The sequence below is a fragment of the Mesoplodon densirostris genome, chromosome 3 (genome assembly GCF_025265405.1).
Source record: "Mesoplodon densirostris isolate mMesDen1 chromosome 3, mMesDen1 primary haplotype, whole genome shotgun sequence".
Classification (NCBI taxonomy): domain Eukaryota; kingdom Metazoa; phylum Chordata; class Mammalia; order Artiodactyla; family Ziphiidae; genus Mesoplodon; species Mesoplodon densirostris.
This window is the reverse complement of record NC_082663.1, coordinates 26,408,594-26,696,951: the sequence shown is the minus strand read 5'-3', so window position 1 is coordinate 26,696,951 and position 288,358 is coordinate 26,408,594. Positions and strand designations below refer to the sequence as shown.

Genomic DNA, 288,358 nt, shown 5'->3' with positions numbered 1-288,358 from the left:
AAACAAGAAGAGTTCCCTAATAAGGCAGGACCCTAGCTAATTCTCCCTTTGACGTAATTTAAAAGCAAAAACAAGATTAAAATGCCCAGACTATACGGAGTGCTGTGATGCAGGGCTGAAGCCCCAGCTGCAGGAGCACCACCAGCACACAGCCCTCGGCTGCCAGAGGGAACCACCCTCAGCAGCTGCTTCCAATGTGGGGCATCAAGGCCCCACTCTCTGATTACAAGTCAGGCCAACTCTTAAGGGCCGTCCTCGCCCAGAGCTCCCGGGAGTTGCCCGAATCCTTGGCTGAGTCTGCATTGCAACCCAGCTTCTCCCTCAGCCAGTCCCACTTCCCACCCTACCGCCACGGGGTCCGATCATGACAAATTCATGTACGAAAGCCCTAATCCCTATTGTGATGGTATTCAAGATGAGGCCTTCAGGAGGTAATTAGGTCATGAGGGTAGAGACCCCAGGATGGGATTAGTGCCCTTAAAAGAAGAGGCACGAGAGAGCTGGCTCTCTCTCTCTCTCTCTCTCTCTGTGCCCCCCACCCCCACCCCACCGTCTCTCTCTCTGTGCTACATGAAGACATAACCAGGAAGAGAATCCTCACTAGGAACCGAATGGGCCAGCACCTTGACCTTGAACTTCCCGGCCTCCAGAACTATGAGAAATAAGTTTCTGTTGCTGAAGCCACCCAACCTGTGGTATTCTGTTCTAGCAGCCCAAGCTGACTAAAACAGTCAAGAAGACGACTTAGACCACCAGGCTTCCAAATTCTGTCTGTGAAATGACAGGTGCTGTTCAGTGCTGGAGCTTCTGTCGGTCTGGTGAGAAATGAGGAAAACAAGATCAATGCAGTGAGTTTTTCTTAAAGGAGCTAAACATCTTCATTTTAAAAACAGAGCTTTATGCTCTTCTACTTTGGAAGAGGTTAAACTGTCTTGCCGTGAATTAAATTATGGTATTTCTTAATGACATTTAGTTAGTTTCTTTATCGACCAAAAAATGTTAGAAATACTTTAGCTCCAAAAATAATTCGTAACATTTTTATTAGCCTGTGAAATCTCAATGTCTAGAAGCCACTGAATTGGGCAATTATACAAGTGAAGGCGAGAGATGATAGCAGTCTGGACAAGGGTGGTGGCCATGGGAGGGGGAGGGGACAGAAGCAGGACACAAGACAGAGCTTTGAGACTGACTGGATGCATCTGAATCAGGGCAACTTAGAGAGTGATCATGGGACCTTTTAGAGGAATGTGGAAGTTGAAGAGGGAAGGATTCTGGGGATGGATGAAATATTTGGGAGCCATCATCATAAAACATTAATGGCTACAATTTGTTGAGGGCAAGGAACTGTGAGCTTTATTCCCATTATTTCATTTGATCAATGAAACAGTCCATCGAGGTTGGTGCTATATTTGACTCAATATGACAAACAAGGGCAGAGAGAGGTCAAGTAACACTGTCTTCTGTCAGAGCTGAGAGTCATGGAGGATTCAAAGTTGGGACTTTGGGAGCTTAAAGCCCAAAAAGGTACCAAATCACGGTTCTGTGTTGCACCATCATCTATGCAAGACTCGCCATCTATGTGAGACCCTCCATCTGTGTGAGACCCATCACCTATGTGAGAACCATCTTACTTGTGATGATGGTTTCCTGCATATATACATACATCAAAAGTAATCATTAAAACATTATACACTTTAAATATGTGCAGTTTACTGTATATCAGTTATACCTCAATAAAGCTCCTGTCCTCACAGAACCAGCCGCCACAGGTAAGAGAGCTGCTCTGGACACTTGAGATGCCCCGGTGGGGATCCCGGCCACCGCTAGTTAGAGACCAGGATGGCAGTTCCCTGCCACCCTTCTCCTTTCCCCACACTGGGGTGCCTCCTTTGGGTGACTTTCCCGAGGCCACTTTTCTTTCCCCACACTATCTCAAACCTTTTCACTAAAGCGTGGAGGAAAGGTCTCCTAAGAATTTTTACTGTTACCAACAATAGGAAATAGACAATGGCTAAAAATAACAACGGGCAAGGTGACAGCATTTCTAGAAGTCTACCAAGAGCTCATTGCCAGAATAGTTCCTGGGTTCAATGTACGTGAGGGGAAGACTCCCCCCACCCCCCAGCCCCATCTGCCTTAGGCCATCCATGCTCCATGATTGCAACTGCTCCTTTGGCTCTGAGAACCATGCCCTAAGCCCTACTCCCCAGAGACTATCTCCTCTGACCCTCTGAGAATTTCAGGTTGGAACACCTGAGCTTCTTACCTTCCATAAGGAAGGCTCCCTCCTTTTTTCCCCCTTTAAAACTCAAGTTAAAAAAAAAGACTCATATATACTACCAAATGTAAAATAGATAGCTAGTGGGAAGCAGCCGCATAGCACAGGGAGATCAGCTTGGTGCTTTGTGTCCACCTAGAGGGGTGGGATAGGGAGGGTGGGAGGGAGAAGCAGGAGGGAGGAGATATGGGGATGTATGTATACGTATAGCTGATTCACTCTGTTATAAAGCAGAAACTAACACACCAGTGTAAAGCAATTATACTCTAACAAAGATGTTTAAAAAAAAAAAAAGACTCAGAAGGGCAAAGTGGGCCCTTTGAGGACTGAGAGGGCCCTAGGGAGATCCTTGTACACATCAAAGGGAAACTCAGATCTGCTGTCACTCACAGACTAAAGCTAACTCCACCCCACATGAGCAGGACAGGAGGCCCCTGGGCTGGAGGAGGGGTTGGGGGCAGGGAGAGGAAAGAAGCAAGCAGCCACAGTTTGCATCAACTTGGGGAAATAAGAGGGAACTGGAGAGACTGGCCAATGACGAGCAATTGCAGGGACACCTTTGAGCCTTTGGGTCCAACCAAAGCTCTCCGCTCACTGGAGTGTGGACAGCTGCTACTCAAAGTGCAGTCCCCGACCATCAGTATCAGCGTTACCCAGGAGCTCAACAGAAATCTAGACTCTCAGGCTCCTCCCCAGACCTAGTAAATTAGAATCCGTGTTTTAGCAAGATCCTCCAGTGCTTGGTGTGTACGTTGCAGCCTGAGAAGCAGTGTTTAAGAGCATATTGGTCAGTGGTTCCCCAGATAGGGAGATTTTACCTCCTAGGGGTCATCGGGCAACGTCTGAAGACATTTTTGGTTGTCACTACTGAGAAATGCTACTGGCCTCCAGGGGCTACAGGCCAGGGGTGCTGCTAAACATCCTACAGTGCACAAGGCAGCCCTCCCAACAAAGGATTACCCAGCCCCAAACGTCAAGAGCGCCAGCCCTGAGAAATCTGATCTAGATGAAAACAGCCAAGAGAGAGGTGGATAAGAGGTCCTAGAACTTGTTACCCCAAGTGTGGACTGCAGACCAGCAGCATCAGCAGAGGAGGCTGTTAAGTGTGAGATCTCTGACCCGAGCCCACAGCCATGGAATCAGAGCCTCCATGGGTGGGGCCCAGGCATCTGTCTTTCAACAAAAAGCTCTCCACGTGAACTGCATGCATGCTTTTTGCTTCTAGATTTTTGCATGGAGAGTAGTAGTGTAGGCCACGGGCCCCTGCATTCTGGATGGCCGTCAGGAAAGGTAGGCTCAGCCAGGCTGGCCACTTGTCCGAGATTTCACACCAGTAACAACTGCGATCTGGATTTGAAGACGGGCCAGCTCTAGTGGAGGCAGGGGGGCTGGCACCAGCCTCTTTGCTATGCAACTTCAAGGACAATGGCTTAGAGGTTCTAGCCACTGCTGGGGCCAGACTCATGGGCCCGATGCTGACCACAAGAGCATCCTGGCACGACCGGGCACAGGAAAAGGCGAATTCAAAGCTCTCAGACAACAAAAGCCAGACAACACTTGACATGGCATTACTTCACGAAGCCCTAGGGATAAGAATAAGGAAGATGTTGGTGATAGGGAACTATATTTAATATGCTCTCAGCCCTTCAATGTCACCTCCTCTGAAAAGCCTTCCCTGATTTCCCCCAAAGGAGTCATCATCTCTTTTTTGGCTGTTTTCCATCCATTGTGCTCATCTTCCCATTGTCCTACTGTTCTGTGAATTCTACTAACTCCCTTGCCCATAGCAGGGTGAGTTCCTTGAGGATAGGAAGTATACTGTAGCAGATGTTGTGGTCATAGCCCCTGGCCCACCCTCCCTGGAGATCACCTACACAGTCCCAAACTTGCTCTAGACTTCTTCTATATCCCTGCCTGAGGGAAGTGGCAGGGAGTTTATGACCCCAGAAGCAACCTGTACCCAGTGAAGGAATAAGAGTGGAGGTTGGTGGGTGAAGAACCCAGCATCCACTTGGCCATTCTGCAGTGTGTTCTGCTCAGTCTCTTAGAGACCCACGGAGGGACTGAGCCTCTGTTGTCATGGCAGTAAGCACATTATACCCCCTTCGTCAGCTTTCCTCCCTTCCTCTCTCACCTCCACTCTCTTCACCATGATTTCTGCACCCAAATGGACTTCCTGAACCCAAATCCTTGTCTCAGGGTTGGCTTTTGGGGGAACCCAAACTAAGACAAGTATTTTGCTCACTGAATGCCCACTATTTAGCTGCCCCCCTAACACACTAAATGCTCACAAAAAATCAGTACTTATGGAAGTTAAATAAAAGTCCCCATATACCTGGAAAATCCAAAGACAACAACAACCAAAAAATGAGCAAAAACCCTACTGATGGCCTGGGTGATATAATCCAGAAGAATGTGTCTACGTTTCTTCTCCTTGAGTTTTGGTCAAAACTCTAAAAACAATAGTCTCCTGACTATAGTAACAGTTTAATTTCTCATCATCATGTACAAAAAGAGGAGAGCTCAGAGGCTAGGAGTTCTAGCTCTGGAATTCAGTAGAACTAGACTCAAATTCTTGGCCCCAATAGCTGCTAAGTGACCCCAGCCTCCTTCGTCACCTATAAAAGGGGAATTATAATCGTATCTGCTTGCGGGGTTGTGGGGTGGACTTAATGAGATAAAGGATTTATTGAAGGCTTTAGTATAGTCCTGGCCCAGCGTAAACCCGACAAACACATTCTCAATGGTACGTTCCTATCACTATGACTGCATTACCCATTTTAGGCAGGCTTCCGGTCACTCAGGTGACAGATGGTAGCGGAGTGCCAGGAACATAGCAGACACTCAGCAAACAGTTACCTTAGGAATGAGTGAAGTGATCATCTAAGAGTAGAATATTAAAAACCTGCAAAAACTCCTTTTGCAAAAGCTCCTTGAGGAGAAACAGGAATTTTTCCTGTTCAATAATCCTACCTCTGTTACTCACGAACCGTGTAAACTTAGGAAAGTCACTCAACCCGTCTGAAGTCCTCCAGGCACTACCTGTGAAACTCAGATTAGTATTAGGTCATTTCTAAGGCCCTTTCCAGGCCTTCACTTGGATCTCAAGTAACTCCCAGGGAAGGGCTGCAGAACCACTTCACAGCACGGGGTTGGACAGGACAGAACAGGGAGCCGCAGGCAGGCGGGTGAGCTCAGCCTGGGCACCTGGACGCCTGGGCACCTGGAAGCCTGGGCACCTGGACGCCTGGGCGGGATAATCCTTCATGGCAGGGCTGTCTAGCGCATCGTCGGATTAATTAGCAGCATCCCTGGCAGCTACTCACTAGATGCCCCCAGCACCACCAGTGACAGCAGAAGATGTCTCCAGACATTGTCCAGTGTCCACTGGGGCAAAACTGCCACTGCGGGAGAACCCCTGTGGTAGAGGTTCGCTTCCCTCCGTGAGCCACAGACCTGCAAGGCTCTGCAGTCCAGCCCCAGCCCCACAACGGGGAGGTGGGCCTCCAGCATGGCTCCCTTGCCTCAGTTAACCTGCGTTTATTATTTTAAAAAGCCCCCCTAACCGCCAAGAAACTCCTGGGATGCTGTGACTACTTTTCCCCCTCCTATCCTTCATTCTCTACTACACTCATTAAAAAGCAGGCCCTTTGGAAATAACCAAGCCCTCACTGCAGATTTTGAATTATTTTGTTTTCCCTAGTCTGTCATTAGCCATATTTGCCTGCAAATAAGATGGATGTTTTTAAAGCTCATGTACTTGCAAGCCTGGAACATAATCCCCTCCCGGGTTATTACCATCCGTTTATGACATTAGGAACAGCAGGAGACCGAAACTCCAAAACCCAAATGATCTTGACATGCAAATGCGTCATAAAAACCCAACCACGGCCGAAGATTTCAAAGGAGTTATTAGCAACGGAGCCACTGTTAACTAGACAGAACCGAGGAAGTTTCCAGGCAATGGTCAGAGTGGCTGTCCAATGGGCCAATGAGACCCAAAGTCCTCTGTTCTCCCAGGGAAAGCGCCTGCCTGGCGGTGGGCCGCCCCCGGGTCCTGAGGACAGAAAGGAGTGGTTTTATATTCCACCAGCTTCCAAATGGCTTTCTCCAAACAACAAGGTTGTCCGTGTTCAACTCCTTCTTTTTCACTAAAAAGCAAATTCCAGTGAAGACTGGAAACCAAACCTACATATCCGCCTGTATTAGATTATAGCAATCAAAAAAAAGGCAGTCCGTTAGAGAACTCTGCTCTCCCTACAGACGTCCCTTACCTTCCTGAGCAGGGGCGAAACTTTCCTCAAGTAGCATCACCCCCACTTCCTCTTGCCTCTGGTGACCTGTAGTGGCCCTGCCTTGCTGCGATCCCACTGCCACCGGCCCTGTTGGTGTTCCTCCCTCAGGGTCTGTGGATGCCCCTTCCCCCCGGTCAGTGTCTAGCTGACTCCTCATTTCTCAGGCCTCTGCTCAAATGTCCCCTTCTCCGAGCGGCCTTCCCTGCCCACGCAATCTAACCAAGCCCCCTCCATCACTCTGTAACCGCTTAACCTGCTCTATTTTTCTTCAAGAAGCATTGGGTTCCTGAAGTTATACTGCATATCCATTCGTTTACTGATTTTGTTTCTGGCCTCCCTGCTCCTAAAATGTGAGCGCTCTGTGGGGCAGGGTTTTTTTTTTTTTTTTTTTTTTTTTTTTTTTTTTTTTTGCGGTACGGGGGCCTCTCACTGCTGTGGCCTCTCCCGTTGCGGAGCACAGGCTCCGGACGCGCAGGCTCAGCGTCCATGGCTCACGGGCCCAGCCGCTCCGCGGCATGCGGGATCCTCCCGGACCGGGGCACGAACCTGTGTCCCCTGCATCGGCAGGCGGTCTCTCAACCACTGGCACCACCAGGGAAGCCCCAAGATCTTTTTTTGAGCACCTAGCTCACAGGTCTGTTTTTAGGTCACTCTAATGGTAACCTAAACAGTCAAAGCAGCCTCATAAATGCAGGATCAGGAGGTCCCTTGCATGTATGAACTTGTCAAGATAATCGCAAAGGGCACTTTTCCTTGAGATCATTAAAATAATTAGCATGAAAGCATTTTTTGAAGAAGGAGATAAGTCCAGCTACAGGAGAAACAGGCTCATTTCTTACATCCAAAACTTAAAACCCCATGTTCCTTTATAAGATCCTGGGCCTGTTGGAACAGGAAGATGCATTCCATCATCGCTTCAATCCTGGAAGGTTCTACACTCCCTCGGGCCACTGCTTGGAGACTAAGGCTGACTGCAAAACCATCTCCTTCTCTTCCTGGTCAAAGAGGATGCTTCCCCAGGGAGAGCCTCTGCCCTGATTTGGGTGTCCCACTCCTTCACCAGCATTTGGAAAATTTTCTCATTTATTCTCTAGAAGTAAGGCCTGAGAAACAACTCCTGAAACCCACTGTTAGCAGTGTAGGTTCCTGACTGGAGGTGGCCTGGAAGCCCCCTGCTGCCTGTCCACCTCCAAAGCGCTGGAGCTCTCACCTCCAGGTGACTGGCAGGTTGTAAAAGTCCCTGCCTCCCTCCCCCCCTCATCTTATGCCTTCCCTACCTCCCTCTTCTCCTCAATGCTCCTTGATTCCCTGAAGTTTACATCATGGAAAGCTGCCATTTGATTAGCAGGAGTCCCTTCCTAGGGGCTCTCAAATCTCCGAAAATAAAAATCTGCTGGCTTTGCCTTCGTATAAAGCCAGAACACATACACGCAAACTGGATTTGTGGTCCATCCAGGAAAGGCTTCTTGGGAGAAATGCCTTGCAAATCTGATGGAATATTGAGTTAGCCAGGGGAAGGGCAAGGTGAGGTGGGAGAAGAGCTCTAGGGAGAGGAAAGAGCGTGTGCAAGGGTGTGAGAGACACAGAGAGAGTGACACCCCGGAGAACGGAAACCAGGCTCAGGAGGAAGAGAGAAGGAAAGAATAAGTGATGGCTCGCCCGTCCCCACCACCACCACACCCCAGTTCAGGGTTAGGTGTTTCTCTTCCGTGCCTGAGCAGCATCCTGATCACCCCCGTGCCCCCATAAAGTACTTATCAGACAACAGCAGAGACAGCCAACCAAACACCAAAATCCCATAGGGAAGGTCTCCTTCCATAGTTCAGACTCATCCTGGACTGTACTTCCCAGCGCCCTCTGCATCGACACAGGGCTAAGCATTTCAGAAGAATGTACCTTCTGCCTTCCTTCACCTTCCACCAGTGGGAGCCAGAGTATACACTGCAGCCTTAGGACACAAGATGGGAAGAGCACGGGGGCCTGAATCACCATATGGAGGAGAGCTACCTGCCAACCAAGAACTCGTGCACGAGGATGTTATGTGAGAGAGAAATAATTCTGTCTTATGTTAACCACGAAAACTTGGGGGTTTAATTGCCACAGCAGCTAACGTTACCCTAATACACAGGCTAGGTAACATTTACTTATTTAATTGTAGGTAACCTCCTCTTGGTGGTAGGAGTCCCCATTATAGCACCAGCACCCGGCAAAAGGTGGATATTAAATAGACATTTGTTCGGTGAAAACAGTTCACTTGATTAGAAGGAGGGTCCTCCCAGAATCCCTCGAATCCCAGTAGACAGAAGACTTCTGACTTTGCCGTAAGGTCAGCACACACTCACATACATACTCACCCATACACACACACACACACACATACCTGCACACACATCCCTAAGTTTCCACACCAAAGCCACAGACAGTTCATGGCCCAACCTCCCCAGCTATCTTGTGATTCATCTGACAGCAAAGACAATCCCAGCAACAACCCTTTTGAGATTCTGTTCCCCAGCATTGGGTCTCATACATGGCCAAGTACCGCAAAAGAAAACTGGAATAGGAAAGAAAAAGTCATCGAGAAAAATCGTCCAGATTTCTCATGATCTCACCCATGAGTCAGATTTGCATTTGGGATAACAGCTAACCGAGTAGACCAGAACAGTCTGTCTGTAAGATGTCAGCCTGCCAATTTCAACAACGTAGAGAGGGCAGACTCCTTCAGCTGGCTTAAAAGGACAAATCTAGTGCACTTGTTTATTATTTTTTTTCTTAAAAAAAATTCCAAGGTGGAACAGCCTCCTGTTTAAAAATAACTCTCTTGGAAATTAAACCATCATTTTCTTTTAACTGCTGATTGCCAAGTACCTGTATCTTTCCATTTTGAGCAGTGGGGAAAATGTCCTACGGGAGACTCTTTGCTGTGTAACACTTAGAAAGCCACCTCACCTCTCTGGGCCTAGATTTGTACATTTCTAAAATATGAGATTAAAAGAGATGATCTCTAACATTTCAGGGAAGAAATAATTGTCAGTGGAAGGGAAACTGAATTTTTCCTGCCTTGTAAGTCTTTTAATATTCATGGGAATTATTCCTGACAGAAAAGGGTATTTTTGATGGGTAGCTTAATTTAGAGGAGTTTATTCATTCAGGACAGAACGTGAGGTCCAAGGCACTACAGACATGAGTGGGTCTTCAGTGGTGAGAGGCAGGAACGGGATGATTTGTTCTCAAGCAACAGGCAATATGTGGAGTATTGAGCTATGAGTGTGTGTCAGGACATTTTCTTCTTTAAGAGATAAAAGAGACTTTAAGAATCATTAAGTGCAATTGCTTCATCCCAAGTGTGAAGAACCTAGGATCTAAAGCTAGACAGTGGCAGTATCTGAACTAGGGCAACGTGTTGGCTGCTGGTCCATTACTCTTTTCATTCAACCTTCCCAATCCTGCTTTGCACCTTTAACAATGACAGCAGCTACATTTTGCTTCTCTGAAAAAAAGCATTGAGAGAGAAGCTGGTTATTCTATCCATCTTTAGGCTTGAGAATTAACGCTGAGATTTTATTTCCTCAATCCTTGCCTAACCCTCAAGGCTGCAGACTAAGAGCTGTGAGTACTCAAACAATAAGGTTGGGATCAGGTGAAAGATGGAGAAGTAATCATATACCTTAGCGTGTGTAAGAGGATAAGTGCTCCTTAGAGCTCTGGGAATGGCAGCTAATGAGGGCCACAAAAATACCCACTCACGGTTATCTGCAAGGTGAGTCTCTACAGCTTGGATTTCAGATCCTCAACTCAACCATTCCCTCGGACCTCTAGCTCCCGCCCAGGTACTGTCCTAGACTGACTGCCTTTCATTTCGATGCTTATCTGCTGTTTTCATCAGACCTCTGTTTCCCTCCATGACACTGTAGTAGAGGCAAAAGTGAAAATGTAAATATTTGCTTATATTCTTTCTATACCTCAAGCCAATCCCTCCCCTCCCCAAATATGTGGCATCTCCTCCGTTTCTTTCAAGTTCGTAAAAGAAAACCCAGGATTGCCCCCTTCAGCATTGGTCAACCAGCAGGCTACTATTTTAGCAGCAACACAGAACCTCTGAAGCTGGAGCCTGCATTTAATTAAAAGCCATTCTAAGTAAATGGAAGCATTGACGCTTTCTCATTTGTTCCTTCCCAAGCCTCTGGGAGATGGAAATGGTGGCCTAGGAAGAAAACTGCATTTGGTTATTAGGATTGATCGTTATAATGATAAAACATCTGGAGACATGGAGGGGAAGGATAATAGGCCAATAAATATGGGGACATATTTAAGAAAAACTTAAGCTCCAAATCTATTTCTTTAAGCTCTGAACCCCAAGATTGCTCCTTTCAATTATCCTCAAAGGTCTACCTGCATCAGTGAGCTGACTACACTGTGCTGAACTGAAGTCTGTTTCCAAGGCCAAATAGAAGGCAGCAGCTTCACCAAAGCAGTGGGCTTTAGGGACACTAGTCTGCTCTGGAGGCCTGGCCCTAATACTGATCACCCAGCTGGATCACCTTGGGAAAATTACCTGACCCTCGAGCTTCTGATTCCTCATCCATAAAATGGGGCTAATAATCTACCAGGAAGCATAAATGAGATGATGGGGACAAAGTAGATAGGAAGAACTTATTAGCTGCAGAATTAAACCTCAGAGTCGGCAGAAGCATTAGAAGTCCCCCAGCCCAATCCTGCAACAGTCCTCCAGCCTCTGCTTGGTGCCTGCAGTGAAGGGAAACTTACCACCTCTCAAGGCAGCCCATGCCACTTTGAGACTATAATGTTAAAAAACATTTCCCAACATGGAGCTATATCTCTGTCCCTTAATTTCAAATGCTCTGGCCTTTGTTCTGGCTTCTGGACCAGAAATGAGAATAAGTCTTAGCAGTCCTGCCCGGGAAAGCCATTGAAATTATTTATTTGGCCACCTGATGGATTATAGTTGCAAACTTCCCAAGTATACAGAACCACAGAGAGTTGAGGGTGAGTCCAGATTCATTGTTTGGGGGCTGGCTGAAGGGGTGCCATTGGCCAAGACAGAGGACGGAGGAGGAGGGGCCGGCTCATATGGGAGAGGTGATGAGATCAGCTTGGGATGTGTCGCTCTGGAGTAGCTGAGGGTCGCCGGGTGGAGGTGGTGAGCGGACAATGGACATGGGAGTCCTGAGCCCAGGAGGAGGGTAGAGGCTAAAAGGACAGAGTTGGGAGGGGTCTGTACATAGTGGTGGCTGAAGTGGAAAATGTGGCTGAAATTGCCTAGGGGGGAAATGAGAACATCCCTGTTTAAGAGGTGAAGTATAAAGCAGCCCAAAAAAGTAAAGAGGAATAAAAGTTGCTGCAAAAATCAATGAAAGTGCTCCATGGAGAGGAACTCAGAGAGAAGATTAAGACTAGGCATCCATTAAAGAGGCACGAAGAAATCCAGGAGGGGAGTGGTAGCAGAGAAGCTGGAGAACAGTGTTTCATAAAGGAGGAACTGGACTGCAGGCCAACTGAAGTATTGAAATGTTTCCATGGGATTTGGATGTAGAGGCCCATCGGTGGTCACCACAAGGGACTTTCAGTGGAGGGTTGGGAATGGAAATCAGATTGCACAGTCCATTGAGGGATTAATGAGAGATTAAAGAAGTAAGAACAGCCACTACAGACCAGTTTCAGGTAATTTGGTTGTTAAGGAAATAAAGGCAGAGGGGACAATTAAAGAGGGGTGACGTTTGCACATGGTGGAGAGGAAAGGCTTGTAGGCAGGGGGAGGTTAAAGACAAAGGGGAAAGAGTATGCTGATTAAGTGTGATCGATAACTGAGTCTGGGGGAAACGTTCAATAAAAGGAGGGAGATTCTCTCAGGTGCGAAGGTAAGAGCGCAGGCCGGATGCGGAAATGGACTGGAAGCGAAGGGGCAGGACTGAGGGGGTTTCCACTGACTCTCCCTGTGAAGAAGACATGAAGGTCCCCAGCTTGGAGGGAGGGAGAAGGTCACAAGGTAGGAGTTTGAGGGGTTTCCACTGACTCTCCCTGTGAAGAAAACATGAAGGTCCCCAGCTTGGAGGGAGGGAGAAGGTCACAAGGTAGGAGTTTGAGGTGGGCGGGGGGAGAGTCAGACAAGGCAGTGGGGGAAACGGCAGCGAAAGGTGATCGGGATCCCGTAGAGACTGGCCACCTGCCTGCCAGCCTATGAGGCTGATGAGTTCAGAGTCCATTATTCTGCAGGTGCACCGATCCAAATAGATGGTGGGTTTTTCCTCTTTCACAGAAGTGCTTAGCAGCCAGGACACAGAGGCAGAAAATGCAGGTGGTTGAACTTACTCGGTGCAGGGATTTTGGTGGGGATAGCGAAAGGGAAGGAGGGGGCTTCCCTGGTGGCGCAGTGTTTGAGAGTCCGCCTGCCGATGCAGGGGACGCGGGTTTGTGCCCCGGTCCGGGAGGATCCCACATGCCACGGAGCGGCTGGGCCCGTGAGCCATGGCCGCTGAGCCTGCGCGTCCGGAGCCTGTGCTGCACAGCGGGAGAGGCCACAGCAGTGAGAGGCCCACGTACAGCAAAAAAAAAAAAAAAAAAAAAAAAAGGAAGGAGATAGGGAGTTTAGAGTATTGGCCAAGGAGTGGGTGAAGTGATGGTCCACAGGGGCACGGCTGGACGGGGAAGGATTTGGAAGGCACTGTCATCTCTCCTTCAAATCTCTCCGACCACTTCCCCCATCTTGGACCCTTGCCTCTGGATATGTTACTTTACACCACATGTCGCCTGGAGCTGCACATTAATAGTCTAGATGTGTGGGACTAGTGCAGAGGATCAACACTGTTTCTGGGCCCCTCACATCTGGGATTTACATTTATTTAATAGTCACATCACAGTGTTGATGCACACCGATCATATAGTCAAATGAACTGCCTAAATCTTTTACACAAAGACCACTATTAAAGCAGGTTCCTGATTGTCTTGTAATAAATGCAGTTGGCTTTTCGGACATAAGTGAGGGACCTTCACTTGAGCCCTTGGCTGACCTTGCAGGACGTGGCCCATTCTATATGTCAGTTTAGATTCTGATTCTGGTGTGAAATGAGGTCACTGTGCTTCCCAGATCTGGGTCATGAACAAATGGGATGAATGTGTCATCCATGTCTTTATTCAAGTCATCGTTGAACAGGAGCAGGATAAATCCAATGGCAGGACTGTGTCTGACTCTCACTGCTAGAACCCTCTTTCTGGATTGACACCAATCCATCAACCCCTTTGTACGGGCATTTAGCCAGTCAGCTACACATCACCACATTCTGCAACTGTCCAGCCCACGTTTCTCCAGCTTGCCCACAAAAATATCACAAGAGACCATCCAAACACCTTGTTGAAAAGTACACATTTGTTATGTCAACAGCTTTCCCATGATGTACTGGTCTAGTAACCTTATCCCCACTGGATAAAAACACAATGCGCTTTTCTTTGCTGTGTCTTATACACCTAAGACCAGATGGAAATAGGTTTATGACATTTTACTGCTTTATAACACTTCCTGTCTCACCATGACCTCACTTTTCCCCAATCTTAGGGCTTCACAAGGCCACAAAGGTGTTGAGACCTTAGCTTCTAAACCTTCCTCTTACTCCAGTAGATCAGGTTACCTGATCTCCCAGCCTGTTGGAATGCAGAACGTTAGCCTGATAATGAGACTATAATAGAAAAGCCACTATTTCAAATAGAGAGAGAAGGGCTGTATAAGGTGCCCCCCTTTGCCGTGTCTCAGGACTTCCACCCAGCAGCCCTAAAGAGTAGTTTAAATTTATTTCCTTGAATCTGAGTTTGAAAATAAAGGCAAATGTGATTATACCTGAGCTTTCTTTTTTTTTTTTTTTTTTTTGCAGTACACGGGCCTCTCACCGTTGTGGCCTCTCCCGTTGCGGAGCACAGGCTCAGCGGCCATGGCTCACGGGCCCAGCTGCTCCGCGGCATGTGGGATCTTCCCGGACCGGGGCACGAACCCGCATCCCCTGCATCGACAGGCGGACTCTTAACCACTGCGCCACCAGGGAAGCCCTACCTGAGTTTTCTTGAGTACATCATTTTCAACCAGGTTACTGAAATCCTGAGATTTTAAATCTTATAAGCTACATATTTAGTTGCTTAAAAAAGAACATGGGATGAGAAAGATACAGATCAACAATAACCCAGAGTAAAAATGCCAGGGTGTTTAGGAAGGGTACAGTCCCTAATTATGCCAAGAGGGACACCCTTTCCCCTTGGCAATGCTCCTTAGAAGCTGCCAATACATTAAACAGGACCAGTTTAGCCAATTCATCAACATCTGTTTACAGCCTGCTGCTGGGGACACAAAGATGTGAGAGATATGGTCAAGAGCCTCCAAGACTTCACAGTCTAGCCTAGCAGGAGCTAAAAACAAAGAAAGACACTTTCACCAAAAGGTTCACCAACCAAGGCAGTATGTGCTGGATGCCAAGAGAATGTGCCAGGCAGTGTGTGCGCCAGACTTTCTGAGAGAGGCTGCCAGCTGGAGGCTGAGGAGGAACACTCTTCAAAGGGAATGAGACTTTGCCTGGGTCTTAAGGGATGGAAAGAGTTTAGGCAAGGGGTAGGGGGGCATTCTGGGCGGAGGGGGGTGGTGGTGAAATAAATGCATATAGCCCATGCAGATGAAGAAGTTAAGCTGCATCCAAATCCCGTCTCACTTTTCAAATACATTCGTGGGGCATTGGTTCCAGGACCCCTGAGGATACCATAATCAGAGGATGCTCAAGTCCCTTGTATAAAATGGCGTAGTATTTGCATATCACCTATGCACATCCTTCCTTGTTCTTTAAATCATCTCTAGATTACTTATAATACCTAATACAATGTAAATGGCTATAAATACAATGTAAATACTGGCAAATTCAAGTTTTGGTTTTTGGAACTTTCTGGAATTTTTTTCCCGAATATTTTCCATCAGCGGTGGGTTGAATCTGCAGATGCAGAACCCACGGATACACAGATAGGGAGGGCTGACAGGAGAAAGAGAAAAGCCTGCTGCTCAACAGGGAAATTAACAAAGAAAACACTTAACTTTGCAAGAGGGGGTCTGTGCCTCCAGGCAAAGTTCAGCCAAGGTCATGCAAGGATGAACATACACGACGCTCACTCTAAGATGCTCCAATGAAAACCCTAGTATGCTATTACACACAGCACAAATTTCGTTAAAATCATCCCCGGAAATTTAAGATTTGAGACTCATGGACTTTCTAAGAACGCAACAACGTATGCCACAGAGGTAAAGATACCAAGAAGAAAAAAAAACAAGTAGTGGTTTGCAACCCTGGCTCCACATTAGAATGACCTGGGGAACGTTCAGAAAATACCAGTGCTTGTGCTTGTCCTACCAATTACATCACAATCCCCAGGGCGTCAATATTTAAATTAAAATTACCAGTGATTCTAACCTCATTCTCTCGACAAATTGTTTCCTGAGTGCCTGCTGTATGCTGAGCCTTGTTCTAAGTGTTGAAGGTATGAGTGAATCAAATAGGCTCCCCCCCTTCAGAAAAATAGCCTCATAAATTTTACAATGCAGCAGGGTAGAGCAGGCAGAAAGGCAAATTAAGTCAGTAAAATATATATGCTTAAACACTGACCAGGTGCAAAGGAGAAAATAAAGCTGAAGAGGGGGATATGAAATCTCAGGCTGGAACAGGGTAGCATGGAAGACTTCACTGAAGGTGACATTTGAATCAAGACCTGAAGAAAGTAGAAACTCAGCTACATGAAAGAAGAACACGCCAGGCAGAGGGAACAGCAGGTGCGGTACCCCCGAGGCATCAGTGTGCCAGGGTGGCGTGTGGCTTGAGCAGAGAGGGAGAGTTACAGAGATGGAGTCAGGGAGGATGGGAAGGGGAGGGCCTGGAAGCTAAATAATGAGTTCAGCTTTTACTCTGAGTGAGATGGGGAGTCATGGGAAAGTTTGAACAGAGAAGTCACATGATCTGGTTTATATTCTGAATCTAGAATTACTCAGCCGCTCTGTTGAGAATATGCTATGGGGGGAAAGGGAAGAGGTAGAAATCGAGCAATGCCTGAAAAAGCCCACTTGCGAGATGAGGACACCAGGGATGAAGAGAGGTGATGAGCTATGGTCAGATTCTGGGTATCTTTGGAAGAACTAACTAGAGACAAAGCATCTGGAAGGGGAAGGGGTGGGAATCAGGAACTTAGTTTTAGACGTTAAGGCCTGAGACGGCCATCAGTGGAGGTGTCAGATAGATAATTCTATATGCAAGTGGTACAAGATGGAGATACACTGGTGTGAATTCTTGACTTACGGATGGCATTTAAATCCATGAGAATGACTGACATCACAGATAGTAATCACAGAAAGAAAAGGCAAGAAGTGCAAGTAATGAGTCCTGGGCCCTCCAGCAGTTGAGAGATCAGGGAGAAGAGAAGACAGCCAAGAAAACTATGAAGGAATGCTGGCTGGTGAGCAAGGAGGAATGTCTGTACAGTATGGCGTTCAGAGAGCAAAGGGAAGGAGGCATTTCAAGAATAAAGCAGGGATGAACTGTGTGCATCAAATGCTTTGAAGGAGCATGGAAAATGCGGAGAGTCAGTCCTTGGGTTTAGCAATGTAGACGTCATTAGCGACCTTGATAAGAGCAGTCTGTGATGTACAACAGGGTAGTGAATCACTTCTCTAGGAGGTCATGTTCTTGGACGCAGCTTAAAAAATATTGAATGTCTGTCTTCCTTAATAGAATCTAAGGGTCTAGTTCACAGTAGGTCTCTATCTGATTTACTGAAGAAGTACCCCGGGGCTGTACAAGTGCAATGTTCATGAAATCACCTAAAATGATCACTCTGTAAAGTGGAAATCTTTCCATTTGGAAAAATACTGTGATAGAAAGATCTCTCTTAAGACACATATCAGAAGATTCACCTTCCATACATCTTAACTCATAACTAGCACTGCCTCAGATTTACTAGCTCCCCTACTAGATGATAAGTTTCTGAAGGGCAAGACCATTTCAGACTTCAGGGATCTTCATGGATTAGCTGTAGGTACGACCTGAAGTATGTAGCACCGATTATTCTCCCCACTCAGCCATGCTGGTCTGACACTAGTTTCATTCATTTAAAAAAACCTGGGGCTTCCCTGGTGGCGCAGTGGTTGAGAGTCCGCCTGCCGATGCAGGGGACACGGGTTCGTGCCCCGGTCCGGGAAGATCCCACATGCCACGGAGCGGCTGGGCCCGTGAGCCATGGCCGCTGAGCCTGCGCGTCCGGAGCCTGTGCTCCGCAACGGGAGAAGCCACAACAGTGAGAGGCCCACGTACGGCAAAAAAAAAAAAAAAAAAAAAAAAAAAAACCTTCATGAAGGATCTACTATGGTCCAGGCACTGCCCTGGGAGCTTGAGTCACAGCATCAAAAAGGACATGGTTTCTGCCTAGAAGAACCTTCCAGTCTACTGTTTCTGACACACTGCTGACGTCAACTGAAGAAGTGGCTCTGGCTTCACTTTGGACTGCAGTGCAGTTCACTTTCCCAACAAAAGCCACAGGTGATAGAGCACAATGCGACATCGCCCAGATTCACCCAGGCCTAGATATATATGTTTATGAGTACATATGCCTAAGGGGGTTCTTAGCCAGTTCCAAGTCTCCAGCAAAAGCGGGGTTTAGGAAGCACATCATGTTCTTGAAGGAATGCTTTCTCTGTTGTTTCTCCCCCCATCCCAAAAGAGAGTTAAATAATTTGATGGGATTGGTAATTCAAGGCAATCTGAATTTTATTTATTTTTCTTCCTCATGCATTGAATGTGAAGTGTACGTACCTTTTCTGTATGTGATATGTACTAAATAAATATTAATTGGACTAAAAGGAAAAAAAAATGGTTTGCAGTGGCAAGGACAAAGTACAAACTCTCGCAAACAACTGAGCATCACTGATAATACTACCTCCTTCAAACGTCTGCTGAGCTTTCATAGTTTTCAGTGGTTTTACGGGAAGCTACTTACTTCCCATCTGCAGGACCACCCCTATTAGCGAAGTTTACATGCTGTGTCAAGATGAAGATGGGGAGTAGCCATTGAGAAAGAGTTAGAAAAAAATAAGTCCAACTATCCCAGCGTGCAGGTTCTAGCGTGGACTTTAACCAACGGAAATCCAGAAGGACTTCTTGATCCAGCAAATGAGAACTGTCGTGGGTGGCGGTACTCCACATCGGAACAGCACATACAATTCAACCTGGGCTCCATTTGACCACCCACCTGCCTGTTAGAAACAATGAGCAGCTCCTCTTTGGTTCATGATAAAAATAAAGGAGACTGCTAATGAGTGACATTTTACATGCACAACCCTCCGGGCAAAGTTCTGGTTACCATAGCAAACCCCAGTTCATGACAGCAGAGGCAAAGCACATGACGTATCAAATGGCCAGAGTTCTGCTTCCCTGCAGGAAAGCAGCTATATTTGCCAAATACACTAATCAGCCACTATAGCCCTTTCTACGAATAAAAGCCCAACCTACATTTGTGGGTCTCGGCCATTCTCACAATTACTATTTGCCCGAAAGAGTAGCTTTTTGTCTGATGTTTACTTATCGGGATGCTGATGTAATTCTCAACATGGAACCGATTTTTAAAAGGGGGTCCAAGAGCAGGGAAGGAGACAAATAGCTGCTTTCTCATTTTCCCCAGTCTGAAACTGGCAGAAGTTCCCTTGAGCCCCACATCTGGCAAGAGCCTATCCTTTGGCCTCTTCCATGACTGGCCCAAAGCTGGTGACAGAGAAATAGACCAGTGTTTTAGCAAGACCCAATGCAGAGGGTCTTGCTCTCAACCACCTCAAAATGGGGTCCATGTTGTTATTGTAGGGTTCTATCAACTGGGAGGAGACAGGGAGGCAGACAAAAACCAAACTACAGAAAAGTGATGATACAAAAGGAAAACCAGGAGGAGGAAGATCTCAGGGCTTCTTATGAATGCAAACAAATTTCACTTTGCACTCTCCCTGCAGAGATGATCAGGATGCAACCTGGTCGTCTCTGCCTTTCCTATAAGCATTCAAGGAAGAGGGTTTAGGCTTCCCTGGTGGCGCAGTGGTTAAGAGTCCACCTGTCGATGCAGGGGACACAGGTTCGTGCCCCGGTCCCGGAAGATCCCACGTGCCGCGGAGCGGCTGGGCCCGTGAGCCATGGCCGCTGAGCCTGCGCATCCGGAGCCTGTGCTCCGCAACGGGAGAGGCCACAACAGTGAGAGGCCCATGTACCGCAAAAAAATTTAAAAAAAGGAAGAGGGTTTAAACCATTAATTCTCTAGATGGATCAGAAAACGTCTTCAGCCTAAATGCCCAAGTGGTGAAAAAAAGAAATGAACTTCTTAACTTCTCAAGCTTAAGCCACAGGGCCAACTTTTCAGAGAAACAGTACATTGAGAATCTGAGTAAGTATATTTCTTCCCTGTGTTTTAACAATCTGTGTCCTGGGTTTCTGAGCAGAAAAATGAATTAGAAAACTCAGAGCTCTGTAGGGACTTTAGGGATCTTAGGCAGTCCCTCCTTCTCGGAGACTCTATATGGAATAATAGTTAAGAACGCGGGCTTAGGAGACAGATTTGGGTTCAGATTCTTGTTCCAACTCTTAACAGATGTACAACTTTAGGCAAGCAATTTAAACTTTTTGAGGCTACTTTTCATCATCTGAAAAATAAGGATAACTGGGATCAGTGCCTGGAATGTAACAAGTGCTTTACTTGTTCAACAGCTATTTATTGAGTGCCTACTGTATACAAGGCACTGTTGTCAGCACTGGAGATACAGTAAACAAGACAAGGTCCTTGCTTTGATGGAACTTGCATTCCAACAGGTGAGACAAACAATAAACAAATAAATCAAAACTTTATTTCAAACGGAAAAAGAGTAACATGATAGAGCACCTAGGGGTGGCCATTTAAAAGTATATGATTGTGGAGAAGAAGGTCTTTGAAGGTTTGAAGGAAAAAGCTTCCAGGAAGAAGTAAGACTGTCTTCTGGGATAGAGCTTGCTGTGCTCCATAAAGGACAGTGTTTCTGGACACAGAGAGTGGGAACAGAGGAAATCACCTTCGAGTCAGGTTGGGGCAAAGGGCCTGAATCATATTCAAATGCAATGAGAAAGCCCCAGGTTGAAGCTGCAGAGTGACATGCCTTGATTTGTGTGTTAAAAGGTCCCTCTGGCTGCTCTGAGGAGAAAGGATTAGGGGTCAAGAGTACTCTGGGGAGGCCCAGTTAGAGGACCACGGCAGCAGCGGTCCAGGGACAAGTGGCGGCAGCTTCAACTAGGGGGGCTGCCATGGAAGTGGGGAGAAGGCAGATACTGGAGGAAGGGCCAACAGGACTCACAGACTTAGTTGCTGGAGTGGGAGGAAAAGAGAAGAATGAAGCGTGGTTTCTAGGTTTGGGGAATGAGCCTGTAGGTGGATGCTGGTGTCAATTACTGAGGTGGGAGGAGAAGGAGAGAACTAGCCTGAGGGGTAAATACCAAAGCTTCCATTTTGATGGTGCTAGGTCTGAGGCACCCATTCTATTCCCATGCAAAGATGTCAGGTTGGCAGTGGGGCATACGAGTCTGGAAGTTGGTGAGAGCTAGAGACATAAATTTCGGAGGCAACATAACACAGATGGTAGATGAGATCTCCCTAGAAGGGAGAATAACTAGAGAAAAGGACCCAAGGTCAAGTCCTGGGGCAACATCATAAAACAATGAACATCAGTTGATGTTGGTATAATTTTCAGTACGCTGGGAAGGAGAGCGTTGGCCAGTTATTGTTATCAGCATCTTTCTACCCATCTATCTACCCACCCATCCTGTCATCCATTCATACCATAAACAATCAGAGCACATTTACTGAGAGGTAGTAGAGACGATAGATGGTCCTCGACTTATGATGGTTCGACTTACAATTTTTCAACTTTACGATGGTGAAAAAGTGATACACAGTCAGTAGAAACCATACTTCGAATTTTGACCTTTTCCCGGGTTAGCGACAGGTGGTTACAACACTCTTTGGAGATTCTGGGCAGCAGCAGTGAGCCTCAGCTCCCGGTCAGCCACACCATCACCAGGGTAAACAACCGATACACTTACAACCATTCTGTACCTATGCAACCATTCTGCTTTTTACTCTCAGTACAGTAGTCAATAAATTACATGAGATGTTCAACACTTTTTAATAAAATAGGCTTTGTGTTAGATGATTTTGCCCACTATAGGTTAATGCAAGTGTTCTGAGCACATTTAAGGTAGGCTAGGCTAAGCTGTGATGTTTGGTAGGTTAGGGGTATTCTTTGTTTTTGTTTGTTTGTTTGTATGGCCACACCGTGTGGCATGCAGGATCTTAGTTCCCCAACCAGGGCTCGAACCTGTGCCACCTGCATTGGGAGCTTGAAGTCTTAACCACTGGACCGCCAGGGAAGTCCCATACGTCAGGTGTATTCAGTGCATTTTTGACTTATGATATTTGCAATTTACAATGAGTATTACTGCAACGGGCTTATTATAGTACGTAACCACATTATAAGTCAAGGAAGATCTGTAGTTCAACAACACAAGCTCTGGAGCCAAACTGCTCTACTTAAATCCTGGTTCCACAGACTCCTGGAACCTTGGAGAATTTTCTTAACCACAGTGCACCATTTCTCCATCTGCAAAAGGGTATGTAGTGGGTTAAATGGTGACTTTGTAATAGATATGTTCACGTCCTGGTACCTGTGAATATGACCTTATTCACAGATATAATTCAATTAAGGATCTTGAGCTGAGATCATCCTGAATTATCCGGGTGGCCCTCAACCCAATGACAAGTGTCCTTGTAGGAGACACGCAAAACAGAGACATGCACACACAAGAGAAGACACGCGCGCACAGGGCAGAAGGCGATGTGAAGACGGAGATGGAGATTGGAGTGAAGCAGCCACAGGAATGTTGACAGCTCCCAGAAGCTGGAAGAGGCCAGGAAGTCTTCTCACTGAGAGGCCCTGCTGACACCTGATTTCAGACTTCTGACCTCCAGAACTATGAGAGAATAAACTGTTGTAGTTCTAAGCCACCAAGTTTGTGGTAATTTCTTCAGCAGCCTTAGGAGACAAACATGGGTATAATAATAGCATGGATCTCATGGGATGGTTATGAGAATTAAATGAGTTCATACGTGTAAAGTGTCTAGAACAGTGCCTGTCAAATAGGGAACATTCAAAGGACTTTAATTTTTCCCCATGTACTGAATACTGCGCCAGATCCTGAGGCGTATGGATCCCGAAGAGTATGGGGGAAAGGGCCGATCATCTCCAGAGACCCTCAAGAGATAGATGGTGCCCAGGACACAGAGCAGCTGAGGGGCCAGAGGGTGGGCAGGGTGCTCAGGGGCCGTGTGTGACTCCCAGGTGCCAGAAACTGCTGAACGCTGCTCCCCAGCAGTCACGATAAAGAAGTCAATAAGGCTCACATCTGCTCAGGTTTTTAAAGACGAGTAGTTGGTCCAGAGAGGGGTTAATGCAGTTCTTTCTGGTACCTTCCTCTCCCTGTGCCATCTGACTGCCTGCTCTCATGAGAACCCATGCTGATGAGGACACTTGGAGCACATTTTCTGGGGACAGCTGTCTCTTCTTTTAGCCTAATGATACTGGGAATAACTGTGACCAGGGTGGGGTAGGGGTGGAGAGTGGGCAGTGGAAAACTGGAGGAAAGCGATGCCAAATTTATATGCTGAGTGACCTAGGAATAATATTTGCATGGCGGCTTTAGCCTTGGAAGTTAATTTTCTTCACCAAGAGACCCATATAGCACACTCTAATTTTACCCAAATCTCTATAAGATGCATTGTGTCAAAAAGGGGGTGGTGGGGGGACTTCCCTGGTGGTGCAGTGGTTAAGAATCCGCCTGCCAATACAGGGGACATGGGTTCAATCCCTGGTCTGGGAAGATCCCACATGCCACAGAGCAACTAAGCCCGTGTGCCACAACTACTGAGCCTGTGCTCTAGGACCTGTGAGCCACAACTTCTGAGCCCACGTGCCACAACTACTGAAGCCCACGTGCCTAGAGCCCGTGCTCCACAACAAGAGAAGCCACCGCAATGAGAAGCCCGTACACCGCAACGAAGAGTAGCCCCCGCTCACTGCAACTAGAGAAAGCCCACACGCAGCAATGAAGACCCAACACAGCCAAACATAAATAAATAAATAAATTTTTTAAAAAAGGAGGTGGTGAGGAATGTAACTGAAGCACAGCTGAAATCAGACATTCTAATAAGTGCCCATTGGCCAACACATAAAAATGTAAAGAGTTTATTGACATCTTGCTTTATTAAAATTGGCTCCATTCTCATTTTCATAGGTATAAGAAAAGAAATGTTCAAACACTAGAAGAAGCTTTGTAATTATATTTGATCACCTGCACGCAAATATAAGCAGTGTCAAGAACCACTTAATAGTCTTCAGGGGTGAGGGCATTACTGGGTGTTCAAACTTGTTTACACCAACCTAAGATAGCATGGCTAACAGAGAAGGGGTCTTGTGGAATATTGGAATTCCAACCCCATCCCAAGATGTGTAAACAGGACAAGCAAGTTCACATCAGAAGGCATGTGCAGCGCTCTGGCCTCTGGTGAAAGGGACGAAAGAGCCAGTGTTTATTGCATCTTCCCCCCTAGGTATCCCAAGAGCTCGTTAGGAGAGACGGTAGCCAGACAGGGCCCCAGGGGAGCCAGTCTCCCAGGCACTGTCTCTCCTCCCACTACCTTCCTCTGGATGACCAGAGGTCTCCCCTGTGAGGCAGCCTAGTGCCCCCACCCTCTACTGAGAACACCCTGATCCAAAATTACCCTCCCTCCCAGCCGCCTCCCAGCACAGCTTGTATTCCTGCAGCGGGCAGGTCTCAGCCAGGGAGCTGGCTTTGGATTCCACAGCTCTTAGATAATGGTGGGAATCTGATTCTGCATTGCATCCATGCATCTTGATTTTTAGCAAAGCAGGATGCTCACCCCTCGGAAGCCAGGGTGACAGAGTGTATGTGTTTTAACGAGGATGATTCGGTTGAGGTAGGAGTTAGTGAAAGTGGAGTGCAGGCAAAAGCAAGTGCCTGTGGTGTTAGGTGTGGATAAAAAGGGAGACCATGAGTGGCTCCGTCCAAATCCATTTCCACTCCTGCCAAAACCCTCCAGGGACCCAGTCTGGAGCATCATTCTATTAAGGGCCACAAACACCATGAAAGCCCCTCCTCAGGAGGCTGCTCAACCACCACAGATCTATTCTGGAATGTGCTAAATTTACTTCAACCTGAAGGCAAGGGATTGGATTATGGTCCTTCAGAGATCTGCAAATCCTTCAGAGAGTGAGATTTTTTTTTTTAATCCTCATGTGGATAGCTAGGCATTTTCAGGCTGCTTAAGGCAACAAAACTTCCCCTATCTCTTTGCTATTATTTTATCTAAAGCTGTGACATCAGTGTGGGCAAAATTAGTCCTTTTTGCTGTAAAGCTGGTTCCCCAAACCCTGCTTCTCCAAAACCCCTTCACGTGTTAGAGTGTTTGATGAGCCACAGAAACACTTTAAAACCCAAAAACAAATAATCCAGGAATAACTTAGTCAGGTGGTCAATGCTATCTGGTTTCATTAGACTGCTTCATAAAGAGAGTTAATGCCTAAGTTTCTGATTTTCTGCAAGTTAATAGCCCAGTCACTGTTCACTCTATGTATTCGTGTAGGTAATGCATGCATCCCGAAGCCAGCGGCTCTCAGAATGGGGATTCTTTCCTGGCCCCACTGTGAATATGGGGTGGAGAAGATGTTATTAGCATTGGAGAGAGTCCCCGGCCAGGGGCAGGCCTCTTCCGGGAGCTGGAGAGACTTAAAAGACAGATGTGTCTTCTCCACACACTTAGTGCCTTAACAAGCCATCTCTCGGCTTGGCTGCCGTGTCAGACCACAAAGGGACCCTTCAACTATTGAGTTTTCAAACCATAAATGCTCCCAGTGTTTTCTTGAATGCATTTGTAAATAGAATGCTGAGCTCTTTAGATCACAGGCGATTCAAGTCTGAATCAGATGACCTACCTGCCTTCAAATCCTGTCTCTGCCCAGAACTGCAGAACCCCGGGGAAATATATCCTTTCCCAAGCCCAACTTTTTTTTCCATTTCCATTTCCATCAATAGAGATGGTTATTATAAGATCAAGGATTAAAAGGTTTTAAATGCCATGGGAGGATCCATCATTGTATATGGAACCTATGCATAACCCAAGGGACAACATAATCTAGACCTAGACCAGCCGGCTGGAAAAATAAATCAAGGATAACCTGAGAACATATTTTTATACTTCTCTTTCCTTAAAAAACTTTCTGCACATTTTCCCCAAATATCATTTAATTTGGCACACGTTTATTATTTCCTAAATCAAGTTAAGCACTCCTTTCCCTCCCCTCTTTACGAATGAGTGAGAATATTTATCTAACCTAAGTATAATGATAGATCCATTAATAAAACCAAGGGGGGCCACAGATTTTGAATTCCTCATTACCCACCTGCATCTTGCACAGCTGCCATTGAAAGATGACGGTTCCCAGATTGAGCACCTTAGACTGTGATTCTAGCTCTGGTTGTACTGAAATGAGGCGAGTTCTCTGCTTTGCTGGGCCTCCGCTTCTTGGAGTGCAGGAATTAGCCAGTCCGAATGTATCACGCCTTCCAAAAACCACTAAGGAGAGGGGAGACCATCCAGGATCTCCCTGCTTTGAGCCCTGGCAACTTGACTTTTGCATCAGAGAGGGCCGTGATACATCTTTCACCCAGAACTGGGAGAAAGCTTCAGTCGGGTCTACTAAAAAGTCCTGCCTCCTGCCTCTACATTCAACTGGGCTGTCACTGACTTTGGCGAGAGGTTTATTCATTTCTCAGCACACTCTCCTCGGGACCCACACATACCAGATGCTGTCATTGAGACACATGCATATCTCAGTAGCTCTTTTTATTCCTCCTAAGAATAATCCTGGGAAGTAGCTACTCTACCAATTTTGCCCATGAAGAAAGTGAGGCTCTAAAATTTCGAATCATCTGGCTAGCGAGACGTTCTCTGCAGTGTGAGGATTCCAGCCAAGTCTCCGACCCCAGCTCCACAATCCTTCCTTTCCCTCTTGGCTGCCTCAGCCGGTGCCACGAACCAGGTTCACCCACCCTGGCCAGCAGCAGCCTGTGCCCCCAGAGCTCCCAGCCTCACACAGTGCCCACCCGGCTGTCAGCAGCCAACCTTTCTCTTTCGCCAAGACTGATACCTTCCTCCGCTGCACTGCTGGCTCTCTGCAGCACCTCGCCCCACCTCTGCTTCCCTCCTACATTTCAGGGAAGGCAGATGCCAGCCTTTTTCTTTCCCTGCACCTGCTCCTGATGTCTCTGGCCCCTTCCCTCCCTTATCTGCTCCTTATCTTGACTCCATTCTCTCCCACTTCTCTTTTGTTTACTAAACATGTCTGGGAGGAGGAGTTGGGGGTCTCTCCTGAATAAACCTTCCCATAACGCTACCACCTCCTCAACTGCCCTCCCGTTATTTTTGACTGGCATGCTTCTGGATCCAGTGTCCACACTCCCCCCTTCCACTGTCTTGGCATTTGCTCTCTCCTCTGTCCCTTGCAACCTGGCTTCCTTGGGCATCCTTCACAGATGCTTTCTCAGTCTCTGTCGATGGCCTTTTCCCATCATCCTCCTGGGATGCTGGCCCTTCTCAGACATTCCTGCCTGCACCTGTCCGCCCACCCTCCTTAGGGGCCTGCCTGCCGAGCGTCCTACTTCGTAGTATGGACACACTTTTTTTTTTTTTTTTTTTTTTTTGCGGTACGCGGGCCTCTCACTGTTGTGGCCTCTCCCGTTGCGGAGCACAGGCTCCGGACGCGCAAGCTCAGCAGCCATGGCTCACGGGCCCAGCCGCTCCGCGGCATGTGGGATCTTCCCGGACTGGGGCACGAACCCGCGTCCGCTGCATCGGCAGGCAGACTCTCAACCACTGTGCCACCAGGGAAGCCCTGGACACGCTTCTGAGGGCAGAAGAAAGAGGTTAAAAACTGTTGAGTCTCCAAGTCTGGCCTGTTAATGAGATGCAGCCTCTCCTTTGGCTTGGTCCTGACCTTTTGTGGGTTTGTCTTCTTCGGGATGTTTCCCCTTGTGGATGATGCAAAAAGAGGGAGCTGGGGCCACCTTCCAGCTGGAACAGCCCCCTCCCACCATAGTCTGAGTCACTTAGGCCCACAAGATCTAGGTCAAGGGAGTATGCACAGCTCTGTGCTACCCTGTGCAGCCCACCAGCTCTGGAACTTCCAAGCCAGGGTTGGGACAACACCCTACAGTACAGTCAGCTGGCGCGATGGAGTGCGGGGTGTCTGGAGTGCAGGCTCTGTCCCTCTTCCTGTCTAACCTGAAGAAGTTGGTGGGTGACTGGTCGAGGCCTTTTCTGGGCATGAATAAGACAAGGTCCTAAAGAAACAGACCCAGGACTTCCCTGGTGGTCCGTGGTTAAGACTCTGCACTTCCAATGCAAGGGGCGCAGGTTCCATCTTAGTTGGGGAACTAAGATCCCACATGCCGTGCCGTGCAGCTCCCCCGAAAAAAAGAAAGAAACAGGCCCAGACAGCATGATGAGTGTGCAAAGGGGGCTCTGTAGATCGACAGTCCAAAGGTAGGACTGCTTTACGTCTCCTGGGAGAGGGAGAGGCAGAGAATTCACAGAGGAGGAGGTTTTGAGCTAGAGCTTGAAGAATAAAAACCAGTTCATCAGGAGGACCTCATCAGGAGGACCAGGGGAGAAAGGATATTCCAGGACCTGGCCCTTCCCACTCCTACTGCAGAAAGACAGCGTTGTAGAGGCTGAGAGGAGTACAGGTCAGGAGGACTACAGCCCACATGCGTGTTGGGGGATATGGCGGAAAAGAAGTCTGAAGAAGGGCATAGGATTTGGAATTCATCCCACAGGTCCTGGGAGCCACTGATGGGTTTTACAAGGAAAGGCAGTCAGTGGACCTTGGTGACTGATTAGTTGTGGGAGAAGTCAAGAAGGAGAAGTCCGAAAGCATTTCTCCAGGCCTCTGGTCTGCTGAATGTTAAAACCCCAAACTCCCCATTTCAGCCAACTGTGTTTTCTGTTCCTCACTTGCAGGTGACCTTTGTTTCTTCTTCACTCCAAGTCAAAGCAGTGCCTATACTTCAAGTCCATGTCTGATGAGCCTTTCCTTTCTTCCAAGCCCACTGCCACCCACCGGCTCAGACCTCCATGAGGTCCCCACCCTCTATCTTATTACAATAAGCTCACCAGGGTCCTCACCCCTCATCTCTCCCCAATCCCAGTTCTTCCTCCAAGAGATCAGACGAGTCATCCTAAAGCACACAGCTCCTCCACTAAGCCTGTCAGATCCCCTCAGCCAAAAGTGGTTTCTTTCTCCACCGTACTCCCAAATCGTTGCATCTGGATCACTCTTCAGGTACTTTATTCGTAAGAGCATCCCTTCATTTCTCCATTCAACAAATATAGGGTGCCTATACGTGCCACATGGGCACCAGTTTGCATCGGAGCTCTCAGTGTACGTATCTCGCGTCTCCTGATAGACTGAGACTCTGACAGCAAGGAGGGAGCCTCTGCCACCTATACCCACCCCCAGGAACCTCTAAGCCCCTGTGCATGGCAAACCACAAAAATGGCTGAAATGAAGAGAGAAACTATCATAAGTTTCCTTAAATAGTAAACTGCCGTAAGTGTATGCAAAATCAATCTCAACGATATTTAAAGCAGAATTCCGTGTTTTTCCAGGAGCATATTAACTGTGTTAAGGGAGGTACATTTAGATACTTTACATGGTTCTGATTCTTCCTTTCCCAGTACCTGCCATCCCTCGGCTCCCACGTCTCTCTCTGCACCCCTCCCCCCGCCACCAACACTATGTGGTTATTAGTAGAGCAGTGGGTTTTGGCCCATTCTAATGGAAGAAGGAATTGATGAAGCTCTAGAACCACCTGCAGCCAAGGGTATGTTCTGGGACATTCTCTTCTACCCCTACAAGCAGCCATCCCACACCATATCTGCCAACCTGTTGCTACTTGACCCCCACTCAGAAGTCACAGACTAGAAAAGCTGGCCCTAGAGCTGGTAAAAATACCAGGTCCCGAGAGCCCAAGTTCAGAGCAGACTGAGTGCGGAAGGACCAGCAGCACGGGAGGTCCAGCGGGGGCTCTGTGTAAGAGCAAAGCCAGGGTATCACTTTCTGCAGCCACCTCCATCATGACGTGTCGAGGGAAACGCATCCACCCGAAGCACCATACCTCTGTGAGAGTCAAGAGGCCGTGCCAGCTGCAAGAGGCCGCTCCTTGCCCCAGCGCCCCTCCACCTCCAGTCCCAGCGCACGTCTGCAGCTCTGGAATGCCCTCGTGCCTGCCATTCCAGTCTCTGCGACCAGCCTGTGTCAGACCTTGTCCTCTTAACACTCCAGTGTCCCTTATCAAGGTCTCCGCATGGATGAGGGCTGCTGAGGACAGGCTTCTGGCAAACTCCAACCAGGGACCCTAGACCCTCCCCCTCCCCAATTCAGCACTGCAGGAAGACAAGCAGCCCTAAGACCTAAAACGTCGACGCAAATCCAAGAGAGCGAGGGAGAGAAAAGAGGAGAAGGCCAGATTTGCGGAGGAACTGGACTTCAGAGGGAGAGAAGGGAGAGCAGCATTGCCTCATCCGTAGCTCCCCATCTCTCTGGCAGACGCCGGTAACCTCCCCAAAGATGCCCTTGCTCTTTGCGCGCCCTGCCCTCGCGCCGCGCGTCTCTTCTCCAGGGAGGAAGGAGGCAAGAGATGAGTAAGCGCGGGAGGATGGACCCCAAGGCAGTACCTGAGGCCAGAGCACCTGAGTACCTCCGTCCTGGAGGAGGGGACCTGGCGATGGTTCAGGGATGGGGATCCTGGGCGCGCGCCCCGGCAGGGGCTTCAGGCCCTGTCCTGAGTGTGCCCAGCAGTGCGCCTCGGGCTGTCCCGCTGTCCCCGGCCCGCTCTGTCGGGCCCTCTTCCCGAGGCCGCATTCTCCCTGCGCCCAGCCAGATGCACAGGGAGTTTGCGCCGCCCAACGTGGGACCGGGGTTCAGCTCCCCTACTCGCCGCCTAGCCGGGGCTGGGATTCCCGCACCTGGATTGGTCCCTAAACTTTCCTGGGCGCACGCGGTTTCGGGGGTGCCAAGCTTCCGCCCCCACCGGCCCCCACCGGCCCCCACCCATCCTAAGCCCCACGTCCCGGCCACAGCGGGACTGTCGTTCACCTGCACGCGGCTCGGCGGAGGCTCCGGCTGCTCCTCGCGAGTCCGGACCGAGGCGCCGCCCGGTGGGTCTCGGCGCAGCTACCGCCGCTGCTGCCACCGCCGGTGCCACCACCGCGCCTGCCCGGAGCTGCAGCGCCTAGGTTCGTCCGCAGCCACAGGAGGCGCAATCCCGGGCGTCCACGGCCCGGCGGGTCCCCGCAGCCGCCACCCACCGCTCCTCTCTGCCCGGGGCCGCACGCACCGGCGCCGGGAGTCCGCTTCTCGCCCGGCTCTCCCAGCTGCACGGCGCTGGGGATCCACTGAGCCTCCAGGATGGGCGGGGATTCCCTCCCTCTGGTAGATTCGAGGGGCGGGAACTCCCTTCCTGGAGTGACATGGACGGGGGGCGGGGATTCCCCTGCAGGAATGACAAGGTGGGCGGGGTTCCCCCGAGCAAGGCACACCGCGGACCGAGTCCCTCCGGGTGAACCGGGAGCCCTGGGGAGATGGCTAAGAAACCTGGGGATCCTGGGAGGAAAGGATCCGGGGAGATGGCAGCTCAGAATTTCCAGATGGTGGGGCTTGGGGCGCCATCTAGGTGGAAGAGAGTGCGCTAGGGGACGGGAAGTTGCCTTTGCACGGCACTCACATAGCACTGAGAAAAATGTCAGTCGCTATAAAATACAACAGTGGGGCTGAGAGGCCAAAGGAGAGGGGGTAAGGACTAAGCCACTCCAAGCCATCCTTGGCCTCTGGTCTTTGGGATACCAAAGTTAATTTAACACTGGTATGAGAATTTCGGGGAACCTCTTGGCACCCCAGAGCTGCTTAGTCCCCCAGTTAAACCCCTCAGAAGCAAAGGCCCGTGGCTCCCGGGTGGTGGTTTAGGTCACCGTGAGAACTAGCCAAGAGCCCCTGCTGAGCGTACTGTGACAGCTAATGCCAATTGCCCTTGGCCTTGTTCCAGGTCACTCGAGGAACAGAAGCCTCGGGCTTTTCGGATTCCTCATTCTCGTGGATTTTCAGGAAGGCCTTCAAATATTTTTGGTTCTTTTTTTGTCATCTTTGACATTCTGCCTACCACAGGGAGAGGATGATAAGAACATAATAGGGAGACTGCACAGCTCTGCAAATTAAGCTCTCTTACGAGGAAAAAGCTGGTCTTTTTCAAGTGCTAGCAGATAAGAGTAAAAACATATGAAAAATTACAAAACCTGGGATAATGAATAGTTGAATAATGCTTTTGACATTTTCTGCACAGCAGTAATTGGAAATCTTTGCTTTGGGGGGATGGAGATGGGGTGGGGCAGGGATCTGCTGCAGCTTTGCCCAGCAAGGCGATAAGCTCTGGTCTCTTGGAAGAGCAGACAGACATAAATCACCTGCACAGATTCTGCAGAGCTGTCCCGCAGCATCAGAGGCCAGGGTGGTCCTAAGGCATTTCGAGATGGTATTTTCAGCAGGGGTTGGGCTGGGGAACTACTTGAATTCAGCTGTTCTTCAGCATTTATAATTACCAGGTCACTGAGATCAATGTCTGCACAAGTCCAAGCTTCATGTATTACAAGCTATGCAATCTTAGGCACCCAGAGTTTCTCTTCCTAGCTGTAAATAGAAAAAATGCCTTCCAAGCAGGAGTGTTGTAAGGATCCGCAGTAGTATAACTACTCAGCACAGCACTTAGGAGGTACTTAACGAGATGGCAGCTATTAACTAGAATGGTATCATTGGAACACACAACACATCCTTCTACAATCAAACAGGACTGGTGGTTTCTGTTTGGTTCACAGTCCCAGGCCTGTATTCCACCACTCTCTTCCAATCACATGAGCCACAAAGAGGCAATGCGTGTCTCCTCTACCTCTCTACCCAGCACCTAGCTCCTTCAGCACCCATTGGAAGTTTGCTGAATAAATGAATATGTAAATGAACTTATCATTCAAACCATAAGCACTACTGTTTCTTACCCAACCCATTCCCAGTCCCTGCATCCCAGCCACGCACTCCTCACCTGTAAATTCTGTTCTTCCAGAATGACACTCCCACCCTCCTGTGTCTGCTGAAATCCCAAAGAGTTAAATGTCACCTCTTCAGGGAAGGCTTCTCTGATCACTGGTTTTCTCTCCTCCATTCATCATGGTAATGGGAGCACTTGCTGCAAGTGGCTAATATCGCCTTTGTCAGGTTGTGTTAAATTGTTGAAATCACAGTGTTCCCTGTCACACATTTCCAGCTTGTGAATTTCTGGAGGTAAGAGAACGTAGATCTTATTATTTGTGTTCCCAGAAGCTAGCACGGCATAGTGTCCAACTCAATAGCCGTTCAATAAATATTTGCTAAATTAAAATGAATTGTTAAATATATAGATAAATATGATATGTTATATGCATTATATGTAGGCATAAATATTATATATACATATGTAGTATTTTATCACCTGTCTCCTTCAGACATGTCTCCGCTGACTAGCTGAAAATATGTACTTCTCGTTTCAATGTCTTTTCATCCGATATTTTCCAGATAGTTTCTGGCAAGTTCTTGCTTGCTAATAATAGCTCACCTCTCAAGGGGTCAATCAAATGGATGGAAATTTTGTTTTGCCCTTGCAGTCTTGCCAACTTGGAAAGCTCACAACTGAGGGCATTCATTTTCCAGTGTTTGAAGATCAAAACGTAAATTCTTTCTGCCTCCTTGTTAAATATTTAGTCACAGGTTAGTAATTCTATCCAAGTTGCCATTTTAATTTATTGCTGATAATACATGATGTGGAGGAGGATACAGTGAATCTAAGGTTTAGAAAATCTAAGGATTTTCTATATAGAAAATCTAAGGTTTAAGGACAAACAAAGATTAAAATAATGAACTAAGGGGGAAAAATGTATGATGCTGGCCTACAGTCGTGTCAGTGATAGATAAAAGACTGCAGCGTTCTTTAGGTGAGTCCGCGTGGATTCATATGGACTATAGTGGCTTTGGTTTACCTCCGAGCTTCCCCCTCTGTGAAGAAGAATCTACCCTCAGGCAGCTGGAACAAAATTGGATGTTTCATCACCAACTCAAATGAAATCTTGAAGATTGCTTTCCATCTTTCCTCTTTAGTTGTTCTTCCAAGTGGGTTACCAGGGGAAAGGAGGAGGAGCCTTAGTCAACAACTGGCTCAATGCCCTGTTTCCTCCCAGCCTCTGTGGGTTCATTTTATCTCCAGAACAGATTCTAGCTTCCTGTTTACCTAGCAAGTTACCCTACTTTCTTTCTTCTGCAAATTCCTGGCCACTAAATCTTCCATTCAGGAGCTCACCTTGGAATGAGCCATCCCTTGGCCAAGGAAGGGCTTAAATATAAAGAACAATGACAGTAAAGCATCAGTTCAGCGGATCCTAATCTGGAATGTGTTTAAGGCTCCCCAGGAGATTTGAAAATTCAAATCTGGTCTCAGCCCCTGAGACCATGCATGCTGAGTCTGTAAAGGGGCTCTGGATACTGCAATTTAGCCAGCACGCCAGTGACTGTGACTTGGGTAGCTCCCAGAGGATACTTGTAGAAACACTGAAATAGAGTGACTTTAAAAATGGGAGGGAGTCCAAGTTAAATCACATTCTAGTATTTAGTCATAGTGGTGATAGATTTTATTTTAAACCTAGATTAAAATTTTGCAATATTTATTCGGTCTCAGACCAACTTTTTGGTTAGCCAGTACATGAAATGGACCTACATTTGATGCGTCCTGTTTTAATATACTTGTTTAGGAGAAAGGTTTAAGTACATTTCATCCCATGTATATTGAAAATGACCGTGGCATTGGAACTTATGCAAATGTGTTTTGTTGTTTTTAGTGTTGTAATAATAACACCGCACATGCAGAATTTATTATTTCCTCCTGGGGGAGAAAATACAGAATATACTATCTCTCCTTCTATTTATTTAGGTGGTTAAATAATCCATTATTTTATATCTTTGATTCAGCCTTCCATTTATACTAAGTAAGCATTGGTTGCCAGGGTAATCTTTTACACAGTTTTTGGCATGAAAAAATGAACTTACATACTAGCAAGCATAAAGCAGGTATCCATATTACTTTCACAGTTTATACAGATGATTCAATTATTCTGTCCAGTGCTGAATTACCCCCTCCCCTTGTACTTAGGGCACCAGTGAAACAAGGCTGCTGAAAGAAAGGGAGAAACTGAGAGAGGTTCAGCTTTGAGGAACGTAACCAGTATTTTGCAATCAGTATATCTAAAGAGAAGCTATTTTAGTTCCACATATACATAGGTTTTGTTTTATAGTGTCTTTATTTTGATTCACACAAGAGACAGGGTGCGGGGTTTTTCTTGGGGCTGAGGGTGTCTATCACATTGGCACAGATGTAAAAGATACGTTCCCCCCCCAGGAGTTGGGAGCTTGTGTCCCCCCTTCCCTGTTCCCACTTTGTTGCAATTCAGTCAAATCACCTTGTATCTAAATTTGTTGACCTTTTAGGGAGGATATTTCCTCACTCCTCACTTTGTGCACAATGCGATCTCATTCCGAACTCCTGTCTCCCCTGATGATTATTCCCCTTGTTCTGTTCTGCTCTACTTACTTATGAAAAGGCATCATTCTAAGTCAATCATATGCTATTTTTATTCCTTCCTCAGATACTTCTGCTTCCAGATATCTTCATTGAATAATCGCCAAAAAAAGCAATTATAAAAATAAACATATTGCTAGTCTACCTCTTCTGTTTTCTTTTCTTTTCTTTCTTTTTTTTTTTTTTGCTGTACGCGGGCCCCTCACCACCGTGGCCTCTCCCGCCGCGGAGCACAGGTTCCGGATGCGCAGGCCCAGCGGCCACGGCTCACGGGCCCAGCCGCTCCGCGGCACGCGGGATCCCCCCGGACCGGGGCACGAACCCGCGTCCCCTGCATCGGCAGGCGGACTCCCAACCACTGCGCCACCAGGGAAGCCCTCTTCTGTTTTCTTGTTTTATTTTTCTAATTTTACATCTTTACGCCTCATTGCCTCTTTTGTCAATCTCAGCACCTATCTTTACTGGTACAGCTAAAATGGACATGGAAATAAAAGGCAGGTAATGATATCCAGTCTGAAAAAGGAACAGAGAGACAGCGCTGTGTTCTGTGGCCAATCACAGTAACACAGTAAGGTGGAGTAACCTCTGGTAAGCTTCACCAAAATGGGGGTAATAACACTTGCCTCTAAAGGTCTCCTAAGGAACCTGAGTCCCCAGTGAGATCACAGAGGCAAAAGTACTTTTAAAAAATTTTAAAGTCTTTGCAGAAGAAAAAATCTATGCTTACCCCAACAATGGTACCTCAGAGACTGGATTCAGGACTCTCTTGAGCCTGGCAGAGATTGTGGAGAAGCAGAGACATCATAGAGTACCTGAAGTGGCACAATGCCCTGCTCAGCCAGCGGCTGCTGGCCTTCATGTCCTCTGACCTCAGCTTTCAGCCAAGTGGGACTTGACAACAATTCCAGAGGAGCAGGAGTAGTTTAGACTGACCGACTACCTGACAAGCTGTCTTAGCGAACTGCAGCTTTGCCAAGTAACATTCTACAATTTCTGGTGGAAACCTGAATTTGATTCTCACCTGTGTGGCTGTTTAATAAGTAGGACTCATGGATCATTTGAAAGACACTTTGTAGCACCTTGGTAACTCAAGGGGAATGTCTGTTTTGCACATTTTGAAATTATTTAACTGCCTGGTTTATCCTAGGATCAAAGGTAGATTAAACATCTCCTTGATAAAAAAAAAAAATTTTTAAAGTCTCTTCAAATAAGAGAAGGGGAGAGCAATAGCTGTTTGAATGATGTCTTCAGTTTGTTGTTGAATGTACATCAATAAGATGCTTTATGTTTCATCTCATTGTACAGCAAGAATCACCAAGGGTATTTGATAAAACTGTCAATAAATCATTATTAACAACTTATTTGCTTGATGTATGAATTAGTGGGCCAGACATAAGAAATGCATTTTGCATCTCTGCTGTGTCAAAGAGCCATGAACCAGTCAATGAGGTCCATAAAAAGTAGAACCTCTGAAGATAGGATACAGTGAACTTGAAAAAGCCAGATCCGGTGAAAACACAGTCATTGTCTATTGGAAAATACGTAAGAACATCTTAATTTTGCTTGGTTTTAGCAAACGTTGAGTGACTCCTTCTCTCTAACTGCCCATCTGAGTGGGTTCCTCGTAGGGCTGCTGCTTGAAAAGAGCCCCAGGGATCATACTCTTGGATTGGCCTCTATTTAAGTCATGGTGTCCTTCTCATTTCTGGGTAATAGAACATTGTTTAAACTAACATTTAAATGCCCATTTTCGGGACTTCCCTGGTGGCAGAGTGATTAAGAATCCGCCTGCCAAGGCAGGGGACAAGTGTTTGAGCCTTGGTCCAGGAAGATCCCACGTGCCGCGGACCTGTGCTCTAGCGCCTGCGAGACACAACTACCGAGCCCATGCACCACAACTACCGAAGCCCGCGCGCTCTAGGGCCCATGTGCCGCAACTACTGAGCCTGCATGCTGCAACTACTGAAGCCTGTGTGCCTAGAGCCCGTGCTCCGCAACAATAGAAGCCACCACAATGAGAAGCCTGTGCACTGCAATGAAGAGTAGCCCCTGCTCGCCACGACTAGAGAAAGCCTGTGCTCAGCAACAAAGACCCAATGTAGCCAAAAATAAATAAATTAATTAATTAACAAATAAAATTTTTTTAAATGTCCATTTTCTCAATTTGTTAAAATTTTTCATGAATCCAGGGAGAGGTGAATCATCTTTTCCACTTCACCGTGTACTTGCCAACAAAGCGAATAACCTAAATTGCTTTTAAATAATTTGCTTTTGTAACTTAGACAATCAGACCATCTGGAAATAAAGAGAGAAAAAAACAAAAGAGTGAAGGCCAAAACACAAGATGACAAGATCTCAGAACTCTAGACCCCAAAGGAAACTCCTTAGGCATCAACCTGCCCAGCTCGCTTCTGTGACTTGCCTAGAAGTACTTCTGTGGGGAGGCAGAGTGTGCTTTGGAAAGGCCGTGGAGAAAGATCCTGAAGGCTCAGAGGGGCTCTCTTTCTGCCCATCATTTCAACAGCGCTAATTCTATCTACCGCATAATATATAAGCCTGGTTTTCACGATCGAGACGCTGTGTCACAGGGCTATGGGCTCTGAGGATAGAAAGACTGACTTGAGGACTTCAGCGTCCACATTTCCTTGTCGTTGAAGGGTACACACGTATCTTTGTGTCATGCCAGAGGAGAGGAAATACTCTCTGACAAAGGGAGCAGACTTATAAATTAATTCCTTATGATAAATTCCAAATGCTCCTTAAAGGATGATGTTTTTCTTATTAAAGTCTTTTGAGGCATGTGCCATCAGTTGGAATGTCATGGGGCTTATCAATATTGTATCTCCAGCATGAATCCCCAAGAAAGGGCTTTTAGGGATCAAAAAAGTTCACAGAAAATACAGTAATGCAGAGCGTCACATAGCCGAGTTGCCCAAAGTTTGCTTCTTTGTGTCTGAATATTTTCTTTCTAAAAGGAATTCTCTGGCAGTCCAGTGGTTAGGGCTCTGCACTTCCACTGCGGGGGGCACAGGTTCAATCCCTGGTCAGGGAACTAAGATGATCCTGCAAGCCGCGCGGCATGGCCAAAGTAGATAAGTAAATAACTAAATAACAAGGACACACAATTTACTCCAAAACTAAACGTTTTTCCTAGAATTGCTAATGGCAAACCTTTATCTAAAATCGAAGTGAATGGTCCCGTAGGTAGCATTCATATTAGATTTTTCTGCTGGGCTAGAAACCAGGGTGAGGTTCAAAATTGTAGGAGGCACTCACACGCAAGGTTGTGCCTGACTCTGAGAGTGAAGGCCTCCTTAATTTTGCACCCTAGGTACCTCTCTTGCCTCATCCTAGCCCTGGCCCCGGTTCTCTGGCAGACCACAACAGAGAATGCAGAAGTCACCGGAAAAGTCTGGACACTGATTCAGCCAGAAGAAGTGTAGCAATCGTGATTAATAGAACAAGTGCTAAAGACCAGTTAGCCTTTGCCAATGACTACAGGGTGACCTTGGGCCAGCTGGGCCCAGAGGCCACGCCCCGCAATGCAGTGCTGTGTCCCCTGCCTTGCCCTCCACCTCCTGGATGACCACACCCATGCCGCCAGGCACAGCTGTCAGCCCCTCACGGAGTGTTAGTGGGGGCAGGCTTGGCGCTACCATAGCCACTCCCTATTTTCTACATCTCAGCTGAATTCTGGGCAGCCTGAGCGCTCCGCAGCCTGCAGGAGGCCTTGGAGACCGCAATCACAGGGCCTTCATCACTAAGTCTTCTCTGGTTCCCTGCCGTCTGCCACGCTCTCATCCCCAGGACATTGTGCCGCAGCCCCAGTGCAGTTTCCTCTTCGCCCTGCCCCCCACGCTGCTGGCTAGCACCTCCACTCCCTCATCAACAAGCATCCCCGTTTCCTCAGCACTGCCCCATGTCTCCCCAAGACATTCCTTCCGACTCCAGACTTTCGCCTTCGCTGAAGACGCAACTTCCCCTGCAGCTCTCTCTTGCAGAGTCTGTTCATTTGGTCACAACAAGCATTACCTATAACCCAGGGTCAGGAGCGGTGTGAGGAACCCCCATGCTTTTATTCTACAGCTTGTCATTTCCATCACTCTCGTATGCAAACTGTCTTTTGCCTTGGTTGCACCTACCCGGAAAGCCCCAACCCAGGATGAAACCGGCCCTTCTCTGAGCCTGACAGTTGACTCACTGACTGAAAGAAAAACATACCTGGGTAGATGGTGAATTCCTGGTTACCCATCTCAACTGTCTCTAAACGGTGTTTAGTTACTATTTAGTAAGTCCCATTCTCCCATCTGCACAATAAGTATTTCAAGCCTTCTGCACTATGTTCAAATTTCTGACTCCTCTTGTCTTATCTTTGTCCTACCCTCTTGTTATTTGAAGATGATCCTGATTTCTAATTCTCAGATAAAATAAAAGTTGAGACAGGGGCTTCCCTGGTGGCGCAGTGGTTGAGAGTCCGCCTGCCGATGCAGGGGACACGGGTTCGTGCCCCGGTCCGGGAAGATCCCACGTGCTGCGGAGCGGCTGGGCCCGTGAGCCATGGCCGCTGAGCCTGCACGTCCGGAGCCTGTGCTCCGCAACGGGAGAGGCCACAACAGTGAGAGGCCCGCGTACAGAAAAAAAAAAAAAAAAAAGATAGACTGTAAGCGTCATGCTAGAAAATCTTTGTCTATCTGGGTCAGGTCAGAAATGTAATCTTCAGTTACTGACACTGTGCCTGGCACAAGATAGGTACTCAGAAAATATCTGTTGAATAAATGAATGAATAACAATAGCATACTAAGGTTGTGCTGATGATACTGGGAGGTAATGTACACAGACCATTTAGTTAATTGCCTGGTACTGGCCAAAGTTAGATAATATTTATATTTTAGTATTATTATGTTCTTACTTTGAATCGCCTCTGCACTTGTTGATTTGGCAAAGAAAGAAGGTACCTAAAAAACATTTTGTTCTTGTCACATGTAGCATGAATCATCCTTCAGTTCAATCATTGTCTATAACAAGCATATCTGACTTTTCATAGTGCAAGTCCTCTAAAAAATCAACGTGTCTAATCCCAGAAGCCAAAAATTATACTAACCTGTGTTTTCCAGTCTGGATAGTTCCTGCCTGCCCTCCAGATCTGCTTCCCACTTATTCTACACCCTTCTGCATGCCTCAGGAGGCTGACCTCCTGTTGTGCTCCTTGCCTTCTGCCTTCTGGTTTGGTTTGACCAATGGGTACCACCAGCCAGAGACTGGAGGCAGGACAGCAAGGAGGAGACTTTAATCCTTCCAGCTCCTTCTTTAGACTGTGGTCTGACAGTGACTCCGCTGCTCTATCTAAGGTCTTAGCTCCTATCGGGGGATTTCTCTAATCCATCACTATAATCACCAGGCCCTCAACCTATAGATATGGCTTCCTCTTGCTTATTTTGGCCTAGGATAGTTATAGCTCCCTGCTGTTGATGGCCTTGGCATGTTTCATTATCCCTTTCGGATTCCCTTAACTTGTCCACACCTTTGTCAATTAAAATCCTAGTTATTCCTGTTTGAGTGTGCTCCCTGTTTTCTGATAGAACCCTGACTCATACAATTCCATTGCCTAAGTAAATATAATGAAAACACATCAAGAGGCCCTTAGGGCCTCTCTAGATCTCGGCTACCTCTGCAAGCTTGGTTGATATGAGCTTAGGTACCATTACCCTCATTTCTCAGGCAGACAAAGGAGTTTGGAAGCAATCAAAGTAAGGAATGTATCCACACTTCCAGAGCTTGTGGTGGTGGCAGAGTCAAAGCTGCCGATCAAGTCTGAACCTTACACATTGAACTCAGAGCTTTGTCTCGGCTACTTCCCTCCCAGAGGACCACCTGCCAGAATCTGGACAGCTAGGATCTCAGATAAATCATTCCTGGTAACAAAGCTCTCTGCAGTGAGTCTAATCCAGGTGAAGGCTGAAGCTGGTGGGTGTGTGCAGCTGGCTCTGTGCCCCAGTTTGGAGCAGGTCTGGGAAGCATTCCCAGATGGCTCCTGGATGCCATGACTTTTTCTGGCTGCATTCCTGGGGGAGGTGGGAAAACACTTATGGGTCTCCTAGCTGCACACCCAAGCAAAGAGCACACTGTCATATCTTTAGCAAATGATAGCACACAAAATATAGAAAGCCAAAGGACTAGAGAGAGACATATTTACCCAGCTGAACTAATTCACTCTTTCAAGATAAGGGACGGCCAGTGTAGAAGATTTTCTATCCTCTTTGTGAATAATTGTCCTTCTTAAAAACAACTGCCCCTGGCTTTGGGCAGATCACAGACAGCCCTTAAGACTACCCTCTCAATTTCCTCCTCTGGAAAATGGAGTCCTGCTAGTTTGTGACAAGGGGAGCAACTTCCCATTAAGGTGAGCAGAAATCTCCGTAGGCCTTAATTTTAAAACCTCAAATACAAAGCTACCATTGATTTTTCCCCCTTTTTTTGGGCAGGAGGCAATATGAGTCATAGTTGAGAGCATAGACTCTGGAGCCAGACTACCTGGGATAAAATCCCAGTTCTAGCCACTGACTAGCTATGTGATCTTGGGAAAGTAACTTAACCTCTCTATGCCTGTTTCCTTATCTGTAAAAGGAGGATAATGACAGTATCTACCTCATAGGGTTGACATGAGGATTAAATGACTTATTATAAGGAAAGACTTTGAATGATGCCTAGTATGTGGTAAAGACTACTTATATAAGGTGGTTGAGTAAAATGATTTCGGTAATTATCCATGTATCTTTACAGAGGCACACGTGGAATACTGATCATCTCACGATTTTTCATTATTTTTTTGCCTGTAGCCCAAATAACATTTAGGGTAAAATAACAGATCCAGAGAAGATTTGCTAGCACTGCCAGTCATTAGATCAAGGGAATTTGGCTTGTGTCCTAACTGCCAACAGGAAGAGAATATACCTGGGAGGCTAATAATTGGAAAAGCATATTTTGGTACGTAGACTCAGCCTGGCACGTTCATCAGTTATGCCCCAAGAATAAGGGGGAGCACCAGGTGGCCTTACCTGCAGGACTGATGGAGAATGAAGAGATGCCTTTTAAGCAGACCATCCATCACTGATAACTGAAGGCCGAGCATGAGTCCCTATCTATCATTCACCAAAGTCTTTTCATTTAGGCATCTGTTGCACAAGGCAGACACATCTCAGAGGCTGGATTAGTATGCATTCTTCTCTTTCCTCTCCTCTTCTTCAATTTCCTGTTGGAAATCAGTGACCAGCCCAGTTTTCCATAAGCAAGCTTTGGTTTTCTCTACTGGCTCTCAACTAAAACACCCATCCTCCAGGTTTGAGGAGAGCTCAGTGTCTCCAGAAGGCCCTCCTCCTCTTAGGGAAGTCCTGATTGAATGATGTTCTTAATGAAAAGATTTGAGCTCCCCTGAGAAGTCGAGAGTTCACAAGAGTGACTGTCCTTTCATAACTCAGTAATAATGGCCAATTTTTATTGAGTTCTTACTATATGCTGGGCACTATGCCAAACACTTTATATAACATTCTCATTTAATTCTCACAATCATTCTGGCATAGGCATAAGAGTTCACCATCTGAGTCTCTAGGGCAACGCTGTCCTATAAAAATGTAATATGAGCCACAGGTGTGGCCACATATATCATTTTGAGTTTTCTAGCAGTTACATTATATAAAATAAAAAGGAACAAGGGAAGCTAATTTCAATAATATGTTTTGTTTAAACCAATATATCTTAAAATTGACATTTCAACATGTAATCAATATAAAAGTTATTAAGGAGATATTTTACATTCTTTTTTTGTCCTAAGTCTTCAAAACCCAAATTCCAATTAATAAATGTAGAAGGAATGAGGGAAATAGGAAAATCACCATTTGTCAAACACCACGGTAATAACTGTTGCATGCAAGGTCTGTCTATAGAGGCTAAAATTAGAGAATGAAAGTTTGAAGAAAAATAGGGTATGTCCATACTCTGAAAATATCTCTCTCAAGATCTTGCTTAATTTCAAAGGGAGAAACAGTGACTTTACAGTGGAGAAACCGAGCAGCACCATCTTAACAAATGAGCAGAGTTAATATCATCAGTGAGAGGACACATCAACATCATGTAGCCCCGGTAGGATGCACGACAAGGATACATCACTCCTGAGATCTTACCAAAAATCTATAATCTCAATTGAATCTTGAGAAAACATCACAAACACCCCAAATGGAGAGACAGTATACAAAATAACTGGCCAGTTCTCTTCCAAAATGTCAAGGTCATGAAAGAAAAGGCAAGACTGAGGAAGCTTCACAGATTCAGGGGGCACCGAGTAGACATGACAACTAAATGCAATGTGGGATTCTGGACCAGGTCCTGACACAGAAAAAAGGATATTAGTGGGAGAACTTGTGTAGTTTCAATAAGGTCTATAGTTAGTTAAAAATCATGTGCCAGTGTTGATTTTCTAGCTTTGATCATTTACCCTAGTTATGTAAGTTGCTAACATTAGGAGGAATCTGGGTAAAGGGCATGTAGGAACTCTGCTTTTGCAATTTTTCTGTAAGCCTAAAATTTCAAAATAAAAAATGAAAGAGCACAGTGCAATGCAAGTAAAAATGCCAATTGCTTACAAAGTACCTTTGCAATTATTTCAAAAGATACAGGAGTCTATGAAGTTGATGAAAGAATTGAAGTATTGCTGAAAATGCATGAAAAACCAATGGTGAACTAGGTAAACCAGTTAACATTTGGAGAAGAAAAATCAACAAGCATGGTAACAGGATATGGGTTTCAAAAAACAATAATTTAAATGTCAAGGGATTATGAGAGATCCTTGGAAAAATGAATGAAACTTTCTAATATGTTTGCCAAAAAATTTTTGCTATTAAATTACACATTAAGTGAAAGCTGTTGTATCATGCCATGTATCATTTTAAAAATTATGCCGATAGCACAGGGAGATCAGCTCGGTTCTTTGTGACCGCCTGGAGGGGTGGGATAGGGAGGGTGGGAGGGAGACGCAAAAGGGAGGGGATATGGGAACATATGTATATGTATAACTGATTAAATTTGTAAAATAAAAAAAAAAGTTTCAAAAATTATGCCGAAATATCCACATGAGATTTATTTGTGTTCATTCTAAGAATGAACACATAGTTGCAATGATAATCTATCTTATTTTATTTTATTTTATTGGATAAGATAAAATTTTATTTTCATAATTTGTAGCTACATTTTTTATATTTTTTATATTAAAAAGAAGCCTTGTTTAAATTTTTGATCCATCTCAAATAGCTTGACTTTGGTCTATTTCAGTCTCAATGATCCTTGGATCATGTGCACTTCCCATCAGCTAGTGAGAGACCCAGGACTCGAATCCAAGTAATCGGTCCCTCTGGTTCATGTTCCATGGTCCACACTCCAGTCTCATGCAGTGAGCATGTGTGCTCTGCACTGTGCCCAGGTCCCAAAAATGAGGGCTCCTCTCTGCTTCCATTGCCTGATCAAACTTCCTCTAAGTCATTCAAAACCAATTTTGTGTCCTTTGTGAAGACAAGGCACCCTAGAATGTTTTCTACCACTCTCTATGAATTTGTTGAGGATGAGCAACTCTATAAATCAATGGGAGACAAGGAAGAAATGGACTTGAATGAACACATGAACTTCATCAGCCATGTCTGTGTGGCATCTGTGAAACAGCCACCCTTGATCTCTAAGACCCATCAAACCTGTGAAAGACGACATTCTTTTTTTTTTTTTTTTTTTTTTGTGGTACGCGGGCCTCTCACTGTTGTGGCCTCTCCCGTTGCGGAGCACAGGCTCTGGACACGCAGGCTCAGCGGCCATGGCTCACGGGCCCAGCCGCTCCGCGGCATGTGGCATCTTCCCGGACCGGGGCACGAACCCGTGTCCCCTGCATCGGCAGGCGGACTCTCAACCACTGCACTACCAGGGAAGCCCCGACATTCATTTTTAAATAAGCCCACTGAATCCTAACTCAGAAACCAAACCTATAGCCAATGAAAATAATTCAAAATGCTTAGTGTTCAAAATGATGAACTGTGATATTTAAAAATGAAAGACTGAGGAAAGGAGATATGTACCATCAGGAAGGAGCTTCCAACATTTGAAACTATCAGTAACAAATGATATGGACAGAAGACTAATAAATTTCAGTGAGAGGATGCCAGGGCAGAGTGGATGGAAGAGGCCAAGAGAGAAAACATTCTCAGATTGGCTCCCCCTATCCTGGAGCAAGCATTGCTTTAGAGGGAAACACACACACGCAGACACACACACACACACACACACACACAATTGAAACTTAAACGATATTGATAGGGTCATTATTAAAATGCAATATGGTGAGTTATCAGTCCATCCCTGGCCCTGATCACACCTCAGGTTAGGAGGTTTGTTTAAGAGAGACACTCTCAGTCATGGGGCATTAAACAGGGAATGCCTGTTTTCTCTAGGTACACCTGCTGGTACAGGGGTTCATTCAGATTCATCTTTATCCTGAAATAATCCTTAAAACAACTGAAAATTGGTCAGTCTTCCAGTAACCTATAGTGCTGGCAGTGGGAGAGATGGCATAATGGGGCCAAGCCAAAGTCAGAAAGCTGGGCAAAGGGGAGTGGCTTCCTTTATCAGTGTACTGCAAAGTCAAACACTTCTTTGTGGTCCAATCTCTTCTTTTTTCTGCAAGAAGAGTTGGATCACTTCCTGTTGGCGTCAGATGGGCTAAAATCCAGGTCAGGCCACTCTCTTCCCAACCACAGTGTTACTGCTACAATTACCAAGGACAAGAAGAAGGCGGGGATGGGATGGGGGGAGGGGTGACAATGGACCCTTTCTTGGTCTAGCCCCACCATCTTTATAGCTCTTGTTAATTCTTTACAGACCTTTTGGAGATTTCCTTTTTTTCTGAGTCTCCTGCTTATGATTCCTCAAATTGCACAGTGCAGTGGACACTCCCATGCGCTGCTTGCTACGACCCCCCTTCAGGGACAGCACTCAGCTGTCATCCCTCGTCAACTGATTCCCGACCCCTCGTGGCATTTCTTTTCTACACTGACTTCCCAGATTCACTGGCCCTGGGTCCCTGGTCACTATGGTCTCCAGTTTCCAGGGAAAAGCTCCCCATCGCTCTATGCATGATTAGCCACCTATTTCTGCCAGAAGGAAGAAAGATCTGGCTTGCTGTCACCACACATACCCATCCCTCCTCTACCCACCCAGGGGACTGTCAGAACCAGGTTGGGGCTGGGAAGGAGTAATGCCAGTGTGAGCCTCTCTCTCTCTAGTGGTTCAACCCATCCCAGCACTCCCAGCTTACTAGAAGGCAGGCTATCCTGACTTTAGTCATTTCTGGGCCAAAGGTTATACATGATCTTAGGCAGCTTCCATTGTATATCTTTGGCCAGGATGCTTTACTACCCATCTGGGCAGCAGTGACAGGTGAGCACAGCAAGCCAAGAGCCATGAGTCCTCCTTTCTTGCAGTTTCCGGCACCTTGAGAGGCATCAGAGTAGAACTGAGGGGCAGTTGTGCTGCCTTCATGAGGATCGACTCTAACAGGAATAGAAGAGAGCATGCAGGGCCAGAGAGAGGGGTGTGTTCTGAGACCCCTCAGGTGCGAAAGCTCTGGGAGTCAGATGGAGCATGGTGCGGGGAGAGCTGAGCTCAAAACCAGGAGAGGCTGGATTGCCGCTGAGCAGAGAGGGGAGGGGAAGGCAGCCGCTGAGCAGAGAGGGGAGGGGAGGGCAGCCGCTGAGCAGAGAGGGGAGGGGAGGGCAGCCGCTGAGCAGAGAGGTAGGGAAGAAAGTGCCTTAGGTGAATGGCCCAGGGGAGCTGGGGCTAGAAGGTGGGAGAAAGAGAAGACGTGGGCCAGGCCAGGTGGTTCAGTAAACCAAAGCCACAAACCCTGGGCACAAAACAGAGTTTCTTCTTTGTCGGAGCCTCTGAGGAATTCTGCTAGGTGTGGGCAACTCCCCAGAGGTACCCTAAAAACAAAGAGCTCCACAGACCTTCCAAACTCAGAACAAGGTGCTGTTATGAACCGCCTCAGCCAGGGTGCCAGCCATCACGGCACCCGACCGTAGGAGGTTTCAGTCGTCCCAAACACAAGGCCCTTGCCCTGACACTCGATTCTCACTGCTGGAAACAGAGGAACGTCTCACACTCCTCAGCGGGGCTGCGAGGGCAGTGTATTCTTCAAGAGACATAGATACACAAGGATGAGCCCGGCACCTGTAGCCGCCCCAGGCCTCTGAAGAACACAGCACACTAGGCCATGGGAACCTTCTTCACAACCACTCCCACCAAGACCAAGGTGTGCAAGCCCCTCCACTGCTGTTTGTTCTTGGTTCCCTCAAGAAATAACCTTTGGATTTCCTTGCCCCCGAATTTTGGGTGAGCTTCCCAGAGAAAGAGAAAAATGTTGGATGCCACATAGGCTCGTGACCTTCTAGTGCAATTACTAATGTAGGAGAGAACAGCTGCTGTGGCTAACGTTGTCGTGGCAGTAGGATGAGGGGCACGCGCTGAAGCCACATCTCACTCTGGCACATCACGATGTCTCGGTATTCTGTTTGTTCTTAGGACTGTGTGCTTTACAAAGTTCAAGGGACACTGCTTTTCATGAGCTACTCCCACGGTGGATCATATGTGCACCAAGGGCCTTGGCTGAGGCTTATGCATTTTCTATTAATTAAAAATCAAGGCTCCCTAAAGTAAAACTGCTGACCCAGAAATTACGACGAGCGCAGTGAGAAATTATTTTAAAAAGCACAATTTCTCTCTCTACTCGTCCGTTTCCTCACAGTCCTTCCAAGAGCTTTCCATGCAAGAGTTCTGTTGGGGATTAAAAAACATTTAAAAAAAAAGGAGAGCAAAGAGTAACCTAGGTGGAAATGCCCAAATCAATTATTGTATGCCAGTAGTAATTGCTAAGAATTGTTGCAGTCTGAAGATACAAGTAGTGATGCCTCAATAGCTAAAATAATTTTTAAAAAGAGGTATCTATGACGCATAAATGTGGGAAGGGGGTGCCTTCATGAAGCTAGAGAAAGACTGTCAGTGCACTCCCAGCAACTTGGAATCTGGACTGTGTTTCAGCTTTTTTTCCAAGGTAATTTCCTGCTTACACGGAGGGAAGCTGGTTAATGGCGCAAGCATATTTTATCAAGTCGGTTTGGCAGTTACTGGTCTAGGACTAGGCAGCATGCAGAGCAGTGAATTAGAAGTTTGGTATGATGGAGGGTGGGGCATTCTCCCGGCTGCCACCGCTCTTCCTCTGAAGGAGACATTCCCTGCTGAGCTAGGCTGACCCAAGTGGGTGCTGCAGATGCTCCCCCAGCCCCTGGGGCGGGCTCTCCCATAAGACAGAGGGTGAGGTCTAACTCCCAGGCCCTGTCTCTCTCTCTCCCTCTCTCTCTCTCTCTCTCTCTCTCTCTCTCTCTCTCTCTCTCACACACACACACACACACACATATACACACACACACAAACAAGGGCAGTCGCTGTAAATCAAGCAACTTCCTGAGGAGGCCTTGCTCTCTCCTCTCATACTTGCAATGAGATTCTTGCGACTGACTAAACAAAGCCAAATTTCTGAATGAATGACAACTTACTCAATGGATGGCCTTCATTTTCCACGTGGCTGGCAGTACTTGGGCAGTGATTAGACAAGTCAAAATTACTCTCATCTGGTTAAATAGGAAAACAATTCTCCACCCTGTCCCTGTATGCAAGAAATAAGAACTCCTGAGTTGGCCAAAAGTAGGCCAGTCAATAGAGTGTTGCCAGCTGAATACAGTAATTGTCGCCTGCACCAGTGGATGAGCCGCGTAGCTGGGCCAGCTCTCTCTTTTATGCCCTGGTGACATTTCAGGGTCTTCAGTGAAATATCTGTTGTGTGCTTCGTATGTGCCAGGCTCTGAACTAGGAATGAGGTGCATACCGAGAAGACCCAAAGTCCTGATTCTGCAACAGAATAGGGAATCGCCCTATAAGCGCAAGTGGGACTCGTCCTTACCAAAGGGTGGCCCCATTTGTTGCCGAAGTGGCCACAGACCAAGTATACAACCTGCCATGTCACCTGACAGACCTGAGGTTGGACTTCTCCGTCCACTAAGTCTTTGCTCACAACTGTAGAACAAGGTAGAACTACTGAGAGCTGAGGGACTGGGTGTGTCCTCAGCCCCACCCTGAATGTGTGTCATGAGCAAAATCTCTCAACCTCGCTGAGTCATGGGTTCTTCATCTATAAAAGGAGGGTAAAAAATATCCTGGGTCCCATACTGGGATAGTGTGTGGGGAAGTATTTTTAAAACTGTAAGCACTGTATAACTATACGATTACACAAATCCAGATTCGTCACTTGAATAGATCCTGTCATTTAATACATGTCTGGTCCCTGGACAAGCACTTTTTATTACATTTTCCAAAAAGAGAAATATCAAGGACAACAGGTGAGGGAGCCTTGTTACAAAGGTTTTGAATATCCTTCTACTTGTCCCTCTCTTAACCTAAATGGGGACCACACTTGCTGTCCCAGATAGCAAGGTGAGTGCAGGTCTTCATGTGCATTTTTGCCTGACTAGCAGAGATCTGACCTTACGGAGTGAATTAGTACAGCTTCTTACATTATTTTTTTTTTAAATCAGCCACAAATATGTCTGCCCCGGCACAAAGACATAAAATTACATGCTTTCAGCTCTTCCAGTGTTTTATTTACTGCTTGTATTTAGGTGCAACTTAACATTGTCACATAATGTGACATGGGGGAGGGGCACAGCTCAAAAGAAAGGTATCTGCATTATTTAATTAAACAAACTGACCACGGTCTACTGTGAGATCTAACACACAGTACAACTATAAATACCATGAATGATTTCTTAACAGGCCATAACTTATACAACCAAATGAATATGTTTCCTTCTAGAAATATCTCAGGAAAAAATTTTAACGTTGTTTTTAATATGTTCTGAGGAGGACTCATCCAAGAAGACTATTTTTAAGTTTGTCAGCTTGAAAGTACAAATTTGAGCATGCCTATTAAAATCCATCGCCTTATTTTATACTTCCACTTCATGCACATCTTTATCTTTTAGTAATATAGCAGGATTAATATCCAAAATATTCAACAATTGGTATAGTTAGTGCACCAACCTATCAGAACAGACCCGGTGTGAAGGCAGTGCCAGGGCATGCTGGCTGACTATTTGGCAGTGAAATAGATCAAAGGATTCACATGCCTTGAGTAGTCTGGGATATTAACACCATAGTACTACAGATGGAGAACAAATTCTGCCTTTGAAAACTCTTTTTTTTTTTTTTTTTTGCGATATGCGGGCCTCTCACTGTTGTGGCCTCTCCCGTTGTGGAGCACAGGCTCTGGACGCGCAGGCTCAGCGGCCATGGCTCACGGGCCCAGCCGCTCCGCAGCATGTGGGATCCTCCCGGACCGGGGCACGAACCCGTGTCCCCTGCATCGGCAGGCGGACTCTAAACCACTGCGCCACCAGGGAAGCCCGAGAACTCTTAATCTTAGACTACATGGTAAACTCAGATGAACTGGGGCTGGGACAAGATCACAAATAGTTCAGCAAGAGTTCTTGCCTTCCACCCAGAGAAAAAGCAATCTGAAGGCTTAGGATCTTTTCAGATATTAAAGATTAATTTAAGCTTATTATCCTGCCCATAATGATATTTTGCAACTATGGCTTATGGCCTCACTTTTCATAATGTCAATACAAGATGACTGCCCACTCATGACCATGTCCACCTAACATACATAAAGTCACTAAGCAATGTAGCTAAAACTCAAGGTTTTGCTTCTATTTCTTTAATTACATTTGTGTAAACTTCTTCTAATGGATCTATTGCATTTTGTGCTGTTCTAGATCACCGCTCCTCACAATTAACCAGTCAGCTCCACACTTGCTATTTTGAAAGGCCAGTCTGTTGAACTACTCCTGACACTGAGCTGAGGCTCTCCTCTGCCATGTGCCACTCCACATGGACTGATGTCCCCAGCCTAAATAACAGACCCACCTACTTGGTGTTTCATACCCAGACATTTCTGGGTGTTAAGATTTGATTTCCCCTCGGACTTCCCTGGTGGTCCAGTGATTAAGACTCTGCGTTTCCACTGCAGGGGGCATGGGTTCGATCCCTGGTTGGGGAACTAAGATATCCTGCATGCCGCGTGGCTTGGAAAAAAAAAAAGGAATTGATTTCCCATCCACTACTTAGTTCTTTATTGGCCTCATTTCAGGTTCTTCCCTCCCCCGGCTTCAGTCTGGGAGTAGGAAGTTTAGAGGCTATTCCAACACAGGATGATGACCAAGATGAAAACAATAATATTACAGCCTCGGATGTAACAACACACCAATATGTTCTTTATCCTTGTTGTTCTTTATCTTTGTTGTAAAGTCAACATCAAATAAGAGAGGATTTATTATCCACAATCCCCAATCTCCTACTATATGTATTTACATCATTCCCCCAATTTTGTATTTCTGTTATTGCATTTATTACATCACGTTGTAATTATTTGTTCAGACATAGAATTTCCCTTCCAGAATATGGTTCCTCAAGGGTAAGGTCTGTGTTTTACTGGTCTTTTTTCCCTATCACCTAACTCAGAGCCTGGCATGTCATTCATATGGATTATAAATATAGGTGTGTGTGTGTGCAAGCGACTCAAGTCACCGTGGCACTTATTGCGTGCAAGTCATTCATTGATGGTGAACCAACAGGCCTGGCTGCCACTTTCATAAAGGAGGTGGCTCATGCTATGAGGTAAGATTATATAAACAGGGTTTGCAATCCTGAAAGAAGACCAGAAGCAAAACTCCCAGAATTAAGTCCCTTAGTCATGACCCCTTAACAGTATCAGAGACATGTAACCACTGCAAAGATAAGGACTCAAGTATTTACAGCATTCCAGAAGCAGCTTCAGCCTTTATTATTATTATCCTAAGAGCCATATGGAGACTATAAAATACCCAATCAGATTTATGCTACAGACAAAAAATAAGTTAACTTGTTGGACCATTTTAAAATCCAATCCATATGTCCCTGAGGAATTCATTAACTGTTCATGATTAGAGACTTCTAGGCACCAAGCCACTCCATCTTCTGAATGGTCAGCTTTACTCCCATCCTGTGCCCAGCAATTATTTATCCCTCAGCTTGGTCGTATCTTAATCAGGATTTCCATAAAGCTAGACTATAATAAACAATTCTTAACATTATCTAACAATGCTTTCTCTAAATTATATTATGATTTTTGTACCTAAACTTCTGCTTTTTTATTTAGGATGTCTGATTCTCAAGAGTTCAGATTTTTGTACAAATTTAAAAGTTTGTACTTAACCCCAAGGCCTAAAGCCCTTAACTTTAGGGTTCTTTCTGTCTTGTCCGTCTCTGGATTTTTATCCCACTGCATGTCATTTGAAAGAAGTAAGAAGCATGCACTGACTGGGGTTGAACGGCTGTGTAGGATGCTGTTCTGGTGTCACACTGGTGGGCAGAGTGCCGTATCTGCACCTAGTCACAGTCAGATCAAAACCCATCACCAGGCATCTACACTTTTCAGATAAGAGAAAACTTCTCTGCTGTTAGCCATTGCTGCCTTTCTCTTCTTTTTAAGTCATTAAGCTATAGTACATATTCCAAATAACATGTTTCAACCTAATGATAGCTATTGCATTAAGTAAGGGGAGCTCCAGAAAATTAAGAGGGAAAAGTAGACTGAAAACTAAAGGTAATATTTATACCTGAGAATATAACTCTTGGAAGCTGCCCAAGACAAGTTTTTAACCTTACTCAATTCCATGAATAATTTAAAAACACAAAGCAGAGTGCTTGGCACATAGAAGGCACTGAATAAATATTTGTCCAATGATCGCATGAATACTTTTGCACTTAAAAATATCTCCATGTCTACAATTAATTTGCATTAGAGTAAGCATCACTCTTTTTACGGGCATAGACCTACGTGGCCAATTTAGAAATGTTTTATTCTGCACTAACATTTACTACTCGCTAGAAATATCAGAATTCCACATGAGTGGTTTAAAAAGTCTACAAAGTTCTCCTGATTTTCATATATACTTTCTATACCTAGGCTGTCCAATAGAAGTTCCTTCAATGTTGGAAATGTTCTATATATGCACCATCCGATACAGAAGCCACAAACTACATGTGGCTACTTAGCACTTGAAATGTGGCTAGTGCAACTAAGGATGACCTGAATTCTAAATTTTTTTAACTTTAATTAATTTTAATTTAAGTAGCTGCACATGGCTAGTGGCTTAGAATGCACAACTCTCTAAAAGGATCAGAAGAACAAAATTTGAAACATGGGCAAACACATTTTAAAAAACATTCCTGTAAGTCTTCACCATTTTTGCTCTTCCATGGGGATAGTTTGTTCATTTCTCTCTGACTCCCTTTATGGTGATCAGTTTTGAATTCTGTAGTTTTAAGGGTGGTAAATGCTCTTCCATCAACCATTCTTTGCTCTTGTGGTTCTTAAACTTGGCTGTGCATCAGCGTCACCCCAAGAGATGCGATTCAGCAAGTCTGGGGAGGGGACTGGGCATCTGTGTTTTTTAAGCTCCAAAGATGATTCTGATCTGCAGCCAGGCTTGGGAACGACTACTTTACACCAGAGATCCCAAACCAGTACCCCTTGGGCCAAATACACCCTCGAAACATATGTTCATCCCACACAGTGTTTTAAAATGTTTTGAATTAGTTGCCAACTACTACAAATCATAATTTTTTTTTATCCAAAAAAGTGGAGTTGACTAAAGACTGCCCCCTTTTGATAGAGAGCATAGCTTCTTTGTTTCAGCATTATTTGCCCACCTCATAAAAGCCTAGGTCCCAAGAGCATTTGAGTTTGAGACCCCGTCCTTATATCTATGTAACACTTGCCCAAACAGACAGCAAATCTTTTATATCAATGCACCATTTCCAAGATGGACTATCAATTATTTTATCCATGGGGATGCCTGTAATCATCTTGGCAGGCTCAAGAATATTACCCTACCATCATATAAAAACCCTGAATAAATATCGGGCTGGCCAAAATTTTCTTTTGGGTTTTTCTGTAATATCTTATGAAAAACCCAAACAAATTTTTTGGCCAACTCATGATGATGAAATTCTCACTTTCAAAGAATGGGTCCCAATCCAGGATCATTAGACCAATCCTGTTCATGGACAAATCATTAAAAGCAGGGAAAGACTGTCTTACTTTTTATTTTTTACATCCCAAACTCTCTCACCTAAGACACCATAAGACCAGCCAATAAGACTGTCAGGGAGGGTATCTTTGTTATAAATTCCTATTTCTTCGAAAAAAAATTTTTTATAGCTCTCTCATCTTTCACCCAATTTCCCTTTCAGTAGATTTGTATTCAGCCATGATTCTTAATGTTAAAAGCAGTTGATCACACGTGTGTATCTTTTTTCTGTCTTGAGAATCCTCTATAATCATAGCTAATGAATGAAAATATGTAAACCCAAACGATGAGATAAAAGGTAGACAAGCCATTAGTTAATGAAAACTAGATAGAGGAATGCTAATTAACTTAGAAAGGCAAAGGAAAGCACAGCTTTGAGCACAGGCTCAGTAGTTGTGGCGTACCGGCTTAGTTGCTCCATGGCATGTGGGATCTTCCCGGACCAGGGATAGAACCTGTGTCCCCTGCACTGGCAGGCAAATTCTTATCCACTGCACCACCAGGGAAGCCCATGCTAAGTTATTAATTCTGGCTTCACCAACCTGCTAGTCATATGATTTGGGGCAAATTATTTGCTCTCTCAGAGTCTCAGTTTCCTCCTCTCTAAAATGAGATTAATAATACCTTAATTATTATTGAGTTATGAGCACGTACAATGTGCTTAATAAATATATTTCATTTTTTGCTTTGAAATTATTAACAAAAATGGAAATTAGTGAAACGCTCATCAAGACTGGTCAAACAGGGAATTCCCTGGTGGTCCAGTGGTTAGGACTCCACGCTTCCACTGCAGGGGGCCCAGGTTTTTTTTTTTTTTTTGCGGTACGTGGGCCTCTCACTGTTGTGGCCTCTCCCGTTGCAGAGCACAGGCTCCAGATGCACAGGCTCAGCGGCCATGGCTCATGGGCCCAGCTGCTCTGCGGCATGTGGGATCCTCCCGGACTGGGACACGAACCCGTGTCCCCTGCATTGGCAGGCAGACTCTCAACCATTGCGCCACCAGGGAAGTCCAGGGGGGCCCAGGTTTGATACCTGGTTGGGGAACTAAGATCCCACATGTCGTGCAGCCCAACCAAAAACAAAAACAAAAAAACTGGGAGTAGGTTGGTGACGATTTTGCTTAGTGACATTGTACTAAGAAATCTATTGCAAAGAAAAGAATATTTTCATTTTGATAGGTTTTAGTCTCTCTGTTATCCAGTTAAGTCTTGCCTTTAAAAACCAAACTGCTTCTATCTCTTCCTCAAAAATGTTCTCCTCTCTTCTTTCTGCCTCATAAGCCTTACCTGTTAGAAAAGAAAATCGATGAAGTATGTCAGCCATGGTCCCAGCAGGAAGCTGACTTCACCTCAGTTAGTTCCAAAGAAGGGACTTTAATAAGGGAACTCTTTCAGGAAACAAGCACAGGGTATTGAGGCACCCAGAGGCTAGCAATAGCAGGCAGTCATTACCACATCAAGGACTAGAGGGACCAGAGGGAGGAATAGAATTACTGGACCCCAGTGAGAGCTGAGATGTGGAGGACAAACCACCCAGCAGAATCTCTAGCTGTGGAGGAATGCAGCAACTATCTGAGACTCAGCAAAACTGGAAGGAAGAAAAGAAGAAATAACCCTATACACCTTTCTTCTCCCATCTTCAGTTCCCCTTGACTACTGGAAGCCAGTTGTCAAGGGACCCTGAGTGATGCTGCCCACAGTGGTCAACCTCCAGGGACCTAGAGCAAGGTGGAGTGCACCTCCAGGGAGCAAAAGGAAGCAAAAGGAGAATGATCAGCACATGAAGATTTTAAGAAATATTTGTTGCATTACTTTGGGGGAAATCAAGATGTGTGAAAAGTCTAAACATTCTCAATGATATAAACTGGCTAAAACAGAAAACTGCAGGCAATCTTGCGAAAAAAATTTTTTTTCTTCACTTTATCTTTGATGCCTGTTGTATGTAGGAATAGATGAAGATAGAAATCAAGGCCGTTCCAATTAGAAAGCAAGATTGTTTCATATTGCATGTTCTATGCCTTAAGGTGACTCCTAGTTTATCACCTCAATGATGAAACCAACTGCCACTCAGGGGAAAGAGGCAGGGCAAAATAGTCAGCTCTGAACTAGTGGAACTTACCAGGCTACTGTATCAAGGACTGTTTCCAGTGTATGCGTGAGTGCAATTTCAGGAAATGTCTCAGCCTTGTGATGGATGTCTCTAAGGATTTGTTAAAAAATTCAGATGCCGCAGATTTGTTTATTTTATGCTGAGAAATCCATTGTGCCTTCAGTTATAAGTTCTAGATGACAGTTTAATATGATCCTGAGAATGAGAGTATGTATTCTTTGCATTTTACTTAAAGCCTAATGGTATGCCAGGCTGCTTTCCCTTTTGTTAACACTAAAGACTAATCACAGTATGTGATTCAAAATTATGTCCCACTTGGCAAAGCTCTGGCTGACATTTTGGTGCTTTGTATCAGTATAAATATTTATCAAGTCATGTGTCCTATTTCAGGTTGATGACTTTTTCTACTAGGAATCAGAGGATAGGATTCAGGGGCCTGTGAAGCCCTTAAAATTGATTGCAAAATGTTTGGCACACATACATTTTTCTAGGAAGAAGATCTATGGTTTCACAAATACTCCAAAGCTATGCTTTCCTTTGCCTTTCGAAGTTAATTAGCATTCCTCTATCTAGTTTTCACTAACTAATGGCTTGTCTACCTTTTATCTCATTGTTTGGGTTTACATATTTTCATTCATTAGCTATGATTATAGAGGATTCTCAAGAGAGAAAATAGATTTCTTAGTACAATGTCACTAAGCAAAATGGTCACCAACCTACTCCCAGTTGTTTTGTTGATTTTTTTTTTTTTTTGGCTGGGCTGCGCGACATGTGGGATCTTAGTTCCCCAACCAGGTATCAAACCTGGGCCCCCTGCAGTGGAAGCGTGGAGTCCTAACCACTGGACCACCAGGGAATTCCCTGTTTGACCAGTCTTGATGAGCGTTTCACTAATTTCCATTTTTGTTAATAATTTCAAAGCAAAAAATGAAATGTATTTATTAAGCACATTGTACGTGCTCATAACTCAATAATAATTAAGTTATTATTAATCTCATTTTAGAGAGGAGGAAACTGAGACTCTGAGAGAGCAAATAATTTGCCCCAAATCATATGACTAGCAGGTTGGTGAAGCCAGAATTAAACTTAGCATGGGCCTTCCTGGTGGCGCAGTGGATAAGAATTTGCCTGCCAGTGCAGGGGACACAGGTTCTATCCCTGGTCCAGGAAGACCCCACATGCCATGGAGCAACAAAGCCCGTGCGCCACAACTACTGAGCCTGCACTCTAGAGCCTGCGAGCCACAACTACTGAAGCCCACGTGCCTAGAGCCTGTGTTCTGCAACAAGAGAAGCCACCGCAATGAGAAGCCCGCACACCACAATGAAGAGTAGCCCCCGCTCACCGCAACTAGAGAAAGCCCACGTGCAACAACGAAGACCCAATGTAGCCAAAATAAATAAATTAAAAAAATTTTTTTAATAAAAAAATAACTTAGCATATATGATTTCATCAAGAAAATTGCATTCTTACGTTATTATAAAGCATTTCTCTTTGATTTTACCATAGTCTTAAGATGCTTTTGACTCTCTGCAGAAAAGATCTTATTATGCCCACATATTTTTCATTAAAAAGATTTGATCCCACTTGTTTACAATTTTTTATCTGTCTTGAGATGTCTCTATAGTTACAGTTAATGAATGAAAAATATGTAGACCCAAATAATGAAATAAAAGGTAAAAGGGCCATCAGTTGATGAAAACAAGATAGATGAGATTTGGAAAGGCAGAGAAAGTCATAGCTTTAAGGGCTCCCAAAGGAAAATTGGGACCAGAAGGAAGATTTGACTCATAGAACCCTAGAGAATTCTGGGATCCAAAACTGGACATACATTGGTGGACAAAAATGAGATGTAGGGCTGAAAACAGAACTGATGAAAAAACAGATGTCTGGTGATTCTTGTTATGCTTATATTTTCAAATGAGGCACTGAAATGATAATTGGGAAATCTGGGTCTGTTATCAGGGTTTGTCATTTTGCCTTCTTTGTGTAGGGTGATCAAGAAGGAAAATGATTATTATTCCTCTTAACCCCACCCCAACTCATTCTGAGAATGCCTGCAGCAAGATATCTACCATGTAGTCAAGAAATTAGAGGCTTCTCCCAGGAGAAATTGAACGGTCCTAGAGAAAAGATCTCCACATGTTGGCTTTTGTGGGTTCGCTGAGATGATGCCTACTGCTCCCACCTGATCACTCCACAGCAAAGTCGACAAACTTGTTTACAAGTATAGGTGGCTTTTCTGTACCCCATGCTTAAATATATACATTTTTGAGGGGACACAATTCAGTCCATAACAATCAGATCCACAAGCTCATTAGTCTTTCAACTATTTATTGTATAAACCACCCCAAAAACTTACTGTCTTAATGAAACAACAATTCAATATTTCTCATGATTCTACGGGTTGGCCAGGTGGTTGTTCTGCTTCATGTGGTGTTGGTAACAGTTTTGCCAACTTTTTCACTAGCACAAGACATGGTTTACCATCCTTCCAGACTTCAATAGTAGTTTCTTCACTAATTTTCCAGCTTCTACTAATAGTCTCCTTGCTACCCTTCCAGCCTCTATCTACTACCCAGTCTCAAGGCCATGACACATGTATTCAGCTTTTATTATAGCAGGACCTCATTTTTAGATACCAGTTTCTCTTTCAACTAGTCTTTGTTGTGGAATAAAACACCCCAAAACTTAACAGCTTAAATCAACACCGTTTTATGCAGTTCTCTGGGTTGGCTGAGCAGTTCTCTGCTGCTTTCACTTGGGCTCATACACACAGCTGCATTCAGCTGGCAGGTCAGCTGGCAGGGTGCTGAACTTAGCTGGGACAGCTGGGTCTCTCTTTCCATATGCCCTTTTGTCCTGGGCTTCATTATGGTATGGTGGTCTCAAGGCAGCATTCCAAGAGAATGAAGGGAGACACCATATCACTTTGTGTGTCCCAGGCTCTGAAACTGGCAAGATGTCACTTCCTCCACATGCTATTGGATAAATCAGAGAGCAAAGCCAGCCCAGATTCAAGGGGTGGCGGAACAGACTCCACCTCTTAATAGAAGGAGCTGCAAATAATTTGTGGCTGTATTTAATTTTCCACGGAAAGTTATGCTATGGTCCTAAATAGAAAGACTCAATATCATAAAGATGTCAGTTCTTTCAAATAAATCTGTACAGCCAATGTCATACCAATCAAAATCCCAAGAGGATATTTCAAGAAACTTGATAAGATGTTCCGAAAATTCATATGGAAGCGCCAAGGGCTCAGAATCACTAACACAATTCTGAGGAAGGACAGGTCCTCACAGATATCGAGATTTATTATAAAGCTATGGTAACAGCTGTGTACTGGTACAGCAATTTGAGGAGAAATTCATGTGAAGTCCACAAGATATACAGCATCAATGGATGTACACAACCCAATTAGCTTTATGGAGCAATTTACTTTTATGATTTAATAGTGAAAATATACAAATATAAGATTATGGAAAGCAAAATGTTTCCCACTTTATTGAGATATAATTGACATATAACATTATGTAACTTTAAGGCATTCAATCTATTGATTTGATACGCTTATGTATTGCAAAGTAATGACCCCCATAGCCTTAGCTAATACCTCCATCACATAATTACCATTTCTTTTTCGTGGTGAGAACATTTAAGATCTCCTCCCTTAGCAACTTTCAAGTATATAATACAGTATTATTAACTACAATCACCAAGCTGTACATTAGATCTCCAGAACGTACTCATCTTATAACTGGAAGTTTGTACTCTTTGACGGACACCTCCTCATTTCCCCCACCCCTAACCCCCTAGCCCCTGATAACCTCTGCTCTATTCACTGTTTCTATGAGTTTGGCTTTTTAAGATTCCACACATAAGTGATATCATACAGTATTTGTCTTTCTTTGTCTGACTCATGTCACTTAGCATAATGGCAGCAAAAAATTGTTAAGGTATGCATCTAGATTGAGCTTTACCAGAAAATACCTTAATAGGTACAGCGTTTTACTTTTGGTGAGTTAAGAATATAGAAGAATTTGTACTTGTGGAAAAACTTAAACTCAAGAAATGCTAATGATATGCTTTTGAAGCTAGAGGGAGGGGCTTCCCTGGTGGTCCAGTGGTAAAGAATCCGCCTTCCAATGCAGGGGACAGGGGTTCAAGCCCTGGTCAGGGCACTGAGATCTCACATGCTGTGGGGAAACGAATCCCGCACACCACAATTACTGAGCTCACGCACCTCAACTAGAGAAGAGAAAACCCTCATGCCGCAACTAGAGAGAAGCCCGTGCACCACAACAAAGATCCCGTGTGCCACAGATAAGACCCGATGCAGCCATAAAAATAAAATAAATAAAAGTAAAGAAAAAGAAGCTGGAGGTAGTTTCAAGAAAAGATACATGCACCTCAATGTTCATAGCAGCACTATTTACAATAGCCAAGACATGGAAGCAACCTAAATGTCCATTGACAGACGAGTGGATAAAGAAGATGTGGCACAAATATACAATGAAATACTACTCAGCCATAAAAAAGAATGAAATAATGCCATTTGCAGCAACATGGATGGACCTAGAAATTATCATACTAAGTAAAGTAAGCCAGACAAAGACAAATATCATATTGCTTATATGTGGAATCTAAAAAAAATGATACAAATGAAGTTATTTACAAAACAGAAATAGACCCACAGACATAGAAAACAAACTTATGGTTACCAAAGGGGAAAGGGGAGGGGGGATAAATTAGGAGGTTGGTATTAACATATACACACTTTTATATATAAAATACGAAATGAACAAGGACCTACTGTATAGCACAGGGAATTATACTCAATATTTTATAATAACCTATAAGGGAAAAGAATCTGAAAAAGAATATATATATATATATATATGTATAACTGAATCACTATGCTGTACACCTGAACCTCATAGAACATTGTAAATCAAACTATGCTTCAATAAAAAACAAAAATCGGCAAAAAAAGAAAAAAAAAAGGAAAGAAAGAAACTGGAGGTAGTTTGAAAGTAAACATAACAAAAATCCAAAGCCTATTACAGCGAGAATGGCAACTCTCTTGAACTCAAGAAGGAATGAAATGCCAATAGGCAGTAAAACTTTTTTCCTAAACCTAAAAAAGGTTTAGCAAGGTCTCTCATACCAGCAGCTTCCTGCAGGTACACATCCACAACAGGAAAAGCCAACCACCATTTCATAAAACAAAAGCCAATTATAGTGTGGGAAGTACAAACTGCAGAAAACCAGGAGTCCCTGGAAGAAAAACGACTGGTTCCCGTGAGAGAAAGGAGGACGCTCGGTTCTGTGCAGGGTCACTTGGTGAAGGCGGCCACCACCGCCCACAGCACCTCGTTGGTGCTGGCCGTCAGACACTCCACCTCAGGGTCTAAGTCCAGGAGCTGCCGCACCCGCTTGGTGGCTAGATCGTACTGCTCGTCCAGGAGGGGCGCGAACGCGTTCTCCAGGACGTCCGAGGCGTGGGCCAGGTAGATGAGGGCCAGCAGGCGCTTGTCCATGCGGTGAGGGTCGTTCACCCATTTGTCGAGAACGGCTTCCTGCACCTTCTTGATGAGGCGCTGCTTTATGTTGTTATTGGTGAGGGGATGTGTCGTCATGTCAAAAAGAAGGAAGTTCTGTTTCTCCGTTGTCAACACGCCCTTTTCTACCAGGTTTTAAGCTAATCATTCCTGCACGTTTCTTAATTGATAATGCAGTTTTAATGAATTCCATGTCTCACCTAAACAAAAGCATTTAAAAGCTAGAGAAAATTTTCAGCTATTATTTTCTTTGTACTCTTAATAGGAATAGCAAAATGTGTTCATTGTAGCTGGTTTGCTTCTGGAGAAGTGGAATACAACAAGTGTGCTAGGGCGGTCTGTGTTCCCAGAACGTAAACTTCTTGTGGGACAGGAATCATATTTTATTAATCTCTGTAGCCCGGCACCAAGTATATTTCCTGGAACATAGTATTGCTCAATAAGTATTTGGAAAAGAGAATGAATAAAGTATTCAAATACACGAATTAGAACAGATTGCTAATGGTTTTGGTGTGAGGTAGATATGAGTCAAATTGTAAAATGATAATTCCTGGTACATTTCTATCAGCATAAAGTTGTCAATAAATAGCCAAAGTATAAATTAGAGGTTCATTTATTTTTATTTTTTAAATAAATTTTTAAAAGGAATAATTTTAGATTTATAGAAAAGTTGCAAAGATAGTAAAGCGTTTCCACATGCCCCACTGCTGTTTCCCCATTAATGCAGCACTTTTGTCACAATTAATGAACATCGATACATTAATATTAACTAAAGTCCATACACTATTCAGATTTCCTTGGTTTTTGCTTGATGTTCTTTTTTTGTTCCAGGATGCCACCCAGGTTATTATATCACCTTTATTTGTCATATTTTCTTAGGCTCCTCCTGGTGGTGACAGTTCTCCAATCTTCCCTTGCTTTTTTTTTTTTTTTTTTTGCGGTATGTGGGCCTCTCACTGTTGTGGCCTCTCCCGTTGCGGAGCACAGGCTCCGGATGCGCAGGCCCAGCGGCCATGGCTCACGGGCCCAGCCGCTCCGCGGCATATGGGATCCTCCCAGACCGGGGCACGAACCCGTATCCCCTGCATCGGCAGGCGGACTCTTAACCACTGCGCCACCAGGGAGGCCCCTTCCCTTGCTTTTGATGACCTTGACAGTTTTGAGAAGTAGTGGTCGTGTACTTTGTAGATTGTCCCTTTATTGGGATTTATCTGACGTTTGTCTCACGATGAGACTGAGGATACAGGTTTGGGGGAGTGAGACCACAAAGGGTGCATACTGTCAGCATGATTTATCACTGTTGATGTTGACCTTGATCACCAGGCTGTGGGAGGGTTCGTCAGGTATCTCCAATATAAAGCTATTCCTCCCTCACCCCTTTCTGTTCTGTACTCTTGGACGGAAGTCACTATGTGCAGCTCACATTTAAAGAGTGGTGGGTTATTCAGTACTTCCTTGAGAGTGAGGTATTTACATAAATTATTTGGAACTGGAAGTTGTATTTTTCATTAAAGAATTAAATTGAGATTCTCAATAAAGATGGCTGGTTGAATAAATATTCTCTTCCTGATGAAAATGCTATGAAAGCACAAACCCATAATAATAACAGGAAAGAACACAATAGCAGTAAAATTTCGGATACTGCAAAGTAGATGAAAAAGTGGTAGGTGGATTAGTGGATCCAAGAAAGCTAATCCAAAACTGGCAGTGGGCAGAGCAGGGAGGTATCCTACTTTACATGGCAGAAGCCCAGAGGCTCAGAAATTGGCACCAGATAGCTGTGGAAATGGTGGTGGGGGGGAGAAGATAATGGTAGGGCTAAGAATAGAAAGACTGTTTGAAAGTCTATTTAAAAAGCATCTCCAGATCTCCTTCTCTACTCTGTGCAGTAGAAGATAATAAAACAGAGGGTCTCTGGACTCAGGGACACCAGGCACAGCTGAAGGAGGCAGGGATCTCCCACTGAAAACAGGGGGATTAAGTAAAAGTTATGTCCTAGAATTTGGGACATTTCAGCCTTTTTCCTCCTCTCGACTCACGGAATACTGGAAGCTAGGATTATACCCTCCAGCCAAGACATTAGAAGAGTCTTTTCTGGAAAATACCACCAGCCCAAGAGAAAAGGATGAAAAACACTGATATGAAGATTTCCCCAAAGAATTACAAAGAAGCCCCCACTTCACCACCACCCACCATGCACACATACAGATTCCAAGTAACTTATTTGGCCTCTTTTTCCAAATATGAGCAGACTGCTAGAGAATGTCATACATTTGGGAAAAATTCTCTAATGTGAAACACAGAGTGCAAAATACAATATTAAAATAACAAAAAGATGTTTCTAATTCCTCCAAAGTGGAAACTACACAAATGTCTAGTCAACTGGTGAATGTCAAAACAAAATGTGGTACATCAGCACAAGGGAATACTCTGCAACAATAAAGAAGAATGAACTCCTGATGCATGCTGCAACAAGGATGGCCTTCAAAAACAGCACGTGAAGTGAAAAAGCAGACACAGAAGAACATATACTGTATGATTCTATTTATATGAAATGCCTAGAAAATGCAAATGAGTAGAGACAGAAAGCAGATTATTGGCTGATTGGGACTAGGGTTAGGAATGAAGATGAATTGCAAACGGGCACCAGAGACCTTTCTGGGGTGATGGAAATGTTCTAAAACTGGACTGCAGTGATGGTTGACTGACTCAATAAATATACTAAACATCAGTGAATTAGACACTCACAATGGGTGAATTTTATGGCATACAAATTACACCTCCAATAAACCTGTTTTTAAAAAAAAGGAACTCAGAGGACACTGAAACTATGGAGGAAGAAGAAAAATGTGGGAAAAAAAGGCATTACTGTTCTCAGAGAAATAAGAGAGAATATTGTATCCATAAAACAGGGACAAAATGGTAGTTTTAAAAAGAAGAATATTCAGAGAACAACAACAACAAAAATACTAGGAAAATAAAAATTGGATGGCAGAACTGGAAAACCCAGTAGAAAAGTAGAGGATATAGTTAGGGAATCCAAAACTTAGGGCAAAATGGCAAATAATTGGACAATAAGAGAGAAAACTTAAGAAATTAGTTGGTCAATCCAGGGGGCCCAACAACTAAATAATAGGAGCTCCAGAAAGGGTGAACAGAAGAGAATGATGAAGAAAAGTATAGGACTTCCCTGGTGGTATAGTGGTTAAGAATCCACCTGCCAATGCAGGGGACACGGGTTCGAGCCCTGGTCCGTGGAGCAACTAAGCCCCGTGCCCCACAACTACTGAGCCTGCGCTCTAGAGCCCTAGAGCCACAATTACTGAAGTCCGTGCACCCTAGAACCCGTACACCGCAACTACTGAGTCCACGCGCCACAACTACTGAAACCTGCGTGCCTAGAGCCTGTGTTCTGCAACAAGAGAAGCCACCGCAATGAGAAGCCCGCATACTGCAAAGAGGAGTAGCCCCTGCTCGCCGCAACTAGAGAAAGCAGCAGCAACGGAGAACCAACGCAGCCAAAAAAAAAAAAATAGTAAGCCATCAATTTAAAAAGAAAGTGAAGGAAAGTGTTAATAAAATAACATAAGAGAATTTTCCAGGGCTGAAGAACATGAGGCTTTTTTCAAAAAAAGGCCCATTGGGTATCCAGCCCAATGAATAAAAGACAAATAAATAAATAAAAATAAAAAATTTAAAAAACCCATTAAGCAAAAAACAAACAAACAAACAAAAAAAAAACCCAAAAGACTCATTATCATAAAATTTCAAAGACTAGTGCACTAGTGATAAACAGAAGGCTCTAAAAGTTCGGGTGGAGGGTGGAGGTTAGGGGGAGACAGGTAATGAGCAGAAGAGTGTAAGAATGGCATCAAACTTCTTTTTTTTTTTTTTTTTTTTTTTTTTTTGCTGTACGCGGGCCTCTCACTGCTGCGGCCTCTCCCGTTGCGGAGCACAGGCTCCGGACACACAGGCTCCGCGGCCATGGCTCGCGGGCCCAGCCGCTCCGCGGCATGTGGGATCTTCCGGGATCGGGGCACGAACCCGTGTCCCCTGCATCGGCAGGCGGACTCTCAACCACTGCGCCACCAGGGAAGCCCAGCATCAAACTTCTTGAATGGGAGATAGAAGATAATGAAGCTGCACCTTCACGTTTCCAAAGGAAATTTTTACTCTCCATCAAGTGAGAGGGTAGAAAAGAGACAGTTTAGACCTCTAGACATGTCCTTCCCAAGCACCTTTCTTAGGAAGCTATTTGGGAATGTGCACACACACATACCACGCTCACACGAAAGGGCTCCCTTTAGAAGGAGGATATTGGGGTATTGGAATACATGGGGTTGAGGAAACAGAGGATCTAATAGAGGCAAAAAGGATCCCCAGGGTGATGGCCAGTGGAAGTTCCAATACAACAGAGGAGCAAAGGCCCACAGTGGAAGCATCTAGACTGTAACCAGAAGGTGGAGGCACTAGGACTGTCTTGGACTGAAGCAGGCTGGGGGTCCGGGATGTAGTTCTTCAGTTATTTAACATGTTTTGTATAAAATGTAATGAGAGACATTTTACAGAGCTGTTGAGGATATGGGAATATTTAGTCAGATATTCAAAGGAAATTAAGAAAATGTCTTCAAATAAGGCAATTATTAACTCCAAAAAACACAAGTTATGTAAGAAAGGATATATAATCATGCTACTTGATGCAAAAACATACTATGTACTACACATACATTGTCAAAATTAAGAAAACACTGAACATAGATTTAACAGATATTTAAGATATAATTTTATTGAGAAGATGGTGGAAAGGAAAGAGGGGTATACCTGAGCTAAAATCCTTGTTATCTATAATTGGAAATCAACAGGTAAGTCTATTCCGATGAGTCAAGAGATACCAGTATATATTATGCATATTATTTAGAAATAAGCAAGTAAAATCAGAGAAAATATCTAAAAAGTTGAAATTGATTACTTGGCAGATGATGGGAGTAGAAAGGTAAAGAAAAGAGACTGCTGTTTTATAAAAGTTACTTTTAGCAATATTTGATCTTTTATACTATTCAAACAGCACTTTGATAAAAATAAAAGTTGATTAAAAACAACACATCATTTTACTGAATGCAAAAATATATATAAAGTTATAGAGTAACAAGAAACAGGAAACTTCAAATTATCGTATTAATACCTAATTTAATATACATAAAATTTTATTTAATCATATGAATTATACCAAAAAGACACAGTTTGGAAAAGCCATTTTGCAATTTATGATTTGCTTTATAAAACTGGAGTTTTAAAATTATGATAATTAATTCATGAAAAGTTGAGGATTTATTTGATTCTTGCTTTCTGAAGTTTATTAATAGTCAAAGCCTGAGTCTGTTTTTGAAGTATAAAGAGCTTTATCAAATTAAAGAGTGGCAAATCATTCCTCTTTGAAGAAAAACATTACAATTTGCATTCAAATTCCTTATCTTTTAAAAGAGGAAAGACAGCATTTATTCTAGGCCTCGTTATATTTACTATCCTGAGTCTGTAAATGGAAATTATACCCAAATGATGAATGTAATCCTGATTACTTCTTTCTTCTGGGTTAAACATAAGTTCACACACCCATACTTAAATATTAAGAAATCAGCAACAGTTATTTTACCCATCTGCAGTCTGAGCCCAATGATGGGACAGCCTTCCCACCTCCCTTCCTTCCAGAAGCATTTAATTTGTTCCTAGTATTGGCTGGGTGTTGAGGATACAAAAAAGAATAAAATATGATCTTCTTCTACAGAGAAATTACAAGCTAGTGCCACTTTATACAACTAACCGTAAAACAACATGGAAAGGGTGAGAGGAACAAAGTTCTGCAAGAATAGAGAGGGATCAGGGTGTCTGGAGACAGAGTATACTGGAAGACGCTCTCCATAGAGTACACTTTCTCTCTTTGACTTGGAGAGTTGGACAAGCCAAGGGAGAGGCCTAATGCCCTGGGACAGAGGGATCAGCAAGCACAAAGCATCCAAGGCCATGCAGGTACAGTGAGACGCAGACTACCTGGAAACCCCGCCTCCCAAGGTGGTCCACCTGTGGTCCCTGATTACCCTGACTACACACTCCTCCAAAGTCACCCACACACACCGGGAGGAGGAGAGACACGCTGGGGTGTTTCATTAGAACCGGACATTCCTGGGTGGAGGGCAGGTGGGGGAGGGAGGGTGCTCGAGGGAACAAGCCACGCCTGTTTCATTTCTAGCACAAAGAAGAATGCATTGTAAGTTCATTCAAACAAATGACTGCTCTATGAATAGTGCTAAATTTAAAATTCTTGGACAAAAGGATTTTCCTCAGGTTCCAGATGACTCAGGTTAATGTGAGAAAAGACTTGACAAACAATTTATACATGCAAATTGGATGTGAGATGTTCTTCCATGTAACAATTATTTATTGGGCATCTGCTATGGGCTGCCGTCAGTGTTCAAGGCACCAAGAACAAAAAAGTCCTCACATTTGTGACACATATTCTAGTGACTTCTATTCATTTATAGTTCATCTTTCTGAATTTAAAAAAAAAATCATTGCCAGAAATCAACTTAAAAATTCATGAAAAACAACAAGCATTAACTGTATAGCACAGGGAACTATATTCAATATCTTGTAAAAACCTATAGTGGAAAAGAATCGAAAAAAGAATATAGATATATATATGACTGAATCATTTTGCTGTTCACCTGAAACTAATACAATATTGTAAATCGACTATATGTCAATTAAAAAAAAACATGAAGGTCAATTTAAGGGACTTACCAACAATACTGAAGAAAACTCAGATACAAATGTGACAAAATGATTTAAAAACCTGTATTAGAAGAAAATTGTATCATTGCCCTTTATACCACAAAACTGAAAGGACTTCTATGATAAATATGGTAGTCTAGTGCCACCTTGTGTTCAAATTACTCAATTACAATGTGATTTAATAGGAAAGATTCTGTACTGTATTTGTTTCCTATTTTTCCTATTGCAGCTGTAACAAATTGCCACAAATTTAATGCCTTTAAAATAACACAAATTCATTATTTTATAATCCTGTAGGTCATAAGGGTGTAATGGATCACAATGGGCTAACATCAAGGTATCAGCAGGACTGTGTTCCTTCAAGATCCTAGAGAAGAATCTGTTTTCTTACATTTTCCACCTCCTAGAGTCTGTCTGAATTCCTTAGCTGGTGGCTCCCTACTATGCTTGGAGCCGGCAATGGCTAGTTGAGTCTTCTCATAGTGAATCACTCTGACACTGCTTCTCCTCTTTCACTTATAAGAACCCTTGTTATTACACAGGCCTCACCTGAATAACCTAGGACAATCGCCCCATCGCAAAATCAGTTAATTAGCAAACAATTCCACCTGCTACCTTGTTTCTCCCTTACCATGTAACAGAACATATTCACAGGTTTTGGGGGTTACAATACGCACATCTTTGGGAAGGGGGCATTATTCCGCCTACCACAGAGTCTGTAGGGTTTTTTTTCTGGGGGCAAATATGCTACTTCTTATGCTTCAATAAAATGGTAAAGATATTAAATTAAACTGGGGGTCCTTGGACTTTATTTGGAACTTAGAATTGATGAAAAACAACAAAAAAATCTTTTGCCAATATCTATGACACAAACCAACCATTTAGAAACTACCCCCACCCCGTGAATATTTACTTTACTAATTAGCTTTATAATCTTAGCTAGAAAGACCCAAATTAAATATAAAAATATTCTTAAATTCTCCCATAAGGTTAACAACTGATTTCTTAGCAGAAATTCTACAAGCCAGAAGGGAGTGGCATGATATATTTAAAGTGATGAAGGAGAAAAACCTACAACCAATATTACCCTACCCAGCAAGGATCTCATTCAGATTCGATGGAGAAATCCAAAGCTTTTCAGACAAGCAAAAGCTAAGAGAATTCAGCACCACCAAACCAGCTCTACAACAAATGCTAAAGGAACTTCTCTGAGTGGGAAACACAAGAGAAGAAAAGGACCTACAAAAACAAACCCAAAACAATTAAGAGAATGGTAATAGGAACATAAATATTGATAATTACCTTAAATGTGAAGGGATTAAATGCTCCAACCAAAAGACGCAGGCTTGCTGAATGGATACAAAAACAAGACCCATATATATGCTGTCTACAAGAGACCCACTTCAGACCTAGGGAAACATAAAGACTGAAAGTGAGGGGATGGAAAAAGAAATTCCATGCAAATAGAAATTAAAAGAAAGCTGGAGTAGCAATACTCATATCAGATAAATAGATTTTAAAATAAAGAATGTTACATAATGATCAAGGGATCAATCCAAGGAAAAGATTTAACAATTATAAATATATATGCACCCAACATAGGAGCACCTCAATACATAAGGCATATGTTAACAGCTATAAAAGAAGAAATCGACAGTAACACAATAATAGTGGGAGACTTTCAACCTCACTTACACCAATAGACAGATCATCCAGACAGAAAATTAATACAGAAACACAAGCTTTAAATGACACAATAGACCAGATAGATTTAATTGATATTTATAGGACATTCCATCCGAAAACAGCAGATTACACTTTCTTCTCAAGTGCACACGGAACATTCTCCAGGATACATCACATTTTGGGTCACAAATCAAGCCTTGGTAAACTTAAGAAAATTGAAATCATATCAAGCATCTTTTCTGACCACAACGCCATGAGATTAGAAATAAATAACAGGTAAAAAAAATGTAAAAACACAAACACATGGAGGCTAAACAATACATTACTAAATAACCAAGAGATCACTGAAGAAATCAAAAAGAAAATCAAAAAATACCTAGAGACAAATGACAATGAAAACACGAAGATCCAAAACCTATGGGATGCAGCAAAAGCAGTTCTAAGAGGGAAGTTTATAGCTATACAAGCCTACCTCAAGAAACAAGAAAAATCTCAACTAAACAATCTAACCTTTCACCTAAAGGAACTAGAGAAAGAAGAACAAACAAAACCCAAAGTGAGCAGAAGAAAAGAAGTCATAAAGATCAGAGCAGAAATAAATGAAATAGAACAAAACAATTGCAAAGATCAATAATACTAAAAGCAGGTCTTTGAGAAGATAAACAAAACTGATAAACCTTTAGGCAGATTCATCAAGAAAAAGAGGGAGAGGACTCAAATCAACAAAATTAGAAACGAAAAAGGACATGTTACAACAGACACTGCAGAAATACAAATCATCATAAGAGACTACTACAAGCAACTCTATGCCAATAAAATGGACAACCTGGAAGAAATGGAAAAATCATTAGAAAGGGATAACCTTCCAAGACGGAAACAGGAAGAAATAGAAAATATGAAAGACCAATCACAAGTAATGAAACTGTGATTAAAAATCTTCCAATAAACAAAAGTCCAGGAACAGATGGCTTCACAGGTGAATTCTATCAAACATTTAGAGAAGCGCTAACACCCATCCTTCTCAAACTCTTCCAAAAGATTGCAGAGGAAGGAACAATCCCAAACTCATTCTATGATGCCACCATCTCCCTGATACCAAAACCAAAGATACTACAAAAAAAGAAAATTATAGACCAATATCACTCATGAATATAGATGCAAAAATACTCAACAAAATACTAGCAAACAGAATCCAACAACACATTAAAAGGATCATACACCATGATCAAGTGGGATTTATCCCAGGGATGCAAGGATTCTCCAATATACACAAATCAATCAATGTGATATAACATAACAAATTGAAGAATAAAAACCATATGATCATCTCAATAGATGCAGAAAAAACTTTCAACAAAATTCAACACCCATTTATGATAAAAACCCTACAGAAAGTAGGCATAGAGGGAACCTTCCTCAACATAATAAAGGCCATATATGACAAACCCACAGCAAACATCATTCTCAATGGTGAAAAACTGAAAGCATTTCCTCTGAGATCAGGAACAAGACAAGCAAGTCCACTCTCACCACTATTAGTTAACAGAGTTTTGGAAGTCCTAGCCATGGCAATCAGAGAAGAAAAAGAAATAAAAGGAATCCAAATAGGAAAAGAAGAAGTAAAACTGTCACTGCTTGCAGATGACATGATACTATACATAGAAAACCCTAAAGATGCCACCAGAGAACTACTAGAGCTAATCAATGAATTTGGTAAAGCTGCAGGATACAAAATTAATGCACAGAAATCTCTTGCATTCCTATACACTAACAATGAAAGATCAGAAAGAGAAATTAAGGAAATAATCCCATTCACCATTGCAACAAAAAGAATAAAATACCTAGGAATAAACCTACCTAAGGAGGTAAAATACCTGTACTCAGGAAACTATAAGACACTGATGAAAGAAATCAAAGATGACACAAACAGATGGAGAGATATACTATGTTCTTGGATTGGAAGAATCAATATTGTGAAAATGACTACACTACACAAAGCAATCTACAGATTCAGTGCAATCCCTATCAAATTACCAATGGTATTTTTTACAGAACTAGAACAAAAAATCTTAAAATTTATATGGAGACACAAAAGACCCCAAATAGCCAAAGCAATCTTGCAGGAAAAAAACGGAGTTGGAGGAATCAGATTCCCTGACTTCAGACTATAGTACAAAGCTACAGTAATCAAGACAATATGGTAATATGGTACTGGCACAAAAACAGAAATATAGATCAATGGAACAGGATAGAAAGCCCAGAGACAAAGAAGGCAAGGATATACACTGGAGAAAAGACAGTCAACTAATCTATGACAAAGGAGGCAAGGATATACAATGGAGAAAAGACAGTCTCTTCAATAAGTGGTGCTGGGAGAACTGGACAGCTACATGTAAAAGAATTAAATGAGAACACTCTCTCACACCATACACAAAAATAAACTCAAAATGGATTATAGAACTAAATGTAAGACCAGACTCTATAAAACTCTTAAAGGAAAACATAGGAAGAATACTCTTTGACATAAATCACAGCAAGATCTTTTTTGACCCACCTCCCAGAGTAATGGAAATAAAAACAAAAATAAACAAATGGGACCTAATGAAACTTAAAAGCTTTTGCACAGAAAAGGAAACTATAAACAAGACTAAAAGACAACCCTCAGAATGGGAGAAAATATTTGCAAACGAATCAATGGACAAAGGATTAATCTCCAAAATAAATAAACAGCTCAGGCAGCTCAATATCAAAAAAACAGGTGGGGGCTTCCCTGGTGGCACAGTGGTTGAGAGTCTGCCTGCCAGTGCAGGGGACGCGGGTTCGTGCCCCGGTCCGGGAGGATCCCACATACTGCGGAGCAGCTGGGCCCGTAAGCCATGGCTGCTGAGCCTGCGCGTCTGGAGCCTGCGCTCCGCAGCGGGAGGGGCATGGCAGTGAGTGGCCCGCATACTGCAAAAACAAACAAACAAACAGGCTTCCCTGGTGGTGCGGTGGTTGAGAGTCTTCCTGCCGATGCAGGGGACATGGGTTCGTGCCCCGGTCCGGAAAGATCCCACATGCCGCGGAGCGGCTGGGCCCCTGAGCCATGGCCGCTGAGCCTGCGTGTCTGGAGCCTGTACTCCACAACAGGAGAGGCCACAACAGTGAGAGGCCTGTGTACAGCAAAAAAAACCCCAAAAAACAAGCAAACAACCCAATCAAAAAATGGGCAGAAGACCTAAATAAACATTTCTCCAAAGAAGACATACAGATGGCTAAGAAGCACATGAAAAGCTGCTCAACATCACTAATCATTAGAGAAATGCAAATCAAAACTACAATGAGGTATCACCTCACACCAGTTAGAACGAGCATCATCAGAAAATCTACAAACAACAAATGCTGGAGAGGGTGTGGAGAAAAGGGAACACTCTTGCACTGTTGGTGGGAATGTAAATTGATACAGCCACTATGGAGAACAGTATGGAGGTTCCTTAAAAAACTAAAAACAGAATTACCATATGACCCAGCAATCTCATTACTGGGCATATACCCTGAGAAAACCATAATTCAAAGATACATGAACCCCAATGTTCATTGCAGCACTTTTTACAATAGCCAGGTCATGGAAGCAACCTAAATGTCCATTGACAGATGAATGGATAAAGAAGATGTGGTACATATATACAATGGAATATTACTCAGCCATAAAAAGGAATGAAATTGGGTCATTTGTAGAGATGTGGATGGACATACAGAGTGAAGTAAGTCAGAAAGAGAACAATAAATATCATATATTAACGCATATATGTGGAATCTAGAAAAATGGTACAGATGAACCTATTTCCAAGGACGAAATAGAGACACAGACGTAGAGAACGAACATATGGACAGCAAGGGGGTAAAGGGGGATGAGGGCTGGGATGAATTGTGAGACTGAGATTGACATATATACACTAATATGTATAAAATAGATAACTAATAAGAACCTGCTGTGTAAAAAATAAAATAAAATTCCAAAAAGAAAAGAATGAACTATGAACATTTTTCTCACACCATATACAAAAATAAACTCAAAATGGAAAAAAAAAACTGTTAAATTAACCTTAAATTATTTCAAATTGACAAAGGCAGGTGTAAGTCCAAATATTGCTTGATAATACACAAAGTATAAAAGTAGAGGGTCTTTGTTTACAGGGCAATAGGTTTTGTTTGAAAACTGGTCAGAATTAAGCTCATAAAAACTCAAAAATAGAAACCTGTGGGGACTTACCTGGCAGTCCAGTGGTTAAGACTCCACACTTCTGCTGCAGGGGGCACTGGTTCGATCCCTGGTCAGAGAATTAAGATCCCGCATAGCTGCAGGGTGCGGCCAAAAAACAAAAACAAAAACAAACTCTGAAGGGATTAAAGGAGGAGAGAAAAGAGAAAGAGAACAGGTAGATTGTGGTTCTTTACATGTACCTACCTCTCCATTACTGTAGCAGGTGAGCACCCCACTTTTTATAGGTCATTTTCCAGCAAGGGCAAGAGAGACTGCTCTGCACCCACCAGGTTTCAACGGGCCGCTCCTGGAGTGGCTTTCAGAGTCACTGGATGATACAGAGTCAGAGGATGATGTAGGTAGGGTATGCTAATCAAACATCGAAGGAAAATCAACAAGATACAATGCTTGGGTTTTCAGCGGGGTTGTGCCAGCCTTCTCTGGAATGTCATGTATAGTGTTCTGAGGGAAGGGTACATCAATATTATCCAGGTGGGCTGAGGAAAAAAAAACATAATAATTGCAGACTTATTTTTCTGTAATAAAATTTTTAGCCAACTATTAGTCGGACTGAGTAGTAGTAATGCAAGTCTTTCCAGGGCCAGGGTATTGCTTTTTGTCCAGCTTGAGGAACACTTCATCAAAATATTAAAGTGCCTCAAACAGAATCTCCTTACAAAGTATTTTCATGGATAGCAGTCATTAAATTGCAGTTCAAGTCTTGGCAGTAACGTGTTATAGTTTTCACTGTAGAGGTCTTACATGTTTTTTGTTAAATTTGTTCCTAAGTATTTTGTGGATTTTAATGCTTGTTTAAATGCTAATGATTTTATTTCTTCCTTTGTAATGTGTATGACTTTTATATCTTTTTCTTACCTTTTTACATTGGCTAAGGTCTCCAGTATAATACTGAAAAAGTGGGGAGAGTGAACATCTTAGCTTTGTTTATAATCTTGAGGGAAGAATATTCAATATTTCACCTTTAGGTATGATATTATCTTTAGGTTCTTCCTAGATGCTTTTAAATTTAACAAAAAGTTCCCTTTCATTTCCTAGTTTGCAAAGAGGTTTTTGTTTTAAAATCATGATGACTATTGAATTTTGAGGCATTTTTGCATTTATTGGTATGGTTATATGGTTTTTCTCCTTTATTCTGTTACAGTGGCAAATAACACCAACTAATTTTCAAATGTTAAGGCAACCTTCTATTCCTAGAATACACCTACTTAATCATGATGTAGTATTGCTGCTTTTGACTTGCTAATATTTTGTGAAAGATTTTTGCAACTTAAGAGATGTTGGTCTCCAATTTTCTTGTAGTGTTTCTGTCAAGTTTTTGGCAGTATTATCTTGGCTTCATAAAATGAGTTGGGAACACTTTCTATCTTCTAAAGGAGTTTGTGTAAGATTAGTATAATTTCTTCCTTAAATGTTTGATAGAATTCCCGAAGAAAACCATCTGGACGTGCAGTTTTCTTTGCAGGAAGGCTTTCCATCAATTCAACTTTAAAAATAGAGTTATGAAAATTTTCTATTTCTTGTTGTATCAGTTTGGTAAGTTGTTTTTCAAAAAACTCTTTCTTTTAATCTATTTGTCAAGTTTATAGGCATAAAGTTATTCACTACATTCCTTTTTTTTTTTTTTGCGGTACATGGGCCTCTCACTGTTGTGGCCTCTCCCGTTGCGGAGCACAGGCTCTGGACGCGCAGGCTCAGTGGCCATGGCTCATGGGCCCAGCCACTCCGTGGCATGTGGGATCTTCCCAGACCAGGGCACAAGCCCGTGTCCCCTGCATCGGCAGGCAGACTCTCAACCACTGCACCACAAGGGAAGCCCACTACATTCCTTTATTTGCCTTTTAATGTATGTAGGGTCTGTGGTGATATTTCCTCCTTCATTTTTAATGTTGGTAATGTGTACTTTCCCTCCTTTTTTTCTTGATCAGTCTGCAGCATTCCCAAAAGTATGTCATGTCAGTGTTCTTTTTTCCCCAGGACAAGCAAAAAGGATGACCTTCTTTCAATATGAAGAGGTAGTACCCTCTTCTCTTTTCTTCTATTTCCCATCATACAACACACACACACACATGCACACACACACACACATGCACACGAGCATAAACACTTACAGATAAGGCAGACTATATCTAGGAGATCCCTCATTTTCCTAATGATAAGTTCCTCAAAATGTTCTTTGGACAACTAGAATATATAAACTTCGGGGGATATAGACAAAATTTTTAAATGTCTACTTATAATTGTTAATTACTATGATTATACATCTGTATTTCACATCATATATTTTACTGAGTTTTTTGGAATGTAATTTAATTTTTTTAATTGAGTATATTTGACATACAATATTATATGTTTCATGTATAGTATTGAGCTTTTGTGTTAAAATATATATATCATATAAAACTGAACATTTAAGTGTGTCATTTATTATATGTGAATTATACCTCAATAAAACTGTTAAAGAAAAAAATATGTGTATCATAAAATTTACCATTTTAAGTGTACAATTCAGTGGCATTAAGTGCTTTCACAATGTTGTGCAACCAATACCACTATCCATTTCCAGAACTTTATCATCCCAAACAGAAAATCTGTGCCCATTAAACAACTCCCCATTGCCCCTTCCTTCCAGGCCCTGGTAACCTCTATTCTACTTACTGTCTCTATGAATTTGCCTGTTCTAGGTACCTCATAGAAGTAGAATCATACAATACTTGTCCTTTTGTCTTTGGCTTATTTCACTTAGCAGAATGTTTTCAAGGTTCATCCATGTTGTAGCATGTATCAGAATTCCAGTCCTTTTTATGGTTGAATAATATCCCATTGTATATATATATACCACAACTTGTTTATCCATTCACCTGTAGATGAACTTTTGGGTTGTTTCCACCTTTTGACTATTGTGAATAATGCTGTTATGAATATTGGTGTAAAGTGCTGGTTTGAGTCCCTGCTTTCAGTTTTTTTGTGGTATACACATTGGAATGGAATTGCTGGGTCATACGGTAATTCAATGTTTAACTTTCTGAGGAACTGCTAAACTATTTTCCACAGCGGCTAAACCATTTTACTTTCCTACAGCAATACATGAAGATTCCAATTTCTCCAAAGCATTGCCAACACTTGTTATTTTCCTTGTTGTTTGTTTTAGAATCATATCCATCTTAATGGGCATAGAGTGGTATCTCATTGTGGTTTGGATTTGCATTTCCCTAATGACTAATGATGTTAAACATCTTTTCGTGTGCTTATTGTCTAGATGTATATCTTCTTTGGAGAAATGCCTATTCAAGATCTTTTCCCATTTTTGAATTGAGGTTTTTTTAACCCATTGTCTCATAGGAATTATTTATATATTCTGGATTAACATCCTTTATCAGATAGATGATTTGCAAATATTTTCTCCTACTCTATAAACTGTCTTTTTCCTTTCTTGATAATGTCCTTTAATGCACAAATGTCTTTGATGAAGTCCAATTTTTCTATTTTTTCTTTATTGCCTATGCTTTTGGTGTCATATCCAAGAAATTATTGCTAAATCCAATGTCATAAAGACTTTCCCCTATGTTTTCATTTTAAAGTTCTATACTTTTAGCTCTTAAGCTTAACTCTTTGATCTGTTTTGAGTTAATTTTTGTATATAGTATAAGGTAAAGATCCAACTTCATTCTTTTGCATGTGCATATCCAGTTTTCTCACTACCTTTTGTTAAAAAGACTGTCTTTCCCCATTTAATGGTCTTGGCACTCCTATTGAAAATCAATTGACCAGATATGCTTGGGTTTATTTGGGGGCTCTCTATTCTATTCATTCAGTCTATATGTCTATCCTCATGCCACTATCACACTGTTTTGATTACTACAGGTTAAGTAATAAGTTTTGAAATCAGGAAGTGATAGTCTTACAAATTTGTTATTTTTCAAGACTGTTTTGGCTATTTCAGGCTTATATTGACTTTTAAATACTGATTTCCCTCCTCATATTTCATGATTCCATTTTAATCAAATATGTCACATGCAACTACAATATAGTCTATTTTGGTAAAATTCTTTAAAGTGCATTAATTAAGCTCATATGAGATTGGAAAGTAGGGAAATGATGTCAGTATGCCATGGAAACTATATTGGTTCATCTGCACAATTTCCCAGCATGTATTATTTTGTGACATCAATCAAGTAGAGAAGGGAGATGCAATCACATTGGCAGGGTTGAATACAGCAAATACAAAGAAATAGAGTATTGAGAACAACGCCCTTTCTCTCTCTGTTCTCTTCTTCTTTTGAAATAATTTTCCACTTAGAGGAAAGTTGCAGAAATAGTACAAAGAGCTTACATATGCCTTTCTCCCAGCTTCCGTAATTTTCACAATTCCATAACCATTATACCATTACCAAAACCAGAAAAATAGCATTGGTGAATACTATTAACCAAACACAGATCTTATTTAAATTTCACTCATTTTCCCCTTAATGTCCTTTTTCTGCTTCAGGATCCAATCCATGATTCACATTGCATTTAGTTATTGGCTCCTTGGTTTCCTGCAATCTGTGATGGTTTCTCAGTCTTTCTTTGCCTTTCATGACCATGATAGTTTGTAGAATGTCTTTCAACTTGGGTTCGTCTGATGTTTTCTCATGATTAGCTTGAGGTGTTGCATTTTTAGCAAGCATACCCCAGAAGTGATATGGTGTCCATCTCAGTGCATAATGATTTCAATGTGATTTGTTGCTGGTGATTTATTAACCTTGATCACTTGGCTAAGGAGGTGTCTGCAGATATTCTCCACAGTAAAGTTACCAGTTTTCCCTATGTAATTGACAAATATCTTAGAGAAATACTCCGAGACTATGAAATATCTTATTTCTTCTCGAACACTCACAACTGATTTTAGCATCCATCAAACTGACCAGACCTGCAACACTTATTATGGTGGTGTCTGCCTGGTGGTAATTTTTTTTATTTCTCTCATTTCTTCTACATTTATTAGTTGGAATTTTTTTGTAAGAAGAGATATTGTTTCCCCAATACATGTATTTATTCAATTCCTTTAAAAAAATTTTTATTGGGCTTCCCTGGTGGCGCAGTGGTTGAGAGTACGCCTGCCGATGCAGGGGATACGGGTTCGTGCCCCGATCCGGGAAGATCCCACATGCCGCGGAGAGGCTGGGCCCGTGAGCCATGGCCACTGAGCCTGCGCGTCCCGAGCCTGTGCTCCGCAACGGGAGAGGCCACAACAGTGAGAGGCCCGCATACCGCAAAAAAAAAAAAAAAAATTTATTTATTAAATTTATTTATTTTGGGCTGTGTTGGGTCTTTGTTGCTGCGTGCGGGCTTTCTCTAGTTGTGCAGAGTGGGGGCTACTCTTGGTTGTGGTGCACAGGCTTCTCACTGCGGTGGCTTCTCGTTGTAGAGCGCAGGCTCTAGGCACGCGGGCTCAGTAATTGTGGCTTGCAGGCTCTAGAGCACAGGCTCAGTAGTTGTGGCACACGGGCTTGGTTGCTCCATGGCATGTGGGATCTTCCTGGACCAGGGCTTGAACCCGTGTCCCCTGTATTGGCAGGTGGATTCTCAACCACTGTGCCACCAGGGAAGCCCTTTTATCCTTTTTTATGTTGGTATGGATTCATGGAAATTTGTTTTGTTCTGAGCTCAAATTCAATACTATTATTTTTAATTTTGTTAAGCTCAAACTGCTCCAGCTTTGTCCATTGGGAACTTCTTCACATCGGTTCCTGTGTCTTTTTGACATGTTCCCATCTTTTTTCAAGTACCTCAACTACTTCCTTATTTTCTGGTACAACAGGTCATTCCATGCTCATCTTGTATTTTGCAAAGGAGGTCTTGTTCCTTTCATTGAGGAATGGTGTTTAGAATTCAAGATCTAGGTTCTAGGTGTGCTTATTGCAGTAAGAGTACCACTGCTTCTTGGTCATCTTAGCACATGGAGCTAGGAGATATATGTACATGTACTAACCCTCCCCCCCCACATCTAAATGTGTGTGTGTGTGTATTAGATATGTACTAAAAACAATAATTTCAATACTGATACCTCTGATTCCAATTCGACACCAGGGTTCCTTCTAGCCATGTCCCCCTTTCCTTATTTGTAACATATCTGAGAATTATTAATAGAATCATGGCCCTGATATACAGTGTATTCACTTATTTGTTCAGTACTACTATACACACAAAGTAGTTACTGAATGGCTCATCCACACCTCTATGAGAAACAAATCTACTAGCTAGAGTATAGTAATTATAAACAGTGCTTTTTTTTTTTTTTTTTTTGCGGTACATGGGCCTCTCCCGTTGTGGAACACAGGCTCCGGACACACAGGCTCAGCGGCCATGGCTCACGGGCCCAGCCGCTCCGCAGCACGTGGGATCTTCCCGGACCGGGGCACGAACCCGTGTCCCCTGCATCGGCAGGCGGACTCTCAACCACTGCGCCACCAGGGAAGCCCTAAACAGTGCTTTTTATCTTTAGGTTTTCAGTATTCAGTTAATATACTGTTTTCCATTGTTAGTTTGGTGAGTTTGTTTTCTTCCCCATCTCCTTCAGTATGGTTATGTTAGTCATTTGTAATATATTTAACTTGCTAACTTGTTACTATTCATATTCCATTTTGGGTTCTTCTCCCATCCTGGTTGATTTTAATAATGTATTTTTGGGTTATGTGAGACATTAGTAAGGTTTTTAGAGTCGAAGCTACACACATTGTACTCAGCAAAGTGTCACTCCCTCCTCACCCTGTCACCCGCTTCTAATTTTCCCATCCTTTCACCTCTTTGTTACTCATACCATAGAGGCAGCCCACCTCTTCGGTTTCTGGTTTATCTTTCCTGTACACAGCATCCCTGATTTAAGATTTTTCGACTTATGATTTCTTGGCTTTACAATGGTGGGAAGCTATACCCATTTGTACTTAGAATTTTTAATTTTGATCTTTTCCAGGCTAGTGACATGTGGTAGATACTCTCTTGTGATGCTGGGCGGGGGCAGTAAGCTGTAGCTCCATCAGCCACGTGACCATGAGCCTAAACAACCAATACACTTACAACCATTCTGTACTCAGACAACCACGCTGTCTTTCACTTTTAGTACAGTATTTAATACTCCATGAGATATTCAATACTTTATTATAAAATTGGCTTTTGTGTTAGATGATTTTGCCCAAAAGTAGGCTAATGTTAGTGTTCTGCGCACATTTAAGGTAGGCTAGGCTAAACTATGATATTCAGTAGGTTAGGTGTATTAAATGCATTTTCAACTTTAAGATAGGTTTATTGGGATGTAACTCCACTGTAAGTCAGGGAATATATCTTTTGCACAAATAAGATACATATGTATTTTCTTTTTTTCTTAATAGATCTTTATTGGAGTATAATTGCTTCACAATACTGTGTTAGTTTCTGTTGTATACCAAAGTGAATCAGCCATATGCATACATATGTCCCCATACCCCCTCCCTCATGAGCCTCCCTCCCATCCTCCCTATCCCACCCCTCTAGGTCATCTCCTTCTTGCTATGTGAAGAGTAACATGCCATAGATACTCTTTTGTACTTTGCTTCTTCTCCACCCCCCTCCATATCGCCCCCCTTCTTCCTTTTGGCTCAGTTTGGTTACATGTTTTGTCTTAGATGGGCATAGTACTTAGTTTTCACCATCTTTATGCATTTTGATTTTGTTGCTATATCCCAGATGCCCCAATCATTTTTTATACCTCCTTTCATCAAGCTACTTTTGGCTTTTTTTTTTTCTTAAAAGGTAAGATTCTAATCTTACTGTAGTAGTTCTTTATTAAGAGTTTAATTTATCTCTTGTTACTATGCCAGTATTTCTCACTGGATTATGCTTTAAAAAAATTCTCCAACCACAATGCTATGAAACTAGAAATTAACTATAAGAAAAAAAAAACTGCAAAAAACACAAACATGTGAAGGCTAAACAATCTGCTACTAAACAACCAATGGATCACTGAAGAAATCAAAGAGGAAATCAAAAAATACCTAGAGACAAATGAAAATGAAAACACAATGATCCAAAACCTATGGGACAAAGCAAAAGCAGTTCTAAGAGGGAAGTTTACAATGATACAAGCTTACCTCAGGAAACAAGAAAAATTGCAAATAAAAAATCTAAACTTATACCTAAAGCAACTAGAGAAAGAAGAACAAACAAAACCCAAAGGGAGTAGAAGGAAAGAAACCATAAAGATCAGAAGCTAAATAAATGAAATAGAGATTAAAAAACAATAGAAAGGATCAATGAAACTAAAAGCTGGTTCTTTGAAAAGATAAACAAAATTGATAAACCTTTAGCCAGATTCACCAAGAAAAAAAGGGAGGGGCTTCCCTGGTGGTCCAGTGGTAAAGAATCCGCTTTACAATGCAGGGGACACGGGTTCAATCCCTGGTCAGGGAACGAAGATCCCACATGCCACAGGGCAACTAAGCCCGTGTGCCACAACTGCTGAGCTCTCACGCCTCAACTAGAGAGCCTGCATGCCACAAACTACAGAGCCCACGTGCTCTGGAACCCGCGCCCCACAACTACAGAGCCTAGGTGCCCTGGAGCCCATGCGCCACAGCTAGAGAAGAGAAAACTCGCACGCCACAACTAGAGAGATCCCGCATGCCTCAACAAAGATCCTGCGTGCTGCAACTAAGACCTGATGCAGCCAAAAATAAATAAAATAAATAAATCTTTAAAAAAAAGGGAGATAACCCAAATCAATAAAATCAGAAATGAAAAGGGAGAAGTTACCACCAACAGCACAGAAATATAATACAAAGGATCATAAGAGACTACTACAAGCAACTATACACCAATAAAATAGGTAAGCTAGAAGAAATAGACAAATTCTTAGAAAGGAACAATCACCTAAAACTGAACCTGGAAGAAGTAGAAAATATGAGCTGACCAATTACCAGTATTGAAATTAAGTCAGTAATTTAAAAGCTCCCAACAAACAAAAGTCCAGGACCAGATGGCTTCACAAGTCAATTCTACCAAACGTTTAGAGAAGAGTTAACATCCATCCTACCAAAACTATTCCAAAAGATTGCAGAGGAAGGAACACTTCCAAACTCATTCTATGAGGCCACCATCACCCTGAAACAAAAACCAGGCAAATATATCACAAAAAAAGAAAATTACAGGCCAATATCACTGATGAACATAGATGCAAAAATCCTCAACAAAATACTAGCAAACCAACTCTAACAATACATTAAAAGGATCATAAACATTAAAAAAAAAAGGATTTATCCCAGGGATGCAAGGATTTTTCAATATCTACAAATCAATCAATGTGATACATCACATAACAAACTAAAGAATAAAAACCATATGATCATCTCAATAGATGCAGAAAAAAGCTACAGTGATTAAGAATCCACCTGCCAATGCAGGGGACATGGGTTCAATCCCTGGGCTGGGAAGATCCCACATGCCGCAGAGCAACTAAACCCATGTGCCACAACTACTGAGCCTGCACTCTAGAGCCCGTGAGCCATAACTATTGAGCCCACGTGCCACAACTACTGAAGCCCACAGGCCCTAGAGTCCGAGTGCCACAACTACTGAGCTCATGCTCCATGACTAATGAAGCCTGAGCACTCTAGGGTCCATGTGTCACAACTACTGAGCCTGCATGCTGCAGCTACTAAAGCCCACGTGCCTAGAGCCCGTGCTCTGCAAGAGAAGCCACCACAATGAGAAGCCCGTGCACTGTAACGAAGAGTAGCCCCTGCTCACCACAACTAGAGAAAGCCTGCACGCAGCAATGAAGACCCAATGCAGCCAAAAATAATAATAATAAATCAAATAAATAAAAACCCCTTAAAAAAATTCAACAACCATTTATGATAAAAACTCTCCAAAAAGTGCGCATAGAGGGAACCTACCTCAACATAATAAAGGCCACCCACAGTTAATATCACACTCAATGGTGAAAAACTGAAAGCATTCCCTCTAAGATCAGGAACAAGACAAGGATGCCCATTCTCGCCACTTTTATTCAGCATAGTTTTGGAAGTCCTAGCCATGGCAATCAGAAAAGAAAAGGAAATAAAAGGAATACAGATTGGAAAGGAAGAAGTAAAACTGTCACTGCTTGCAGATGACATGATACTATACATAGAGAATCCTAAAGATGCCACCAGAAAACTACTAGAGCTAATCAATGAATTTGGTAAAGTTGCAGGATACAAAATTAATACACAGAAATCTCTTGCATTCCTATACACTAATGATCAAAAATCTGAAAGAGAAATTAAGGAAACACTCCCATTTACCATTGCAACAAAAACAAAAAAATACCTAGGAATAAACCTACCTAGGGAGACAAAAGACCTGTATGCAGAAAACTATAAGACACTGATGAAAGAAATCAAAGATGACACAAACAGATGGAGAGATATACCATGTTCTTGGACTGGAAGAATCAATATTGTGAAAATGACTATACTACTCAAGACAATCTACAAACTCAATGCAATCTCTATCAAATTACTAGTGGCATTTTTTACAGAAGTAGAACAAAAAATCTTAAAATTTGTATGGAGACACAAAAGATCCTGAATAGCCAAAGCAGTCTTGAGGGAAAAAAACGGAGCTGGAGGAATCAGACTCCCTGACTTCAGACTATACTACAAAGCTACAGGTATCAAGACAATATGGTACTGGAACAAAAACCAGAAATATAGATCAATGGAACAGGATAGAAAGCCCAGAGATAAACCCATGCACCTATGGTCAACTAATCAGAAGACAAAGGAGGCAAGGATATAAAATGGAGAAAAGACAGTCTCTTCAATAAGTGGTGCTGGGAAAACTGGACAAGCTACATATAAAGGAATGAAATTAGACCACTCCTTAACACCATACACAAAAATAAACTCAAAATGGATCAGAGAACTAAATGTAAGACCGGACACTATAAAACTCTTAGAGGAAAACACAGGAAGAACACTCTTTGACATAAATCACAGCAAGATCTTTTTTGACCCACCTCCCAGAGTAATGGAAATAAAACCAAAAATAAACAAATGGGACCTAATGAAACTTAAAAGCTTTTGCAAAGCAAAGGAAACTACAAACAAGACAAAAAGACACCCCTCAGAATGGGAGAAAATATTTGCAAACGAATCAATGGACAAAGGATTAATCTCCAAAATATATAAACAGCTCATGCAGCTCAATATTAAAAAAACAAACAACCCAATCAAAAAATGCGCAGAAGACTAAATAGACATTTCTCCAAAGAAGACATACAGATGGCCAAGAAGCACATGAAAAGCTGCTCGACATCACTCATTATTAGAAAAGTGCAAATCAAAACTACAATGAGGTATCACCTCACACAAATTAGAATGAGCATCATCAGAAAATCTACAAACAACAAATGCTGGAGAGGGTGTGGAGAAAAGGGAACCCTTTTGCACTGTTGATGGGAATGTAAATTGATACAGCCACTATGGAGAACAGTAAGGAGGTTCCTTAAAAAACTAAAAATAGAACTACCATATGACCCAGCAATCCCACTACTGAGCATATACCCAGAGAAAACCATAATTCAAAAAGACACATGCACCCCAATATTCATTGCAGCACTATTTACAATAGCCAGGTCATGGAAGCAACCTAAATGCCCATGGACAGAAGAATGGATCAAGATGTAGTACATATATACAATGGAATATTACTCAGCCATAAAAAGGAATGAAATTGGATCATTTGTAGAGATGTGGATGGATATGGAGACTGTCATACAGAGTGAAGTCAGAAAGAGAAAAACAAATATCATACATTAACACATATATATGGAACCTAGAAAAAAGGTACAGATGAACTGGTTTGCAGGGCAGAAATAGAGACACAGATGTAGAGAACAAACGTATGGACACCAAGGGGGGAAAGTGGCGGCTGTGGGGGTGGGATGAATTGGGAGATTGGGATTGACATGTATACACTAATAAGTATGAAATGGATAGCTAATAAGAACCTGCTGTATAAAAAAAATAAATAAAATTAAATTTAAAAAAATTAATGTATAATCATGCACTTGAACCTGTACAAGTGTTTAGTGTTGTTTTGTGGTGCTTTATATTTTTCATAAGTGGGATGCTATTGAATTCAGTATTCTAAACCTTGCTTTTTATTCTTTTCATGTTAGTAGATATTGATTTACATCATTCTTTTAAATTACTACATAATATTTCATAGTAGGGTTTTACCATGGCTTATGTAGCCATTTATGAATATATCGATGGGTATTTAGGTTGTTGTCCTTTTTTCTTTTCTTTGCAACTATGAACTAGGGGTAAGAATATCTTTGTGCATGCCACTTAAAATACATGTATGATGCATACAGGATAGATATTGAGAAATGGAATCGCTGGGTCATTGAGAATGAATAATTACCATTTTCAAAGTTACTGCCATGTTGCCTTCCAGAGAGCCTTAAATAATTTTTTCTATCAGTTGAGTGGGAGAATACCATTTCCTCACATTCTTGATTGATAGTATCAACATTTTTTACTTTTTGCCAATTATATGGTGAAAAGTTACATCTTATTTTAATTTACATGTCTGCAATGACTAGGGAGAATAACATTGATTTTTATATTTACTGATCATTTGATTTCCCCCACTCCATAACTGTCTAAGCTACGCATATACTTGTAGCCTTACTTATGAATTCTTAAATTAGCTTGTTAAACTATATACTAAATGTTATTAGGATATTTGGGGGATTACATTGTCTTTATGGAACAATTTGGAGAGAACTGGCATCATAATATATTGAGACCATTAATAGTCTCCATTTATTTAGGTGTTTTTCTATGTCCTATAGTTTACTTTTTCCCCTGTAAAGATCTTATATATTTACTGTTATGTTTATTCTTAGGTGTTTTATACTTAGGTTTCTGTTGCAAATTCCCTTTCATTACATTTTCTAACTATCTATTGCTGGTGAACAGGAAAACCACCAGTTTGTGAATGATTACCTGCTATCCAGTCACTTTGCCGTACTCTGTTATTATTTGTCAGTTTTCATCACACTTGTTTTCACAATCTACCATTTGGTAGATTAACACTACCCTGGAGCTGCCACCTCTTATCCCAAGTCCCTAGGAATAACAGAAAAGTTATAAGAAGAATACAATCCATAGCATGTAGAAATCTCCTTCTGGAGATAGTTTGTACATATACAAACACACTTTTTATTTTCTCACTTATACAGTACAGTAGTATACTGAATAAACAGTTAATCATTTTCTGCTGCTTCCTGATAAGAGTGTTCAATGTCAGTACACAGAGAGGATCCCCTTCTATTTTTATGTATGTATGTATGTATGTATGTATGTATGTATGTATGTATGTATGTATGTATTTTTGCGTTACGCGGGCCTCTCACTGTTGTGGCCTCTTCCGTTGCGGAGCACAGGCTCCGGATGTGCAGGCTCAGCAGCCATGGCCCACGGGCCCAGCTGCTCCGCTGCATGTGGGATCCTCCCGGACCGGGGCACGAACCTGCGTCCCCTGCATCGGCAGGCAGACTCCCAACCACTGCGCCACCAGGGAAGCCCGATCCCCTTCTATTTAAGGGTGCCACTATATGGATGTACAATAATTTACCCAGTGCCCCATGGAGGAAACCGATGCCCAATCCTCTATGATTACAATGAAAATACTTGTATGAAAGGCTTTGCATCAATATCTTCAGGATCAATTCCTAGCAGTGAAATTCCTAAACCTGGATCAAAAAGTATATACACCTTCAATATATATATTATATATATATATATTTTTTTTGGCCATGCCGCGTAGCTTGAGGGACCTTAATTCCCCAACCAGGGACTGAACCCATACCCTAGGCAGTGAAAACGTGAAGTCCTAACCACTGGACCCCCAGGGAATTCCCCCACCTTCAATATTGACAGCTACCATCCAGTTGCCCTTCATAGCGGCTATATCAATACACATTCGGAACAACAGTACATCAGCATGCTTTTTGCCTACACCTTCAGCAATACAACAGGTGCTGTTTAAAACTGCTTGAAAGGAATATAGACAGAATTGGTATCTTAATTCTTGCTGTAGCAGATGCTGTTAATGTCCCAGCTAGTAACTTTGCCTGCAGCCATAAATAACAGTTCCTGCACATTCTGACAGCATCCAACTTGTGTCTGAATCTTTCTGCTTCTTTTCCCGAGACATTCTGAGGTGTCACGGAACGTGCTCCACCCTGCAAGGGTGGACTTTCCAGGATGGCTGGGAAGAAACAGTCTATCAGCCTCTCGGAGGCAACCCCCAACCAATAAAGAATAGGAATCAGTGGATAAATATGTAAGCTTCTCCATCTCTCAGCAGGCAATTCTTGCCAGTTCCTCAGAGTGAATTCAGCTCTTGTTGACTACAGCAGTAATCTTCACTTTAATGTATCCTTTATTGACTTTTCTACCTTCCCCATCTCACTTTCCCTACTTCCTCTCTTCCTGATATCACCTCCCCAATAAACTACATGCCCCCTAATCCTTGCCTCAAGGTCTGCTTTTGTGGAGACCTAAACTGGTACCAGAGATGGCCATGGAAAGTTGACCCTCAAGAATGGGACTAGAGAATTTGCTCACTCTCTGGTCAGGAGGCATCAAGAACCTCATTGCTGGTCTAAGTCGGGGTAGTGACAACCCACAGCATGCTGTAGCAGCACGTTTACTAAGACTTTCACCTCTGTTTGTTTAGGAATGAGGAACGGGTGGAAGAGACCAGGCTAGGGAATACATGGTAGCTCTTGAATGGTGTGGGACAATGGTATTCATAAGCATTAGAGAGGTGGCTGACTTCTGTTAACTCTTCTGGAAGCCTTGAAGAAAGAGACTGGCACACCAGGTCAGCCAACTCTCAACTCAGGGCATGTCACGAGAGCCAGAAGGCTTTCATGGCTGATTTTAATTAGACTCTTACCTCTTGCAGCAGGAGGGCAGACTATGCTGAGCACCAGCCTCAGAATACGATAATAAAAATGTCAGAGCTACAGTGGGATGCCGAATGCAAGCCAAAGCAGGTGTTGTGCGTTAATGTAAGGGCCCTGAAAAGGAAGAAATAGGACTGTAAAACTTGGAATAGCTGTATCTGGGTGAATGCGCTATACAATCTTAACCCCACATTTCCTTGAGTCTTCTGGGCGGGCATGCTTATTTATAAAAAGACTTTCCCTTTTCTCCTGTGTTTTCTAATAGTTTCCTTCCTTTTTTTTCCCATTCAAATTTGACTGAATTATAATGTATTTTGTTGCAAGGAATGAATTGGGAATCCAACTTTTTTTTCTTTTTTGAGACAGCTATCCAGTTCTTCAGGATCATTAATTGAATAATTCATCTTTCCCCGTTGATATCAAATGCCACCCTGGTGATATATTAAATTCCATATGCATTTGGGTCTTGTGGGAGAGAATGCTAGTTATTTACCAAAGCTTTCCCTTCCTCTCTCTGGGCTCACAACACGTTAGTTTCCCAGCTTCGGTTGCAGTCAGGAAGTGATGGACCTGGCACATAAAAGCTTCCCACACATGGTCCTCCATCCTCTTTGCCTTCTGCCATGTGGAATGGAGATATCCTCCAGAAAAACTTGAGAAGCCACATATTGAGCATGGCAGAGCTAAAGATGCAAGGAGCATGAGCTCCAGAATCCTTGCTGGAGGAGAGCCTGCCAAGCAGGAACACCTGTTTTGGACTTGATGAAAATGAGAAATAATCTTTCATTTTATGAGCCATTCATTTTTTTTCTTTTTTCTGTCTTTCCTTAAACCACATATTGTTACTTTATCTAATATAGGTCTACTTCTGTACTCTATTCTGTTCCATTCATCTGTCTGCCTGCTCATGTGCCAGTAACGCACTGTTTTAATTAATACAATTTTATAATGTATTTTTTTTTTTTTTTTCTTTTTGCGGTATGCGGGCCTCTCACTGTTGTGGCCTCTCCCGTTGCGGAGCACAGGCTCCGGACGCGCAGGCTCAGCGGCCATGGCTCACGGGCCCAGCCGCTCCGCGGCATGTGGGATCCTCCCAGACCGGGGCACGAACCCGTATCCCCTGCATCGGCAGGCGGACTCTCAACCACTGCGCCACCAGGGAGGCCCTATAATGTATTTTGATACATAGTAGGGCCAGTCCCTTCATTAACTTTTATTTTACCATTTTTTTTCCTGGTTTTCCTCCTTTTCCATATGAACTTTAGAACCAGTATCACTAGCCAAAATAAAATCTCCTTGCTATGTTTATTGAAATTGCATTATATGTAGAGTCTGATATGGGAAGAATTGACATCTTCATAATGTTGAATCTTCTTATATAAACATCTTTCCATAGAATTCATGTCTTCATTTATATTCTTCAATACCTTCGTAAACTTCTCCTCGTATAGGTGGTAGTTTTTCATTAAGTTTATTCATAGTTCTTTTTCTGGTGAAGTAATGCTATTATAAGTAAGACCTTTTCCTCTGTTATATTTTATAATTGGTCATTGCTTATATAGGAAGTCTACTAGGATGATGTGTTGTGTCTTAGCATGACGTCAAATAAAAATAAAATACCAGTCTGCCACCCAAGAAAAGAACTTAAAAGCAAAATAAATCTTTAAAAGTTTTTAAGCAAAATAAATCTTAAAAGAACTTTAAAATGTCTATACTGCAATAGCAGAAAAACAGACTGTATAAAGAGAAGGTATGTTGTCAGTTTATTCAGAATGGTCAGAGAATGTCCCCCTTTTGGATTGGAATTCCAAGAGCTACCCACATTTATAAACTTTCCATACTATTTAACAAATAAGCATTGTCAAGTTGGGGTTTGAGGAAGGTCAATACCATCACCATTCTCCACTAAGCTCCTAAGCAACTTAGAAACAGGCTCAGGTAGTCAGCCAGATGGAGGTAAAAGTGTCATCATTATTGATAAAGCTGATAGTAGAGAACAAGGCTTAAACCTGTGGCAACAACTTGTTTCCTACATCGCACCCCAGAGATATAGAGACTTTGCCATCCACTGGCACCACTGGACAACCGTGCCTGTTCTTACAAACTTCTGGCATGGAAGGGCAGAGCAGAACATACTTGGATAAGAAGGCATCCTAGAATTCCCTTGTTTCACTCTTCCTTGCCTGGGGAGGAGTAAAAGGGCAGAGCAAGGTCAGGACTGTAGCAGAAGGTGACTCCACATGGAAAGAAAATCAGAAGTGATGAATAGTGTTACCCCTCTGAGAACCAGCAACGCTATGCTCTAAGAGCGATATTCTTTTCAGGGACCAAAAGCTCGTATCTATGGTTTTTGGACGCTAGTGTCAAATATTAGATATGAATTTTAGGCAGAAAATCAAACTACATGGATTTTTATGTCATGCTGACATAAGCACTGTGGAACATGGTTCTCAGGTTTTATCCGTAAGAGAAAAGATCACAAAAAAGCTGTAAAACTGACACGACTGCCTTTCTTTTGTTTCTAACAAAGTTATTCTATGGACACAATCATTAGATTACAGGTATTATCCTTTAGCTCTTTTGGGCTCATGTGTTTAACACATCCAGTCCTTAGTAAATGTTTGTTCCTATATTAATACCTGTATTTGTTCAATTTGCTCTCAGAGACAGCATGCTTGCAAGAGGATATATAATACAGAGCACATAGTAAGGTTTATTACTGTCAGGACTCCAGTGACCACTGGTATTTTCTGTAGTCAATTCATTAAACATCTTTTGAGGCTTTATAATATGACAGTGACTATGCCAGAGCCTGGGGCTATAAGGACGTATGATGATGCAGTCAGGGGCCCATGTCTACTGGGGAGGACGGATGTGAACGGCTGACTATTGTGTGATGCTGGAGCACCGTAAGGAGACCCCTAGGGACACGGGGAAGGCCTCGAACCATGCCTAAAACAAAGACTCTGACAAGTTACGTTGCTCAAGTTCACCTAACTTGTAACTGGCAGAGGGAGAGTTTGAACTTGGACTGATTTCAAAGCCACCAGTGCCTCAGGTGCCACTCTGTGACGCTGGTGCCCTTATTACCCAGGTCTGCTCCAGGCGGGGCAATGCTGCAGAGGGTAGACGGTGCTGCTGTACAGTTCCCAGGGTAGATTCTGTCTGAAAAGCTGGCCTTCAAGCCTGGCTCCAACTCTGACTCCGGCCCTGTCTCGCCCTCCCTGAGTGCTCAGGGTCACGTCTGACAGGCTGCTCCAAAACCTTACTGGACCAAGCTGACAGAGGCGTTCCCCCTTTCTCAATTAACCTTCCACAGCGGAGGCTGCTCCGTGGTAAGACTGAGGCCCAGATGAAAGCAATGCTTGTGGAGGGTTTGGAAATGATAGTGAATTGCTTGGGGATAACTCACTCTACCTCACTTCCCTGTCATGCTCTGGTGGATTCATGAGGGCCTTTTTTGCTGGAGGTCACCTATAAATAAATCAGCAACGTCAAAAATGCTAAGGATAACTCTAGATTCTATGAAGGTAATTTATAAGTATGGGGGCAGCAACTTCTGGACACTGTCTACATCACAGGTTTAGCCCCATAAATTCTAGTGTTATCTACCAGCAGGCAGGAAGGGAAGAGCAGAGGAAAAAAAGCTGCGCCAGGCTTTTGGCTTCCCTAACCCTGCTGACTGCACAAGTTTTAAAATTGTGAATAAATGGATGCTTGCACCAATTCAAGACAAGAGAGTTTTAAATTATGAGTATCTCTGCTTAAAACTCCTCCATTACTTCTTTCATTATGGGCAAGGACCTGCCTTCTTTGAATAAAGAAAGTGAAATTCCACTATTCACAGAAATACAGTTGAAGCTAATGTGGGATTTAAAAAGATCAGGGGTTTAGGAGGCATGAGAGCAGGTGAGACCTGGAACAGCCATCACAGGACACTCTTAAGTAGGGCTGAGTTTCGAAATAACAGCCAATGTTTGCTGAATGGCTCTTGTGCTAAGGGCTTTATTATGTGTTATTCCTCACAATATCCTGATGCGTTAAGTTCTCTCATTGCAAAGGAGAAGCTGAGGCTGAGGTCACACAGCCGGAACATGGAGAAGGGGGCAATGGAGCCAGGCAGTGGCCCTTGGAAGTTCACACTCTTACCAGGATGCGCTGCTCTGTTTCAGTCATGACACTTCTTGTCTTGATCCTGGCGTGATCTTATCAGCTAGGGTGCTAAGGCTTCTAAGCAGTGCTGATGTCTGATCCATCAGCTTCAGAGATCTGCTTGCTGGTGAAGAACATTTTGAAGTTAGAGACATGGTAGGAATGCTGTAGCTGTAGGCTGGCTGACAAGTCACCAAGGAAGGTCTTCAAAGGAAGAGACACTGTACACCCTGAGGCTTGTCTCAGCCTCTGAAATGGACTCCTGCTTCTGATTCACAGGAACCAAACTCACAAGATACTAATGTACAGAATGCCAACTTACTGATTTCCAGTGAGTGACTAGAATATTCACTGTTCAGAGAACTCTCTCCTAAGAATCAAGGTTCACAGAAGCCTCCTTAGTCACTGTCACTTCATTTGCTGAAATCAAATAACGAATAAAGGGAAAGGATGTTTGGAATTCCACGAGGGCAGCCAGACCTACAAAACCACAGAGGCGGTCCCGGATCAGTTAGTTCACAAACAAGCACTTCAAGAGAGTGTTGCAACTCAGGATGACCAGGTAGTACAGCACAGTCCAATAGTGAGTATTTTTACATGTGATCCTCACGTATCTTGAGCATTTCTGAAAGATGTCCAACAAAAACTCCCTAAGTTTCATGAAAGTGCTTTCTCTTAAGTTTGGTGAGATAATCTTATACTAAGAAACATCCTGTAAACTATTGGCAGTACAATGCATATATTGCCAGCAATGTGGGACCACTACTGCTAAAACCAAAGGAAGATTTGGAGAGAATGTTATATAAAAAGTGAAGGACTTGACTAAGAGATCCTCAAGAACCTAGAACACTTACAGATAGATGTCTACAGAAAACACTTCTAGAGATTAAAAAAAAAAATTCCCCCTAGATACTGGGAAATACGTACTTGTCAATTATCAAAGTTATGGCCTAATCTTACATTTAAGTCACATTTTTCAAAAAGCTGCTCAAAATCCCATGCTTTAGTGATACTTGTAAATAATCCAAGGCATTGTACTGTGGTATTCCTCACTGGCACTTAGAACACAAATGAAGGATGTCTTGATAAACTAAGTATCTTCCTATTTGAAATGGGCAGAGACATAACTTACTAAGTTGGTTATAGTCAACAAGTAGGGACTGAATTTTATTCTTCAATGAGAATTACAGAGCATGAGAACCAAATGATCTGAATGTTCCTAAAAAGGAAATTGATGCCCTTTTATTCTACCTGAGTTAAAACAATGATGAACCTCATCAGAGTTCATGGGAATCGTAATGAATGACTACTAAACCAGATTTACAAGATCAATGCTATGAACACACCAAGATCATATACAATTAATTAGTACTACAGTTGGTTTTAAATCTTTAAAACCTCAAAACACACCTTTTAATTTACTTTAGCAGACAAAATAACTTACTTATAAAAGTAACATCATTTACAGAACTCTAATAAATTATTTCCAAAATTTAAAAATAAACAATAGCACTATTTTGCATTCTGATTTTACAGGGAAATAAAGCTTTTTGGCACATAATGTTCTATCAAAAATGGAAAGCTGAATCAGTTTGCTTTGCTTTTTACAATAGAAATAAGCATTTATACTTATTAGCATTGGGAGATCAACTTAATGACAAGAAAAGTTTGCTGGAAAATAGAATCATTGGAAAAATAGGATCTGAGGCCACCTACTGAGTGGCAATGGCAACGTGACCTTGGGTATTAGCCATCAAGTTAGGTAACACACTATAATTTTAGCTACATGCAACTGTACCCCTGCGGTCAAGGCTTAAAAGCTACATGCAAAAATGAAAACAACTGCTGTATTAGGAATGAGGATCGATGGATTTTTTTTTCTTTAAATGCCACTCGACCTTTTAAAGGAAAGGAAACCAAGGAGGTGGCTAAAAATGATTACTGAACACGAGGAATACTGGAGAGGAAGACTTTGGCAAATTAGGTAAACGAAAAGTTCCATGATCAAGAGTGACTTAGGTAGGTTCTTTTACTCATGGAGAGACTGGTGGAAGGCAGTTATGTCCTTGGGTATTTATGGTAGATCAGAATTAAGGACTTAACTTCTTTCCCTTACTATTTACATAAAAAGCTGGTTTATTTGAAAAAATTATCAACCCAGACTGCCAATAAAGTGGCACTTAGGAACTACTGACATAATGATAACTGACACCCATACTGACCATCTGGAGGAACAAAAAACCCTGGAGGGTTTTTCTGATTAGCAAAGAAAAGTTACTTTTTGTTTGGTTGAATTTACTCCAATAGACACCCTCAATACCAACAATGCTGAAAGCATTTCATAAGAGTTGGGCCACAATCCTAAGTCTTGGAAAGGCAGACTTCCTAGAACATTTTCATGGACTGGCAAGTTTTTTAAATTATTATTATCATTACTTTGGTAGCAGTTTCTGAGAACGTTTCCTTCCTGTAAGGCCAGGGTGCCGAGTACTAAGAGCATGCCTAAGACATGTCTGTGGTTCTCCTTTCCTTCATAACGTGTCTCACAATCCATAATTTGTTTCTCAGCTGTCCACCAAGAGGGCAGGAGCCTTGTCTATTCTGTTTGTTACCATATAACCAGCACTTAATTATGTCTGGCACATGAACGTGCTCAAAAAATGTCAGTTGGGTGAGTGAATGAATAAATGAATAAATCTCATACAGTCCAACCAACCTAAGGGGAAGAGGGGAAAAGAGGAAAAAAACCCTCACAAAAGTGAAGACGACAGTGATGGACAGGAAGAAAGATGAGCATCAGTTCCATCAACTGGGGGTAGACTTGATGCCAAAAAAAAAATTGCCATCATTCAACAACTGGTGATATCTGTTTGGAGATTCAAAATACCTGAAAGATTTTAAATGAAAGTTAATAGTAAAACAAAGTGCTCTCTGGAAGATTCATTTGCAAACAAGTTAATGAAAACCCTGTTACTACATCACGACGTTAATAGGAGCCTAGCGTTGTGATGTTTCAAGATGAAGTGGACTCTGCTGAATACACCAGGTGAACGTCTAGAGTCCCATAGAGGGAGCGTAGCACACTGATGACTTTTTCTTGAATGGTGTCAACTTGCTCAGAAGGACAGTAATCATCCAGACTTGACCTGGAACCAAGCAGAGAAAGGAAAAGAAAAATACACATAAATAGGATGAGATCATACTGTGAAGTGAGGAAAAGCCTGCATGTGTTGACTTCAATGTAAATTAGAAAGGAAGCTGTGTTGAATTTTGGTGTAATAACTGTTGAAAGCTACTAAACATTTACTCTATGTCAGGCGCATTACATGAATTATATTCTTTAATCTTCTCAGCAACTCTGTGAAATAGGTACATTTACCATCCCTTTAAAGGAGTCTGAAACAGAGAAAGATTACCCTGCACAGGCCACATACTAGTTAAGTGTTGGTGATGGGATTCAGAACCATACAGCATGTCTTCAAAGCCTCAGTGCTTAATACTAGACTGTTGCTTCCCTGAAAGGGAGATGTTGCTTGGGAACACTGGGGCTAATTATATTAGTGACTGGGCATCATGTTTCACATTCTCTTATTATGTGTACACTCAGGCTAGAAATTATGACGGTAGAGGCATTCCAACCGATAAAAGGGTTCTGCTTCTATAAACAATCTGCTAACCACACAAGCGTACAAGATCATCCAAAATGAAACGTGTGGATGTGCTGGTGTTGGGATTAGTCTCCTAGGTAGTATTAAGAGAAGAGAGCCAAGTGCGATGGGGCAGGAATCTGCATTTTGGGTCTTTCTAGAATCACCAACTGTAATTTGAGTGGCACCAGCCAGTAACAATGTCGCTGATAATTTTAGCCGGATTAGTATCTAAAAATATTTTATCAGTGTCTCCTGGTTCTGAACTGGGGTGAGGAAATCCATTGGAAATCCCACTGGATTGGAAAATGGCATAGAAATCTTTATAGGAGGAAATGGAATTAGTTATCTAGCCTACTCCTTATCACAAGTATTTTAGACCTAAAGAAACAATCTGTAAGACTTCAGATGAACTCATTTCATTCTATGATTAGGTTATTTTTGAGGCTTGATGTAAACAATTTTAAGTTATTAAATACTGTCTAACATACACATATGGATAAAGGCCTACTTTAAGAAAGCAGGATATGTAAAAGTTTAATTTATTAGCCTTAAAAATAAGGGGCATTTCAATGCTTTCACAGAGATTTCTGGCTTCTTTAAAACAGTATTAGAGTAGCTCTTAATGGGAGCTACCCACAAGAGGGAGTTTTGGAAATCTGCAAGTACTTTTTTTTTTTTTTTAATATATATATTTTTTGCGGTACGCAGGCCTCTCACTGTTGTGGTCTCTCCCGTTGCGGAGCACAGGCTCTGGACGCGCAGGCTCAGTGGCTATGGCTCACGGGCCCAGCCGCTACGCGGCATGTGGGATCTTCCCGGACCGGGGCACAAACCTGTGTCCCCTGCATCGGCAGGCGGACTCTCAACCACTGCGCCACCAGGGAAGCCCTGCAGGTACATTTTTGATTGTCACAATGACAACTAGGGGACCAGGGAAGAGGGCAGGGCTGCTAGAGTGCTTGCAATATGCAGGATAGTCCTGCAATGTGAATATGAATTGTCCTGTGTCCTGTACAGTCTCCAAGGTCCACGGAGCACTTATGTAAGTGAAAAACCTGTTTTAATTTTTTGAGCCTAGAATTGAATACTCTTCTACATATGAACAGAGTATTTTTGAAAATGGATTAAACTAAATTTTCCAGGAATGCAAATACTCTGTGAATTGAGGGAAGATTGGACTTTAAGTTCAGAACTTTACCAAGAGGTTCCTGTGACTAGACTAACCATGTTGCCATGGCAGTGCTGTTCATGGTATTTGGGCAATATGACACACTGGATCTGTTGGCATTTTTAACAATTGCATTTAGTGACTCTTTGTAAAGACGCCAGTTTGGTGTGGCGTTTTAATATATATTACTCTATTATCAACTATTTTCATTTCTCCTTTATGTTACAATTTTTTTGGTGTTTGGATATATGAATATATATTTAAATTATGTGTATAGGTAGGTTACTGCTATAAACTGTGTACCCCCAAAATTACTATGTCGAAACCTAATCCCCAATGTGATTATATTTGGAGGTGGAGGTCTTTGGAAGGTGATTAGGTCATGAGGATGGAGTCCTCATGAATGAGATTAATGCCTTTATTAAAGAGGCCCTAGAGAGCATCTTCACCCCTTCATTTTATGTGAGGTTACAGGGAGAAGATGGCTGTCTATGAACCCGGAAGCAGGTCCTCACCAGACACTGAATCTGCTGGTGTCTTCATCTTGGACTTTCCAGCCTATAGGTCTATGAGAAATAAATTCCCGTTGTTTATAAGCCACCCAGTCTAAGATATTTTTGTTATTGCAGCCTGAATGGATTAAGACAATGATATCATCTATATATTATAAATGCTATCTAAATATATTTAAATTATGTGTACATAGATTAGATTATCTATGAATTTCATTCAGGATGGTAAAAGAATTCTCATAAATATTTCTCATAAAATATGTAATATTACTTGCCCGAGCATTTAAAGTACTTATTTTAGAAACTCACAGTTACATACAAAATGAGTCCAAAGATTAACATAGAAGAGAAATTTTTATTAAATTGTTGTAACTATTCAGCACATTAGTACATTCAAATTTAAAACATGGTAGCAGCTAAATATTCATCTGTAGGACACAGAAATGGGAATTCTTATGTTCAACTGAATAACATCACCAACTTCAAAGACAAGATTAACAGGTGTTGTATGTTGTTTGTCAACCATCACTAATAGGAAAGAGACAATATAACACCTGAATTTCGAGCTGAGTAGGTAAAAAAATTAGTAGGTAAGAACTATTGCATTAGTAATCATTAGATTCATCTACGGAGATGAATTAATTTCCCACTGCCATTATAACAAATTACTAAAAACTTAGTGACTTAAAGCAAAACAAATTTATTACCTTACAGTTGTGTTGGAGATCAGAAGTCCTAAAATAAAGGTGCTGTCAGGGCTGTTTTTCTTCTCTAGGCTCTAGGGAAGAATCTGTTTCCTTGTCTTTCTGGCTTCTAGAGGCTGCATGAATTCCTTAGCTCAAAGCCTCATCCTCCCTCTTCAAAGACAGCAGTCTAGCATCTTCCAATCTGATTCTGACCTTCCTGCCTTTCTCTTATAATAACCCCTGTGACTACACTGGGCTCACCCGGATGATCCAGGATAATCTCAAATTCAAGCTCCTTGAGTTAACCAGATATGCAAAGTCCCATCTGGCATATAAGGCAACATATTCACAGGCTCTGGAGATAAGGATGTGGACATATTTGGTGAGCCATTATTCAAGCTACCACACTTACCTTGCAATTGTCACTACAGTAGGTTTTGGCAAATTTTTTAGAACATAATACACAGATTGAATAAGACATTCGATTTCTTGTTCTGTGCTGATGTGGTGAGGAAGTTCTGAATAATCACAGGTTAGACCAGCCTGGTGAACCTGAAAATAAGACAATTAAAAATTACAAGGTACTGTTGTTGTTTTCAGAAGACTCTTTAACCATTTATGGCCTTGCTGACAAATTTTTAATATTTTTGTGGATTAGGATTGTTTCTTCCTTAATAGTTTCCATGCCACAGCAGTTATTTATACTTTGAAGTTTTGGAAGAACTGGCCTGTACACCAGTTTGGGCCTGATGCCTTTTCTAGGAATAATTCTTTATTTTATGATTGTGGATTCATTCAGTTTCTGTCTTTACTTCAGTCTATTTTGATAATTTACATTTTCTAGCAAATTGTCCACTTCACCTGGACTCTAAAAGCTAATATAGGGCTTCCCTGGTGGCGCAGTGGTTGAGAGTCCGCCTGCTGATGCAGGGGATGCGGGTTCGTGCCCCGGTCCGGGAAGATCCCACATGCCGCGGAGAGGCTGGGCCCATGAGCCATGGCTGCTGAGCCTGCGCATCCGGAGCCTGTGCTCCGCAACGGGAGAGGCCACAACAGTGAGAGGCCCACGTAACGCAAAAAAATAAAAATAAAAAAAAAAATAAATAAAAGCTAATATAAATTGGTACATAGTATTCTCACCTTACTTTTCTTTCAACAAATTATTTTATTTACTTTTAATTTTTTTATTTTTTAAAACAGATTTTTAAAAAATTAATTACTTTATTTATTTTTGGCTGCATTGGGTCTTCGGTGTGGCTCGTGGGCTCTAGAGCGCAGGCTCAGCAGTTGTGGCGCATGGGCCTAGTTGCTCCACGGCATGTGGGATCCTCCTGAACCAGGGCTCGAACCTGCGTCCCCTGCATTGGCAGGCGGACTCCCAACCACTGTGGCACCAGGGAAGTCCCTGTTTGCTTTTTAAATACATGTAATGAGTACTACATTTAAAGCTTCAAGACAACACAAGGGGAAGACTTCCTCCTACCTTACTGAACCTACTGTTTTGAGTTTATTGTGTACGCTTCATGTATAACCATATATACTGATATCTTATACATGTGTTGTAAATGTAAATGACTGGTGTTCCAGTCTTAGCACTAAACTAAATGTGCCTAAGAGCTAGAAATGGCCCACAGGCTGACATTTTGCAGCCTCTGCTTTAAAGTTCTGAAAACTGGAATTCAAATATATTGTAGTTTTGCCTAGGGTACATAAGTGCAAAGTATGGAAACAAACACTAATCTACTGTATTATTGGAGGCTCTGGATACACATCAAAGATTTAACTGGCAATGATCAGTCAATGCACTAAAAAGAGAGACTCTGCATGTTCTTTTCTACTAAAATGATCAAAACACCTAGTGTTCTAACCCTGAAGCTATGGGCACATTATATTTGATTACATAATCTGATACCAAGCCTATGTCATCCTTTTTCTCAACAAACGATGTACAAAACTGCCTCCACCACCAGAAAATTCAGATGCAATATGATGACTAAAGTAGACCTGCATGAAGGCACATTAAATAATATCACGCGAGCTCAAAGCAGTTTTAAACCCTAAATGTCTTCTATCATTCTTAGCAATTGCCATTAAAAAAAAGGGTGAGTCTTGAGTTATCTCTGATTTAACCAAAATATTCTTTTGCTGGTATTTTTTATTTTTACAAAGTTAGCATTAAATAAATACATAAACTTCAGTTCAAATAAAGTGGTTTGATTATATTCCACAAATAAATAAAACACTACAGCAAAACCACAATTTATTAAAGTAAAATGAACACCAGAAGTAAAAGAAGCAGAAGACCTGGAGGTCTCAGCTCTGGCACAAAATTTGAGAAAAGGCACCTGAACTTCAAATGGGAAAATTTATGCTTAAATACTACAACATGATATAAAAATAAAAGAAATTATCATTAAAGGCATCCTCTTTTGACACAGCATTCAGATTGCTGTTGGCAAACAAACTGATACAGCTAATACAGTTAAGAAATGCTGGCCACAATGGCTTCTATTGTCCTTCTATTTGGTTTTTACAATCAGAAAAGTTTTCAGAGAGAGAGGAAAGAAAGAAGGGGGAAGGGAGTATAAAAATGAACCAATAAAGAATGAGCAAATGTAGAAACTTTCTTTTCTAAAAGAAATCTTTTCTCTGGCAAGGAGAGATCTGACCATAGGCAAAATTAATAAATCCACAGTACTTTTGCTTCATACATAAAATTGGCAAAAGCTTGTTTTTCCTGGAAAATGTTTCCAGTGTTCTGGCTTCTAAAAAGTATGTATTTCTTTCACTTCTTCTTTTTTTTCTTTTTTTAAATCCACTCACACTTCCCAGGAACACAAATAAAAGTGAATCACTTTAACAAAGAGCACATTTTTCTAGCCAGAAAAATGCCTTTCTTAAAGTGTCATTTTATACTTCAATGTAAGTATTTACCATTTCATAGTCCGGTGCTTCCATCCGTTTTTTCAAACTTTGTACCAGTGGAACTAGTGATTCCATTCTGGAAAAAAGCACCCCTCAATTAAACATCACATCACCTCAACTAAAATTATAGTAGCAAATGAAATTTACCATTAACAATATGTTTCATATGATTCTTAGGAAATTACAATTGTTCAAATATCATCTTAAAATATTAAGAAACAAAGGTTCCCTGCTGTTTTCTTTTCTTTTTTTAAAATTTATTTAATTAATTTATTTTTGGCTGCGTTGGGTCTTTGTTGCTGTGCACAGCCTCTCTCTAGCTGTGGTGAGCGGGGGCTACTCTGTTTCGGTGCGTGAGTTTCTCATTGCTGTGGCTTCTCTTGTTGCGGAGCACGGGCTCTAGATGCACGGGCTTCAGTAGTTGTGGCACGCGGGCTCAGTAGTTGTGGCTCGCAGGCTCTGGAGCACAGGGTCAGCAGTTGTGGTGCCCAGGCTTAGCTGCTCTGCCACATGAGGGATCTTCCCATACCAGGGAACGAACCCATGTCCCCTGCACTGGCAGGTGGATTCTTAACCACTGCGCCACCAGGGAAGCCCCTCCCTGCTGTCTTCTTACTTAAAAGATTACAGATTGTGTTAAAAGATTAAAAATTAGCATTCAAGAAACTGACGTTTTCCTCTTCTTTAAAAATGGAAGTTCTACTGTGACTTTAAAAATTATTTTGATCAGCAAGAAAACTAAGTGCCTTTAGCACCGTGATGAGAAAAGATAGTTTCCCAAAAGTTAAAAAAAAAAAAATAAGGACATATTTATTTATTTATTTGTTTGTTTGCGGTACGTGGGCCTCTCACTGTTGTGGCCTCTCCCATTGCGGAGCACAGGCTCCGGACGTGCAGGCCCAGCGGCCATGGCTCACGGGCCCAGCCGCTCCGCGGCATGTGGGATCCTCCCAGACCGGGGCACGAACCCACGTCCCCTGCATCGGCAGACGGACTCTCAACCACTGCGCCACCAGGGAAGCCCAGGACGTATTTATTGACATATACAATTATAACTGGAAAAGTTTTATACTGTCTGATATAATAACAATGGTGCTTTTAAGTTATTTAATATAGATGGAACTCTTTGGAAGCCCTGATTAATTGGTGTTTCTAGTATTTTAATGCCACCTCTACCAATACCCACTCATCTGCTGTGAGGGAAAAAATAAAGACAAAAGGAAGGCATGGAGGCCTGTCTACCCACTTACCCTATTACTTCTCCCTTTTTATTAATGACACTTTCTGGGCTTCTGGACCCTAATCACCCACCTCTTCTATTTCCTTAGGAATACTGAAGACTCCTTCATGCTGAGGGTCTGACCCTTTAGGGGCATGGTAAGTTTGGGGAGACGTTCTTGCTGTCTGACTCACTTCTCCTTTGTGTTATTTTTTTCCTCCAATTCCAGTCACAGTTAAAACTCACCACTGTTGTAGCCTTATTGTTTCTTCAAGGCTGTGACAGAACTGCCTGCAGGTGGTGAAGAGCTAAGTGTGCTCAGTAGGCAGGTGGGTTTCAGTGGAAGGTGGCTAGATTCAGGATTCTAAAGTTGTCAGGCTATTTTGTTTGTTTTGTTTCATTTAATTTTAAACTTGGCTTAAGACTTCACAAAATCACAAAATAGTAGGTACTCTTCAATATTCCTGGGAAGAATCATGTTCTGTGACTTATTTCTATATCTCCATCTTCCATCATAATTTCAAAAAGGAGGGAATCATTTTTAGATCTAGCGCCCTATACTGAAGAGGAAAAGCATTAACTTATGTTAAAGTGCCTGATCAGTATTTACTGATATGATTAATACTACTATGGTTTATTCTTCCATACCACTGCTTTCCTTAGTGACAATAAAGTTTTACGATACTTATATTTCAGGGATGTTTCTGAACATTTTATTTTTAAGTGAAAATTGCACTGAATATTTAAAATAGGTAATACACATAGCAAAAGAAGATACTAATTTTTTGTTTGTTTGTTTGTTTGTTTTGCGGTATGCGGGCCTCTCACTGTTGTGGCCTCTCCCGTTGCGGAGCACAGGCTCCGGATGCGCAGGCTCAGCGGCCATGGCTCATGGGCCCAGCCGCTCCGCAGCATGTGGGATCTTCCCGGACCGGGGCATGAACCCGCATCCCCTGCACTGGCAGGCAGACTCTCAACCACTGCACCACCAGGGAAGCCCTAATTTTTTTTAAAATATTTATTTATTTATTTGGTTGCACCAGGTCTTAGTTGTGGCAGGCGGGCTCCTTAGCTGCGGCTCGCCGACTCCTTAGTTGTGGCATGCAAACTCTTGGTTGCGGCACGCATGTCGGATCTAGTTCCCTGACCAGGGATCGAACCTGGGTTCCCTGCATTGGGAGCGCAGAGTCTTAACCACTGCGCCACCAGGGAAGTCCCAGGAAGATACTAATTTTTCAAAAGCAATTTATCTAGGAAATTTAGCAATACATCTAGGATTAAATACAGTAGAGTTGGAGAAAAAAAAAATTTGAGGGTCTTACCTAGGATTTGAAGCCCATTTCTGTACAGTTTCTTCATCATCACCATCACACAAATCAGCAAAAGCAGCTTCTAAATCTTCTAACTGATGAATTCGAGTATCAACACAATCTACCAAATCTTCCTTTAAACACATTGAAAAGCCGAGATTATATAGTTTCTCTTTCAAAAAAACAAGTGTAATCCCATTACAATGAAAATTTGATTCAATTAGTTAAAACATAATTTTTCAAGTACTAACCATGGGCTTTCCCAAGAAACACACACCAAGATTTTGGACAGTTGTGTGCGAGTACTCCAACATCACGTAAGATATTATTAGATATGTGATAAATAGACAAACACAAAAAAAACAAATGGAGGATACCTCTGTCAGGTTGGTATCAGGCTTTATAAATTGGTACAGCTCTTGTAAGATTTTGTACTCCTCCTGGAAAACAAAACAAAAAATCCATATACCAGAAAAAAGATTAATTTTTCAATGATATGCTTTAAATAAAAAATGGCTGTGATACAAGAACATCTTAGATAATCATTTAAAGGTTAGTCAAAGAAAATCAGGGAATATGTATAATTCATATTTCATTGTAAATATTATCACTTCTTTAGGGTAACTCTATCTATCTGGGCATGACAAGAATGGGTAAAAAAATAGCTATGGAAGAAGACTTAATGGCTAACAGGTAATGAGATGAAAATATTTCTAATAATATTCTACTCTATAAATCACATCCTAGGATCTGAACAGATTTTCGCTATTTATGGGAAGTATACATATCTTAGTTACAACAATAACAAAACTCTCCACGTTCACTTTGCAGCCCTTTCCCTAGCCACAGAAGAGAGCTCTGGAGTACAAAGGCAATCCTGGAGGCAGATGCAATGGAAGGATTTTGCAGGAGAATGTCTCCCCTTATTCAGCACAGCCAGGCAGCCCCACTATAGGTAGGTATATCTGGCCCCAATAATCCTATTTAGGAGCATTGTCAGGAAGGGGTTACACACAAGACTTAAAATTCCTTAAGCACAAAGCTGTGCACTATCCTCATCATAACAATCCTGTGAGCTGGGTATGATTATTATTTTGATTTTATACTTGAAGAAACTGTGGGTCTGAAAGGTTAAGTAACTTTCCCAAGATCATACAGCTAATAAGCAGAAGTAACAAATAGAACTTAACTCTTCCTGACTTCTGAACATGTTTTTTAATTTTAATTTTTATTTATTTATTTTTTTTGCGGTACGCGGGCCTCTCACTGTTGTGGCCTCTCCTGTTGTGGAGCACAGGCTCCGGACGCGCAGGCCCAGCCGCTCTGCAGCATGTGGGATCTTCCCGGACCGGGGCATGAACCTGTGTCCCCTGCATCGGCAGGCGGACTCTCAACCACTGCGCCACCAGGGAAGCCCTGAACATGTTTTTTAAAAAAATAGCTATTAAACTATAAGGTATAATACATGCTATTTTCAAAAAGTTCTACAGAACCAAAGGATATAAAGGAAACAATATCCCCACTTTCTCAGGTTTCCTTAGAGCACAGGAAAAGGATTAACTGTCATTAAGTTTCTTATGTAACCTTTTAGAAATTCCTATTACAAGTATTTGGTGAGTCTATTTGTAGGATAAATTCATGAAGTCAGGTTTTTTAGCTTCCAGGTATGCCCATTCTCATGTTTTCTAAATATTTCTAAGGTCATTTCATAATGCTGAACGCTGGTAGTTATAGTCACTGGTCCATATCCAATAGCAGGAAAGAAGCAGAGGGCAATTTTTCCCCCTTATTGCAAGCTGGGAGAGCACTCTAGTTCCTCCATTCTTGCTCCAGATTACACTACAGTTGACCCTTGAACAACATGGGCTTGAACTACACAAGTCCACTTATACATGGATATTTTTCTGTATATTGGAAATGTTTTTGGAGATCTGCAACAATTTGAAAAAATTTGCAGACCAACTGTATAGCCTAGAAATATTGAAAAAATTAAGAACAAGTTAAGTATGCCATGAATGCATGAAATGTACATAGATACTAACCTATCCTTACATAGGTACAAGATGAATGATATTACTATAAAATTAATAATGGGTTAGTTTTCCTACTCTTTTACAACTTTGCTTTCAAAGAATTACATTACTGTACAGTATGCCCCTCTCTCTCCTAACTGGAGAAACTGCATATCATCTTATCACATAAGTGGTTTTTAAAAAAATATAACAATGTTTCCAATACTGTACTATGAGTATGACTGTAATACTGTATGCCATAAAATTTTTATAACGATTCATTCATTAGCATACAGGCTAGGCTACCGTGAAGCAATCATGTCAATTACACTAGGCTACCGTAACACAATCACATTGCTGCTTCCTCATTATCAATGCATAAATCGTTATAACTGTAAATAAATATGACTTTGTCACATTATCTTTTCATTTTTGATATCTAGTGCTAGTAATATGTATAACCGTGTTTTGTATCATAAGAGACAATACTGATGTAGGTTCATCTTATTAACATGATATAAACTTATGGTATTGATAAATATAGTACAGTACTGTCAATGTATTTTCCTTATGATGTCCTCAACATTTTCCTCTCTCTAGCTTACTTTATTATAAGGATACAGTATATAACACATATAATATACCAAGTATGTGTTAATTTACTGTTTACATTATCAGTAAGGCTTCCGGTCAACAGCAGGCTATTAGTAGTTAAATTTTGGAGGAGTCAAAAGTTATACCTGGATTTTTGACTACACAGGGAATCAGCACCCCTAACCTCACCTCTGTGTTGTTCAAGGGTCAACTGTACATTCTCCAATTTCACCTATTTTTAATCAGTACCTATTAAAGATTTTTGATAATTTAGATAAATCACAATGGCTTCCGATATGCACACAGAACAAGGAATGTAAAGTGCAACATCATTGTCATGAATCAAATACTGAACTTAGGTAGAAAAAAGACAGTTAATTTGAATCCCCAAAAGAACCAATCTGGAACAACCTCCCATATGTTAAGGTAAGCAGTTATATGTGCTCATAAAATGCACCTGGGAATGCTCACTCGGATCATGAATTTACCAGTTTCTTAAAGGCACACATAGTCTACCTCAGATCTGTGCATACTAATAGTATCTGGTGATTTGCATTTAAGATCTGATGAGGTACCTGAAGGATCACAGACTGAATCATTAGCTACAAATCATGTGTAATCAGGCACCTCAATGTTCAGTGAAAAATTTGTCACATGGGATTGTATATACACAGAGTATCTCTGGAAAGATATACCAAGAAACTAGCCATGGTATTTGTTTCTAACAAACTGGGGGAATGGAGAAGGAGTAAGAGAGTGACATATACGCTTTTTAACGTATACACCTTTTTGTACTTCAGCTGACCCTTAAACATCATGGGTTTGAACTGCATGGGTCCATATGTGGCGTTTTTCAGTGAATATATACTACAGTTCTACACGATCCACGGCTGGGTCAATCTTCAGATGTGGAACTGTGGATACCAAGGGCCCAGTACAAAGTTATACGCAAATTTTTGACTGTGCGGAGGGCTGGTGCCCCAACCTCCATGTTGTTCAAGGGGCAACTGTATATGATTTTATTTTTTTCAACCACCCGTGTACACACTACCCCAATTAATAAATGCAAAATAATGAATACTATCTAGAGCAGGGATTAGCAACCTATGGCCTACAATCTGTTTTTGTATATCCCTCCAGTGGGTATACAAAAATTGAATAGTATTGACAATTTTAAAGGGTATAATAACAACACAGAAGAATATGTGACAGAGACCACATGGGGTCCCCCACAAATTACTATCCAGCTGTCTGCCGAAAGTTTCCTGATCCCTGATCTACAGAAGCGTCATACAATTCTCCAGAGCCACGTTTTAAAAATACCACATTTGGGACTTCCCTGGCAGTCCAGCAGTTGGGACTTCGCCTTCCAATGCAGGGGGCAAGGGTTCAATCCCTGGTGGGGGAGATAAGATCCCGCATGCCTCGTGGCCAAAAAACCAAAACATAAAATAGAAGTAATACTGTAACAAATTCAATAAACACTTCAAAAATGGTCCACATCAAAAAAAAAAAAAAAAAAAAACCCCATTTACCTGAGTGAACATTTCTTTGAAGGGATTCTTGACTGAAAAAAAATCTAAGTCAATATCTAAAACAAATGCATCCCCTTTCTCCAAAATTTCCAGGATTTCTCCAGTGCTGACTGAAGTGTGGCATCCTTGGCTTTCAGAAGAACATGAACATGATGGTTGTAGACAAGTTTGGTCTCTTCTCTGTGTCACTGAGTCATCTTCCAGTCCTTCTGAACAAGATTCACCATTAGTAGAGGCAGTGTTCTCTGCGTACTCCAGTGCTAGCTTTGGCTTCTTAGCAGAAGACACTGCGTCATTTTCTTCTTGATTGTTACAGAGTTTATAAGGTTTCACCATAATTACATCCAATTGTAAAGGTTTTTGGTTCTCTAGCTGGTCTTCAGTTACATAAAGACCATCACTTAGAAAGTAATGATCTGTACTTGTAACCCTGGATCAGAGGAAAAAAATATTTTAAAGACGAAAGGACAAATAAGCTGACATTTCATATAGAATTTCAGAAATACAAGAAAGGACATATTTGACAAAAACTGAGAGCTGTCTCTAATATTTGTACTTCCTGTTCTTCTATGGAAATAGGGTTCCCCAAATTTTTAGCTGGGCACACAACTGCCCAAAGTAAAGACCACATTTCACAGTCTATCTTGCAGCTAGGTGTGGCCATTTGACTAAATTCTGGTCAAAAGCCGAGAGTGGAAGAGAAACGTACAGAGCCTCGCCCTCCCCTCCCCATCGACTGGCATGTGAACAAGGTGGTGGCAAGCCCCACTCGGACTCTGAGGACAAAGGTGATACTCTAGAGTAGGGGAAGCAACAAGACAGAAGACACTGGTGTTCTCCAAACTGTAGGGCTGTCACATTGGCCCTGGACTGTGTGTGGTCAACTCTAACATGAGAAAGAAATAAATGGTCCTGTTTAGCCAGTGCTTTGGATCTCTCTCATACCAGCTGGAACTTTACCCAAAAAAATCACTTAAGAGAAAAATTATATCTGGAAATAATCTATAATAATAATAATAGAAGCTCCCTCTGACATATTTCAAAGCTTCTTTAAATTTTATATAACTATAATATTTTAATATGAAAGGCAACTTAAAAAAATCTTGGGCTTCCCTGGTGGCGCAGTGGTTGAGAGTCCACCTGCCGATGCAGGGGACACGGGTTCGTGCCCCAGTCTGGGAAGATCCCACATGCCACGGAGCGGCTAGGCCTGTGAGCCATGGCCGCTGAGCCTGTGCGTCTGGAACCTGTGCTCCGTTAACAGGAGAGGCCACAACAGTGAAAGGCCCGCATACCGCAAAAAAAAAAAAATCTTGTGCATGTGCAGAATGCATTTCACAAGTTGTAGATTTCTGATTTTAGACATAACAGCAAGTTCTTAGCTTTTCAACTATATTATGCCTTGGTAAGTACTTTGAACAGCAAAACCAAATGCTTCTTCCAGAGGTAGGATCTATCCAATTAAAATAATGGTTAACATTTATTTCCCACCCACCCTCCTCTAGCAGATACAGCCTTAAGTTTAAAAAGATACAATTTTCTAAGAAAAGGTTAATGACAATAAAACTAATGTCCAAGATTATTAAAAACTGTACCATCCTAAGAAAGACAAAGGCTGAATCCCCCAATCTAAATCTGTATTCTTCTTTAATAAGGAACATTTTATTTTGTTCACATCTGTACAAACACGTACATACATCTCAGACTGAATACCTATATGTGTGTCTTTTCCATAAATTTTTACTTGCAGGATTAACTAAAATCATGAGATAATAAAAATCTTCCTAACATTGTCATTACACATTGAGTATCAAATGTCTGTTTCAGATTGCTCAAAATTAATTTGATTTTGCAGAAACCTGTTACAGGTTAAATTAGGCCTACTCACCAAAGTACTTAATAAAAACCCTACCACTCTTTCATATAAACCAGTATTATGTATAATATTTGTATGTGGAGCCCTATTTATTTGTTATTATATCCTCAATAAATACAATTTTTATGTATACACAGAAAAGTTACTTGTCCAATTGATAAGAACATACAACAAAAGTTAATTGTATCATTAAGGATAAATCAGAAATAAAAAGTATCATTTTCAGTGAGATAGACTGTATTTCATTTTCAATGTATTACCATTTCATCCCACTATCCTTCAGGTTCTAGAAAGTCATGATTCCACTGCTTAAAACATTCATCCCATAACAAGAGAATTTAGAAAGCCAAGAACATTCTGATACTTCTAAAGATATTACAGTATCACAAGCTACATAAAACATTGGTTAAATAGCTTATACACCAAAAATAATTGCATATGTAACTCAATTCAGAGAATGCTGCTATTTAATTTAGATTAGGTAATTATCTAGAGCTCACCATATTAATAAAATTAAAACCCCAAATCTACTTTTCAGCCACTGAATTTACAAAAAAACCAAAGTGAGATAATTTTGCTTTTTCATTGCAAATTGTTAAATTCAGCAGACAAAAGTTACATTGGAAGGAAATAATAAAATGTTATCATTAAATATATAAGTCTATAAGGTACTTCAATGATTTAATGGAGTTAGTCATCAATGGAGCCAGGTTTCCAGAGGAGGAAGATCATGTTATTCAAAAACCAACTTGACTAGCAACAAAATACAAATGATGTGTGAAAAAGATCAAGAGACTTGCAGATTTGTTCCTGGTGTTTCGAGAACTCTTTTTGGAAGAGTTGAGGGCTAATCTGACCCCATTTTTTTGTAGAGATACTTGTAAGTTATTACAGGGACCTAAAATCAGATAGAATAAGTATTCAATCCCTTTCATACTCATAAATATGAGGAAATTACCTGATTGTTGTGGTCGAAGTGTCTTTGCCTACTAAAAAATGATGTCTGCCCTCTCTGATTTGCTGAGCCCATGTGGGATGAAGCCATATTACATGGGAAAAATGGCCAGCATAAACTGCAGGTATAATCCAATTCTCAATACTTAATTCTCTGGAAAGAAATAGAGAGGAAGCATGAAAACTGTTGGTAAGTAGGTTTTTCCAAATGTAATTTCATTCAGAACAATATTTTAAGACAGTACGTCTCCAAGTGGGGTCCAAGGACCCTTGCAGGGGTTCCTGAGACCTTTTCAGTGTAACTAGTTCAAAACAATTTTTCTAAGAACACCAAGGCACTATTCCCCTTTTTCAGTGTACTGACATTTACACTGACAGTACAACACAATGGTGGTTGATGTCCTAAGATTAATCAAGGCAAAGGCACCAAACTCTACTAGTAGTCACTGTATTCATCACTACCAAGCACCAGGGTCCCACACTCCCATCCAGTTTCACGTGAGAAAGTCTTTCATAATTTTATTAAACTTTGATCCTGAGTATACGTTTTAAAATAACCTGTGTGGCAAGATGGGACGTGCACAGCAAGCACTTCTGCTATGGATTCTGAAGTACAATGGTTGTCTCAAGGAAAAGCAGTTGTAATTGAATTGCAAGCTGAACACCATTTTTCTTGAAAGGAAGGCTGACTCATAAACCATCGTTGTTCAGACTTGAACCTGAATTGCTGGATTCTACATTCCAACTAAGCTTTAAGAAATGACCACTTGTCAAGTTTTGGTACAGTATTAAAGAATATTCACAATTATCTGAAAAGGCTATGAAAATACTCTTCATATACCTCCACCAAAACAACATATGGTAACGGACTGAATGCAGAATCCGAGAATCCAGCTATCTTCTATAAAGGCAAATATTAAAGAGATCTGTAAAATTTAAACATTGTTACTCTTCTAAGTTTTTTTTGCTTTAGAAAATATATTTGTTTTTCATAAAAATATCTTATGCTAACATATAAAGTCCTATTATTTTGAAATGAATTAATATCTTAAACATTTCTCAGTTTTAATTTCAAATATGGTAAATAAATGTAACTCACATTAAAAAAAAACTCAAGAATTTTTTTTTTTTTTTTTTTCGGTATGCGGGCCTCTCACTGTTGTGGCCTCCCCCGTTGCGGAGCACAGGCTCCGGACGCGCAGGCTCCGGACGCGCAGGCTCAGCGGCCATGGCTCACGGGCCCAGCCGCTCCGCGGCATATGGGATCCTCCCAGACCGGGGCACGAACCCGTATCCCCTGCATCGGCAGGCGGACTCTCAACCACTTGCGCCACCAGGGAGGCCCAAAACTCAAGAATTTTTAAGGGTGCATAGGAATCCTGAGATTAAACATGTTTAAAAACTGTTATTCTATGACTAACTGTACAGTCGTCATACCTGCTTCATAATTCTTTTTAATTTCTAAAATATAAAATCTCTAAATATAAAAGAGAGTACGGACAATGGTAGAGCTACCACATTTCTTTAGAAATTAGTGCTCTGAGTTTTAGTTTTAGAGTCAACTAAAAGAAATGTAGTAGGCTAAAATTAATTCACACAAGCATCTATATTTTAATTTTAATTTTATATTATAACAGGAAAATTACTGCTATGTAACTTTTCATTTTATACGAGTAGGCTACATTGTAACAAGTACATAAGACACAGTGACACGACTTCAGGGAACTATATCACTGAAGAGAGGTCAGTAAGTCACTATTTAGAGATACACTAGGTATGTCTTTCCTGAAGAATGGACTACAAATTACCAATTTCACATCCACCTCTATGATTCTGTATAACTGAAAGTCAATAGGATTTGTGACCTGAAAAGAAACAAATTGGAAGGTTGCAGGGACTAAATACTGGAAGAAAGGCTACACAAATTAAAGATGCATTGCTTATACAATTATTGAACTATGTGTTGAAGACTCATTTTCTTGTGCCTCCGTAACCAGACTTTTAAAGGGGTAAAGAAGAGAGAACTGGCTTAGGTAATTTCTAAAGTCTCTGACTTCTAAAATTCTAATTCTAAAGCAGAGGTTGGCAAACATTGGCTGGGCCACCTGTTTTTGCAAATAAAGTTTTATGGGAACACAGCCACTGACACTTGTTTATGTAGCGTTTACAGCTGCTTTCACACCACAAAGGCAAAAATAAGTAGTTGCAACAGAGACCATATAGCCAGCAAGCCTAAAATATTTACTATCTGGTTCGTTAAGAAAAAGTTTGTCCATACTTGTTCTAAATAAAATAAAAAAGGCAAACAAAAGCAAAACTCATGAGCTTAGCAAAGACTATTTCTCTTAATTGCTTATCATCTACTGCAAATTGTATTTTAGGTGCATAAAAGATCATTAACAAAAATCACATTTTACCCGAAAAGTGTTTCCTTATCAAATACAGTGTCAGCTGGCATATTCACAGGAATAAGGAGGTCTGGATGTGAATCAAAATGCACAAAACTTATATTACTTGCAGGAAGATGCTTTGAGCCAATGGCCCGGTATATAAAGGGCAGAACCTGTAAAAGACACATACATGCACACATTCAGAATTGGTACTGAATTCATGAGCATACTCTCAACTGCAGACTGAAAAACAATGCTAAACATAACTGCACATAATTTGAAGCACACCAAGTTGTTAAAAAGTAGGGAAATATTAAATTTGTTCATTGCACATGGTTTAGACAATCATCTCAAGCTTTATTTTATTTTATTTTGCGGTACGCGAGGCTCTCACTGCCGTGGCCTCTCCCGTCGCGGAGCACAGGCTCCGCCGCGCAGGCTCAGCGGCCATGGCTCACGGGCCCAGCCGCTCCGTGGCATGTGGGATCTTCCCGGACCGGGGCACGAACCCGTGTCCCCTGCATCGGCAGGCGGACTCTCAACCACTGCGCCACCAGGGAAGCCCCAAGCTTTATTTTTTCCTCAGAACTTCCAAGTTCCACCTCCAAAGGCTTCAATGGGCATCTCTGGCCACCATGCTGCCTCCACCTCAAACACAAAGATAATGTGGGGAAACAGACAGGACTGGTACTCAGGGAAAAACTGCTGGTTAATACCCTCTCTGGTGTTAAAGATGTGTTCAAGCTACCTGGGTCTCTGGGTCTTTTCCACACCTTTAGGATGGTGGTGCAGGGCTATGTCGTCTGTAAGGCTCTCTGTCCTGTTACGGTCTCTAGAGTTCTAAGTTTAAGACTGAATTTGAAAGCACCACCTAACCCATGCTTGCTCTCTCAGACCCATACACACCATCTCTAGGTCCTGAGAGACCCAACTTCCTTCCTATTCTCTTTACTTTATTCATCCACAAATCTGGAATCACCCTCTTCCTCTTTCATAGCCAGAGCATTCCCAAGGCATGTGATTGCGATTAAAATAAAGAAAAAAGTCTTAGATCACGGGACTGTCTCGTAGGCTTCCAGAAATCTAGATTAGGGCACAATTTTAGCTATTCCAAAGTAGCACTACCTCAAAAACAGAAAATATCTTTAGTGTCTATAAACTCGGGGCACCCTGTTAAAAGATTTATGCACACACTACGCACACAATAATACTAACGGCCCTATGAGTGCTACTTTGTACCCATTTCACAGAAGACAGTCCACATTCTTAACAAAAGCCTCCAGGCTACACAGCAGGAACATGTAGGGAGGCCGACAGACAGTAGGAAGCCTGCGTTAAAGCGCAGGTTGAGGACTCGGGGCTCTGCAGTTACACTGCCCGCGTTCGACTCCCGATGCCACCAGAGCCTCGAGGGTTAGAGGAGTTGCCCGACTCGTAGTAAGCGCCCCATAAACGTCAGTGCCTATTCTTCCAAGCTAACCGTTCTGGTGTTTTCCCCACAGCAATGCAACTCGCGTGGATAACTAATGCTGGTTATCTCTCTGGCCTCAGATGCCCAGGCTCCGCCGCCTCCTTGGTCCTCGCGCGATTCTGCCCCAGGCCCGGCAGCCGCCCTCTCACCTCCTGATGATCCTCCACCACCCACACCGGGAGTTCATGGTAGCGCCGGAGCCGGGCGCACTCTCCAGTGAACTCGCTCATGTTTTCGCTCGGGGTAGCGTCCCAGCGAGCTGGACTCAAAGAGGCCTGAGGTGCGGCCCCGCCTCCTCTCCCGAGAGGAAACGCGCGCTCACCCGGTTGTGGTTCTGGATTGGAGGATGTAGGGGACAGGGGGCGGGCGTCTGAGGGGTTGACGAGGACGATTGGCTTAGATGTTCATCGCTCTTATTGATGCACCAATCACCGCGCACAAGGCGCTGCGGCGCGCCCAAGAGCTTTCCCTCTTGTGGTCCGGCTTTCGCAGGTTTGCTTTTTAATTCTCTCGGTTTCCTGTTCCGGAGGCGCTGGCGGCGCTAAGGTCTTGGAGGCTGCGATGTAAGTCTGGCTTTACTCTAACGGCGACCTCGCGGCCTGAGAGCCTTTTATAGGTAAAAGGGGCAGCTTGCGGGTGTTGGAAGAGGGAGTGTTTCCAAGTGTCCTGATTTCAACGGGGCTGGAGTCTGGGTCTGGGGCGAGGGGCGCCTGGGAATTAGGATCGGGCAGCCCCTCTTCAGATCTGCAGCGAAGGGCGAAAAAGCGACTTTAGGCCCGGATCCTGCGAATACATAGAAGTGAAAAATGAGATCTTTCTTTCATTGTGGAGCGCGTGCGGTGGTCCAGCCCTGGGGCCGCCCGGATCTCGGAGGGGAGTGAGACCGTAAGCTTACCTCGTGGGGCGCACGATCTGGCGGGAGATGTGACTAGGGGGACACGTAATTTCGGATCAGCCAGCCGATGATGACCGGCCTGGGGATTCAGCTGGGGGAAAGAGAGTGTTAATAGAAATGTAGTCACACTTAGCAACTTTTTGTACATAGACTGATGTTCCTAGACGTGTTAACTATGCAAAACAGCTCCCTCAGTTTCCCTGCTTCCAAACAGCAACTTAGGAGTAGGCACACGCAGAAAATAATTACTTTTCCAGTTGCAGTGAGTTCCTTGACTTTTGACTTTTGTCGCACCCTAACACAGCCTGACTATGCCTTTAATAGGTCAGTTTCATAATCACTGTTTTCAGATATTCTGTCTCTAGAAACATACATGAGGATCTAATGGTGAGTCTTCAACAGCAGTCTGAACACACAGTACAGGAATGTTGGTGATCCTGACTCTTGCCCACCCCTAGATTCAGTACATTCCTTTGTGTTCCCCAGGACCCTATGCATACCTCTTTTCTTGTGTTTATAGCGTTATATTATTTTTTAAAAATTGTATTTGTATGTGGATTCTGAGCTTCACGAGTCCTGTGGGCTCTGTGTCTTACTCATCTTTGAGTGCTTAGGACCTGTGACAGTGCCCCACATGTATAGGCCCCTTAAATGTTGCATGAATCCGTGAAAAGACCTGCTTTTTGTCTGGTTTTGGTAATGCCAATCTGTTGTGGATATATGCAGTAGGGAAATGTACAGTAGCAACATAGAAACATATATCACTGGTGAGACAGTAAACATTTATTGATCACCTACTGTGTGCAGGACGCTCTGCCAGGGGCTATGAAGGATACAGAAATGTTTGTGAATCAACCCGTTTCATCAAGGAGCTAATAATGTAGTGGAGGAGTTAGACATGCACACACGTGACTGTAATATGGGGCAGTCTCTGGTAAGTGCTATAAAAGAAGTAAGTACAGACTAAGAGCAACGGACGTCGAGGGAATGGGATTACTTCCTGAAGGGAACCAGGAAAGGCAGCACAGAAGAGGTGGCATTTGGCCTGGTTGGTGGGTGGAGGAAATTCAATGGGCAAATTCATAGGGTGGGGGTTTTAGAAGAGCAGGAGCAAAGAACAAGCGGGGTGATAGTACTTTGTATGTTAGGCAATTGGGAAAATCTGGGGTGATAGGCACTTCATGGGGAGGTTAATGGAGAATTAGCCTGGAAGAAGTTGGGACCAGATTGCAGAGGGCCTTAAATGCCATGCGTGTGGTTTGAACTCGATTCTGTGGGCCCTGAGTAGCCTGTGGTGGCAAGATGGGCTGTCTAGGTCCTAGGTCTATCATGAGGGCCTTGAACTGAGTAATCATCATTAATCAGATATTACTTGCTATCTCCTTTTTATTAAGCACAGTGATTGATACAGCTAAATAATCTGAAACTATTTTCATGAGCCATTTGAAAATCTACCTTAAGCCTATTGGTAAAGCTTTTAGTTAGAAGGAAGATGCTTCTGCATTAAAGCTTTTTGCAGTTAATATTTATTTGGGTTTTTAAAGCAGTTTGCTGAAGCCTAAGTATTTGGAAAGCCGTTCCTGTTGGTAACATTCTTCAGTGGAAAGATCTGAGAATGAGAATCAAGGGAAATTGTTGTGTTGACAAGATTATAGTTAAGTTTGAATTTGAATGCTGGTCTCATTGTGAAGTAAACTGGAGGGTGGAGTGGGAGGATAGAAATGATTTTTCTCTCCCAGTCTTTTAGCAAAACGGAGATAGAGTATGCCTAAGTTTCCAGTCTTTTAAGCTACTGATTATTTTGAGTCAGCAAGACAAGTATTAAGGATATCTAAAAAGTTAGCGGTAAACTTTAATTCAGTTCAGCATGCTCTTAAGTTTGTTAGTATGCGAACTGCATTGGAAGATGCAAAATCCGTGTTAAGATAATTGTAGAAATGTTTTCCAGCATTAGCCGTTTGGGAATCATTTTTATGTCTGTCTATTCTTTCTGTCTTCTAGAGCTTATATTCTCTGTGGAAGATGTGACATATTCAGATAATACGTCACCATGCAAGGCAGTACATGGTGAGTGGTATGACAGTGAAGCCAGCCGTTTTGGGAGAACAGGGAGAAGCAGACACTGGCACTGGGCGATTGAGGGTGGGTGTGGTTTAGATACGTGAGGGGAGGGAGAGTGTGTTCGTGTGGGCCATGTACATGGCCTGCCCTGATGGCCCTGGCAGTTCTGCGGTGCCCGCAGACATTAAAGGTGGGATGAGGTAATGAGTTGGTGACCTGTGATCATTGTACGACCTGCCAAGAAGAAGCACAGAGTGTGTGAGAGCAGGGAACCTAACAAAACCCTTGCGGTGGTGACAGTGGCTGTAGAAAGGCCTGCAAGGGTGTTACTGTAGTAGCCAGGCAGGAGACGATGGTGTGAAATGGATGCACTCAAGAAGTATTTATGGGGCTTCCCTGGTGGCGCAGTGGTTGAGAGTCCGCCTGCCGATGCAGGGGACGCGGGTTCGTGTCCCGGTCCGGGAAGATCCCACATGCCGCGGAGCGGCTGGGTCCGTGAGCCATGGCCGCTGGGCCTGTGCGTCCGGAGCCTGTGCTCCGCAATGGGGGAGGCCACAACAGTGAGAGGCCCGCGTACAGCAAAAAAAAAAAAATAGAAAAAAAAGAAAAAAAAAAAGAAGTATTTATGAAGCAGAAATGATAGGCATTTGAAAATAAATTTTTAACTAGAGGGGATAAGGGAGATGTTGTCAGGTAACCCCTGGTGTATATGACTTGAGGACCAGTACATGGTCTCATCTATTGAGACGGGAAACACTAAAAAAGGAGCAGGTGGTGGTGTCTTGAAGGGGAAGATCCTGAATTCCTTTCAGGGTGTGTTAGGTTGTATTTGTGAGTCTGTGCTGAGTGCGGAGGAAAGTGTAGACAGGGAGATGCTGGTGCAGATGTAGAGACGTGGGGTGTGTGGACGAGATGACATGGTGAGGTCATAGCAGATGGTTGAACACTGGGATGTGACTTTGTCATGCTGGAGGTGGAGCGGCTTTGGGGAGTGACAAGGACCAGGGACTGACCATGGCAGTGGGTTGGATGGCTGGGACTGGGGAAGAGGAGTTTATTGGCCATGAGGAGGTTCCGCTATTACAGAGGACTCAGTATTAGATGGGTGGGATACGGCAGTGGCCTAAGGGATGGTCAGGCATTGGTAAAACCCTGTTTATATAGTGAGTTTTTCTTTTATCTTTTTCTTTCCTCCAACAAAGTCATAGAATGTCATTCCACCCAGGACGAGGGTGTCCCCGAGGGCGAGGAGGACATGGATCCAGACCCTCAGCACCAGCCTTCAGGCCCCAAAATCTGAGACTGCTTCACCCTCAGCAGCCTCCTGTGCAATACCAATACGAACCTCCGAGCGCCCCTTCCACCACGTTCTCCAACGCTCCAGCTCCCAATTTTCTGCCTCCACGACCAGACTTTGTGCCCTTCCCTCCACCCATGCCTCCATCAGCACAAGGGCCCCTTCCCCCCTGCCCGATCCGGCCCCCCTTCCCCAGCCACCAGATGAGGCCCCCCTTTCCCGTGCCTCCCTGTTTTCCTCCCATGCCGCCTCCGATGCCCTGTCCCAATAACCCCCCAGTGCCTGGAGCACCTCCTGGACAGGGCACTTTCCCCTTCCTGATGCCCCCTCCATCCATGCCCCACCCCCCGCCTCCTCCTGTAGTGCCTCAGCAGGTCAATTACCAGTACCCTCCGGGATACTCGCACCACAGTTTCCCACCTCCCAATTTTAATAGCTTCCAGAACAACCTCAGTTCCTTCTCACCCAGTGCTAATAATAGCAGTAGCCCTCATTTTAGGCACCTCCCTCCATACCCACTCCCAAAGGCTGCCAGTGAGAGGAGGTCCCCAGAAAGGCTCAAGCACTATGATGATCACAGACACCGGGATCACAGTCACGGGAGGGGCGAGAGGCATCGTTCCCTGGACCGGCGGGAGCGAGGCCGAAGTCCCGACAGGAGGAGGCAGGACAGCCGCTACAGAGCCGATCACGACCGGGGGAGGACACCGTCCCGCCACCGGAGCTACGAGCGGAGCAGGTAAAGCACATGTGTGTTTTTAAATGAAGTGCAGAGGCCCCGGCACAGGCCATTTCTGTTGATCAACAACCAAACCAAAAAGGTCCAGCTGTGCATTTCGGTTTATAAAAGGAAAAGCATCCCAAAAGTATCAACATAGATTCATTTCAATGAATGTAAGCCAGTTAGTCTGCATAATACAGTTGACATTTTAATGATGATTAATAAAAGATCTTGTAGTTGTTTGTGTGGATGTTGTATTTAATTGTGTTCAGTATGATCCTCATATCAGGTTACAGCACGTGAGTTCTTTTGGAATTGTTGATCTGCGTATGTTATCAGTCAGGGATCGAAGTAGTTAACAAGCAGAACTTGCTTTCTGATGTTTAGGATAAGTGGAAGTTTATCATATATGGTGGCTTTCTTGCTCTGTTTCTTTATAAAATGAAATAATACACATTATCAAAGTTACAGTTTTCAAAATAGCTTTTAATTTGATTTTGTTGCATTGAAACATATTCATACTAAAGAAAGTTGCATTTAAAACGTACTATTCCGGGCTTCCCTGGTGGCGCAGTGGTTGAGGGTCCGCCTGCCGATGCAGGGAATGCGGGTTCGTGCCCCTGTTTGGGAGGATCCCACATGCTGCGGAGCAGCTGGGCCTGTGCGCCACAGCTGCTGGGCCTGCGCTCTGGAGCCCGCGGGCCACAACTGCTGGGTCCCCTGCGCCTGGGGCCCGTGCTCTGCAGCGGGAGAGGCTACCGCAGTGAGAAGCCCGCGCACCGCAACGAAGACCCAACGCAGCCAAAAATAAATAAAATAAAATTTGTTTAAAAGTCAGAATATTAAAAATTAAAAAAAAAAGAAAAAGAAAACATACTATTCCATTCCAGATTACATTTCTTTTTTTTCCTCAAAAGACCAAATATCTATATATACAAGAGAATAAGGTTTTCAGCAGACACTCATAGATGGGCGTCTAGAAGTGCTCTGAAGTTATATGCAAATTCTATGTGTCTGTATGTTTTTCTGTAAGTAAATCCGTTGCTTACAGCAGATTCTTAAGAGATAGTGTGAGTCTGTCACACCAAAAATCTAACAACCATTGGTTTAGATGGAAAAATTAAAATACACAGATGTCGATTGTACTAATATTTATTTGTACCTTCAGTGAACTCTTTACATTGATGAAGATTTGAGGTTTTCCAGTTGTCAAGCTGGTAACAGTGCTGCTCTTTCTGTCTGCTGTGGTGTGTGTACCTTCATTGTCTTGTGCAACTTCTGTGCTGAAAAGTTTGAGGTCCCCAAAGCGGTCACTCCGTTACTTGGGTTTTTGGAGAGCTGGTCTTGGCCTCTGTGGGATCAGTGTGCTTCTCAGTTCCCATGTTGTGCTCATGGCTGGGGGCTTGATTCTGACTGAACAGTTTGCCAGTAAACGGTAGCAGTCATTCTCAGTCCCGAAGAGAGTGACCAGTGCTCAGAAGGTTTGGAAGGAAAATGCTCTATTGCTTCTCCCTGACGCCCAGTGGAAGGTGGAAGGAACATGTTTCCTTCAGAGGTGACTGATTCTGGTGGGCCAAAGCTGACAGAGTTGGTAGACTTTTAAAAGTCTTTTCAGCACGACTTACTGTCCCTGGTCAGTTTTGTTCTTAATTCTGTGATGGACTAGTTGGCAGAGGCCTGTGATGGTTTATTTTACAGTTTTATGGTGAAAATCTAAATCAGAGAGAATTTGTTAGTAGTTTTCTTCAGACAAAGTGATTATTAATAAACCTGTCTCTGGGGAAACCTTTTGCTGCAAACTTCAGCATTCTAGGTGGCATCTTTTTTTTTCCGTTTTGGGGGTGCTGTAGTTTTTAGGGCTCTGCTGTAAAATCCTGAATTCTTCCATCCAGGCTTAAGCTTGGAGTTAATGTGTTTGTCTGAAGAAACACAGATGTCCTGTAAACTGAGGATGTCTATCAGTAAGTGAAATCAAGTGCCAAAAGAATCACCCTTAATCTCCATTATTCTAAACGGCAACCCCTTTACCATGAAGGAGCTTAGGCAGTCAGCTCATCTTTCTAAACGGCCCTTATTTCCCTTGGAGTTGTTTTATAATGTTGTACTTGGGGTATTTGCCCAGGACCTGCCTTAGTGTCACAGCTACATTAAAATCAGCTCCTTATGGGGTCTTAGTAGCGTGTCAGTCATCTGTCTTATATGGAATGCTTCTGTGAAACAAACATGGGGCACCTGAAGCCCTGGTATAACTTGTAGAAGTATATTGGAGAAAAGCAAAAGTTCACACATTTGTGCATTAGGTTGTGTTAAGTTTATGCACATTCTTTAGTCTGTCCTCTGGCTACTTCTCCCCTTGCTTCTTCTTGGGGTAAGTGAATCTGTCCTTTTTCAAATTTCATTTTCCCTCTTTTTCTCCTCCTCCGAAATCTGGTTGAATAACAATTACAAGATCCTTTTAGGGCCACCTGTTTCTAGAGGAAGTTTGTGAAGAAGTGGATGTATGCATTTGCTGTCGTGAAAGATCAGAGTTCCTCCGGGGAGTGGGAAAAGCAGCAGCGGCAGATGCAACCAGTAGGGTGCAGTGCAGCGGCTTCCCACAAATGAGTAGTGTTACAGCACAGTAATACCCATAGCTGTCCTGAGTACAATGTGTAGTCATCAGGGAGCTAGTATTAATGTATCTAATACTATGCTTCCAAACAGGGAAAAGTTTTTGGAAAAATAACCCAAGCATTGTTTTTCTTGCTTTAAATGGCTTTATCATATAGTGTTACTGTGACTTATGTCCATACTGGTCTTTTCAATTCATAGCCACTCAGAGGTAGTAATCATCATCAGAAATGCCACTCTTGAATGCAAAATTCTATCCCCTAGATGTTAAAAAAACAAACAAAATATTAGGAATATCCTTTAAGTTGAGGGTTTTTTATTATTATTTTTTCTTTTTTTGATGTGGACCATTTTTAGAGTCTTTATTGAATTTGTTACAATATTGCTTCCGTTTTATGTTCTGGCCTTTTGGCCCCAAGGCATGTGGGACCCCAGCTCCCCAACCAGGGATCGAACCCGTGCCCCCCGCATTGAAAGGCAAAGTCCCAACCACCAGGAAGTCCCTAAATACAGTTTTTATTTGGAAATATAGGCAATTATTTTTTTCAGCAGCCATGCCATCACAAATTACATTATATCTTTGTCACGTGGTACCGCTCACTAGCTGGGATTTACTGCCTAAAAGTAAACTGTAAATTTAGAAGTGTATCAGGTAAAGAATGTAGAATTCCAAGCACTGGCTACTTTACTTTGGACAGCTGGTGTGTACCTGAGGCTTAAGTATATGTTAAAAGTATTATTCAAAGGAGTCTTTCTTGAGGAGGGGTGATTTTTAAGTGAAAAAAATTTTTTGTTTTAATATCTAAGATCTCTATCAGTTGTGTAAGTTTTGATTTCAGTGAATTTACATTTCTTCTATTTGGCTGTAGGTTGGGGGATTTTTTTTTTTTTTGGCCATGACACATGGCAGGCATATAGGATCTTAGTTCCCAGACCAGGGATCGAACCAGTGCCCCCTGCAGTGGAAGCACGGAGTCTTAACCACTGAACTGCCAGGGAAGCCTGGTGGTGGGAGGGGGAGATGTTCTTGAGTTCAGACATTTTTGTAGTCTTCTTGCTGGACTCAGACTAATATAGCATTTTTTCCCCCATTCTAAGACCTAGTAGTTATTTCCCTTAGATTTATTTCTGATATAAACACACTGGAGTTCCGATTTTTGTTTCAGATCTCATTGTACTTATTAAATAGACTCAGAAGTTATTACTATTATTATTACTAAATTCTGGTGTCACATTGGAAGGTTCAAAATCCTGCATTCTAGTTTTACACTGAGTAAACTCAGTGTCTCCATTTAGAGTTTTTTTTTCAGATGAAGACAGCATGTAAAGGTAAAGTGACTTAGAGTCTCATGGCAATTAGTGATTTCTAGAACTATACCTCAGGCCTATAACCTATAAGAGTTTAGAACTGTTTCATTATAGACCCTTGTCCTAATCTTTACTGTAAAAGCTTTAATTGGCATATATTTGATGGATGAAATTAAGAGTGTTCTAGAAATCAATAGACAGTTGAATCCTTTGAAGTTTTCCTCTTAGGTTAAATAATCAAGGTTGGCTGGTTAGAAGGTCTCAAGAGAAGATCATGATAACATTCCCTTTGTGGCTCAGTATTAAGTATGACTTTTTTTTTTAAAGAAAACAGCAAGAAATGTCCAAGTTAGTTAACTTCTATAACGTGAAACACTCCTTTATCCTCTAATAAATGAAGGATGAATAAAAATTCCCATAGTAAATAGCGCCTGCAAAATTCTTAGGTGAGGTGAGGTTCATTTATTTAGAAGGTGAATTCAGTGAAAAGAGATGGTGTTTTGAGTCTTTCTGTTGAAAACAGCTCTGTGTATTAATTCCTTTAAGAGAGCGGGAACGGGAGAGACACAGGCACCGGGACAGCCGAAGATCACCATCTCTGGAAAGGTCCTACAAAAAAGAGTATAAGAGATCTGGAAGGTAAGCAAGGAGTTGACACTGGTAGAAGTCATAGGATTATCTCCTGGAATTCAGATATTGTGCTTGTGCAAAGTATCAGCCAGGTCTTAAGAATAGCCCGAGAGTCTGTCCAAAGAGCCCTGTGAAAAGTTAAAGTGACCAATTACTTAAAAACCTTTACTTTCAAGATGTATTGAGAATGAACAAGGAAAATCTTGATATATTTCCAAAAGTTAGAAATTATATGGGCCACTTTCTGACCTCAATTGCTATAAAACTATACATTAATAATTCAAGGTTTTTTAAGGAAAACCTTGAAAATTCATAATTATGCTCTTAAATTTACTTGTTTCAAAAAAAAAAGAGCAAAACTGCAGTCACATCTTATTTGGAAAAATGACATTGAGATTGCTGCAAATCAAAACTTGCAGGATGTAACCAATTCTATATTGATAAGTAAAATTCATGTCTCATATAATGGTAATTAAGAACAGTACTCTAGGATCTGACAGATTTGGGGTCAATTATTAGTTTTCCCAACTTTGTTATTGAGCAAAGTAATCTAACTTTTTTTAAGCCTCAGTGGCTTTGTCTAAAATAAGGACAGTTATACTTGCCTTATTGAGTGGTGAGGGGTCACTGAGATAATACACGTAAAACACTTAGAACTAGGCCCACTAGTGCCAAATAAATGGTAACTATATATATAATTATTATCTGATCACTTGACTCTAGAAATTGATAGAGTATAAGAAAAGCAGAAAAAGGGATTTAAAGATAAAAGAAATTAATGAAATAGAAAATAGAACTGAAGTACTATAATAATATTTGTAAATAGCAAGATTTCTTTGAAAGGCCGTACAATTTAAAAAGTGGCAAATCAGGAAAAGAAAAGCATACATTCCATTAAGTATAAGAAAGAATTATTATACTAAATGTTATAAGAATTATTATATTATATACTATATCTTATATAAGAAAGTATTATTATAGGAATGAAGGAGGTTTAAAAATTATTGTATGTTGGTATAAGTACAGATATTTTATTTGAGAGATTTAAAAACTTGGATGTGATGGGTTGTTTTCTATGAAAACAAAAATTACAAACCTTACACAAGAAGCAGAAAATTTTAATAGGCTGATAACCGTGGAAAAAAGTTGAAGGTGAATTTGTGCCACTTTCAAAAAAGTTTTAAACTATTTTAGAACACTGATGAAGATGGAAGGAAAGCTCAGCTCATGCTGTGATACCAGGAGAATCCAAATGGCAAAAGCTAATCAATGAAAAGAAACCACAAAACAATCTCTTATGAATAGGGATATGAAAATACTGATTAGTATATTAGCAAGTTGTTTTCAGTTGTGTGTTAAAATAATTGAGAGATTATTCCAAGATTGCCTGGGAAGATAGGTTAGTATTAGGAGATTTGTAACTGTAATCCTTTGTGTCAGAATCTGTGGGGTTATCTCAGTACCTGCCTATTAGATATTTAAAATAAAGTCACATCCATGTATGAGTAGAAACTGGGAAACCTCGAGTATAAGCAGACTTCTTTAACATGATGGAGAGCATTATCTCGTGACGAACATGATTGATACCATCTCAGAAGAGCCAAATTCAATGTTGAAACCTTATAGACCTTCTCATACACATTAGAAAAAAAAGACAAGGGAGCCCAGTTGCCTACCACTGTCACCTGATGCATAGCTAAATCAACAAGCAAACGAAAAACTTTGCATCCTTGTGTGTCCCAGGTATCGTACTGGTGCGGTGATATAGTCATTAACACGAGTCCCCACTTTTCAGGAATAAGAAAGTTAGGTACTGTGAGAAGTGCTTTTGGTAGAGCAATTACATGTTGCTCTGGGAACACAGCAGTCGATAACTCAGTTTAGGATAATCACAGAGAAATTGACATTTTACTGATACCTAGAGTATGAGTAGGAATGCATGAGGGAAGGGGGATGGTAGGAGAAGAGAGAGAGTGGGTATGAAGGTTGCAGCATGGAGAAATGGTCTCAGAGGATCAAGCCTGGAAGTAGGGAAATGAGTTTAGAAGGCTTTTGTTAGTAATCCACACAAGAAATGATTGTGCCTAGACCGGCGCAGTGACAGTAGCGATGGGGAGAGGTAGAGGTAATTGAGAGATCGATGAGGGAGGCGGAAGGACTTGATAACTGATCGTGAGGAAGAGGCGGTCATCACCGAGGTCTGGTGTTCCCCGTAGAGGGCTGGGAACACTAAGAAACAGGTAAAGGAAGAGTTCAATTCGGGGCAAGTGGGATTTGAGAATCTGTGAGACAACCAGATGGAATTGTGTGGTAGTTATTTGGACACAGGTGCAAGGTTCAGAAAAGAGATCCTAGCTGGAAATACTAAATGCCATGGATTAGATGAGGTCAGCTAGGAAGAGTTTGTTCAGTGAGAAAGGGCCTGAGGAGGAGGAGAAGGAGGGGATGAGGACAGGAAACAAGTCAAGATACCGTGTTGGTGGAAATCATTGAGGACCCATCTGAGGTTGATGGTTTTTAATGTGGTGTGCTAGAAAGCTCTTCGGTCTACTGGTTTCTTCCCCATGCCCAGTAGCTTGTGGAGAAGGCAGAGACTTGGATTCTGTGACTCTAGCTAATGCAGTAGATGAGAAAATAAAAATTACAGATGTAAATCCTGTAAAGGAGGGAGAGTTGTCATAGTTGTAATATAGCATATTGTTAAAAAACAATTTCGAGTTTGGATTTTGAAATTTGAAATTCCTCAGACACCTACCTAAAAAAAGATGTTTTGCTCCTGTTTTGAAATGTCCCTCTCAAAGTGTTAAAAAAAAAAAAAAAGAAAGAAAGAAAGAAAAAAAAAAAGAATACTAATTGTTGTTCACAATAGACAACCCTGACCATCCATTATTCAAGATACCTGCCTAAGGGGATGGGGTGACGATGTCTTCTGCCTGTGTTTCTTGATGATAATAATAAACATTTGGTGGGATTTTTAGTACATGTCAAAACGCCTGTGTCAACCATATTAGCATTTAACTACCACTTATTAGCTGTGTGATAGTGGGCGAGTGATATAATTTCTAATTGTCTCCTCTCTAGGGGATGTTTATATCTGCCTCAGGATTCTTGTAAGGACTAAGTATGTCAGGGTGCTTACAAGAGTGTCAGGCTCTCAGGAAGCACCACAAATGAATAAACAAACAAACAAACAAAACCACACCACTGGGAGCCAAGATTTGCCATTATTAGCTAATGATATTGTCAGGAAAATTCAAAATTAGCTAAGAAACATTGAGAATTGACATATGACAGCAGACAGGTGATTATTTTAATAAAAAACTCTTTCAATAAACAAAAAAGACTAATCCTAATTTTAAAAATATTGGCATGGCATATTGACTCAGATGTTCAGAAAAGAAGTGAATGTGAAACGTGTCATTTCAGTAGTGACGAATTAAATGAGATACTCTTTTCATAAGAATGGTAAAGATTAAAAACAGTCATGTTGACAAGATGTGTAGAAATGGGAAATCACATATGGTTTTGATGGTAATCTAAACTGGTACTGCCTATCTGTAGAGAAGCCTTAAAAAAAGTACACATTCTGCGTATGAAATAATCTGACAGGTCTGCAGAGAACCCAAGTGTGTTTACAGTAGCATTGTTTACAATGGCAAAAAAAAATAGTAACAACCTAAGTGACTGATCAGATTTGTCAAATTATGGAATATACGTATAAAACAATAATATGAACTTATTAAAAATGGTTCAGATATAGATGTATTGAAATAGAATGATGTTCCTGATTTACTACTGAGTTGTGGAGAGCAGGCTATAGAGTTTCTTTTTTGTTAAAACTTGTATGTTTACATATCTATGTCTTTTAACACATTTGTGAAATTTAGTGGTTATCTCTGAGTGGTGTTACAGGTGATTTTTGTCTTGTTTTTGTTAATGTTTTATTATTTTTCTACAGTGAACATATATACATTTTACTTCACAGTACATTTTTTTTCTGGTAATAAACCTAGTATGTACGTTGTAATATTTGGAAGTTATATCAATAAGTAATCAATATATATATAACCCTTCTAATCACTCACCCTTTTCCCCCTGATGTATACACACTCACACTTACCCTGTCATAAAATCAGGAGTGAATGGTAGTTGATGGAAAAAGTTAATTTGTGACTTCGACCCAGGTGTAAACTTTCTTGGATAATAGTGACTCTTATTATCAGGTTGCCAGCGCAACGCTAATAAAGCAGTTACTCTCCTTGGCTGGATTCTCAAGGCCTTTATGGTTCCACCTGAATTTCTTGGGCTTAATTTAAAATCTGTCCTATAAGTTTTTCCCTCGAAGCACATCCATAGGCTGGGCCTTTGCAAATTTCATGCCCCAGAGATTCAAGGAGATAGAATTGCTTTTTTCCTTTTTAATTGAGTTAGTATTTGTGGGAGTTTGAATTAGGCAAAGAGGTGGTTCATTAAGCAGTAATACCCAAGCGTGCACTTCCAGAGAGACGCTTAGGGATAGTATAACTGGTTCACTCTTGGATTATTGTCCTCAGGCTAAATTTATGGCCAAGTTGAGACCTTGTTTTGTGAAGATTTTTTTCTTTTTTCTTGGCAAAGCAGGATGCAGAGGATTCAGAACTAGTATGCTCAGTGCTGAGGTTGTCTATATATGTGGAGAGTTCCAAATATTTCCCAGATATCTTTCTCTTCCAGGAGTTATGGTTTGCCGGGTGTTTCTGAACCTGCTGGATGCACACCAGAATTACCTGGGGAGATTATTAAAAATACAGATTCTTGGGCCCCACCCCCGGAGACTGTGAATCAGTAAGTAGATCTGGGGTAGGGCCTGGGAATTTGTATTTTTAAACACATAACTTCAGGTGATTCTGATGTCACCAGACTGGTGTCAGGGGGTCACTGGTTTAGTAAAAATGAGTATGGTGGTTTGCCATGACGTTTTTCTTTTAGGTGAAAAATGAACTAAAGAGGTGAAATAGAACAGTTTTACAATGGATGAACATTTTTAATAATTAGCCTCCTTCACCCCCTTTTGAAGTCGCTCCCCAAGTAGGGAGAAGAAGAGAGCTCGTTGGGAGGAAGAAAAAGACAGATGGAGTGACAGCCAGAGCTCCGGCAAAGAGAAGAACGGTAGCTCAGTCAAGGAAAGAGAGCCGGAGGAGTTGCTGCCCGACAGAAATGAAGAGGAGGAGGACGAGCTCCTTAAGCCTGTGTGGATCCGATGCACCCACTCAGAAAGCTACTACTCCAGTGACCCCATGGATCAGGTGGTAGGTCTGAAGTAGGAGAGAAGCTGTGGACCAGAGCTGCTCAGCCTCGGCACTATGGGCATCTTGGGCCGGATAATTCCTTTTGGCGGGGCCCGCCCTGTGCATTGTCAGATGTTGAGCAGCATCTCTGGGCTGTATGCACTGGAGGCCAGTAGCACCCTCTCCTGTTGTGATAACCAAAGCTGTCCTCTGATGTTGCCACATGTCCCCTGGGGGTGACGGAATACCCCTCTCCGCCCCCTCTGGTTGAGAACCACTGCTGTAGACCAAAGCTGTTTTACAAACGCAAGAGTGCAGCAGGTTAATGAAAGGATCTCTGCATTCTGCATTTTTTATGACACTGCTAGTCTTAATACTGGTGGTTTTGTAAGCTCTCACTCATAGCTGCTTTATGCCTTTTGTGATCTGTAGCCGTGTGTGTATGTGTGTGTGTGTGTTTTCCCCTCAAAATGAGAAGCAAGGGAGAATTGAGTTTGTCTCTTACAAGTCTATCCTTGACCAAAGGTAGCCATAGCAAGTTTCCCGAGCACATTGCTGGTTTTGTGGAGTGGCAGGTGTCATTGCCTTTGGTGGGCTCTCGAGAGACTCAGCACACGTGCTGTGGGAGATGGGGCTCCTGGGGCTCGGCAGCTGCACCTCATTGAAGTGGGGACCCCACGACCTCCATATGCTCACTTCTTTTCTTTCTTCCATCTCCATTTTATTTTCTGTCACCTTTCTTCTCTTTCTTTCTCCCAGTAGGTGTCATGCCTCTATCCCATTAATTTAGGTGTATTTGCCATGGGATGGACATACAGTAATGTCATTGATTAAATGAATGAGTGAAGTAATGGATGTCTACAGATTTAGGACAGAAGAGCTTGGAGATGTTGGGTTTAGTGCGTGGGGTAGATAACAGAGCATAGCAGTTGTTTGGAATTTTGTAAACATAGCTTTGACTTGGACTGGGCCCTTACCTATGGGGAACTAGAGAGGAGACTCCCTTGCCTTTGAAAACAGGGTTTGAGAAATCTTTCCTGGTGGCATGATATTTTACTTGATAAAGTAAAGCAGGGTTTTAAGTCATAGTTCACGTGATACAGGGAGGGAGAAGCTCACATACCGAGCACCGTTTGGTGCCGAAACTTTACTCCATGAATCTCAGATTATCTCATTTAATCCTTAAAACATCCCTGGAAAGAAAGCATCTATTACTTCAGAATGTTGCTGTAAATAAGAATACTTGACTAATCGTGACTTAAACTTGCTGGGTTTATTTTTCTCAACAAGCTATCTGGAGGGAGGTGGTGGCCAGTGTGCATTTAGTGGATCAGCAATGGCAGGGTCCTAGGTTGGCATTGCTGTCTTCTGGAGGGTCCACCACGGTTTCAGGATGCCTGCAGCAGCTCCAGGCATCACGTCTTTACACACCTCTGTCCAGACACAGATGCAGAGGGCAGCATTGGGTGGAGCCTCGGGTGCCTGGGGATCTTTTCTTCCATCCCTTTGCCCAGAACTGTGTCGTGTGTTCTCCCCATGGATTCGTTTTCCATCTCTTCTGTAACCAATTTCCACAGACTTAAAACAATACACATTTATTACCTCACAGTTCTGTAGGTCAGAAGTCAAACTTGGGTCTCACTGGCTAAATTGAGGTACCAGTAGGGTTTCATTCCTTTCTGGAGGGAGCCTGTTTTCTTGCCCATTCAGGTTGTTGGCAGAGTTCAGTTCCTTGTGGCTGTAGGATGGAGGTCCTTCTTTCCTTGCTGGCTGGCAGGTAAGGGCTGTTTCCAGCTTCTAGAGGCCATGTGCATTCCTTGGCCCGTGGACCCCTTCCTTCATCTTCAAAGCCAGCAGCCAGCGGGTCGAGTCCCTCTTGTGCTTTGAATATCTCCTGCCTCTTTTTCCATTGCATCTCTGACTCCTGTTGGGAGAGGTTCTCTGCTTTTAAAGGCTCATATTAGGTTGGGCCCACCCACATTATCCCATCTCAAATTCTGTAGCCTTAATCACATCTGCAAAGTCCTTTCTGCCATGTAAGGTAATGTGTTCATTTTCCAGGGATTAGGACAGAGGCATTTTAGGGTAGGGGGACTGTGGCTCAGCCTGCCTTCTGAGATCATGAGTTTTCTGCCCCAAATCTGAAGGGAGTCATGGTTCTGTAAGCAAGGAGGAATGGCAGAATGGCTGCCATGGGTATTATTATTACTGAAATAACAAAAGTTGAAGGCACTGAGGTTCAGAGCATTTAAACCGGCAGAGCTACATTTTTCCCCCTCACCTTTTTGTGGGCGTATTAAGACTCCAGTGTAGAAGGAAGGCTCATAAACCAGAAGCCCAATATTGGCCTTTGTGTTTGTGCAACGTTGGGGCAGAGAGATGGTAAGGATGTCAGAGCTATCCCAGCATCGCCAGTATCAGTAATGAGCTGGGGCTGAGGAAGAGCAGTTACCCCCTTCTGGGATAACTGCAGATTTTATGATTTAATATTCATTTTATGTCTGAAAGGTACATTTTGAAAATTACTAAGTCAAAGAGTGTGGACATTTAAAGTGATTTTCAACCTGGGAGGAGAGTGGGGAAAAGTGGAACACTTCCTCTAGGAATGCATTACAGAACCTTGTGTTTGTGGAGTGTGTGTGTGTGTGTCCCTGTGTTTATGGGGTACATGTGTTTGTGGTGGTCATTGGATTAATGTGGTATATAGACTATCAGTGACTTTCAGTAGGGGAGGAGTATATGTTCCCTAGCAGGGTGTCAGGTGTCATGAATTCTCAGGGGGTTAGGATTTTTTTTGTTGTCGTTATATCAAAAGGGCATAGATAAACTTTTCTGATGTTTCTGAATGTTGGCAATGTGCATTTTCCTGAGGACTTTGTCAACCCTAAATGTGTGTGTGTGATTCAGAGCATCATTGCCAGCACTGGGCATTTTGTTTTTAAATGTTTATTAAATGGAGGGTTGGGGCCTCCCTGGTGGCGCAAGTGGTTGAGAGTCCGCCTGCCGATGCAGGGGATACGGGTTCGTGCCCCGGTCTGGGAGGATCCCATATGCCGCGGAGCGGCTGGGCCCGTGAGCCATGGCCGCTGAGCCTGCGCGTCCGGAGCCTGCGCGTCCGGAGCCTGTGCTCCGCAACGGGGGAGGCCACAACAGTGAGAGGCCCGCATACCACAAAAAAAAAAAAAAAAAAAAAAAAATGGAGGGTTGAAAAATGACACCTTGCTAGTACAAATCTTTGGTCACTGGTGAGCTCTTATTGCCTCTTTGGTATTACTATTATTAATATAGTTCCTAATATTGATCCTTTATTTTTCAAAGGGAGATTCTACGGTAGTTGGAACGAGTAGGCTCCGCGACTTATATGACAAATTTGAGGAAGAGTTGGGGAGCAGGCAAGAGAAGGCCAAAGCTGCCAGACCCCCATGGGAGCCTCCCAAGACGAAGCTAGATGAAGATTTAGGTGAGTCAGAAGGCACTAGACCGAGATCCTGTGCTCTTTTATTATTGCTTAATCCTGAGCTTTTGGGATGTGTCCTTGAGAGTCCCAGGTTGAAATGTCCTCGTGCCCGTTTGGTTCCCCTTAATTACAGTCAGCAAATACATAGCAATGAAACTTTCTTCTTTCTGATCTTATTTTTCCTTAGTTACATTCAGTAGAATACATAAGAGATCTCATCTGCAAGGTGTGCTGACAGCTGTGTCTCCTGTAGAATCGTCTTGTCTTAATCAGAAAGGACCGTAGTCTTATAGCCTCTCATCAAAAGCAGGAGCCTGTTCCTGTGCCTCGTGCCTCTGATGGGCAGGCATTCCCTGTGGCCCTCCCCACTGCCAGCGTGCTCCTGGTTTGATGAGGAAACTCCAGCCATAGCCCAGCTCTGTTGGAAGGTTTCTCTCTCTTCACAAAGTTTCCATAACTTTCTTATATGGTGATGTCTTGTCTGTTCGCAGACAAGACATTCAGCATGCCTTTTCCTGCGTGTTCTCTGGCTCTCATCTGCCTACCTTCGTTATGTCTCCCTCGCTGAGAGGCAGTGTCCATGGTGGGGAAAAGCACTGACTGAACCAGCTGGCCTGGGTTTGAATCCTTGCTCCACTACTTGAAAAGTGTGATCTCGGGCAAGTGATTTAATCTCTCTGTGCCTTACTTTTCTCATCTGTAAAAGAGGGATGACAGCATCCATCTCACACGGTCCACTCGAAAATACAACCGTGTAAGGGTTCCTTATCACTATGCTGTACGACGCTAATCTCTTGTAGGATTAGTCAAAGTTCTAGGTCTTTTTTTTTTTTTTAAGTGTGGTAAAATACTTACAACATGTACATAAGACACGTAAGATGTACCATTTAACCATTTTTGAATGTACGGCTCAGTAGTGTTAAGTACCTTCACATTGTTGTGCAAACAACCTCCAGAGCTCTTTTCATCTTGCTAAACTGACACTCTACCCACATTAAGGAACAACTCCCCAATCCTCCCTCCCCCAGCCCCTGGCAACCACCATTCTACTTTCTGCCTCTATGAATTTGACTACTCTAGGTACCTCGTATAAGGAGAATCACACCATATTTGTCTTTTTGTGGCAGGCTTGTTTCATTAGCATAATTCTTGGTCTGTTTTTATCCAGTCATTTCCAAGGACTAAAATCTTCTGTTGCTACCACCGAGAGAAAAACATTCACAATCTTCAGTCTGACGTTCAGAGCCTGGCATTGATGACATTTGAGCCCCTCACTTCCAGGTTTTGTCTGTGAGGCCTTTGCTCCAGCCAGAGTCCACCCATGCTCTCGCCTCTGTGCTTTTGCCTGCGGTGCCCCATCTGTGTTCCTTTCCGCCTCATCAGCCTAACCCCACCCCCCACTCTGCCTGGGTCGCGTGTACCCCTTCTAGGAAATCCTCAGTGACCTTTCCAGACCAGTGTGGATTCACTGCACCTTTCTGAATGTGAAACTTCATACTGCTACCGTGGTTTGCATTTTCTCTGGCATTGTTCATCAAGTCTTTGTAAAAATATTTGATTCTTTGCTTCCCCCACTAGACTGTGACTTAGGATTATGGACTCTATTATTTTTCATGGGCTTGCTTAGCAGAGTTCTAGTATAGAGTAGGCACTCGAATATTTGCTGGAAGATAAACAGCTCTCCTTGTATTTAGAGGTTTGGGTCATTAGAAAGTCAGTCTCCAGGTAGAACCAGCTTGCAGATTGCTTCAGCTTCTCTCCATGTTTTCCCCTCACCACTCTAGAGAGTTCCAGTGAATCCGAATGTGAGTCCGATGAGGACAGCACCTGTTCTAGCAGCTCAGACTCGGAAGTTTTCGACGTCATTGCAGAAATCAAACGCAAAAAGGCCCATCCTGACCGACTTCACGATGAACTTTGGTACAATGACCCAGGCCAGGTACGCAGGCTTTTATGTTCTTGCTGTGAAGGTTGCGGACGCACACATCACATTTATGACTCCAGGCTAAGAAGATACATGTTAGCTGGCACTGAAACTGAATTTTACTCAGGGTTGGGTGTCATTCTTCACAGCTTATTTCTCTTCAGCTTCTGAGTTCAGCTCCAAAGCATAAGCGCCAGAGCAAGTGTTCCTTGAATCATGTTTGATGATGTTTGTAAATCCTGTGTTGGGGAGCAGGATGATGGGGCTGCCTCATTAAACTTCCAGTAAATGGAAGGAGACGAGTGGTGGGTTAGGGAGAGAGCACTTGTCGTTCTTTCCAAAAGCAGTTCATCTGGGGCTTCCCTGGTGGCGCAGTGGTTGAGAGTCGGCCTGCCGATGCAGGGGACGCGGGTTCGTGCCCCGGTCCGGGAAGATCCCACATGCCGCGGAGCGGTTGGGCCCGGGAGCCATGGCCGCTGAGCCTGCACGTCCGGAGCCTGTGCTCCGCAACGGGAGAGGCCACAACAGTGAGAGGCCCGCGTACCGCAAAAAAAAAAAAAAAAAAAGCAGTTCATCTGGAAGTTATCTTGCAGCCGTACAGTAAACAGTGTCCCAGGTCCTGTAAGACTCCATATTTCCTAGTTGGTAGTAGTCACAATGTCTTATAACTTCTCTTCCTTGTTAATAAGCATGTTTGAGCTAATTACATCATGGCTGGACATACCATTTTTATTTTTGCTTACTATTTTATTATGAACTAATACATAATACAAAATATTAATAGTATCTATAAAAGATCTGTATTTTACAAATATGCAGTACATACAAAAATAGTATCTTTAATGCATATGAAGTTATCAAGCATAATAAAACATATCCCTATAAAAAGATAATTTAAAATTTATGTTTTATAAATAAATTCATACCATTCTCTATTATTTTGAATGCTCTTCTCCTGGTTCTTATTAGATGACAGCTATCTAATTTTTTTTTCTTGATAGAATCAATGTAGTTAGAATGCCTGACAGAAGTGTACTTTCTCTGAGAACTGCTCTCTGAGAATTGAGCAGAAATGTTTGCAAATTGTCAGTGAATTTTGAAATCTTACTTTGATATATTAATCATGTATATGATCTCTTTAAACAGCTTTAGTGAGTTATAATTCACATACCATACAATTCACACAGTTAAAATGTACATTTCAGTGTTTTTATGTATATTCACAGGAATATGTGCAACCATCATTGCAATCTAATTTTAGAGCATTTTTGTGTCCCCTAAGAGAACTCCTCTGTCCATCAGTCACTCCCCTTACCCTGTATGTGTTCACATCAAGAAACCTATTCCTTGGTTTCTGTGGGTTCTTATTCCTGTCAGAGATTTACCAGGGCCTTCTGTACAGTCTCAACATTGTGTTTACTGTATGGTTTTGCGTCCTCTGTACAGTTGAGCCTTACAAAGGGCTCTTCTGCATTGGGGCCCAGACCCTGGTAAAAGGCAGGAATGTATGATGTCTATCTCACTTCTCCTTAAGTGAGCACTAAGTGATTTTTCCACACTTTTCATCACAACAAGTTGTGCCCAGCATTACAAATGTGTTGTGACTTTTGAGGGAATTCCATTACATCTCTGTTTACCAGCTTTTACTTTGGATAATATCTTAATGTGATTTTTTGTTTGTTTGCTTGTTTGTTTGTTATTGCCACGTTATTCCTCTGCTGTACCACCTGGAGCTTTAGATTTCCCAAAAGGATAAAGAACATTACAGTTTTTTACTTTAATATTTCTTTTCAAAGTTTAATGAGATATTTTCATTGGGCACAGGTTACAAATCCCTGGAAATTGAAAGAAATATGTGTGTATATAGAATATATATGTTTCATGTGTCATATTTATAAATTATATATTTTAATTAATACAAAGAAAGTGAGAAATGGAACTCCACTTCCCCATACTCTAAACTGATGCTCTCATCTCCTTTTTGATTCCATATTAACCATTTGTATTGAATAAACTGAAATTGGCTTTTAAGGCCCTTTAAGATTTTGACCTCAATTCTGCGTTTTTGGTTTTCTCACTCACACGTATGGTCCATTCCATTTCGATGGGTCTCAATCTCCTGTCCCTGGAGCATAACATAGGATTTCTTCCTTCTCTCTTTGCTCTCATGCTGGTGCCTTGTGTAGAATAGCCATCTTCTTTTTCCGTCCTGTTCAACCCTTCACATTTTGGTTTCTTGAAGCCTGGACGTTTTTCCTTTTTCTTTAAAATTACTAAGCATTTCATATGTGTGTTATTTCTCCCATGTGGTATAAGTATTCCTAGTGCTTGCTTCAGCAGTGCATACACTAAAATTAGAATAAGTGTTCCTTGACTATGTGGACCCTTAGCTATGTATCACCCTCCTTCTCCCCTTTCTACCCAAGAGGCATTCAGGATTATTCACTTATTGAATCATGTGGGTGGAGTTCATGGCAGTAAAATGAATTCAGGTGAACAGACATATACAGACTCACCTGATTAGTGTTGAAAATTTTTCTGGTTCACGTAGGCATTTTCTTCCCTCTGCTTCATATACCTTTAGGTCTGTCTTTGAAAACAGTTAATCTGCAGGTCACCTTCAGAGCATTCTGTGTGTTCCTTCAGAATATAAAATAGGCTTTTCTTTTGTGAAAGAGTCATTTTTCCTGAAATAAAAAAATAGGGGGAACATACTGGAAAGTGATAGGAGAAGATGGGGGCAAACAGGGCGCTGACATCGTTATTTTCTGCTCGGCTGCACAGATAAGTCGGAATCCAGCGTCGTCATACCATTTCCCTTTATCAGACAATAGAGACAGTTTGCAGCTTTATTGGTTTTGGAACATCCGTTTAATCTTCTAGCCGTGACAGCCTCTTCAGAGCTTCAGTACTCATGACATTAAAACCCACACAGTTTCCGAGGCATCGTCGTGCATGGAGTGGATTTTCCCCCAGTAAAAACGAATTACATTCTGTTTCTGACAGATGAATGATGGCCCACTCTGCAAATGCAGCGCAAAAGCGAGACGCACGGGAATCAGGCACAGCATTTATCCCGGAGAAGAGGTAACTGGTTCAGGTTATTATATTTGTCAGCGCCGAGAAGCCAGAAGTAGACAGAGGCTATTGCTGTTCTTTTCCCTGTAAATGAAGTAATACCATGGAAATAGTCTTCTCATATTCCCTAATAGTCTCTGTTACTGATAATTGGAGAAGAAACGTACTTGGGTTTTAGAGGTGGAGTGGGAATGTTATCAAGGAAACTTTTTTCATTATTTAAAATAGGCAAAGTGAATTTGAGTTGCTTTTTTATTATTTTACGTATCCTAAAACGGTACATATTGTAATCTTTTTTCATGTTTTTGTTATAAATGCTTGTGAATCTCCCTGGAGAAATGATCTTACCGAAGTGCTGTAAGGCACATGTCCTTTTTCCTTGGGGACATGAGTGTACACCGTTGTGTTTGTTAGTCTTTGTCTGTTGTCCCCACTCAGCTGGGAGTGGCACACGGGCTTGTTTGACCTGTGTCACACCCCAGTCCCTGGGCTGTCAGGAGCGTGCCAAGTGTGTCTGCCCGAGGAGTTGAATACTTTTACATCGTAGAGTTAGTTATATATACCTACTCCTGTTCAGTTATTTTCCTTTGTCTTTTCCCCATTATCTTTTATCTTTACAAACTATTCTCATTAATCCCAGGATTGTCACTTTATGATTCAGCACATTATGTTTAAACACAGTTTATGTAAATCCTTCATTTCTATGTAAAACTTGTCTGAGGCCATAACAGTAATCAGACTAAAGACCAGGAGCCGATGGCGGATACTTTGAGCCCCTTGCCTCCCTTCGACCTCGTTTGTCTCGGGGAGTTGGCCGGCGTAGCAAGGGCCTGTGGGACAGAATCTGCTCTCTGGGAGTGTCCGTGCGTGTGCCAGTCTGGGGTCTCTGCAGGCAGGGCTGCAGTGGGGACATTTCACAGGGACCAGGCAAGAAGAGAGTGGGCTTGGGACTGAGCAGAGGCGGAAGTCCACCTGTGGTGGACCTTTAAAACCGGGCTTGTCCGAATTATCTTGCCTGGGGCTGGAGTGGCTGTCCTACCTGCATCTCCCTCGCCCCGAGCAAGCTGCCCTAGGAAGGACACAACTTTGGCGGAGGGAGGGGCTCTGTAGTGGAGGCTGACCTGGAAGGAGCCGACGGCGGCAGGCTGTGTGCTGATTGCTTTTCCCACAGCTGGGCAGCAGGCCCTTTGGTGAAGGGAGATTCAGGTGGGCAGTGGTGCTGGCTGAGGACTTCTGGGCAGGCAAACCCACCCTCAGAGTACATGTGGCCCTTGCACAATGGACGGGACCTATGTAGTCAACATTCCACCAAGTGGTAGGTTGGTCTCCTCCAGGAATGGTGCCATATTGGGGGCCCAGCGCTGGTCATTGGAGGTGGCTGGCTGGACGTTCGGCAGTGGCAGTCAGCTTAGCCAGCTTAGCCAGCTTAGCCTGGGGAAGTGAGGTCCATGCTGTGGGGCTCACGTGAAGCCTCTGTCTCTGCTACTGTGGCCAGTTCGTTCACGCGCCCACCCTGTCTACCCTGGGTGGCTAATGACCGAGGCTGGCCGGCGTCATCTGGCCATGCCATTTTGTCAGCTAGATGGTTTAGAACCTCTTCCACAGTGGGTGCTCTCCCGTGAACATCCACATGTGATGGAGAGATCGTTGTTCTCTCCTCCTGTTTGTCTACCTACAAGTCTCTCCCCCAAGACCTTCTTATCCCTGATCTTCCCATCTTTTTCCTTCTAGGCCTCTGACAGCTGGCATGGCCACTTGCTTCTGCCATGAGTCCATCTATATTCTAGCCTCAGGCCACTTCTCTTTCCACACAGAGTGGATGACCAGGTACACCACCTGAAACTCCGCCCACTGGGCAGGTTCTCCCTCCTCGCTGTCTCTCAGAGCCACCCCTGAAGGAGGCTGCCGCATGGTCCGTTTCCGCCTTGCACCCCCTTTCTGCCTGACCTGTTTGCCGACCAAGCTCGGGCTTTTCCTTATGCTTTCATCCTCCCGTCCCTAGTCATCAGCTGAGGGAGGGGAGCTGATGCAACGGCGGTGGGCTTGTTCGTGCCCTCTGCTCCTGTGTGTGCTTGGTTCTGGATGTACGCCCGCTCCACCTTACCATGGGTTGTTGCTGGCCCCACCCAAAGTTATGCCCGAGTGGGGCTGGCAGAACCCAGCTTACGATGGGCGGTTCCAGCCACGGGTCTGTTTGCTGTCCCTTGGCCATGCCTGCCAGATCTACCAAGGCCCAGCAGCACACCAGGGATTGCTTTTCAAAGGCATATCATTCTTCCCTATAGGTGGCATGGCTTGGCTCCAGAACCCCAGAGACCAGCGTTGTGATTCTCCCAGTGTGGCCACAAACTCTTCTTGGCATCCTTTCCCACCAACAGTGTGGGATTTGCCGAATGGTACGGCTCCTGCAGCAGGGCTGCTTGCGCTGCGGTTTGGAACTGCTGAGGCCTTTCTCACTTGAGTCACGCTCACAGCTGGCAGCCTTTTGTGCCACTTTATAAACGGGCTGCAGTAATATTCCCAGCTAAGGACTGCACTGCCTCCTGAGCCCGGGGAGGCCCTCCTAGTGTGCTGCTTCCTTCTTCATTGTAGGAGGTGGACAAGGCAATAATTTTGTCTTTTACTTTGGATGGATGTCTTAGAACTCCCCAGAATGCCCCCCTAAAATGGTGTGGCTGTGGTAGACCCTGAGTCTGTGCAGGGTTTCTCTCTCACCCTTTGGAGCATATCCATGTTACTAGGGCTCTTAGTTTGCTCAACGTAATAATGTCAAAGATGCGGTGGAGCAATATAACATTCTACAGTATTCCAGAAGGTCAGGGGCACCTTGGACTGTATTATGACACTGAGTGGGAGAGTTAACCCGGTGGCAAACCCATAAATGTTGTCTGTTCTGTGTAAATGTGAACCGGTTCTGATCAGAACTGGTCCTCATCCTGATTGGGATAGAAAAGGATACATTCAGCAGATCAGTTGCCACATACTTTGTACCTGAGGTCAGATGAATCTGCCATAACTACGCTACAACACCTGGCACAGCAGTTGCAGTTAGAGCTACTTGGTTGAGCTTGTGGTGGTATATAGTCATCCGCCAGGATCCATTTGGTTTCTTTAGGGCCCAGACTGGTGAATTAAACAGAGATGTGATAGGGGAAGTCACCCCTGTGTCATTTGGATCCTTAAGGGTGGCACTAATCTCCACCATTCCCCCAGAGTCATACTGTTTTTGAGGTCCGGGTTGGGTGGCTTCTGCTTGATCTTTCCCATCACGATGGCTGTTCCTCCACAGATCAAGGACGCAGTGTGAGGTGGCGCTGTCTGCCAATTTTGTCAATTCCAGTGGTACATTGGGGAACCAGGGAAATGACCACTGGGTGGATCTGTGGACTCAGTGGACCTACTGTAAGCCAGACCTTGACCAAGATTTTGTTTACTATCTTGGCCTCATCTCCCCCACTCTGACAGCGATACCAGGATGATACGTCCAGTGTCTGAGTATCAACTGATTCTGCTGCTGGGTCTAACACTCCTTGAACTGTCTGGCTTCTTCCTTCCCCGGTGTACAGTTATCTGAGCAAAATGGCCGTAGGCCCCTTGGGGGAAGGACAGGGCCATCATGACCATTTTTGCTTGTGATAGTGTTGCAGGGCCCTTCCTCCTGCCTTCTGGCCACCTCTTCAGTCAGTGGATTTCAGTCCAGTAACTTGATCAGGCCTGGAACCGGGCAAGGGATCATGAGTGTTTACTGGAGCAGCCTACCTTCAGCCTCTTGGTTATCCAGTCTTGATTACTTGCGTTGGTACAAACTGAGGTAGTACTCTTATCAGCTACCCATTTGTTTTGTACCTAAGGACACTGTGTTGTGAAAACCACTTCCATGACTCTTTGTGGGTTACATCCCCTTGGCTGCCACTTCGGTCTTGCTGGCGATAATGATAATTGTGTGACCTGGCTTCTTATAATGAGCCCCATCACGTGGCCTCTCTTGTTTCAGAGTCCTGTCATCCCTGATGCTGTAACCACCTCTCTTACAATCAGCCCTGGCCTGCAGAGGAGGCCACCACCGATCGTCCGAGGGATGCCGGTGCCCCTTCACCAGCACACTCCTTTGGGCCTTGGTCAATGGCCTGTCCTCTGGGCCTTCCCGTGGAATATGATCATCTGATAATATTTTTCAGTCACAGATGCTATATCCATCCCAGCGTACCCATTTCCTTGAGTCTTTGAATTCCTTCCTCCTCTGTCGGTCACTGCAGTTTTGGTGTTTTCACTTTACTCAGCGTGGGCCATCGCTTTTTCATGCTTTTGGGAGATGTCTTAGTAGGGAGTTCTCAGCATCTCCTGACATCCTTGAATCCTGATTGCTCCCAAGTCAGTAACCTCTTCCCTAACTAGCTGTATGTTCTGGTCCTTTAGATTGAGCACACCCAGCACCTGGTCGCGTGTGGACGCCTGCTGCCGGCACGTGCTGGTGACAGCTGGTTCTTACAGTTCCTTTGGGATATTATGTCTCCTTTCAGCACCTTCCCAGCTGTAAAATGTGAAACCAGTTGTGCTGTGAAATGACCCTAATTATAGGTCTGTTGTGAGGTCGGTGCCGTGAGAGTGAGGACAATGTTGCCTTCAGGGGCTTTCATTGTCTTCAGCCGGGTGAGTGCTTGCTCTTAATAGACAAGGATGGGCCACCTCTGAAGAGGCAGAAAGCTTAGAGGCGTCGGAGGAGTCAAAACCTGTGTGTCTCATCCCGGGTTTTCATATCCCCGGCCTTGGCATAACAGACCTGCCTTGATTGACTGTTAATTGGTCTTTAAGTTCCACCCACTCGGACAGGTAAGCCCTGGGCTTGGTCCTGGCGCTCTCTGACCTCTCACTGCAGGTGGTAAGAGCCTCTTTGTGTGCAATAGCAGGCTTTCACATCTGGCTTCTAGCTGCCTTTCCTTCTCCTCTGCTTGCTGCATTTCTGTAGAACAGTGGTTCTCTTAAGTGCAGCTCTCCAACTAGTATCAGCATCACCTGGGGCCTTGTTAGAAATGCAGATTCTCAGCCTGCCTCAGCTGCTGACTTAGAAACTTCTGGGCCTGGGGAGCAAGCAATCTGAGATCACACTAAAGTTTGAAGAGCATGGTAAAGCATCAGCGGTGCTCGGCAATAGCCATCCATCCCATTGTCCTTACAGCTACCGGTCTCTCATAGTTTTAAACACCTGGTGCTGGGCTTCCCTGGTGGCGCAGTGGTTGAGAGTCCGCCTGCCGATGCAGGGGACGCGGGTTTGTGCCCCGGTCCAGGAAGATCCCACATGCCACGGAGTGGCTAGGCCCGTGAGCCATGGCTGCTGAGCCTGCACGTCCGGAGTCTGTGCTCCGCAACGGGAGAGGCCACAGCAGTGAGAGGCCCGCGTACCGCAAAAAAAAAAAAAAAAAAAAAAAAAACCAAAAAAAACACCTGGTGCATTGCACCTGCTTCCACTGGTACAGTCTCCCAATTCAGCATCTTTGAAAGTTTCAGTTGGCACGTAATCTTGTGCCAGGGGCTGTGTGCTCCACCAGCCACCGTGATGGGTTCCTTTGTGCCAGTTGGATGGTGAGTGATTCAGCTCCAAAACCCTATCTTATCTCCTGCTTTCTTGGATCACTTCTGGTGCCAACTGTCACATGTCGGATTCTCCAAAAGCAAATGCTAAGATGAAGTTTGGGGTGCATGTTTCTTAGGGATCTTCACCTGTGAGACGAAGAGGATATTAGCAGCATTGGATAGACGGATTAGTCTAACTGTGAGTCAGCTCCAGCAAAGCCCCTGTCAACCTGGTGCTGATCCGAGGAATGAGTATTGCCCATTCAAGCTGGGCTGGGGGGCTGGGCCTTTGTACCTCTTCCTCGCTCAATACACGCCTGACGTCAGGTGAGGGGCCTCTGCAGTTGACACAGATCCTGAAGGAGCCGACAACTGGAGACTGCTGTCCGTGCTCTTCACAGTTGGCGGCAAGTCCTACCTTGAAAGATGGTCTGGGTCACCCATCGTTGTGTCTGTCACAACGTACCCAGTGATTCCACTGATGCTTCTGTGGCTCGCTGTTTTCTTTTTCCCATCTTAAGCTCTATGCATATTCTGTCCACCACCTCTTGTGCTTCCTGCATTTCTGGTTCCCTCTATTTTTATTCAGCATATTTAACCCTTTCACTTTTCTCCCCTTCCAATTATAACCTACTGCTGTTACTTCTGAGATTATTTTTCTTGCTTTCGGGGGTTTTTTTTGTTTGTTTTTTTAGTTTATTGAGAGGTTAGCCAAAGGTCAATTATTATGTTACTTTAAATGAAAGGAAGATAGTCATGGAAATTCAGATCTAGAGAGATCTATCTATATGTTGTATTGTACATGAGCCGGTGGGTCGAATGCCAGTGACCAGCAACCCATTTTTATCTATCTAGTTAATGGTAAAGTGAATACTCTTCTTCCCTACCAGTTTGTGAAGGAACACACATACAACCTCTTTTGTCAGCTGTGAGTCTAGAAAATACAGTCTGTTTTTAAATAACAGTATTTTGCTGCTTTACTCTTAAACTCATTTTTATTTTTCCCCTCAGGCCATCAAGCCCTGTCGTCCTATGACCAACAATGCTGGCAGACTTTTCCACTATCGAATTACAGTCTCACCTCCTACAAACTTTTTAGTGAGTTCCTAACAAAATCGGGTTTCATTTGTTTAAAAATGTAGTAAATAGGTTCTATGTGTGTACATAGGTTAAAATGTGAATTGGTTAAATATGGATTCAGTTCTCAAATGTTCTTTCTTTTAAAAACATTTTATTTTGATGCCAATAAAATTGACCTTTATCATAATGACTTTTATTTTTGGCTTCCTCTCATTATACTACTTTCTGTATCTTTTTTCATTTATATTGTTGGTACCACATAATAGCCAGTGAATTATGGAGAGCTTGTTCGTTGGAGCTATGGAGTTGGAAGAATGCAGAGAACGCTTGTGCATCTCTTAAAAATCAGCAAATAGCTTATGTATTATCTGTATATTATGACCATAAGTATTGCATATATGACAGTGATAATAATACCTAATGTTTGTTGACTATGGTACTGGGCACCATTCTCAGTATTTGACATGTATTAAGTTATTTCACACAAAAAAATCGATGAAGTAGGTATTATGATCCCCACTATGCAGGTGGTGCAGTCATCCATGTTTTACAGGTAAGGTTAAGCTGCTTGCTCTAGATTATTCAGGCAGTAAGTGGCACAGTGAGGACTTGAGCCTGGGCAGACTGACTTCACAGAGCATGGCTGTACGCCATTCCACTGTGCCACACTGCCTTTGCACAGTACAAAATTAATTAATTCTGGTTACTTTTTTAATTAAGAGATTTCAGTTTCAAAATTAGATTATTAATAATTATTTTAACAGCTTTATTGAGACATAATATACCATAAAACTCACCCATTTAAAGTATATATTTCATGATAGTTAGTCTTTTCACAGAATTGTGAAACCATCACCTCAATCTAATTTTAGAACATTTTCATCATCTCCCAAAGAAACCCTCTACTTATTAGCAGTCAGTTCTTTCCCACCCCACAGCCTTCAGAAACTACTAAGGTACTCTCTGTCTTTATCATTTGCCTATTCTAGATATTTCATATGAATGGAATCATAGAATATGTGATCTTTTGGCTTCTTCCACTTACCGTAATGTTTTCAAGATTCATCCATGTTGTAGTATGTAACTTCATTCCTTTTTACGGCCAAGTAATATTCCACTGTATGGATATACCGTATTTTATTTATCCATTCATCAGTTGATGAACATTTGTGTGGTATCCACTTTGGGGCTATTATAATAATGCTGCTGTGAATGTTCGCGTACAAGTTTTTGTGTGGATGTATGTTTTCCTTTCCCTTGAGTATAAATCTAGGACTAGAGTTGCTGGGTTGTATGGTAACTATATGTTTAATATTTGGAGGAACTACCAAACTGTTTTCCCAAGTGGCTGTACCATTATCATTTCACTAGAAGTTCTTTCATAATATTTAATTTAGACCAGCTTTGTTGAATTATTCAAATGGGAAGTAACAGTAATATTGGAAAAACAAATAATACGCATTTGGATATTCTTTATTCCCCCCCCACCCAAGTTCTTCATATATGTGTGTGTGTGTGTGTGTGTGTGTGTGTATAAATGTTTAGAAGAATAATGTTCAATACCTATGTAAAAAAACATGTCTTTTACGTTTCCAATCTTGATAATTTGTTCCATGTTTAGCATTTAGGATTAAAAATCGTGGGCTATAAGAATGGCATAAAGAAGAGAATCTCTTATGCTTAGGTCAACATTTGTATATTTTAATTAGATTCACTTTGCAAGTAATTAAGATCTTTGACATTATGCAGGAATTGGTTTGTTACAGTGTTGAATGGGTTGGCTTCTCCTTGGAGGGCCTGGGAATGGAGCTGTGAGGGGATGAGCCTCTGGCACCTTGGGTCTTTTCAGAGCCTTCCAGGCTGTCGCTAGTCTTGACTGTTGTGATGCTGAGTCTTCTCCACTTGCTTGGATTCGACTGTGCTATTATGTTGTTCTTGTTAGAGCTTCTGTTAGTTCAGAAATATAGCTTAGTAAGAACAGGACTGGTAGTATCGTGGGATTAAATAAAACAAGTTCCTAGAAAATGAAGCCATGTAGCGAGTCTTTTTTTTTTCTTTATGGCACCCATAATAAACATTCTTGATTGTCTAGTATATAAATATTACTGAAGCTAGAGAATTCCACCAAGCAGGAGAATTCTAGCTAGAATTAATCCTCTGTGTAAAGTTTCTCCCTGGTGTTTGGGAAAACGTTAAGAGAAGTCCATACATTTCACCTATTGGTTGCTTTGGGTGTCCTGATGGGTTTCTGCACATGCAAATCATGTCATTTGTTCATACTTTATGTTTCTGTTTGCTTTCAGACTGACAGGCCAACTGTTATCGAATATGATGATCATGAGTATATCTTTGAAGGATTTTCTATGTTTGCACACGCCCCCCTGACCAATGTAAGTATATGCTGATCAGCTGGCTTTCTCCTTCCCTGAGCCCCCTTCCTTCACTTCATTCTTTCTTTCTAAAAGTCAAAGAAAATTTCTTTTCATCTGACTTCTAAGTAACAATTACTTTGCACCCCTCTACCTGAGCTGCAGGAAGTCAGCGGCAGTGTGTGTCAGGTGGGAATGTGACATCTGTGCTAATGAGTCACAGGTTTGGTCCACATTAAATGGTGTAAGTAAACATGTGTCAGAATAACATTTTGAGAGCGTGAAAGATTGAAAAAGAAGGATAAACTGTGGAGTAATGTGTCAAAGCTATTTTGGGTTGGGTGTCCTTCAAAAGAAAGTTGGAAAGTTTTAAGGAGAAGCTATTATTTAGTCTCTGAGTAATAGGTAAAAAAATAGAGCTTGTTCAGGACATCTGGAGCCTGAATTAACTTCATACATTTTTGTGCTTTGGGATCCCGGGAATATGTCTTCTTTAAGCCACTCTGACATACAGATCCATGATATTTTATAGGTATTAAGGCTGCTTTGTTGGTAATCGGTTCAAATGGAAGTTCTGTATTTGTAAGTCAAAATCTGTCTGTCTCAAAGCTGGCAGTCATGGGAATTGTCTTACTTATTCTGTGTTCCAGTTGGACGTAGAGTGGAATTCACCGGTGGCTCAGGAAGGGAGTATAGAGGTGTACTTGAGCCAGTCTAGATGCTGCTCTAGAACTTACTGAATTACAGCTATGGTGTATGTACATCAAAGTAGCATGTTCTTTAATCCTTTCTGGTTTGGTTAAAAGAAATTACATCTGCAGTTTGAAAAGTTATTTTAGTACTGTTTACTTAAACTGTGAAATTCTGTTCCATTGGAGAGTAAAGAAAAAAATCTTTGCCTAATCTTGCTCCTTTCTATTATTATTTTTTATTAGCAGACATGATTCTATAGTAGTGATACTAATTTAAAACAGATTGTTTTCTTAATGAGATTTTCTTTATGCCACAGTATATTTTATCCTAGAGAATTTTTTTTTGAGAAGATGATTACACTGTAAATGTAAAAATAAAATCATTTGATCATACACATCACATCCATCTCTAGGGTGGACGATAATATAGAAAGGGGTGTAATATTGGACTTCTATTTTTTATTGAGGTATAATTGACACATAATGTTATTAGTTTCAGGTGTACAACATAATAATTTGATATTTGTATATATTGTGAAATGATCACCACGGTAAGTCTAATTAACATCCATCGTCATACATACTTACAAAGTTTTAAATTGGACTATTTTTTTTTTGATTGAAGTATAGTTGATTTACAGTGTTGTGTTAATTTCTGCTGTACGGCAAAGTGACTCAGTTATATGCTGTAATCACTCTTTTTTTATGTTCTTTTCCATTATGGTTTATCCCAGGAGATTAGATATAGTTCCCTGTGCTATACAGTAGGACTTTGTTGTTTATCCATTCTAAATGTAATGTTTGCATCTACTAATCCCAAACTCCCAGTCCATCCCTCTCCCTCCCCGCTCCCCCTTGTCAACCACAAGTCTGTTCTCCATGTCTGTGAGTCTGTTTCTATATTGTAGATAGGTTCATTTATGCCACATTTTAGATTCCACATATAAGTGATATATGGTATTTGTCTTTCTCTTTCTGACTTACTTCACTTAGTATGATAATCTCTAGTTGCATCTGTGTTGCTGCAGACAGCATCATTTCATTCTTTTTTATGACCGAGTAGCGTTACATTGTGTATATGTACCATATGTTCTTTATCCGTTCATCTGTCAATGGACGTTTAGGTTGTTTGGACTATTCTTAAACAATCTTTATGAAGAGGCACTGGGAAGTTTTTGAATTTTGAAGGTTTCTTATTTTATTATTATTATTATATATATATATATATTTTTTTTGCGGTACGCGGGCCTCTCACTGTTGTGGCCTCTCCCGTTGCGGAGCACAGGCTCCGGACGCGCAGGCTCAGCGGCCATGGCTCACGGGCCCAGCCGCTCCGCGGCATGTGGGATCTTCCCGGACTGGGGCACGAACCCGTGTCCCCTGCATCGGCAGGTGGACTCTCAACCACTGCGCCAATGGGGAAGCCCTATTATTTTTTTTTAAATGTTTTTAATATTTTTTAAATGTCTCAATTAGGCACTCAAACCCTTTGTTACACCAAATCTCATAGTCTTAGAGTTGAAAAGGCCTTCAGAAGTCATCTAGTCCAACTCCCCCCTACATAATACGTTTCTCTTTTTTTTTTCTCAGCAGGCTTGCAAGTACAAATAATTAGTTACCATGAAAATATTTAAAAATTATCTGTCTTATCTATTAATTCCCTACAAGTAATACAGATCTCATTTTAACTTTTAGGATCGCCTTAAAGAAGGAAAGCAGTGTGACTTCAGAGAGGATTTAAACCTTAGTGAATTATACTTACTAGCTGTATGATTTGACATTTCAATTTTTATAAACCCTGGTTTTCTCATCTGTAAAACAGACGTTATTAGTTGTGGCAGTCTTACTGGCTTTTGTAAAAAAATAAATGAGATGACAGATGAAAAGTGTTTATCATGATGTTGAATATACAATACATATTGGCACTAATTATTTTGGATAAGATGTCAGGCAGATGTGGATTTGAGTCTTTCTTCTAATTCTTTTTTTTTTTTTTTAACTGATTCTCAATATTTATGTGACCTTGGAAGAGTGATTCTTTGAGCTTTATTTTTGTTCCTCAGCACAAGGTTTGGCACTGAGAGGCCGCTAGTGCGAAATTAATTGCAGTTGTTACTGTTGTTATAAAAGATAGGACTGAAAAATTCCTGGCTTCAGAGTATATGTTTTATAAATATTCAATTTCTCAAAACTTGAGAACTTAACTCTGTAATGAGAAGATAAGCCCCATCATTTATGTTAGAGATGTTGATAAAATAAATCAAGGTTTAAGCTGAGTGTTGTACAGTTCATAGGAATTAGATCCCTCAAAGGCCTCTTGAATTTGAAATAGCCTCCCAAGAAAAAGAATTATTAAATCGCTTTACTGTTCTGATGCATTTTTTTGCTAGAGAGAGCTCATCAGCAAGAAGGGCATGCAAATGATGCTAATGTTAGAATCTCAACCCAGTCTAGTACCAACAAGTTCTCTTAAGGTCTTCTTGAATTGAAGTGGGTTGAAAGCCTTGTTGGCTAAGTATAGAGCGTTGTGGGAAAATTTTATCCTTTTATGTAGTACATTTGCTGTTACTTATAATACCTGATGTTATTCGGGACTTTGACAACATAACTAAAATTACCTGGATATATGTATTACATGCATAATATTTTATCCCGTCCTCAAAAGCACAAGGCAGCACCATGATCATTTCCCTGCTGCTTTCCATTTCCAGTGGACTTGCTGCCCTGGATTTAGTCTTTCAGTTCCTGGAAGTAGTAGAGTTAGAATGTAGAAGTTTAGGGAGGGTTTTTTTGTTTGTTTCTGGTAGGATGAGATAAGAGTTAGTGTCAAATCAGCATTCAAACGTGTTTTAAGAAATGATAGTGGGCATTTATATTATTTGATTGGCCAACTGAGTTCTCAGTCAACTGAGTTCCCAATATGTAGGAAAATGATAAGTCTCTTTGAGTCTTAGAGAGAGATGAAAGTTCGCATAGAAAAGGAGATTCTGCCTTTCCAAATTTGTGTGTCTGAGAAGGGCTCTAGTGGTACAGGTAAGAGCCCCAAAGAAAATACAGTGTGTATAAGAAAAGAGGTCAAAGAAGGAATCGCCCAAAAGTGATTTTAGTTGAAATAATATGGGGAAAGGACTGAACTTGCATAAATCATCCAGCAGAGTTGCTGTTGCACATGGTAAAAGGAGTAAAGTTTATACTTTTGCTCTTTTTCTTGCCTCTGGACTATTCCCAAGGGCTCTGGTCCTTTTCTCTCCTGAAAACACTCCCCGAGTAATGCAATGTCACCCACAGTTTTTCCTCCCATGCATGTTCTGACATTGATATTTATAGCTGTGATGTATGGCTCTGTGCTCCACACTCACATTTCAGATTGCCTACTGGACATACCTACCTTGATGTTCCCTCAGGTACCTCACCCTTAACCTGTGTGAAACAGAACTCATCATCTTCTCTGCGTACTTCTCTGAGTTTGAGGTACTCATGGGACACCCTATGAAATTCTTTGTATTAATGCCATCGTGAGCTATCTGGTCCCTTAGGCCACAAACCTAGAAATTATCCTCTATTCTTTCTCCTCTTTCACTTCCACATCAGAACAGTCACTGTATATTTCAGTCACATCTCCTGTGTTTAAATTCTTCTCCCTCCTTTTTGATCTTTTCTTCATTTGGCTTCTGAACTGTTTCGTTAGACTCCATTCTGGTCTTCTGGTCTCTTGCCTTGTTCCCCTACAAGCCATTCCCACCCTGTTTACATAGCAACCCATCCATGTAAACTGTGATAGTCTCTCACTTAAAGTACTTGAATGAGTTCTTGTTGCTGTAAGGATAGCTCTGAATCCTTAACATGGTTTTTAAGATCTGCATAATATAGTTCATACTTTCCTTTCTAGAATTTTCTTATGTCTCTGTCTCCATGCATTTCACTTCTGAAGAGCTAAATGGCCTGTCCCCCCAGCTCCCTTTTCTCTGTCTTGCTAGAAACTAAACACCTATTCTTCCCCAGTTAATTTTCGTGATGACCTGGAAAATCCCTTCCCATCTTTGAAGACTCAACTCAAATGTTACTTCCTCTTTGGTTCTTTTGTACTTTATACTATTTTGTTTGCTTATTTGTTTTTTAAATGCACTTATAAGTTACACTGTATCATATTCTGTTTATGCTTGTTTACATGCCTTTTTTTCTCTTTTAGATCCCTACCTTTTTATTTTTTATTTTTATTTTTTACATCTTTATTGGAGTATAATTACTTTACAATGTTGTGTTAGTTTCCACTGTACAACAAAGTGAATCAGCTATATGCATACATATATTCCCATATCCCCTCCCTCTTGAGCCTCCCTCCCAGCCTCCCTATCCCACCCCTCTAGGTCGTCACAAAGCACCGAGCTGATCTCCCTGTGCTATGCGGCTGCTTCCCACTAGCTATCTATTTTACATTTGGAACTGTATATATGTCAATGCTACTCTCTCACTTCGTCCCAGCTTCCCCTTCACCTCCATGTCCTCAAGTCCGTGTCTTTATTCCTGCCCTGCCACTAGGTTCACCAGTACCATTTATTTATTTATTTATTTAATCTTATTTATTTATTTTTGGCTGCATTGCGTCTTTGTTGCTGCGCGCGGGCATCCTCTAGTTGCTGTGAGTGGGGGCTACTCTTCCTTGCAGTGCGCAGGCTTCTCATTGCGGTGGCTTCTCTTGTTGCGGAGCACGGGCTCTAGGCACGTGGGCTTCAGTGGTTGTGGCTCGCGGGCTTAGTTGCTCCGTGGCATGTGAGATCTTCCCGGACCAGGGCTTGAACCTGTGTCCCCTGCATTGGCAGGCAGATTCTTAACCACTGTGCCACCAGGGAAACCTAGTACCATTTTTTTAGATTCCATATATATGTGTTAGCATATGATGTTTCTTTTTCTCTTTCTGACTTACTTCACTCTGTATGACAGACTCTAGGTCCATCCACCTCACTACAAATAACTCAATTTTGTTCCTTTTTATGGCTGAGTAATATTCTATTGTATATATGTGCCACATCTTCTTTAACCATTCATCTGTCGATGGACACTTAGGTTGCTTCCATGTCCTGGCTATTGTAAATAGTGCTGCAGTGAACATTGTGGTACATGTCTCCTTCTGAATTATGGTTTTCTCAGGGTATATGCCCAGTAGTGGGATTGCTGGGTCGTATGGTAGTTCTATTTTTAGTTTTTTAAGAAACCTCCATACTGTTCTCCATAGTGGCTGTATCAATTTGTATTCCCACCAACACTGCAAGAGGGTTTCCTTTTCTCCACACCCTCTCCAGCATTTATTTGTTGTTTTTTTGAAGATGGCCATTCTGACCAGTGTGAGGTAATACTTCATTATGGTTTTGATTTGCATTTCTCTAATGATTAGTGATGTTGAGCATCCTTTCATGTGTTTGTTGGCAATCTGTATGTCTTCTTTGGAGAAATGTCTATTTAGCTCTTCTGCCTCTTTTTGGATTGGGTTGTTTGTTTTTTTGATATTGAGCTACAAGCTGCTTGTATATTTTGGAGATTAATCCTTTGTCAGTTGCTCTGTTTGCAAATATTTTCTCCCATTCTGAGGGTTGTCTTTTCGTTTTGTTTATGTTTTCCTTTGCTGTGCAAAAGCTTGTAAGTTTCATGAGGTCCCATCTGTTTACTTTTATTTTTATTTCCATTACCCTAGGAGGTGGGTCAAAAAGGATCTTGCTGTGATTTATGTCATAGGAGTTCTGCCTTTGTTTTCCTCTGAGAGTTTGATAGTGTCTGGCCTTACATTTAGGTCTTTAATCCATTTTGAGTTTATTTTTGTGTATGGTGTTAGGGAGTGTTCTAATTTCATTCTTTACATGAAGCTGTCCAGTCTTCCCAGCACCACTTATTGAAGAGGCTGTCTTTTCTCCATTGTATATTCTTTTTTGTAAAAAAATAAATTTATTTATTTATATTTGGCTGCATTGGGTCTTCGTTGCTGTGAGCAGGCTTTCTCTAGATGCGGTGAGCGGGGACCACTCTTCATTGCGGCATGCAGGCTTCTCATCGCGGTGGCTTCTCTTGTTGTGGAGCATGGGCTCTAGGGCATATGCGCTTCAGTAGTTATGGCACATGGACTCAGTAGTTGTGGCTCACGGGCCCTAAAGTGCAGGCTCAGTAGTTGTGGCTCAGGGCTTTGTTGCTACACGACATGTGGGATCTTCCCAGACCAGGGCTCGAACCCATGTCCCCTGCATTGGCAGGCGGATTCTTAACCACTGCGCCACCAGGGAAGCCCAGGGAAGCCCTCTCCATTGTGTATTCTTGCCTCCTTTGTCAAAGATGAGGTGACCATATGTGCATGGGTTTATCTCTGGGCTTTCTATTCTGTTCTGTTGATCTGTATTTCTGTTTTTGTCCAGTACCATACTGTCTTGATTATTGTAGCTTTTTAGTATAGTCTGAAGTCAGGGAGCCTGATTTCTCCAGCTCTGTTTCTCTTTCTCAAGATTGCTTTGGCTATTCAAGATCCCTACCTTTTTAAAAGGTAAGGGCTGTGGCATATTTTAGAGTAATTATGAATCTAACAGTTGTTAGCAAGGTATTTTAAAAATATGAATAATTGCACAAATTTGTAGCTCTCAAATATTTTTAAATGATTGTAGGAAGAAAGAAGAACTTAAAAATGATAGTGGCCTTAGCATGTCACTTTATCTGGTTTAGAACTCATTACCATGAGAAGGCTGAAAATGGATCTCTTATTAACGTTAATTATGAATTTCACTCAAATTAGCCACCATCCTAAAAACAACAACAACAACAACAAAAAAACAACAAAGAAAGCACCTAAGAGTTAAACTTCATTTCTGAGAAAAAGATTTCCAGTAGATGGCATTATAGGACTGTTCGCTTTTCTTATCATTCCTTTTGCTGGTGGAATTAAAGTTTGTTTCTTTCTGATTGCTGTGGTTTGTAAAAATGATTACCTTTATATAAAGTCGTCTTACGGACAGATCAAGGGACCAGAAAAGCCCACTTAACACATCTCTAGGGCTTCCGAGTCTATTATTTTCCCCAGCTAGTCAGCCAAGCCACTGCATTAACCTCACACCCTTCCTTTCTCAGTCCTTCATTCAAAAATACACGTAAAGAAAACCTATTAAATCTAGGCACTAGGCTAGTGTCTCATGATACACTGGTAAAGCAAGACAGATGTGGATTTATTTCATCTGAGCTTTCCTTCATTTTCACACATACCCTGAGTATTAGAACAGGAAATGAGAGGTGGATACCCAAGTGGCTCAGAGCTGGGGTCTAGAGCAAGAATTTCTAATTCACCAGCTACCTGCTTCCTTCGGCAAAGTATCTGATGACTCTGCCTTCGTTTCCTCCACTGTACTCTGGGAAGAGTAGCTGCACCTGTCTCACAGGGCTGGTTACATGAGTGACAGTATGTGAAGCAGTAGAACAGTGCCTAGCTCAATAAGTGGGAGCTATTATTATTTTTATTACCGTGATTGCTTTTGCTCCAGAGCCAGAGAGGCAGCATGAGCTGTGTCTGCTACAATGACTTATGAATCTATAACTGATGAATTGTCAGCCTGCTACCCCTGCTCTGCCCGAAGAGCCGAAGGTTCTGAAAGGTTTTTAAAACCTGAGAAAAAGAAGTATTTAATTGTGGTTTTATTAATTCTTTAGAGGCAATATATTTGGTTTTAATGAGTTCTTGTCATGTTTGTGTTGCTGCTGCTAATACAGTTAATTAAGCACCAACATTATGCAGGTTTCCTGTAGAGACTGGGCCAGCTGGGTTCTTGCCATTAAAATTCAGCAGTTGTGGTCAAATTTCACGTGCAGTATTGTTAGCAGCTTAGATTAAGGTGAAGCTTTCCCATTTGGTTCATGGCCTTCTGGGTTGGTAGCAAACACATGTACAGTGTGAGCGCAGGAAGGTATTTTGAAACTGAACTTTTCCTCCTTATTATTGCAGATTCCACTGTGTAAAGTAATTAGATTCAACATAGACTACACGATTCATTTCATTGAGGAGATGATGCCTGAGGTAAGGGAAAAGATTATTTAACAGCTTGATGCAGCTTGCTCTTCTGTTTATTCCACACATATCGTTAAAGCATTGAACTTGGCCAGGTCTGGCTTTTTGCCATAAGTATACCCTTAAAGTTTGGTGTTCACTGTTGAAAGGGCCAGTCAGATGTAGTCAGATGTAGCTTTAGGAATGAGGTTAAAATTCGGGTCATTTTCCAACTTACTGACCTATTTTTGAACCCATTTCTCCTCCTGTTGCAGCTACTGATAGTAACTTTACATCTGTTTCTAGTTTGTTTTGGACAGGGGACAGCTTTTGGTTACTGGTCCTTATCAGAGAGGAAATTAGAAAAGTGAAACTGAATCTGATAGCTGTTGGAATAATCTTATTCATTATCTCCAGTGACAAGATCAATGCTTGGTTCATTTTCCTTCCCATATATTTACACATTTTTCTTCCCATATATTTACATATTTTTCACTACGTATGCTCAGCAGCAGATTTATCTAAATGTATACAAGAGGTTTAAAATTCCAAAGCAAGATAAATGTGAATCTCAGAATGATTCATTGCCTGATCTTGAATTTAGTGCTGTCAACAAATCACACTAAGAAATAACAACTAGACAGCAAACAAGCTTGTGCACTTAACATTGTGTTGGAGTCGGGGTTGATTTCCTGAGCCCCTGGCTCCTCTTGCAAACCTTGTTTAACGGTGCGGCTCTGTCGAGGGCAGCGGAGCACCCGGGGGATTGATGAGCATGACACGCACGCTTAGTTTGCACCTATTTCATTCTGGGCAAGTCCTGTTAATTCCACCTGTCTTTCAAAAAGAATTGAAGAGAAAGGGCCGCCCCTTCATTCTTCAGCTTGGAAGGGCTTTTTTGCTTCCTTTTGATTTTTAAGGTCATAAGCCTTCATTTGCTATTGTAAAAGTTTATGACTTCTGGCATGATCTCACGCAGGGAGATTTATGAACCCCGAGCAAAACAAGTAGGAGGAAGAATTATGAGACAAGTCTCACTTGCAAATATATCATCTGTTAAGCTTGTTTACAGCAGAAATTTTGGTACAAAGTTCTGTAGTTTTTCTTAGCCCTGTATTTGCCTTCATTAAGAATTGGAACTTTTTTGGCACAGAGACCTTTGTTTATGGTAACTTTGTAATAATAGTGATTCTGGGTGTATTTGAGGGGTGGAGGTGAGCAGGGATGGAGCGGGGGAGGTGCTGGGGACAAGCCTATCAGAGCTGGCCGCCCAGTGTGTGATTTGAATTAACAGAAAGTCCCTAGGAGATTCTGATATATTTTATAATTGGGTTAGAAAAATATGACGTAAAGGAGACTCTGATTTTTAAATTTCACAACATTTTATTTGTACATGGAGAAGGGCCAAGTTCACATTTTCTTAGGAATCCTAATGACATTATTGCCTACTTCATTAATGTTTCAAGCCAATGAGCTACTATAGGACGGTGACCAAACTAGGAAATTACCTTGTTTTAGTACAGTTGCAATAGACACTTTTTAAAACACTTGACTAGAACAATCTGAACCTTGTTAATACATGTTTGCAGTACTACAGTGATTTGATTTTGGTTTATTTTTCAGAATTTTTGTGTGAAAGGACTTGAACTCTTTTCATTATTTCTATTCAGAGATATTTTGGAATTGTATGACTGGAATCTTAAAGGTAAATAATAGGATTTAAAGAAAAGTGTAGTGCTTGTCGAAGAACGTTGTGATATGTGTGAAAACTCTTATAAAAGTTGGGGGACATAGTTGAAATTCCTTGTACTTTTGAAATACCCAGGGAAAAGTTTTTTTCTTTTTTTTTTTTTTGCGGTACGTGGGCCTCTCACCGTTGTGGCCTCTCCCGTCGTGGAGCACAGGCTCCGGACGCGCAGGCTCAGCGGCCATGGCTCACGGGCCTAGCCTCTCTGCGGCATGTGGGATCTTCCCGGACCGGGGCACGAACCCGTGTCCCCTGCATTGGCAGGCGGATTCTCAACCACTGCGCCACCAGGGAAGCCCCAAGGGAAAAGTTTTTTATTCATAGGAGTGCGTGTTACCATTTGACGTGAATAAGTTGTTATGGTCTCATTTTAATACAGTTTGACAGTGTCCATTACGGAAGATTACCGTTAATTGTTACCTAACTGGTACCTCAGAAGATGGTACCAGTTATGTTGAGTGACTACCTTGATTTATCTGCATTGGGGAATTCTCGTTAGTTAATATTTTAAATCTATTGAACTTTACTGTAATAAACTTCTTCCAAGATGACAGTTTATTAAAACAGAACCTTAGTTAACCTTCGAAACACACACATACACTGTGAGCTACAGCAGTTCAAAACTTGATACTTGGTTCTTGGATAATAGTCCACTCTTTTGGAAGTGCCTCTATTCCAGCAGACACTTATTTATTTATTTTTAAAACAGTATATTAATGAATGGCTTTTCAAACCAAGTTTTTAATAGTATTTCTCTCTTTTTTCCCCAGTTGTATTGGTTAAAATGGAACGGAGTGAAAACACAAGCATATTATATCATCCAATAGTTCATTTATAACAAAAATCTTTGTTATCTTTGAATTTCTAAAACTAATTTTACCATATATACCATATACCGTATATAACCTTGGGGCATTCATTCGCCTTTTTGGGTGGTCTCCTCCCTCCAGTCTTCATGGAATGTTTGTGGCAGTTACCACATGATTGATTTAGCTATTGAGGAGAAAGGGGTGGTTTTCTTATGTCCCTACTTCTGGTGGTATTTTTTTGTAGTTATCATAAATCTTAGGAGTTAAGTTGCAATGTTTGTTTCCTAAGGTGGTTTTATTTATTTTTTCTTTCCTTTTCACTTGTTTGCTTTAGGTCCTTTGTTTGAAGACAGTCCTCCCTGCTGCCCAAGATTTCATTTCATGCCACGTTTTGTACGATTTCTTCCAGGTAAATCTTTTGACTTGTCAGTGACCCGGTGAGATAGTGCATCTGAAAATAAGCCTGCCATTCTCCTTTCAGTCTTCAGGGACAACTTTCCCACCTCAGACACTTAATATCTACTTCTCAGGTCAGGCATGAGAATGTAAAATTATACATGTTGATTTGTACCCCTGCATAATTTATGGTAGCCCCAAGTTAGATGAGCAATGAGAAAATTGATTTATAAATTTTGAGAGTCTTCTTGATAAAATATCATGCAAGTATTAAAATTAACATGGAAAAATGCATGTGGCTTAAAAAATTCATATAGTTACTTAGAAAATAATTATAAAATTTTATAAACAATATAATTATACCTATGCTAAAAATTACTGCAGTAATAGTTATAGTAAGATAGTGGTATTATAAGGTTTTTTTTTTCTCTTTTTTGACATATACTTTTATTCATTTTACAGTGAAAAAAATAATTTATTCTCATGAAATTAAAAATATATAAGTAAATATATGACTTTTATATGTTTAAAACAATATTTTAACTATTTTAAAACTTTTGTCAAGAGGCTAGCTGTGAGCTATGGCATTGTATTTAGTGTTTTTTAAAATGGTTGGGTTTTTAATGAAATGTTTGGATGCCTTTTTGTTTGTAAAGTCTTCACCATCCTAAATGAATTCATCCCTGGAATCTCACTCCCGTATCTCACTTTCTGGTGACATCCATCTATACTTCCACCCCCTTGTTCCCTTATTCCTTTCGCTTCTGCTTGACTCTTCTTTTTTCTCCTTGTGTACAGCCACCTTTCCTTGCTTTCTTTTTTTTTTTTTTTTTTTTTTTTTTTTCTGTACGCGGGCCTCTCACTGCTGTGGCCTCTCCCGTTGCGGAGCACAGGCTCCGGACACACAGGCTCCGCGGCCATGGCTCGCGGGCCCAGCCGCTCCACGGCATGTGGGATCTTCCGGGATCGGGGCACGAACCCGTGTCCCCTGCATCGGCAGGCGGACTCTCAACCACTGCGCCACCAGGGAAGCCCTCCTTGCTTTCTTAAGTCCTGTCCTCTGACTTCTGTTTCTCAGCTCTAGTAACCTCAGCCCCTTGTGCCAACCACCACCTTGCATGGAAATGTCAGTTCAACTATTTGCCTTTTCTTCTCTGACGTTTGGGCCACTCAGTGATACGGGAGGAAAAAAAATGGCCGCTGCGATAAAACCGTGGTTTGTAATTCCAGCTGGGGAGCTTTTCAGCGTGTAAGCTTTCTGCCCACGTTTACATATCAGCAGCTTCAGAAGTTCAGCCTCATGCTCATGCTTTCCTCCTCGTGCCCCTTGTCCTCCTGGGGGCAGGAGCCCTTGCCTCCCTCATGCTTCAGAACCATCCCTTGAGCCTGTCAGATTCTGGGCCGTTCACAGCCTGGCTTTGCTTTGGTGCCCCACCGGCCTCTTAGCTTGTCCCCACCCCGCTGCAGCTGCTGATGCCAGAGCCAGCCTGCAGAAGATCAAAGCCAGTGGACACGCTTCAGCTGAATCTCCTCCCTAATGTGGTGCCTGGGCCCTTGTTCTGGTCTGCCTGCTGCACTCTCCTTACTTGCCTTCTGGCTCTCTGATTCGTCCTTTGTGGCTTTTGTCTCTTGTCTTTTCATTCTAGTTTAGCTTTTCCTCCAGATTTTGTCCATGCTACCCTTTCCTCAGTCCACTCAGTCACAGTGGCTTATTTTTATTTTAGCATGGTGTTAATCATATTTTTAGTATTGTTAATGTTCATTTTGTTTGGAAAATGCATTCAAAAGATTTTCTCTTCTGTACATCTGGTTTTATTGAGAGGTCCTTTGTATTTTTTAAACATTTATTTATTTTTATTTATTTGTTTGGCTGCATCAGGTCTTAGTTCAGCCTGCCAGCCCTTTGTTGCGGCACAACAGCGGGCTTCTCTCTAGTTGTGGCACATGGGCTGTAGAACGCGAGGGCTCAGTAGTTGTGGCGCACGAGCTTAGTTGCCCTGAGGCACGTAGGATCTTAGTTCCCCGACCAGGGATTGAACCCACCTTCCCTGTATTGGAAGGCGGATTCTTAACCGCTGGACCACCAGGGAAGTCCCGAGGTCCTTTTCTTCTTTTCAAGTGAATGCATCTATGATTTTATAATGGAGCTTTAGCGGTAAACTTATTAGAAAATGGTGTTAGAGTGAGTTTGTTGAAAAGCCTTTCCTTTCTGTATCTGTCTGCCTGTAGGCATTTTATGACCAAACAAATCTCTAAGAGAAAGTGGACATTTTTAAAATCATCTTAAAGAAGAATCTTATGTCAGATATTTACTCTGTGGGATTTCAACTCTCACAAAATGTTTCTTGCAACTGTATAGGGATAACACTTAGGTTGTCAAGAAGGGAAAGGTCTATTGACTTATTTTTAAACAGGATTTACTTTTTCATTAGACTTCCTTTTGAAAATATACTTATTTAAAAAAACCTGGGACTTCCCTGGTGGCGCAGTGGTTAAGAATCCTCCTGCCAATGCAGGGGACACGGGTTCGATCCCTGGTCTGGGAAGATCCCACATGCCGTGGAGCAACTAAGCCCATGTTCCGCAACTACTGAGCTTGTGCTCTAGAGCCCACGAACCACAACTGCTGAGCCCGCGTGTCACAACTACTGAAGCCAGTGAGCCTGGAGCCCATGCTCTGCAACGGGAGAGGCCACCACAATGAGAGACCCATGCACTGCAATGAAGAGTAGCCCCTGCTGGCCGCAACTAGAGAAAGCCCCCATGCAGCAACGAAGACCCAATGCAGCATTAATTAATTAATTAATTAATTAAAGTAACAGCTATTTCAGGGACTTCCCTGGTGGCGCACTGGATAAGACTCTGTGCTCCCAATGCAGGGGGCCCAGGTTCGATCCCTGGTCAGGGAACTAGATCCCACATGCATGCTGCAACTAAGACCCAGCACAACCAAATAAAAAAAAAAAAAGTAACAGCTATTTCAGAACAATGTTAGTATACTTAACACTATTGAACTGGATGGTTAAAAATGGTTAAGGTATTTCAAATACATAATACAGCTAATAATACTGTATTACATATTTGAAAGTTGCTAAGAGAAAAAAATCTTAAATGTTCTCATCACAAAAAAGAAATGGTAATTACATGACATGATGGAGGTGTTAGATAACGCTATGGTGGTAATCATTTTTCATTACATAAGTTTATCAAATCAATGTGTCATACCCCTTAAACTTACATGATGTTATATGTCAGTTATATCTCAATAAAGCTGAAAAAAATGGTTAAGATGGTAAATTTTATAATATGTTTTTTATCAAAAACAAATATTAAATCTTTAAAAAGTGACAACAGGTCAGAAGTAGAGTTGGAATGTTACTGACTAGTGGATCTAGATACCAGAAAACAGTTTCTTGATAACAGATACAATTTAGAATACTAAGCCAAGCAAAGGGAAATTTACCTCTGTGAAAAAGAAAATTAAGTTTAAAAGTAGAAAAAGGTTAAGGATTTTAAAAATCAGTATCTCCTACATTTTCTAAAATGACATGCTTTATGAGTATAATTAAATTTTTTTAATTTTAAAAACTGAAATAGGGGCCTCCCTCCCTGGTGGCGCAGTGGTTGAGAGTCCGCCTGCCGATGCAGGGGATACGGGTTCGTGCCCCGGTCTGGGAGGATCCCATATGCCGCGGAGCGGCTGGGCCCGTAGCGGCTGGGCCCGTGAGCCATGGCCGCTGAGCCTGCACATCCGGAGCCTGTGCTCCGCAACGGGAGAGGCCACAACAGTGAGAGGCCCGCGTACCGCAAGAAAAAAAAAAAAAAAAAAAAAAAAAACTGAAATAGTTTGTGTCTCTAACTCCTCAAGTTTATATAATACTACTTAAGTTTGGCTTTCTAAAATTACAATGTAAGATTCAAATTAATCAGTTCTTAAAAGGCTTAACTTATTAGCTTCTTCTGTCACTATTCGATTAAGAAACTTCATCATAATTGTTGGTGCCACAGGGTTGAAACTGTCAAAGTTTTATAAAGGAAGATAGTGGTTATGTGATTAGTTAAAAAATACAGTATGTATATAAAATCTTAAGCAGAAATTTCATTCTATTTGTATTCTATTTGGTATAGCACACTCTTCCTGAATTTCTTTGGGAAACAGTAACCTTTGATTATTATCTCCACTGAGACTGTCAGAGATTATAAATATTAGAGGACATTGACCAGTCTGCACATACTTCCTAAAATAACAGAAGATAGCAAGCAAGGTTGAAATTTAAACCACCTGTCATTTAATTTGGAGTTTTAGAAAACTTCACTGAAACTCACCTCAGAACTTCATGTAAAGTTTGATGAAACTGGTTAGGTAAATCCTACCAAAAACAAAGGATAAACATTAGCTCAGTTTTATTCCCATGTAAATTTATTTTCAGATTTATATCTACTAAAACAGGAAAAATGTTATCTATTCAATGTACTGTAACCAGAACTTTTGTAGAAATTAAGGGAGACATCAAATAACTGATATCCTAAATAGTAAAACGCATCAATGGGATTTTGAGAGCAAACTTCTTAGGGTCACTACAAGTTATAATATTTTTACTAAGATGTCATTTTCCAATTATTTTTTGCCTTTCTATACTTAGGACATTAAATTTTTAAAGTTCATTAACCTATAGCTACTTATCCAAGTTTACTGCAAGAAACTTTAGGTTTCTTCTATTATACAAAGCCTTTATGTTATATTTTACCAGTACTAACACTATGGAGAGAGTTAATGTCATTATCACATAAAATATATCTTACAATTGTTTACTCAATAGTTACAGCAGAATTTCAAAAGCTGTCCTTACTTCAACTAGAATTATCTTCTTATCAGTTCTCAGATCGTCTCCAAACATTTGTAGTTTGTTCTATTTTGTCGTTCTTAGTGGAAACTCTTTACAAACTGCTATCTGAGACTGATAAGGAAATACATGGAAGCTTGATTCTGAAAGGAAACATATTTAACACTTTTATTTTCAACCAGTTATATACACATCAATATTATACCTATGTACATAATATACATATACATTAATGAATACATTTACATATGCATGAAGGAGCACACAATATTGTAGACTGTTTTTAATTAGGCAGAACAGTTCAAATTTAAAATAGAATATTCATTTCAAAAGACAAAAGTCGCTATGAATAACAGTAACTTTTCTGTACCAATGAATGTAATATGGAGTTAACTGATTTCAGAACACAGCTGTTAGTAAAAAAGTCATACAATTAGTAAAAATATTTATGACTTTGCCTACACAGTGAAGATTCTCCCAATTAGTGCATGACTATAAATGAGCTGTTTTCAAAAATAATAAGTTTTAATTTAATTTAATAATAAGTTTTGGGCTTCCCTGGTGGTGCAGTGGTTAAGAATCCACCTGTGCTCTGGAGCCCGCAAGCTGTGCTCCGCAACAAGAGAAACCACCGGAGTGAGAAGCCTGCGCACTGCAATGTAGAGTAGCCCCCGCTCTCTGCAACTAGAGGAAGCCTGCGTGCAGCGACGAAGACCCAACGCAGCCAAAAATAAATACACAAATAAATTTATTTTTTTTAAAAAAAGCAAAACCCTGAAAGATATAGAAAAATGCCTAATGTATAAAATGCATTTTGGTATTGGACAGCAAATTATGGTTGATTCATTTTTCACAATGTGACTTCACTGAAAATCTTTAGAAAATGATGAGTTCAAAAGGAAAATACATTTTGATATATATTTTCATTTTTTTCTGTTCATAACTTTTTTGCATAGTGGTCATCATACTGATAAATGTTTTGCATCCTAATTTTTAATAATTCATCAAGCAGGCAGTTTTTTGTTTTTTGTTTTTTTTTTGCAGTATGCGGGCCTCTCACTGCTGCGGCCCCTCCCGCTGCGGAGCACAGCCTCCGGACGCGCAGGCCCAGCGGCCATGGCTCACGGGCCCAGCCGCTCCGCGGCATGTGGGATCCTCCCGGACCAGGGCACGAACCCATGTCCCCTGCATCGGCAGGCGGTCCCCCAACCACTGCGCCACCAGGGAAGCCCCAGGCAGATATTTTTAAAGATCGTGATATGTAGTACCAAATTTCTTGTCAAAAGAATCATATCAGTTTATGCTGCCATGAAAAATGCATTATTCGTCTTCTTCACGTTTTGGACTTTCCTTCCTTCCTCCATCCCTCCCTCCCTCCCTCTGTTCCAACTGTAGCTCTGTGAGGCTAAGGAGTAAACAGTCTGTCTTGTATCACTACTAACATACTACTAAGTGGTGCATAGCAGGGGCTCAGTAGATACTTGTTTACTGACTTTATTTAATTGGTCATAATAGTGTCTTAGTAAAATATTCATGTATTTCGTTACTAATAAGAGTGAGTGTGTTTTTCAAACATTCTTTGGTATTGTCTCTCATTTTTAAAAAGTAAACCTTTGATTGAGGTAGAACACAAATACTGAAAAGTGCACATATCATACATGAAAGACTCAATGAATTTTCACAAAGTGAATATGACTGTGTACTCAGCACCTGGCTCAAGATTACCAGCATCCAAGAGCCCCTTTCCAGTCACTACCCAGCCCCTCAAGGTAGCCTCTATTCTGGCTTGAAAATACCATGTATTATTTTTAACTGTTTCTGAATTATAAAAACTAGAATTGTATATTCTTTTTTTTTTTTTTTTTTTTTCTTTTTGCGGTATGTGGGCCTCTCACTGTTGTGGCCTCTCCCGTTGCGGAGCACAGGCTCCGGATGCGCAGGCCCAGCGGCCATGGCTCACGGGCCCAGCCGCTCCGCGGCATATGGGATCCTCCCAGACCGGGGCACGAACCCGTATCCCCTGCATCGGCAGGCGGACTCTCAACCACTTGCGCCACCAGGGAGGCCCTGTATATTCTTTTTTGTTTCTGTTTTCTTCTGTATTATGTTTTTGAAATACCTATTGTCACAGTTAACTGTAGCTGACTCATTCTCATTGCTGTATAGTATTATATGGTATGACTAAATTAAAGTGTATTTAACCTGTCTGTGATTAATGGACATTTGCATGTTTTCAGTTTTTGACTCTTTCAGATAGCATACATGTGTTCACCAAACACTTGTACATGCCTTTTGGTGAGCATATATTTATGCTTTTCTATAGTGAATATATACCTAGGAGCAGAAATTCTGGATGTGTTTATATTAAGCTTTGTAGATACTTCCAAACAGTTTTCCAAAGTGATTGTACCATTTTACCGTCCCACCTGCAATATATATGAGAGTTCAAGTTAGTCCACATTTGCACCAACACTTGGCTTTTTTTTTTCTTTTTCAAGTTAGCCATTCTGATGAGTATTTAGAGGTATAACATTATGGTTTTAATTTTCATTTCCCTAATGACTAATGAAATGGAGCACCATTTCATATATTGACCATTTGGATGTTGTCTTTTGAAGTGCCTGTTCAAGTCTTTAGCTCATTTTTCTGTTGGGTTATGTCTTCCTTTTTTCTCATTTACTTGTAGGTATTTTCTATATATACTCTATGTGAGTCTTTTGTCAGATATATATATTGCCAGTACCTTCTCTCTGATTGCTTTTTCACCATCTTAATGGTGATTTTTGGTGAATAGAAATTCTTTATTTTAATGTAGTCCAATTTACATATTTACCCTTTTTGCTTGGAGCCTTTTGTATCTTAATTTTGAAAACTTTGCCTACTCCAGGGTCATCAAGATGCTCTTCTATATTTTCTACAAATTTAGGTTTATAATGTCTCAAATTTGTTCTTACAAATGGTATGAGATATGGGTCAATATTCATTATTTTCAGTATGACATCCAGTTGACCCAGCACCATTTTTTGAAAAGACCATTCTTTCTTCACAGAATTGAAGTGTTACCTTGCCCTTAATTATGTCGACTCTGTGTGTGTGTATGTGTGTGTGTGCGTGCGCACAAATAGTACAAAAGTGTGTGAAGTAAAAAAGTGAACACCCCCTTCTAGACATGTGAAAATGAATAGGTGCTATAAATGGTTTGATTTGTATTTGTTTTAACCTGTACAGAGAGAATTATGCTTTTTTCTTTAAGTGGGATAACACTAAATATGTTACACAACTTGACCTTTTACTCAGCTGTTTCGGACATCCTCTATATAAATACATTGCCTCAATCTTTAACATCTGCATGGCATTCCATAGTATGAATGGACGTTAACTTTTTTGGCGGTTCCTCTAGTCATGAGTATTTTGGAGGTCTCTATTTTTCCTCCATTACATATAAATACTTCAGGAATAGTCTTGTGTATCTATCCTTTTGCATTTGTGTGAGCGTTTCTACAAGGTAGGGTTCTAGACGTGAAATTATTTAAGACAGTACGCACATTTTAAATTTGGAAAGAGTTGGCCAAGTTTTCTCTAGAAAGGACATAGTTGGTAGTTCTAACCAACATTTTTAACAGTACCCTTTTTTCTATACATCTGCCAACAGTGGATATTACTAGTCATTTGATAGGTAAAAAGTCATCTCATTATTATTATTTGCATCTTACTTGAACTCCTGTGAGAATGAGCAGCTTTTATATAGTATTACATGGTCCTCTCATTCTCATTTGCTTTTTGTTTGTATCAGTTTATTATACTATGTAACTGAAAGTTTATCAGTCATTCCAGTTTCTCTCTAGTTCCTCAGTTGACCTGCTTTGAAGACAGCTGTCTCAATTGCTTTATACAAATTTATCCAAAGTTAAGCTTATAGTTTAAACCAAGGATTATTCAGTGCAGGCCAGTTTACCAGAAGTCAAATCACAGAACAACCAGTTTATTGATATTTTAAGAGTTTTCTCAAATTTTTGTTTCTTTCCTATCCCTTCCTCTACCTGTAGTAGCCAAATAGTTGATATGAGCTCTCCTAGAGCCACTTTAAGGTTTTATCCTGACTGTAGTCAGGGCTGGGGCAGGGCATAATTCAGGTTAGGAAGGCTGCACTTACGGGAAAGCCTGTTCATTGTTTATATCATTGCTGTAGTAAAGCTTTGAGAATCCTGAATCAATTTTGCAAATCAGTTATATAGCAGATTGATTTTTGGAGAAGTAATTCTTTAGGTATGGCTGACAGAGGGGCAGAGGGTGGGAGAGTATATCAAAATTCCCAGGAGGGAAGTGTAGTTTGGATAAAACATCAATTGATATAGCATCTTAATATAACTTTGTATTTGGAAAGTTTAGAAAATGCTGTGTTGTTAATACAAATTTTCAAAACTTAAGATTATACAAAGGTGTCTTAGTAGGAATATACAGGAGACATGGTAATGAAGTTATAGTTATTCTCAGTGTAAGGAAAGAGGAAGGTATTTTTATATTTCTTAAAATTGAGTGTTACAGTCTTGAGAAATACTTGTTTAACCAGCTGTATTCTTTTTTTTTTTTTTTTTTTTTAACGCGGGCCTCTCATTGTTGTGGCCTCTCCCATTGCAGAGCACAGGCTCCGGACGCTCAGGCTCAGCGGCCATGGTTCACGGGCCCAGCCACTCTGCGGCATGTGGGATCTTCCCAGACCGGGGTATGAACCCGTGTCCTCTGAATCGGCAGGCGGACTCTCAACCACTGCACCACCAGGGAAGCCCCAACCAGCTGTATTCTTTTAAATTTTATTTTATTTTTATTTTTTTGGCTGCATTGGGTCTTCGTTGTGGTGCGCGGGCTTCTCACTGCGGTGGCTCCTCTTGTTGCAGAGCACGGGCTCTAGAGCGCAGGCTCAGTAGTTGTGGCTCGCGGGCTCCAGAGCGCAGGCTCAGTAGTTGTGGCACACGGGCTTAGTTGCTCCGCAGCATGTGGGATCTTCCCCGGACCAGGGCTTGAACCCATGTCCCCTGCATTGGCAGGCGGACTCTTACCCACTGTGCCACCAGGGAAGTCCCCCAGCTGTATTCTTAACACAAATTCCCTAACAAATTTCCCCTCCCCCCAATAGCCATATAAATAATCAAGCAATATAAACTGAGAGAATTGGGTCTCTAAGAAACAGTTTATAAAGTCTGTCAGTTCATTAATGACTGTCCAGATTCATTCCCCGAAACACAAACTCCAGTTCTTCCCGAATAATGAACCGTTGTCACGGTTGCAGTCCCAGTGCTGGCAGAATTCCTGCTAACCTTAGCTTACCCACTCTCATTTCTCATTTATATCATGTCCTATTTATCTCAGCCAATGAGATAAAGATTACTTCCTAGCCCTCAGTGACATAGTTCCATAAATCCCCAACATAAACATGAAGCAAAGCAGACAAACCAAAAGAGCCAATTCATTAACATTAGTAAATTCATGGCAGTCTGCGAGCAAGTGGCCACATTATTTATCCGCTTCAGAAAGTCATTCCACAAATATTTCTGGAGTGTCTTTTTTTGCCCTGCTGGGTGTGAGGGATGCAGCCCTTGCCCCGTGGGCTCTGCAGGACTTTCTAGTCATGTCTACTTTTCCTTATATTTCCGTAAGGATTTCACTTCAGGTTATCTGTCCTGAGTTTCTACTTTTTCACATTGGTAAATATCTATCTTTTTAGATTTTAGTTGCTATTTAAAATATTTAGCAGATTTCAACATGGATTTACAGTTTCTCCTTCAGCATTACCAATTTTGCACCTGATGTGTGTATGTTTTTTAAAAAATTATTTCTAGTTCTGTGCTGCTATAAAACTCTCCTCCCTCATCAGCAGCTTTGCACCTAATCTAGGTAGATCCGTTCTCATAAGCATTCAGTGGCTTTCCTTCTTTCTCTCACAGGTATTCTTCTCCTAAATTGAGTGGTGCCCTTGGATCGTAGGTTTAAGTGTTACCCCCTCCCACTAGCTCTTTGAGTTTTTTATTGTTTTCACTTAAATTCAACGCCCCTACTCCTTTTCACTTTTATTTGAAGTGCCCTGAAGTCAGCCACTTGTAACTGCTTGTGGGGAGATTCTGGCGCCAGTTTGTATACCTGGAGTTGCATATCTTTTCTCCTTCCACCAGGCACCAACCTCCCCAAATAAAATCTGAATGTTTTTTTCTAATCCTTGCAACAAAACAACACTCTGCTTATAGTATCCTAGACTCCTGATGTATCCTTATAGGCTTACAGTGCTTTTTAGTAATCTTAACAAATATAATGATTACAATCTAAATACTACTTTACTCTTTCCTTGGTGCCTAGAATCTCGTTAGTGTGGCAGTTCTTCTCGGGGCTCTCCAGGTTTTCTTTATCCCTGCTGCTCTGTATGTGGACATGTGCAAGTGTAAGTCAACTTACTCTGACTTTAAGAGTTCTCTTGTCCACCTGCTCACTTCAGGCCCCCCTAGAAGCAGAGATTACCGTGGGCTCAGACGGACAGGTAGGCCTTATGACTATGCTGGGCTCCATAGCAAAGAGGGGAACATCACTGATTGAGAAAGACATGTCACGTGTAGGCGGATTAAAATTTCTATTGAGACAGACTGAGAAATATGCCCTTAACCATGGAAATTTGTTAATCAAAGGTGACTCCTGTGTTTAAGGCAGATGTTTTGTAATGAGGCATAAAAGATTTTTACTGCTGTGAACAATAATATGAAGGGTAGGTAGAACATGTCCTCATGTGGGTTGATTGTATTTTGTACTTTAGTTACTTCTTAGACAGTTTTTTTTTTAAGAGACTCTGTGTCTTTAAGAGAGCTCTGTTTTCAGAATGTTATCTGCAAAGATTCCTCTAGGAACAGTTGTGATGAGTCATCATTAGCCAACTTGCTTCTTGAAGGCCTAGAGCTTGTGTTTTGGTTTGTTTTTTCTTTTTCCGTAATTGCTACATGGGACCGCTCATAGTGCCTGGCACATGATGGTGGAAACCATGCTCCCGTCTGAGAGTCAGATCCAGAGCGCTTCCCGCGCTCTGTAAAGCTCGGCGAGATCTGACTTCCCTGCCGCCTCCCCTACGCTCTCCTCCTCCTCACTCCATCCACGCCGGCCTCTTGGCACTTCCTGGAACACGTCAATCCCACTCCACCTTAGGGCTTTTGCTATGTTTTCTACCCAAGACACCCTGCTCCCAGGTAGCCTCAAGGGGCTCCTCCGCTTCTGTCAAGTCTTTGCTCACATGACACCTCTTCAAAGACGCCTTTCCTGACCACCCTTTTATGTGCAGTTGCCCAGTTTGATCCTTATTCATAGCGGTCATCTCTGATCTATTATTATGTAGTTGTTTTTTCTTGTATCTTTCCCTCCACTGGAATATAAGGTTTTTTTTTTTTTTTTTTTTTTTCCAGAAGATGTTGGGGGTAGGAGTTTATTAATTGATTTATTTAACTTCGCTGTGTCGGGTCTTCGTTTCTGTGCGAGGGCTTTCTCTAGTTGTGGCAAGCGGGGGCCACTCTTCATCGCGGTGCACGGGCCTCTCACTATCTATCGCGGCCTCTCTTGTTGCGGAGCGCAGGCTCCAGACGCGCAGGCTCAGTAGTTGTGGCTCACGGGCCTAGTTGCTCCGTGGTATGTGGGATCCTCCCAGACCAGGGCTCGAACCCGTGTCCCCTGCATTAGCAGGCAGATTCTCAACCACTGCACCACCGGGGAAGCCCATAAGGGGTTTTGGCTATTTAACACAGCTGTGTTTCCTAGGCCTGCTACATGATAGGTGCTTGGTAATTATTGAATGAATGAATGCATATTTAGATTAATAATGAATGCATTCCTACATATATAGTGGCCCTGTAGCAGCAATGCCATCTAATTCCAGAGCAGCATCTGAGATAGAAAGACACAGATCAAAAAGAAATGTTGATCCTTACTGTCTTCTCTCTTAGATGTGTAGGCTTAAGTTCTTAGCCCATAGCAACTTGAATTAAAATCTTTTATTTTCTTCCATTTTCTAGCATCCCAGATTCCTTGGCTGCCATGAACTCTTCTATCTAGCACAAATAGGACCCCCTCGTTTATTCCTGCCCATCTCCACCATCTTGGTCCCCTTGTTTCTCCATGAAGTGTTTGGTCCTATACCACTGTTCCCAGCACGTCTCATGACCTGGGGAGGGTAGTTATTGTTCTCTACACCTTCAGGGCTCTTGTCCCTCCTTTGGGTGGGACTAGGCAGAGAAAAGGTGGTTGTACATGCTGGTCAAGAAGCTAAGCCCAAAGAGAAGGCAGAAGCCTGTGAATCTGAAATTAATGCTCACATTAGATCAATGTCTTTGATTCATCAAGGACCAGATTAATTGATTTTTTCCAAGGTGTTTTATTTATTTTCTTTGTTGTTTTTATCCTCTGTACTTGGTAATATATGCTTCTGTAAGTCTCAGAGTACTTGGTATTTTCTCCATGTACGCACTCCGTAATGATCCTCATGATATTAGTACAAGCTCTTTAGCTCGATTCCTCATGGCAGGTGCAGCACATTAGCACCAAAAAACTAGGCCATAATGCAACAATAGCTTACTGAAAACATCCATAAATATCTCATAAAAGCTTAGAATTTCCTTAAATCAGTAACATCACTGTCAAAGAGCTTTCATCTGTTACCCTGTAAAGAGCGTTAAAATACTTAAAACATAACACGGTTCTGCATATTATAAACTGTGGTCTTTACATTAGGTGGTTTTAAATGTATTTAGGTAGGCACCTTTTTTATATTCCTACCTTACATTTGGGCCTTTTATCATTTATAATGCTGTTGTTGCCATTTGAGTAAATAAGATAGTTTATGAGCACCGTTCATCAGTGAAACACATGGCTTTCCTATTATTTAGCACCTGGTTAAACAAAGGTTTAACGATGTAAATTCTGTACTACCTTTTTAAAAATGCTCTCTTCTCGTTGTCTTGTTTTTCCTTATTGGGTGGATGACTGGCTGTTAATTGAGTAGCCTTATTTTTCCCTCTCTCTCCACTGTCACCTAAGACGGAGGAAAGGAAGTACTGTCCATGCACCAGATCCTCCTTTACTTATTACGGTGTAGCAAAGCCCTGGTTCCCGAAGAGGAGATTGCCAATATGCTTCAGTGGGAAGAACTTGAGTGGCAGAAATATGCGGAAGAATGCAAAGGCATGATTGTCACCAACCCTGGGACGGTATGTGCTGGTGTTGACAGTCAGAGACTGAATCACCTTCGTTTCAGGTTTGAGTGTTTTGCAGAAACGATAACAGAACATTTTTAAAGATTTAAGTACTCATTGCTTCTTGTACTTTGAGTAATTTTTTCCTTTAAATATTTAGTAAATAAGAAAAATATCATGTAGGCATATTTAGTAGTAATTTCATCTGCTTAGTAAATTTATTCTGATTATTATGGAGAATTTTGAAGTTTTTAGATATGTTCAGATCTAATTTTTTGCTGAGTATAAAAGTAATATGTCTTCACTATAGAAAATTAGGAAAATAGAAAAACGGCCCAATGAAGATAAAAATTACCCATAGTTCCATTCTCCAGAGATGATACTATTCACTTTTCTAGTTTCTTTAGAATAGACATGTTTCATATTGTTTTGAAACAAAATTGGCATCATACTGTTAAATATTAACATTCAGACCTTTTCCTTCTTATCCTCTTCCAGGAACAACCACCCCAAAGTTGTTACTTTTCCTTAGTCTTAAATCTCTTTAGGCGTGTAATAAAAAAAATGTCCCTAAGTTATTTAATTAGCCCCCTGTTATTGGGCACCTAGGTTGCTTCCAGATTTTTGCTATAACAAATAATGCTGTGTTGAATTTGTATATATGTGTGTAAACATGTATACATATGTATGTATTTATCTTTGAATGTGTCCATTTAATTCCTTAAGGTATGCACATTTTGAAGGCTTTTGGTACATGTTATAAATTACCTTCCAGAGGGTTGTAGAATTTGCACTCTGACAAGGAGTATATGAGATTGCCCATTCCTTCATACGGTTATACTAGTTTAACAGAAAACTTTGTCAATTTGGTAGGAAAAAAATTGATACTTTAGTTCAGTTTTCTGTTTATTTTGGTTTCTAGCAAAAATTGATATTTTAAATGTTATTGACCTTTAAAGTTTTTTTTCTGATAATGGCTTATCAGTATCCTTTGTCTAACTTTCTTTTGTGGTTTTTGTCCTTTTTTATTGATTCTTTGCCATAATTGTTACAAATATTTCCCATTTTATTCATTTTGTTTCTTAAATTTTTGGCTTTAAAATTTGCTTCTAATGTTTATTTTGAGGTAAAAATATAAAAATCAAAGCAGAGAATTAATAGATAAGTAGTTTTCTCTTACAAAGAATATGCTGTTTTATATATTTATTAAAAAATTGTTTTGTCTAAAATGTTATTTCATAAAATAATTATATATTGGCATCTTATCAGGATAAAGTTGTCCAAAAGTGGAGAATTAAAATACTTCTATGTAAAGAAACAGAATAGTCTATTTAAACAAAGCTGTTGTTTTTAAAAGGCTGCCAAATTGTTTAATAGCCTTGATTCATAAAAATAAAAACTCTGGATCAACTTGTTGTAGCATGACAGTAACATCTGCACAAGTAAAATGTTGCTATTTGCAAATCAAATATTCCAACTAATACTGATTATTTTAAACAAATCTAGAAAGTGAAAGTTTAATAAAACATATTTAAACATTAAACTCGTTTAAAACTAAAAGAGTTACACAATTTTTACTGTTATATTGTTTAGCCACACAAATAATTATTAAAGTAACTTTAAAAGAAGTATACAAGTCATAGTACTATGTAGGTGTGACTCTGGACTTAATTTTTCTTTGAACAGTTGCACAAATTTACATTTCTTCTGTCAGTTTTACAGTTGGGTCAGAGGATGCGTGGGTGTGATGGTGGTGGGAGACGTGCCTTTTCACCTTGGTAGGTCTGCTTGAAGAATCCCATGATTTACTGTGGAAACACTTTCATCCTGGGGCTTTCTTCCATAGCCTGGTTAAAATTTCCTAAGATCCTAGGATCAGTTGGAGAGCTTTTTTTTTTTTTTTTTTTGCGGTATGCGGGCCTCTCACTGCCGTGGCCTCCCCCGCTGCGGAGCACAGGCTCCGGACGCGCAGGCTCCGGACGCGCAGGCTCAGCGGCCATGGCTCACGGGCCCAGCCGCTCCGCGGCACATGGGATCCTCCCAGACCGGGGCACGAACCCGCATCCCCTGCATCGGCAGGCGGACTCCCAACCACCCGCGCCACCAGGGAGGCCCGGAGAGCTTTTGAAAATATAAGAATGCCCTGATGCACCCCACCCCATATGCTCCACGTAATGGGGTTCAAAGATCTGTAGTTTAAAAAAAATAATCCCCAGTTGCTTCTGGTTCACTCCTTGCTTGTTTTTGAGCCAGTGGCATAGAAGATATTTACTCCATTACCATGATCATCGTTCAACTCAGTTGTTGAGGGACTACTACATGAGCCAGGTGCTAGTGAAGTATATAGATTATATATGTTGCTTGTCCAGCTGCAAACTCACAGCATATCCATATGAAAGGAGTTTGTGATGAATTATTGAATCAATGGACCAATCTGAAAAAGCCGGTCAGGAAAGCTTGTAGCTTTTGGTGAGATCACTGGGCTGGGCTGCCAGGCATTCTTCATAAACATTCTACTGTGGTATTTAAGGAATCAAGAAATTGTATAAATTATTGGTACAATTGAATGTACATACTTGAGATGGTATATGGCCAGTTTTAAAGATAATAAGGAAACCACAGGTTAGGGTGAAGGGTTTATGTTGGAAAGTAATTGGAAATAAATTAAGAAAGCTAAGTTTGGGTGCCAAGCTTAGGGACATGTTGAAGTTAATTATTTATTTTTCTTTTTTTAGTATTTAGTATTTAGTCTTAGTGTAAAGGAGAAAAATATTCTGAAAAACTCAGTATAATAAAACATGCTTTCATTAGATCCTTTTGAGAATAGGGCAGAATAGACATGGCACCACATTTCATCCTCTGCAGTACTTGCTTTGGAAGATTGCCCAATGGTAAGGATATTGGGGAATTTATTAAAATTTCCAAACCATTATGGTCACATTAAGTACTTTATTGCTGCAGAACTTAGGAGAATTAATCTCCCTCCCTAGGTACTTTGCCTCTGCTGGGGAATACTTTGGTCATTGGCGAGAATGTTTTTTATTCTTCTACAAAAATGGTGTGATAGATACTGTAGGGTGTGGCCAAAGTCTAGAACTTATTTCATCCCCTCCCCCTATAAATTACAGATACTATAGATATTTCAAATCACTGTTTCCTCTGTTGATACCATAGCATGGTATTTAAAATCATGAAAACATGAATACTTCACTAGCATTTTTCTGTGGTGCAATCCCTCTTTTAAAAATGAATTCTGCTGCTTTAATGCATAAAATATTGGAAACAATTCTTAGACCCAAATAACATGTTGCTACTGTTGATGGCCATTTAAATAATTTTATCTTAGGTTTTCTGTGACCAAAATCTTCTCCAATTATTAATTTTGAGAGCAGAGGTCAACTTTTCAAGATGCTAGTAAAATTTTGACTGTTAAATGACATTGAAATATTCTTTAAAAACTGAGGTCTAAGTTGTTTTTTCACTAATGTAGATGAATTTACACAAATCTTTTTACTTTGTCACCAACTTGTAGTTGTCAGATGGCTGACTAGGACTATGGTTGTGCGTAGGGTAACCAGCTTGTCCCAGTTGCTGGGGGCTTTTCCAGTTTTAACATTGAAACCCCTGTGTCCTGGACAAACAAGTCATAGTTGTTGGGCATAGCTGTTCAACAGAATGAAGCTTATTGTCCTCCATGGGGATCAACTCTATAGCCTTGGCTCTAAAGCAACTGTGCCAAAGACCCCACAATCTCTTAGTAAGAATTTAGTTTCTAATTAGGGACTGCTCTGAGCATTGAGTATAAGCAAGGAGGTTGCTAAAGGATACTCTCTGTGATTTTACCATCTTTTCACAAACTTAAGCTTTCAAGATGAAAGATATTTTATAAATGGATCCTCATACTTAAGTAACTTAAGAAGGAACCAGCTGTTCACTTTTTTTATTAGACGAGAAAAAAAAAGACATATGAAGCTCTCTATTAAAATTTAATAATGGCCTACATGGACATAATAAGAGAAGCTTAACTATTTGGTCTTTGTACCACCATACCTTTTAATTTAAAGGTATAGAATTAAAGGAATACACAAGGTACACAGAGAACTAATGGGGGAAAAATTATATAGAGGCATCTGTCTGTGCCTCCTGAGTAGAAATAAGCTATTCATTTGAAATGTGAAATTAAAGCAGAATAAGCCAGCATATCTCTTTCTGGTCATGTGGAAAACTTCCTCTGTGCCTTTGGAGAGGTTAAGGAAAAGTTACATCTGCCTAAGTGTCCTTTCAAAAGTTTAATTGTTAAAGGTTTCTATGTGGATGGCAAACAAGGACAAAATCATTGTTCATGATGCCAAATGGCACAGACTCATTTATAGGGATGACATTATAGTTTTTATATAGTTTAGCTGCTATGATTGAAGGGTTTTTAAATGACATTTTCCCTTTGGGGATGAGGCTTTCCTAGGGAAAAATCCGATTACTTTCTTCCCTACTTAGATTAAAGACAATACTTAAAGAATTCTTAAGGGAACAAATGGCTTTGATTTTTCTCTCTAGAAACCAAGCTCTGTCCGCATCGATCAACTGGATCGTGAACAGTTCAACCCCGATGTGATTACTTTTCCTATTATCGTCCACTTTGGGATACGCCCTGCACAGTTGAGTTATGCTGGAGACCCACAGTAAGATATTTTTCAGTGTTTGTCTTAGCCAATTTCACCTTCTACTAACAGCTGAATTAGCGAGGAATCCCCTTTAGTGGATTTTTTCTTTTTAAAAATTAAGACCTGAAATGAGCCATGTTTCCAAATTCAGGTTACCAAAGGAAGCAGGTTTTGGTAGCTCCTGAAGAATTATGTTCTCTACATGTTTGACTGTAGGAAATTATTATTCAATAGATTATCCTTGGCAGTCTTGGTCAATATGAGTCCTGTATTGTTTTTAACCTTTAAGGAACTTTTCCTTTATCCATCATTATAGTACTTACTGTTATGATTCTTTTTTATTTTTTTCAGTGCCCTCTAGAGGAAAGTAGCACCATGTTGGTTCTTAGCACTGCCACATTGACGCAGAGTTCTGTTTTTTGGGGACATCTTAGTAAGAGCCCAACATCCCATGCAAAGTCAAGGGTTGTATTGGAAGGAGAAGCCATGACTTCTAACTCTTAGAATTGATGTTACTTTCCAACTGGCATGTTAGTGTTTTGCTGGGAGAAAACGAAGATGTGTGGGAATGGAAATAGTACCATTATATTCTTCAGGAGTGTTTGGATTCTCTGCCTTGTTAAACAAACAAACCGCCTCCTGATTTAATTTTTTTAAAGGATTCATAATGGGAGAAAAGGGCATGGGAGATTTTCAATTCATTAATCCAATTCTGGCTGATATATTAGAAGAGGCTAAAGGGTTTTGTTCTTTTTTTCCCCCCTTTGGATAAAAGTATGAAGCAGTGAACCAGGCACTGTGTAAGTACTTCTTTCTTTCCTCCATTCTCTAAAAAAATGTTATCAAAAAGGAGACACCCAGCTAAGGCCAAGAAAGGAGCAGTTTCAGTATGACAGAAAATCTTTGGAAAGTCCCTTCTTTTCAGAAAAGTGTTAGTAGAATGTGATTAGGCTCTCGTGGACTCTCAGATGGCAGGAGTGTGAACGGATAGAAGACTTCATATTCTCTTCATTTTCAGGATGCTTTAACTGTGATCCAGGTTATAACATATTTGGCTACAAATATGCTTATTTTTGTCATGGCATATATAAATTGATATATACCATTTGTCTTTTTTCCCTTCCCAGTGGAAAAATGGATGTCCGTAGCTATGTAGCTTGGGTATTGTCTCAAAGGGGGTTCTCTTTTCTAATACTCTCCAACTTTTACTTTCAGTGAAGGCATTTTGGACATGGACAGTATCTTTATTAAGTAAGAGGTCTTTCAACAAACATCAGAAAACACATATTTAAATAAAATGTGTTACTTTCAAAGAGGTAACAATGAGAAACCATACATGTTTCTATCGGTTTTTGTGTGTCTCCCTAGGAATTTTTTCCAGAGAGATTCATCTGTATAGTGACACCTCATTTTCAACCCATGTAGGCAGCAGTCAACTTAATAAGGTCATCCTCCTCCTCAGCACCCCCCAGATCACATCCTTCCTTAGAATGAAGGTCTGCTACCATTAAGGATATTCACAAGAATACATTTATGATTGAGCAGGCCTGTTAGAACACCTGGCTTTATTGCACTTTAGATTTGCCTTCTTTTTGTCTGAGGTGTCTGTCTGTCCTTTTCCTTAGGTACCAGAAACTGTGGAAGAGTTACGTAAAACTTCGCCACCTCCTAGCAAATAGCCCTAAAGTCAAACAAACTGACAAGCAGAAGCTGGCACAGAGGGAGGTCGGTATTGGACCCTGTTCTCCTGTGACTAATGGTGATGCACTTCAGGTTTATTTGAGATTGTTTTTACACCAAACTTCTAGAATAAGATGGAAAGAAACTTAAAAAAAATCACACTTTAGGGCTTTCTTGGTGGGGCAGTGGTTGAGAGTCCGCCTGCCGATGCAGGGGACACGGGTTCATGCCCCGGTCCGGGAAGATCTCACATGCCCGTGGAGCGTCTAGGCCCGTGAGCCATGGCCGCTGAGCCTGCGCGTCCGGAGCCTGTGCTCCGCAACGGGAGAGGCCACAACAGTGAAAGGTCCACGTACTGCAAAAAAAAAAAAAAAAAAAAAAATCACACTTTATTCCCCTCCTCACATTAGTATGCTGATTGATTGTTTTCATCTTTTAGTAGCTAAGGGACCATTTTCTCCCCCTAAAAAGGCCAGTTTTTTAAAGAAAGTTGGGAATAAATATAGCTTCTATAGAAGTTAAAGTTTAAAACGTGCTGGATCAGCCTTTTATCATTAATTAGGCTGCACATAGTATTACTTGTTCAAATTTCGTGGTCTTAAGCTTGTAAAAGATTGGCTTCCATATGTCTGTTAGTTTGGTAAGGTGAACTGATTTTCTAAGGTTTTATATCCCAGATCCATATTTCTTTACTAATGGGTAGTATTATCTGTATTCTAGGATCATTTGTGTTTTAGTTTTAATTTTAAGAATAAATGGATTCAGTATCAACATAAATTTTGTCTCAGTAAGGTTTTATTCTGTTGCCACAGTGTAAGAGCAAGGTGGGGTTTTTTTTGTTTGTTTTTTAAAAGTATTTATTTATTCATTTTGGCTGCGCCAGGTCTTGGTTGCGGCACACGGGATCCTCATTGTGGCATGCAGGATCTTTAGTTGCGGCATGCAGACTCTTAGTTGTTGCATGCAGACTTCTTAGCCGCGGCATGCAGACTCTTAGTTGAGGCATGCATGCGGGATCTAGTTCCCCAACCAGGGATCGAACCCAGGCCGCCTGCATTGGGAGCACAGAGTCTTAGCCACTGGACCACCAGGGAAGTCCCAAGAGCAAGGTTTTGAAGCTGGCAAAAGTGTTTGAATTCTGACCTCATCACTTTCTGTGACTTAGTCAGCTTCATTATAAAGGACAGAACCAAGGCCAAGAGAGGCTGACTGAGATGTCCCTCTGTTGGTGCACCCAGGGAAAAAGGTGGTTGTATGGACTTGGAAATACTCCATTTAACTTTCCTCCAGTGGTATTGGCCTGTAGTAGGAACTTAATCAATGGTGGAGCTGGTGGTGGTGGTGGTTCCTGTTGTAATTATGAATTCCTATGAGATTTTTATTGAATAAGCGTCCAAGTATAAAGTTATTTTTTATCATTAATTGTTTGAAGGGCGGCATAAAAGGGAAGAGTCAGTTCCTGTTTATGTCTTGCAGAAGTTTTGGATCACTGTCTTTTTTAAATAAAATGTACCCTTGCTGCAAGGGTTTGCAAATTGGAAGACAGCTTTGACAATTACATGGGTTTCTGGTTAATTTACTGATTGTCTGTCTTATATGTAAATGCTTAGCATAAGGCTTGATTTAAATATAATTTTTACATGCTGATTTCAAATTCCAAACACCACATTTTGTTTCTTTTTCAGTAAAAGGGCATTTTTTGTTTGAACTTGCCAGAGTAGTTGATTTGGTTTAATTTTTTTCTTATCCATTTACCAGGAAAAGCTGGCTTATCCCCAAGGCCTTTATTATTATTTTTTTAATCTAATTTGGCAAGAAGAGGTTTGACTACCTGAATGTAAGGGTGAATGAATCCAGCTAATTTACTAATGCTTGCTGTTTGGCTTAGGACTGCTTTAGAACTTAAAGGTTACTCATCATAATGGGGTCTTTTCTAGGAAGCGCTCCAAAAAATACGACAGAAGAATACCATGAGGCGAGAAGTAACAGTGGAGCTGAGTAGCCAAGGATTCTGGAAAACTGGCATCCGTTCTGATGTCTGTCAGGTGATGACGCTTCTAAGAACACAATTATACCCAAACATCTCTTCCTTTAAAAGGCCTCTGGCACTGAAGTCTTCCTAATTTTGAGAAGTTTATGCGGAACATATTACCTGTAGCTAAATGGAACACCAACCATAAATTGTTTTCTGTCATTTGGGTTTTGTTTTTGTGTCAGTTTTCGTGTTGTCTTGTTTTGTTGTGTGTGTGTGTGTGTGTGTGCTTGTGCATGTGCACAGTGGGGGCATGGGAGGCACTGACTTAGTAATGCTCAATTCTGTCTCTGTACACTGAATGAAGGCAGGTCTGTTCTTCAAATGCGTCTGCCTGTTTGAGCTCGTGCGTAGGTGCCTGTCAAAAGAGATCCTCCAGCAGCTCTACCGGCAGATTCCCTGAAGGTGGTGTGTACAAACTTTCCAGGCTGATGACTCAGACTTATATTGCAGAGAACGGAAGGCATTTATGAACAGAAACAGTATACATTTCATGTTTGAGCCAAATGATAATGTTTTTTCTTTGGGTAAACTTAATAGAGGAACATATCAGCTATATATATAACTGGCTCACTAATAAGTATTTTTGTTTTCCTTATGGGTGGAATTTTTACCAGACTAGAGGTCCCCAAAACTGAGCATGTTCTTTGACTCTTCACGTGATTCTTTTGTTATGATTGATACTGGTTGCACTCCATGGGAATTACAGTAAAGGAAATGATTACCCAGGCTGGAGTCAGGTAATGCAGTTTGCTATGTTCGGCCTTTGGGAAGAATACTTCCAGGCTGCCACTTATCTGTTGTGATGGTAGCATGTATTGTAATAAGTTCAGATACTCTTAGGTATTCATTTCATCATAATGAGTTTTCTTTTAAAAAATCAATGTTGGCATTTAATTATTGTATTGAACCGTGGAATTTAATCGTATCATTGAAGGAATTGCTATGTCATTCATTTACCATGTGAAGCTAAATGTTTTTGTGCTAGGATGAACTGCTATTGATGCAGTATTGCTAAATAGTTTGAAAATAATCATCTACAGTGGTAGCCAGTACATCCACCAAGTCCTCAGTTATTTTGCCAATTGACCAGTATTTTTTTGTACTGTAAGTATTTTCAGAAGTGACTCACATACTTCCATTGATTCTTTCTTAGCTCCACTTGGAGCCTTATCACCCAGTTTTTCTGTTTGCTAGTGTTTCTCCAAAACCAACACAACACCATAATTCCAACATAATGTCTTAAGACATAAGAACAATGAGTGGAATCTTCAACAATCTGCTCAAAATCTGGTAATCGTGGTGATAAGTCCAAGTTGATTGTTTGAGAGCATAACATTGAGCAGCATGAAGAACTGGAAAGGACCTGAGAGTTCTTCTAGTTCAGTGGCTTTTAAACTTGTGTTTTAGGTTGACTTTGAAGTTTTTTTTTTTTTTTTTTTTTTTTTTTTTTTGTGGTATGCGGGCCTCTCACTGTTGCGGCCTCTCCCCTTGCGGAGCACAGGCTCCGGAGCACAGGCTCAGCGGCCATGGCTCACGGGCCCAGCCGCTCCGCGGCACGTGGGATCTTCCCAGACCGGGGCACGAACCCGTGTCCCCTGCATCGGCAGGCGGACTCTCAACCACTGCGCCACCAGGGAAGCCCTGAAGTTTTTGTTTTTTTTTTTTTTTTTTTTTAATCAAAACCCTGTGGCACCCTAGTTTGTAAAAAGATAAAAAAAAACCCAACTGATTGGCGAGTGGTGGGTATGAAGGGAGTATCCATCCCATTGTACGAGATCTCTCTCCCACCCTGTGGAGCAGTCCTTAAGGCAGTTTTGTTCCGCTGAACACAGTTTTTTTGAAAAGCATTGAGCTCTTTCTACCCTTTGTTTTTGTAAAACAAAGGGGTGCTGAATGATATGTTCCCCTGCCGTTTTCTGTCCTTCAGCTGTGACACAAATAGCTCCTCAGCTGGATTGGAAGCAGCTTGAGGACTCGGTTATCTTCTCTCTCTCTCTGTATATTATATTTTACATTCTGTTTTGAGGTTGTTAGGCAAACACACTCAATCAGTTCTTTTGACTAAGTGGTTGGAGAAAATGGACCTGATTAAAACTCTGGCAAAGGTTAATACTTCTTTTTTTTTTTTTTTTTTTTTTTTTTGCGGTACGCGGGCCTCTCACTGCTGTGGCCTCTCCTGTTGCGGAGCACAGGCTCCGGACGCGCAGGCTCAGCGGCCATGGCTCACGGGCCCAGCCGCTCCACGGCATGTGGGATCCTCCCAGACCGGGGTACGAACCCGTGTCCCTCGCATCGGCAGGCGGACTCCCAACCACTGCACCACCAGGGAAGCCCAATACTTCTTGATCTAATAATGGTTCCTCCATCTGGAGGACTCCTGTTCTTCCACAGAAAACTGGCATCTGTTTCAAAGCCATGCTTCCATTCTCCTCCTATTTTTTTACAAGTAACATTGGCTCTTAACTATATTTAATTTCTTATCCCAGAATAAATGTTTTCTTTTTTGTGTGTGTTCCTTAAATAAGATGGCAGGTAGCATGTAATAATGTAGTTTAAAACATTCAAAATAAATGCATTTAGTATTTTTGGTAATGAAGAATAAGAATCTGATTGAGAAAGAGCAGTTAAATGAAATTATACACTGAATACTCTGAATAACCCTGAAGCCTGTGAAAAAATGGACTCATACTTAATTTTAAGAGAAAAAGGCTGAGTGCAGCTCTCAAATTGTTGGGTGGGGGCAGGGAGAGCTTTCCTCTATTTGGTAGTTCATTGGTGTAGAACCTACTTTTTGTTAGTAATAATTGCTAGTGGGTTGCCAGCGAAAGCCTTGTGATGCTGTCTGGCTGCCACTGGCGATAAAACTATTGTGATGAATCTAAGGCAGAGCAACCTAAAGACCAGCATCTCACTCTAGAAGCGTAATTTCCCAACCAGAGAAGACAGCAAGGGTTGTTAGGAGATAAGAAAATTCTACCTGATGCCCCAATCAGTGTTAGGAGGAATGGAAACCTACGGGTGGTCCAGTAACCTGTAATTACACGTGAACTAAATGCAGACTTGAACCATATTTACAGAGAAATGATTGAAAGATTTTCTCAGTGTTACTGCTTGTTAGAGTGAATTCCGGGTAATATGGAAGAAAAAGCAGAAATTAAAACCAAACTGAGGCTGAGAAATTCAGCATTATGACTCGGAAGAGGAGAAAAGGTATCATGTGGCTACAGTATCTGTGCTTTAAGAATGGGTTTTGCGGGCTTCCCTGGTGGTGCAGTGGTTGAGAGTCTGCCTGCCAATGCAGGGGACATGGGTTCGAGCCCTGGTCTGGGAAGATCCCACATGCCGCGGAGCAGCTAGCCCCGTGAGCCACAATTACTGAGCCTGCGCGTCTGGAGCCTGTGCTCCGCAACAAGAGAGGCCACGATAATGAAAGGCCCGCGCACCGTGATGAGGAGTGGCCCCCACTTGCCACAACTAGGGAAGACCCTCGCACAGAAACGAAGACCCAACACAGCCATAAATAAATAAATAAAAACTTTAAAAAAAAAGTGGGTTTTGCACACCGAAGTTGAATTGGTGTCTTAGAGGAGTAGGTACCTGTGCCCTATGCTAAGCTAAGGAGATTGTCCATGGAAATCAATAAACTGAATCACAAGATTGAAGGATGAATAAATGTGACACACAGAGATGTCAAAAAAAGGAGCAAATAATCTGCGTCAGGACAGTCATATAACCAGTATGAGGCTCATGCAAAACTGGAGGACACTACAACTCCTTATTTTTATGAGGAGGCATGATGCCTGATGAACTACACGTTATGGCTGGTGTTTGTATTGAGTGGACAGAGTTGTATTTGGACTGATTAATAGCTGGCTGCTTTCCTATAGTGACTATCTAGAATGGGATGGAAGCCTGCCATGTGTTATCAAACTAACTGATGTTCTTGCTCAGTGATTTAGCAGGTGATGACTAAACAGTGAAAAGAAACATCTCTAGGGATTAAGAGATTTTGGACAACACATTGAAGGAAGTATTTTCTAAGTTAAAACTTGGGGGAAAAAAGGAAGAACCTCTGAGAGGCATATGGCTTCACAGTTACTGTTAACAAAATCTTTAGACCATGTGAGAGACTTGATTTTTTTTTCTTTTTTTTTTTACTGGAGAAGTAATGCTTCTTGTGAAGAAAGAAGAAGATTTTGCTTAAAAGCTAGCTGGCCTGATAGAGAACTATTATTATACTTTTATTTTTAAAAATATCAATATTACAATATTACAATATCAATATACAAGATTAGAGAGGAAAGTATAATGAACTCCATGGACTCATCAGTCAGTTTCAACAGTATCAACAACATTTCTATAATATCAAATGCTAGTCAATGTTCACATTTTCCCGATTGCCTATTAAATTTATTTGCCTGTTTGAAATGGAGTACAAACAAGATCCATACTTTGTGATTAGTTGATGTTTTTTTAAGTCTCTTTAAACTGTGGATTCTCATTCCATTTCTCCCTTTGCTTTCCTTGCAAATTTTTATTGTGGAAGAAACTGGATCAGGTATTCTGTAGAGTTCCTAAGCTCTGATCAGGGTTTCCTTGATTGCAACTTTATGGGGTCATTTAACACGTGTTTCTGTCCCTTGTATTTCCTACAGATTGGTAGTTAGATCTAATCCTGTGCCATCTAATACAGTACCACTGGCCACACATGGCTATTTGAATTTAAATTAATTAAAATGAAATTAAATGAAAAATTCAGTTTTTAGTTGCCCTCACCACATTTCAAGCACTTAATGGATACCTCTGGCTAGTGTCTGTTGTAACAGCACAGATATAGAATATTTCCAGCGTCATAGAAACTTCTGTTGGACAGCAGTGATGAGTTTAAAGTTCTTTTTTTCTTTTTTTTGAAGGACTTTTTCATAGGGAGTAGTGTGGTCTCTCTCTTTTTAATAAATTTTAAACATTTATTTATTTATTTGGCTGCACTGGGTCTTAGTTGTGGCATGTGGGACCTTTGTTGTGACACGCGGGATCTTTAGTTGCGGCACATGGGCTCTTAGTTGCGGCATATGGGATCTAGTTCCCTGACCAGGTATCAAACCCGGGCTCCCTTCATTGAGAGTATGGAGTCTTAACCACTGGACCACTAGAGAAGTCCCTGGTCTCTCTTTTTTGTGTGTGACGTTATTAGTTATTGAGGGATCATTACCTAGGCCCAGTAATTCATTAGGAGTTGCCAAAGTGATATTCTGTCTTTCCTTCTGCATTTATCAGAATACTTTTATAAAGAATATTCCCCTCACCAGCTATTTGATTATGCTGAAGTACAAATCCCATATAGGACAAAACCAAAAATATTTCTCATTCGATTTATTCCATAATACATACACAAACAGTAGTCTTACAATAACAGTATTAATGGCACCACCAACAATATGATTATGGGAAGTAGTTTGTTTGGGGTCTTTTTGTCTGTGATTATAGCTATATCCCACCAGGCATGCACACTCAGATTACCGTGTTTTAAGGTCATTTGTGCTTATACCACAAACTGGATACACAGATTCATTTATTTTATTTTACTTTTGATTTTAAAGGTTCCTTTTAAAAATTACATATTGTCTTATAATTATGTAGAATATTTACCATGATTCCAAACTCATATTTACAAATGCAATTATGTTTTTTAAAAATCTAATTTCTATCTCTGTTGCTTCCACCTTGTTCTTGCCACTTTCCCTCCCACCCCAAAGGTAACCATCTTTTAGAAATGATTTAATTTTTCCCATTTTAATATAAGCAAATAGACACACACACACACTCTCTCTCTCTCTCTCTCTCTCTCTCTCTCTCTCTTTTGATATATGTGGTCTCCCCTCTGTCAAACTGTTTTGAAGTTTTGTGGTCACTTACGAGGTCTATTTTATTTGCCTTTTTTTCCTTTCCATATCTCTTTTTGTATTTAGGAAAGATTACATATATATATATATATATATATATATATATATATATATATATATATTTTTTTTTTTTTTTTTTTTTTTGTGGTACGCGAGCCTCTCACTGTTGTGGCCTCTCCCATTGCGGGGCACAGGCTCTGGATGCGCAGGCTCAGCGGCCATGGCTCACGGGCCTAGCTGCTCCGTGGCATGTGGGATCTTCCCAGACCGGGGCACGAACCTGCGTCCCCTGCATCGGCAGGCGGACTCTCAACCACTGCGCCACCAGGGAAGCCCAGGAAAGATTATATTTTTGTTCTAATGTTTACCTTTATTGTATAATTAAACTTCTCCCTCCTCTCCCTCTCTTTCTATATGTGTGTATCCCACTGTCTGTTAATGAAAATAACTACTATCTGCTACAGCTGGCCCTTGAACAACATGCATTTGAACAGCTTAGGTCCTTCTGTCTCAGTGTCCAAAGATTTTTTTTTTCTTTAAAAACTAACAGTAGTTTTACTAGAATATGTCTCAGCTCCTTTTGATTAATTTTTTTCAGATATGCTGTGTGCCCTTTCAATATATACTTTCACATTGTCTTTCGTCTCAGGAAAGTTTTCTTGAGTTACTTATTTCATTATTCTATTGTTTTGATTTCTTTTTTTTTTTTTAATAAGGACTCCTATTATATGCATCTTGTATCTTCTTTGCTTATTTTCCATATCTATCATTTTCTCTTAAATCCTTCATTTTTTCTGATTTTTATTTTTTCTAAAAGTTTTTCTTTTTTCCATCTTTTATTTCTCAAAGGCACTATTCATTGGTTAATATGCTGTTGTGTTCCTTCTGTTTAGTCTATATTCTTGAAATCATTATTTCCTTCTGTGTCTTTTTCCTGAGTTTTATCACTTTTCAAATCTTCCTTTCCTCCAGTCATCTCATTTCTGAATTAATATAGTATTTATTAATAGTTTTCCTTATAAATGTTATTGTTTTCTTAATTTAGTTTGTTTTGAAATAATAGGTTACAGCTTTCATTGGTTTTATTGGCATGTTTTTCTGGCGTTTTATTATCGGAGGTATCTTGTTCTATTCCTTTCGTCTATTTTCTTATAAAATCCTTGAGTGTGATTTAATCATGATTCTTTTCCATTGCTTTTTAAGTTAAATCATGTTAAATAAGTGAAATATTTTCCTGTGCTCTTTAAAAAAATATTTATTTATTTTTATTTAAAAATTTTTGTTGGCTGCGTTGGGTCTTCGTTGCGGCATGAGGGATCTTCATTGCAGCATGCGGGCTCTTTGTTGCGGCACATGGGCTTCTCACTATTTGTGGTGCACAGGCTTCTCTCTATTTGCAGTGTGCCGTTTTCTCTCTAGTTGTGGCGTGGGCTCTGAAGTTTGTGGCATGCAGGCTCTCTAGTTGAGGAACGCAGGCTCAGTAGTTGTGGCATGCGGGCTTAGTTGCTCCACGACATGTGGGATCTTAGTTCCCTGACCAGGAATCAAACCTGCATCCGCTGCATTGGAAGGCGGATTCTTTACCACTGGACCACCAGGGAAGTCCCTATTTTCCTGTACTTTTAGAAGGAAATGTAAAGCAGAATAGTTCTCATAGTTCTAGAGCCTCTCCTTCTGTTGTTTTTGCAAAGTGATTAAAAAAATGGGGGGTGGGTGCTCATTATATGAGATCTGCTGCATCTGTTTTGTTCCTCCACTTTTATCTGGACATTCTCTTTCTTTTGCCCTTTGCCCTTTATTGTTTCTCTCCTGCTAAATGTGGCTTTTACTCCTAGCACTTTCTTTACACCATGGGGCTTTACCCTGGAAGGGAACTTGAGTTTTTAATTTTGAGCATTTTTAGGGCCCAGGCTTCTCCCACAGTGTTAGACTGTCCTCTTATACTCATCCAGTGAATTGGATTCTGTAGAGCCCTCTCCAGTTTGGGCCACAATTCCAGTGAATATATGTTAATTTGGGGGCTCTTCCATTCTTGGGGTCATCAGGAGCCCTGCTGCTCTCCCTGTGTTTTTTCTCTCTTAGATGCTGAGACCACACACAGGTCTTTGTCCTCACCCACACTTATTTTGGCATTCATGGGGATACCTTGTCATCTAGTTTTTATGTATTTATTGTTCACAGTTCTATTTTGCTATCCTGGTTGCTCATTTTTAGTGGAGAATTTGAATAGATTTAAAAACTGTGCACTGCCGTTTTCTTACAGTCTTCCAAAGGAGCTTTTAAAAATGAAAGCAGTTTCTAGGCATGAATGGAGTGGGGAGGAGATGCTTAGTGATTGTGTGTATTTTAACATGTCAAAAATTGATAATTTAAAAAACTGAGCTAGAGCCTCGTAGATAACCTTGAGACTTGTTTGTCAGGGATACAAGATGGACATGGGTCATATATACCGTTCCATGGTGGTCACAAGAAACATACCTGGAAAGAGAAACTGGCTCTATTTGGAGCAAGTTTAGAGGAAGCGGCGAAGGGACTCACAGCTGTTTCACATAAGTAAAGGTTTTTGTTCTTTTCCAGGGGTAGACCTAAGTTCAAAGGGGTAAACCTCCAAAGAGACAGATTTGGACTAATGATAATTTTTTAATAATCAGAGTACTCTAAAGGTAGTGTTGTTTTCTTAACAGGTAATGATTAATCTCTTCCCGGAGGTATTAAAACACCAGTTTGAATTCATACTTCAGAAAGGTAGTTACACTGCATAGTCTTCATGACCCATCCTCCTTGTGTGCTTAGCATCAACACCCTTGAGTCCCCTGCAATTGAAATGCCTGGAAAACTATATTATACTTCGGCCGCACAGTTTGTTTATTATTGTGTTTTTTAATACAGCACTTATCAAAACGAAGTGGACAAAATGCCAATAATTTGAATCAGAATGGCATATCTCTGAGAAGCCCTTGGGAGCAAAAAGAGTGTCTTCATCTTTTTTCTCTTCCACAACTAATATAAGCCTTACCCGTGGAGGTGCTTAATATGTATTTATTGAATTGAACTGGAAAGAAAGACTTTCTGTTGATTAGAGATCCTTTTTGGGAGAACTAATCTTTCTTTATAAGTTAATACAGGAAACTGATTTCTGTAGTTTCAAGCAAATCCATTATCGTGTATTTTTAAATAATGCCAGCTTAAAATACTTCAAAGACTAAAATGATATAAAGCACATGTCAGTCATTCTGGGATGGGCTCTGCCCATCCTCCAGGTTCTGATGAATAAGAATGACTTCTTCATTCTCTTGAGTTCTAGGGAAACATTATTAAAAAAAAGAAACAGATATGCTTTCCATGAAATCTCCCAATAAGGAATCTATAGCCAAATGAAAAGTGAAATAAAAATAAAAGTTCTGTATCCTCAGGTGATTTAACTGTATTGGTGGTTTTATAAAAGTTGTCCTTATAATGTTAGATTGAGTGTTAAACCTAGAATGGCCTTTCGAGATCATCTGGCTGAGAAGTTCTTACCCAGAGGATAGTGATGGGCTTTAGAGATCCGTGAATTCATTAAAATTCCATACAATTTTTGCATGTTTGTGCACTTAGGCACTTTTCTGGGGAAAGATTCATTTTTCTTAGATTCTCAGAAGTGTCTTGACACTGACAAAGTTTCAGAATTTGTGAGTCCTAATCCATTCCCTTAGAATTAAAGATAGACAAAGAGACACAGAAATTCTTATGACTTCCTTAAGGTTACCCTGCTGGGTACTGATGAACCATGGCTATTCCTACTTCAATGGGGGCCAATAGGCCTTGTTCTAAGCAGCTTTTTGTATTTGCTCATTTAATCCTTTTAACTGTCCTTGAAAGTAGCTACACTGATTGTCTTCATTTGACTGGTGAGGAAACAGCAACAGAGAGGTTAGATAATTTGCCCTGAGTGCCATGTTGAATGAGTGACAGAGCAGGATTTGAACCCAGGCACTCTGGTTCTAGAGACCGTATCTTTAACGGCTGTAGTCCACCACCCCTCACAGAGGATATGCCAGGATGCCATGCAGCCAGTAAACTGTTTCAGGACTTTGTGAGGTGGAATTTAGGATGTAAAGATGGTCCTTGTTTGTTGTGAAATAGATGAAGTGTTTTTAGTAAGTTTTTATAGAGTTAAACATACTGAAATACGCTTTTTCCTAGCATGCCATGATGCTGCCTGTTTTGACTCATCATATTCGCTACCACCAGTGCCTAATGCATCTGGACAAGTTGATAGGATATACTTTCCAAGATCGTTGTCTGTTACAGGTAAGAATTACTCTCCTGTACATTCATATAATAACAAGATAGGAGTAATTCATCTTGCAGGTTACAAATGGAGCACTGAGATTCTCTGTTCTGGGAGATGATGAGGATGTTTAGAAACAAAGCTCTCTCCACTACTCTACTCTTATTGCCACTTTCAAACCCTTTTTCTCACTTTTTTTTTTTTCTTTTTGATGCTGTCCCTAAAGAAATAGACTAGGGCTTCCCGGGTGGCGCAGTGGTTGAGAGTCCGCCTGCCGATGCAGGGGACATGGGTTTGTGCCCCGGTCCAGGAAGATCCCACATGCCGCGGAGCGGCTGGGCCCGTGAGCCATGGCCGCTGAGCCTGTGCGTCCAGAGCCTGTGCTCCGCAATGGGAGAGGCCACAGCAGTGAGAGGCCCGCGTACCGCAAAAAAAAAAAAAAAAAAAGAAATAGACTAAAGCTAAAATTTGCCCGTCAAACCTGACCGCTTCTTTCAGCTTTTCCTCCTTTATGGCTCTTCTTTCCAGGTGCTGCCATATTCTAATTCTTCTCTGAAAGATGTGGTTTTTTAGGTTTGTTTAGAAGAGCTTGCACCAAAGCTTTGGAAATTTGACACTGGAGGAAATAAGACGGAAAGATCAGGGCTTAAAATTTGACTAGATGAACAGACCTCTTTCCTGTTTCATTTGAGATGATTTAAAGATGGTGCTTGGGGCTTCCCTGGTGGCGCAGTGGTTGAGAGTCCGCCTGCCGATGCAGGGGACACGGGTTCGTGCCCCGGTCTGGGAAGATCCCACATGCTGCGGAGCTGCTGGGCCCGTGAGCCATGGCCGCTGAGCCTGCGCGTCCGGAGCCTGTGCTCCGCAACGGGAGAGGCCACAGCAGTGAGAGGCCCGCATACCACAAAAAAAAAAAAAAAAAAGATGGTGCTTGTATGCTGAATTTGTTTTTGTTTTTGTTTTTATGCTGAGTTTTTAAGACTGAACTTATTTCATTGAAATTTTAGCTGGCCATGACCCACCCAAGTCATCACTTAAATTTTGGAATGAATCCTGATCATGCCAGGAATTCTTTGTCTAACTGTGGAATTCGGCAACCCAAATATGGAGATAGAAAAGTTCATCACATGCACATGCGGAAAAAAGGTATGTTTGGATTCCACTCTCCTGTTTTGTTCTGTCTCCTGTTGTAAATTAAATCCCCACCAGGAATGGTTCCCTGGTGACTGTTTCATTCTCTCTTTCTTTAGTGTTTCCTGACCCATATGTAATAACATTCACTTTGAGCAGAGCATTATGATAAGAGTAAATGAATTTGTGAGAAAATTTTCTTTTTCCTGTCAAGTGTTTTAAGTAACTAAGTTGATCAGACTTGTAGACATGCTAGTCAAATTGGGATGAGATAGATAATTTTCTTTCTACATGTCATATGATGGTCCTAGAATTCTTCTTACAGTATTTAGTTGTGATTTTTTTTTTAATAGGAATTAACACCTTAATAAATATTATGTCACGCCTTGGCCAAGATGACCCAACTCCCTCAAGGTAAAGTAGATTTTTTAATAATAGCTTTGTTGAGATATAATTCACATACCATACAATTCCCCCATTTAAAGTGTACAATTCAGTGGTTTTTGGTTTATTCACAAAACGGTGCAACCATGATCACTGTCTAATTTTAGAGCATTATCATCACCCCCAGAAGAAACCCCATACTCCCCATTTCCCTCAGCCTGCCCAGCCCTGGACATCCACCAGTCTTCTTTTAATCCATGTTCAATATTTATGGATTTACCTATTCTGAACATTTTGTATAAATGGTGTCATACAATATGTGGTCCTTTGTGACTGGTTTATTTTACTTTACATTATGTTTAAAAGATTTATCCATGTTACAGTATATGTCAGTGTTTCTTTTTATTGCCAAATAATATTCCATGGTGTAGGTATACCATGTTTTATTTATCTAGTCACCAACTGATGGTCATTTGTTGTTTTTACTTTTTGGTTATTATGAATGCTGTTGCTGTGAATATTTGTACACAGGTTTTTTTGTATGGACATATGTTTTGATTTTTCTTGGGTATATACCTAGGAGTGGAATTTCTGGATGATATGGTAACTCTGTTTCACCTTTCCTTTAAGGAACTGCCAGACTGTTTCCAAAGTGGCTGCACCATTTTATTTTCCCAGCAGCAATATATATGAAGGTTCTGATTTCTTCACATCTTTCCCAACACTTGTTATTATCTGTCTTTGTGAACCTGGGCTTCCTAGTGGATATGAAATAGTATCTCATTGTGGTTTTGTCATATTTCCCTGATGGCTACTGATGTTGAGCATCTTTTCATATGCTTATGGGCCATTCGTGTATCTTCTCTGGAGAAATATCTATTCAGATCCTTTTCCCATTTTTAATCAGGTTACTTTTTGTTGTTGAGTTACAATCATTTTTTTATGTATTCTAGATACAAGTCCCTTATCAGGTATGTGATTTGTAAAAATCTCTTCTCGTTCTATGGGTCATCTTTTCGCTGTCTTAGTGAAGCACAAAAGTTTTGATGAATTCCACATAATAGATAAATTTTGTTGCTTTTGTTGCTTCTGCTTTTGGTGTCATGTCTAAGAAACCATTGCCTCATCTAAAGTCACGAAGACTTACATCTGTTTCTTCTAAGAGCTTTATGGGTTTTTTCCTCTGACATTTAGATCTGTTCTGTTCTGAGTTAATTCTTATATATGGTATGACATAGAGGTCCAGCTGCATTCTTTTGCTTGTGGATATACAGTTTTCCCAGCACCATTTCTTGAAAAGGCTGATCTTTCCCCACTAAATCATCTGGGTTGAAATCACCCTTGACAGTATATTTGAGGGTTTATTTTTGGATTCTTAGTTCATTCCATTGATCTTTATGTCTGTCCTTAAGCCAGTACCACACTGTCTTGATTACTGTAGCTTTGTAATAAGTTTTGAAATCTAGAAATGCAAGATCTCTTCTCCAACTTTCTTCTTTTTTTTCAAGACTGTTTTGGCTATTCTAGACCTATTACATTTCCACATGAATTTTTTAATTACCTTAAGAACTTTTGCAAAGAAGCCAGCTGGGGTTTTGATAGGGATTGTGTTGAGTCTGTGGATCAATTTGTGAATGCTTACCATCTTAATATTAAGTCTTCTGCTTAATATTGTCTTCTATTCCCTGAACATTAGATGTCTTTATTTTTTCTTTGTTGTCTTTAATTTCTTAGTAATGCTTTTTAGTTTTCAGAGTATACATTTTGTATATCTTTTGTTAAATTTATTCATAAGTATTCTTTTTGATGCTATTATAAATGAAATTATTTTCTTAATCTTTATTTTTGGATTGTTCATTGCAAGCATATAGAAATACAATTGATTTTTGATTATTGATCTTGTATCTTGCAACCTTGATGAGCTCATTTGTTAGCTCCAGTAGTTTTTTAGTGAATTCCTTAAGATTTTCTATATAGATGATCATTTCACTTATAAACAGAGATATTTTTACTACTTCCTTTCCACTCTGGATGCCTTTTATTTCATTTTCTTAACCTAGTTGCCCTACCTGGAGTCTCCAGTACAATATCAAATAGAAGTGGTGAGAGAGGATCCTTACGTTCTTCCTGATCTTAAATGGAAAACATTCTTTTACCATTGTGTATGATGTTATCTCTGGGTTTTTCATAGGTGCCTTTTATCAGATTGAGGAAATTCCCTTTTATTCCTAATTTGCTGAATGTTTTTGTCATGAGAATGTGTTGAACTTTGTCAAATGCTTTTTCTGCATCTATTAAGATGATCATGTGTTTTTTTCATTTATTTTATCCATATGGTGTATTACATTAATTGATTTTGGGGTGTTAAACCAACCTTGCCTTCCTTGGATACATCACACTTGATCATGGTCTATAATCCTTTTTATATGCTATGTTTAGTTAGAATTTAGTTTGCTAGTATGCTGTTGAGGATTTTTGGTCTGTAGTTTTCCTTTCCTGTGACGTTTTAGTCTGGTTTCACAATTAGGATAATACTGGCCTCATGTAATGGGTTGGAAAGTTTTATATGTTAGCTTTCCTTATTTTATTTCTTGATTTTAAGTGATACCTTAATATATTAATATTCTCACTTTGTGGCCTGGAACCCCTGAAGCATCTGGGAAGGAAGTAGGCTGAGTCTATATAAACTCATTAACACCCTGGAAAACTGAATGGAAGTAAATGCCAAATGCTGATGGGGCTCTGATGTTGCTCTCAGGAGGCTTACCTCTGTGTGTGAAGCACAGCAGGTTCTATTTTGAAAGCCAGAAGAGGAGGTTGCTTGAGGGCGGCTTGCTTTTTAAAACGGGGCCTTGAAGAGTTGAATAGCCAGGTTTGTCCCCCTTGGGATCCAGACTTAGATGGATGAAAGGTAGGTAGAGCAGGGCTGGAAGTGACAGAGTTGAGACACTGCTGCAGCTGGTAACTGGCCTCCACAGTGAGGTAGGTGCCCAGCTGAGCTAGTGAAGCTTCCTTTTCTACCTTTTTCTTCATATATCCCTTTTCTTTTCAAATAGACTTGCCTTGACGTTGCTGTCTTTTGAGGTTATCGTAAACCAAACTGTCTTTCCTCTTCAATGAAGAGGTGAAAAGAAAGGCAGGCCAGAACTTTAAAATTCCAGTTTGAAGATGATCACATGCCTTACCACTGTGTTCTGTGAGGGTCTAAGATCAGAAAAGGACTGTCTAATTAGAGGAGCCCTTAATCACACCCTCAGGTTTCATTTTACCTTGCTATATTGTGGAGTCTCCCGATGACCGGTTCTGTATTTTAATAAGTGAAACCCTGGGTCCCCTGCAGCCCCTTTAGCAAGGCCGCACACGCAATAGACACGTCCTTTTCAACGATGAAAGCACAGGTTTAAGTGATCTTTGTCTCATCTACCCAACCACAGTTATTGGTATGTAAATTATGTCTTTGGGTAGCACAGTTTAAACCTCATGGTTTATGTTTTCTCACTGTGGCAAAGGGAACTATAGCTGAGAAGCTGCGTTCTTTCTGAATTTACCATTTTGAAAACGATACCATTGATAGAGAATAAACAGATGATCCCTCTTGTCCTTTGACTTCTGCCCTGGCCTCTGCTGCTTGTGCTGAGAGCCTCTTGCAGTAGGTCTGATCTTTTGGCTGATGCAGAGTCGACCCCAAGTTTCTGTTCAGAAAGGTCCTCCCAGCCTCGGTGGCCGGGCCGGCTGCTGCTTGGCTGCTGCTGTCCAGTAGCCCCAGCTGTGCCAGTACAGCGCTGGGAGCCATACTGAAGAAACTCAGACGAATGTGACCCAACAGACATTTATCCAGTGCCTTTTGAGCTTGAGGCAGTTCACAGATATTTTACAGGGATCCAAAGGCAAGTAAGACAAAGCCCCCACTCACCAGGAGGTGTGACTGCCTGGGGTGGGGGTAAAAGTGCCGTTAACATAAGTAACTTCATGTAAGGAAGACCCTGCTAAGTGCCTCAGTGAAGGTCAGAAGCAAAACATACACAGCAGACGGCGGGCTAAGGAGAGCCCTGGTGGTTGTTCAAGGATTATAGGTCAGTTATGCGCTGTGCACCAGAATAATTGCATTCACTTGAAACGACTTGCCCTCTGCCCTGTCTCTTAGTTTGCTGTTACCACGTGGGATGCAGTAGTCTCTGCTTTGCTCCTTGGACGTATAGGTATATCTTTGAAACGAACACTATCCAATTTCAAATGTCAGTGGTTATATCTCCTCCCGAGCAAGCTTGCTCAGAATTTCAGACTGGAGAGAGGAAAGAGAGAGCCAACGAGCTCGTAGGTTGTTTGGGGAATCTGTGTGTGACACTGAAGGTGGAGGAGTAAGGCAGGTCGGGGAGCTGGTGGAATTCTCCCCCCCGGCCCCTCTGGGTACCACTCCTCGCCCCTGCCCATCCTGCAGTGCCATTAGTGCTGCCTTCTGCCAGGTCTCCCTTCAGGCTGCCTCTCCAGGCTTCATCTTGCTATTTCTGGAGCCTCCTCTCTGTATCTTAGCTGTAGCCTGCTTGAAAGCTTTCTGTGACGTCTCGTCACCTACTGAATAAGCCTGAACTTCCCCACCTGGCAATCTCAGCACCCAGTGATCCAGGCACGTCACTCTCTTCCCTGTGGCTGTCTGCACACCAGTAAGACTGAGGGACTTGATGTGCTGCCAGGCGTATCCTCTCCCTTCCCTGAATGCCAGCCGTAATTGTGCCTGTGGAATGCCCTGGGTACCCTGGGACATCCTGCCCAGATCCTGCTGGCATTTGTTTTATTGTGCATGTTCTGGTTCTCCCAGGTATTATAATTGTGTCATGGTCTGATTTTTTTTTTTTTTTTAACTGTGAGCATTTTGAAGGTCTTTTGTCCTGCTCTCTTTTTTCTTTTTTCAAATTCTTTTCCTTTTCCAACTAATGCCTTTCACAAAGCAGGGGCTCAGTAAATAAGTCTTAAAGGAAAGAATGCCATTCATGACATTACTTTTATTTACTCGTTGACTAGAAATAGGGAAATGGGGGCATTAGGAAAGGTCGCGGTCAGAGCCATCAAAAGTTTAAATGGCTGGTTACTCTCTTAATCTGATTTGGGATCAGCTAGCATTTACAAAAAGACACGAGGACTTAAAATTAAGAAATAAAAATCTGTCTGCCTATCAAAACTGCAAAATAATTAACTTTTATGATGGCATCATCTCAAGTGACTATGCCGCCCATAACTTTTTAAAGTGTCACTATTTAACCACATAAATCTCAGTTGTATAGTTATATTTAACTCATGCACATTACAATGAAATGTTACCACAGAGAAGGTCTCTGAAGGATTAGGCATTCTGTTCAGCCTTGTACTCCAACATGAGAAACAGCCTGTGACATGCACATTCATCATGTAATTAAGATATAAATAAAATGCAATCTCTGCACTGAGGGGGAAAGTATTAATTTTGATGAGGGACTCAGGCAGGGATTCATCTGGAGCTCACATTTTGCTAGACCTCGAGAGATGGGTAGGTTTTCAATGTGTCTCAGTGCACAGGGGAGAGCAGAAGCCTCCAGGGCGGCAAGCAGCTTGAGTATTTGAGGGGATGCCGTTTTCAGAGAGGACCAGGCAGTTTTGGAACAGGACCCTGTGCATGGGTGGGAGAGGATAGCAGTGGACAATGAAACTGAAAAGGTAGGTTAGGCCTCTTTTGAAGCACTTTAGATGCTCGGTTAAATTTAGAATTTGGAGTTTGGACCATGGGAAGCTAGAACATTGTACCAAAGCTGATTTTTCAGTGTTCTAACTCGCTTTAAGAATGCATTCTCCTTTCTCTCGTCCACCTGATAAGGGTGTGGAAAGAGTCACAGTTTGCTTTAAATCTGACTCCCAGGGGGAAGGAAGCACCAGGGTGGGAAGCCTGAGACACATAGTATGAGGGGACACTCCCTCCCTTTCCCACCAGGCAGCCCCTGTACCTCCAGCTAAGATGGCCATCAGTGTTCTTGATTATGAGGAATAAGGTAGGGTGCTTTGATTACTAAAGGAGCTAACCCTCAGTATCCTTTTCTTTGAGAAGAGAGGGAGGAAATATAAATGTGTGCTATTTTCAGTGATCTTTTTAATTCTGTAGGATTAATCACAACGAACGGTTGGAGTTCTTGGGTGATGCTGTTGTTGAATTTCTGACCAGGTAAGCAGGCTTTTCTGCCGTTCCCCAATAATTGCATTTTATAGGTAACATACTTAATACATACCTTCTTTGTAATTAGCCAAATAAGGCCTTGAAACGCCATGTTTTTGGTCTCCTCTGTAGAGCTTAAAAGCTACATGTCTGTGGCTCTTGCCCTGATAACTTGCACCCACTGATGCTGTAATGAGCAAGATTACAAGATGAAAGGCTAGTGTCTCTGTCCTGTCAAGTTTATGTTCAAGTTGCTACAGCCAGAAGAGATCAGCTTGTCTTGGTCTAGATGCTTCAGAGCTTATATTCAATTTGTAGCGAAAGGGATGATATTTTAAAATGTCATTTCATTTTCTAGGATTTGTCTTTGATCCCCTTCTCACTCTTCCTGAACTCAAGGGAAGTAAAGTTTACAAGAATTTTAATAACTAGATTTTGTGTGTGTGTGTGTGTGTGTGTGTGTGTTTCTGTATGCTTTCTCCGCAGAAATATTTTAGGGTCCTTAATTTGGAGGTAGGGGTAGGAAAGTACATTTTGTTTTTTCATTACTCATAAAACTTCCCTTTTAAAGGGAGATAACACATGTTTCTCTTGGACCTGTCTTGAGCTATTTTTATTCTCTTTAGGTCATTTCTTTTCCCGGAAGGACATAATGAGGCAAAGTGGCTGTTTTCTAAGCTTGTTCTCACTGGACACAGTAGGACTAGACAAGCTCAGCTGCCCTGATCAACAGTGGGTCTGAGACACCAGTGTGAGAGATAGGGGAGCGCAGTTAGTGGCATGGTCTGAACGGGTCTTCCATCAGCCTTCTTCCTAATTCCCTTACTTTCCTGATCAACAGCGCCGGTTCTGTTTGCCACTCGTGTTCCTGTTCCTGTCCCTGTCTGTCCTTGTGAAGAACGTGCCACACAGCTGCCCTGCTCAGAGCTCCCAGGCTCCTCTTCAGGGGCCCTCATAACCCAACCCAAGCAAAGCTCTCTGTTTCCAGGCTCAGTTTTCATGTATTAGATAGGTTTGCTGTCAGCAGCGTATGAATGTTTGTTCAGGTCTTTGTTGTTACCGTATTTCAGAGAAATCTTTTTACAGAAGTCAACGTGAACGTATGAGTGAATGGTGTTGTTTGGGTTTTAGCACATTCAGATACACCGTGCATACTGTTTAACTTTCAAAGACCCTACAGTTTAGTTCACTTCAGCTGGTACGTATTGCCCAGATGTTATGTGTCAGGCCTGTTTTTTGGACTCAGAACCGCAGACAGAATATTGTGATACATATTTACTTATATGCTTTTTTTTTTTTGGCAGTGTCCATCTGTACTATTTGTTTCCTAGTCTAGAAGAGGGAGGATTAGCAACCTATCGGACTGCCATCGTTCAGAACCAGCACCTTGCCATGCTAGCAAAGGTACGTCACATATCTGAGGCATTTGTAGTGAAGTCATTCTCTTCCTCAGTCCATGCATAATTTTGCATTTGAATAAGTAACCCTTTAGGGTGTATTAAGGGTTTAATATTTTATAGACGAGGAAGGACATTTTTGTTTGGGTTTTAAGGACTCAGCCTTATTAGTTCTGTTACCTTAGTGAGTTTCACCAGCAGCCAATGAACTCCACAGTGAGGTAGCTTGCTAAGAGAAGAGGAAAAATTTGACAGATATGCGTGTACAGAGTTAAACATTTGGGGAAAGGAACATGAGAACAGAGTAAAAGAAATGAAACATTTCGTATTTTCCCTTTGTGTAATATTTCTGTATTACATTTGTTTTTGATTTACTTTAACAAGCAGAATCATAGCTTTGAATAGAATACTCCAGGCCATTTGTATCCACAGGGGATACTTTACAGATCTTTGTGAATTCCCCCCAAATCACAAATCCTATTAATTAAGATTTAGGTTTTAGGCTGTTCAGCTAGCCACGTTCACTTAGCTGAGTGACTAATAGAAGAACCTTTTCTTGATTTAGATTCATGGTAGGCATGTTTCTTACATTATCTCATTTGATCTTCCTGTCTCTGTGCAGTGTCTTTTTTTAAATTAATTTTTATTGGTGTATAGTTGCTTTACAATGTTGTGTTAGTTTCTTGCATTGTCTTACCATAAGTCATAACGGATAGGACATGGGCACTTGCGTGGGCCATCCGAATACCCGCAGGGGGACCATGGACAAATTGGTATTCTCTTTGCCAAACCTCTGCTTTCTCATCTATAGAATGGAGATGGCATTAGCATCTACTACACAGGGTGGTTGTGAGAATTAAATGAGATTATCATTTGAGTTTTCATGATTCCATTTGTAAAGTGCTTGGTGCAATGCCTGTTCATAGTAATCACATAAACATGTGAATAAACCAGCAGGAGTTAGTTGTTTTTATTGCTGCTGCCACTTATAAGTTACGTTTATAAATCATTACATTTTATAGGCCTGTGGGTTTATTCAGTAGTAGTGGGAACGGTGGCTGTTAAATTCCCAAACAGCAGTGATCCATTAGAAAAGCTTTTGTGAGTTTTCCTTGATTTTTGCTTTAAGTAATTTTATTTTTCTTCATTTTGATATAAATGTTGAAATCTGGTAGAAAAGACTAGATAAAACCCATTCCAGTTTTATGACTGACTTTTTAAAAAATATATGTATTTATTTAATTTATTTATTTTATTCCGGCTGCATCAGGTCTTAGTTGTGGCACTCAGGGTCTTTGTTGCAGCGTGCGAGCTCTTTGTTGTGGTGCACGGGTTTTCTCTCCCTAGTTGTGGCGCACGGGCTCCAGGGCACGTTGGGCTCTGTAGTTTGCAGCACGCGGGCTCTCTCGTTGAGGCGTGTGAGCTCAGTAGTTGTGGCGCACGGGCTTAGTTGCCCTGCAGCATGTGGGATCTTAGTTCCCTGACCAGTGATTGAACCCGCGTCCCCTGCATTGGAAGGCGGATTCTTTACCACTGGACCACAAGGGAAGTCCCTGACTTCTTAATTGGATTTTGCCAAGGCACTAATTACAACTAAAATGTGGTTACTTTTATCCCACGGTTTTCGTGTTAGCAAGAGTGCATTGCTTTATTATATGTAACATCCTCATCATAGCTATGTTGGTAGGCTTTGACCTAGCTTCAGTGGCATTTGAGAATATAGACAGTGATGCCTTCAGGAAAAACTATAGGCAACAGGTATGCTAACTTGGTTTTAGGCTTACAGTGAATGAAATTCCACAATCTATATAAAACTGCTTCAATATTTAGTTGATTTAATTGTCAAGATGCTTCCTGATAGTTCACGTTAAGTGTCCACTGGAAATACCTTTAATAAGTAGATTGTCAGCACGCTTCCCCCACCTCGCCATTGTTTTCTTTTCAGTTTCAGATATAATAGAATTACATAACTGTTTTTCAAACAATTGTAGGGAGGATATTTACAAAGTGTGGGAAATTACCATAGCATGAACATGGATGCTGTTACATAACACAGTGGGTGCTGTACAAAGCCACGAGTTATGACGGGGGTGGCCAGTTTCTCCCTTCAGGGATTTCTGTGTGATCTTCCTCCACCCAAAACCCTGACATTCCCATAGCATTCAACACCCATCTCCTCCGACAGTAGGCAGTGGTGGTCTTACGCTTCTTCTGTCTAGAGCAGTGGCTCTTAACCATTTGGGAGGAGGGACTTGGTGGAGGAGTATTGCTAACTCTGAGAAGATAATGAAAAGGGCTTCCCTGGTGGTGCAGTGGTTGAGAGTCTGGCTGCTGATGCAGGGGACACGGGTTCGTGCCCCGGTCCGGGAAGATCCCATATGCCGCAGAGCGGCTAGGCCCGTGAGCTGTGGCCGCTGAGCCTGCGCGTCTGGAGCCTGTGCTCTGCAACGGGAGAGGCCACAGCAGTGAGAGGTCCGCGTACCGCAAAAAAAAAAAAAAAAAAAAATAGGTAATGAAAGCTCTAGGTCAGAGCTTCAGACAGGAACATTTTAACACATGCACAGTGGAGCACCACTCTCCTTTTTAAAATTTCCGCTAATGCCTTCATGAAAAAGTAAGGATACAGAGGAGGGATTATGAGAAGTTGGAAAATTCATAGCATTCCAGAATAGTTGTTTATAATATAAAATATGGCTTGCACTCTACTCTCAGGCACGGCTCCAGAGATAGCAAACAATTGGATTTTCCCAGTGAAGTTGTGAAACAAGTGAAATTTACATATTCTAGCATAAACTCTTGCACTTGGGGATCCATTTTTTAAAAAGAGGTGGTTTCTGCTGTTGCATTTGTGGTACTCAAAACTCTCATTTGAGTTTATAATACACTCATGAATTCCTAGGAATACAAAATACTGATAGCATATGTGTCCCATTTTTATTGTCCCTTTTCCCAATGTAAACAGATATGGATATTTTTAACATACATATCAAGACACACAAAATCTGAGTCTCTTTTATCTGAGAGCTGATGAGATTCATATTGTCCTAGGTTGTTCATTGACTTGCGACTTGTTCCATATTACGTGGCATGTTATTGCTTAGTAAGTATTTATTGAACTGAATTACATGGTAATAGAAACAGATTTATTGCATGCTTATGCAATGTTTGTATCTTTCTCCTTTTATGGAATGAATTGTGATTTCCATTTATTCAATCTCAGGAGTTTTATAAAAAAACCATACTGTGTCTAGTTCTAAAAGGACTTGATTTGTACATTGTAATACAATAGGATAAGAAATAAGTAGTTACTGAACTCAAAATAAAGAGAAAATATGGGTAAGACAGTAAAAGGAAGGCAGAAGTAAAGTTAGTGTGCACAGATACATTCATTAAGTCCTACACAATTTCTAGAACTGGGCCGTAAATTTGTCTCTAAACTTGTCTGAGGCCAAATAAAAAAAGAAAATATAATTCATTATAAACCATATTCCCAGAGCCCTTAAGATAGTTCCAACCCATTGCTTAGATCTCACTGAGACTTTAGAAGGATGAGTGTGGAAACCTCAAAAAGCAGACATAAGTGCAAAGATATATGGCTCCCCAAATCCTTGTCAAATAAAAAAAGATTTAGAGATATAAGGCATTTTGAAGTCTTCTGAGGGTCCCCATTTACTCTACCACATAAAAATCTCTTACATGTGGTACAAACACCATCAGTACCACATAACTCTGGAATCCTAGAGGTTAACTTGGGGTTGGGTTTGTATCTTCCTAGACATATTGGGTGAACCCAAGGGTGTGGTCTTGTAACAGAGTCTCATTCCAGCTTAAGCTAGTCTTTGTTCTGAACCTGGAATTGGACGGCTCAGATCTGATCAGTTCTGAACTAAATTGAACCATCAGAGTTCATAGAAGCTTGTTTGGGGAAAAGTCGAGGTTTGTCAGCGCTAAGCCGTATGTAAGGACTCGTAGGGAATGGTGACTAAATTTTCACATAAGGCCAATTAAATTGTAACCATACCCCTAGGAGATGCTGAGTTATCACGGTTGCAATACGATTTTGTCGATTTTTTTCTTACTTTCTGTCATTTTGAATTTTGTAGAAACTTGAACTGGATCGATTTATGCTTTATGCTCATGGACCTGACCTTTGTAGAGAATCAGACCTTCGACATGCCATGGCTAATTGTTTTGAAGCATTAATAGGTAATTTCTCACTTATAGTCTAGTTTCCTGCATGTCTACAATGTCTGGAGGGCACATAAAATTCGATGTGGAGACTTGGGACAAAATTACTTGTTGCCAAAGCATGTGAGGTCCCCAGTATAATACCCACCTCCTTATACTATAGTTATTGTAGTTCCTCCAGAGCAGCAGTCATACTTTCTTTTCTTGAATTCCTTGTACCATGTCATGTACATGCTTAGTATATACTGAACTGAAGTGCAGTGAATTAATATGGGGATGGATTACTTGCCAGATTTGATTCAGGATCACATACATAAATAAGTTGCTGGTGAGGCCCTAATACTGTTTTTGATCACATTTTAAACTATTCACAGGATTTTCTGATTTAAACATCTTGAAGACACCACATATTTAAAATCCCAGGGCTTGAGTCTCTATAACCATTGTTTATTCACTTGAAGCAAGACTGATGCAGACACTTTACTTCCTCACTCAGGCTCTTTACTTCCTCAGTTTCTTTTTTTACTGTAACTAGAATATAATTAGCTGTTTGTACAGGAAAGTTATGAAGAGTTAATTAGCTGGTGATTGCAAGTCTGCTTTACAATGAAACATTTCAGTAGATTGACAACTCCTTGATTTTTTAAGGTAAATGATTGAGTACATTTTTCAAAGGGCTTTGTACTTCCTTATCCATTTTGCCCTCTTTCTTTGAAAATGAATATAAAAGCTTCCCATTGTAGTTCCATGCTGATGATGGTAGCAAGAGAATGTTTAATAATTATCCACAGTCTTTTCACAGGTATGTCTGTTTTGCACAGATATGTCTATTTTCAGAGGGTTTGTCACGTGGAGTGACTGTGCTCTGTAGACATAATACTTTTGACAGTTGATGTTACAGTTGGCCCCATAGCCTGGCACACATGATCCAGTTCCCTTTTGTAACATTTACTGGCTCTGTGTCTTTGCCAAGTTATTGAATCTCTTTGAGGCTCAGTTTCCCCATCTATGACATGGAGATAGTATCACTTACCTCACAGAGTTGTAACGATCTTAGTATCTGATCCTGGTTGCATCAAATCCAGAGCAAAGTTCCATTTCCTTTAACCCTCCCCAGAATCACCTACTATGGGCCCCAGTCCTGTAAATCTTTTCTAATGCCCTCTTACTAAGGTGCCCTTGAAGGTGAAGATAAGAATGTGAAAATGCTTTGTACAGGGCCTAGGGCATGAGTGACCCCCCCAAACCCCTACTACTGCTACTGTCATCATCATCATCATTATTATTATTGTTATTATTATCATTATTACTACAACTATTGATAAATAATAAGTGTATTTAGTCATCAAAAGCCCTGGTGACTAAGTATCTGAATATTTTATGTGGAAAATAGCCTTTCTGAAGACGGATGTAAAAAATACGATTTTAAAAACTAGCCTACTCCAGTTATTTGATACCCAGTTAAGATGTTACTGTAGTACTTACTGGTTATGATGAATGGTAAACATGTGTACAGTACTTAGTTATTTCAAAAAAATTTTAATAATAATTTCTAATTAAAGGTAAAGGTTATCCTGATTTTTATTTGCAGAAGCCTTAATTGATCTGAGCTCAGATTTTATCTATGGTCTGAAATATAAACTATAAATATAGAAAATAAAACATAACATTTTCATAAAGTTAAGTATTTGTGCATAGTTCCCTTAGTCACTAATGGTTCATACACATATCCTTCACGATAGTTCATAGTTGGCCTCTTTTTCTTAGAAAATAAGGTTTATGTTTTAGTAAATTGAATTTCATATTTCAGTCTAACTTATAACACAAAGCATAGCTAAAAGAGGGAAAATGCTACCTTTAAAACAATTGCTTCTGATCTTGTCGAATTTTTCTGTGAGTGGGTTTTGGCTTGCCTTTTTGCTTTTTTATGGAGATATGTAATTTTCTCTGAATATTAATGCAGCCTTTTGGCATTCTCTTCCTTTTATCTAGGAGCTGTTTACTTGGAGGGAAGCCTGGAGGAAGCCAAACAGTTATTTGGACGCTTACTCTTTAATGATCCGGTATTTATCTTGATTCATTTGATTTTTCTCAGTTATATATCATTACAGAAGATTTTATCTCAATTAGTCTTTGTATTTTAAAGAGCGTGTAAGAGAAACAAAAACCCCAAATCTACCATAAATGGTAGATTCAAGCACTTCAAAAGTAGCTTAGGGCTTCCCTGGTGGCGCAGTGGTTGAGAGTCTGCCTGCCGATGCAGGGGACGCGGGTTCGTGCGTGTCTGGAGCCTGTGCTCTGCGGCGGGAGGGGCCGCAGCGGTGGGAGGCCTGCGTACCGCAAAAAAAAAAAAAAATAGCTTATTCAACTCTGTCACAGATGGGAAAGTTCTGTGGACATTTACACTAGTTTGTCTTCTACCCGAAACCCCATCTTTCCTCATGGTCACTTGTAAGTTAAATATGAAAACAAATAAGGTAGGACTTTGCTTTATTTTGAAGTATCTTGAAATTAATTATGATTTTATATTTTATAATCATTGGGTACCTACCCCATGCAGGCTTAGTTGAAGCTATAGCCTTTTGGCTTTTCTGTTTATGATTTGTTTTTATGTAAGTTATGTAGACTAGATAAATGTATATTTATTTTAGAAAGTCAGTTCATAGGGAGTTTCTCATAGGGCTATGAATAAAGAATATGGAAGTACTTTTTTTTTTAAGCAAATTATAGTTTAAGAAAAAATGATAGATTCTAAAATAGTTTCTGTTGTTATAAAGTATTAAGCTATTAATATTGCCAGGCCTACCTTTTTAATCCTGCATGTAATAGAGCATACTGGCTGCTTTTTGTACCCAAACAAGTCAATTTAACATTTAAAGGGAGAGGCAACTCTGTATTCCCGATTGAAATGTCATTATAATTGAATGAAATAGCCCTCATGGAGCAGTAAAGAACATAGGAAGCCAGGGTTTTAAGCCTTTGTGAAACCTTCAATGTAAGTGGCTGTCAGATGTTATTACTGTATTCCTTAGGATAGTTTAAAAAAAAAAGAATCAATAGTTTTGAAAAATGGGGCCTGGATGATGCTCATATCTGAGGATTTGATCTTCTTTTACCTGTTTTTATAGAGATAGGTGGTGATTTTACACGTGTGAATTTCCTCCTGGTGGGAACATTATCTACAGGTGTTCCATGTCCCCCATTTTGTCCTACAACCTATAAACAAGTGCGCATCTTGATTTGTATCTGTAGCAGATGTATTTTACGTCTTTTTTCTCAAAACTTGAAATAACTTTGTTCTGGCCTTTATCTTTTGTTGGCAGTTTCAGCAACCTCTTTACTTTGTTTGCTCCTCCAGCCTTGCCTCTATGTGTCCCCTCACCCCTTGAACCTATCCTCCACCTACTCCTGCCCCTGTCCTCCCATCTTACCTGCATCCCCCATCCACTCTGTGTTCCTGTTTTCCTGAATTATATGCAGCTTTATACCTGGTATTCTTAATTGCATCAGTTTTGTTTAGATTCTTTTCTCTCTTTAAACTGCTTCTCTCCCACTTGTCTACTTAGCAGGCTTATCTTTTATTTCCAGTACCAAGTACAATGCTGGCATGTACAGAGTTTAGTAAATATTTGTTTAAGGAATGAAATGGATAAATGACTAAATGAAAAAGCAGAGTCTGAACATCATCTTACCAATGGGACGGCTGACATTCAGAATTTGTTTTAGTCATTTTAGTGTGTCTTTTGTGAAACTGAACAGGGCTTAGTAATATATGGTCTTCCCACTTCAGCGTTTTCAAGTGTGCACACTTGGACAGTCTAACTCATCTGACATCTCCATATTGGTTTACATCTCTTAGTTGTAGTATGTGAGAGATTTCGGCGAACCATCGTACTTTTTCTTGAGTAATGGTTCTGTGAAAGTCCAGTCAGCCAAAGACAGCCAGAGACAAGCTGTAGGTTTATTGGCTCCACGCATGGGGCTGGGGGAGGGGGCGGGGGGCATGCTCATAACAGGGAGGGGACCCTCCTTTCTGAGGCCTGGGCTGGTGCTGACCGGTTCTGAGGGGCCAGGAAAGCAGGGATCAGTTCTTGTTTGGTTGCCGTGTCTGAGGCCAGATTAGAAGAAGCAGGGGATTAATTTGGGATTGGGTGCTGTCAGGAGCCGAGGGGCAGTTTAGCTATTGAGTGTCCCTGTCAGTCTTTATTCCAGGGGTAAGACATAGCAGAGCAGGTCAGAGGGCAACACTGGTGGGAGAGCAGTTGTTTCTCAAAGAGGGGGTCGTTCAGGGTTTTACAGATGCTGTAAGACCTTGAGAGAAATGCTGTTTCCTGTTAACTTGGAAGCTGGCTTTATGTGTGTTGTCCTATCAGCCCTGTTAACAGAAGGGCTATTTTTCTTTCTCAGCCTGAACTACTTTTTACTCTTTCAGCCCCAGGATGATTTTGCCAATTCTGTGTTTTCAGGTCTGTGTGACCCTTCCCGGCTTACCCAGTACATTCAGAGCCACTGTTTCCATTTGACCATCCAATGACCCTCTTAGAAAGATAGGGAGCAATTACTATGTAATCTTTCCTAGTCTCCCACTCCCCCCCGCCATACACACCCCTTTTTGTCTGTGCATGTCTGTCCCAATTTCTCTGACCCAGGCCTTTCTCTGGAGCTCCAGAAATTGGAAAAAGTGTCTTTTCAAATTGCCCCTGGGCAGCTTCACCTGGGTGTTCCACAGACACCTAATTTCAACAGGTTTAGTATCTGAATTCAATACCTTAGCCCCCAGACATATTTCTCCTTCTTTAATTTTATGATCTAAACCAGAAACCTTAGGGTATTCTTTTGTCCTTAAGCTTTTTTCTCCTCACCTCCATTCAGTTGCAAACCCCTGTCAGTTCGGTCCCTCGTATCTCCTGAGCGGGTTTACTCTTGGCCGTACTGCTGCTTTGTCGTCCTCACCTCTCACCTGCCATAATTAACCTGTTGTCCTTCCCTGCAGCTCTAGTGCATCATTCATGCTGCATTTAGTGTTGTCTTCTTTTTTAATGCACAGATTTGATTATGGTCTTCGTGGCTTAAAATCTTTGGTTTCTTTATTGCCTGCCAAAGTCTGTATTACACACCATAGCATTTAATAGTTCTCATAATCTGACTCCCACCTATTTTTTCGGTCTCCTTTCTTTTCACTCCCTCTTTGTGCCATTCTAGGAATTACCTTTTTTTAATTTTAATTTTTTTTGAGTCTGTTATAATTTATTAACAAATAAGTGTTTATTTTCTTTTTTGCTTTACGGTGGTGTGAACATTTTTTTTTTAGGTTTACAGCAAAATTGAGAGGAAGGTACTGAAATTTCCCATACATTCCCTGCCCCACACATGCACAGCCTCCTCCACTATCAGCTTCCCCGACCAGAGTGGTAAATTTGGGATAATCAGTGAACCTACACTGACATATCATAATCACCCAAAGTCCATAGTTTACATGAGGGTTCACTCTTGGTGTTGTACATTCCGTGGGTTCAGACAAATATGTAATGACATACAGCCACCATTACTGTCATATGTTTTCACTGCCTTAAAATCCTCTGTGCTCTGCCTATTAAGAGTTACCCTTGGGCCTCCCTGGTGGCGCAAGTGGTTGAGAGTCCGCCTGCCGGTGCAGGGGATACGGGTTCGTGCCCCGGTCTGGGAGGATCCCATATGCCGCGGAGCGGCTGGGCCCGTGAGCCATGGCCGCTGAGCCTGCGCGTCCGGAGCCTGTGCTCCGCAACGGGAGAGGCCACAACGGTGAGAGGCCCGCATACCACAAAAAAAAAAAAAAAAAAAAAAAAAAGAGTTACCCTTTTGTGTGTGTGTACTTTGAGACCTATTATTTGTGTATGTATGGTGCCCTGCTTTTGATTCCCTCCGTCTGCTGATGTACTGAGTTCCTCAGTATTCTGTGTTCTTCAGAACACAGCTGAAAAGTCACTTCCTCTTTGAAGCTTGATCTGACACCCCAGGCAGAGTTTTCCTAGCACTCGGTATATATACATCACTATTATAGAATTTGTCATAGTTCATTAAATTATACTTATTTACCTTCATTCTTCCCCACTAGGCTCCTTTGAGGACAGGGATAGTGTCTTATTTGTCTTAGTAAGCTAATATGCAACAGGTATTCAATAAAAACATGCTGCATGATCTAATGTCCCAACAGTCAATGAACATTTTCCAGAAGAGCAAACTGAAGCTAGAGGCTTTACCTAAGGTCCTTGGGCTAATAGAAGGCAGAGCTGGTATTCCAGTCGAGATCTTTTCCAGGGTATTTTCTCTGACCCCAAGGGGGCAACAGAACCTTATCTCCTTGTGCAGGGTAGAATAAAGGAAATGGATGCCATTGAAACAGGCTAGTTGTGAGGTTTTAAGCTATTACACCAAGACGGGTGACAGCAAACATCAAAGAAGAAATCAGTGTTTTTGAGCAAAGAATACATAGGAGAAAGGGGGAAGATGAATCTAGAAGTCCCTGACAGTTTTGAGCTTTGGAGATTGAAGCTGGTCAGAAGAGATAGTTGTTTATCGTCATTGTTGATGCCACCATTATTAATTGTGGCATTTTTTGTGTGCCAGCACTGGGTTCAGTGCTTTGAGTACATTGCTCACTGAGGCATCAGAGAACAGTCTGAAGTAGGTACTGTGATTATCTTTGTCTTACACTTGAGGAAAGGTTGGCTCAGGGAGGTTAGGTAGCTTGCCAACGGGGAATCAGGATTAAATCAGGCAACCTGTCTCCTCATCCTGCAGCTTTTTCTAACACCATACTCCCTAGTTTAAGGTGAAAGGTAAAAAGGTATGATTTGGTCATTTAGGTATGAGGTAAAAGATGCCCATAAAGGCACTTAGAGTTATGGACTTGTAGCTTGGGTGAGAGGTCAGAACTGCAGCAGAGATGAACAAGTGATTTAAACAGAGGTAGTTATTAAAGCAGTGGGAATGACGAGGCTCTCCAGAGAAGCAGGTAATGAATAGGTCAGGCAAGGGGCTGAAGTTTGGTAAATGTCCGTTTCAGGTACAGCAGGAAGAGAAAAAGCATTGAGAGAACATGAGAAAGTTGCAGGAAGGGAGTGACATTCAGTATAATTATGCTACAGAGAATTCAAGGGAAAGGTTATTGAATTGGTTAAGAGAAGTCCTTTAAATAGCTTTAAAAGAACAGTTTGATATTTAAGCTTGTTTTTTATATTGGCAAAATAAAACACCAAAAACAAAACCTAAGTGTATTTTATTAAGATGCAAGTTGTACAAAAATATCAGGTATTTTATTTCACTTGGTCATCATCTGATCACAAGTGACAATATATTTTCCTATACTTCCCCCCTCCAAAAATTAAAAAAAACAACAACTCGTCTTTTACAAGTTTTGTCATTTATCTCAAAAACCTATCATCGAGGCCAGAAAGGAGATTCAGTTCGAGGCTCCCTAGAGTCTAAAACTGAAGGAAAAACACTTTAATCCTGAGGATGGTCTAATTATAACTGCCTCTGGATTTAACTCAATGGATTAGGATTTTCCACAAAATTTATTCTTCTATTTATTCTCTTATTTCAAGTATACATTTGTAATGATCCACAGTAAAAGTGTGCTCTTACAAATCTAAGTGTTTAGGAACTAGATATGGGGTGTTTTCCACTCCATCTTAGAACAGCTCAACGATAATGAATTAGTGCCTAAATAAAGGACCATTTGAGGTGAGTTTTCATTACAAAAGGCACAGCTGATGTACATTTCTGGGGAATGGTAAACTAAAAAATGTGATTAAAACAGCAGCTTAATCCAGCGTATTAGGTTAAGCAAATGGGTAACTTAGTTTTAAAAGGTGTCTTTGACTCTTGGGGGTGTGGGGGGCTCTTTTCCTCCCCAGCATAATAGGCTAATTAGAGTCACTACAGGCAGTTTGAATGGTGAATACACTTAAAAAAAATTAGTTTGCCAGCACTATTGAATTTGCAATAAGTGGAGTCAGCATCTAAAATAGTTCAGTATTTCACATAATGGCATTTTATTTAGCACTCTAGAGTGTGTTAAATGGCTCCCTCAAGCATTAAAGGCATCACTCCATTTTCCAGGACTTGCGCGAAGTCTGGCTCAATTATCCTCTCCACCCACTCCAGGTAAGTGTGACCTTCCTGTCTGCAGTAAGCTTTATAACTCTGGGCATTCATGATGCTTCAGTCTGCCTTTTGTCCCTTCCTGCTTTTATCCTTTGATTCCCTTCCGTGGCTTTATGACTTGAAGCTGGGGTGTCAGACCGGAGAACTTTGGAACAAATATTAAAACGATGCCATGTGTTGCCCTCTTTGTGGTCTGGGGTGAGGTGGGGGAAGCACTGGGAGTCGCCTTCCCTCACGAGGCAGGAAGAACTACTTGTGTGGCTGTGGTTTGGTCCCCTCTCTTCCCCAAAACAGTGATAGTCAAAGCATAATATGTTGTCTCCAGTATATCTACATGCCTGCTATTATAGGGAAAATAATATGGAAGCAAGTCTGGGCTTATCACAAAGTAGAACAAATACTAAATTAACATTGCTAAATCGTAACCTAATTTGGATCTTAGAAGTTGAGGGCTTTGACTTCGATGCATAACACATATTGGAAATTAAAATTTTATTACAGTATAATGACTTTTTATTCAAGATTTTGGAATTTAAAAGATCTACATATGGTGACACTTTTTTCCCCAGTAGGTTTAAAAATTCTTACTATTCTTTGCTTTTATTACCATTTTACCTTGGAGATATACATCATATATACATACACATGTAAATGTATACTCATATATACATATTTTTGTATATGTATATTATGTGTATATAAAAGTCATCACTAGTAGCTGAACTCTCTCATGAGAGGCTTTACAGTAATAAGTGACATTAATTCAGAGTACTTTAGAAATATTTTATGAGTATGAGCTTGCCCAAAGTTCCTGAAAATATTCATTTTATTTAAACTCTTCATGTTTGCTCTCTGCTAGTGGTTAAAGGCTCATTGTTATGTGGAGCACCTGACTAGTGGTATAATAATCTCCAGTGTGTGCTGAATCCAGTTTTAATGATGTTCATTTGCCAAAATAGGTTGGTCCCTAGAAGACATGCAGAGGTCAACTTACTCAATGCAGAGATTCTCAAAAGCTGGTCCCCAGACCAGTAGCATCTGCATTACCTGGGAACTTACCAGAAAGGCAAATCCTTGGTCCTTATTCCAGTCATACTGAATCAGAAGCTCTGGGGGCAGAGCCTGGCCATCTGCTTTTAACAAGTCCTACAAGGATTTGATGAATGCTAAAGTTTGAGAACCACTGAGTTACCAGATAGATATATATGTATTCTCTACCAGTGGTTCTTCAGCTTGCCTCTTCCTTGGAGAGCTAGTATAATACTTGCGATTTTGAACTATCTGTGTACAGTATTTGGCCTTGAAATCTGATAGAAGATTGGAAAATATTATTTGAGCCTTCTTTAAATATTAGGTTTGTTTGCCATTCTAAGGGATGAGAAAGAAGCTTTCGTGTTTTATTGGCATTTCAGAAATTTCTGCCCGTGGGAGAAGGAAGTTAACAAAACACTATCTTAGAATGGATAATTACTTTTGTAACTAAAAACTGCATGTGATTTTTATTTCTTTCTTTCTTCTTGTAGCTTCAAGAGCCAAATACTGATCGACAACTTATTGAGACTTCTCCAGTTCTACAGAAACTTACTGAATTTGAAGATGCAATTGGAGTAATTTTTACCCATGTTCGACTTTTGGCAAGAGCATTCACATTGAGAACTGTGGGATTTAACCATCTGACCCTGTAAGTTAGAAGTACTCATGTAGTTCTAACGTGGGCATTTAGACAGGCAGTCCCAAGCGTTTGCTGCATGCCCTTTCAAGGTTGGGGTCTCAAACATATTTCCAGGGAAGTCACATCGTTAGATGGATGAGCAACCAGACACCAGCGTGGACCAGAGGATATGCTCTAACCCAGTATTTTTGGTCTCATTGTCATGCATCTTATTTCTTTGTAAAGTATAAGAGAAGTGTGAAGGAAGTAAAAACTTCTTCTACGAAGGGACAAATACTAAATATTTTAGGCTTTATAGGCAGGCCATGTGGTATCTGTCATGATGATTCAACTCTGCCATAGTAACAAAAGCAGCCACAGGAAAAATGTAAATGAATGAACATGGCTGTGTCCCTTTTTACTAAAATAGGCCATAGGCTGAATGTGGTCCTCCAGTCCCTGCTCTGGATGAGTGATTTGAACATGAGCTAATGAAATAATAAAATAACCAAAACATTGTTTCTTTGCATGGTGCTTTTTATTCAGTTTTGGCTTCCTTCCCCCAAATCAGATATTCACAGTTCTCTTTACACTGTAAAGATTAAGGATTCTTGTCATATATTTTTTTAGTCCTTAACCTAGAGTCCAGATTTGAATAATGGAGTGTATTTTTCAATAAAAAGATAAAGATTTAGCAAAGAAAATTCTTGGGCCTTTTTGCTTTGTTTTGTCTGTATGAAGATCGTCTGTGCAACACTGTTGTCTCTGCTGTACAGTTGACCCTTGAATCACACGGGTTTCAACTGCATGGGTCCACTTACATGTGGATTTTTTTCAATAAGTACGTGCTACAGTGCTACACAGGGTCGGTTGGTTGACTGGCTGAATCTGCAGATGCGGAAGCGCGGTACAGAAGTCCGACTGTAAAGTTAAACTGGATTTTTGACTGTATGGGGGGGGTCGTTGCCCCTAACCCCCTCACTGTTCAAGGATTCAACTGTGCTTTATTTTTCAATTGATACTCCCCAGCTTTTGGCCAGGCACTATTTACTAGTCTTTATTTTAGCAGTTGTTCAATCCTTAAGTAGTACGTACTTTACTCTCCTTTGAAACTGAACCTGTATTGACTCAGATCTCTTCTCAGTTGAGGGGCCTTAGGGAATTATATTTAGTTTTGTGCTTTAAGCAAGATGAACACATTGCTTTTTTTTTTTTTTTCACATTGCTTTTTAACATCATGCCTTTTGAAAAAAATTCTCTGTGTGTTTTTTTTTTTTAATCCACAAATGCTTATTGATCTCTTTACATTGATGTTTTTTCCCAGAGGCCACAATCAGAGGATGGAATTCCTCGGTGACTCCATAATGCAGCTGGTAGCCACGGAGTACTTATTCATTCATTTCCCAGATCATCATGAAGGACACTTAACTGTGAGTTTGTATTAAATCATTTCCTCCAATAAGATTGCTGTATAACAGAGAGCAAAGATTAGAAGAACCAAATATATATTTATGTAATTGACTTAGTTCCTGGTGACTTTAGCATATCATATGGTTTTGTTTCATTATGTAAATTGTGTGCAAAACAATATATGATAAGAGCTCATTTCACACTCCATTTAGTGACTGCCTACTCAGTGCAAGACATTGAGTTAGGCTTCATGGGGGGAGAAAATATTAGTTGACACCTAGTCTATCCATAAGAAGTTTAAAAACTATGAGGAGAAATTAAAAATGTAAGTAAATACCTACAAATTCTCTCTCTCTTTCTATATCTATATACACATGTATATAGATATAGTGTGGGGTGTGTGTGTATACGCATACATGTACACTATAAAAAGTATAAGTGAGTAATTGTAACTAAATACAGGGAGTACCATGTTAAATATTATAAAGAGACATAGGGAAACTGTGCTGTTTAGGAAAAGTAAGATTTCTTTTAGCTGTGGTGTTTCTAGAAGGCTTCATGGATATGATGATGTTTGAGCCTTTAAGGATGAGTAGGGTTTGGCCACTGGGAGTTAATGGGAAGAAATTTCTATGCCAAGACATTGCACGCATTGGGACTGCTGAAACAAGGGCACAGCATGGAAGATCAAAAGCCTAGTTTGGCTGGGCCATGTGGAGTTGAAAGGGACTTAGAGAGACAAGCCTTGATTTATGAACAAAGTGAAATAGTCCCCATTCCTCTCACCTTTGTTTCATTTTATAAAATTTTATTGAGCTTTTTTATTTGCTGGGTATGGTTTTTACCCTGTGAAACCAATCAGTAATAAAACCAGAGTAGAGAACAAAACATATCTGGAAGCCAGTCATGATGATCTCTCCCAGCCCAAGGAATAACCTTTGAGAAGTCCCTCTAGAATTGGGCATTGGAAAAGCAAATATTTTATGGGGCAAAGAAAAAGAATACTCACTATAAGACATTTTGTGAGTGCAGACATTCTTCATTATGCTTGAGGCAAATAAGTCTTTCATACTTTGCATCTCTACAATTCCTACATGTTTTGCTTTGAATAGAATTGGATCTTATCTCTGCAACTGTGAACCCTGGAAATAGTTTATGTGACACACAAATATTGGATTTAGGGAGAATATGGTTATTTGACTGTGTTTAGATGTAATTTTTCAGCAGAATTTCTAAGCCCAACAAAATAGGGTCCTTTAATTCATTCACTCAGTGAATATTATGTTCCTGCTATGCCCCATGTACCATTACATGGGAAATCGGGGATGGACAAGAAATTCCTCTTGAATTAATATTAAATTCTTAAGAACATATGAGCATTTACCAGAAATAAACTAGTACCTAGTATCTTGCTCTACATTCAGGAATTAATAAATGCTCGTTCAGTATCTTCCATTAGGGAATAGACTTCATAGCTGTCAGAGTATCTGGTTGGTCTGAGAAATGGCGAAACTAAACCAAATGGCTTAAGTGGTAGTTCATCTTATGGCCATAAAGAGGCCACTGTTGAAAATGTGTGACTTAGGGCTTCCCTGGTGGCGCAGTGGTTGAGAGTCCTCCTGCCGATGCAGGGGACACGGGTTCGTGCCCCGGTCCGGGAGGATCCCACATGCCACGGAGCAGCTGGGCCCGTGAGCCATGGCCGCTGGGCCTGCGTGTCCGGAGCCTGTGCTCCACAATGGGAGAGGCCACAACAGTGAGAGGCCCGCCTACCACACACACACACACAAAATTAGGAAAATGTGTGACTTAAATACACACGTTTACCCCTATATTCCCACAAATTAATTGTGAACTCCAGGATTTTGTGGAGCAGGGACGTGTGGATCAGCAAGTTTACTGCTTCTCTTCTTGGCCACGGCACATCCCGCCCCTGACCCCCAACACTGAACAGATAATGAAACCAGAACTCAGAAAGGCATGAGCCCTACCCAAGGTCTGGATAAAGGTAAAAGCAGGACTATGCTAGAGACTCCAGTTATGTGTTCTTTCCAGAATGACTTCAGTGCTGTAACTAATTTTATCCAAAATGTGTTTATCAGCCTTGCTGTCTTAAAATTAAAGAATTTTTGGATTGCTTCTTAGAAAGATGTTAACAAAGAACAGAATTCTGATGTGATGGTTTTATGAACTGTATTCACAGAAAACTTCTGTAGAAATCAGTAGGACCAAGAGATCTGCTGACAAAGATGATCTATCATCAGTGAAATACATATTTAAAAGATACTGACTCTCATTAATGTCTCTTTGATGTGGTTGCTCCCTCCCTCCTTCTTGAGCCACTGTCTCCCATTGGCTTCTATGATGCTGCACGTTCCTGGTTTTCCTCTCACCTCTTGAGCTACTCTTTCTTAGCCTCCTTTGCAGGCTCATCCTGTTCTGTAGAGCTGATGAATATTCCAGGATGTACAAGGCTTACTCCTAGGCATTTCTTCTTCTTACTAGAGTCTCTTATAAGCAGTCTTTTCCAAGTATAGCATTAGTTTCACTCTGTAAGCAGACTTTTAAATGGACTTCTTCAATCCCGTTTCTTTTCTGAGCTCCAGTGCCAGCTGCCTTCTCCTCATCTCCACACGTTCAAGACTGAACTTGAAGTCTTCTCCCACCTGGGTCCTCTACCAGTATTCCTTGAGTAATTGAATGGCAACATCACCCATCCAGTGTTGCAAGTCAGAAACTTAGGAGTCATCTTTGATTCCTCCCTCTGCTTCCCTTCCCTATATTCTAGTCCATTTGCAAGTTTTGACAACATTACTGCTGGACAGTGTTATGTCTTCATCACCCAGATCCTCTCTACCGACCTCTGTCACCTGGACCACTGCAGTCGTTTCTGCATAGCTGTCACAGTGTTACGGGAATAGGATTGACAGAGAGACCGGGTTAGAAGAGGTGGCATTTACTAAATTGCAAAGGATAGGAATCTTAAGGTTGTGCTTACACAAAGCAGTAGGCAATGCAGCAGGCTCAGATTTCCCATGAGATGTGTGTTACTATTGGAAAAGCTGGTCTTTGCCATTCTTGTGGGCATTTTTGTGCTCTCTCATGGGGGACATTGTCTCAGGTTTCGGGCCTGTTGGACAGTGTTACGGCTTCCTACACCAGCCTTCCTGAATCAGCTCTTGCTCCCATGCAGGCCAAGTTACCTTCTGTGACCAGTGGAGTCTTCACCACACATATTTTGTGACCACACTAGCCATTCATCATCAGTCCACTTTGGTTGTTCCTCTTCACCTCCCCAGCCTTCTCAGACCTCTTCTGTTTTCTGTTGACTTCCTCTCCATGAGTCTGAATACATCTGTACGTTACTTTCTGTTTTATGTCTTCAGTTCTTACTTGCCCCTAACTCCATACTCAAATATCTCCATATTTAGAGATATACTTGGATATCTAGATATACTGGATCTCTGGTTGGATTTCTGTCAGGCACCTCAAACCTAACATGGCCGAAACAAAACTGATTTTCACCCCCAAACCTTGGGGTTCTCCATATCAGCAAGGATTGTTCTGTTCTTAGCTCAGGCTAAAAGCCTTGGAGTTATCCTTAACTCTTCTTTCTCTCATCCTACATCTCCTAGCCATTAGCATAGCCTGTTGATTTTACCTTAAAAGTTCGTCCCAAACATAACTACTTTTCACCAGCTCCACTGTTATCACCCTGGTCTGCACCACAATTATCTTTACCTTAAATTACGGCCATAGCCTCCCAACTGGTCCATCCCTCCCCACCCTTCAGCCTATGTTCAGCCCATCATCTAGAGGGACTGTTTAAAGAGAAGTCGGATTACAACTTCCTTTGTGCAAAACGTAAAGATTTCTCGTCTCAAGGGTAAAAGACAATGTTGTTACCTACAAGACCCTGTGTGACCTGCTTTCCTGCTGCCGTCTTAGACTTTTTCTCCTAGACACTTCACGTTAGCCTCTGTGAGATTCCTGCAGGACACTAAGCAAGCCTTTGCCTCAGGGCCTTTTACATGCTTGCGGCCAAATCCCACACCTGTGTTCAAATGTCATCACCAGTGAGGCTTTCTTTAATTCACTCTGCTTGATAGTAACCTTTTTTCCTCATCCCTAGCTCCCCTCCCCCAGTCTGGAAGCTTACCTCCATTTTCTCCTTCCTTTTTCTACTTAGCACATACTATATATTTTCCTTGTTTACCGTCTCTCTTCTCTCATCAGAGTGTAAACTCTGTGAGGGCAGAGGTTTTGTCTGTCTTCTTGACTCCTGATTCCCTGGGTCCTTGGACAGCCCTGGCATATCAGTGCTCAGCATATGTGCTGAGTGAATAATCATCATATTCCAGTCTAATACTCTTCATTTTTTCTTTGGAGAGTGAAATGAACAAGCCTGCCCACCTGCCCGGCCCTGTGTCACGTATTCGTCTTATCACTCTGCACCTCTTACCTGGCCTGCTTTGTGTTCCTCCAGGCTCTCTCCTGCCATTGGGTTTGTACATGTCCTACCTGGAGACCATTCTGCTTCCCGCCCTTACTCTCAGCTGCCTGGTATCTCCTACTCTGCATTAGATGTCAGTTCCGGCATGACTGCTGCCTGCAAGGGAAACTTTCCAGTCAAATTTCTGTGTTCTTTTCCTTCCTGGCACTCATTTGAGTTTCCCTGTCCCACTAGCCTGGGAGTTCTATGAGAGCGTGTGTTTATTTATCACTGTATGTGCAGTAGTGCCTGGTATATGTAGGCTCTCAATACATATTTGATAAGTAGAAGAATGAGAGTTTTGTGGGCAGCTGAGTCATACAGAGAGGGAAGTGGAAGTGGCATTGGAAGGAAACAACATGTTTTTTTAATGTGTAAGGAAAGAAGCTGAAAACTATTTATGAATGTCTAAGGATTAAAAGTAATTTAAAATTTGCGGAGGATTACTTACTGCAGTTGCATTTGGCTGGGCAGAAGGCAGGGAGAGGATGGCTAATTATTCATTATTGTGATTAAAGAACACACAACTACGGTGAGGCATTAGTTGGCTCAGAGCTGTTCCCTTGCACACTCGCTTCATAGAGAATAAGGACGGTTGAGCAGATGAAATCGTGGTTTTCAAGTTTTGAATGCTGATGGGGGAAATCTATAGTGTTCTATAAGTTGGGTGTTCAAGAAGGCCTGTTTGGGAATGAATGTCAGGCTTATATAATTGTGCTGGCATGATGGAGTTTGAATTGGGATGTATTGGGAAGAGGTTCTATTTCATAGACTGAAGCTTTGGTTTTTGAGGGTAGAACCTACTCAGTGGAGTCAGGGTAAATAGGAGAGGGTCTCAAAGAACATTTATTTAGACAAGAATGCCTCCCTTATCACACTTTCAACTTTTAACATTTGCATCTTTTTCACCTCTATTTCATTCTTTTCTCTTAGCCTTTACTATAAGTTTCCGAGCTAAAGATAGTTGTTAGTCCATGCCTACAATGTGCAAGGCACTGTGCCTAGTGGAGGCGTCCACCAGCAAGATGAACTTGCAGAAATTTTTGTTTGTAGAGGAATGATTTGGGGTAATGAGAAAGCAAAGATTACAGATAAAATTTGAGAACCAGTGATCTAATCCTTCCCTGCTGCCTTCAGACAGCACTAAGCATAAATCAAACAAGCTATCTAACAGATCTCTTTGAGAGGGTAGATTCCACAGCCTCCTGTTTGAGAATTTCTCCATCACTGTCATAATTTGGCTGTTTGTATCTGACCTGCACTCCAGCGGGTAGCATTTGCATCTCTACAATTTCTATACATGTTTTGCTTTCAATAGAATTGGATCTTATCTCTGCAACTGTGAACCCTGGAAATAGTTTATGTGACACACAAATATTGGATTTAGGGAGAATATGGTTATTTGACTATGTTTAGATATAATTTTTCAGCAGAATTTCTAAGCCCAACAAAATATGGTCCTTTAATTCATTCACTCGTTGAATATTATTCACTGAATGTTATGTTCCTCCTATGTCCCATGTACCATTATATGGGAAATCAGGAATACTATTATTTTAAATTTAGTTTAAAATTAGCAGTTTGATTACCACTTAAAGTTAACTGCTTTTGTATGGACAAGAAATTCCTCTTGAATTAATATTAAATACTTAAGAACATATGAGCATTTACCAGAAATAAACTAGTTCTTTAGTTATCACGGGAAATGGAGGCCATCTGGCCACCACTATTGGTATGAGAGACCTGGGTGGCACATCACTGTCATTTTTAATAATATGTTGTACTTTCACCCCATGGTCTTATAGTAAAGTCCTCAAAATAATAAATCAGAGTCTACTGTTTTACACTAGATGGCCCTCTTTGGTAGCTCACGTCCCACAGCTGTGGTTTTCTCTTTAGAATCAAGAGTGAATAGAAGTTTAAGGAAGAGTGCCAATATGTTTCTTTGCTTATTTTAAACCAATAAACCTTTTTCTTATTAAAATTTAAGTTTACACTAATTAGGAAAGACTGCTATGTTGAGATAATAGAAAACATACTGGATCCTCAGAATCACAGTTGGCAATTTGTGATATTTTTGTCGGTCCTTGCCATTGCTTCAGGAACTCAGCAGTCTTTTTCTCAGCTTCACAGAGAGCCCTAACTACAGCTTTCCTTGCTTTTTCTGCTAATTTCAAGTTAAATTTTATCTTTTTTTGCGGGGTGTGGGGAGGTGTTAAAAAAAGTTGTTAAGGACAGGTTAGCACTTAGTAAAATGGAGAGCTTTGAAGACTATCAGTGGACAGGTATCCAGAATATTTTCATTGAAGACAAATCCAGAGGAATTCCTAGAACCTTCTATAACCGTTTTCCCATAACCGAAGAGCAAGCATATCTTGCTTAATAATGATGATGCCAGTAATAACAGCAGCTAACGTTTCTGTGTGTTTATTATGTGCCAGTCATTGTACTTAGATTGTATACTCATTCACTTTAATTCTCATTACATCCCTGTGAAGTAGGTACTACTTCCTCCATGTAATGGATGTGGAAACTGAGCCTCAGAGAGATTTAGTAACTTATACAGGGTCACCTAGCCAGGAAGTGGTAGAGCCGTAGTTTGAATCCAGGCAGTTGGCGCCAAATTTTTTGCTTTTTACCAGTACATCTGACTCAAGGCATTGTTTGCAAAACAGTCTAATAACCATCTCATGCTCAGTTGGGTGCTTAATGTTCATTTTCAAGATTTCTACTAAGAAAAGTTTCTGCTTTGTAAAATAGTAATTTATAGCGTCGGCATCTGCAGGCTTTCCAACCTCATGTCTTACCCCATTCAAATCCATCCACCAAAATGATCTTTCTATAAATGGAAAGTTACCTTGCCACTACTCCCATGTGACACCTTTTGGGACTCCCCTTCCCTTATAGGAAAGCACAGACTTCTTTACATCACCTGCAAGACTCTCTCTGCCCAGAGGCTGGGCAGCCTCGCCTGTGTCAGCTCTTCCCCACCAGGCTCAGATTTCTCCTCCATTTCCACCCAGGAATCACCTCACTCTGTCATGGCCCCTTGCTTTTTTTTTTTTTTTTTTTTTTTTGGCTGCATTGGGTCTTCGTTGCTGCGCACGGGCTTCCTCTAGTTGCGGCGAGCAGGGGCTACTTTTCCTTGCGGTGCACTGTCTTCTCACCCCAGTGGCCTCTCTTGTTGCGGAGCATGGTCTCTAGGTGGGTGGGCTTCAGTACTTGTGGCACGTGGGCCCAGTAGTTGCGGCTTGTAGGCTCCAGAGCGCAGGCTCAGTACTTGTGGCGCGCGGGCTCAGTTGCTCCACGGCGTGTGGCATCCTGCTGGACCAGGGCTCGAACCCGTGTCGCTTGCATTGGCAGGCGGATTCTTTTTTTTTTTTTATTTTTTGCTTTATAACAAATTTAATCAGTTATACATATACATATATTCCCATATCCCCTCCCTTTTGCGTCTGCCTCCCACCCTCCCTATCCCACCCCTCCAGGCGGTCACAAAGCACCGAGCTGATCTCCCTGTGCTATGCGGCTGCTTCCCACTAGCCATCTACCTTACGTTTGGTAGTGTATATATGTCCATGCCGCTCTTTCACTTTGTCACAGCTTACCCTTCCCCAGGGAAGTCCTGGCCTCTTGCTTTAATAGAGCTGCTTCGTCATCCTGGAAAACCCCTTCCTACTGTCTTAGTCTGTTCAGGCTGCTATAGCAAAATAGCACACACAGGATGGCTTACGAACAGCAGAAATTTATTGCTCACAGTTCTAGAGATTGAGGGTCTGAGATCAGAGTGCCAGGATGGTCAGCTGAGGGCTCTCTTCTGGCTCGCAGACTTCTCATTGTACCTTCACAGGGTGGAAGGGGCAAGAGATCAGTATGAGGCTTCTTTTTTTTTAGCATTTAATAAATTTACTTATTTAATAAAGTTCCTCTTTCTCTTGATAGCTTCTGATTTAGTTGTTTTTTTTTAACATCTTTATTGGAGCATAATTGCTTTACAATTGTGTGTTAGTTTCTGCTGTATAATAAAGTGAATAAAATATACATATACATATATCCCCATATCTCTTCCCTCTAGCATCTCCCTCTCACCCTCCCTATCCCACCCCTCTAGGTGGTCACAAAGCACCAAGCTGATCTCCCTGTGCCTTGTGGCTGCTTCCCACTAGCCATATATTTTACATTTAGTAGTGTATATATGTCCATGCCACTCTCTCACTTTGTCCCAGCTTACCCTTCCCTGTCCCCATGTCCTCAAGTCCATTCTCTACGTCTGCGTCTTTACTCCTGTCCAGCCCCTAGGTTCTTTAGAACCTTTTCTTTTTAGATTCCATATTTATGTGTTAGCATATGGTATTTGTTTTTCTTTCTGACTTACTTCACTCTGTATGACAGACTCTAGGTCCATCCACCTCACTGCAGATAACTGAATTTCGGTTCTTTTTATGGCTGAGTAATATTCCATTGTATATATGTGCCACATCTTCTTTATCCATTCATCTGTCAGTGGACACTTAGGTTGCATCCATGTCCTGGCTATTGTAAATAGTGCTGCAATGAACATTGTGGTACATGACTCTTTTTGAATTATGGTTTTCTCAGGGTATATGCCAAGTAGTGGGATTGCTGGGTCATATGGTAGTTCTATTTTTAGTGTTTTAAGGAACCTCCATACTGTTCTCCATAGTGGCTGTATCAGTTTACATTCCGACCAACAGTGCAGGAGGGTTCCCTTTTCTCCACACCCTCTCCAGCATTTATTGTTTATAGATTTTTTGATGATGGCCATTCTGACTAGTGTGAGGTGATATCTCACTGTAGTTTTGATTTGCATTTCTCTAATGATCAGTGATGTTGAGCATCCTTTCATGTGTTCATTGGCAATCTGTATATCATCTTTGGAGAAATGTCTGTTTAGGTTTTCTGCCCATTTTTGGATTGGGTTTTTTTTTTTATATATATACATATTTTTTTATTAGTTTCTGCTTTATAACAAAGTGAATCAGTCATACATATACATCTGTTCCCACATCCCTTCCCTCATGCATCTCCCTCCCTCCCACCCTCCCCATCCCACCCCTCCAGGCGGTCACAAAGCACCGAGCTGATCTCCCTGTGCTCTGCGGCTGCTTCCCACTATCTATCTACCTTACGTTTGGTAGTGTATATACGTCCATGCCTCTCTTTCGCTTTGTCACAGCTTACCCTTCCCCCTCCCCATATCCTTAAGTCCATTCTCAAGTAGGTCTGTGTCTTTTTTTTTTTTTTATTTTATTTTTTTTTATTTTACAAATTTAATCAGTTATACATATACATATGTTCCCATATCCCCTCCCTTTTGCGTCTCCCTCCCACCCTCCCTATCCCACCCCTCCAGGCGGTCACAAAGAACCGAGCTGATCTCCCTGTGCTATGCGGCTGCTTCCCACTAGCTATCTACCTTACGTTTGGTAGTGTATATATGTCCATGCCGCTCTTTCACTTTGTCACAGCTTACCCTTCCCCCTCCCCATATCCTCAAGTCCATGCTCTAGTAGGTCTGTGTCTTTATTCTCGTTTTACCCCTAGGTTCTTCATGACATTTTTTTTTTATTCCATATATATGTGTTAGCATACGGTATTTGTCTTTCTCTTTCTGACTTACTTCACTCTGTATGACAGACTCTAGGTCTATCCACCTCATTACAAATAGCTCAGTTTCGTTTCTTTTTATGGCTGAGTAACATTCCATTGTATATATGTGCCACATCTTCTTTATCCATTCATCCGATGATGGACACTTAGGTTGTTTCCAGCTCCGGGCTATTGTGAATAGAGCTGCAATGAACATTTTGGTACATGTCTCTTTTTGAATTATGGTTTTCTCAGGGTATATGCCTAGTAGTGGGATTGCTGGGTCATATGGTAGTTCTATTTTTAGTTTTTTTTTTTTTTTCTTTTTGCGGTATGCGGGCCTCTCACTGTTGTGGCCTCTCCCGTTGCGGAGCACAGGCTCCGGATGCGCAGGCCCAGCGGCCATGGCTCACGGGCCCAGCCGCTCCGCGGCATATGGGATCCTCCCAGACAGGGGCACGAACCCGTATCCCCTGCATCGGCAGGCGGACTCTTAACCACTGCGCCACCAGGGAGGCCCCTATTTTTAGTTTTTTAAGGAACCTCCATACTGTTCTCCATAGTGGCTGTACCAATTCACATTCCCACCAGCAGTGCAAGAGTGTTCCCTTTTCTCCACACCCTCTCCAGCATTTATTGTTTCTAGATTTCTTGATGATGGCCATTCTGACTGGTGTGAGATGATATCTCATTGTAGTTTTGATTTGCATTTCTCTAATGATTAATGATGTTGAGCATTCTTTCATGTGTTTGTTGGCAGTCTGTATATCTTCTTTGGAGAAATGCCTATTTAAGTCTTCTGCCCATTTTTGGATTGGGTTGTTTGTTTTTTTTGCTATTGAGCTGCATGAGCTGTTTATAAATTTTGGAGATTAATCCTTTGTCGGTTGCTTCATTTGCAAATATTTTCTCCCATTCTGAGGGTTGTCTTTTGGTCTTGTTTATGGTTTCCTTTGCTGTGCAAAAGCTTTGAAGTTTCATTAGGTCCCATTTGTTTATCTTTGTTTTTATTTCCATTTCTCTAGGAGGTGGGTCCAAAAGGATCTTGCTGTGATTTATGTCATAGAGTGTTCTACCTATGTTTTCCTCTAAGAGTTTGATAGTTTCTGGCCTTACATTTAGGTCTTTAATCCATTTTGAGCTTATTTTTGTGTATGGTGTTAGGGAATGATCTAATCTCAAACTTTTACATGTCCCTGTCCAGTTTTCCCAGCACCACTTATTGAAGAGGCTGTCTTTTCTCCATTGTATATTCTTGCCTCCTTTATCAAAGATAAGGTGACCATCTGTGAGTGGGTTTATCTCTGGGCTTTTTATCCTGTTCCATTGATCTGTATTTCTGTTTTTGAGCCAGTACCGTACTGTCTTGAGTCCTGTAGCTTTGTAATGTAGTCTGAAGTCAGGGAGCCTGATTCCTCCAACTCCATTTTTCTTTCTCAAGATTGCTTTGGCTATTTGGGGTCTTTTGTGTTTCCATACAAATTGTGAAATTTATTCTTCTAGTTCTGTGAAAAATGCCATTGGTAGTTTGATGAGGATTGCATTGAATCTGTAGATTGCTTTGGGCCATATAGTCATTTTCACAGTGTTGATTCTTCCAATCCAAGAACATAGTATATCTCTCCATCTGTTTGTAACATCTTTAATTTCTTTCATCATTGTCTTATAGTTTTCTGCATACAGGTCTTTTGTCTCCTTAGGTAGGTTTATTCCTAGGTATTTTATTCTTTTTGTTGTAGTGGTAAATGGGAGTGTTTCCTTAATTTCTCTTTCAGACTTTTCATCATTAGTGTATAGGAATGCAAGAGATTTCTGTGCATTAATTTGTATCCTGCTACTTTACCAAATTCATTGATTAGCTCTAGTAGTTTTCTGGTAGCATCTTTAGGATTCTCTAAGTATAGTATCATGTCATCTGCAAACAGTGACAATTTTACCTCTTTTCTGATTTGTATTCTTTTATTTCTTTTTCTTCTCTCATTGCTGTGGCTAAAACTTTGAAAACTATGTTGTATAATAGTGGTGAGAATGGACAACCATGTCTTGTTCCTTATCTTAGAGGAAATGGTTTCAGTTTTTCACCATTGAGAGTGATGTTGGCCATGGGTTTGTCATATATGGCCTTTATTATGTTGAGGTAAGTTCCCTCTATGCCTACTTTTTGGAGGTTTTTATCATAAATGGATGTTGAATTTTGTCGAAAGCTTTTTCTGCATCTATTGAGATGATCATATGGTTTTTATCCTTCAGTTTGTTAATATGGTGTATCACGTTGATTGATTTGCATATGTTCAAGAATCCTTGCATTCCTGGGATAAACCCCACTTAATCATGGTGCATGATCCCTTAATGTGCTGTTGGATTCTGTTTGCTAGTATTTTGTTGAGGATTTTTGCATCCATGTTCATCAGTGGTATTGGCCTGTAGTTTTCTTTCTTTGTGACATCTTTGTCTGGTTTTGGTATCGGGGTGATGGTGGCCTCGTAGAATGAGTTTGGGAGTGTTCCTCCCTCTGCTGTATTTTGGAAGAGTTTGATAAGGATAGGTGTTAGTTCTTCTCTAAATGTTTGATAGAATTCACCTGTGAAGCCATCTGGTCCTGGGCTTTTGTTTGTTGGAAGATTTTTAATCACAGTTTCAATTTCAGTGCTTGTGATTGGTCTGTTTATATTTTCTATTTCTTCCTGGTTCAGTCTCGGGAGGTTGTGCTTTTCTAAGAATTTGTCCATTTCTTCCAGGTTGTCCATTATAGTGGCATAGAGTTGCTTGTAGTAATCTCTCATGATCCTTTGTATTTCTGCACTGTCAGTTGTTACTTCTCCTTTTCCGTTTCTAATTCTATTGATTTGAGTCTTCTCGCTTTTTTTCTTGATAAGTCTGGCTAATGGTTTATCAATTTAGTTTATCTTCTCAAAGAACCAGCTTTTAGTTTTATTGATCTTTGCTTTCGTTTCCTTCATTTCTTCTTCATTTATTTCTGATCTGATCTTTTGATTTCTTTCTTTCTGCTAACTTTGGGGGTTTTTGTTCTTCTTTCTGTGATTGCTTTAGGTATAAGGTTAGGTTTTATTTGAGATGTTTCTTGTTTCTTGAGGTAGGATTATATTGCTATAAACCTCCCTCTTAGAACTGCTCTTGCTGCATCCCATAGGTTTTGGGTTGTCATCTTTTCGTTGTCAATTGTTTCTAGGTATTTTTTGGTTTCCTCTTTGATTTCTTCAATGATCTCTTGGTTATTTAGTAGTGTATTGTTTAGCCTCCATGTGCTCGTATTTTTTACAGGTTTTTTCCTGTAATTGACATGTAGTCTCATAACGTTGTAGTCAGAAAAGATACTTGATACGATTTCAATTTTTTTAGATTTACCAAGGCTTGATTTGTGATCCAAGATATGATCTCTCCTGGAGAATGTTCCTTGAGCACTTGAGAAGAAAGTGTATTCTGTTGTTTTTGGATGGAATGTCCTATAAATATCAGTTAAGTCCATCTTGTTTAATGTATCATTTAAAGCTTGTATTTCCTTATTTATTTTCATTTTGGATGATCTGTCCATTGGTGAAAGCGGGGTGTTAAAGTCCCCTACTATGAATGTGTTACTGTCGATTTCCCCTTTTATGGCTGTTAGTATTTGCCTTATGTATTGAGGTGCTCCTATGTTGGGTGCATAAATATTTACAATTGTTATATCTTCTTCTTGGATCAATCCCTTGATCATTATGTAGTGTCCTTCTTTGTCTCTTGTAATAGTCTTTATTTTAAAGTCTATTTTGTCTGATATGAGAATTGCTACTCCAGCTTTCTTTTGGTTTCCATTTTCATGGAATATCTTTTTCCATCCCCTCACTTTCAGTCTGTATGTGTCCCTAGGTCTGAAGTGGGTCTCTTGTAGACAGCATATATACGGGTCTTTTTTTTGTATCCATTCAGCCAGTCTGTGTCTTTTGGTTGGAATATTTAATCCATTTACATTTAAGGTAGTTATTGACATGTATGTTCCTATTACCATTTTCTTTATTGTTTTAGGTTTGTTTTTGTAGGTCCTTTCCTTTTCTTGTGTCTCCTGCTTAGAGAAGTTCCTTTAGCATTTGTTGTAAAGCTGGTTTGGTGGTACTGAATTCTCTTAGCTTTTGCTTTTGTGTAAAGGTTTTAATTTCTCAGTCGAATCTGAAAGAGGTCCTTGCTGGGTAGAGTAATCTTGGTTGTAGGTTTTCCCTTTCATGACTTTAAATATGTCCTGCCACTCCCTTCTGTCTTGCAGAGTTTCTGCTGAAAGATAGCTGGTAACCTTATGGGGATTCCCTAGTTTGTTATTTGTTGCTTTTCCCTTGCTGCTTTTAATATTTTTTTCTTTGTATTTAATTTTTGATAGTTTGATTAATATGTGTCTTGGCATGTTCCTCCTTGGATTCGTCCTGTATGGAACTCTCTGTGCTTCCTGGAGTTGATTATTTCCTTTCCCATATTAAGGAAGTTTTCAACTATAGTCTCTTCAAATATTTTCTCAGTCACTTTTTTTTTTCTCTTCTTCTTCTGGGACCCCTGTAATTCAAATGTTGGTGCGTTTAATGTCCCAGAGGTTTCTGAGACTGTCCTCAATTCTTTTCATTCTTTTTTCTTTATTCTGCTCTGTAGTAGTTATTTCCACTCTTTTGTCTTCCAAGTCACTTATCCATTCTTCTGCCTCAGTTATTCTGCTATTGATTCCTTCTAAAGAATTTTTAATTTCATTTATTTTGTTGTTCATCATCATTTGTTTGCTCTTTAGTTCTTCTAGGTCCTTGTTAAATGTTTCTTGTATTTTCTCCATTCTATTTCCAAGATTTTGGGTCATCTTTATATCATTACTCTGAATTCTTTTTCAGGTCGGCTGCCTATTCCTCTTCAATTGTTTGGTCTAGTGGGTTTTTACCTTACTCCTTCATCTGTTGTGTATTTCTCTGTGTTCTCATTTTGCTTAACTTACCGTGTTTGGTGTCTCCTTTTCACAGTCTGCAGGTTCATAGTTCCTGTTGTTTTTGGTGTCTGCCCCCAGTGGATAAGGTTGGTTCAGTGGGTTGTGTAGGCTTCCTGGTGGAGGGGACTAGTGCCTGTGTTCTGGTGGATGAGGCTGGATCTTGTCTTTCTGGTGGGCAGGTCCACGTCTGGTGGTGTGTTTTGGGGTGTCTGTGGACTCATTATGATTTTATGCAGCCTCTCTGCCAGTCGATAGGGTTGTGTTCCTGTCTTGCTAGTTGTTTGGCATGGGGTGTCCAGCACTGTAGCTTGCTGGTTGTTGAGCGGAGCTGGGTCTTAGTGTTGAGATGGAGATCTCTGGGGGAGCTTTCGCTGTTTGATATTATATGGGGCCCCGAGGTCTCTCGTGGAACAATGTCCTGAACTCGGCTCTCCCACCTCAGAGGCTCAGGCCTGACACCCAGTTGGAGCACCAACACCCTGTCAGCCACTCGGCTCAGAAGAAAAGAGAGAAAGAAAAAGGAAGAAAGAAAGAAAAAATAAATAAATAAATGAAATAAAGTTACTAAAAATATATTATTAAAAATAAAAAGGTGAAAAATTAATTTAAAAAAGAAAGGAAGAAGAGAGCAACCAAACCAAAAACAAATCCACCATTGATAACAAGCACTAAAAACTATACTAAAAAACAAAGAAACATAAAAAAGCCAAAAATGGACAGAGAGAACCCTAGGACAAATAGTAAAAGCAAAGCTACACAGACAAAATCACACAAAGAAGTATACACCTACACACTCACAGAAAGAGGAAAAGGAAAAAATATACATATATTAAAAAACAAAAAAAAAGGAAGAAAGCAACCAAATCAATAAACAAATCTACCAATGACAGTAAGCTCTAAATACTAAACTAAAATAAATATGAAACCAGAAACAAATTAGATGCAGAAAGCCAACCCCAAGCCTACAGTTGCTCTCAGTTGTTAAAATAAAAAATAATTATTAAAAAAATTTTAAAGTAATAAAAAAAAAGAAAGAATGAATGAATGAAAGAAAAGAGCAACCAAACCAAAAAACAAATCCACCAATGATAACATGCACTAAAAACTATACTAACAAACAAACAAACAAAAAGGACAGACAGAACCTAGGAGAAATAGTAAAGGCAAAGCTATACAGACAATGTCACATACAGAAGCATACACATACACACTCACAAAAAGAGAAAAAGGAAAAAAATATATATATCATTGCTCCCAGAGTCCACCGCCTCAATTTTGGGAGGATTCGTTGTCTATTCAGGTATTCCACAGATGCCGGTACATCAAGTTGATTGTGGAGATTTAATCCCCTGCTCCTGAGGCTGCTGGGAGAGATTTCCCTTTCTATTCTTTGTTCACACAGCTCCTGGGGTTCAGCTTTGGATTTGGACCCACCTCTGCATGTAGGTCTCCTGAGGGCGTCTTTTCTTCGCTCAGACAGGACGGGGTTAAAGGAGCCACTGATTTGGGGACTCTGGCTCACTCAGGCCTGGGGGAGGGAGGGGTACGGAGTGCGGGGCGAGCCTGCGGCGGCAGAGGCCGGCGTGACGTTGCACCAGCCTGAGGCGCGCCGTGCGTTCTTCCGGGGAAGTTGTCCCTGGATCATGGGACCCTGGCAGTGGTGGGCTGCACAGGCTCCCCAGAAGGGAGGTGTGGTGAGTGACCTGTGCTTGCACACAGGCTTCTTGGTGGCGGCAGCAGCAGCCTTAGTGTTTCCTGCTTGTCACTGGTGTCTGTGCTGATAGGGGCCTCTTTTATAAGCACACGACTCCCATTCATGAGGGCTCCACTCTCATGACCTAGTCACCTTCCAGGGCCCCCCACCCCCTAACCTTTAGGGGTTAGGATTTCAACATATGAATTTTGCAGTGACACAAACACTCAGACCATTGCACCCATTCTTCTCCCACTGGCAGATTCATTCTTTTCAGTTCTGACTCTACATTCATCAGAATCCACCTACATAAAATTTTTAAAAACGTACTTGTCCAGAAATTCTAATCCCTTGGTTCTTGGAAGAGGCCTGAGCACCATTATGACAGAACTAACTAATGATTCTGTTATAACAGCCAGGTAGGTCAATAAGCCTCTGAAATGTTTTTACTCAGGGGTCAGGTCCTTCAGGAGGCCTTTTTGAAAAGCTGGGTTGGAGAAGAGTACCTGCGTGTGCTGTGGCCTCTGCTGTCACTGCAGCTGTCACAGTGCATTGCATTGGCCACTTTGTGTATGGCTTCCTTCAGAGGTTAGTGGCTCTCGGAGGGCAGCCACGGGATGTTGATTGTCTCAGTATCTTCAGCCAACAGCCCAGGGTCTGGTATAGCATCAGCCTCCACAGCTGTTGCACTGAACTGCCATAACTTTAGGTGGTTTTTTGCCTTGTGATCCCCTCTTGATCTCACTAGTTGGCAAACAGCATGATTTATTCTGAAACAGGGTTCAGCAAAGGCCAAGGATGGAGGTTGTCATTTAAAGAACTGCCATTCAGACTTTGTTGTTTAAGAGCAAGGTCTTACCTCTTTTCAACTCATCTTCTAAATTTAAACTGACTCTAAAAATATGGATGATTTATATCTTCCTTCTCCCCCACTGACTTGTTTCAGGCTCCAAGTTTTGGCAAAAACTGAAAGATCTCCCTTTCTGCTGGCCACCCTGCTGGTGCTTTAAGACCCATCAGGGCACATCTTAAATAAAATTGGTAGTGTTTCTGTTTACGTCCTCACTGCTTTCCTCCTTCCCTGTCAGACGGCATTACTGCTCAGCACCGAATGCGGAGCCCTGAGGCTGGAAGGCAGCAGCTGGGGCCCAATAACCAGTGACGTATTTTGGTTTGTGTGAGCTCATATGTACATCAGGCATGCCATGATCCTAAGTTACGAAATCTCCATACATGCAGCCCAAGTTAGAGTTTTCTCCTCTCACCAAAAGCATATACTGAGAGAGAAGCTAGTTCACGCAGCATAGCCATGTTCTCCAAATAGCCCTCCTGTTCCCCCATGGCCTGTGCTTTTGTGAACCTCCCCCTCCCCCATTATAAATCCAGACTGAAAAAGATGTCTCCCTTCCAGCTCCCAGCTCAGTTTTTCTGTAATTACAAGATATTAGACTGGTGGACTCCCTAATGGTTGCATTTCTGTTTTGTTTTGTTTTTTTTGGCTGCGCCGCGTGGCTTGCAGCATCCTAATTCCCCGACCAGGGATTGGACCTGGGCCACAGCAGTGAAAGCGCCGAGCCTTAACCACTAGACCACCAGGGAATTCCCTGGTTGTGTCTTCTTTTTTTTTTTTTTTTTTTTTTTGCAGTACGCGGGCCTCTCACTGTTGTGGCCTCTCCTGTTGCGGAGCACAGGCTCCAGACGCGCAGGCTCAGCGGCCATGGCTCACGGGCCCAGCCGCTCCGCGGCATGTGGGATCTTCCTGGACCGGGGCACGAACCCGTGTCCCCTGCATTGGCAGGTGGACTCTCAACCACTGCGCCACCAGGGAAGCCCGGTTGTGTCTTCTTTTTAACGCTATATGCTAGGCCTTTTTAATTTTGAGCTTCTCTGTGGATATTAATTTTAATGAAAACACTGTATTGAAGAAAAGATTGAGTTTAGGGGGCAATCGGAGGAGGAAAGGAGCAGAGACAAGCAAAGAATAATAGTCTGACTCAACAGCAAGCATGGCATGTGAAGATCAAGTTGTATTTCTGCTTCATGCATCATTGTCAGACAAATTAAGAACATATCGTTTCTTATTTATCTGTTGTCAAGGATGCAGTCTCAGGCATTGAGGATAAATCTTGATTTTCATAAGCTCAGTTGACACTGTGGAGCCACAGAGCATAAAACTTGCATCTAGGGCTTCCCTGGTGGCGCAGTGGTTGAGAGTCCGCCTGCCGATGCAGGGGACACGGGTTCGTGCCCCGATCCCGGAAGATCCCACATGCCGCGGAGCGGCTGGGCCCGCGAGCCATGGCCGCGGAGCCTGTGTGTCCGGAGCCTGTGCTCCGCAACGGGAGAGGCCACAGCAGTGAGAGGCCCGCGTACAGCAAAAAAAAAAAAAAAAAAAAAAAAAAACTTGCATCTAATAAACAAAGTGCGATGTGGAATGGCAGGGGATATAATACCAGCATAACTTGCAGCTGCTTCCTGTTCCTTGGCCCTGGTGTCAGGGTTATTCCTTAGCAGGAAGGAATTGTACTAGACCAAGAGTTTGTTTTATCTGTTGTAAGAAAAAGTTCTAGTTTTAGGTACTTTATTCCCCCAAATCTTAGAGATTGGGGATAATTACTTTCAGCTTTTGTTTGGTGAGTTCTCATCTTCGTATCTACCCACTTTCTCCAGCCTCCCTCCCTTCCTTCCTTTAGTGAGTGATCAGTGACTGCTAAATTCCTAAGCCATGCTTGTTTTATGGGCACCTCTACAATAGACTGGTTGTACAATTTTCATGCACTGTTTAATGTTACTACTTGGATAGTCCTTAGAGGACTGCTAGCTGACTGAAATTCCTAGTAGAAATTTTTGTTTGGAATTCCTGAAGTTGAAATACGGAAATTGTATTTTAATTTGATTAAAAATAAAGGGTCTCAGCTTGAAAAACTATGAGTCAGGATATATAGTATATATAATCTTTATATATATATATATATATACATATAAATCTGATAGATATATATATATACAATATAAATCTTTAAAGAGCGAAAGTAAAATGTAAATAAATAATTTCAATATTTTAAATAATACTAAAGCGTCACTTCCCCAAATCCTATGATATCAAAATTAGCATCAGTGCCATAAAATGTGAAGCTTATTTTTGACTTTTTAAAAAATGCTCCTTGAAAACTAACGTACAGTGACAGAAAGTAGGTCAAGCTTGCCTGGTGATAGATGGATTGGATTGATTGATCGCCAAGGGGCCAGGGAACTTGTTTGGGGTAACAGAAATGTAGAAGCTTGTCAAAACTCATTTAACTATACTTAAAACGGGTGCATTTTATTATATGCAAATTATACTTCAATAAGTTGATTTTTTTTAAGTTTTAATGCTCCTTGGTTTAATAACATTAAACTTAATGGAATCTTTGACCTTTAGTATAGTATAGCATCTCCCCCGACACTGCTCACTGCTACTAAACAACTAAATGAACTGTTTAAATGTCAGTTAGGTAAAATCCAAGAGCAGAGTAAGTTATTAAGGAGAAACTAGACGCATGTGGAATTTGTCACTGTTGCCTGGGAGTGGTGGTTGAGAACTTAAGCCATTGCTTGCCTAGGTGTCCCTGTGGTCTAGGCTGGGTGGGCCCAACACAGGAGCAAGAGAGAGACCAAAAGTGAAATGGTTTCTAAATGTACCTCAATTCCTTTTGGCCAGCTGTTGCGAAGCTCTTTGGTGAATAACAGAACTCAAGCCAAGGTAGCTGAGGAACTGGGCATGCAGGAATATGCCATCACCAATGACAAGACCAAGAGGCCCGTGGCCCTTAGGACCAAGACCTTGGCCGACCTTTTGGAATGTGAGTCCTAGGGAATAAAGCTTTTCTCTTAACCTGCAGATTCAAGTTTAAATCAATGGACCACATTTATGCTGCTTCTCATTATTATTATGTTCTGATTAAAGGAACCTCTTCTCTATTTTAATTTTTATTTATGCTTCTCTCCAAAGCTTGTTTGAAGGGGAATAATTTGGAATTAAGACTTGTGAATAATGAGGAGTGGAGGCTAACACAACATTGTAAAGCAACCATACTCCAATAAAAATTTTAAAAAAAGGCTTGTGGATAATGAATTTATGTTCAGTCTGTGTTCACTAGTGCTCCCCCCTCCTCACCCTACGCCCCTCCATCCTAATGCTCAGCCATCACATCTCTTTGTGTGAAACAGTAACAGAATGTGAAGATTGGAAATAGTGAATCATAGCTGTTTTTGCCACCCAGCAGCCTTTAGATAGAGGCCTAGAAGAAAGAAGGTAATTTATTCACTAAATACTGAAACCATTATCTATTGTTGTGAATGAACTCAAAGCTCTATGGACAATGTCATCTTTTGCAGTTTCTGATATGGTCTCGTAGCATTATAAGTAATCCTATTATAGCTAACTAAAGGATTATACATACAATTTTATTGTTTCTGATACTACTGTAAAATAAGTGGACCATTCACTGGGCCTTGGAACCTTTTTTTTTTTTAATGTTTTGGTATTGGAATTATATAAAGATATTAAAGTCTACCATGCAAGATCAGCTGATTTACAAAGTGCAAAGGCAATCTGACTAAGGAGCTTAAAAGAACTTCTTTTTCAATTAAAGAAAAGTAACTTAAGATTAGAATTAGAGAAAAAGTAAGTTGAGTGATCATCAGTCTCACTGGCTTTTTTTAGCTCAACAAAAGCTATTTTTATTCCTTCTTTTAAAAACTCACCGTTTGTTTGTGTGGTGAAGGTGCCTTTTAATGAAACTGTCTTTGGGGTCACCATTTTTTAATGCAAATTTGGTTATATTGTTTTATTGTCATTAAGCCCAGTATTAATTTTTTCTGTGTTTCGGCAGATTGAATCTATAAATTGTCCCATATCTGTTCATGAAAGGTAACACAAACCCTTGCAAATGGGTGATCTCCTCAAGATTGGTGTTAAGAATAGGAGGCCCCAAGGATGTGCTCATTCTGGCATCATATCTGATCTTCAAGTTTTATTTTGATTTATTTGATGTTGACATGGTTGTGTTCCCAGATGCCATTCTTTCCCTGTTGTACAGCAGTATTTTGTGTATCGTCTTAACTAATTATTTATCCCTTAGTCAAACGTAATTTGGTCTTTGTGGGTTTGCATCTTAATCACACATCTCTATTGCTGCTTCTGATATTAGTGATAAAGAGTAGTTCTTGTTTGAAGAAAGATGAAACGGTAATGCTAAAAAATAAAGAGGGCTTGGAAGTTAACGTTTCTTAAAAGTCTAGGACTCGTACTCTTTCTAGTAAATGGCAATGCATTGTGGCTTATTTTTACGTATTCTCTTTTTCAGCATTTATTGCAGCTCTGTACATTGATAAGGATTTGGAATATGTTCATACTTTCATGAATGTTTGTTTCTTTCCACGATTAAAAGTAAGCTCCTATAAAATTTAAATTGGTTGTATGCTCTGTGCTTGGTGATTCTAGAACCCTTTACTAAATACTTTTTGGGGACTTGTTGCAGGAGTTCATTTTGAATCAGGATTGGAATGACCCCAAATCCCAGCTTCAGCAGTGTTGCTTGACACTTAGGACAGAAGGAAAAGAGCCAGACATTCCTCTGTACAAGTGAGTACCTGCTGCCCACAGGCTGTTGGATCCGGGAAGCTTAGAGTAATGCTCCATGTGCCTGGAGGAAAAACTAATCACTGTGGGGTGATGGCCACATGAGTCGTGCATGGAGACGTCTTGGCTCTGATTGGGCTCAACACTCCAACTCTTTGGGCCTCTCAGGCTTTGAGCTCTAAGTAAGTGGGTCACATTCGATTATCTGTGCTTTCTTCCATGTCTAAAATGGTTTGGGAACTTCTCCCTGGGAGAAAGACATGCTCAGATAATTTTTCTGATCAAGATCAGAAAAATTTTGGTTAAATTGTTTTATGTACATTCTTATAGTTGTCTTCTTATTTCTTATAACCCCTGCTGCCTACACATCTAGATTAGATGGCGGGTGCTTGTTTGTTTGTAACAGTACTTGTGTGTCTCTCTCCACTCTCTTTGAAGCCCTGCTGGCCTCTGTCCCGATGGCCTGAGAGGCAATCACTGTAAGAAGCAGGGCAGTTTGTCACCGCTGCTGTGTTATTCAAACATTTGGAACTTTTCTTTTCAGAATGTGTACTAAAAGCTGCCGTGTACATTTGAATATCTTTAGTGACACATCTTTATCCTTTGCGTGGTAGCCAAAAGTCATTCAAAGGAAACGCAGGTCACTAAACACGTAACACCAGTTTTGATGAAAACAGGAGGTTTGACTCTGAAATAGAGTAATTATCATGAGACACTCAGAAGGTGGTTTCAGAGGGTGGTCTCAGTAGGTGGTCTTAGAAGGTGGTTTCAAAGAGGAATTATAAAAGGGAGGGATTATCAAAATAAGTGGGTTGCCTCCCAAGGTATGGTCTGGGTATGTGTTTTTAAGGATGTTTAAGTATCTAGTTTTAGTACTGGGTTACCCCCGTCTCTGTACACACACGGGTGCAAGTGCACACATTTGTGTGAGTGTTTCATATGGAATAAAAGCCCCCTTCCTGTGGACTTCAACTTCACAGTACTCAAGGGAAAACACCAGAGTGGCAGCCGGGAATTTAAATCCTTTTTTATGTTTTTATTTAATAGTCACAACACGTTATAGGCTTTTTCACTAAAAGAAAAACTGAGGCCAAGAGAAGGTTGAGTCACCCCACAGCAGGCTGCTATAAATTGTCCCAAGAAGCTGTCACTGCTAAACAGTGATTCCTTTATTTATTGGGAAAAAACCCAAATGTTTAGAAATAGCACTTTAACATGTGTCTAATAAGCATAATGAACATCCAAACTGTATTACATGAAAGGCTCAAAGTATTTCCTCATCAAAGTGATAATTAAAGTTCAATAAATAAAATGAGGATGATAACTTCTCATAGCGCCAGCATGATTACTATAATAAGCACTACCTTTAAGAAGCCATCATGTGCTTTCATCCTAGTGAGTATATACACAGAAAGGAAACGACTGCTCCCTTCTCATATATCCCCCAAATGAAAGTATGCGATGAGCTTGTTCTTTTTTATCAAGATGATGGGGTTGTTTTACATAGTTTTTTCAAGATCCTGTGTTCATTCCATTATCTTTGTTGGCTGCATTTAATTTCCCTTTTCCATGAAGTTATCAGTTTTACCACATTTGAAATCTGCACCTTGTCATTAAAATCCAGAGTACCTGGAGTTTTGTTTTTTGGCAATTGTGTTGTGTACTCCACATCATAGCATACCTTTGAAATGATCTCTGATGTTTCAGAAATTAAATATATTTTCTGATCTTTTAGATAAGATACCAGACATTAGAAAGAATCCGTAAAGGATGTGAAGCCATTCAGCTCTGGCTTGAGGTGTATTACCCAGATATTTATGATTTTTCGCTGTGATTAGCTCTGAAAAACAGTGAACAGACTGAAATGGCTAACTTTTCACTGACAAAAGTTTGTTAATTTTATGATACTAGGAATAACACTTGGAAATTGTTAAAAAATATTTTACCCTTCGTTGTTCGCCTTCAGATACTGTTTATAATGCTTTGGGAAAAATATGTATATATAAAAATCCACTGTAGAATTTTTAAAATTTCCTACTTCAAAACTCTCTATATTTGTCACATTAGCAAATCAAAACCTTACTCCTTTAATTTTCCTGTTAATTTTACCTTCCTCTCTCTAAGCAAAAGTCACATGGTTTTTCTTGGCGTTATATATTAGCAATAACAATTAAGTAACACTTTACGTAATTAATGTTTTTCCTTTTCCTTCCAGGACTCTGCAGACAGTGGGGCCATCCCATGCTAGGACCTATACTGTGGCTGTCTACTTCAAGGGAGAAAGAATCGGCTGTGGGAAAGGCCCAAGGTATGAGAAGAAGATACTTTAAATTTCTTCACATGAACATCCTGTGTGTCTGGCAGGTGCCTGCTTGGTATTTCCAAACTCTGCAGCCTGTCTTTTTAAACTCAGCGTATAGAGTATTCGAGGGTAATAGCAAAGTGAATCCCAAGACTTAATGTCCCCACCAAGCTCAGCCCCAAACTTGAGAATCGGCCTTGAGCAGTGGGAATGCCATTGCATAAAGGGCTTTGGCTACCTTGAGGAAAGCACATTACCTGGTGCACAGGTAAGGTCTGTCCAGTTTAAGTTACCCAACACTGCTGCAAGCATTTCATAAAACATGTCATGCATGACACAGCCATTAGACACTTGATCTCTTATTACTACTCACTTGAGCTTTGTAGAAAATGCTCACATCTTCAGGTAAAAAGAATTTCGTATGTTATCACCTTTCTTTGAACCTTCCAATTTATATCTTAAACTGAGAAATGATTTGAAGTCTGTCTACACGTGTATTTTTTTACTCTTTGCCTCTTAAACTTTACACTGAAGATGTTCAAATTTAAGTAAGAAATACTTCAGACCTAATATAGATGGAAGGCATTTTATTGCAGTGTTAAAGGTGTGGAATGAATAACTTAACAGGCTTTGTGCAAATAAATGACATTTCTGCATGCCCTTGTGTGTATTCCTATCTGTGCAATTCAGTATGTGACAGTAGAAGTAATCAGATAAAATTTTATGAACCAAACATGAAAATCAGCCTGAATAATTTGGAGCCATACTTTGTGTTTTTGAAAAAAAAATCTTTAAAATGTACCTTGTCTTTATTTTATTTAATAGTATTCAGCAAGCAGAAATGGGAGCAGCAATGGATGCACTTGAAAAATGTAAGCCTATCTCTTTTTCTATAATTATATGTTCATAATGTAATGAGTATTTTATGGAAAGAAAATGGGGAAGTAGAAAAATGGTAAGTACTGATAAAATGTGATCTTTTCTTCATAATTATTCTCCAGACAGAGTGTAGTAGAATGTAAGATATGTATAAAATGGGCTTATAAGTTTAAAAAAAAAAGTATTCCCAAATGCTTTTTGATTTTCATTTTCCTATTTTGTATAGAGTCCCACTCTCAGCACAGGTAACCCATGTGAGTGACTTAGTATATTTCATTCTACATATTTCTCTATACTTCTAAAATCTTAAACCTGTGATGGTTTTTTTCTTTTTAGTTTTTGGCCATTGTTTTATTAAGACAGGATATTTACGTACTTCTCTGCATCTCTCTTTTCTTGCTAAATAATACATCACGGGCAGCCCTGCAGGTCATAGTGGCTCCAATTCATTCTTTCTTAAGGGCTGCATAATATTTCATGCTGTATTTTATTCAGCTTTTAAAATTTTTGGTGGACACTGTTTCTGTCTTTTTATCATTGTTGATAATAAAAGTCTCTGTATTGCTGCTTTTAGTTCTAAGGGTTGGATTCCCAAGAGTGGGATGGCTGGGTTGAAGAAACTTCAATTATGTGATTGACCCTATAGATAGCTACAGAGTCTTTTGTAAATTGAAGGCTTAAGTGCAAGGAAGTTTTCTTCTGAGGTATATCGTGCCGCTCAGCAGAACCTGTGGGTAAAACCTGACAGTGCAGTTCCCTCATGCTTTAAATGCCAGCTCAGTGTGGGCGAGAGCAAAGTGCGGGAAGCTAAAGGTAAAGAGGCCCTGGATGCTCAGCCTGGGAGAGATTCCAGGAAAGGCAGGAGGGCCGGGAGCCAAGTGGTAATTGGCAGGTGATAGCTTGTGGGTGGGGGCAGGGTGAGGAGCCCTGGGCGCAGAAGCTGGTGTTACCAGGGTCCCATGTCCATGGAATCTTCACTGAGAGTTCTGTTGACTCTGTTGTGGAGCTTTTTTATATGCGTATAATCACATATTGAAATAAAAATGAGACTCCCATTTTCCAGCTATAGGATTGTTAAAGATGATCTTTTGAGTTTTTGGTTTGTTTGCTTTCAACCATAAAACATACTGGAGAGATAGCTGATTCTGAGACTGGCCTCCACATACATACTGGTGGAAGGGAATTGTTTAAACTGCTGGAAAACAGATTGGCTGTCTGTACCTTAAAGAGGTTCATACCCTTTGATCTAGAGATTTCATTTCTAGGAGTCAAACCTAAGAAAATAATTGGAGCTATGTGCTAAAGTTCACCTACCATGATAAATGTGACAGCTTGGTTTATGATAGCCAAAAAATCAACCAATCAAACTGCATGTTTGAAAGTTAGCTGGATAGTCTTTATTACAAAGTATAATAAGTAAATTATCCCAGAGATTGACAAACATCTTCTATAAAGGACCAGATAGTAAGTACTCTGTAACAATTATGCACCTCTGCCACTGTAGCCCGTAGGCTCGGGTAGTATGCAGATGGCTGGTGGCTGTGTTCCAATAAAATCTTATTTACCAACACAGGTAGAGGGCTGTATTTGGCCTGTGGGCAGTAGTTTACCAACCCAAGGGTACCCATCAAAATGTGCCTATAACTATACTCCCCCAGTGTAAGGATGTCTGGGGGAATGATTTTAAGTGTTCATGTGTCTGTGTAATATATGTGCACATTTACATTGCGTGTGTGTGTGGAGTATAACTTTACTTCATAGGAAAAGGGCTTATTATAAGGATATATTCTAAAAGTTTATCTATGGCTAGATCTGAGTGGTGGAATTAAGTACTCTTAATACTTGAAACCTGTGTTTTATACAATACATAAGGAATCAAATTAATATCGTTTAGAGAATAGGATTTTATTGCTGTTTTATTTCTAAAATATGCCATTATGCTCCTCTTTTGTTTAAAGTCAATCACTGACTCTTAGGTCTTAGGTGATTCACCACCTGCCTTTCAGATCCTTTTCCTACCACCCTCCCGGCCCCTCCTCCCATCTGGGGTGAAAAGTGGGGCACTGTGCTAAAAGGAAGGGGGGTTAGGAATATACTGTATATTTATGTCCACGTTTATTATGCTTCAACCTTAACAAAATCAAACTTTCCCCCAAACATGCCATGCTGATTCTTCCTATTTTTAAGTATGAAGTAGTACCTCTTGTGTTTAACAGACCTGTACCCGGTTAGGGAGAACGGTGTCCTTCTCCTCTGTTACCAGATAACTTGTGTTGCTCTCATTCGTGCATGCATCCCTTTGTGATATTTGTTGCTGAAGTGTGTAAGTGTTTGTTGACCAAGTGTGTAAAATGACTTTTTCTTGTTCCATATTTGATTTCTCACTCCATTGCTACACTCATTATATACCACAAATAACAAGTGAATTGTAAAATGTTTACATCTTATTCAAGATTTCCACTGTGTCAACACTCTTGAGAGGGGTCAGATATCAAACTAAATGTAGTTTAAACTGTGCTATTGAGTGACATGTTTCCTTTCACCAAATGAAAGTGCTGTACTTGAGTTGCCGTTGCCCAATAGCTTTTAGCTTCTCATGATAAACTTCACCAATTGAATTATCAGAAATAATGACTTAGGGTGTGGCCTCCTTTTGTCCATCTGATCTTTTTACTCTTTTCAGAAATTCTAACTGTTGGTAAATAATGGTGTGATAATATCGTTATTTGTTTGAAGTTTTTGGTTTAAGCTTTGTAAAAATATACAACTCCCTTTTGCTATAGCCTTTAATCTCTCCCTGAAAATCACTTGTTGCTAGGAGAACTGTGTTAAAACACCTAGCTGGGAACATTCTGAAGCCACATGTCTATGTTTTAACATACCTGTGTATTTCGGTGCCTTTTCTGCTCGAGTTCACATCAGATATTGAAATCCAGAATCGAGTGCTGATCCAGACTTCCACTGTGTTCCCGAATGATAAAAGAAGAAGAGAAGAAAGCAAACAATTTTTTTTTCTCTTGCCTTACAAAATACAACTATATAGATTTCCTATGAATACATGTTTGTTCGTATGTGTGTATGTTTAGTTTGCATCATTCTGTGCACTGGTGGTTCTCCTTTATTAAGTGTAAAATATATCTCCTCGTGTCAGATAACTTTCCCCAGATGGCCCATCAGAAGCGGTTCATTGAACGGAAATACAGACAAGAGTTAAAAGAAATGAGGTGGGAAAGAGAGCATCAAGAGAAAGAGCCAGATGAGACTGAAGACATAAAGAAATAAAGGAGAGCGTGAAAGTGGTGGTGTATTTACTTGCTTAATAACTGTGACTGCTGCCGGTTGAGACCTAGCCTAGTTTTCCTGGAGACAATTACGAATAAAGTGTGCCCACTGAAATAAAACACAGTCAAATCACTCTTGTTGTTTTACTGATCTCATATTCAGTTTTTAGCTGGATAGTCTTTATTACAAAGTATTTGATTTCTATTTAATGGATAACTTCACTTGGGTAAATGAGCATATTCCCTATTACTTTGCTCTTTAAATAGTAAAATTTGAAACGTATATTCTATGTGGAATAGATCCTGATTTTTCTATCTTTCTGAGATTGTGACTCCAGACTTTTAGCTGACAAGCAAAAAATTCACTTTACCGGATATTTGGGCTGTGCTCTATATACATCTGTACTGTTTGAAATCTCTGGATTATTCACTCAATCTTTCAGCTTTCATCTGGGTGTTTATCATGGTCTCAGCTGCAGACATTGTGCTCACCCTTGCTAACTGGTGAATCCTGTGTAGAAGGTATCTCTGTAACACTTAACTGGCTAATGGTGGGGTGTGGTGGGGGAAGACTGATACTTGAGTCACACGTATTCCTTGAGTCACTAGAATAGGGGAGAAATCGTGATTCCAAGCCAGAGGACGCTTTAAGCCAGGTGCTGTTACCCTGGGGTCAGTGGACCCTTTAGAGGTTTATAAACAGACTTCAGGAAAGTCTCAGAATATCTTGAAATTGTACTGGATTTGGGGAGGTGGCGGGGAGCAGGGAGAGGGGGGTTCATAGCTTCCATCGGCTCAAAGTGGTCCCGGTAATAAAGGGCTAACATTGCATTAAAAGACGTAACATCTTTTTAATGTTATTTTAAACTGAACTTCACTGGTTTATTATTAATAAAGACAAAACTTCTTTTTTAAAACAAATGTGTTTTTATTCATTAACAGCTATCGAGTGAGTGCCTACTATGCGTCAGGCATTGTTCTAGTCTCTGAGGCTATAGCAGTAAACAAAATAAAATTCCCTGCCCTTGGGGGAGCTCGTGTGCTAGTGAAGGAATACACACAACGACAGGACATAAGACAGAGGTCACAGGGTGATGTACATGATGGCCAAAGTAAAGTAGGAGCTGAGATGGGTGCAGTTTTCAGTCACGTGGTTGGGGAAGCTCCCCAAAAGGGTATCATTTGAGTTAAGAAGGGAAGGAGGGGGCTTCCCTGGTGGCGCAGTGGTTGAGAGTCTGCCTGCCGATGCAGGGGACACGGGTTTGTGCCCCGGTCCGGGAAGATCCCACATGCCGCGGAGCGGCTGGGCCCATGAGCCATGGCCGCTGAGCCTGCGCGTCCGGAGCCTGTGCTCCGCAATGGGACAACACTGAGAGGCCCGCGTACCGCAAAAAAAAAAAAAAAAAAGGGAAGGAGGAGAGAGAGCCATTCAGGTTATCTGGAGAGTTTTTTTGTTTTGTTTTGTTTTGTTTTGCAGTACGCGGGCCTCTCACTGCTGTGGCCTCTCCCATTGCGGAGCACAGGCTCTGGACGCGCAGGCTCAGCAGCCATGACTCACGGGCCCAGCCGCTCCGCGGCATGTGGGATCTTCGCGGACCGGGGCACGAACCCGTGTCCCCTGCATTGGCAGGCGGACTCTCAACCACTGCGCCACCAGGGAAGCCCTGGAGAGTTGCTTTTTATATAACTATTAAATGTTACATATGTTTTGTTGAAAATTTGGAGAATGTGTTAGTTTTATTAGCAGGAGAAAGAAACAAATGTTACTTTGGAAATATTGTGGAGAAAGTAGAAAGCATAAGCAGAAAGAAAAAATCACCTATGATTCTATTACCCAGAGATTTTTATATTGTTAGACCTTCTGTGTATACACACATGTATGCACATGCGCTCAAGTGCGCCTTCACGATCGGGTACTCTATATATGATTTCCATATCCTTTCTTTTTTATTAACTAATAAATCATCTCTCAGTGTTGAATCCACATATACATTGATGGCTGCGTATTTTGTATGCCAGGTTATACCATAATTTATTGACTAACCTAATGAAAGATGTGTAGGTTGTAAGTAATTTGTTGCTGTCATAGACAATGCTGTCACATTCATACACACACGCATGCACTTGCGTGCACGCACATATACAATAGAGAGGAGTGAGAGAGAAGACCTCTCTAGACTCTGTTAACTTGTTAATCATAGAAATGTAAGATGGTGGCTGTAAGAAAAGGTTGTCTTGGTTCTCTCCCCCAGAGGAGGAATAACAGGGAAAGAACCCTGAATTCATCAGTAGCCTTGAAAATGTTAGAGCAAAAGCCAAAAAGCAAGGGAAAATATTTGAACTTTTTTTAAACAAGCACTTTCACTAGTCTTGCCTGTGCATCAAAGTAATGCCAAAGCCAGCATGGGTCCAGGACTTTTTATTGTACCTGCACTTTTCCTCTCTGTAGTATTCTGGCCTTTTTCAGGTTCTCTCTCCATATTGATGGCTCTTGAAGCCTGAAGAAGTTAAGTCCATAACACAGTAGAAAACCCCTTGCAGTGAAACACATCAAACACACATCAGGGCAGGTTAGCTTTGGAGGCTCTGCTGAGCAGTAATGAGGCCAGTGGCCAAACTCTGTAACTAGCCCCACAGACTGACTCAGCAGGCCCTGTGACTGCAGTTCCCACTTTGCCTCTGACCCAGCCTAACCCAGTCTTCTCACCTTCCACTTCTGATCATGAGAAGCACCAGTGAGGGTATACATCCTGTGTCAGTTCAACTGTGCTGTGTTATTCATGGAGGCTGAATATTAAGGTTGCTTCTCACAAGTCACTGAGGTTCTAGTCAGGGAGACAATGAAGTGTTGGTGCATCTACCGACAAAGGGCCTCTGAGACTGAGAGGGGAAGGGGGAGAGTAGGCCGGACAGGGAAGTTAACTATCTCCTTCACAGAGGAGTTCATACTTGAGGAGTTAACTGAACCTTGAAGATGAGAGAGAGCTTGCGCCATTCGGACATTTCCTTCCAAGGAAGCAACAGGACTGGGTGGCAAGAAAATGACTTAGAATCCTATTGTATTCCGTGAGAGATGTGATGAAGGCCTGAAACAAGGCATTGAGAATGGAGCTGCCAGGAAAGAACAGATTTGCAAGATACATAGGAAGTAGAACCTACAGGCCATGGAGTAGGGTGAGGTATCTCAGCCTCAGCGCTAGTGACATTTTGGGCCAGATAATTCTTTTTGGGGGGCAGGAGGGACTGTGCCATGCATTGTAGGGTGTTTAACCACATTCCTAGCCTCTGCCCACTAGATGTCAGTAGCATCTCTTCCCCCGGTTATGACATCTAAAAATGTCTTCAGATGTTGCCAAATGTCCCCTGGCGACAAAATAATCACCTCTGGTTGAGAACCACCGAGGTAGGAGAAATGAAGTGAAAGAACACCAGGCTAATTTTTGTACAATCAAGGTACAAACTATTTAGAGAAAAGCAGAATTAGGTGTTGAGTTGAGTTGGCTGTATTGAACTTTAGGGCCTATGGGATGTCTCTGTGGAGATGTTGAATAAGCAGTTGCATACATGGTTTTATAGCCCAGCGAAGTTATCTAAGCTCAAGTACAGATTAGAAATGGACTCAAAAACCTCAGTGGTATTTGTACATCTACAAAGGAGAACACTGTTTTTCCCGGGTTGGAGACAGGAAACCATTCCAGGGATGTACTGCTTCGAAACTGTAGGCTTCATACAGGAGATAAATTTACACCAGAGAGGGAACTCAGCTTCTATCTGAACTATTTCAACTCTAGATGAACTTTCTTAAACCAACCAGCTGTTTCAGAATTATTTCTATCATCCTCCTTGTTTGTGAAGTGTTTGTGAAATCTCCCTATGGTTACCTTGTACAAACTGAGGAAGACTCTTTGTGAATTACCGGGGTTCCATGAGATTGTTCTAAACTGGGAGTAACAACACACTAAAGTCTTGCAGACCCATTCCCTGAAGCTACTAGCCCTCGAATCTTCCCTAAACCTTCATTATTTATTCTGTTTTATGAAAGATAAAGCATAATTAGGTATTATAATATTTCTTTTGTGTAAATATCAGAACATTTAAGCGAACAGCGTGTGGAAGAGATACTTAATTGGCCACAAAAGATTTTTATTCTTTTTTTTTAAATTAATTTATTTTTTGCTGCATTGGGTCTTCATTGTTGTGCATGGGCTTTCTCTTGTTGCAGAGCACAGACTTTAGGCGCATGGGCTTCAGTAGCTGTGGCTTGTGGGCTCTAGAACGCAGGCTCAGTAGTTGTGGCGCATGGGCTTAGTTGCTCCGTGGCATGTGGGATCTTCCCAGACCAGGGCTCGAACCTGTGTTCCCTGCATTAGCAGGCAGATTCTTAACCACTGCGCCACCAGGGAAGTCCAAGATTTTTATTCTTATAGAATTATTGTCAGTAATTGCCTGCCCAGCAGGGGACTACATTCCAGCCTCTGTGTTGAAGTGAAGCCAAGTGGCTAGTTCCCACCCGTTGAATGTGAAGAGCTTCCAGGCTGTGGTGCCAGGAGCATGTTTGCCATTTCTCCATCCCCTTACTCCAATTTGCTGCCTGGATGCCGACATCCAGGGAGGGTGACCTTGAAAGCTACCATCAGTGAGAACATGAGTGGCTGCGTGGGGCAGAGTCTCCACCCCCACTCCCACCGCCCACCTCCCCTCCAAGGATAGGAGAATACTGCTTGGACTTTACTCAAATGAGAAACAAACATCCGTGTGTTAAACCACTACTTGGGGATTTATCCGTATAGCCACCAGTGTTACCTTCACTAACATAAGTGTTTCTGAGGCAGGCAATGAACAACCCTAATTGAATATCTGCCAGCCCAACAAGAGTTTTTTAGAAGTTCACCCACCTGTTACTAACGCTATATTGAACCAATGCCGTCACGATCCTGATTTCATTCTGACATGGTTATGTATGGTTCAGAAATGCCCCTTTATGTTAAAAGAAATGTTAAATTATAGCAGCCGTGAAATGAAATACATTTTTACATATGAATTAGTGGCTTGGAGAACATTCATTCTAAGATTTATTAGTATTTGTAGCACCTACTGTAATCGTGGGAAAAGCAGCATCCTTGTTCTCAGAAAGCTCACCATTTATATATATATATATATTTACTTACTTACTTACTTTTTGGCTGCACCTTGCAGCATGCGGGATCTTAGTTCCCTGACCCAGGGATGGAACACATGCCCCCTGCAATGGAAGGGCGGAGTCTTAGCCACTGGACCGCCAAGGAAGTCCCGGAAGCTCGCTATTTAGAAAAGGAAGCACATACACCCATGCACATAAGGTGCAACACAGAGGATCAGAGCGAGAGAGAGTGACTCATTCCTTCTGGAGGAATGGTGGGGTCCAGGGAGGCCCACCTTTAGTTTGATTTTGAGAGATGATGTCAGTCCACCCAGCTGTTGACTCCACCTTACCATACTGCCCATGACAAAAAACCTTTTTTCAGATCAAGCATATTCTGTTTTTTAGCCACAATGTCATTATGACCTCTAACAAAATTATCAAAAACTCCTTAATAACTTCGAATAACCAGCCCATATTCAGATGTACAGCTGGTTTGTCCAACTATTGATTCAAACAGGATCCATACGTTGCCTTCATTTTTACGTCTTCTACATCACTTTTAATCTGGAACATTCTTCCACTCCCCCTTTTTTTCTAGTTGAAGAAACCTGGTCAGTTGTTCCATAGAGTCTCCCACATTCTGGATGTGATGCATTGCTTTCCTGTGGTGTCATTTAACATTTTTCCTTTATGCTCTGTATGAGAACTAAAGGCTTGATTTTAGCTTTAGTTTCAAATTTTGTGTCATATGTGTATTTCAGGTTCCCCACCCTCCACCCCTGAACTAATAATTTCAACAGTGCCAGTTCTCTAATTCTTTTGGGGACTAGATGATTGTGATGATTAATTTTATGTGTCAGTGGGGGCTAGATGAGGGATGTTGTTTTAGGCAACTGAGTTTGTGGTCATTTGTTATGCAACATTAGAAAGTGAATACCTTCCCCTTCTCTTTCTAAATGGCTAATCATTTCATGTTACTATCCTGTTTAAAATATTTCATGGGTTCCCCCTTGCCTGTAGGATAAAGCCCAAATTCCTTATCTCTGCATTCAGTTCCCCCCTGCCCAGACACCAGCCTCTTCTGCTGGCCCCGGACCCCTCACGCTGCACTCCAGCCTCATAGAACAAGTTGTAGATGCGTAAACCCCTTCTCCTTTCTCTCCCCTCCAGGGCTTTGCACAGCCCTAAATAGGCCACCTCCTTGCTCCTTATGTCTTACTCATCTTTTGGGCCTCAGCTCAGGGACTGTCTCTCACAAGTCTTTCCTTGGACCTTAAACGTAGGTTAAGCGTACACCCTTGGGTTCTTTCCTGAATCACATTTGTTACACTGTATTTTACTGTCTCTTGACTCACCCATCTTTGCCTGCTAGACCACAAGCTCCTGGTGGGCTGGACCATCACTCATCTACCTTTGAACCACGGGCTCTTTGTGGGCTCGCCATCACTGTTGGCTGAATAAAAATAACCAGACTCCTCCTTGCCATGCTTGCACAAGCCTCAACTACCCTCGAGCAGAACTCCAGCATCCTCCAAGCAGCCCTCCTGCAGGAACTCTGGGGCTAGGGTGAAGAGGATGACCGTTGGAGGCTGCAGCATCTGCACCCTCTCTGGACCTCCTGCCCTTGGACTTGGCTGGGAGCTCGGTGCTAGAGCAGGAGAGCACGAGTTCAGTGGGATCCGGCAGGAAGCAGGGGAGCTTGGTCTCTCTTGTCTTCCTGAAGCTGTTGCTCTCACACCTCTCTGAGGCTGGGAGTTCACATAAACGGGCAAGCAGACACAGAATGGCTCCAGGAGCTACTTCTAGATGATGAGCTAGAGCCACAGAAACCTGAGGAACGGCTTGGTCACCAGTGATGCCACCAATGGGTGTTGTGGGACAGGCTTTAGTCACCCGACCCCATCATCTCCGGCAGCAGCTCCCTCTCCAATATTCCTTGCTATGGACAAATACAAATGATCTTTATTCAGTTCCGTATAACTGTATATCTAGACACAGCACCCGTTGGCAGCTCCAACTAGATTGTTGCTCCTATGTCGAGATTTGGGAGATGCTATAAGCAAATAAGGGCAGAACCCCCAGTTTTCACTCACAACAACCCCGACTAGATTCTCCATCTGTGTCTTACACTGTCAGTGTCCTCAGAGACATCCCTTTGAAGAGAGCCCCCCCACCCATCAGATCTCTGTCAATAACCCAGCCGTGAATGAACACATCCATCCCATCACCCAAGTAGCTGCTTCTGAAAGTTTCATTTCTGCTGAAATATTTGTCCGACTAAAGAAAAAGTTTTAAATGAAGTTTAAAGACAAAAAAACAAAAAACCCAGCTTGCTAATATTTGTAGGCTGACTATTAGCCCATCACAGTTGGAAACTCTCAGATAAAACAACTCATAATGAAAATGCAGCAAGACCCTTAAATGTAGCAATTCTAATGCTCACCTCTATTATTATCATAATAGGGGTCTCAAATGGAGCTGTTGAGAACAGTGGCTGCCCCTGAGTAGAATTCAACTAGAAAGATCAAGAGAGAGCCCTAATTGCCTTTCTTCTCAGATCAAACAATTGACTTAATTCTCCAGGCCTACACACCAAAATGTTTTTGAGGAGATTCAAATAGGTTACTATAGAGGATTAAGGTTTTCTCTGCAGATTATACTTTTATGCCCCGTGGTTCATAGCTTGAAGTGTTAAGTAGTTTTGTCGAAATAAGCAGGGCTGGAAGGGTTTTTAGGATCTTACAAATCACACACTTGCTGAGTAACACAAGGGACATCTCTCCCGCTGCCCCCCCCCCTTTTCTTTTTTTTAATTTAATGGTTGAGGCTTGGGGGTGGGGAGAAATTAAGCATATTAGAGATTAGTTGGAAATTTCATGAGGCATCGAAGATAAGAGAAGTACAAGTGTGGGGCTTTATTGTGTTTTGTCTTTCAAAAATTGTTTCAGAAAACGGTGCAGCTGGAGAAGCCACATAAGAAGAAGGGATTTTCTTGTGAACGCTTAACTGCCTGAAGAGAAAGTCCAGAGGGGCTGTGAAATCAGACCCTGGAGGCTTCTCTGTAGTGCTGTGCTAATCAGGGTTATTTTACTCACTGAGACTTCATTTCTGCTTAAAGGAGTTGGTGGCAAAAATGCACGCTTTCATTTTCTTACAATAGAGTCTTCCCAGGAAAGGGCACTCGTCGGAAAGGCTTCAGCGACATTCTGTCCTTGGTTGCACAGGTGGCTCAGCTGTCATCCCAGGTCCCCCGGGAATGCGTTCCTCCTTAATCAAAGGGTTGTTCGGTGAATTTACCCAGGTCATGGACTGCATGGAGCTTTGGTGATTTGTACACTGCCCTCCACTTCTTCACTTCTCCTGGGTCTGTCCCTCTTAGCAAAGCTAGGTGAAGTAGCTTAATTGATGTCACAGCATTGCACAACGTACCTAGCGGATGTGAACTGCAGACTTGATGTGGCCTGACAGGGAATGGACAACCGTGGTGTGCAGACATCCCACGGAACCACAGCAATTATGTTTTTGTCCAGCCTGGTACAGTCCCTGTTACTTCTGAGGTTGCCTTTCCCGTTTCTCCAGAACTCAACCCCACGCACTGGGTCTTGTCAGGTGCCAGGGAAAATATTCCTCTGGCTCTGATCTCCATCTGTGGCCCGGGCCTGGCTCTGTTTTCCTCAGCCATGTCTCCTCCCATGTGTGAGAAATCCGCAGAGATGGCATCACTGGCCAGGACTTCCAAACCGCCGACGGAGGTGCTCAGGGCGCCTCGGCTCCGTGGGTTGGGAAAGCTCATAAGTCGTTTATTGCCTCCTCCCCCAACACGGAGGGAACTTGCTGGCAAACCTCAAGGCAGAGTTAAGCGGTGGGTGTGGGCATGCAGGGTTGGCCCAGACTTGGGGGGTAAGCCAGAGGCCCAGAGGAAAGGCGAGAGAGGAGGAGACGGATGGGGCCTGCCGGTTCTCAGAGGCTGGAAGCAACTGGGGCAGGGGGAGAGGAAGAGGGGCTTCTGAGCAGAGGAGGGATGGGTGCGGAGTGGGGAGAGGGCATGGAGAAAAGCCCAGGGGAGGTTAGGGGGCCCAAAGTGCTGTGCATTCAACATGGCCAACTCCCTTCTTCTGTGTCTCCCAAGAGAGCATTAGGAAAACACCTATTGCTCAGTAATGGAAGACAATGGGATAAACAGTGTTGAGTCCAGTAGGGAGAGAACTGGGACCACACACAGGGCCTCATCAGATCTGGGTCACGTTGCATCACCAAGGGGACTGGGGAACTGGTTTCTTCCACTGCTAGCTTTATACATCTCTCTTTTCCTCCCTATCACGTTTTCTTGTTTGGCCCATTCTCATCCTGGCTGAGTCCCAGACGGACCCTTCTGCCCATTCAGTGCCCGAGTCTCAGCCTTTTTTGTATATAGAACATCTTTCCCTTAGAGTCTCAGCACAAATTAAGTCCCTGAGTGGCATGGCAGCATTCAAATTGATGAGACCCTCTTAATGCCTTGGATTCGAGTGCAAAATGAATGCTTCAAGACAGGGGTCAGCAAACTTTTTGTGCAAAGGGCCAGACAGTACATATTTTAGACTTTGCCAGGCAAAACTGAGAATATTATGTAGGTATTTATAGAACAGGAGAGAAAACAAATTTTCACAAATTTTATACATAAAATTCAAAACTTTATAGAAAACACTGGAATTTGAATTCCATATAACTTTATGTGCCACAAAATATTATTATTATTTTGATCTTTTTACAATTATTTAAAATTATAAAAGCCATTCTTAGCTTGTGGGGTGTATAAATAACAGGTGGTGGGCTGGATTTGGCCCACTGGTTGTAATTTGCCAACCCCTGTTTCAAGACGAATGGATCATGTTGCTATCAAGGAAGGTGCACTCACAACACCGTGTTCTTCCCATATCTCTGCAGACTTGATTGTGACGATCTGGATAAAAATGCTGGTCATCCAAACCTCAGTTCCACAGTCAATGCCTGTGATTCATGACAGGTAGGCAAAATGACGGAATTATAGAATTCTCCACTCTTCTTCCAGGTAATTAGGCTGCAGGCCCATTTGCCTTGGTAATTAATGTTGGTATATCCCTTAAGTCCATGCATGCCCTTTATCAGAAGTCTGCACCCGGACCACAGTGGTGATCTTACATTTTTCATGGCAACACATGGTTTTAAAAGCACTTTAACATACAGTATCTCATTGGAGCTTCTTAACAACCCGAGAGGTAGAAAGGGTGATTATTATCCCCATTTTATGACTGAAAGAACCTAAACAGAACCAAAGCTTCAAGAAGTTGTGGAGCTGCCTGTGATCAGTTATGCGGTGGTGGATGGAGGTTGGACCTCAGGTGTTGCTAGGAGCTGGGGATAGAGCAAAAAAGAAAAGCCTGGAGCTTCGGTCAAGAGGGGCAACAGCCCACAGAGAAAATAAAATAATCCTACTAACATTAAAAGAGTTGGTATCCCTATCAAGATGAAAAAGCACACCCTCTTTGAATATATCCAGAAATATTTAGCCTTGTTTATTGTAACCCAAAAGCATTTCTTAAGGTAAAAGCCTCCAAAAGCTGAATAAATCCCAAAGATAAAAAGAATAAACTTCAAGGTAATAATTATACTTCCAAAAACAGTCCCAGGATGCTTCTAAGGGCCAGTACCTGGAATGTGTATTTTGTTATTACCCTATATGTGAAGGTCTTAAAGCAGACAGCAAAGAGAATGCTGAGAAAATCACAGTGCACAAGCTGACCCTCAAGGACAGTGTGAACTGGGACTCAAAGGCGGTGATGGTGGCTGTTCCTCACAGACCCCAGTGGGATCACAGTGTCCTGAGACTTTAATGGGCTGCGACAGGTTAGTGGCCTGGCCATCCGGCTGCCTGCCTAGAGCCGGCTTCCTTGTGGGGAGAGGTCAGGGGAGCAGAAACAGCCTGCTGCTGCCGTCTGCTTCTCTCACAGACACACAGCGACATCACACAAGCCCAGAGTCCTTTGAACACGGCTCCCAGGAAGTGTCACTCGGTGACAGAGCAGATGCTGCTGGAGGGTAGTGGATAAGAGCGAGAGTTCTAGAATCATGCTAACCGGGGTTCAAATCCCAACCCTCCTCTTACTGACCTGGACCTTGGAGAGCCTGCCTTCATGTAGTTCATGGTTTATAAGAGAGGCTAACACAGTGGCTACACGGTTGGCTTGTGGGAAGCACTAAATGAGATAATGCGTGTAAAATGCCCGGCACGTAGCCTGGCCTCTTGCTATGGGTGTTATTTATTAGGCCCAATAGCTAATCTGAAATAGCTAATAACTCTCTGGAGAGGCAGCTCCGCGGCAGAAGAAGGAGCATTAGGCTGGGATTCAAAAGGCTTGGGTCGCACATGAAATTCTGACCCTTGGGAGAGGTTAAGTGATCTGAAGAAAGCCAACCCCGGAGGCCAGGCTGCCTCCTCTAAGAACTGGAATTAATAATGTCTATTTCACAAGGTCGCTGGGAGGAGTAAGAAAGGGTGCGAGATTGCTTTCTCTATTATATTATTATATAGTGCCACAAAAATGTTCACAGCAACGTCTCTGAACAAGCAATATATACATATTTATGTGTGCACCACATCTCGTTCCATAAAAGATTTGAGACATTCTTCAAACCTCAAGTAGAGCTCAAAACCCACATGAATAAAGAGAATCCACGTGAAATAATGAACCATAAATGTGATTTTAAAAGGAGGACCCAGAAATAGGTAAAAGTAGGAACAAAAAGATCCAGGAGAAATAAACATTCAAAATTGTGGGGCGGAAGGTTTTATCTACTGTACCGCTCAAACTGAATATCCAATTTATCTCTTAAGTTTTCTGAGAGTCCAAGGGAAAAAAGGGAGATGTGGTTTTTCATTCTTATTGAAAAAAATACGTACAGATCTATCTCACCCTCTCCTCTCCCCTCCCCACCTCCATTCTTCGAGAGAAGCAGTAGTTTGCAACCCTTACTTCAACCTTGCCAAGGTAAGTACTATTTAGAAATGAAGAAACCAAGCCTCAGACAGGTTGCCTAGCTTGCCTGAGATCACACAGCTAGTAGGAGGCAAAGCCAGGCTTCAAACTCAAGTTCAAAAGCACCACAGCCCTGTTCCTCCCACCACTAGGAGTGAAATTGTTCGACAGGTGTCTTCCTGAGCTGCAGCAGCCGGGGAGACTTTCTTAGAATCAGACAGAGACTGTCTTGGTGCCCCAGCTGTCTGCCCAAAGTGTGATTCAGCAGAAAATTACTGTTTCAAGGCCAAAGAAACAGAAATAAACCCTCTCATTGCCGCAGGGCCGGGCAAGCTGAACCAGCCTTCCTGGAGGGCATAGACTGGGGACACGGAGGAAGGAAAGAGACAGCTTGCTGTCCTTGGGCTTGGAAATGAACTTAGCGCAGGGCACTTGCAGAGGTGTCCTCCTCAGCCTGCAGTTGCTGAAGGCTCATGTGATGTCAGTGTGAGCAAGGGCACAACAGACTCTCACAGAAAGCACTCTGAAACAAGAAGGAAGATTCCAGCTCAGCCCTGGGTGGGGCAAGAACAGGGTAGAGCACATTCGCCAGCAGGAATGGAACAAAGGCAAGAGGAGTAGTAAAACGAAACGATCCTCAAAGTCCCAACCAGCCAGGCCTTTTATTCAGGTCTGGAAACTGATACCACAGCCCCATTGTCCAGAATCCCCCGTCATCGTAACTAAGCAAGGTTCAGGTTTACAGTATAGTGTAAAGTATATGGTCCCCCTGGTCTTTTTAATGGATCCATAAAGTCCTGAGTTAAGAGGCTCCTCCAGGCGCTGTCTTATTGATATCCAGACGGGAGGAACCTATCCATTATTGCAGCCCAGAGTAAGTGACACCCCTGCCTTTAACAAAGTTTCTGTCTCTTCGGGTGACTATAGATAATATTAGCAGGTGTTCCAAAATGCATTTCACAGTAGGTTCATAAAAGGTGCACTGAGTGACTGAGAGTACAATGTCTTCAAGCCATATTCCTACAGCACATGTGGCATCTAGACTCATAAGGCTTTTCCTCTAGTGTCTACATCAAAGCCAAGGGCATGACATCTACAGTACAGCTCAGGAAAGGCAATTCTGCAGAGGCCAAAACCACTTGTTTCAATTCTGGGCCTTTCGATAGCAACTTTGATCAAAAGATAGACTTTATGTGGCGTTGGGTCATATGTATGTCATATATTTTAAATGACTGTCCAACAATCTCAGCCTGAGGTTTTGATGAGAATTGGACACTGTCTTATATTAAAGAAAGGCAGTATGTCAATCAAGCATAGAACAGTGTCCTTTGGAAATAAAAAATAAACAGATGGCAATTTGATACTATTTTATGAAATGCGAGTAGGTAAAATATGCTATCTACTTGGATTGATAGCCATCCGACCACTGCATGGAGGCCAGATGAAGAAAACTAGAATTGTGCTCAGAAAATAGTTTGGGGGCTTTTCTGGTACTTGGAAAAATGATTAATTAAATCCTGAAGATTTTACACTGTAGAGCATGAAAAGAAGCTTTGGGCCTGTAAAGTGTTGGAGTAGTTGTTACTTGTTCCCCTCAATGACTGTATAAAACCTGGATAACATGCCCACAGATGACATAGTTTTGATCAAAGCAGTGTTCTGATGAAACTGCCAGGATGCATTAATTGAAAGATGTACTTGTTTTAGTTTCTAAATAAATGTACCTGTTTTATGAGATAATTGGTTATGAACCAATTAGGTTTTGGACAACATCTGCCAAAAATGATTTAGTTGGGTCCTGTGATTAATTAACTGGAGGTCCTCAGAATCAGAAGGGTTTGCTCATTATTGAATGTAATTTGGAGGAATTTGGGCCATAAATCCCTGACTGTGAGGACTATTCCACTTTAGTCCTGGTGTTTAGAGCAGGCGTTACAGTGTTTAGGAGAGGGCCCTAGCCTCTAGTTCACAGGACCAGTGAAGAAAGACAAGAGTTAAGACGTGACCAAGACAAAAAGAAATGTGAGGGGACATTTCCCAGGCCCAACATTACCCAAATAATTGGAATGCCATGTTAGTAAGTCCAGAAATATCAGAGCCTCACAAACAAGTCATTAACCACCCTGCTAGCCAGAATCTGGTTTGGGGAGAAAAGTTGTAATGGCCACATATTATATTTCTGTCCTTTTGCTTTGCACATTTTTGCTCAACCAAGATACCACCAGCATAACTAGAAATGTGTGAGGCTTTTCAAGGAAAGACCTCAGGTAAATGACTGAATCCAGTCTACTGTCAATCAACAAAAGGTCACCTTTGTCCTTTGGGATGCTGTGGGGTTACCAAAGGAATGAGATACCCCACTTACCTGCCTTACATCTTCAGCTCTCCAAAGTATAGCCCTGACTCAGAAGTAAGAATTAAAAAGCCTCACTTATGGAACTCTGCCCTGAATAAAGCCATGTATTCACTTTCCTGGTTCTTCTCTCAGATTTATTGGCTCTTCTGGACCAGGCTTCTTAACAAGTACCTGACTCTGGTTTCTCCTTCTCTTCAGATGAGAAGCGGTGTAGAAAGCCCGGAAGAGAAAGAGGATGTCTCACTGGGAGCTAGAGACATGGTCAGAGCCAGGGAAATGTTAAGTCTAAAGTCATAACAATGATAAAAAAACAATTCTCGACATGGAACCATATTTTATATAAAAATCAAATACTGTATATTCATGATAATAACTCTGAATCAAGAGCTGGCTAAAATGCTATTTTCCAGGGTATTAAATAATGTGTTAAAATTGACCATAAAATAATTGGTAGGCTCAAAATCAAATAATATTCTAGCAGGAAGTAGATTTTACCATATGAAGAAAAACAGGTTTGCACCAAAGGCAGACAAAAAATAAGAGGATAATGAAAAAAAAAAGAAAGAAAGAAAGAAAGGAAAACATTGATTTGACAGCAACCACTTTCCATAGGGTGTAACAGAAAGTAAATCTCTGGCTTCTCACAAAATCTGGATCACAGGAGCTCAATGTGGTTTTTACACAAGACTTAAAAGAAATCACCGGCATTAGGGTCTCCATCAAGGAGGAACCTCCAGGCAACAAGCCTGGAAGCTCAGGACACACACCACTCTTGGAAAGGTGTGTTCATGCAGGGAGGTGCCTGCCCAAGGAAACTTGTGCACAGAAGCCAGCAGCACGGTGGCCCTGCCTGTAAGTGGTGCAGGCTGCTCCCAGGGTATGCTGGGGGGAGACAGGTTGTACCAATAGACAAGCCCAAGTATGTGCATTTGCTCACATTTGGGGGTGGGGGTTGGGACAAAGTCATGTAAAGAAAGCAGTGCAGCTTGACTGAGGTTCCCCTGTCTCCTCCCCACATTCACCCATCAGCAAGGTCTAGGGGAGTCTGTTTGAAGATGTTAAATTGGGATCATACCATGACAACCTCTTGTTTCTGTTCAGTAACTAGGGAGCAGAAACGAGTTTCATTTTCTCTATTTTTGAACCTATGGAAATGTATGCTCCATTTCTGAAAGATTTTCATTAAACTATATTTAAAATAATAGAAAAAATATTTTTGACCTTTACTTAGTTAACTTCTGTGTAGTGGTTATGTATCTGACAAAGCAAGTTCAAGTCCTGGCTTTACTTCTTACTAGCTGTGTGACTCCAGGCAAGTTGTTAATACTTTATCTTTTTTTGTTTTTAATGGAAAAACAGGCCATTTCAAAACCATGAATACCACTGTGGTTGAGAATACCAGTGTCCCATCTGAGGGGCAGCACTGGGGACCCCATCGTCTGCCAATGCCCCTGCTTCTGGAATCTCATGCTTGGTGGGTGTCGGGTCCTCTCTGATGTCTGTCTGACTTGTGGGGAGAAGGGGCAGAGAGTAAGCTCCACCTAAGAGTGCAGCAGGGGCCCCACCGGGCCTGCTGGCATTGACAGAGGCTGCCAAAGGAGCCCTTCACCTGTGGGAGGACAACCCCTTCAAAGGACATTTTTTTTTCCTGGCTGCTGTCTCAGAGTCTTACCCTTTCTCAGCCTCAGTTTCCCTGAAAAGACCAGGAAGTACAGTAGTTATACTCAGAGGGATTGGCCCAGGGCTGCATGAGAAATGAGGGCCATTTCCTATTGATTTCTTACAGATTCAGCCACATCTGGGTTCTCAGAGTAGAGCTATTTAGAGAGTAGACTTGACTGAGAGTGTTTCCTGGGGTAAGTAAGGCTGAAGTGGACAACCTCCGACTTTGTTTCTCTTCTTCAATGATGGGGTCTAGAGAGCCTCCACTTTCCCATCTTTGAGTTCATCTGGCCTCTGCTTGCACATAATCTTGAATGCTCTGCCAGAGTCAACAGGAGCAAGAGGCAGCCTTTCAGACCTCGTCACGCCCAGTCTCCAGCTCCTACCGGTGAATGCACGTGTGAGAATCAGGGCTGCCCAGATCCTCTCTTTTCCTTGCATGGTGAAGAGTGCCTGGTGGTCGCCATGAGTCTTTTCAGTCCTGGAACCCACATCTGTTGACCTTGTCATCCTTGGTCTGAACTACATGGCCTTGGAAAATCCATGCTGTCACAGCATGAAGCCACTGGCTCCTTTGGTGCTGGCCAAGGTGCTGATCATATGGAGCCAGAACCCAAAAGTCTTCCTGCAAATGCAACTCCTGCAAGAGAATGGAGCTGAACACCTTGTCCTGATTGGATGACTCAGTAACCTGCTACTTAGGAGGGGCAATCATCACTACACTTCCACATCTCCTGTGGTGACCCCCCTCAGCTGGGGTTGGGGAGGGAGAGTGGGGGATAGGTGCTCTAAGGGCAGCACACTCAGCAAGAGAATGCAGTTTTATTTTGAGTAGAGGAACAGATGGGGTGGAGGGAGAGAAGCTTGGGGTTCAGGTTCCTAGTCTGGAGGCCAGGGTGCTCCATGGAGCTAGTTTGAAGAAGGAGCAAGATGGCTCGGAAGTCCATAGGCTCTGCCAAGGCAGCAAGAAAGCACAGGGGATGAGAGGAAGGCAGAGATGGGGAACAGAAAGCAGGGGTTGGAGCCAGTAAGGTTTAAGCCTGGACCGTAGCAGAAAGGCCCATAGTAAGTGAGGGGAACATCAGGACCAGAGGGAAGAATCAGCCAGGAGGAGCATTCTAGAGGGTGTAATATCATGATGGCAGAAGGACCCGGAGAGGGGGTATTGAGGAAAGTCAAGACTACACAACACACTTTTGTATTTTCCAGTCTAGTTCCACTGAAAGAGATAACATTCTAAACAACTTTTTTTTTCCTAACTACTTAATTTTATGTTTTTTGGTCGCGCTATGCAGCATGTGGGATCTTACTTTCCCAGCTAGGGATTGAACCCATGGTCCCCACATTGGAAGCACAGAACCTTAACCACTGGACCGCCAGGAAAGTTCCAGAGAAAAGTCTTCCCTCTCTCTCTAAGTACATTATAGTTAATTGAACTGTTACTTTATAAGGCAAAATTCTTGTTTCCAAGGAGTTTACAACTTAGCTGATGATACATCATATTCACTCAATAGAGGGTTAAATAAAAACCCAAGTGGGCTTCCCTGGTGGCGCACTGGTTGAGAGTCCGCCTGCCAATGCAGGGGACGTGGGTTCGTGCCCCGGTCCGGGAAGATCCCACATGCCGCAGAGCGGCTGGGCCCGTGAGCCATGGCTGCTGAGCCTGTGTGTCTGGACCTGTGCTCCGCAACGGGAGAAGCCACAACAGTGAGAGGCCTGCGTACCGCAAAAAAAAAAAAAAAAAAAAAAAAAAAAAAAAAAAAAAAAAAAACCCAAGTAGCACAGGGGAAGTGACCAATAAGTGGTATTCAGAATGAATGAGAGTTCTAATAAGGGAGACTTCACAAATGAGATGGAGTGATTGGAGGGGACAACATGGAGAAACTGGAATCTGACCTGAATCTTAAAGGAGGGAGCAGGCTTTGGAAAGGTACAGGTTGGGGGACAGGTGGGTCAGGTAAGAAGAATGTCCTATGGCAGAGTTGAGTGAGGTGTGTTATCAGCAAAAATATACAGGCTGGCCAGGGCTGGCCCCTCTGTAAAGGGGACAAATGGAAGATGCTTGGAGGATAGCAAGGAGGCCACAGTGATGTACTCTCCCAAGGACACAGAGGAAAGAGGCCATTCAATACATAATGGGCCAGAGCTTAGCTATGCCAGGTCACCTTAAATACCAAGCTGTATTACTGACCTAGGAGATTGCACTGTAACATGATACAATATATAAAATCAACACATATGAAGCAAACAATCATAAAAAGTTGGGTTAGTCAGTCTTAAAAGCCTAGCAAATGAAATTTGGCCATCCCCATCAGACTCTGTCAAGAAGAGAGTTTTACCCAAATGATTTATAGTCTTCTGGTCTCATAGGTAAGAACATAGTATGGGGAGATGCCAGCCTCAGAGGGCTTGAGTAGATATTCAATTAGATGAGTAAATAAATGAATAAAGGATCTTATTAAATATTCAATTAATCTGATTCTTCTCTTTCTGACTCACCACACATTCTTTTGATTGTAACTTAGCATTCCTTTTAGATTTGCCTGCAGAGAGATAATTACTGATCATAGATGTGTCATGTATTCTAGTCTCCACAACAAGAATTTCTTGCTGTAAAATAATAAACTGACATTCTGGTGTTCTACATCATCACTTTGGCTCATGGGAAAGATCTGCTTTTGGTTTATGAGGCTGACTACCAGGCACTAGATGGTGGTCAATTTGCTGGGACAAAAATCACCCTTGTGTAAGGTTTTTTGAGGACAACCTTGCCGTGGTGGAGAAAGTGCTGTATGGGGCATGATTATGGAATGTCTTAAATGCCAGTGTGACGAGTATCGAGTTTATTCTGTAGGATTTGGGGTGTAGTTCAGGTCAACAAATACTTACTGAGCACTTGCTGTGGGAAAGGCATTGCTGTGTGGGGAGGAAAGCATTCGTAAACAGTCTGTGTGGAATCTACAGTGTAGTGGGAAAGGCAGCTCCTCACAAAACCATTTGTGACGGACATTGAGATAAAGGTATAAAATAGACTTCAGGAGGGAAGTGGCATTCAAACTGGGCCTAAAAGGAGGAGGATCATTTTTAACCTGCAAAACTAGGAGAAAGGCCATTTTAGAATATGGGAGCAACATAAGGGATGACAAAAACCCCATTGTGCCTGAAGAGGGATGATGGAAGTTTGGGTAGAGCAGACATGACCTTGATCAATGGGCTATCCTCCAAGTAATGGTGGTTTGTGAACAGGTGAGTGATGCAAGTAGATTTTCTCTTCAGAAAAAGGTTAAAAGATCATGAATAATAGATTTAAAAAAGATATTTGGAAGGAGAAATATAAATTATGACTGTCTTAGGTATCAGGTGAAAGATGAGTAGGATGTTAAGGGAAGGTAGTGGGGGTGGAATGAAAAAGACAGGTTCTAAGGAGAGTTCTTAGCATTGTGGCCCAGGGCTTCCTATAAGTCCCATGAGTGAACTATGGGGATGCACGAACCTCAAAAGTTGTGTGTCAAATTTTGTGGAAGTGTAAGTATGAATTTAACTGGGGAGAATATTCTTTTAGCCCGCATCCCCCAACAAGCAGATGCCAAGGTCATATTAAAGATTTAAGAAATTTCTTAGCTAAAATGCCTGTGGGAGAAAATGAGGAGGGAGCTGGAAGAGGCTGGGAGAGTCTTCAGGGAGGAAAGGAAGGAAGGAAGTTCTGGTGGAATCCTTTCAGAATGCCATTCCAACTAAGGAAGCTTCAAAAAGGCCACAGTGGAATCCTCCAGCCAAATTACTAATCAGGGGAGTCCCTAGTCTCCCAGGAACAGCTGTGCCTTAGTATTCCTGTTGTGTTTGGTAACCATCTGGGAACAGCCTGTCAGAAGCATAGCTGAGGTGCAAAGGCAGCAGCTCTACTTTGAGCACAGCAGCCAGGGCCCCCTGTGAATGGTGCTCCCTGCAGCTGGAGATCTGAGAGGCTCATTCTCATAACCACCACAGGGGCACACGACCTTTATTGGATTCCCAAAGTGGTTCATGACCAAAATGGGGTTAAAACATCACCTTTCTAGAAAGTGTTGGGGTAAAGTTAACAATGTATGCAAATACTTTTCTGCGTATCTAGGAGAATGATGGTGCCATTGACTAACACACGGTGTGTAGGATAAGACCTAGTGCAAGAAAATTTGCTTTGTTTCTGCCATGTTGTATTTGAGATGATGGTGAGAGAGCCCATTAAATACCTACCGAGCAAGCCAGAACCTCAGATGGCACAGTTTGAGCTGCAACTCTGTGAAAGACAGTGTTCATGGAGAAATTGAGGTGTCAATGGAAACAATAGACAGGAGTGAGTTTCCCTCAGGAAGAGGTAGATTGAACAGAGCAGAGGGTCAATTGTCTACTTTAGAGGGGGCACTGGGGCATGACAGTCCTGGTGTGTTGCTGAAAGAAGAGAGGATAAGGGTGAGGAGTGATCCAAAAGGGAAGGAGATAATCACTAAAGCACTTGTATCCTAAAAGCAGTGAGGACAGGATCTAAAAAAGAGTGGGGTTGTCAAAAGTGCCAAATGCTTGCAGAATATCAAGTCGGGAGAGGTCCAAGAAAGATAGCCATATTTTAAGAAGAAAAGAATCATGAAACGGAGACCTCATCTTAATCACTGTATTACCTCTGTGTTTGCAATATCCCTGCATTTTCGCGAATAACTATTTTTTTCAATTTTTTCTCAACTACAAATCAGGAATAAGTGGGTGGTGTAGAAAGGAGGCTGGAAGAATCAGTATCTATCACAAAGAAACAAATGGTGTTTCTTCAAATATGTCTGAGACATTTTTTTCATCTTTATGTAATTTGAGATGTTGTCACCCAAACTGCACAACACAAAAACTAAACAACACCTAATACATGTTATGGTAAATATTTTAGGCCAAATGTATATTTATTTTGAAAGCTTACCATAGCATGTATAGATGATTAGTATCATTTTTTATTGAATTCACTGTTGAAAAACAAATTTTCTAGGGTGAAGGTATTTTTCCCTGTGTAGCACGAGGACTGGAAATTTGTACTATTGTCTGATGCTTCAGAAATGCTTCTCGGTGCCAGTTATTGATCCATGTTGTTTGATGACTAAGCCTATAAGTCCTATAAAGCATAAGCGTACGGAAGATTGATTCAAGAGTTGTCCATTTGGACGGCATGTCTTGTCCTTTGCAAAATGGTAGTTTTGATTTTCTCCCCTAGGTTACTCATGCCCTTTCTATAAAGATCCATAAGACTCATCTACTTGATTTTTGTTCTGGGAATATTTTATCTCTGGTGTGAAGTTTATAGTTTTAACTTATTAGAAAATGCAAACTTTGTAGTATAACACACTTCCCTTTCCCCCTTGTTACAGAACATTATTCTATACTTAATTATAATAATAGGTTAATCTTGATTCTGGTAAGATGACTTCTAGAGAAGTACCTGGTTAATATATACTTGCTGAATGACTGAATGAATGGATTAGTTCCTTTTGACCAACTCATTTCTATTTCTGATGTAGATATCATATTTTACATTGTGCTTCAGCTAGTAAATTACTTCGGGTTATCTCGAAAGTAGATGGAGAATGAATCTTGAATTCAATCTACAAAACAAAGAAGCAAACTGGACCTACAAAAGAATAATTGAATGAAAGAACAAGACAATGAGTTTCTTTGATTTTTGTCATGGCTTAACATAATAGTGTAATCTACAAGAATACAACCAATGTTGGTTTCATCTTTATGGTAGGTCAAGAAGAAAAATCACCGTTTCACCATTTTTAGTTAATACTTTGAGCTGGTTCAAGGAAACAAGGTCATGGGAGGAGTGCAGTCTTTAAAGACAGACAGATTATATAAAACTTACTGATGTTGTGACCTTGGAAAGCTAAATAGCTTCTCCAAATCTCATATTCTTTGTAAGACTGAAGCAGTAAGGCCTCATATCTCCTTGGGTGGCGTATGAGGTAAATGAGATAAAATATGTGAAGCTCTGGATGTATGATCTGACAAAGTTAAGTGTTCAGGAGACTTCAGATCCCTCCCTCCCTTTCCTGTAAGCATCAACACAAACAAATTCAATTATGGGAGAAGAAAGGCAATTAAGGAACACTCAATTTCCCTAGCTTTTATAAATCAAGAACATATTTATGAGTTATATTTCAGTGTGTTTACTGGAGAAAACAAAAACAAGAAACAAAAACCAGGCATAAAACCTCACTGTTCTCTTGTATTATCATGACTGTAAAAGGCATTTTTTCATTGGCCATTTAAAATCTGGTGTTCCTGAGTCCTATGAGGAAGCCCACAACCACTCACTCTGCTTCAGGTATTGACATTCTTGTGAAGAACAGATATTTTCTATTGGATTATTACTCATCATGACTGAAGTTCAACAGATAAATTAAAAACACAGCCACTCCTCAGCCCTGGAAGTGACTCACTTCTCAAGGAATGCTCCCCCTTTACTTCAAGATGGGCTGAAAGACGCCCTGAATCAGAACTGCTCCTTGTCAAAGGGGCCTCTGGACCATTCCCAGAAGAAATTGTGGGTTGTCTAATAGAACTGCACAGGCACTTGGCCAAGTGCTTTCTGGAGCTTGTCCTGCAAATTCCTGTAATTTGCACCGGGTCACTTGCTATCCATTTTAGCTGACTGAACAGTTTGAATCACAGGTGTGAAAAGGCAACTGAAGCCATAGTTAGCAGAGACCTTCCAAGAAGGTGCTATTGCCATTCTGACCGTGTGTAAGTGGGGTCATGAACTACAATAAGCTCTTTACTTTGCATAAAACACACACACACACACATACACACAATTTATTTAAGAATAATATTGGTTCAATAACTGAAAACAATCTGATTTAAAAATGGGCAGAGGCTCTGAGCACACATTTTTCCAGAGAAGACATACAGATGGCCAACAGGCACATGAAAAGATGTTCAACATCACTAATTATTAGGGAATGCAAATCAAAAACACAATGAGATATCACCTGACATGTTAGAATGGCTATTATTGAAAAGATAAGAAATAACAAATGTTGGCGAGGATGTGGAAAAGGGGGAACTTTTGTGCACTGTTGGTGGAACTGTAAATTGGTGCAGCCACTACGGAAAAGAGTATGGAGATTCCTCAAAAAATTAAGAATAGGACTACCATGTGATCCAGCAATTCCACTTCTGGGAATATGTCTGAAGATCATGAAAATACTGATTTGAAAAGATAAATGTACCCCTATGTTCATTGTTGCATTTTTTACAATAGCCAAGATATGAAAGCAACCTAAGTGCCCATCAATGGATGAATGGGTAAAGAAGATGTGGTATATATGCACAATGGAGTACTACTCAGCCATAAAAAAGAAAGAGATCCTTCCTTTTGCAACAACATGGGTGGACCCTGAAGATATTATGCTAAGTGAAATAAGTCAGATGGAGAAAGACAAATGCCATCTGACTTCACTTATATGTGGAATCTAAAAACAAAACTAAACAAAAAGAAACAAAAACAAGCTCATAGATACAGAGATCAGGTTACTGGTTACCAGAAAGGATGGGGCTTGGGGGGTGAGTAAAGTGGGTGAAGGGGGTTGACCGTATGGTGATGGATGGTAACTAGACTTGTGGTGGTGGTCACTTTGTAGTGTATAAAGATGTCAAATTATAATGCTGTACACCTGAAACTTATATAATTACAAGAAGAAAAGAATAATTATTGGTTGCTGTGAAAAAAGAATTCTTGTTGCCTTACAGTGAGAATGTGAAAAAAAAAAGAAAAGAAAGAAAGACATCTAAGTCTGAGTGGAAAATACTCCAACTAACTGAAAGTAAACACTTTTCAAACTCTAACGGGTCTCCAGCCTTGTTTTAGATGTTTTCAGCGTTCTTTTTAGATTGATTCGAGCTTAAACAGTTCAGTACTTTTCTCTATCTATGTTACGTTGCAAATGTGGTGTTCAGGTACTTATTTTCCAGTTTAGCATTTCACTAATAGTCTGTTATTTTCCACCTAGGTTGCTTTGTGACAGTCTCATACAGAATTCCCTCCTATGAGGTCTCTTCTCTTTTAGATACATCTTATTATCCATTAAAGAGTAATGAGATAATAGGGGCCATCCAGTGACTCTAGGGGAATAAGTACCCAGCACAACCTTGTAAATAAGTAGTTGCTTTCTCCCCTGGAGAGCTTTAAAATATGTCCACACTGGAAACATTTTAAAGGACTGGTTAAAAAAAGATCTTCACTTAGTCTTGCATCTCTACAGTTGTCACAGGAGTTTTGTTAAAACCCTTTTTATCACGAATACATGTGGGTGTTTATAGAAGCAAGAAAGTGAACATGAAATGGTTTTCCCATTGTGCATGTTTCATGCAGTGTATGAAGCACAAAAGTGACTAGAAATGCTAGAGTTCTGCAGGGAAGCCAATGGCTCAGCTCAGAGCTTTGGGGGAAGAGTAGTTGAAGGCACAGGTGCTATAACTTGAACAGCTGGCTGCTGCTGTCACCAGGGGCAACAGTCACTTCCTGGGCTTTCATTGCAGGAAGAAGGAACTCTAAGTTCCCAGTGGGGACCTTGTCCCTTAGGGTAGGAGGAATGAACCTGTGGCTCATTGTGCAGTATTTAGTATGAGGAATAAGGAAGGTTGCCAGCTGGGCCTTCCATGTCCCGTGTTGTTGCTTGGTACTTCATTAAAGCAGCAGGTAAAACAATTCACCATCGATTCCAGACCCCACCCTTTGTTTCTCCGCTCAGATCTCCCATAGAGTTTCGCCACATGGTCTGTGGCATTCTCTGACCTCTATGCCCCATGATCAGCATGCAACCCTCAGACTTGTTCTTAGTTAATATTGTGAAATGAAGCTTGGAAGTTGGAACAAGATTACAGTTCCGGAAACTTAAAAATAGTTATTCAGAAAATTTCTTACATTGCTTCTATCCATTTGAGTATCATGGGAGTTCAGATTTAGAGATTAGTTTCTCCGAAGGTCAAGCCCAGTGTTCATGTTGTCGTAGTAACGTTGCTAATGAAAGAGAGAGTTTCCATGAGACCCATTTGTCGAACTCTGTTCCAGTCGCAAGGGCTGGATTTATAAGAACCATAGACTACTTCAACTTATTCCTCCTTTGCAGATACATATATTATTTTATAGGCAGGCATCAAACTATGTAGCTGGACTGAAAATTAATTAAATACTAGGACTGATAGGCTGGCTCTTTGAGACAAATTAAAAAGATCATGCTTATCAGTGTATATAGACAGGTTTTCTTTCTTGAGTTCATACAAGCTTTAGAGGCAAAACTTTTCCCAAATCCTGCCCAAGGCATGATATAAAGACAGATACCATCAGATACCCAGAAGAAGAAAAAAAAAGATATATTCAAGTTTCTAGGACTTAATAATTTGAATTTCAATCTATGATTTCAACTTTGACCCCATCCTTAGTTTGATGAAACTAGTTAGTGTGTGATGCAGTCTTTCAGAGATGATATGCCTGTTGTATCAGGATATATTCTGTCAAGTACGTGCTTCAGTTTTAAGAAGGCAGGTTGAGCACACATTTGCCTTTTGACATTTCTCCAAAACCACTGGGGAAAAATATATAGAAGTAGTTAACCCATAGTGAGCAGACCAAGTTAAGGGCCAGGAAAGGTGGGTCACCAGTGGATAAGAAAGTTCAGTGGATTTCTGGGAGACAGAAAAAGAATGGAAGTGTGTTGAAGGAAGGAAGCCTAGAATATCCTGTGGGAGCCAGCAGCGCCAGTGGGAGCCAAGAGCCTTGAAGAGACTCTAGGTTCTACATCAAACTGTGGGATAAAACAGGAGTAAAGGACACTACTCAGAGAGAATCTGATGGCAGATCTGCACAGGTGGGGCCCACAGCTCTGTAGGCAGAGCAGCAAGAAGCCTAGGACTTATCCATAAGCCAAACCAACCAACCCACCAAACAACCCAGCAACCAATCATCAACCAATCAGCAAAAACAGAGGGATGTTTTCTAAAACAAATATGAACTCAGAAAAAGTCAAGGTCCCGGCTGTGTATTGGTGCCTGAAGCAGACCCCTCTTTGTTCTGCCTGTTGTAGACCTGCAGCCTAACAGGCTGACTCTTCACTCTTTCTAAAGCAAAACAGTCAGCTGCCATGCCTCATCCATGTGAGCAAGCTTCTCAATCAGAATTCCCTCAAAAAATGAGAGGGCCTTTTGGGATATAGATCTACATGCACGACAGCAGAGGAAAGCCACACCGGCTTCTCTGGTTTCTGCTCTTGAATACGAATGAACTTCATCAGTCATAGGACAAAAACCAACCACGTGGAAAAGAAGGACCAAGGTAGCCTGTATCAGCTAAGATGCATTCAACTGCAAGTAACAGAAAATCCAACTAAAGTGGACTTGAACAAGGAGGACATATATTTTCTCATCTAAAAACGTCTGGAGATGGAGAGTTCTTAAATGGAGTAGCTCAGCAATGTCATCAAGGACTTGAGATTTTCATCTTTCTGTTCCACTATCCTTGGCATGTTAGTGATTTCTTTTCTTATGGTTACAGATGGTAGCAGATATTACATGAATAAGATTGCTTAATTTTTTTTTTTTTACCATGTGTCACTTATTGTTAGTGAGAATACCTTTCCCATAAATGTACTAGGACCTTTTCCTTATGGTCACATTGGATCTCAGGAATTGGGTCTCATGCCTATGCCTATAAAATCATTAGAAATGGGAATGAGACTCTTGTGAATGGCCTAGGCCAGGGTTTCTCAACCTTCACAGTATTGACATTTTGGACCAGATAATTCTTTGTTGGGGGGGGCGGTTTGTCCTGTGCATGGTAGGCTGTTTAGCAGCACCCCTGCAAAGTCATATTCCATTCTGGAGGGGCATCCTCTTGACCAGTCTCAAGTAGACCGTTGAAGACGACAGTCAACAGTGAGTCTTCTAGAGAGCAGAACCAAGGGCAGAAGGACCACAGGAGCTGCATACAGAGAGCAGAGCCAAGGTTGACCTTGTGAGATTGTGAGATTTGATGTATGTAGTAGAGCAGTGACATCTCTACACTTCCTATTCTACCATTTCCCAAACAGATGGGTATTTGCCCTATTTTGTTTTGTCTTTTTTGGTTTGCTGGTTTTGTTTTTGTTTTTCAGTTATTCTATTTCTCCTCCTCCATCGTATATCCAATGCATTGTTTCTTAGCATAGACCATCTGACCCCAAGGAGAATCATCTACAATTGGCAGAGGACAAACCATCATTCAGAAATTGTGGACTTCAAGGTTGATGCAGCAGCTGAATGATATTCTGTGGGTGTCTTTCTTGCTGAAGGGTTGAGTGTGTTCTGCTAGGGTATATGGATACTGAGGCACCAAAGGGAGGACTTTGACCGACACTACAGATTGGATAAAACATCTATGTCCAACCTCCTTCACTCTTCCCTGTCTTTACCGTAGAGGTTGTGAGTGTGCATACTTACCCAGTCACCCACACAGCCTGTGGTAGCCACATGACACAGCTCTGGCCAATAAGACATAAACAGAAGTTTAGGGAGAGGGCTACTCTATGGAAGCATTTGCGTTATTGATAAAGGAAACAGATGCAACTGGCCCCGGCCCTTTCTTCCTGTCTCCACTTCCTCCTGCCTGGTTCACGAATGTGTTTCCTGGAACTAGTCATCGTGCAACCATGAAACAACAAGCCAACATGCTAAGGATGGTATAGTGGGTACATAGAGTCTAGGTCTTCCATACCATCATTATCCATTTTATCAGTTCTGGATTGTCTTTCTCTGAAATTATCAATATTTGAGTAATTTATAAGTCAGGTATATTTGAGTCATTATAAATCAGGTATTTTATCACTTGAAACTGAACAGCACCTAATTAGTAACATAAAAGAAGGCAGAGTGAAGGAGAAAGGCTGAAGTGAAGGATACAGATACTAATAACCTCACCTTATGTGCAGTGGAATTGAGATACTGACTTCTGTCTTTGGAACATAGTCTATGGTAATATTTGGTAATTACCCACTGACCCTCACCATTTTTTGGTTTTTAATTCCAAGAACTTCTCTCTATTAAGCTTCGTATATTAGGCTGAGACATTCTAGGCTTATTACTGGAGGAGGGCTGACCTAGCCCCATGCATCAGTCAAGTTATTGGCTTTTGAGATTCTGAGTGTGCATTTGAAATTCACTGTCTAGAAATCCAAAGATTTTTCAGCTTTCAAGAGCCAGGATTTTTGAGAAGAATATGTATTGAGTTCCAAAAGCTTGGCTTTGCATATCCAAAGAAAAAAATCTCTGAAGGTATCAGGGCCTAAAATTAGGTTTGCCTGATGTGAGGAAGGAAACTAGAGGTTTAGAGAGTAAGCAACTACTTGGGAAGTTGCTTGTACTCTGCCCACCACCCCAGTCCTGGGGTGAGAGGAGACAGATTTGAGTAAGAGTAAGTAAGAATAGAGGGGAGCAGTGCACACCTCTCTGCATTCAACTCCTGGAAGGCAGCAAGCTACACAGCAAGGCTTGCAGAGGTCCCCTCAATGCTTAACAGTGTGGTGCCATAGCCATAAAATGGGAGTTAGAGTGGGGCAGGCCAAGGCAAAGGGGGCCTGAGACAGCACTGCTGAGCTCCCTTTTGCCCCATAGTCATAGAAGAGAATCAGAAAACTGTTCATGAGTGAAAAGTGGTTGCAGCAGGGTTAAGTTGGCTAGTGGATCTGATGGGAACTCTTATCAGAATATGGGTGATACAAACCATTTGGACTAGTAACCAGAGATCACAGTGGTGCCTTGTTCAGTACGGTGGATGCCAACACAGATGCCAATGACCAAAGATTGGGACTTGCCAAAGAGGTCAGAGGTTAATCACCAATAGAAGCCGACCTACCCCCACTGCTTCGGCACCACAGCAACCCTCCAGAAATGACCTGCCCTCCCGTGAACAGGGAAGGGAGGAATTAAATCTGACTTTATAGATTTAAAATGTAAAACAGTGTAGTTTACATGGAATTAATAATGATTGACGTTTCTGCCAGCTGGTACAATAGGGTCTTTTAGTTAGAGAAAATAAAGTTAATCCTTTTTACGCCCAGGAACATGGCTTGAGAAAATGGAACCTGTTACATAAGAAATTGAGGCATAAGTATATTATTTAAGGTAATTAAAGATAAACAGGCAAGAAATAAAAATGATAATACATCAAATATTATAAAGAGGAAGAGGCGGGAAAGAAGAGGATAGTTATAAAAGTTAATCCTCATCTTTCATTTCTGGAAGACAATAGGCTAAATATAAATTTGATACATCTACAAGTCTCATATTCATGTTATTTAGTATTTTGAAAGTAATAAATATAAGAATTAAAAAATAGTTAAGAGGTTTTGCTCGGGAGAGGGACTGGGGGGAGGTAGGAGACTTTCTGTTCATCATTAATTGTTCTTTACTATTTGATTTTTTTTTTTTTTTCTTTTTGCGGTATGCGGGCCTCTCACTGTTGTGGCCTCTCCCGTTGCGGAGCACAGGCTCCGGATGTGCAGGCCCAGCGGCCATGGCTCACGGGCCCAGCCACTCCGCGGCATATGGGATCCTCCCAGACCGGGGCACGAACCCGTATCCCCTGCATCGGCAGGCGGACTCTTAACCACTGCGCCACCAGGGAGGCCCTACTATTTGATTTTTTTTCTTGCAACATACTTGTGTTACTTTGATATAAACTAGGAAAGAATTAATTATGAGCCTGTGTGCCTTTGAGTTTTATGTTGCAGCGGTATATGCTAATAGAATACTTGTAGTAAAGATAAAAGTACTCCTAAATGTTCTGAGAATATGGGCTACCATGTACTGCAGAGTGGCTTTGCAGAGCTCTGCAGGAATTCCTAGACTCTATGGGCAAGTATGGCAGCCACCGGACCAATAGGATGGATATTATGGGGCAAAAAGACAGAAGAGAAGGACAAATAACGCACAAAGCTTGGACAGGGAGACTTTTCTTTTCTTTCTTTTTTTTTTTTTTTTTTGCGGTACGTGGGCCTCTCACTGCTGTGGCCTCTCCTGCTGCGGAGCACAGGCTCTGGACACGCAGGCCCAGCGGCCATGGCTCATGGGCCCAGCTGCTCCACGGCATGTGGGATCCTCCCAGACCGGGGCACAAACCCATGTCCCCTGCATCAGCAGGCGGACTCCCAACCACTGCACCACCAGGGAAGCCCAGGGAGACTTTTCAAAACAGACATTTTTAAGGGATTATATGGTGTCATAGCAGTTGGAGCTGTGGGATGGTACATGTGGCAGTTGGATTGTCTTCTGTGAAATGTACTGGGCCTGGTTTTTAAGGCTTACACACACACACACGCACACACACACAGTGCATTTAGCTTGTGCTCTAGCCCACTAATCATCGTCTTCTTCTCACTTAGGCCTTGAGTCTTGAGAGCCCAATTAAAGGCCCCAGAAGCAACAGTCTGTGACACTTCCTGATCCCCCAACCTTGCCCTGTCCTCTCAGAGGCAGAGGGCTGACAAACAGAGGACAGGGGATTATGCCTGAAATCAGCCACTGTTTGACCCATGCCAAAAGAGAAGGTCCCTGGAGCAAAGGACTGTGACTTCGCAAGGGTCTAGGAAACAGCACAGCAACTCCTTGTAGTGTTGTCAAACACATCACCCCTGTGCAACAGCATAAAAACCACTTTTTGTTTTTAAGTTTGGATGACTTTTGTGTCAACAACTCTAGCCAACAGCCTTCATTATCTCTTGAGCTGATGGAACCCTAAGAGTAGAGATACATTCTCAAACAATTTTCTCACAGAGAGAAATATACCAATTGAAAAATGGAAACTAGGTTAAATAGTTAACAATTGTAAAATACATAGATAGAATTTGCACCAAAGAAAGATAATGTAATGGAGGCTTATTACACTTTTTTCTCCTGTAGTGGGTTTTTGTTTGTTTGTTTGTTTGTTTTGCCATGCAGCATGTGGGATCTTAGTTTCCTGGTCAGGGATCGAACCTGTGCCCCCTGCAGTGGAAGCACAGAATCCTAACCTCTGGACCTCCAGGGAATTCCCACCTGCACTGTTTTCTTTCTTTCTTTCTTTCTTTCTTTCTTTTTTTTAAAAATATTTATTTATTTGGTTGCACCGGGTCTTAGTTGTGGCATGGGGACTCCTTTAGTTGCATCTTGAGGGCTCTTTAGTTGCAGCACGGGGCTTCTTAGTTGCTGCATGCATGTGGGATCTAGTTCCCCAGCCAGGGATCGAACCTGGGGCCCCTGCACTGGGAGTGCGGAGTCTTAACCACTGCACAACCAGGGAAGTCCCCTGCACTGTTTTCTTCATTTTTTCAACTGTTTTAGAACTCATGGTTATCTTGCACTCAAATAGCATTTAAAAATGAATTTAAGCACAGACAAATGTCTTTAGAGAAAAATAAAGGCAAACATGACAGCACCTTGAAAGACATAGAAATATTCTTCAGGCAATGCATGCAAAGTAGCATTTTCAACATGCTACCAAGTTCACTCTTATGGAGTCTGAAGAGACAGGTGAGGGTTATATATATTCTAGATCCCAAATCAATTTGAGTTGGTTTATGACTGGTAACAACTATTAGTGGGATTAGTGAAACTTTTCAGCCTGAAAAAATTTTCTGAAATTATTTGAAGCAACGCTTGAAAGTCAGAGAAAATTGATTTCAACCCATGACACCAAGGGTATAATCATGCTATTCCACAACTATATTATGGTTCCATCAAATAACAATTCTATTTGTGTGGCCACAGAGGGGTGAATGGAAGCTTCTGACCTCTAACAGTGCAATTTTGCTTACTCAATAACAGCATCTTGGAAGCACTGGGGGCAGATTGCTTTCCCTAGAGTGCAATACCTGAAAACTGGCCTTGGCTTTCTAGCCATTGGTCTCGCCACCTAGGAGAGGTCTTATTCACTGCTGACAACACAGAAAGAGGTTTAATCGAAAATCAGGCTCCGTACACATGTTTTATACCTACAACAGGGTGCCTTCATTGCAATTCAACCCTAGGCTGCTTAGTCAACTACACGGAAATATACCTAACCCTCTTCTATCACTGAGTTCTTTCCTGAAATCCTGGCCATTAGGTGAAAAGCTGTTACATGAAAAATATTTCCATTAGTTGTAAGGAATTCTGTTCTCAGTCAAGGTTCTCAAACGATTTTCTCCCAGAGAGAAATGTATCAATTGGATAATGGAAACCAGATTAATTAGTTAATAAACAACAATTATAAAATACATAGATAGAATTTAGACATAAAATGTAATGTAAAGGAGGCTTATTACACTTTTTTCCCTGCACCATTTTCTTCACCAGTTTTCAACTGTTTTAGGGCTCGTGATTATCTTGTACTCAAACTGCATTTAAAAATAAATTTAAGGGGCTTCCCTGGTGGCGCAGTGGTTGAGAGTCCGCCTGCTGATGCAGGGGACACGGGTTCGTGCCCCAGTCCGGGAGGATTCCACATGCCATGGAGCAGCTGGGCCTGTGAGCCATGGCCGCTGAGCCTGTGCGTCTGGAGCCTGTGCTCCGCAGCGGGAGAGGTCGCAACAGTGAGAGGCCTGTGTACCGCAAAAAATAAATAAATAAATAAATAAATAAATTTAAGCACACTTAAATATCTTTAGGGAAAAATAAAGGCTAAACATGTGAGCACTTTGAAAGACATGGAAATAGTATAGGTACAACAGACTGAAGATTAGTAAAGGGTACCACCTCTTCATTTCTCTTGCTCAGTATATGTCCACAAAGCAAAACATCCAAACATGTACACAATTCAAATTTATTTCAGATGATATTCTCTAACTAGAAGTAGTTGGCCTGAAAATTGGTGGGTCTTTGCCTGAAAGTATAATTGCAGAATATCACTTCTTATAGCTCATTGATTTAGTCTGCTTTGGGATACAAAAGTCATTATACTAAAAAAAGGAGTGTGGTCAGCAGAATAATGGTCCTCCCCTGGCAAAGATGTCCATGTCCTAATCCTCCAAACATGTGAATATGTTACCTTACATGGCAAAAGAGATTTTGAAGATGTGATTGGATCTTGAGATGGGAGTATTATTCTGGATTATCTGGATGGGCCCAAGGTAATCACAAGGGTCTTTATAAGAAGGAGCCAGGAGGTCAAAGAGAAGCATATGATGATGGAAGCAGAGGTCAGAGTGATGCACGGAAGGGACCACTAGACAAACGTGCAGACAAATGGCCTCTAGAAGATGGAAAAGGCAAGAGAATGGGGAAATGGATTTTCCCCTAGAGTTTCTAGAAGGAGCACAGTTCTGTTGTTCAGTTTTAGACTTTCAGAAATTGTAAGATAATGAATTTGTGTTGTTTTAAGCCACTAAGTGTGTGGTAATTTGTTACAGGAGCAGTAGGAAACTAACAGAAGTCATTAATTTTAAAAAGAGTAATTGAAAAGTAGTGCAATTTTCAGGAGCTATTGTGGCAAACCTGTTGATTTGACCTTTGTGAGATGTAAGTCTCCGCCTACCCTTTGTTCTAGAGGACTGGGCTGAAGCCAGTGCTGGTTATGGATGTTTGAGACCCAGGAGCTAAATGCCTATTTTAGGGGCATACCTTTCTACATTCAGCTTAAATAGAAATGTGTCTCCAGGAAATTTACTGTTGCTCTTTGTGGGCAATAGTGTGCAGTGGGGGAGTGAGGTAGAGATAGTGGTGGGAAGAAATTTTTTGTTCTGCCAAAATGCCCAACATCCCTGAGTGATGGGTGGAATTTTTGCTGTTGTCATTTATTTTGATACTACTATGAACTAAACTGTGGTCCTCTCCAAATTCATATGTTGAAGCCCTAACCCCCAATGCAGTGGCATTTGGAAATGGGGCCTTTGGAGGGTAATTAGGTTTAGGTGAGGTCATGATGGGGGTGGGGTCCCCATAATGGGATTAGTGTCCTTATAAGAGTTTCACCAGAACTGGACCATGCTGGCACCCTGGTCTTGGACTTCCAGCCTCTAGAACTGTGAGAAAATTAATTTCTGTTGTTTAAGGCACCCAGTCTATGGTGTTTTGTTATGGCAACTTGAGCAGACTAAGATATTGAAAGAAAATAAGGGTAGGGGTGTAAGGCTTGATTTTCATATCAACCTGGTTTTACAAGAGATCAAGCCAGCCAAGAGTAAGCAGAAACACCCAAGATTCAGAGGAGTTGTTAATGCCTGAGATCTCGATGGGTCCTGGTGGGAGGGTCTGGCATTTCATGATCTTTACAGGTGTGGCAGGCGGAGTTCAAGGTGGCCCCAAGATTCCTGGTCCCTGGTGCATACACACCTTCTTCCAGTTATTCAGTGAAACACGAATCTAGATGCTGCTATGGAGGGATTTTTGCAGATGTAATTAAGGTCTTAAAACAGTTGGCATTAGATAGGGTGATTATCTGGGTGGGCTTGATCTAATCACACTAGCCCTTCAAATCTGGGTCTAGAGGTCAGAGACAGAGGAAGTCAGTGATTCTAAGCACAAGAAGGATTTGATGCACAATTGTTGGCTTGAGGGTGGAGGAGACCACATGCCAAGGAATATGGGTGGCCTTGAGCTGCTGAGAGTGGTCCCTGGCTCACAGCCAACAAGGAAAGAGGGACCTAAGTTGTACAACCACAAGGAATGGAATTCTGCCAACAACATGTATGATTTGGGAGCAGATTTTTCCCTAGAGCCTCCGGATAAGAACTCAACCCAGAAACACTTTGATGTCAGCCTTTGTAACCAGAGCACAGAACATAACCATGCCATGCCAGACCTCATACTATAGAACTGTGGGCTAATAAATGGGTATTGTTTTAAGCCACTACATTTATGGTAATTTGTTATACAACAATAGATAACTAATACAGCAGTATGTGCTGCTGTTGCAGTTTCTCCAATTCTGGGCACATGGACTCCAGCTTTCATCAGACTGAGACTCAGTTAAACAGTGAAACTCTTACTTGGAGCCGAACATGTATGAGAGCTCTGCCCACCCTCTGAGATGAGCCATGAATAGGACAAATTTTGGAACCCTTAGAAATTACCCTTGGAGACTTTAATCTTTATGAAAGACTGACCTTTCTGAAGCTAAGCATAGGGCCTCAGAGCCCTTATAATTTTGTTATTAACATACCAGTGCGGCTCTATTTGTATCCATGGGTTAGGCCATTTAAGTTAAATATACAACTGGCCTTAAAATGGTCAAATGTTAAGAATTGGTTACCCTCATATATTGGGTCTGAGAAATATATATATACATATATATATATACATATGTATATATATATATATATACACATACACATATATATATACGTATGTATACATACACACACACATTTTTAAATCTAGTTTGACAAAAAGAGTCCACTGATTACTTTCCTAAACAACCAGAATTTTAAAAAATCGTTTTGAACGTTATTTTCCATAATCAATCTGATTGATAAAATGTGCCTTTAGTCAGTATCAGCATATCCCATTCAATTCAGCAAACATTTAATGACTATTTATTCTATTTTCTTTCTTTTTAAAAATTTTGTCTCAGTGAATTCATGGGAACTTTCTTTTTCCCCATTGCAAAAATCAATCTCGTTAGAAGATGTCTATTATAAGGCTGCAATGTAAGTTACTACAAGCTCTCCAATAACTTTAAAGGAGAAGGTACCATATGTCTAGTATGAAGAAGAAAAGATTGTTGCTAGGATCAGAACACCAAACCTAGACTGGCTTAAACAAATTGAGGAATATTTGTATTCTCATACAGGTGGTATAGGCACATAATAGCATGTCAAGATTAATGTTTTATTTATGTTTATATACATTTTCTTCATCATTGGCTGACATCAGCCTTCATCATTTGGTTTTGTTATTCACCGAATGTTTTATTTTATTTTTATTTTTAATTGAGATATAACTGACATGTAACATTGTATTAGTTTTAGGTGACATAATTATTTGGTATATGTATATATTGCAAAATGATCACCACAGTAAGTTTAGTTAACATCCATCAAACATTTTTTTTTCTTGTGATGAGAACTTTTAATATCTACTCTCTTAGCAGCTTTCAAATATACAATATGGCATTATTACCTAAAGGAATTTTTTGTCTTAACTGAAAAGTCTAAAACTAGGCCTGGCTCCAAGTACTGTCTCACACAGAAGTTCAAAATATCACGTTTTCTCCATGATTGTTTTAGTTTTCCCCTCCTCTTTGTGCCAGATTTATCTTCAGGCCGGCTTCCCTCATGTTAGCAAAATGGCTGCTGCAATTCTAGCCCTCATACCCTCACCACCACCTGAGAAAGAGAGAATGTCTTCTTGACTATGCTGTCTTTGGAAGACAAGGGAGCCTTCTATTGTCAAAGCTCTAGTAAATATTTCTTAAGCCTCATGACCTTAATGGGATCATATCTTCTTCCCTAAACAAAATACCAAGACTCAGGGGTTGGGTGGGTGGGGGGGGAGGAGATAGAACTAGTGGATTGGTTCATGTTCCTCCTATAAAAACAAAGGAGGAGTAAATTCCACCCAAATTACATGGCTGAGAATAGGAAAGGAGCAATTGTCCATCCAAAGAAAGATTTGTGTATTGCTGGAGGGAAGAGGTGAGTCAGTACAATAGTAGAATAAAATAAATGCAGTAAGATAAGCACAGAGTACTTATGCTATGGTGTCAAAAAGAGAAAGGGTCAACCTTTTGTCAACGTTCAGGAGATAAGAAAATATTTCATTAAATAGTTGTGTATTGGTTCCTACATATCATTAAAGGTCTATGTTAGAGACGCAAAAAGACATCCTTAGAAGTAGGAACATGGCAGCAAAAACAAGAAAGCAGAAAACTGTCGAGTTGTATTACAGTGACACTAATGAATGTAGCATGACTACAATACAAAATGCTGGGAGACGCAGCTGAAAAGGAAAGCTGGAGCCTTACTGTGATGGGCTTTCCTTGAATTCCAGCAGGAGGAGTCTTATTTAATTTAGAAACCAGTGGGGAGCCATTGACAGGTTTTGAATAAGGGAAGGATATAACCAAATATGCCTGCTGGAAATATTAATCTGCCAGCAATGAAGTGGATGAATCGCAGCAGAGAGAGACACAACTCAGGGAGACAGGTAAGGAAGCTATTGTCGTTTTCAGAAGAAAAGCAATGAAGTTGGCTGGCAGCGAAGAAGTGGAAAGAGATGATGGGCATGAGAGACTTAAGATGGGAGAATCTTCATGGCCTTCTAATAAATTAGTTCTAAAGGGTTAAAGGCGGAGTGGTACTGATGGAAGCTCTGATGTCACTGTGCTGAGCAAGAAAGTGGTATCTATCATTCACGAAAATGGAGCCTTCAAAGGCACAGGTATTTTGCAGAGCAACAAGCTCCATAAGAGGAGCAGTAAAGACTGCCTGCCCCCGTGGCAGCTGATTCTTAATTCTTAAAAAACAAAGGGGCCCCCCTGTTATAATTCACCTCTTTTATGAGCAAAAGTTGTTAACTATGACCTTTTTTTTTTTTTTTACTGTGTCATCTCACTGGCTCTTAGCATCACAGAGCCATAACCCAGGGGCAGGATCATAAGCCTACACTAGGGATCCTTAAGCAGGTTTGCAAATGAAACTCTAAAGTCAGGTAGATGGCAATCTAAATAGTATCTTTAGTAAAACCGTGGGAGAACGAGGCTTAGTGTGAGGCTCAGATGGACTTCCTTAGATTGCTCCTGAGCATTTAGATTCACTGATTTACAGTCAGTGCTCGGGATGCAGGATTTCCTGCAGGGACGGAACCTCTGAATGAAAACCTACACCGTGTCCCAAGAGAATGGCATTGTCTCTGTGGGCAGGCAGGCCCCTGAGAGAAGAGGGATATACTGGCCCATTTCTTTCATTCACCAGTAAGTCCTTCCTCTTCCCTGGGGAGGAAGGGGTGAGAGGGCCACAGATAGGCCTGGGGTCTGGTCTCTTACTGACAGTGGGGGCCTTCCCGTGACCTCCTGCAAAACTGTCTTCCCTTTCTTCATTTTCAGTACCCGAGGTCCCTGATTCATGGTGGCCTCTCAACTCTGGCTCCGCCTGGCTCTGATTAGACAGAGAGGGAGAGGCATCCAGATCAGACAGATTTCCTACCGCTTACATAAGGAGTGTGAAAGATTTGAATCGACGATGTGCTGTGGTCAGATTGGGGTTTTAGAAGATTCGCTCTGATGACAGTGTGGAAAATGGCACGTGGCAGAGAGGCCATTTAGGAAGATTGGGGGAATCCAGGGAGAAGGGGAAGGGGTATGTACTAAAGCATTGACGAGGGAGCTGGAGTGGGGCAGACAGATTTCTAAGCCATTGAAGAAGAAGAATCCATGAGACTACCGGTGGACAGAAAGAAAGAGAAAACTAGATAACCTCCAGAGACTGCCTCAGGCCCTTGGCTGGACAATGAAGTCATTCCTCAAGAAAAGAACTGTAGAAAGATGAACATGTTGAAGGGGGCAACATGAGATTTCATTTGGGGCATTTTCATTGCATGTGGTGTTTCCAAGTGAAGATGAGCAGAGATGCCCTCAGCTCTCTGCAAAGCTTGAGATCAGCTGGGGGTGGGAGATTGGAGGTGCTAATCTCTCGCTCTTTACATTTCCATTGAGGGACAAAATTACACGGCCCCACCCAGAGAAGAAAGGTCGGGGAAGAACACTCCCAACCTCTCTCCACCCCCTCACTCACTCCTTCACAGGGGATCCTCTTTCTTCCTGACTGGCTCTGGCCCTCCTTCTTTCAGATCTGTCTGCCCACCCAGAGTGCCTCCTGGGCTCTTCCATACGGTATGTTTCCAGGGAAGGCCTGATGTTTTCATTTCAGTGCACACCTTACTGCCACATTCCTAAATCAGTGTTATCAAAAATACAGCTGACCTTTTGCTCCCATCTCTCTGTTCCTCACCTCTTATTTATCAGTTGGTTCAGAGCTCTGGAGGAGAGCGTATTAGCTGGCTAGTGCTGCTATAACAAAGTATCACAGATCAGGTGGCTTAAGCAATAAAAATTTTTTCCTTACAGGTCTCGAAGCTAATAATCCAAGATCAGGTTGTCAGCAGGGTTAGTTTCCTCTGAGGCTTCTCTCCTTGGCTTATAGATGGTTGTTCCCCCCACCCCCAGTCCTCACATCATCCTTCCTTCTGTAGCAGCCTGTGTCCAAATCTCTTCCTGTAAGGATACCAGTCATATTAGATTAGGACTTACTCTAATGATGCAATTTTCATTTAATCCCCTCTTTAAAGGCCCTCTCTCCAAATACAGTCACATTCCGAGGTACTGGGGTCAAGGCTTCAACATATGATTGGGAGGAGGTGTCGCTATTCAGCCCACAACAGAGAGACAATGGTATTTATTCATCCTCTAAAACTTCATCAACTGCCCCTATCCTGTTCCCTTTCTAAATACATTCTCACACACAATTTTGAGACCGATTTTTTCCCCCTTCACTCTATTTGCTTCAATGCCAAGAACTAGGAAAATTTTAATCAGGGCACTGTGTAGTTTCATTAAAGAAAAAGCAGGTCAGTGACGCTCAGAGGCTGGATCCCAGTAAGGGGAGGGTTGCTGGGCTGTGTATCTCTGGGAACTGGAGAGAGTTCAGGACAGTGCCTGGTGAGAACCTGAGCCCCTGGTAATCAAGACGACTGTACGTCTTCCCTCAGAAACAGTGTGGGGCAATGAGATCATCATTTCTACAACCCTATGGAATTTATGATTTGCCAAAATATCTGAGGTTAACGTTGTGTGTATATTTAGGTTCACAACTAATTATAAGACCATAATCTGGGCCTATCTTTCTTCATTAAGTTTTGCTCTCTGATATGTATTTCTCCCACCAAGTTTGAGCTTGAATGGTTTTCCCAAGGGAAATAAGTTCTGTATCCAGAGTGATGGCTGATTTTATGGAATTCTGTTAATACCCTACACGATTGAAGACAGTCATTCAGAGCTTTGTTTCAGGGACATACAATCTTTAGGCATCACCACACAATGAAAGGAAGAAATGACAGATCTGTGGCGATGAAGCACTTTTCTTGATCAGTGTGATTATATCAGAACGCTCAACTTGGATATATTGATTTGTCTTTCAGAGTGCTTTGTGTCACATAAATCTCATAGAAATATCTTTAAGGAGTTGCCCCAGAAGGCCACTGCTTTCCTCCTCAGCAAAGAAAAGCAAAGCCAGGGAGTCATTTGTCAAAGTTTCAAACAGAATGGTCCATTTATGAATGACACTGGATGGTTTCCTATTCTGACATTCATAGGATTTTAAAACAAAGATGCATTTTGTGATTAACCTCGGCATATAGAAGCGAAGAGCTATATTTTTCTCTTTTGACTTACTTCGGCAGCCTGAATTTAAAAAAAATCACCTTCAAGGAAAATCATATTTATTATACCTCAAAAATTCAGTTTATATGCACCATTGTTCAGAGCAATTTCTTTTTCCCTATGTTTAATAGCCAAGAGGTCATTTGTTTTGGAGATACATTCATACTTTGGAAGATTTGGCCATCGATGGAAAAGAATGTTCTTGAGAGTGTTTTTTCCCCCTGCTGCCTTAGTACAGGAAAATAGGTCTCAGAAATTATAAATGAATTTTAAAATATTGATTAAAAGTTTCTTACTTGTTCTTTATTCTGGGACTCATAACCTCAATTTTCTAATTTTTAAGAGCTGTAGTGAAAAGAACATCTTTTATCTCTTTCTCTTTTGAATTGGGTGACCTTGGACAATTATTGAATTGAAGTTTACTTTTTTCCCCTTGTAAAATGAGTATTGTGACACAAGTAGGCAGTACTGGAGAAAGAGAGGAGGTAGTTTAGCACATTATTTATTTAGGAGTGTGGGCTTTAAGCCAGTGTGACTTGATAAATCTGCTGCTTGCTGGTTGGATGATTCTGAGCATGTGACTTACCCCCAAGCCTTATTTTCCTTATCAGTGAAGTAGGCATAATAATTGCTTTTTCTCATGTGACTGTTTGAAAAAGAAATGAAATAATTTACAAACATACTGTGAGATCATCATCATCATCATCATCATGAAAATAACAAATAACCATCAACTGCTTTAATTATTTTACTTCCCTCAATATACTAAGTAAGACATAGACTCAAAGGGAAAGTAAAATCCATAAAATTCAAACTCTGTCCTGGGTAAAATGGATTGAAACCAGATTAATGTAATTTGAAATATATCTTTTGAATATCTATGTTCATATATACATATACATATGCACATATATATGCACAGACACATACATAGATATTTACATAGAAATATAAAATAAATCTATTTATACTCAGTTGAAATTTCACAGAAGCTTTAACTAACAACTTGAAATGTATTTACCAAGATTTTATAACTATACTTCCATTTCAAATGCAAAGCCATTTTCTAAATAAAAAATATTTAGTCACAAGTATAAAATTGGAATAAGATTTAATAATCTCCCTTAGGAAATGATTTTAAGGTTTAAATTGTCCTTTTAAACTGCATTAACTCTTAAATCCTTCTTATAATGTCTTCATATTTAAGCTTCAGTGGAAAAAAAAGGAGGAGCTCATCATTCTCTCACTTATTTAAAAATATTCCTGGATTTAAAAACATTAAGAGCTTCTGCTTAAAGATGGCAGCATAAAGATAATTGGATTAAGCACCACTCTCTAATAGCAACTGAAAGCAACACAAATTCTTAAAAAAGAGTCTATCTTTAATGAAACCAGGAGACAGATACAACCCCAAACTATGAAGAACTGCTTCTAAATATAGGGACA

General features: G+C 41.6%; 2 protein-coding genes and 1 pseudogene across 7 annotated transcripts; 1 reads left to right on the top strand and 2 right to left on the bottom strand.

Annotated features, from left to right (window-relative positions):
- Positions 1–62,101: 62,101 nt before the first annotated feature.
- On the bottom strand, positions 62,102–89,083 carry LOC132486725 (Golgi phosphoprotein 3-like; annotated as a pseudogene).
- A 6,622-nt stretch (positions 89,084–95,705) lies between these two features.
- On the bottom strand, positions 95,706–116,839 carry C3H5orf22 (chromosome 3 C5orf22 homolog). The gene is made up of 9 exons (XM_060092759.1): positions 116,699–116,839; positions 115,106–115,251; positions 112,693–112,842; positions 109,859–110,288; positions 106,095–106,157; positions 105,730–105,851; positions 103,198–103,264; positions 100,676–100,815; positions 95,706–97,393 (listed from the first exon to the last, which is right to left on the bottom strand). The coding sequence occupies exons 1-9, from the start codon at positions 116,777–116,779 to the stop codon at positions 97,261–97,263; spliced, it is 1,332 nt and encodes a 443-aa protein (XP_059948742.1). The 5' UTR covers positions 116,780–116,839; the 3' UTR covers positions 95,706–97,260.
- A 228-nt stretch (positions 116,840–117,067) lies between these two features.
- DROSHA (drosha ribonuclease III) lies at positions 117,068–246,532 on the top strand. 6 transcript variants are annotated; one of them, XM_060092754.1, is made up of 35 exons: positions 117,068–117,112; positions 118,252–118,378; positions 119,446–119,511; positions 120,708–121,541; positions 125,988–126,080; positions 130,785–130,895; positions 131,128–131,359; positions 134,657–134,798; positions 136,580–136,734; positions 139,726–139,806; positions 146,380–146,466; positions 148,752–148,838; positions 157,476–157,547; positions 159,141–159,222; positions 160,408–160,482; positions 174,371–174,540; positions 179,080–179,204; positions 180,812–180,911; positions 182,804–182,911; positions 192,990–193,097; positions 194,085–194,223; positions 194,562–194,622; positions 200,720–200,779; positions 202,075–202,174; positions 206,271–206,373; positions 208,348–208,418; positions 214,459–214,503; positions 216,027–216,184; positions 217,479–217,584; positions 238,014–238,155; positions 239,662–239,744; positions 239,836–239,939; positions 242,152–242,244; positions 243,064–243,110; positions 246,269–246,532. In XM_060092754.1, the coding sequence occupies exons 3-35, from the start codon at positions 119,495–119,497 to the stop codon at positions 246,397–246,399; spliced, it is 4,122 nt and encodes a 1,373-aa protein (XP_059948737.1). In that variant the 5' UTR covers positions 117,068–117,112; positions 118,252–118,378; positions 119,446–119,494; the 3' UTR covers positions 246,400–246,532. The 6 variants fall into 6 exon arrangements, with proteins under 6 accessions (XP_059948737.1, XP_059948736.1, XP_059948739.1 ...); XM_060092753.1 differs by having other exon boundaries at positions 117,075–117,165; XM_060092756.1 differs by having other exon boundaries at positions 117,075–117,165; positions 180,812–180,915; positions 182,808–182,911.
- Positions 246,533–288,358: the final 41,826 nt, after the last annotated feature.

Excerpts from the sequence above, each read along its gene's own strand:
- C3H5orf22 (XM_060092759.1), bottom strand. The coding sequence starts at position 116,779 with ATGAGCGAGTTCACTGGAGAGTGCGCCCGGCTCCGGCGCTACCATGAA. Across the intron at positions 112,843-115,105 it reads GATAAGGAAACACTTTTCGG|AGAATTAAGTATTGAGAATT; the intron begins GTAAAATGTGAT and ends ATTTCTTTCCAG. Across the intron at positions 100,816-103,197 it reads AAGCACCGGACTATGAAATG|GTTCACCAGGCTGGTCTAAC; the intron begins GTAAATACTTAC and ends TCTTATTTTCAG.
- DROSHA (XM_060092754.1), top strand. Across the intron at positions 157,548-159,140 it reads TTGAGGAGATGATGCCTGAG|AATTTTTGTGTGAAAGGACT; the intron begins GTAAGGGAAAAG and ends TTTATTTTTCAG. Across the intron at positions 182,912-192,989 it reads TCCGTTCTGATGTCTGTCAG|CATGCCATGATGCTGCCTGT; the intron begins GTGATGACGCTT and ends GCTTTTTCCTAG.